This window comes from Melopsittacus undulatus, chromosome 3, assembly GCF_012275295.1.
Source record: "Melopsittacus undulatus isolate bMelUnd1 chromosome 3, bMelUnd1.mat.Z, whole genome shotgun sequence".
Lineage (NCBI taxonomy): Eukaryota > Metazoa > Chordata > Aves > Psittaciformes > Psittaculidae > Melopsittacus > Melopsittacus undulatus.
The window spans coordinates 992980-1259823 of NC_047529.1; the positions used below are offsets into that span (position 1 = coordinate 992980).

At 53.3% G+C, this 266844-nt stretch overlaps 11 protein-coding genes across 13 annotated transcripts; 5 read left to right on the forward strand and 6 right to left on the reverse strand.

Moving 5' to 3' along the window:
• The first annotated feature begins 24189 nt into the window (after positions 1-24189).
• On the forward strand, positions 24190-25431 carry SSTR4 (somatostatin receptor 4). The gene has a single exon (XM_005153553.3). It carries the CDS (start codon positions 24190-24192, stop codon positions 25429-25431), a length of 1242 nt encoding a protein of 413 aa, XP_005153610.3.
• A 935-nt stretch (positions 25432-26366) lies between these two features.
• Positions 26367-29636, reverse strand: THBD (thrombomodulin). Its single transcript, XM_005140305.3, has one exon. It carries the CDS (start codon positions 29502-29504, stop codon positions 27843-27845), a length of 1662 nt encoding a protein of 553 aa, XP_005140362.2. The 5' UTR covers positions 29505-29636; the 3' UTR covers positions 26367-27842.
• Positions 29637-37848: 8212 nt separating this feature from the next.
• CD93 (CD93 molecule) lies at positions 37849-39794 on the reverse strand. The gene has a single exon (XM_005140212.3). The coding sequence runs from the start codon at positions 39599-39601 to the stop codon at positions 37922-37924; it is 1680 nt and encodes a 559-aa protein (XP_005140269.2). The 5' UTR covers positions 39602-39794; the 3' UTR covers positions 37849-37921.
• A 39862-nt stretch (positions 39795-79656) lies between these two features.
• Positions 79657-95112, forward strand: LOC115945834 (GDNF-inducible zinc finger protein 1-like). The gene is made up of 7 exons (XM_034060369.1): positions 79657-79707; positions 86482-87762; positions 89396-90307; positions 92033-92127; positions 92306-92473; positions 93222-93379; positions 94867-95112. The coding sequence occupies exons 2-7, from the start codon at positions 86483-86485 to the stop codon at positions 95110-95112; spliced, it is 2859 nt and encodes a 952-aa protein (XP_033916260.1). The 5' UTR covers positions 79657-79707; position 86482.
• Positions 95113-95538: 426 nt separating this feature from the next.
• LOC101873317 (GDNF-inducible zinc finger protein 1) lies at positions 95539-106290 on the forward strand. Its single transcript, XM_034061238.1, has 6 exons — positions 95539-95603; positions 99854-101226; positions 102904-102998; positions 103939-104106; positions 104619-104776; positions 104962-106290. Exons 2-6 carry the CDS (start codon positions 99875-99877, stop codon positions 105319-105321), a joined length of 2133 nt encoding a protein of 710 aa, XP_033917129.1. The 5' UTR covers positions 95539-95603; positions 99854-99874; the 3' UTR covers positions 105322-106290.
• Positions 106291-108052: 1762 nt separating this feature from the next.
• NAPB (NSF attachment protein beta) lies at positions 108053-116940 on the reverse strand. The gene is made up of 11 exons (XM_034061153.1): positions 116813-116940; positions 114438-114517; positions 113912-114028; positions 112664-112710; positions 112483-112560; positions 111770-111825; positions 111435-111519; positions 110978-111082; positions 110719-110787; positions 110334-110384; positions 108053-109594 (listed from the first exon to the last, which is right to left on the reverse strand). The coding sequence occupies exons 1-11, from the start codon at positions 116908-116910 to the stop codon at positions 109490-109492; spliced, it is 891 nt and encodes a 296-aa protein (XP_033917044.1). The 5' UTR covers positions 116911-116940; the 3' UTR covers positions 108053-109489.
• An 893-nt stretch (positions 116941-117833) lies between these two features.
• LOC115945669 (uncharacterized) lies at positions 117834-125468 on the forward strand. Its single transcript, XM_034060370.1, has 7 exons — positions 117834-118030; positions 118281-118461; positions 119154-122336; positions 122972-123127; positions 123809-123981; positions 124185-124302; positions 125217-125468. Exons 1-7 carry the CDS (start codon positions 117834-117836, stop codon positions 125466-125468), a joined length of 4260 nt encoding a protein of 1419 aa, XP_033916261.1.
• A 2723-nt stretch (positions 125469-128191) lies between these two features.
• Positions 128192-155912, reverse strand: LOC101873321 (zinc finger CCCH domain-containing protein 6). The gene is made up of 12 exons (XM_034061101.1): positions 155293-155912; positions 144587-144767; positions 143279-143404; positions 141939-142194; positions 140207-140328; positions 137693-137809; positions 136165-136276; positions 134744-134853; positions 133722-133975; positions 132617-133131; positions 132115-132354; positions 128192-130628 (listed from the first exon to the last, which is right to left on the reverse strand). The coding sequence occupies exons 1-12, from the start codon at positions 155382-155384 to the stop codon at positions 129142-129144; spliced, it is 3612 nt and encodes a 1203-aa protein (XP_033916992.1). The 5' UTR covers positions 155385-155912; the 3' UTR covers positions 128192-129141.
• A 5020-nt stretch (positions 155913-160932) lies between these two features.
• Positions 160933-168909, reverse strand: FBLN7 (fibulin 7). Its single transcript, XM_034060684.1, has 8 exons — positions 168787-168909; positions 167134-167293; positions 165815-165985; positions 165091-165216; positions 164876-165013; positions 164247-164384; positions 162910-163048; positions 160933-162250 (listed from the first exon to the last, which is right to left on the reverse strand). Exons 1-8 carry the CDS (start codon positions 168868-168870, stop codon positions 161878-161880), a joined length of 1329 nt encoding a protein of 442 aa, XP_033916575.1. The 5' UTR covers positions 168871-168909; the 3' UTR covers positions 160933-161877.
• Positions 168910-170173: 1264 nt separating this feature from the next.
• Positions 170174-192771, reverse strand: MERTK (MER proto-oncogene, tyrosine kinase). Of its 3 annotated transcripts, none has more exons than XM_034061260.1 (19): positions 192691-192771; positions 188798-189149; positions 188448-188548; positions 188128-188301; positions 186170-186256; positions 184987-185102; positions 181898-182081; positions 181599-181750; positions 177518-177668; positions 177047-177200; positions 175493-175578; positions 175204-175299; positions 174868-174948; positions 174519-174611; positions 174305-174423; positions 173730-173839; positions 173398-173557; positions 172213-172349; positions 170174-170699 (listed from the first exon to the last, which is right to left on the reverse strand). In XM_034061260.1, the coding sequence occupies exons 1-19, from the start codon at positions 192758-192760 to the stop codon at positions 170246-170248; spliced, it is 2877 nt and encodes a 958-aa protein (XP_033917151.1). In that variant the 5' UTR covers positions 192761-192771; the 3' UTR covers positions 170174-170245. The 3 variants fall into 3 exon arrangements, with proteins under 3 accessions (XP_033917151.1, XP_033917152.1, XP_033917150.1); XM_034061261.1 differs by having other exon boundaries at positions 177047-177167; positions 177518-177671; XM_034061259.1 differs by having other exon boundaries at positions 177518-177671.
• A 7146-nt stretch (positions 192772-199917) lies between these two features.
• Positions 199918-234203, forward strand: ANAPC1 (anaphase promoting complex subunit 1). Its single transcript, XM_034060652.1, has 47 exons — positions 199918-200253; positions 200703-200864; positions 200976-201027; positions 201209-201312; positions 201720-201802; positions 202869-202942; positions 203203-203348; positions 204230-204450; positions 205039-205248; positions 205824-205919; positions 206350-206440; positions 206554-206619; positions 207635-207772; positions 208092-208232; positions 208588-208648; positions 209186-209373; positions 210177-210251; positions 211179-211444; positions 211787-211878; positions 212487-212635; positions 214076-214154; positions 214262-214298; positions 214390-214460; positions 214586-214764; positions 217794-218020; positions 219210-219328; positions 220099-220370; positions 221248-221482; positions 222992-223083; positions 223256-223390; positions 223531-223613; positions 223766-223844; positions 224418-224492; positions 225194-225270; positions 225482-225572; positions 225662-225715; positions 225979-226172; positions 226596-226682; positions 227165-227282; positions 228093-228170; positions 228592-228659; positions 230725-230863; positions 231236-231322; positions 231862-231957; positions 232276-232474; positions 232929-233063; positions 233888-234203. Exons 1-47 carry the CDS (start codon positions 200041-200043, stop codon positions 234001-234003), a joined length of 5850 nt encoding a protein of 1949 aa, XP_033916543.1. The 5' UTR covers positions 199918-200040; the 3' UTR covers positions 234004-234203.
• Positions 234204-266844: the final 32641 nt, after the last annotated feature.

Here is a 266844-nt window from a genome sequence, read left to right on the forward strand (position 1 = left end):
CATTCACCCGCTCCCCATGGGAACAGGGGGCACTGCGGACAAGGGTCCTTTGTACTCATAGGATTCAGGTTTGTTTTTCCAATGGGGAGACGGGGGCAGCTCCAGTTTAGCTCCAGTTTAGCTCCAGCATGGGGAGAGCCCTCGCCTCATGCACACCCTGGTTTCAAGGAGCCGATGGGTCACACGCAGGGATGAAAAGAGAGGTTTGTTCATAAAGAAAAGCCCAAATCCGTAACTGTTGGGGAGCAAAACAGCCCATTAAAGGCAGGGATGTGGTTGTAAACCAACAGAGCTGCTGCTATTTCCAGCTGCCTGTTTGGGTGCAGGGGCAGAGGTGGTGGCTCCTCCATCCCTGGTGTGCACCAGGGGGATTTTGGTAGCCACCGGGCTGGCAGCACATGGCACGCACATGGGGTCAGCAGACAGCCCACAGGCAATGCCAGCCCTATGGAGGTGAAGCCGTGGGTGAGGAACTAGGGGCTGGTCCTAATATCTGGACCAGGAAAGCTGGAGAGGGGCTTGGGACAAGGGATGTAGGGACAGGCCAAGGGGAATGGCTTGAACCTGCCAGAACAGGGGAGACTGAGCTGAGCTCTGAGGCAGAAGCTGTTCCCTGGGAGGGTGCTGAGGCGCTGGCACAGGGTGCCCAGAGAAGCTGTGGCTGCCCCATCCCTGGCAGTGTTCAAGGCCAGGTTGGACACAGGGGCTTGGAGCAGCTGCTCCAGTGGAAGGGGTCCCTGCCCGTGGCAGGGGTTGGAGCTGGAGGAGCTTTGAGGTCCCTTCCAACCCAAACCAGGCTGGGCTCTGACAGCACCTGAACATCCCCACATTCTCAATTTTCCCCTTTTTCACTAATAACCAGATGATGTTAGCTTGGGAAAGAGAGATATAAGAGAAGGAAAACGCTGACATCTGAGGCACTTGTGGATATTTTCCTCCAAATATTTGCAGATGCAGAGCTGCAGACTGCTGAATCACCTCATCCAGCTGGGAAACAGCCGGTGCTGGGCTGAGGCTGTGCCTGCAGGCAGTGGGACAGAGCAGCAGAACCCCTGTTTCCCTTCCCACCCTTGGAGACCCATTCCCTGGGGACATACAATGATCCAGTCCCACCCAGTGCTCTCCCCAGTTGGGCACTGCTTATCTCCTATAGCCGGCTCCCAGTCTCCATGCCCCAGCCCTTCCCGGCCCCATTGCCCAGCTAATTCAATCTGTGCACAGGAGACAGAGCTCCCGATGTCTCCCACCAGGAGTTAAATCCACTCTGGAGGGGACATGGGACCAGTACACCCCTCATCAGCCTGGCTCTGTATGCAAACAGCAAGGCTCGTCCTTATCTCTCTGCAGGCACCGGCTGTGGATGTGCTGCCCGAACATCCTCATCCACCAGCATTTACTGAATGAAGAGCATGGATTATGGTTTTATGTTTGAGGTTTAGACCTTGGGTATGTTCTGAGACAGGCAAGCAGTAGGAATGGGGTGTCTGGACGTGTCACTTGTGTATTTTAATACCAAAAGATGGTATTTTTAATCAGAAAACAAAGGTCAGAGGGAGCAGTGATGAGTGAGACATGAAAATATGAGGAAAGACCAGACTGCAAAGAGCTGGAAATGAAAAATAGGGAAGTGAGGGGAATGGTTTCTCCTTTGCTCTCTTGTACCAGCATGGGAAGGGCAAGGAAAGAGCCCATGGACTCTCCTGTGCCAAGCTTCTCACCAGCACATGGGGCTGGTTGTGCTGGTCCCTGTTCCCTATCACCCTCATGGATGGGCTCTGCACACTGCATTGGAAGGGACCTGACCCTCAGAGGTATCCCAGCCTCTGGAAGCATCCCCTTCCCAGGCTCCATGAGCAAAGCTCTGCCCTGAAGCAGGGCATTTTGCACCTACACCACTGCTGACAGCAACCAAACAGCTTCGCTTTGCCCTCCCAGGCCTCACTCCAGATGGGTTTGAGCCATTCCCAGTGCAGGAGCCAGCCAAAGCCCTGCCTGCAGCTGCCCTGTGCACCCCATCATCCCCATGGGCTGCTGTCATACATGGTCATGGTCACCCTGCTCTGCAGGGGTGGTTTTGCCATGCCGAGCCCCATTCCCCACTGCAGAAGCAGCCGGAGGGTACCAGAGCATCACAACTTTCCCCATTGCCACCACTTTCACTAACCCCCCTCTTTCCTCTTCCACTTCCATCACAAAAGACCCCCCAAGGGACAGCTTTCCCAATCCACAGAAACCATTCCCACCCACAGCATCCCTGCCTTCCCACCACCCACATGCAACCCCCCCCCCCCCCCTTCCTGCCTCTTCCCATGCTTTTGGGTGTTTTTCACTGCAAAATGAGGTTTTCCCCTGCTTGCTCTCCTGCAGTGTCTGCAATGAGGTAGGTTGGGGGGTGTGAGGCCCTCACTGCGCTGGTCCCCACATCTCACACCTTACCCCCCCCCCATCCCTCACATTAACACCTCATCAGCTCCCCGGGGTCCCCAGCAAACACAGCCGAGGAAATACCCTGCTCCTTGTGATGCAGAGGTGGGAGGAAGAGGAGGAGGATGAAGACGCTTCCTGGCCCCAGGGGCACAGCTGCCTCCAAGCCTCTCGGGTGGGCAAACAGCACCTGGGAGGGCAGGGATGCCAGGATGTGGATTCAGGAAGCTGCCCTGCATCCTGCTGCTCCCGGAGCCCCCCGCACATACAGATGCTAATGGGATCCTTATTAATTATCCCTGTCCCCCTCCTGCTGTAGAGGATGCTTCCCCCCTCTCGCTGTGCCATGGATTAGGCCCAGCACGGGGGGATTCAGCACTGGCACCCAGCAGACGGCCTTGGGAGGAAGATTCCTGCTGCCAGCAAGGGGGGGACAGGATTTATTCCCCGGTGCCTGCTCGCAGCCATGAAAAACAGCACATCCTTTGTTCAGGAGGCTGCAGAACAGCAGCTCCGTGGCTGGGGAGCACATACAGCACTGCAGAGGTCAGGGATGGACGTTTGGCACAGTGATACCTCCCCTGCCTGCTTCACAGGGAAAGGTAAATGGAGGCTCTCAGAGGGAGTGGAGCAAGGTTTGGGAAGCACATAGAAACATCACCCAGGGCATGGGGAAGAGGGAAAGGCACCCACAGCCCTCCCTGCTCCTGCTCATTCAATCCCACAAGGATAAAGCCATCCAGTCCTTCCAACCCCCTATGACCTCCTACCTATGGTCCCAAACCACCTGTGACTATGGGGAACAGCATCCTAGCCAAGTCTGCAGCATCATTCCAACTCTCTGGAGGTTATAGGGATAACATGACACTGTTTGTCTATGGAAAACCTTTCTCCCAGCTCCCTGTGTGTAAAGAACAGCATGTAAGTGTCCCCATGGAGAGTATATGTTGCACACCACCCGACATTCCCAAAGATAAAACTTCCCTATGTGTTTGCTCACTTCCAATAGCATGCAGCTCAATGCCTGTCCTGTGAGGAAAAGCTTTAGGATTTAGGGAGCTCACAAACTGTAGGCCATGGATGGAATACTTGGGAAGCCCCCAGTATGGTCCAGTCCCTGCACAAAGCTCCCTGTTCGGGTGATGGAACCAGCGCTCATCGCCTTCAGGGATGTGATCATTACTATTGCTCCTTGCAGAGGTGACAAGCAGGGCTTTCTTTACAAATAGAGGCTGCCTGGCAAGCTGAACTCATCAGGAAGGGGAGATGCTAGACTTGGAAAGGGGAAAATAAACCCATTTGGAAGCAAACGAACTGAGCAATCCTGCACTTATCTCCAGTCACAAGTCCTGCTTCGCCGGTGCCGGCGATAGCATCACCAAGGCAATGGAAGGCACCAGCTCTTGGTGAGCTTCAGTGAGTGATGCAATCAGGAACAATCCTGAATCCTCTTGGAGATAAACCCTTTCCTTGTCCCTCAGATGGCTGAAATCAGCTCCTGCTGCTGCATCTGCCCAAGACCCCACACTGGTGAGAGGATGGAGACGGTGCCTTTGGAGAAGAGGATGTGGGGAGCTCACAGACCACAGCGAGAGGCTGCAGCCCATGGGACAGCAGCATTGCAGGGATCAGTCCTTCACCCTGCGCTATCTCCTTCCTCCTCCCAACAAAGGTGTTGCTTAAATCAAGGCACTGACCTCGTCAAGGGGACATCGTATGGGATGCTTTGGAGTGCTCCTGCTGATGCAAGAGCCCGAGGGCAGGAGCCTCCACATCTTACATCCACACCAAAGTCCTTTTGGCCTCCAAGGTGAGGAGCAGCCCCCGAACACTGCCTCAAACCAGGCACCCAGCACAGGGCAAACATGTCCAAGGAGCTGTTTGGGCTTCACCAGGATGTGTAAAACCCATGGAAACACAGTACATCTTAGGTGCAGTCATGTATCCAATGCTCCTGAGAACAGACAGCTGAGGTTTAACCTCTGTACTGGGCACTGGGGAGGCTGAGGGAGCTGGGGGGTTCAGATGGAGAAGAGAAGGCTCAGGGGGGACCTGATGGCTCCCTGCAAGTGCCTGCAGGAGGATGGAGCCAGGAGGGGCTGGGCTCTGCTCCCAAGGAACAAGGGATGGGACAAGAGGAACCAGCCTCAAGCTGCACCAGGGCAGGTTTAGATGGAGCTGAGGAACAATTCCTGCCCCACAGGGTGCTCAGGCATTGGAACAGGCTGCCCAGGGCAGGGCTGCAGGCACCGGCCCTGCAAGGGTTCACAGCCCGTGGAGACGAGGCCTCAGTGCCATGGGTTAGGGGTGGCCTTGGCAGGGCTGGGAATGGTTGGACTGGGGGAGCTTAAAGGGCTTTTCCAACCTCATTGATCCTGTGATCCTCCCCACGCTGCAAGAAGTCTACTGAGGCTGTGCTGCATCCACACACAGATGTGTCCACATGTTCATCACACCCCATCCCCATCATCACCAGCCAGGGCTGTTCCCCAGCAAGCCCCTCACCACCACCACCATGATCCTAATCCCAACAGATCCCTTATGCTGTACCACAGGGGATCCCTGCACACAGCTCCCAGCACACACAAGGCGCTGGTGAACAATTGCTCCTCACAGCCTTGTTTGACTGAAATAATTCTATTTGAATACAAGGCGCTATTTCAACAGTTTTAAGTTGCAGGGGGTTATTTCAGACGATTCCCTTTTAATCAGTTTAATGGGATTCGCTGTTTTTAAGATAGAGCACCTCCAAATGGTCTGATTAACTTTTCAGAATCAATACGCTTAACAGCAAAGCATACAATTACACAGGCAAATGAGCTCCGCCGGGGCTTCTGCATGAGCAATCACCCAGTGTGGGCTTGAACCAAGGCACCTACAGCCTGAGCCCCCTCCCCAAACCACGGTCCCTAAGGAAGAGGGTCCCTGGGGCTGGTGGGATGCTGAAGGAGCCACCGGCCGCTTGGTTTTGCTTTCATGCATCATATTTTAAGTGCAATATGTGAAAGACTCAAAGCATCCCCAGAAAAGCAGGGCTGGGGCTGCACCCACTGCAGTGCCCCAGCAAACAGCCCCAATCCACCTCAAGCCAGCACACAGGGATAGCCCAAAGAGTCCCATCCTCTTTATACCCCCACATAGCCCCGGATGCAGGAGCAGGCTCCATCCAGCATCACTCCCCATCCAGGCCACGGGGCACATCCAGCCTGCAGCTCCCACTGATCCCAGCTCTCCCTCCCCTCTTTGCTTTTGTCAAGTTGCATAATTTTTGTGAACTTACATACTTGAAGAATTCTGTTAGAAATGTCAAGGTGACTGCGCATTAGAGCTGAGCCAGAGCAAACACCGGTGACATTACTTTAATTCTTGCAGTGCCAGGTCATTTTCTCTGTAATAACACAGCTCAGATCCCAGCCCCCTGCCCCCTTCGCAGCATCCTCCCCATCACTGCCCTGCTTGTTGTGGTTTGGGCACCCAGCAAAGAGGAGGAGAAGTCACCGCTCATGTGGAAAGCTCTTTGGATGGAATTGGAGAGGTTTGTGCCCCAAAGCCCACTGAATTTCATGGGGTTTGGGCAGATTCAAATTCCTTAGAAATCCCCAACCTAACACTGTAAAATCCTGTGTTTTCTTTTAGTTTCTGGATGATTTTCTGCAGGGAAACATTCCAGGTTTGCACACTAGACTGCATGTTATTGGAATAATTGGAACTAGGAATACCTGGAACATTAAGGGGACCTCAAAGAAAGCTGGAGAGGGGCTTGGGACAAGGGATGTAGGGACAGGCCAAGGGGAATGGCTTGAACCTGCCAGAACAGGGGAGACTCTTGGTTTGCAGACAAAGGAACCCAGGTCCATCAGCAGACCCAGGACAAGCTGATGCTCAAACCCGTTTCCACTGGGCCCTGCTGCTCCTGGAGGTGTCCAACAAGAACATCCACCTGCATCACTTCGTTTTGAGCTTAGAAACACTCTGTTTGTATGGCAGCTGATGTCCTCCCCCTGGGGCTAGAAACACCTCACAGTTCCCAGAGTATCCATGATTAATGCACCAGAGTGAAGGGACCCCATTGGCAGCCCAGGACCCAGCAGTGCTGTGATCCAGCTGGAGGCATCTGCTTAAAACACAGGAAAACCAAATCACATTTCCTTTGGCTGATGGGAACCAAGCCCCAAAGCAGCCGGCACAGGGGGATGCTCCTGGCTCTTTTGGCTGCAAGGTTTTACCCCTCTCTCTGTACCACCTCTGTCCAAACACCATCCCTAACACACTAAACCAGCATAAAACCCATGTGTTGCCAATGGGGTTTGTTTTCTGCTGGATCAGTGAGTGCTAATAACTCATGTAGGAATGGGAGCAGGAATAGGAGCATGCTGCAGGGATCGCATACATTCACCTGGGCTCGGAAGGGCTTGTGGCTTGGAGGCACCACACTGCAGGGCTTAATGAGCTTGGAAAAGCTATTTTGAGAGTCAGGAGCCCTCCCTCCCCTGGCAGAGGATGCTGCGTACAACAGCAATGCCCTGGACCACAGCATCCCCTGGACCACAGCATCCCCTGGACCACACATCCCCTGGACCACAGCATCCCCTGGACCACAGCATCCCCTGGACCACAGCATCCCCTGGACCACAGCATCCTCTGGACCACAGTATCCCGTGGACCACAGCATCCCCTGGATCACAGCATCCCCTGGACCACAGCATCCCCTCCTCAGAGGGGCTGAATGCCACGTAAAGCACTGGCTATCAGAGCAGGGAGGAGAGGGAGCATTCCCTGCCTCCCTGACCAGCACAGGGATGCTGAGAGCAGCAGAGCTGGGAACATCCACCACTGCCACAGCTGTGTGCTTGTGCAAACAGAGCCCAGCCCTGAGGCCTCTTTCTGCTGCCAGAGCCCGCTCGGCTCCAGGCAGGAAAAAGCATTTCCTCAGGTAGGGCATTAACTGTGCGACTGAAGCAGGAGGTTATTTTTCCCCTCCAGCTGTGCACACAGCAGGCAAAGCCTGCAGGCAATGGGCGCTAGGCTCAGACTGACACACGGAGCCTGTGGCAACATGGGTTTAAGATAGAGCATGGAGCATCCAACCAGTGTGGGTGCACCAGCATCCCTTCCCTGGCCCCGGGAGAGCAAGGGGGATGCTGTGTCCAGCCCCGTTTGCAGCATCTTAAACAATGCAAATGGTTCTGGAGCCAGGCTGAGAGCTGGGCTGGGGCAGCCTGGACAAGAGAAGGGGAGAGCTGAGAGCAGCTGCAGTGCCTAAAGGGGCTGCAGGAAAGCTGGAGAGGGGCTTGGGACAAGGGATGTAGGGACAGGCCAAGGGGAATGGCTTGAACCTGCCAGAACAGGGGAGACTGAGCTGAGCTCTGAGGCAGAAGCTGTTCCCTGGGAGGGTGCTGAGGCGCTGGCACAGGGTGCCCAGAGAAGCTGTGGCTGCCCCATCCCTGGCAGTGCTCAAGGCCAGGTTGGACACAGGGGCTTGGAGCAGCTGCTCCAGTGGAAGGGGTCCCTGCCCATGGCAGGGGTTGGAGCTGGAGGAGCTTTAAGGTCCCTTCAACACAAACCAGGCTGGGTTCTATGATTCTTCCTCCCAGTGCTGCTGCTGAGGGTGGGCAGGAGGCAGAGCTGAGCACAGCAAGGCCAGGTTCATATTCCCTGGTTGATATTCAGCATCTTCCATGGTATTCAGCAGCTCCAAAGTGGGGATACTCTTGGCCAGGGATTTGCTGTCCCTATACAGCATCCTCTTCCAGGGGTATGGAAGGTGTCTGACACCACTCAGAGCAAATCCCTCATGAAGCTGTGGCCCCTGCACAATTAGAGCCGGTGCTCAGTGATGCTCAGGGCTGCAGCACTGAGGGCAATAAACACACTGCTGCGAGGAAAGAAAAGATTATATCCTTTTCCCAGTGTTTATCTGAGCAAACAGAAGCTATTTGCAAATGGTTTTGAGGTGGTAGCGCCTTCCCCTGCGAGTGCCAGAGGCTCCAGAAGGCGAGAGGGGTGTTTCCTCACCCAGTGCAAACAGGGAGATGTGTGGTGAGGGGATGGGTGGGAGAGTGCTTCAGTCTGACCATGACCAAACAGAGCTGTACCAAAGAACAGGAGCAGCAGAGGCAGGATGCACAGCCCATTTGGGAGCATCAGAGCCCATCCCCGTGGCCACTGGCCCATCTGGACCTGGGGACCACAGACAGGGCGAGATGCTGCCCTGCTCCCTGGTTCCTTGCATCCACAGCGTGCTCTGCTCCAGCAGGTTCCCTGTTTGCAGGCTCTCTTCCTGCCCAGCTGGTTTCAATGGTGCCCTGCTCTACCAGCTCCCTGCTGCTCCGTTTGGGCAGCCAGGAAACCTCAGCTCGGAGGAGGAAATGGCAAAGCCTCAAGGCTCCTGCTCTCCAAAATAAGGTGCAGCTATATTAACACGGTGTGAGGCTGGGTGATGTCAGCCCGGCCTGCAGCGAGAGGTGGGGGGGGATAAATGCATCCCTCTGTCCTGGCTGCATCCCGCTCTTCCCAGAAATGCCCTGTGAAAAGCTGTGGGCAGAGATGGAGAACACCAGGGGGGAAACTGGGATCGTTATGGGATTTAACACAAAGGTGTCATTGCCTTCCTTTCACAACAGGAAGGGAAATCCTCCTCCTTCTTTTACTGGATGAACAAGAGGAACCCTTGTGCTATAACCAGGGGCTCTGAAAAACATCCCCGTTATTCCCAGTGAGGTTTGGTGGCCACGGCACTTGGGTCTCACCTGCTCCCAGTGCTTTCCCTTTCCTATTGGGGTTATCCATAGCCAAAGGGATAAACTACAAATACAATTCCCATCAGGAAGAGCAGCACCGTGTTCCTTGTGCATCAGCATCTGGACTGAACACCAAAGGCAGCTCCTGAGCCCTCATTTGGCCACTGTATTCATGTATAACGTGTCCTGCTGCAATCCCCCTGGCAGAAGCTCATCCATCACCACGCTTGCATTTAATCCAGCAGGATTTAGGCAAATTCCACTGTGCTGTTTAAATACTCAGGCTTCTCAGCCGGTGCATCCTGCACATCCCTTCAGGCAGCTTCCATTCCAAACCTTTGCTGGGGTCACTTCTCAAGCTGGTTGATGGCCAAAAGGCAGGAGCTGCCTTTGCCACCCCCAGACCCATCCAGAGCAGAGGAGCATGGCCAAGCCCTTAGACCACAGCAAGGCAATGGGGAGTTCACTCTATTACTCCCCTGTCCAGCCTCAGTTCCTTGGGTTTGGATGTTGAATGGGTTTTGGGTGATCTGAGATTAAGGGGTTTCTTCCTATTGCTGGAGTGAGATAAATCCAGCTCTTTGCTTCCACTGTGGTGCTGTCTTGCACAGCCAAGCCTATGTGCTCAGCAAGCCATCCACTTGCTGGTCACTCAGCTTGCTGCCTGTTAGATACACCTATAGGCACAAGCCCTGCAAATCCATAGGGTCTGAGTGACGGAATCCTTCTCCAGGCCATGCCTCTGCCCCTTCCCTGCTTTGTCAGCACAGCTCTGTGCCAACAGAGCCAAGGTTTGGGCACACAGAGAGACCTTATGCACACCCCCCCCACTTCAATACATGCAAATGAAAATCCCACTTATTAATGGCACGACAGACCCAAGTGATGGGGTTTGGGGATGGGAAAGACGGGATGCAGCCGGAGCATCCCTGGGCCAGGCCGTGCCTCCCGCAGCCCATGCCACGTCTCCCAGCCCACGGGGAAGACGTGAGAGGCATTGGGATGGAGCAGCAGGCTGGAACGCTCGGTCGGATGGGGCACAGGGATCAGCCCCTGCCCGATGCTCGCTCCGAGACGTGTCCTGTGTACATTGGCCACGGCCCCAAGCCCCAGCCAGCGGCCGGACCCACATTGCATCCCCTCTCTGCTATGGCTAATGGCAAAGGGATGTCCTGATCGTGGAGTATGGGATCACCCCTTCATCTCCCCCCATGGCTGTCCTGCACCCTATGCACCCCACACCCTGCTCCCCATCCCCAGGCTGCTGTGGAGGTGCATTGGAGGTGCAGACACAGGGGCATTGAGCAGGGCTGTGAAATGCAGCAGTGTCTGCGGCGCTCCCGGCCGGCACTGCCAGCATCCAGGAGCTGTGGGACAGCAGCCAGGGCAGGAATAAGTAACAGCACTGTGGTTCCCCAGCCCGGGTAAACAAATACCTGCTCAGCACAGCTCCCTGCCCCAGCTCCGGCAGCAGCACAGTGGGATGCATGGAGCACCAGCATCCATCGCCCCTCAGATGCAGGGATAACGGCACCTTCTCACCCGCTGCAGGGGGAAATGAAGTCAGGGTTTGAGATATGATGCATAATTGTGGGGTAAAACAGCAGCAAAGCAGCCTGGAAGGTGTCAGCAACCTGCCTGCAGCTGGAAGCTCCATCAACCCCTTGTGTGGCCCATGCAGGTCCCCATCATGTGCTCTTGGTGGGAGCAGTGGTCTTGGCATCCAAACATGGACAGAAACAGCATCAAGTTTCTGGGCTTCTCCTTGGGTTTTGAGATACCTGCTTTATAAATGGACAAACTGCAATAAAAGCCTTTTTCCCTTATCAGGTATGGACAGGCCAAGGGGAATGGCTTGAACCTGCCAGAACAGGGGAGACTGAGCTGAGCTCTGAGGCAGAAGCTGTTCCCTGTGAGGGTGCTGAGGCGCTGGCACAGGGTGCCCAGAGAAGTTGTGGCTGCCCCATCCCTGGCAGTGCTCAAGGCCAGGTTGGACACAGGGGCTTGGAGCAGCTGCTCCAGTGGAAGGGGTCCCTGCCCGTGGCAGGGGTTGGAGCTGGATGATCTTGAGGTCCTTTCCAATCCTAACCATTCTATGATTCTATAATATCAAGGTAGCTTTTAAACTACCCAGAGTTTCATTTTCTTCATGCCCTTGCCAAAAATTGGCACTTTCCTGAAACCATTTTCTCCCCAAAAGTGGCAGAAACCCTGAGGTTCAGAGGAGAAAAAGTCCGGAAGGTTTAAAGATCCTGTTTTGTGGAACACGAGGCAGCAGCAGCTGGGATGAAGATGCCTGCAGGATACTGGCCATTAGCCGCACTGGTCAAACACCTCTCACCTGTTATATCTCGGGCCAGAGAACCATTGCTAATCAAAGGGGCAGTTTCACATCTCCCAATAACAGAGGATTTTAGGAGGGGAAAGTGATTTTCCAATCGGGTCAGTGCCTGGTTTTGGCATTCCGGAAGGATCCTGTCCCGGTGCCTAAAGGAGAAGCTCTCTTGGCTGGAGCCAACTTTATGCCTGGGGACTAAAGCAACGTTAACCGCTCCTGAAGCATAAAACTGAGGCATCCTTGCAGCTTGCAGGTGCCTATGGGGCCTCAGCCCTGCAGAGCCATGGGGTGAGCTGTGCTTATGGCATGTGGGATAACCTTCGGGAAGCACCCGCACTACTCCCGGCAGCTCCCATCGCCGAAGCGGGGCTGGAAGGACCCGAAACCACCCCAAAACCGAGTGTGGGCACTGAAGGGGGGACGGCTCCAGGGCAGAGCCGACAGGAGAGGGCAGCAGAGCCCCGTGTTTGGGCTCCTGCAGCCAGCGCTTAGAGCGGCTCCAGTGCCTAAAGGGGCTGCAGGAAAGCTGGAGAGGGGCTTGGGACAAGGGATGTAGGGACAGGCCAAGGGGAATGGCTTGAACCTGCCAGAACAGGGGAGATTGAGCTGAGCTCTGAGGCAGAAGCTGTTCCCTGTGAGGGTGCTGAGGCGCTGGCACAGGGTGCCCAGAGAAGCTGTGGCTGCCCCATCCCTGGCAGTGCTCAAGGCCAGGTTGGACACAGGGGCTTGGAGCAGCTGCTCCAGTGGAAGGGGTCCCTGCCTGTGGCAGGGGTTGGAGCTGGAGGAGCTTTAAGCTCCCTTCAACACATTCAGAGACACATTCCATGTCTAAAGCATCACCTCCTCCTGTCCATCACTGTCCCTCCAGACCTCGCCATCAGGCAGCAAAGGTCATTGAGCTGCATTTCCAAAGCCCAGCTCAGCCAAGCCCCTGGCAGCAGCAGCAGCAACTCCCCTGCCAGTGATTAAGTGTGCTAAGGACCACGAGCAGCAGAAGCTGCTGCTCTGCCCTCACTCCATCAGCCATGTGGCTCCACTCAGCACCCTCTTCATCTGGCACAGGCACAGGGAGCACAGCAGGGTTTGGATGGCAAACATAGGATCCCAGCGTGGCAGCTGATAGGAGCAGGCAGGGGCTGCTATCTGAGCATGGAAGGGTTTTTCTCTGCACAGGAAACCCCACATCAGCAATAGGTGAAGCCAGCATTGCCTGTGCCCTGCTGCCACAGGGGAAGGTGCTTCTGCCCTTGGTGCCTATCATGCAGGGGGTTGGAAAAGCAGCTTTGGAGACTCCCAGCTCAGCCAAGAGCAGGCACAAAGTAAAACCCAAGGCTGCAGCTGGCAGGAAGCAAAGGGGTTTCATTTAAGTCTTAACACCCCATGGAGATGAGGCCCTCAGTGCCATGGGTTAGTGGTGCCCTTGGTAGTGCTGGGAATGGTTGGACTGGGTGAGCTTAAAGGGTTTACCAACCTGGTTGGTTCTATGATTGCACCAGTTTGCAGCAGTCCGAACAGTCAAAGTGAGAGCCAAACCCTCCCTCCTGTTAGGAGCCAAACCCCAGGCCTGAAGGCAACAGGAGAAGGGATTTCTCTAAGGGCACACAGGATTAGGGTTAGGGAGCAGAGCCCCCAGGGCCCAGAAAACACAGGCACCACTGAAGCAGCAAGCCCACATTGCACATGCACTGCAGCAGGCTGGGGACATGCACCCACCAGTGCTCCATCACAGCCAGCCAGCTCCCTCTGTACCATCCCAACCAGAGCCTGGAGCCAAGGAGCAATGCACTGACCCTTATCTGCTGGAGCTGCTCCCTTGGTGCTCTCAGAGCCCAGCCCAAGGAGGTTTATAACAGCAACAGCTTTCTGCATGCCTCAGCCCTGCCAAGCCATCACACCCAGGGAAACACCAGCCTCTACCAGGAACATCCTCACCACTAAAACAGGGCTCTTTGCACCCTTTAAATAGGAGTTCATCCTGATAAAAACCACCTGAGGAACACTTATTTACCTGTTGATTCACCCTCAAGCTGTGTACTTACTCATACCCTCAGCATCCATAGCCTCTCCTGCTCTTCTATGTGAGGCTGAGCCTCTGGCTGTCAATTTGGGGGCCAGCTATAGTAAGAGAGCAGGGCAGCTCTGCTGCCAGCAGGCACTAGTGGGATCCACAGGGCAAATGCAGGCTAAGGAGGGCTAAACCAGCCCCTTTCCTAAGGCTGGGGCAGAGGGAAAACCATCACCTGCTTAAAATCCAGGACTATTTCCTTGGGATTTGTTGACTTGGTGGTTTCCTACAAACACTGGGTGCTGCACACCTTAAAAACCCAAACCTGGTCATCCCAAGGTCCATAATTCCCTAGGACATTCAGCATCCCTATGCTCATAGGGATGTGCACAGCCCCTGTGAGCAAAGCCAGCTTGTCCCTTTGCACCCAAGCAGGCTCTAAGAGCTTTTCCTTCTCCCTGCCAAATCCTGATCCTCTTAATGGTATTGTTAGCATGGAATCATGGAATGATTTGGATTGGAAGGGATCTTAAAGCTCAGCCAGTTCCAGCCCCGTGCCATGGGCAGGGACACCTTCCACTAGAGCAGGTATTGTTGTTCATTATACTGTAATATCACAAAACCAAACCCCAAAACCTTAATTCCTGTGGCTAGGAAGAACCCAAACCCTGGCTACTCCATGTTGCTAGAGGCAGCAGAGACCCTCTATAGGGTCATTGCCCTCATTGACAGGTAAAAAGAAATGAGAGGAGGGGATGAGGAGGAGGCCATTGATGTGGAGCAGCCCTGGGAAGGGGCTCAGCATCCCCATCCTGCAGCAGCACATTCCCTAGAGGGGATCCATCAGGGTGAGGGCCGTGTCGTGGTCCCATGACCGGAGCCGATGGGATGTGCTCACATGGGGATGTTTGACCCATGCGGAGCTCTCACTGCCTGCCAGGAACCGCTCTGAACGTTTCCAGGCTCTCGGATAACTCATCCTGGGGCCCATCCAGTTCCCCCTTCCCGCAGCCAGGGGAAGGCTCTTTGCCCTCTTCAGCACATCAGGCACTAACATAGCTCGGGGGGGAGAATGGGTTTGCAGCCCTCAGAGAGCCACATCTGGGATGGAACTGGGGGGGGGTCTGCTGCAATCTCAGCACCTGAATGGAGAGCTGTGATTTCCTATGCTCCGATAGAGGCAGGCAGAGCAAAGCCACATTCACTTCATTCTTCCCAGCTGGCACGATGCGAAACGGACTCAAACTGTTGGAATCAGCGCTTGGGATGAGATCATACAAATCACCAGGGTTTGGTTGTGTTGTTGTCAGAAAGGAATGGGATCTGCAGCTGAGGGAAGCGCAGGAAGGGTGAGGACACGGGCACCACAGGGACAGCTCGAGGAAAGGGTTGTGCAAACAGTTTGTTCCCTTTGAAACGCGTGCGTTGGCCAAGAGCAAGTGATTAGTGGAAATGGGATCCTGAGGTGCCAAGGAACATCTAATGGACTGGACTTGGAGGCTTTTAACAGCATTAGTGTGGCTTTGGAAGAGCCTCCCAGGGTTCAATGTGCAGCCACTGAAGCAAGAGGCACGTATGGGGAGGGGAGAAGCTGCCCAGGCTTGGGAGCCTGCTGGAAGATGCCTGTAGCAGAGGCTGGTACCAAAGCAGTTGTTCTGGGTCATTTCCCTGGCTGCCTGTTCCAGGGAATGATAGAAAACATCTTCAGGGCTCCCTAGAAACACTCATTCCCAATGGATTGATTTGGGCACAGAGGGATGCAGAGAGGGACCCTTCATCAGGGACTGTAGGTATAGAACAAGAGGTGATGGGTTCAGACTGAAACAGGGCAAGCTCAGGTTGGAGCTAAGGCAGAAGCTGTTCCCTGTGAGGGTGCTGAGGCGCTGGCACAGGGTGCCCAGAGAAGCTGTGGCTGCCCCATCCCTGGCAGTGCTCAAGGCCAGGTTGGACACAGGGGCTTGGAGCAGCTGCTCCAGTGGAAGGGGTTGGAGCTGGAGGAGCTTTAAGGTCCCTTCCAACACAAACCAGTCCATGATCCACAATCCCAGCTCTCTCAGCCTGTCTCCAGAGCAGAGATGCTCCAGCCCTCAGAGCATCATTTTAAGTATATTTATCCTATTTTTCCACATTTTCCCACTGTTTTTCCTATCAGCAAGTCCTTGGTGCTTCCTACACAAAGCCAGGAATAAAGCAGCCACCACTGCATGGACCCCACATCGATGGAGAGCAGGGCACCATAAACCCCAGCACTGCCTCGCTGCCCTCTCCATCACACCGAAGGCAGCAGCCAGCAGGCTGGGTTTGGCTGGCTCCAGCAATCAGCACAAATCAATAGCAGACCAGCTGCAGGGAGGCACAGTTCTGCAGTGATTGAGTTTGTTTTAAGGGCCTAATACCTTCCAGCTGGTGGTTTGTGGATGAACTGGCTCCTCGCAGGAAAAGCCAGGATGAAGTGTTTGACACCGACCCCTCTTGTGCTAAGATAGGAATTTAACACTCGTGGCTCAGCAGAGGGAAGGGAGATGCAATGGGGAGAGCAGAGGAAGGGAGAAAGGGGTTTCCAGTGTGTATTAATGAACCTGATGAGGAGCTGTTGGGCATGTCTGCACCCAGCCCATGGCCCCACGGTCAGCAATGATAGACCCCAGTGTGTCACCCATGGCCACTGCAATGGAGCAGAGCTCTGAATGCCAGCAGACATCTCCATGATGTTCAGTTATGGAATCCCAGCCTGGTTTGTGTTGGAAGGGACCTCAAAGCTCCTCCAGCTCCAACCCCTGCCACGGGCAGGGACTCCTTCCACTGGAGCAGCTGCTCCAAGCCCCTGTGTCCAACCTGGCCTTGAGCACTGCCAGGGATGGGGCAGCCACAGCTTCTCTGGGCACCCTGTGCCAGCGCCTCAGCACCCTCCCAGGGAACAGCTTCTGCCTCAGAGCTCAGCTCAGGCTCCCCTGTTCTGGCAGGTTCAAGCCATTCCCCTTGGCCTGTCCCTACATCCCTTGTCCCAAGCCCCTCTCCAGCTTTCCTGCAGCCCCTTTAGGCACTGGAGCTGCTCTCAGCTCTCCCCTTCTCTTGTCCAGGCTGCCCCAGCCCAGCTCTCTCAGCCTGGCTCCAGAGCAGAGCTGCTCCAGCCCTCGCAGCAGCTCCATTGCCTCCTCTGCCCTCGCTCCATCAGCTCCAGGTCCCTCTTGTGCTGTCCCAGAGCTGGGTCAGGATGTGGCCTTGTCATTTCAGGGAGGAGAAGTAAGAATTGTCCTCCTAAAGCTCCCCTCTCACTATAAGGTGCAGTGATGCAGATGTGCTCCTTTAACCCCTGCAGCAGGAACAGTTGGAGCAAGGCTCAAATATTGCCCCTCTGATAAAAGACACTTCCGTGCATGAAATTCCAGGAGCATCCCAAGGTGCCCTCCTTGCTCTGGAATTTGGGTGGTTTTGTCTGGAAAAGCAAGGCTGGAGGAAACTGCGGAGCCAAATCCAAGCGCTGTGTGATACATGGGATGCAGGGCATAGGATGCATGGGGTGCAGGACAGGGGGGTCTCTGCAGCACCCCTTCTCTGCCTGCAATGAAGTGGGGCCCTGGCTGTGCCCCAAAGGGCTGTGCTGGGATGTGGGACCTGCCCTGGCTGTGAGAGGACCACACCAAGCTGGGGCACCCCCTTCACCCCCAGCCCTGCGCTCATTGTTTCCCTGAAGGTTCCCAGTGCTGGAATTTCCTTTGGAGGTGCAAAACAATATCAGGAAAATCAGGGTTTCTTTTCCCTTTTTGTTCCTAAAAAGCCAGTGGAGGTTCCCCCTCCCTCCATACAATAACATCCTCTGCCATCCAGGCTCCCTGTCCCCACTCTGTGATGGGACCTTCGGATCCTGACACCAGCTTCCTCCCCGCTCCAAACTCAGGCATCAATGGGAAAAGGCTCTTTCAGCAGCTTTTCCTCCCGAGGCCTCACCTCGAATGCTTTTCCAGTGCAAAAGGCTTGGTTTATAATAGGACAGAGGGATTTTGCCTTCACCTTTACCTCTGTGTGGGTAACATTGGTCACTCAAGCAGCTGTTTGAATCAGCAGCAGCACTGAGACAAGGTTTGGGGTTCTCTGTTGCCACATCCCCAGCTGTGATTCAGATGACACCTTGACAGTGTTCCCAGTGTGGATGCTGGGATAGGAGAGTGGGTGCATCCCACAGGGAGCATGGATGAGGCAAAGCTTCCCTATCACCCCATGTGCTCAGGATAAACCTCTGACCTGCATCCCAGCCTGGTTTCCTGACTTAACCCAGTGGAAAAGGAGCAAAGTCCTCCCAGGGCCAGGCTCCATCCACAGAAGCCTTATTGAAGATACTGGGATGCTATGGGAGGCTGTGGGATCCCTGGGATGGGATGGGAAGGGGCTGGGTGGGAAGGATCCGGGTGCTGGCAGTGGGACACAGGAGGAGCATCCCATCCGGTAGCACAGCCCCGCGCCCAAAGGGAAGGGTGGGGGTGACATCCTCCCGGGAATGGGGCAGCCATAACTCACCCGTGCACCATCCATCAGAGCTCTGTGTATAAACACGTCCAAACCACTGCTGCAGCACCCTCCTGCCCTCACCGGCTCTGACCTTCCCCTGCTCAGCCTTGGGATGTGATGGAAACCATCCCAGCATTCCCAAGGGGTGACAGGGACAAGACAAGGCTTTTGGGATACCAAAGTGTGGTGTCAAGAATCAGTTTTATTCACTGCACCTGGGAAATTACATAGGTTTTTGGGTGAGACTCCCCCTGCATCCCTGATCCAGCTCTGGGGCAGCAGGACAAGAGGGACCTGGAGCTGTTGGAGCGAGGCCAGAGGAGGCCATGGAGCTGCTGCGAGGGCTGGAGCAGCTCTGCTCTGGAGCCAGGCTGAGAGAGCTGGGCTGGGGCAGCCTGGACAAGAGAAGGGGAGAGCTGAGAGCAGCTCCAGTGCCTAAAGGGGCTGCAGGAAAGCTGGAGAGGGGCTTGGGACAAGGGATGTAGGGACAGGCCAAGGGGAATGGCTTGAACCTGCCAGAACAGGGGAGACTGAGCTGAGCTCTGAGGCAGAAGCTGTTCCCTGGGAGGGTGCTGAGGCGCTGGCACAGGGTGCCCAGAGAAGCTGTGGCTGCCCCATCCCTGGCAGTGCTCAAGGCCAGGTTGGACAGAGCCTTGGGTGCCATGGTTTAGTGTGAGGTATCCCTGCCCATGGCAGGGGGGTTGGAACTGGATGATCTCAAGGTCATTTCCAACCCAAACCATTCTGTGATTCTACTGCTGGATGCATCCTCCCCTCCTTGCTCTCCAGTACCCAGATGCTCCCTGTGCTGCAGGGCAGACAGAGCCAGGTATCATCAGGGTATCCCCAGCTATGGGCAGCAGTGGCATCTGGCTGGGTTTTGGGGTAACCCTCTCTAGGATGAGCCCTTTGCTCTTCATTTAGGTGATTGAATGAGAGAGGTTTCCAGGGAATGTGTAATAATTCCACTTAAAATGTCTCATTTCCAACTGTGCCTGGTGGGGATGAAGCTTCTCCTCTTGCTTCAAAGGGCAGAGGGGGATGCTCCAACTGCATGCACTGTAAAACTTGCCTTTCCAGGGATAAGCTTGGGGTTCTCTGGTGCCACAGGTTCTCACAACACAGCTATGAAGCACCTCACATCCCCTCTATAAGAGACAGAGGTTTTCAGGAGGAACCTTTGTTTCCATCAGAAGCCCAGGTCCTATTTTTGAGTTTCATTGGTTTCAACTCATTTTCCATCCACTCTTTTGGGAATTAATACTGACAAAGTCACATATTTGCCATGGGGAAGGGTGGGATGCTCAGTGGGATGGCTGCTCCCCCACAAAAGTGGAGGCACCAACACCCAACTACTCTATAATAGGATTGAAAGCATTTTACACCTCTTTTCAATCTGTGCTTGGCTGTTCTGTGCCAGTGGGAACCACATTAACCCCTTTTGTGGTTTGTTTTTCATTAAAACTGTAAAATCAACTGATTTTTTTCTGTTTGTTTGTTGAATTTACATTTCATTGACATTTCTGAAGCATTTTAGACTTATTTCCTCTTCCTTTTGCTTATTCTCTGCCATCAACCATGATGCTGTTACTGCTCAGAGGCAACTGCCACCCCTGGGGAGGACACTGGGTTTTCTATTGAGCAGCCCTTTGAGATGGCTCTTCATGAGTGAATGGATGGAACCATTAATGCTGTCCCACTAAGACTGAAGTTAGAGCAGTGGGGTCAAGGGTTTGACTCTTATTTCCCTGTCTGCGGCAGGGGTTTGGAGCTGGATGAGCTTTAATGTCCCTTCCAACCCAATACAGGCTGGGGTTCTGCCGTCTTTAAGGTCCCTTCCAACCCAACCCAGGCTGGGATTCTGCCGTCTTTAAGGTCCCTTCCAACCCAATACAGGCTGGGGTTCTGCCGTCTTTAAGGTCCCTTCCAATACAAACCAGTTTGGGATTTGATGGTTTCCTTCTCCTCCTTCCTAACTGCACAATGTTCCATCAGAATACAAAGTCTTTTTGGCTCATGCATAACATAACCCAGCCAGAAGGAAACGTATATCAATGCTGCAAAGCAAAGATGCTCACGTTTAATGTTGAAGCTTGAAAGGTTGAGAGTGGAGTAAATGCACATTTGGCTGCCTCCTGTTTGTATTAATCCAGGTCTCACTGCAGGGATTAGCCTGGATTAGCTGGGAAAGCAGCTCCTGGATGCTGACAAGGCAGTGGCACCACTTTGACATGGGTTAGTGATGGCCTTGGGGTAATGGTTGGTGTTGGTGGTCGTAAAGGTCTTTTCCAGCCCTGTTGATTCAATGATTCCATGGTGATGGTGAAGTGACCCCAAACCTGATGCGCTCCCCGGGCTGCATTCAGCCCTACAAAGCCCTCAATGTGCCCTGGTTTTAATCAGATGAGGAACCAGATGTAAGTTGGTGGCAATGAGTTAACATGAGCCATGGAAGGGAACAGAATGCTCCTCATCTCCCCATGTTCACACCACCACTGAGGTATGGAAATGGGGTTAATTCGACACAGCCCCATGTTATAGCCCGTGTATATGTTCCCACTGGATACATCCCCACACAGCTCCTCCAAAGCACAGTCCCTGGTGTGAGCTTTACCAGCTGTACCCTGGAGCCTGGCAGGGGCTGGAAACACCATTTCCATCCTGGGATAAGAGCTTGGAGCCGTTTTAAAGGCTATTTTCCAGACATTTTCAAGTTGGAATATTTCAGCAGTTCCATTTCTAAACCACATTTCTTTTTTAAGGAAAAGATTTAAACATAAAAATAGCCTGAAAGGGGAAAAAATAACCCCCACCGCCTGCTCTGCCCAGCACCGCATTTCATTAGCGTTTCATTCTGATCAGAGAACAAGACATTTCTGATGGCCTATTTTAACACTTTTGGCTGTGTTTCAAGGTGGATTTTTATGTTGCAGGCAGGAAAGAGACTATTCAGATTGAGATGAGATCTTACCCAGGGAAGCTGTGGCTGCCCCATCCCTGCAGTGCTCAAGGCCAGGTTGGATGGGGCTTGGAGTAACCCACTCTAGTGGAAGGGGTCCCTGCCCATGGCAGGGGTTGGAGCTGGATGAGCTTCAAGGTCCCTTCCACCCAACCCATTCCATGATGCTATTTAAGCAGCACTTGATGCTGTCTCAGGGAGGGAATGACTTGGGGTTTATTTTAACATGGACCATCTGGAGAGCTGCACTTGAAGGAAAGCAGGTTGGGCTGCCTGCTTGGGCGACTCAACCAAAATAACTTGGTGGAGATGGAGAAGCTCTCCTCTCAAAGCTCTGCTCCGTGAGGTCTGGATGGAAGAAGGAGGAAGGGAAAGGATAGGGAGCTCAGCATAGAGTGCAGCATCAGGAGAGGGTTTAGAGCCATTATTGTTGGCAATGGGGAGCCCTTTGGCTTATAGCAACTCATCTTTCCCAAGCACACAGTGCAGGATCTGTTGGGAAATCATCCCAAGAAGGAGAGCTGCTCCCAAGCTGCTGGAGGAGGCCAGGTTGGACACAGGGGCTTGGAGCAGCTGCTCCAGTGGAAGGGGTCCCTGCCCATGGCAGGGGTTGGAGCTGGAGGAGCTTTAAGGTCCCTTCCAACCCAAACCAGGTTGGGATGCTGATTCCCAGGGCACTGATGGATTGCCCCATGTCACTGCACCCACAGCCACCCATAAGGAGGCTCTTGTGGCACCAGCCACCACGAAACGTTGTGGTGCAGCCAAAGCTCTTCACGCCCGTTCTCCCCACCCAAAGCACTCATAACCAGCAGCACAATGTGGGCAGAAGTCCTGCTTGCTGCGAAGGAGTTTCCTCCCTTACAGTAAAGGAGCATTTAACCATTTCCTGTTCCTCGGCTCGATGTAATCTCCAGGCAGTTGCATTGTTTGATTCCCTATTTTCCGGTCGCCGGCTGCAACAGGAACGCCTGGAGCCTGGTGGCTCCTGTGTCCATCCCAGCACCCGCTGACACAGGGAATTCTGTGTCACTTTTTCCCTATTAAAACACCTCATGGAGATGGAGGGGGAGCAGCGTGTGGGGATGGGGTCTCCATGCCCAGTCCCATGGTCCCCGCAGCTCCGGGTACCAGCTCCCTCTGTGCTTCTCCACATCCATGATATTTAAGCTGGGATGTCATAGCCAAAACATCTTCACCAGCTGCTCAATTAACTATGGTTGTATATTTAAGCACCAAGAGGAAAAATGCACCTGCTTTCCCATGTCTGTTCTCAGTAATATAATATACGTGTTTAGCTGCATTCCCAGCCCTGCAGGACCCCATCCACACACAGATGAGCCTATCCAGCCTGCTCCCAGCTCCATCCTCACTTCCCAAAATCTCCATGACCCACAGGAGCGTGACTTGGGAGCATGAGATGTGGGAAACTGAGGAGAAGACTATCACTTGATGGCTCAAAGTGGGAGGATGAGGATGGGGCTGCACCATCAATGCATCCCCAGCCCCATAGGTGATGGCATGTGGTGCTGCCTGCCCCATACAGGGGCTGTTGCTGTGCTGCTGGTGGTGGTTTCTTGGCATGAAGATGTCCTTGATCCCTCTCATAGGAAAAAAACAGCCAAACTCCTGAAGAACCACACAAAATACCCAATAAACACAACAGATGCTTAAAAAATAATAGTTAAAAATAGAAAGATGGAATCTTTGCCCCATTTTTACTCGTTGCACCAAGAAATTTGGTGTAGCCTTGTCCCTGCCCATAGCAGGGGCTGGAACTGGATGATTTTAAGGTCCTTTCCAACCCAAACCGCTCTGTGATTCTGTGATCTGAGGGGAGGTTTTCAGCACATAACAGGTTTTGGGGCCAGGTTTGGGCTGGTCCTCACCCCCCTCACCCTCTGCTCCCGGGTTTGGATGCTGGGTGCTGCAGGATGCTCCCCTCCTGCTAAAAGGGGGGTCCCTGCCTGCACCCCCTCCCTGCAGTGAGCAATGTCGGGGCAGGGGGAGGGATGCGGGAGCGGGCGCGGATGAAGGGGGGGGACGGTTTCCAGGGCAACCTGCCTCCATCTCCTGCCTTGCCCGGGCGGGGACACCCCGGAGGGACGCGGGGGGATGCGGAGGCCCCGTCCCGTCCCCCCCTCCCTCCCTGCATCCATCCCTCCCACCGCCCATCACCGGCGCGGCCGGGCTGCAGCATCCCGGCCGCCGCAGCGCCCGCAGCGCAGGGGCCCCGGGGGTGCCGTGTCCCCTCGGGGGGGGGGGGCAGAGGGACCTCGGACACCTCGGGGAGGCAGAGCAAGGGGACGTCCGCTGCTTCCTCCCCTCCGGGAGAGCCTGATCCCGAATCCCGGCTGCTTCCTGCTGGCGCATTCTCCATGGACAAGCTGGTTTCCCTGGAACGGGTGATGGGGATGAGCTTCATTCCCACCCGGCACGCACGGTCTGTCCTTCACTTCATAAGGTCCGGATCCTTCTGGTCATCTGATTCAGGTCAAGCAGGACTTTGCGTTGCCAACAGCCCCTGCATCCCACTGGAGCAGATCCCAGCGGCTGCCCCCCCGGAGCAAAGCAGGAGGCTCCTTCAGACCCTGGAGGATTGAGAGGTAACGTATCCCCCCCCCCCCCCGCTCGGTTTCTCCTTCCCTTTGCTCCCCCCGCAGGGGTTAATGACACCATTGAGATGTGCAGGGATTCACTGGGATGGTGGCACTGATTCCAGGGCCGGTTTGTCACTGGCAGGCCCCCAGGCATGGTGGAAGCATCCCCCATGCCCAACAAGACCCCCAAAGGTTGGGATGCTCCAGCCTGGAGAAGGATGCTGCTGCCCTGAGGAGTGACCTGGGCAGGGATGGAGGGAGCTGGGGGGAGCAGAGCCAGAGCTGCCCAATGCATGTGGGTGAGAGTTGGTGGTGGCAGCACTGGTGGGGGCTGCCCCATCCCTGGCAGTGCTCAAGGCCAGGTTGGACACAGGGGCTTGGAGCAGCTGCTCCAGTGGAAGGGGTCCCTGCCCGTGGCAGGGGTTGGAGTTAGGTGAGCTTTGAGGTCTCTTCCAGCACAAACCATTCCATGATTCCATGATCCAAAAGGAAAGACAGGGGATCATGCTTCCCATCCAGTGTGCCACAGCTCTCACCCCCACCTCTCTGTGCCCATGCCCTGCCTGCAGGCTGACCCCCATCCCTGGCAGCATCCCCTCCATGGACCACCTCCCATCATGAGTGCGGACACCGAGCAGCTCCTGGCAGTGTCCCAGGCAGCCAGCGTGTCCCTGTGGACCGTATCCAGCTGGGCCTCCTCCGAGGTGCCCCCCAACACCAGCATGGCCATGGGGGAGGCCGGTTGGCAGCAGGGGCAGGCGGAGTGGGGCAGCAAGGCAGGCGAGATCGTGGGCATGGTGGTGATCCAGTGCATCTATGCCCTGGTGTGCCTGCTGGGGCTGCTGGGCAACTCCCTGGTGATCTTCGTCATCCTGCGCTATGCCAAGATGAAGACGGCCACCAACATCTACCTGCTCAACTTGGCCATCGCCGACGAGCTCTTCATGCTCAGCATCCCCTTCGTGGCCACATCGGCTGCCCTGCACCACTGGCCCTTTGGCCGAGCCCTGTGCCGCACGGTGCTGGGTGTCGATGGGCTCAACATGTTCACCAGCGTCTTCTGCTTGACCGTGCTCAGCCTGGACCGCTACATCGCGGTGGTGCACCCACTGCGGGCAGCCACCTACCGCCGTCCTCGGGTGGCCAAGATGGTCAATGGTGGCGTGTGGCTCCTCTCCTTGCTGGTGGCTTCGCCCATCCCCATCTTCGCCGGCACCGCAACCACCCGCGATGGCCAAGCCGTGGCTTGCAACCTCCTGTGGCCGAGCCCGGCTTGGTCGGCTGCCTTCGTGGTGTACACCACCCTGCTGGGGTTCCTGCTGCCGGTGCTGGCCATGGGGCTGTGCTACCTGCTGATCGTGGGCAAGATGCGTGCCGTGGCACAGCGGGTGGGCTGGCAGCAGCGCCGGCGCTCCGAGGGCAAGCTGACGCGCCTGGTGCTGATGGTGGTGGCCATGTTCGTGGTGTGCTGGATGCCCTTCTACGTGGTGCAGCTGGTCAACCTCCTGCTGCCCGGCCGCTTGGATGCCACCGTCAACAACGCCTGCCTCATCCTCAGCTACTCCAATAGCTGTGCCAACCCCATCCTCTATGGCTTCCTATCCGAGAACTTCCGGCATTCCTTCCATGGTGTCTTGCGGCGCTGCCTCGATGCCAGCCTCTGCTGCTGCCATGCTGGTGAAGGGGCAACCGAGGAGGAGGAGGAGGAGGAAGAGCCCCTCGACTACTGCGCTGTGCCCAGGGGGGATGACAAGGGCAAGGGCTGTGGGTGCCCGGCCCTGTCCTGCCAGCAGGACCATGGGCTCCCTGAGCCCTGCTGTAAGCCCGCGCCGCTCCTTGCCAAGACCACCACGTTCTAGGGTGGCCCCAGGTGTTGTGGGTGCGCACTGGGAATGGGGATGGAGAGGGGATGAACTGCCCTGGACCCTAGTGCTGTGTGGTTCAACCGAATAAAAGCCATAAGACTGGCGTGGGGTGCAGTTCATCACTGCAGCTGAGTGAGTGTTGTGGTTACCTTCGGCATGGAGGAGGCTCTATGGGATCATAGATGGTTGGGGTCTCAAAATGCAGTTGGGAGCAGTGATCAGCCATAGGGCAGGCTCCACTCCATGGGAATGCAGAACAATGCACCAGGACCCACTGCTCCTTCCCAAAACACACGCTGAAGGATGGAGCAAAGCCCATCAGCCCCTTGGCTATAGGCAAGTGAGGGGGTAGGACCAGGTTGGGAGCGCAGGATGGATGCGACCCCATTGGGTTCCTTCTATATACAAAAGGGGGTTCTGAGCAAACCAGCCTTGACAGGAACCAGTGACCACCAAACCTCCCTTCAGCTAATGTGGAAAGGGAAGAACTCAGGTCCCACCAACAACCTGCCCCCCCGAATAATTCCCAGGCAAAAGGATTTTAGCACAAACAGGTGGATTTTCCCCATAAAAAAGCCAGGAGAAGCAAATCCCACCCTGTTGGCATCACCTCCAGTGGTACCTGAAGCCCACCCCCAGAGAAACATCACCCCCAGGGCACCATTACATTCCCCATTCCCAGCTTGTTTGGTTTTAACTTTCTCCTATTAATGTCATTCCCATTCTCCATTATTTATGGCTCATTCCTGCCGTTTGAATCACGCCGATGGAATAACTGGCAGGGCTTGTTTACAGCTAAGGGCCCACAGCTCCTTGTTTCCCAACCCCAACCAGGCTCGTGACAGGTTAAGACAGAGCAGTGCTTAGTGATGGGGGGGGAATAAAGAGTCGTTTTAGGGAAGGGGAGAAAGAACATCTCAGCGGCAGCATTCTGTAAACCAGCTTTATTTGTCTACACATGGGGTTGTGCATTGCAGAGGGTATATTTCCAATAAATAAATAAGTATTTACAAACGTGCCGGGTGTATAAAACAGGGGCTTGGAGCATTTACATTAGGAAAGCTTTGATTTATACAATGGGTGTCTCTTATTTCCCTTGGAGGCTGCAGAGGAGCTCTATCATATGGGAACGGGGTGGGAATGCTGCTTGTTGTTTAGCACATAAGGAGAAACAGGACCCCCCCACCCTGAACCCTTCATCCCCTCTGCAGCATCCATCCCTCCCAAGCACTGACCCCGGCCTTCCAAAGCTTCCTATGGGAAAGCCGACCCCTGCTGTAGGGTGATATCTCATGGGCATAAAGCTGTCAGCACCCGCTCCTATCACTCACCCCGCAGCCGCTCCGGCTCCCAACACCACTCAGGCTTTGCCCCGGGACTCCCTATGGAATGATGGGGCTGGAAAAACACCCAAAATGCTTTTCCATATGGTCCGCGGATGGGAAGCAGGCAGCAGGGTGAACCCTGCCCCCCCCAGAAAGCTTTGCCATAGGCTTCAACATGGATTAGACTCAGCCCTAGGCGAGCCCAAAGGACAAAACCCTATAGGCAAGAGGGGTTGGTGCAGTGGGTTTGTATATAAACCCACAGCGTTTTAAGGCAACAAGGGCAGAACATAGTGGAAGCAACGGGATGGGGAACACGAGGCTGGGAACGACCGTTCCTGCCATGGAAAACACGACCCTGGCAGTCTCAGCGTCCACATTTAACCTCTGCACACACCAAAACAGCCCCAAAATGGTAAAAGGGAAGAGAAATGAAGAGGTTTAGCCCTGACTGACAGCAGCAGGGCCCCTGCTGTTGGTGGTGATTTAAGGTGGAAAGTGCTCAGCTGCCAGAGGCAAGAGGCAAAGGGGGGGGGGGCAGGAGGCTGAGCGCAAGGTCTTTGCTCCTTCTGCCATCACCCATCAGTTTAAACCCACTAACGTGAACACAAAGGCAGGGGCATCCCATCTTTTTGCCACCCTAGGGATGCCATCCATTCATTCCAGCTTCCCAGTGAAGGGAGCAGGATTTGGGGCCAAGTGACCTTCCCTGGGTAGCAGCAGCTCAGCCAGCGTGGCTCTCATCCCATGATAGATACAGGTTTACAGGTCACTTCCAGAAGGAGACATCCCTCCTGTAACACACGAGGGTTCCCCTTGAACCTCCCTGGCTCCTGGAAAAGGGAAAGCTGAACACCCACACTGCCTGCAAAGGGAGAGGAACCGAGCAGCCCTCCAGCCCTTCCACCTTCCCTGATCTAAAGGGTGAATATTACAAGAGCTGTCTGGAAATCTGGGAATGTTTCTGGAAGTGGGGGGGGAAATCACAGCTTTTCCCAACTCTTTGTATGATTCAAAGACCGCAGGGGATGGGGAGAGTGAATGTTACCCAGTTCCGTCCACCTCCCTCCGCCTGTCTCCCTACAGCTTCTGGCTGGCTGCTGCACACCCCGACGTGACCGGCTGCAGTCCCATCTCCTTCTCATGGGGACAATTGCACTTGTAATCCATGGTGGCGGGGGCCCTGCAGCACCTCCTCACCAGATGGTAAGCCAGGGCCAACAGAGCCAGTGCCGCAGAGAGCACAGCCACAGTGATCCCCACCAGGGCACCGGGGTGAAGGTGTGCTGCCTTCGGTGGGGGCCGGCTGGGGACCGGCAGCTGCGGTCCGGGCCCAAAGTCCCCTGAATAGGCTCCTTCCCCATCCTCCCCCAGGATTTCCAGGCAGTCAGTCTGGTCCACGAGCCGGTAGCCACTGGGGCAATGGCACTCGAAGCCGCCGGGGTAGTTGGTGCAGTTGTGCTGGCAGTAGTTCATGTCGCACTCATCGATGTCCATGCAGACCTGCCTATTGTCGAGGTTGTCCAGCACGAAGCCTTCGGGGCACTCACAGGTCATGGTGTAAGGGTCGCACTTGGCCGGGCACTGGCTGTGGTTGCAGTGCAGGACGCAGTGGGTGGGCATCTGGGGGTCAATGGCGTAGCCAGGGAAGCAGCTGCAGTGGTACCCATCGGGCACCTCCTCACACTGCTGCTCGCAGGGTGCTTTGTAGCAGCGGGACATGGGCAGCGCCTGGCAGTGCCCGTCCACCATCGTGTACCCACGGTGGCAATGGCACTCGAAGCCGCCCTCGGTGTTGACACAGACCTGCTCGCACACGCTGGGCACCACAGCACAGTCGTCATCATCCTCGCAGCTGCTGCCGTCGGCGGCCAACAGGTACCCGGCCTCGCACATGCAGACGAAGGTGGATCCGGCCACCACGCAGTGGTGCTGGCACGGGGCTCCGGCGCAGGGCGAGCGGCAGCCTCTCCCGTTGCTGCTCAGCACCTTGCCCTCGGGGCAGGAGCACCAAGCCTGCCCGCTGTCCTCCTTGCACGTCTCGTCGCAGCCCCCGTTGGCCAAGCGGCACGACCAGGGCCCCGGCTCCGGCCGGCCCCAGCGCAGCCGCCCGCTGTCCCCGTCCTCCTCGCAGTGCAGCTCCAGCCCCAAGGCCGCGATGACGGCCGCGCTGCCGGGCGGCAGAGCCGGGAAGTCCCCTCCGCTGGCCCCGAACGGGGTGGTGTACACGACGGGGAGCCCGTCGGCGGGCGGCAGCAGCGGGCAGCTCCCCCAGTACTTGTACTCGCAGAGGAAGCCGTCGGCAGGAGCCTCGCACGGCCGCTGCTCCCAGCGCAGCTCCCTCGACACGGTCACGCAGAACTCCCCGCACTGCCGCCCCGACGGCGCCCAGTTGGAGTAATCGGTGTTGCGGTCTCCGGTCACCCACTGGAAGCCTCGGAGCCGCTGGGTCGGTTCGGTGCAGGGCAGCCCCAAGCGCAGCCCCAGCCACAGGTCCCCGCTCCGGTTCTGCAGCAGCAAAGCGATCGCCTCCTCCGCCACCGTGGACCGGACGGTCATGAGGTGCCCGCCGCCCCTCTGGCACTCAGCGCCGGCCTCGGCGAACGGCAACGCCGACCAGAACACCGCGAAGCACTCGTGCTCCAGGCACTGCGCTCCCGACGGGCCTCCGGGCTCCGGTTCCCCCCCGAGCCCCAGCGCCAGCCCCAGCAGCAGCGGCAGCGGCAGCGGGAGCCGCCGCATGGCGGGCGGCGGAGGGGCCGGCCGGCACGGCAAATCTCTGGCATGCCGCCGTCCGCCCGCCCCGATTTATAGCGGCCCCGGCCCCCCCCGCAGCCCGCAGGAGGAAGGAAGCGCCTCCGGGGACGGGCCCCGACGCCGCCGCCGTCGTGGAGCGGAGAGATTGCGGTGGGGGCGGCCCCGTCAATCCCGGCCCCCTCCAGCGGGGGGGGTGTGGGGTGGGAGGGAGCTGCCCGGGTCCCCCCGCCCCGTCCATGGGGCCGGGGAATGCTGCTCATGGCCTTGAGCAAGGGTGGAACAGGAGCTGGAGGGAGGGCACCTGCTGCAGGGCACCCATCCCGAGGGGTCCCTCGCCCTGGGTAGGAGGGAGATGCTCTCGGTGTGTTACTGCCTAAGTCGGTCGAAGCAACCCCTTAGAAAGCAGCATCCATCCCCTCATGCACTCGCCAGTCGTTTCACAAAGGGGAGCACGCCTGCAGTCTATAGGCATTAATATATCCAGCAAACTTATGCATATGTACAACCTTCCCTGGGAAATCTTTAATTAGGTTTCCTGGAACTCATTGTAATATTTGCATTTTAATGACACATGCAGTTTTCATGCGGAGTGGTGGTCTCCAGGGGTCTCTGGCTGTCCTCTGTAGTCTTCCACTGCTTGATCTCTGTGTTTGTGCCTGTGAAAAGACTCTTGGGGATTACTTAACAGTTGTGTGTGTGGTTTAGGTTAGCTCTGATGTGTTCCTCATCAGAGGAACCAGCCCCAGCCCTGTCTGTTTTGCTCATTCCTGTATCTTCAAAGGATGCCCCTGTTTTATGCCCCAAGGCAGAACTGAACCATCTTTCTCTCAGCAGAGCAGTCCCAATTTACAGCTCAGCATTTTAGCTTACAGGTACAGCATTGGCTTTACTGCAGTGAGCACCAACCCAAAGCTCTGAAGCTGGGATGGGGCCTGTGGCAACCTCCTCTAGTAGATGTCCCTGCCCATGGCAGGGGTTGGAACTGGATGAGCTTTAAAGTCCCTTCCAACACAAACCAGTCTGGGGTTCTATATATGAGTCAATGAAGCTGCCAGGATGCAGTGATGGAGCAGCATCAATGGCAGCCACAGAAGCCACCCCACTGGGGCACCCATCAGTCCCCTTCCAGCCACTGCAGCTCATCCCCTTTGTGCGAGCTCCAATATCCTGATTCCATATCAGTCACTCTAATCCCCTCTGAGGCATCCAGGATCAGGGCTATGGGCTGATCATGGGGGCCTGACCCCTGGGGTTTGGCTCCTCTTCTTGCTCCACAAGCCGGATCCTTTCCCATGTGTTCAGCTCTGCAGTTAGAACATAGCCATAAGCAAACTCCAGATGAAACACAAACATCCAAAGCTTACAGGAAAGGACATTTGACCTGGTTGTTTTGCCAGCTCCGATTGGTGTTTTACCAACACAGGCACTGCCGTTAGCCCTCAGGAGCCACAGATTCCTATTTCCTTGTTTCACTCACTGCAAGGAGGTTCCTTTATTAAACTCTTAGGTTTTGGCTTGTCCTCTTCCAGCCCTGGGCGGTTCAGGGTAGCTCATGAAAGGCTGTGAGGAAAAGGAAAGAAGGGGAAAAGAATACTAATAACCCCTGATACTAGTAATAATAGTAGTAATAATGGCAATAATAGCCATAGAAATAGAATTCATAAAGAATCCCAGCCTGGTTTGAGTTGGAAGGGACCTTAAAGCTCATCCAGTTCCAATGCCAGCCACAGGCAGGGATACCTTCCACTGCAGGAGGTTGCTCCAAGCTCTGTAATAGTAATAATAGTAGCAATAGAATAACGATAGCAATAATGATGCTAATAACAAATCACCAACCCAGCTGTGCTGTTTGGTAGCTCCAAAGCTCTCCCGATGCAAGCAGGAGCAGCAGAGCTCATGCTCTCTATCAGACGCCTCTCCTTTCTTTGGCCTCTTTCGCTCCTTCCTCCACGTCTCTCCAGGAAGGGGAATGTCAAGGGAATGCTGTTTTCCACTCGGACTGCAGGAGGAGCGATTGAGAGCTCAGACCTGGGGCTGTGGAGCCTCCAGTCTATCCTTTCACCCCTGATCTCAACCCAAAACCAGCGTCCTCCCTGCTGACAGTGCCCTGCAGGTCTGACCATGGCAACGAGGGACAGGTCCCTATGGCCAGAACCAGCCGCTGCCTGCACCAAACAACCCCCAAAGAGCTCGGTTGCTCTTCCTGGCCAGAAAAGGTGTAAATAGGGAATTCCCAGAGTTGCCTGGAGGGTCCGGCAATGCCGACCTTGCTTGGCTCCAATGGAACCTGTTGTGTCCCCAGTTTTCATCGCACGGATTTCACTGCTGGTGGACTTTTTCCCTTTTGTTTCCCTTTTCATTTCCTTTTCCTTTCCCCCTTCTTCATCTTCTATTCTTTTGCCCTTTCTTTTTTGACTTTTTCCTTTTTCTTTTTCTTTTTTTTTACTTTTTCTCTCTATTTTTTATTTTTCTTTATTTTATTTTATTTTTTTAATTTGTTCTCTTTTTTCCCTTTTCATTGTCATTTTTCTTTAAATTTCCTTCTTTAAATTTTTCTTTTCATTTTCCTTCTTCTTCTTTTCCTTTTCCTTCTTCTTTTTCTTTTCCTCCTTCTTCACCATCTGTTTCAGACCCAAACCCCCAAAACCACGAGGGGGAAGGTCAAAGCAAAGAGCAGCAGAAGCCAGGATGTAATGGGTGGAAAAAAGCAAACACCCACAACACATTTCTGTTCCTTTTATTATTCTAAACCCCGATAAAAATGCGCTTGTCAAGGCTGCCTGACGGGAACTGCTCATGAACTTCCAGGCAGGAATGCAGCCCTCCCATAGCAGCGCGTTCTGAGCTCACTGCGCTGCCGTCCTTGATGCTGACAAGGGGCTCCCGGCTCGGTCTGGGACAAAGGAGCGAGGTTCCTGGTGGGTTTAACTCCCCTTCATTCCCTGATCCCTGCCCCTGTGACTCACACCAGCCGCGATGCAATTCCCGTTGACCAGCGGCTTTTCCCTTTGGAAAGCTGAGGACATCACCGCCCACCGCTGGGACAGAGCCTGACTCACCGGGTCCCTGTGCCCTGGGAGCAGGGATGCCGATAGTGGGATGGGGAAGAGGTGTCTGACCCCCGGGTATGGGGAATGTCAGGGACTGGCTGTGCTTCTTCTATTGGGGTTTGGGAATGAGGTTCCTGATGGCTGAATGCTGGGGATAGGACACGGTTTAATGTAATGCAGTATAGTATTAGGCAATATAATGTAATGTAATACCATATAATGCAATATAGGATAATTAATGCCATGGAATAGAATGGAATAGGCTGGAATGGAATAGAATATAATGAAATAGTCTAGAATGAGCAGGGAAGGGAAAAATATAATATTAAATCATAATTCATGGGATACAATTAAATTGAATAAAATGAAGGGAAGAGAATTTAACGGAAAAGTACTGAATTCAATTAAATATCATATAACAATATAATCTGAAATCATTACATTAAGATTAAACCAAAATGAATAGCAGACCATTAATCAGGCTTTATGTGCATTCCCATCTATATATGTTCAGTGTGTGATCCCACTTGGGGTCATGAAAACTGCACAGGGGTCCCTCTCTTCGCTGATCTGGCTGATGTGCTTGGGGTCTTGTGGTGTCCACCAGCAGGTATGAGCCATGTTCCTGCAGATCCAGAGTGGAATCCCTTGTGGAAAAGGTGGATTTCCCTCCTCTGGATCAGACACAAGGACACAGATATCTCAGCGTTAGGAAGTGCTGGACAATATGTCCAAGAATAAGGCACAATGGGGCATCCAGGTGAGGCTGGGACCTGCAAGGGCAGCAGGGACCTCAATCACTGCACTGAGGATGCTTCAGTTGCTGCATGTTCATTAGGTCTGAGCTAGGTCCTGTGGTACCTTTGCCTTTGCCTTTGGCTTGTGTTTCTATGTTAACTCTTGGGTTACAAGCAGGGAAAGCAGCTGGTGCCGTTTCCCACAGGGATTAAAGCCTCCCACAGCTGGGTGTTGGCAGTATCTGGCACATCACCTTCATGTGGCAGCCTGTCTTTGCACCCTCTCCTATCCCTGTATCCCCACCCCAAGCCAGTGTAGCTGAATTAATGGGTGATTTTATCACTGGTGTTCATTGATCAGTGAATTCATGTTCAGCTCCATTTACAGGGGATGGAGAGGCCAGATGGGGTCAGCACCCCAGCAGGAAAGATGCTCAAGATTTGCCTATTTAGGAGCCTTGGACTCTAATCCTTCTCCCTGAGCTGTCTTTGAGCCTTCACCATCTCCAAGACATACACTTGTTTGTGGCACCGGAGGCTGGGATTTCCCATAGGAAAGCTGAAGGATCTTTGCCACAAGCTGCCTCTTGCCCTCAGTCACATTGTCACTGGCACTGCTCAGATCTGCTTGGTGAGATGAGCTCCATGGATCAGCCTCGAAAGGGCTCAGGAGAACCAAATGCCAAGAAACACTTAAAAGGATAAGAACAAGGAAAAGAGGAAATGAGCAGATACTTGAAGCATTTGGGGTTGCAGGGGCTGCCTCTCTGTGCATGGTATTTGGTCGGTTGTATCTCAGCCTTAGGCAGTGCCTTTCCTCTACATTCCTCTGGTGGAAGCTGTTTCCTTGCAGCAGCTTTCCCAGAAATAGGGGAAAATGATAAATGGGGGTGAATGACAACCTCATGCTTCCATCATCCCACCCATGGCAACTCCCTGTGCTTGGCAGGGACACCCCCGCCCAGCACATTTGGCATAGCCTCATCCCTACAGGAGCTTCCCAGGGCAGGCAGGACAACATTGGGGATGCTCTTTGTACTTCGATGCATGGAGGCACCAAACACCCATCATGAGATGTGGTTTCCTGTAGGGTTTTCCTGGTTTGCAACCCTATTGAAGGCCAGTGGCAATGACGGACAGGGCACCCCATGGATGCTGTCACAGATGCGGGTGATACACATGGGGGTCTATGAGTCATTGAGGTTTCCTCTTGTCTTTGGGACCTTTTCACTTTCAGGATGGCCTTTCCCTGCTGGTGCACATCATGGAGACAGCTTTGGATTCACCCAGTGATGTCTGTGGACAGTTGCTGCCCAGAGCCAGAAACAAGGATCCCTGCCCTCATACAGAGCTACATCAAAATATGGGGCTGCTTCTGGGTTAAGAGCCTTGACTGTGGGCTTAGGACCTTCCTTGTGGGCTTAGGACCTTCCTTGTGGGCTTAGGACCTTGCTTGAGTTCTTAGGACATCACTCATGGGATTAGGACCTTGCTTGTGGGTTTAGGACATTCCTCGTGGAATTAGAACCTTGCTCATGGATTTAGGACCTCACTCATGGGTTTAGGACCTTTCTTGTGGGCTTAGAACCTTGCTGGGGGATTTAGGACCTTGCTCATAGGCTTAGGATCTTGCTTGTAGATTCAGGACTTTGCCTGTGGGCTTAGGACCTTGCCTGGGGGTTAGGACCTTGAACATGAGCTTAGGACCTTACTTGGGGGTTTAGGAGCTCACTTGTGGGTTAGAACCTTGCTCATGGGCATAGGATCCAACTGAGATCACCCCAGTGCCCCCACCCCATGGCCCTGTAGGACATGATGTGACTGGCCCTTATCCAGGGCAGCAGCTTCTATGCAAGGCTGAGACCCCATTAACCCCACTACAGAGATGAGCACTGATGGGGTCTGGTGGCACCACCACTGCAGAAAACACAAGGCCCACGTGTACCAAAGCAACAGGGGTTGATCTCTCTATTAAAAACCACAGAGAACACTGTGTTCTGGGCAGGGTTTATTGGTGTCTCATCAGGAAAGCAACACACAGTGATCAATGCATTGGAAAACCTTCTCTTATCCAAGGCAACCGCCTGGATCGTGCACTGTAGGAATACAACTTCAGCACCAAGCACTTGCTGTGTACAAAGCAAATCAGCCCTGTCCTGCCATGGTGGCAGTGGGACAGTTGTAGCTCTGGCTTTGCCCTTGCTCCAATGGAAGGATGAGGAGCAGAGGTAGCTGCACCGGTCCTATGGGATGGACATCCCATCTCCTCCGGCTGTACAATAGGGACCAACCCATCCATCCTCTGCCCCTGGATAACTCCAATGAGGAACGGACCAAAACGTTCCTGCTGGGTTTGTGGCAGGAAGAAGAGGAGACAGGAGGTTATCCAGGTGTGATTATACCAGGATGAAGGATGCTACATCAGGAATCTTCCACCAGGGAGACCCCAAATTAAACCAAGGCACAGATTAGTCTTCCCTAGCCTGGACCTGCTCCCATCCTCCATTGTGTAAAGCACACGCCCTGGAATACACACAGGTTGTAACAGAAATTGGGATTATAGGCTTTACTGAGGAATTCCTGGAGTAAATAACATGGTTTAGCTCAGGGCCCACACTTGTGCTTCCCTTTCCCTTTCCCATAGTGGAATACAACAACTAATTGATACCTTAACTACAAAATAAGGCAGAAATACTCCTGAGATTCCAAACATCTGGAAAATCCCATAAAGCAAACATGGCTGTGCCTTTTCCCACAGGGACCTGGAGCTGGCACAGCCAGGCAGGATTTCATGGATATAGGTTGTCGCACTGGTTTCAGCAGGATTATGCACTGGTCTCATTCATTCATGTATTCCAGAGGCTTTGCAGGCTTATGGGAACACAGACAGGGATTTGCTGTGGGGCATCCAAGAATGCCCTCTGCGTTCACTGCTTCTCCCAGCCACTGGTGCACAAAAGGAAGCACATTAGGGCAGAGCATCCAAAGCTCTCCATCAGCCACGTTTTCCTGCCTCGTTTTGTTTCTGTTGGGTTCATTTCACAATGGAGACACGAAGACGGAAAGAAACCAGCAGGAAAAGGGTTTTTTTCCATGGAAGAACAGGATGCAGGTCCCTGCCTGCAGCAAACTCCTTTGTGCTCAGTTCCCATCTCCGCAGCTATTAAGCCTCAAGGAGACAATAAACCCAGCAGGAACGTCAGGAAACTCCTGTCCCCCCCAGAGGACATCCCTGTCCTTCCCTAGCACCCTTGTGGAAGGTGGGTACACACTGCAGCCCGATGGGAAGCAGGAATGGCCTCTGTGCCCTTTGGGGTCCATGCTGGAACAGCTCGAAGAAACTTTGTTGTATGGAATCACTGAGTATAAAGAGGTCCCTGAAGTGAGGTACCAGGCAAGGCTGTGCAACAGCTTCACCCTGAGAACACTCGTGCTCTGAAGCTGGGTTAGACACATCCTATATAACAATAGCACATACACAGCATCCAGTGTATCCTTTACAGGGAGAGGGATGGAAAACGCGCTCAGCCTGGCTCCCAATCTGTCAGGAAGGGCTTCTACCCCACAAGTATGATCCAACAGGAAGAGTCCCCTCACATCCGGCTGTATGTGAAGGAGACTGTTGTTTTCTCTGGTTTCCAAGTGTTTTTACACTGAGCACACAGGAAACAGGTACATGGAGCTTCTAAACCTCGTTTCCCCCACCTATTTACTATATGGTCTCTCGTTGTCTATACAGCTTTCCCTGTGCTGTGCACTGCCTGAGCTTAGGGGGTGGATCCAGGTAAAGGGGCTCCATTCCTTGGGAAGCATCACTGTCCCACTGCTCCAAACCCAGCCCAATGCCACTGGGAGCAGCAGGGATGGATGACTGGTACCCACCAATGCTGCTCCCTGACAGAAGCTGGCTGCTGCTGGGGTTTTACACAGCTTTATTCCATCACCTCTTATGGGACATCCTTAGCAACAACAAAGCACTACAAACACCCCCTGCTTGTGGCTGCAGTGACCGGTGCCCATCCTGGGGAAACACAGTTGGATTTCAGACCCGTTCCATAGAGAACAAAGCAAACCTATGGATGAATGCAGGCTGTCCATGGCCAGGCAGGCAAGGGGGGGCACAGGCAGTGCTTTGGGGATGGCAAAGGACTGGGGGCTGTGAGGACAGGGCAGGGAAGCTGCTGCTTTCGCATGTCAGCATTTCAAACACAGGGAGGGGAGACCAAATGACAACCGAAAAGAATTGGGTTCCTTAGGAAGTGAAATCAGTCCTTTTAATCCGCTGGGTTTAAGCACGGTGAGGTTCTGCAGCGCTGAATTCAACCCCATTCCCTTTCACCTCACAGCACTGTCCCTGTGATCCCTTCCCTTGCAGGAGCAGTGGCTGGTTTCTAAACCACATTACAGGACACGTTTCCCACCAGCACTGCCTTTGAGGGGGGGAGATCAGCCCCTGGACCACAAGGAGCCCCAGGACAGGCTCTTGGACACCCAACCCCACATTGAACAGACAGCACAACCCCTCCCAACCCCCATCCCCATTCCTTCTCTTTCCCATTGCAAACCAGCTCTGTCCCATGGAGGTTTTCCTCCCCCTTCGCTGCCCCGGGCACCGTTACCTGCGCTCAGCGCCTGCCCCATGGCTCTCCGGCTGCTCGGGCACCCAGCAGTAGTTGTCAGCCGCACTCTTAGCCGGCCGCTTCTCCTTCCTGGCCTCCCTCCTCCTGCAAGCCACCAGGACCAGGGCGAATGCCAGCAGCAGCAGGATGGCCACCAGGCTGCCCAGGATGTAGTACAGGAGCAGCCTGGGGCCATCAGCGCTGTGCTCGGCGCCGGGGGCTGACCCTACTGCTGTGGGGGACGGTGTTGTTGCCCCAACGGGGATGCTCGTGGTGTGGGGGATGCTGGTGCTCCATGGGGTGCCCGAGGTGCGGGTGATGCCCGTGGTCCGTGGGATGCCCGTGGTCCTCGGGGTGCTGCTGGAGACCTGCATAGGCTCCTCTGCGGCGGTGGGTGCAGGGTGGCAGCCGTGTCCATCCTGCTCCAGGAGGAAGCCGGGGGGGCAGAGGCACTCGTAGCTGCCGGGCAGGTTGTGGCAGGGCCCGGGGCAGGGATCCTGCAGGCACTCATCCACATCCACGCAGGCATCGCTCCCAGGCTGGCGCTTGTAGCCCGGCTGGCAGGCGCACTGGAAGGAGCCGGGGACGTTGATGCAGAGCTGGGGGCAGACGCCAGGCCGGGCACACTCATCCTCATCGCTGCAGAGGGGGCTACCTGGTGCCTCAGGCTGGTAGCCGGGCCGGCAGAGGCAGACAAAGCTGCCGGCCGTGTTGTAGCACTCGTGTTGGCAGGGCCCGGCCAGGCACTCATCTACATCCAAGCAGCTCCGTCCATCGGGTGCCAGGGTGTACCCCTCGTCGCAGCTGCACTCGAAGCCGCCGGGCTGGGCACGGCAGGTGCCCTGGCAGGGGTTGGGGTTGCAGACATCCTCGGGCACACAGGACACCAAGTCCGGGGCCAGGACGTGCCCAGGGTGGCAGGCACAGCGCGGAGGCTGCCCTGGCTCCTCCAGGCAGCGCTGCTGGCATCCCCCGTTGCTGTGGGCACAGGCGGTGGGGCAGAGCGGCCCGGGGGGGTGCCATGCGAAGCCTCCCCCGTCCACCGGCCCCCTGCAGACGGCGAAGGCCGCTCCGTGGCCGCCGTCGCACTGCGCCTCGGCCAGGGTACCGAAGGGGGCTGCGGCCAGACGGGTGCTGCGCACCCCGAACGGGGTGCTGTAGGTAACGCGGTGCAGCGCGGCCAGCGGCAGCGGCCCGCACATGCCCTGGAAGCTGAACTTGCAGAGGAAGGCAGGCAGCGGGGCCCGGCAGGGGCCGTCGGACCAGCCGTCGGGCCGCAGGCTCACGCAGCGGGCACTGAGGCAGGTGACTGCCGGCTCCGACAGCCACAGGGAGAAGTTACCGCTGTCTCCCCCCGCAGCCCATACGAAGCCCCGCAGCGGCTCCTGCGGCTGCACGCAGCGGCCCCGCAGCAGCGACAGCCCGATCCAGGCCGGGCCCGTCCAGCCTGCGGCCGCCAGCAGCTCCCGCAGCCGCTCGGCCTCGCCGGCGCTGCGCACCGGGGCCAGGTTACCCCCGTTGAGCCGGCAGCGCTCCTGTGCGCTGCCCCATGCCAGCCGGGAGCGGTGCAGGCTGTAGCAGGCGGTGCCGGAGCACAGCACCGACGGCTCCTCCTCGCCGAGCACCGGTGGTACCGGCAGCAGCAGCAGCAGCAGCAGCAGCCGAGGGGCATCCATCCTGCTGCACGGACGGGGGGGACTCGACCGCCGGTGGTTCACATCCCCTCGTCCTGCAGCGCTCGCCCGACGTGCATCCTGTGTTTCCGGGTCTCCTATTTATCACCGGAGGCGATGGTTTCCTGTAGCGCTGTGCGGCTCGCTGCTTGGTGGTGGCGGTCGCCTCGCTGTCTTCCTCTTTCCCTCCTCGCTCCCATCCTAAGCCTGCAAAGGGGCTGGCAGTGCTACCCCGAAGCTAAAACCAGCCCTGTTCCTTTTTGGTTTGGGTTTCAAGGGCTCACGCAGCAGATGCTTTTTCTAACCCTTAATAGGGCCTGATAGTTTTCAAGCATGTATTGCTAAAAGGAGATAAAAACAAACCAAACCCAAACAAACAAAGAGCCGTGGGATCCCTTGCTATCAGCCTCCAACTGAAACTGGATGTTTGGCTTCTTTTCCAGAGCATTTTTCCCCTTCTTCGTGCGCTTTAAATAGATGGACAAGCCCTGAAATAGGAGTTAGGTCGTGGGAAGGTCCAGGCTGCCAGGACAGAGCCGAGCTCCCGATGCTGTCCGGAGCAAAGCCTCTGTGCTGGGGTTAGTGCTGCCCCAGCATCACCGGCTGAGGGCTGGTGCTGTGATGCTGCATGATGCTCTCTGATCCCCTGACCCCGAGGCAGTGTGGTGCAGATCATCAGCTGTGTCTGGTGGGTGTCAATGGCCCTGCAGAGAAAGGGCAGCAGTGCTGATAAAACACTCTGTGGTGTTTAAACAAGTCTTCATGTGGCTAAAGCCCCTGAAAGGGCTTGAAATGGCTTCTTGCACCAGTGCTTTGGATCCAAACCCATTCTAGCAGCGTGGTTGGAACTGAAATTAAATGGGAATTGGAATTGGAATGCTGTTGTTCACCTGCACAGACATCAGAACCTGGCAGTGCAGAGCAGGGGGTGGCAAGTGAGCAAAAGGCTGAGTTTAAGAGAAGCTAATCCCAGTTCCCTTCCTGATGTCCACCCTCCTTCATCCCCAGTTCCTTCTCCTGGAGCCTCCCTCTTGCAGCAGCTAACTCAGGCATGAAGCCCTTGACCTGCGTGTCTGTCTTACCTGGTGCTGCTTAGGAGGCATCCTTCATCACCAGCCATTCAATGCTCACTCCAATAGCCTATGTGGTGATTTAACTGGGGGGGTTGTGTGCTGATTGGGAGCCACAGCACCCCAACCAAGCAACCGAAACAAGGAGTCCCCTTGTTCCCTTCACTCCTTTATACACTGAATATAAACGTTTCCCAAAATCCCATTACTAAGACTATGGATTTCTGTTGTTCTTCCCCAGATCTCCCTACAAGTGTCTTGGCTCCTGGTATGTCCCTGCCCATGGCAGGGGGTTGGAACTGGATGATCTTAAGGTCCTTTCCATCCCAAACCATTCGATGATTCTATGTCCTCTGGCCAGCAGCAGGGACTGCTCCTGGGGTTTGGGTCTTGGAGCATCTGGAGGCTGCAAAGAGCTTGGATGCAAAGGAGGAGGGGACAGGAGCTGGAGCCCCTTCCCCAACCTCCCCTGCACCCCAAGCTACTGTATGACACCATCCGTACTAACAAACAGAGCATCATTTGGGGGACAGGAGGTGTCATTTCCATCCGAGCTCAGAACAAGATGCAGGGATCAATACTAACCCTCCAGAACAGGGTGTTTTGTGCCAGCAGCCACACTGGAAAACTGCCTCGGGAGGCAACAAAAACCCTTTTTCGTGCCATTTTGGGTTGGTTTTGTACCGAATTTCCTCCTGTAAGGAACGGGGTTGGGGGGGGGTTGTTCTTTGGACTCACCCGCAGCAGGAGAGCTCAACACAAAAGCATTTCCTCTCTGCTTGGGCAGTACGTGGCTGTGCTCTTACAATAACACTGCCAGTGTTTTCTCTTCCCAGCCCCAGGCGAGCCGAGGGCTCAGCAAGAAGTGATTTCAGGAACCCAAAGGAGCGTTTTCCATCCCAAACCATTATAGGGTTCTGTGGGGTTCTTACCCAGCCGAATTCCATGGGCAATAAACGGTCCTTTCTAAGTATAGCACCTCCAGATGTTTCCAAGCTGGGGCTATGGACAACACCAGGAATGGTTAAAACTCATCCCAGGGTTTGTATTTGAGGCCATTCCAGCCCAGTAACTGATGAACTGCTGGTGATGTCCTTCACTGGGATGTGTATGAGGACAAACCAGCTTAAAGGGCTCCCATCCATGGGAAGAGCACTCTTTGAAGACCAGGGTGTCAGATCCTTGCCTTTGATTCACAAGGATATAACTGACAGCTTGTCCCAGGGCCTTGAGTCCTGGCTTGGGCTTAGGTTTGGCTTGGGGTTTTCAATGGGGTTTTCAATGTCTGGATGTTCCTACCAGAGCTGTTCACTGCTGGTTACAATTCCATGGATAGAAATCCTTCCCTTTGGTGGGATCCTCATCCCCAAAGCTCATGCTAATATTTATAGCTCTGGTTTTGCAACTTAAAAACACACCAAGACCCTATTGTTTCTGTTAAATACACCAGGCTCTTTACATTTCCTCCTCAGCTGGGTTGATGTTCCCTTCTGAAACTCAATCATGTCCTGGTTCCTAAGTTAAAAGGGGGGGGGTGTTTCCTCAACCCCCAGGGCTGAATATGTCTATAAACACCCTGTTCTGGATAATAATAGAAACCAAATTACCTTCTGGCAAGCAGGAATCCTGCTGAATGGAAAACTGCACTTAAATGTATGTATATATAATTGAATTAAAGGCTTTAAGCAGTCAGCTTGCTGAAGGAACTGGTTAAAGCGTGCTTCTCCAAGGCCAGAGAAGGAAACACCCTCTGCTTGACATCACACTGTTTGTGCAAAGCCCCAAGGCTGGGACAAGGGACAATGGGGCTGGGGGGGGGCACACCTGCACCAGCAGCAGCCAGAGAAGAATAGAAGGAACTGGGCTTCCTCTGGGGACGTCCTCAAGGACATCGCATGGGGCTGAGCAGTGGGGTCTGGAGCAGTGGGAAGGGTCCTGGGATGGGGAATGGGGTTTGTGGATGCAACAGGAGGGACCTGGAGCTGTTGGAGCGAGGCCAGAGGAGGCCATGGAGCTGCTGCGAGGGCTGGAGCATCCCTGCTCTGGAGCCAGGCTGAGAGAGCTGGGCTGGGGCAGCCTGGACAAGAGAAGGCTCCTGAAGGGGACACCTGAGAGCAGCTCCAGTGCCTAAAGGGGCTGCAGGAAAGCTGGAGAGGGGCTTGGGACAAGGGATGTAGGGACAGGCCAAGGGGAATGGCTTGAACCTGCCAGAACAGGGGAGACTGAGCTGAGCTCTGAGGCAGAAGCTGTTCCCTGGGAGGGTGCTGAGGCGCTGGCACAGGGTGCCCAGAGAAGCTGTGGCTGCCCCAGTACTTGTCTTTACATAAAACATATGTATTATTTATTTATATATATAACACAACATTACACACAAACACATGTGCATCCTGCATATACACATTTTAAACCTTATTCTGTATAATTCTGTGAACAGGTATACTGGAATTCCCTTTAGGCTACAGTAGAATCCCAGAACCCCAGCCTGGTTTGGATTGAAGGGACCTTAAAGCTCCTCCAGCTCCAACCCCTGTCACAGGCAGGGACCCCTTCCACTGGAGCAGCTGCTCCAAGCCCCTGTGTCCAACCTGGCCTTGAGCACTGCCAGGGATGGGGCATCCTAACAGTGAGCTCTCCTGATTCTGCCCAAGGAATACCATGCTCTGGAGATCCTCCCAGGTATTTGCAGGGGCCTTTATGCAGGGAAAGCAAAACACCCCCTGTGAATCCATGCGACAAAACCGACTTTATGAGAACAGTTTCACATATTTTAGTGGTTATTACCTTTGTGAGACCTTCTTTTGGTGCTGTTCATTTCTCCAAGTGGCTTTAACAAAGCAGGGGCTCACTGGAGGGGCAGGAGGTGTTTCCTCCTTGCTCTGTGTTGCTAGGACAGCTGAGGCACAATGACAACCTATGTTCCCTTTGGGATAGCAGAGACATAGCAAAAAGCCACTGCTGATGGCAGCAGGAGGAGTGTGAGCAGCCAGATGGGACCAGGCAATGATGTGACCTGCACCAGGGGTCTTGTGGTGTATTCTGGAGCACATGGACCACAGAGCCCCAGAGATGCGGTTACATTGAAGAGCATCATCTTGGGGCAGCAGGTCCACAGAGCCATTACTGCACCAGGCTGTGTGAATCCCAGCTTACCAGGATCTGGATGCTTATGAACAGCAAGGGGTTGTTACAATAAGATGCTATCAGCAGCACACATGAAAGGCAGCCCCATAAGGAGAGCACTTCCCTCTCCCGAGAGCCTTAGTGGCCTCTCCCACCTAACAGAATAGGAATGATGCTTTTATCCCAAGGCTGGGGCCGGATTGTGCTGCTCTGTTTATTTGTCCTGCCTTTCCCTCTGTGCTGGGGGGGATCTGCCCCTGCGAGGTGCAGCAATGGGGTCAGGGGCCTGGGTAAAGGGGGACATGGGTAGGGATGCTCAGATTGCTGTGATTCATTTATAGGCTCTGCTGGGTTTGGAGCATGGTTGGAAGGTTGGATGGGGCTTGGAGCAGCTGCTCCAGTGGAAGGTGTCGGGGGTTGGAACCGGATGAGCTTTAAGCTCCCTTCCAAGCCAAACCATTCCAGGATACTATATAAAGAAGGAACAAAGGTGTCAGGGATGCAGTTCCAGTACTGGATCCTGGGGCTGTATCACTGCCTGGAAGGAGTGGACTTCATTAGGGCAGATCGATGTGATTAATCTCTTTGGGAGGACACCTCCTGACTCTCCTCCTGAAGGTTCCTGCTTGTGTATGTAGCAGGAAGGGGGGAATTAAGAGAAAGGCACTAAAGCCCTGGCTGGGCTGAGCTCCTCCATCCCTCAGATGGAGATAACAACAGAGCTGCCTTATCTCCATCTCCCCAGCTCTGTGCTCCACAGATAAAGATTTGCTTTTAATTCCCACTTAGTGGGTAGAATGATCAGAGCCCACAATCTCTGCCTTGCCCTTCCCCTTGCATATCACTGTTTGCTTTCTATAGCCTGATTCTCCCAAAGGACAGAGAGTGAGTGCTGTTATCAAGCATCCTCCTCCTCCTCTCACCAGCAGCATCATTAGCTCACAACCACATGTTTGGGATGGCTCCTGCTTTAACAAGCTGAGGGAAGCAGGGATGTAAAGCATGTGGGATGGGGGCCAGCAAGGAGAGTACAGCAGCACGAACACAGCCCTTCAAACCCCTACACAGAGGAGTCTTTGGGGCTGCTGCTTCCTTTATGTGCTGCTCACCCATTGCACTCTGCCCCTTTGGATGAACTCACTGTCCTCAAGCCAAAAGAGCGTGTTTTCCACCCGGCGTGGCTGGGAGAGACCTCACTGCATCTGCTCACACAGATAACATCATTCCTTAAGCTGTGATAAACCCTGCAGGGCTTGAATGTGCAGAGTTCAACTGAGGAGCTGACCCAGCTGCTCCTGGCTTGCTAATGGCTGAGATCATGGAATGGTTTGGGTTGGAAGGGACCTCAAAGCTCCTCCAGCTCCAACCCCTGCCACGGGCAGGGACCCCTTCCACTGGAGCAGCTGCTCCAAGCCCCTGTGTCCAACCTGGCCTTGAGCACTGCCAGGGATGGAGCAGCCACAGCTTCTCTGGGCACCCTGTGCCAGGGTCTCACAATGAGCAGCAGAGCCCTGGGGCTGTGGCCATCAGCTCCTTGGGTTCCCTTGCACCTGAGTGGAGCCTCTTCCCCAGGTGATGGGGATCAGGCAGCTCCCACCCTGCTCATTAGGGCTTAATGAGCATCAGGCTTGTCTAATTACAGCTATTTCACTGGGCTGCTCCCCCAGCATTGCCCTTCTGAGAGCCTGGGCTGTGAGCATCTTCTCTGTGTTGTGTCCTGAATAGTACCCTAAGCCCAGTGTACATTGGACATATGGACTCCAGAAGAGCATCTGCAGCCTCTGTTACAGCAGGTAGGGAATGAAATGGGTGAACTACTGTGAAATGCTTTCTCAGAGGTGTTTTTGTCTCAGTCTGGTGGTGCAGAGGCCGATGGTTGGGAATTCTAAGGTGTTCAGGCTCCGGGACTGGGTACCCAGAGAGATGGTGGATGCACCACCCCTGCAGGCATTCAAGGCCAGGCTGGATGTGCTTCTGGTTAACCTGCTGTAGCTGAACATGTCCCTGCTCATTGCAGGGCTTTGGACTAGATGAGCTTGGAAGGTCCCTTCCTACCCAAACTATTCCATGACTCAATGGTGCATCCTGGATGCTGCACCCTGGCTGCTGCTCTAGCATTGGAGGTGCTGGGGAGCCAGGCTTTTGTCTTGTGTAGACCTTGCAGCAATGGGTAAGGCTGAGGCTGGCACACCAAGGGCTGCAGTGGGTTTATGTTGGTAGAGCCCAAACCCAGAGCCACCTTCCCAAGCTCTGCTGTGAAGCAATCCAGCCATTCCCTTGGTGGGCCCATGTACAGTGATGGAGATGGAGAGCTTCTTTGCTGGGACCACTGGGAGCGAGCTGCCTGTTGCTGGTTAAATGCTTGTTGTTGGTATTTGGGGCTGTTCTCTTAGAGAACTGTGCTGGAAAGCACAGGGGAAATGGGCCCCAGCTGTGTTGTTTTATGGGCTCCAAGCTGTAGAGCAGCATCAGTGTCATGTTTGCTTGGGTTTCTATGCAGCCTGTTGGCAACATGTGGGTCAATGTGTTCATGCAACGTTGGCCTTTACTTAATAGCAAAAGGATGTGGTAGTTCCCTCTTCCCATTACTGTGGTCTGCAGGACATGGCAAAGAAGAGCATAGGATGTGGGTGGTGATTCCTGGCTGTGTGATGTGGGTTCTGGGTAACACAAGGAGCAAACACCAACAGCACCTTGCTAAAGGAGAAATACACATACTTTGAGACTAGAATCTTGGGCTAAATCACTATGAAAATGTGTTTGCAGAAGTAAACTGGAACAAGCTGGGTGGGACTGGAAGGGGCTGGCACGATGCACATGCATTACAAGGGCTTTGGGGTATCTACGTGGCAATGTCGTGCTTGGCTTCTGTTGCTTCTTTCCTTAAGATGCTGTTTCTGTTTAGTGCTGGTGAAGCAAACACAGATGTGACACACAAGTCCCGGCACCCAAAGCCTGTGGTGCCATTTAATGCCCTGAAATCCCTGTTGTTGGTTAATTATGGCTGCCCAGATGTGTGATCAATGGGTGGAAGGGCTGATGGTGATGACTCAAAGCGCTGAGGAATGGGACTGGGGACAGAGGTGGGTGCTTGTCCCTGTTTCCTGTGTTCTTTGCTCCCCCATTCAAACCCAGCCTCTCCAGACAGCTTTACCCTTTGGTGCTGTAAGGAAAACCCCTGTTACATCCCAGTGTAAGTGCACAGCAGAGGTGGTGTTTGGAGCCAGTGAATTCCCACCTGGATGGAAGGAAACAGGGAGTGGAGGAAGGAAGGAGCAGTTCCCACCCGAACATCCCAGCTCTCTGAGCATCAGCATCTTGCCCCATCACTCCCTTCTTACCCTTTTAGGGTATCAGTTAGGTAATCAGCCTTGCTGTTGTCGCTGTTTCCCCAGCTCTGAAGCATCCCCAGGCTGAAGCTGGGGAGGACTGGGATGGGTTTGAGCCCTCCTGACAGCAGATGAGGTCAGGGGGCTGAGCCCAAGGCGATGATGATGCTGCTGTGCTCACGCAGGGGGTTATTCCCTGCAGGATGCTCTGTTCCTCGGCCCTGCATGGGTTTGAGTGCCTCCTGTGTGACAGCATCAGCCACCAAAAGTGGATTTTCCACCCATTTCCAAGCAGTTTCCAGCAGAGCTGCTTGGATGCAGCAACACATGATGCTCAAAGCAACCTCCTGTCTGAGCAAGGAGGTTCCTGTCTCCTGCAGATACACACAAGCTGCTCCCACCCTTATCTCATGCATGGGCAGTGCATGTGGATGCTCCTCCACACCCAAAGTCCTTTGGACATCCCCCAGTTGGGTTGCCAGGTCCCATCAGAGCATGAGGCACTGAGCTGGTAGTAAGGGGAACACCAGGAGATGGGGGCATCTAAACAGGTATTTCCAGGCTAAATAGGAACTATTAGTGTGCTGGGAGCTGCTGGTGGCACCAGCCGAGCTTCCTGGTTGTCCCTGTACTATCCCAGTGGGATCCCTGTGTCTTGGCTTGCTTGGTGGAGATGCTTGCAGCAGGTTTGTGCTGGTGGGAGGGAGCTGATGCAATGTGCTATTGGCAGCTCCTAGGATAATGGGTACCACATGGGGCTGGAGGTCAAATCAGGATACATGGCTGCCTTTGGGCTGCTGGGCTTCAGTGCTGGGTGCTCAGAGAGAGGATCCAGCCCTTGGGACAAGGGATGTAGGGACAGGCCAAGGGGAATGGCTTGAACCTGCCAGAACAGGGGAGACTGAGCTGAGCTCTGAGGCAGAAGCTGTTCCCTGGGAGGGTGCTGAGGCGCTGGCACAGGGTGCCCAGAGAAGCTGTGGCTGCCCCATCCCTGGCAGTGCTCAAGGCCAGGTTGGACACAGGGGCTTGGAGCAGCTGCTCCAGTGGAAGGGGTCCCTGCCCGTGGCAGGGGTTGGAGCTGGAGGAGCTTTGAGGTCCCTTCCAACCCAAACCATTCCATGATTCCTTTACATGCCAGGAGAGGCTTCCCAGGTGTCCAGGAACAGATCCGAGCTCTCAGGCACTCATCCCAGTAGCTTTTGTCTCCCTGGGATCCACAGTGGGATCACCAGGCTCCTTGCAAGGAATTGCTCCCATGAAGGCTGCTTTGCCTTGCAGCTTGTTGTTCGAGTGCTTTGGTGCTGCTGTTTCTCATTCCGGTGGTGGAAGTGCTGACTGGTTTATACTGGGTGGTCCGGGGCGGTGGATCCATGGGGTGTGTGAGATGCAGCATCCTGACAGCCTCTCACTGTGCCTCACAGATGGAGTGTGTTGAAGGAACCACGAATCCCATCGGATGCTGTCCCTCGGTGCTTGCATGTGGAGTCTCCTCCCACTGATGTGCTGGTAGGGCGAGCAGGGCTGTACAGCAACAGGTCCTGGGGGGCTCACTATAGTGGGGGTGAAGGGGGAGGAAAGGGCAGACTGAAACAAAACCCCAACCCAGCAACGCCTCCTTTAATTCCAGAAGGGACATTTGGGGATAGGGATGCTGGAATCCCACCAGGACACCTGGAGGAGCACACACACCCTCTGGCTGTACAAATAAACCCTGGCATTCCTACAGCCAAACAATCCATCCCATCCTGCTCAATGTGGGGTTTGAGATTGGAGCGTGTAGTGATATCCCTGCTGATCCAAAGCTGCACAATGAGAGCTGTGGAAACGGCTCCAGCTCTCCCACATTTCCTTCTCCCTGGATCCCATCCCTTCTCCCGGCCATCTGCTTTGTGGGACCAGCCATGAGGTAATCTGGCAGTATAGGGAGGGCTGTGCCTCCTTGAGGCGGATCCCGAAGGGAATTGCCATGTGCCTTCCCAAGCAGAGATTGCCTAAGGAAAGGAAACTGGGCTGCTTCATCCTGCAGTGACCAGCCCTGAGATATGAACTGGTGCGAGGCAATTGTGGGTCACAAAGAGATGGGGGATTCTGCATGGTTAACCCCAATGTTGTGTTTGTCTTCATGGGGAGCTGGCTGTGAGGGTGAGCCATGGTGAGGCACATGGTCAGCAGCATTCAATGCTCTTCCTTCAGCCCTTGTGTGATGCTGGGGCTGATATTTAGGATGAAAAGGTAACAGTTAAAGACACCAACCTCTAAAGCCACAAAGCACCTGAAGCAGAAGTGAGATAAACATGCCCAGGTGAGGATGTGGCCCTGGTTCCTGTTTAACACTGAGCCCAAGGGCAGGACCACAGGCTGAGCATCGCTGGGCCCTCCATGAAGGTGCCTTCTCTCACCCCAGTTTTGGGTGATGTTTTCCCCTCTATAGAGCTGTTTTGCCCCATCCCCTAAGCAAGCATCTCCCTGCTGCTTCCCTTCCCTGCATCACACAGCAGCATGAGGTCATGGAAGGGAATAGCAACGATGCTATTAACATTAGCTATGATGCTATTAACATAGCAATGATGCTGCAACAGCGTTAAACAAGAGGCAGAGCATTGCTTTGGTTGGGAAATGCTGGGGGTTGCCCCATTTGCTTTGGTGTCCAAGTGCCTTGGAGATGGGCATGGGGAGGGAAGGTTTCACTGATGTCCCTTTCTGAAGTTTCTGCTGAATAGAATCATCGGTAATACATGCATAGATAATGTGTGTAACATAACATGCATTCAGCCAGGAGCTACAGCAGTGATGCTGCAGAGACTGTGGTGTATGGACATGGGGCAGCATCTTAGAACCATAGAATAGTTTGGGATGGAAAGGACCTTAAGCTCATCCAGTTCCAACCCCCCTGCCATGGACAGGGACACCTCACACTAAACCATGGCACCCAAGGCTTCATCCAACCTGGCCTTGAACACTGCCAGGGATGGAGCATTCACAACCTCCCTGGGCAACCCATTCCAGTGCCTCACCACCCTCACAGGAAAGAATTTCTTCCTTATATCCAATCTAAACTTCCCCTGTTTCAGTCTGAACCCATCACCCCTTGTCCTGTCACTACAGTCCCTAATGAACAGTCCCTCCCCAGCATCCATATAGCCCCTTCAGGTATTAGAAGGCTGCTATGAGGTCTCCATGCATCCTTCTCTACTAATGCTAACACCCAAGTGGATGAGGCACCATCCTCACCAGCTCTCACTCATTGTTACTGCTGGGCTATGAGGACACATTTCATTGCAAATGGCTCTTCCCAGTGTAGATTTGACACTTCTGCTTTGGTGGGTGTCCAGCACTGACCATCCAGAGCTGGGCTTGCTGATGGATGCGAACAGCCCTTGGGGTGGATGTGGAGCTGGGAGAGTCGCTGCCTGTCTAAGCACTGGGTTACTTGGGGAGTATTGCACCATTTCTCCCTTAGGTGGTATGTGAGGGCTTCATTTCCTCTATGGGTCCATGAAAAACTGCCCTCATGTGGGAGCATCAGGCTGTGGGAATCACCTTGGAGCTGAACTCAGTGACAGGCAATGTGGAGGTGCCATTAGCTTCAGCTTTAGTTTTGCTCTTGGAATAGGAATGGAGATGAATCAGTCTCTGTTAGGGCTATGAAGGAGGCTTGAGCAGAGTGGAGGGGTGAAGGGCTGGTTGTCCTCCCCAGAGAGGGAATCCTAAAGGAAGCCCCATCACCTCCTGCACCCACAGATCCAGCCTCCACCATAGGAGATCCCACCAGTGGGATGGTCAGGTCCAGAAGGGTGATGGGGTCCAGGGTGGATGCTTTGGGAGGCTGTGGTTGATGTTCAGCACAGTCACGCACAGACATAAATGAAGGTGTCTCTGAGTGCTGTGGTTTCCTCTTGGAGCAGGGAGGGGTGGGTTTTTCCTATGAAATATGGATTTCCTCCCTTTCTAGACTGTTTACTCATAGAGCACCGTTTCCTGCCCCCTTTCCCTCACCCTCCTGCTGGAGTTCCTTGCGTTGGTGGCTTTTCCCCTGCGTTTCCTGCCTGCGCTTTGCTGCTTGGCAGCAGGGAACACAGGGATGGGGAAGAACTGGAGTACCAGAAACCATCTGAAGTGGAGCATTGGCTCTCTCTGCCTCAGCAACCCAATGGGGACTCCTTGCTGTGATCCAAGTGTGACTTCCTCATCATTCCCACTGCCTGTGGCCCAGCAGGGGCAGCACCAGCAGTATCCCTCCGCCTCCCTCTGCAGCACACCCAGCTCTGGTGTGTCTCGGTTTCCTCTTCCTTGTCCCAGCCCTGCTCCATTGAATTGCTTTTCCTCCCTCTGATGCGCTCGCTCCTGGGAAGGAGGTGGCTTTGGAGGGGAATGAGAAGGAAAAGGCAGGGTTGGAGGCTCCGGGAGGGATGGGTGGTGACCGGCCAGGGAAGGAAAGGGAGGGTTGGAATCCTCCAAGGGGATGAGCAGCTCCCCAGGACCCTCCCCAGCTCACAGCAGCACTGCTGGGGCTTGGCTGAGAGCGCAGGGATGGGTTTGATGCTTCCTTCCTCATGCACTGCCTAGAGAGAGCCCTAATGGTGAGGGATTGATCCAGGGATGTGACATGGTTGTAAATCACAGCCTGGTTTGTGTTGAAGGGACCTCAAAGCTCCTCCAGCTCCAACCCCTTCCACTGGAGCAGCTGCTCCAAGCCCCTGTGTCCAACCTGGCCTTGAGCACTGCCAGGGATGGGGCAGCCACAGCTGCTCTGGGCACCCTGTGCCAGCGCCTCAGCACCCTCCCAGGGAACAGCTTCTGCCTCAGAGCTCAGCTCAGTCTCCCCTGTTCTGGCAGGTTCAAGCCATTCCCCTTGGCCTGTCCCTACATCCCTTGTCCCAAGCCCCTCTCCAGCTTTCCTGCAGCCCCTTTAGGCACTGGAGCTGCTCTCAGCTCTCCCCTTCTCTTGTCCAGGCTGCCCCAGCCCAGCTCTCTCAGCCTGGCTCCAGAGCAGAGCTGCTCCAGCCCTCGCAGCAGCTCCATGGCCTCCTCTGCAGTTCCCCATTCACCAGGCAGGGGCAGGATGAGCATCATCCATTCCTTGCTTTCACAAGGGCTGGTAACATTCTCTTGTTAATACTCGTGCAAGCAAACCCATCCTCTGGGATCTCCATTCCCAGGAAGGCAGCAGTTATAACACATGAACTGGATGTCCCCTTCTTGGGGGACTCTGTGGGGTCACTGCATGGGGGGAAGCATCCTATAGGAACAGGGGGGGTATGAAATGCTGTTTTGGACTGCCAATAGGACTGTATAGGACTGGGGAGCCCAGAGCTGCTGACCCACTGCCATGGACAGGTCCCATAGAGGACTGCCCAAGCCCAACCATTCCATGAGGATTCCTCATGTTTCTCTTCAAGTCCAGACCTAGCTTCTAGGGAACAGCAGCACTTTGGGAGCCTTGGGGCCACATCCTTCTGCAGGATGTGCCCCTAAGCTCCAGTTGTGCTCATCTCAGCAAGAAGCTGCTGGAGCTGTTGGCAGGGAGCTCAGCAGAAGCTATGGATGTGTCAGGATCCAGCTGGTCAGCATTGCAGGAGCATCATTCCCAGTGTCACCAATGCCTGCTGAGTCCAGTATAAACACTGAGTTATCTGGAGCTGACATTAGTCAATGTGATCCTCATCATATAACCATGTATAAACAGAAATCAAGGGGAAGCCAAAGATAAGCCCTGGCCATGGGGGCTGCTCCCTCTTTCTGATGGTCTTCCTTCCCAAGGCACAGCTGGAAGTCACGTCTGACACAGCCAGAAGTGCCCCTGCTTCATTCCTGAGCCTGGATCCAAAGGTTTGGATCCCAAGCTCAGCAAATGCATTGGAATAACCAATCCCTTCATTCCTGCCAGTTTGTGGCTCACATCCGCTGGGATTTGGACCTCAAAGGCTGTGGAAGCTGCTGTTGGGTGTATTATCTCACCTGGGATGTGTGATGCTGCAGCTCACATGCATGGAAGTCCTGGTCATTCCCTGTGGAGCCACTTAAATGCATGGAAATCCCTCACCTCATCCTTTACCTGCAGTCACTGGCATGGGAAGCATTGGGCTTAACCATGGGCAGGCAACAAACCTGCTCTTGTGGAGAGGCCAAAATGAGCCTATGAGTGTGTCAATACATCCTTCACATCCCAATCCCTGGAATTACCTGATGCTTCAGGCTTCATTTCAAGAACCTCAACATTCTCAGCCCCTTTGGTCACAGAGGAGTGCTCAGAAACCTCCCCCATCCCTGCACCTAAACCCCCATCAGCAAACAAAATGGGTCTTGAAGGGGGGAAAGAAGCTAAACCCAGGTTTAAACCCGACGTCATGGCTCTGACTCATGGCTCCTGCACAAGGAGGTGATGCAGCCCATGGCTCCTTCCCCTCCGTGTCCCCTGCCTCTGGGATCTCAATGCACAGCCAAGGCAGACGTGCCCTCTTCTGGCTGAGCTTCAGAGGCCACCGAGCCCCATTGAGCTGGGATTGTGTGGTCCCGTTTGCAGGGCATTAATGGGTCCTCCTGTGCTGCTCTGGGAGCTGGGGTGGTTACAGGAGTCCTGGATGGTTCCCATCCTGGCATTTAACCATTGCCTCATTTAAAGGCAGGGTGATGACCACGTCCAAGCTGAGCTCGAGCTCCTGGAGGTGTGTTTTGATATAGTCTGGGATAGAACAGATACATTAACAAATCCATGTAAAACAGGAGAGAAGAGAAGCTTTGTGCTGTTACAAGCTCCTACAGCAACGATAATACAGCTGGGGGGGGTTAACAGCACAACCCAACCCATTGCATCATGGATAATGATGAGTTGCATTCCTGAGCCCAGCTTGGGAGAGCTGCCATGGAGGGATGTATGGGGTGATTCCAACGTGGTTGTCATTTTCCATTAGTTGGAGTTTTCTGCCCTCTGCTTTAACTCCTTTTTCCCCACTCCCATCCCGTATTTACCCACGGAAACAGGGCTGCTCAGCATTTCAATGGCAGGAAGGCAGGAGCAGCCAAGCCTGGCGTGTGCTGCGAGGTGAGACCTCCACATCCGACCCCTTATTGTGCTGCCCATGATGCTGGAGGGGGACCCTGAGGAGCTTCCTTGTGTTTAGGTATAGGATGGAGGAGGAATTGCTCCCCATCATCACCACCTGCAGGACTGATACAGGGCTTGGAAAGGGCATCTCTAGAGCACCTTATGCCAAGCGCCTGCTGCAGGGCAAGCCAACAGGCAGGGAATGTTATGTTCTGGGGAGGAGGGAGAATAGCAAACCTCTAAAATCACCAGGAAAAGGTCAAGTGAGGTTTTATCTTCTTGCTTTAACGCTGGGCAGGAGTAAATCCCACCCCACTTGAAGCACCACTGGGATAGATCAGGTCTTCCTGGACGGATGCTGGTACAAGATGCCCTTTGCTCAGCATCAGTGTTGATTTGTGTGTGAATAAAGCCCAGGTCCTGACCCCGGGGTGCTTTGAGCTGCCAAAATAGGCTGGGCTGAGCAGAGCCAGTAAGTGGTTGTGCTTCAGTGTGCTCCCAAGGCATCTCTATGGATCAGGGCTGGGTTTGGGGGATGGCAGTGTGGCTCTGGCAGGGGAAGAGCTCCAGATGCAGTAGGTGGGATGGAAAAGGGCTGGCAAACGTTCCTATATAGCCAAAGGGAATGGATCCCATCCGGAGGTCACCCCCACCGGGGTCCTGCTCTCTTTGGATATGGTCCATAATTAACTTGCTCTACGACTGCATTACCATACGAGGCTAACAACTGGTGACCTGCAGTGCAGGGAGCCCCTTCCCATATCCTCACCCTGTGGGAGGTGATGGGAGAGGAGGCATCCAGCAAGGAATGGAGCTGTGCCTCTGTCTGACAGCAGCTTGACCCCATCTGCAGTGGGGTGAGCCTGGTAAAGCAGTCGTTACCTCTGCTCCCTGCTGCTGTAGGGTTACATGAGTGACATGTAGGGTGTCAACTGCACTCAAGCCATTGGCATGGCTTGAGTGCCATTGAGGATGAGATCCTCAGCCTTCAGCCTGGCTTAACTTACTGGAGCTGCCAAGCTCTGCTTTCAGCCACCTCTAAGGGGTTTCTCTGCCTCCTTGCCCCCTTCCCAAGGTGAGATCCCTTTGTGTGGAGGGCAGGGGCTGGGGCTGTCCCCGCTGGGAGCCAGCAGGAAGGAGAGGCACTCGGCAGGACAATGCATTGCTTCCTGCAGGGAGGGACCCTGCAATACAGGAAAACATCAGCACTTTCTGCAGGCAGCGCCCGGGCATCATGCAAACTGCAACGGGTTGGATGGAGCAGAGCTAGGCTGGATCAGTAACACAGCCCTGGCAGTGCTCAAGGCCAGGCTGGACACAGGGCTTAGAGCAAGATGCTCCAGTGGAAGGGGTCCCTGCCTATGGAGTTGAATGAGCTTAAATCCCTTCCAACCCCAACCAGTCTGACTCTGAAGGATGGAGATGCCCATCTCTGGGCACCTGCTCCAGTGCTCAACCACCCTCCCAGTGAGAAAAGGAGGTTTTCCTTTCCCAGCTCCAGGCTAGTGGCTGAGCCCAGGACCAACAGCAGGGCTATGGAGCATCACTTTAAGAGGGCAGCTTTGCTTCCAAACTGCTCCCTATCCAAGGATGCTGGAGGCGCCTTGTTTATAACCATCAACCTCCAGGATAAGAGCTTCATAAACAGAGATGGGGACGGGGTGATTGTTATAACGTGGGCTATAAAGATAAGGGCTGGAAAGGCTGCTCCCTGCCCGGAGGACGTGCATCCATTGTCCCGTATCCCTGTTCCTCCCTCCTTATCACAGCGCAGCAGGAGCCGGACACCGGTGCCAGGGGATGTGCTGCTCACCCAGGCCAAGGTGCCCAGGCTGGAACGAGACCACTTGGGCACAAGTGAAGCAAATCAAGGCAATACAAAGGGAACAGCCCCTTGTGTAGGGCTTCAGCTGGAGGAAAACTCCCCTTGACTCCAGCCCAGCTCTGGTTGTTGTCATCGTTTTCACCCTCTGCATGGAGCTGCCAAAAGCAGGAGAGAAACTGCTTACTTGGGGCTTTGGAACAAAGGCATTTTATCTCTTTTACAGCACTATTTCTTGGTGTCCCCATGGGCAGGCTCCTCCCTGCGCTATGATAAACATGTGTCTTAGAGGCATCCGCTGCTCCCTTTGCTTACATGGGGATGGGTGATTAATGGGGCTGAGGTCAGTGGTGTTTTGGGGTTTTGCTGCTGCTATATCCTGCTGGCACAGGGTGAAAGATGTGAAAGGTGACAAGTAAGATGGATCAGGCTCCAGGCTGCATCACCAGAGGGGCCAGGATGCCCTTGTTCCCAGATTGCTTGTTGATCCTCCCAGGAGGACTTGGATACCCCTAGGACAGAGTTATTGTGGCTTTGGGAAGGGGAAACACACTGGATGCTACCAGCAGACCCATAGGGATTGGGGCTGAGACCAGAGGCTTCTGGGGCTGCATCCTGCTGGCAGCATTGCATGGATGCAGCTGGTCCCATGGTGTGGAAGGGGGTTGCTCCCCCTTTCTGAAGCATCACGGTTTCCCTCAGTTTGGTGAATCAATGGGTCAAAGCCTTGTGTGCACCTCACCGTGGTTGGGATTCCATTGCCATCAGGTTAAACAGGTTGGGGGAGTCTGGATGGAGCAGCCTTGAGGAGAAGGACTTGGGGTGTTGGGTGATGGAAGCTCCTCATGACCCAGCTTCAGTGAGTGCTTGAGCCCAGAACCCCCCATGTGCTGGGTGCACCCCCAGAGCGTGAGCAGCAGCTCAGGGAGGGGATCCTGCCCCTCTGCTGTGCTCTGGGGAGAGCTGAGAGCAGCTCCAGTGCCTAAAGGGGCTGCAGGAAAGCTGGAGAGGGGCTTGGGACAAGGGATGTAGGGACAGGCCAAGGGGAATGGCTTGAACCTGCCAGAACAGGGGAGCCTGAGCTGAGCTCTGAGGCAGAAGCTGTTCCCTGGGAGGGTGCTGAGGCGCTGGCACAGGGTGCCCAGAGAAGCTGTGGCTGCCCCATCCCTGGCAGTGCTCAAGGCCAGGTTGGACACAGGGGCTTGGAGCAGCTGCTCCAGTGGAAGGGGTCCCTACCCGTGGCAGGGGTTGGAGCTGGAGGAGCTTTAAGCTCCCTTCAACCCAAACCAGGCTGGGTTCTGGGATTAAATATCCTGTATCCCTCACCCAATTCCCACGTCTATGATTTGTTTGCGATAAGAAATCCCACAGATATCTGAAGCTTTCCCTTTCCTGCAGCATTCCCAAGGCTTTTTATCTTTCCCAGGTGCTGTCCCATCTGCAGGGGTTATCTGTGGGTGTTGTCTGAGCATCCACATGGATTTCGGTGAAGGGCATTGCAGGGCCGGGTGAGCATCCCGCTGGAAGCAGTGGCCATGGGAAGAGCCCTGCAGATAAGCATCTGGATCCTGCAATTGTTATCCCAAAAGGAGCAGTGGGAGGAGAAAGGTGGGGAGGAACAAGGGATGATCCTGGCTTAGGGGGCAGCGCAGGGTGGTGAGGATGGGAATGGAGCGGGGGGTTTAGGGAATGCTGTGAAAGGCAGGATCCGGCTATGCAGCCATGCCTCATCCCTCCCGGACACCTGCACACCCCATCCTGATCCAAACCCAGCTGGAGGCAAGTGCAGCCTTTCCACTGACCTCACTGGGGAAATATGCCCTCCCCTCTGTTTGTGCAGGAAGGAAAGGATTGGGGAATGGGGACTGGACACGCAGAGGGATTTAGGGACAAATGAGTGCCCTCGGCACATACAATGAGCCTGCTCCATCCCAAAGCCCTCCTGGTGTTTCCCAATGAGCTGCTCCCCTTTTCCTCACTGCCAAGAGGGCTCCAAGGGCTGTCTCCAAGTTGGATACAGGAGGTTTGGGGCTCAACCCTCCCACCCCATCCCACTGAAAGCTTCACATTCTCTTCCCTCCCCCAAGAGCTTCCCTTTGGATCCAGGGAAAGCACAGTGCTGGGGTCAGGCCTCACCTTGCCCCTTCCCAAGGAGCTGCTTCATGTGTCAAGCAGCTCATTCCGGATGCTTTGGTGTGGTCTTTGGGACATCATCCTCTTGGAATAGCCTCACCAGGCAGCTCTGACCTTGATGCTGCAGCAGAGGGATGGAGAGCGGAGCTGGGATCACTGCAGCAGGGATAAACCCCAACCCAGGGTCATTCCTAGGGACAGGCATTCATTCCTTCACTTGCACTTCTGCAGGGCTGGAGGCAGGGAATGTCTCCTTGACTCCAAAGGGCAGGGATGGGAACGCGGCACGCTGTGGTTCAGTTTGTGGTTGGAGGAATGTGCAGCTCTGGCGCCGTCCTCTTCCCTTGGAGCTCTTCCCTTTGGAGCAATTCCCTGCCCCGTTTCTCAAGCTTTCTTGGTTTATTTATAGGGTTTACTATGGGTGGATGGCACCAGGAGCAGTGGAGCTGCAGAGTGATGGTGTGACGGTGCTCTTGGTGACGTCCTGCATTGCCTGAGCTGCAAACCCACATCAGAGCCCCATCCAAACCACAAATCCCCTTCTAGGCTGAAATTACAACCCCTGTCTGATAGGATCTGAGCATCCCCTCGAGAAGAGGTTTAATGTAAGACACAATTCCTCCCTTTATCCTCAGTAAGTTCCCATCTGGGCTCCTCCACAGCTCCCTACAGCCTCCCTGGTCCACATAAAGAGCCACAAACCAGGGCTGCATTGGGATGCTGTGGCTGAGCATCAGGTAGGATCTCGCTCCATGCTCTCAGTTCACAGCACTCAGGACTGCCCTCGGGCTATGAATCTCAGCCAGCAGTTTTGGCACTGGGTGAGAACAATGTGGGTCTGAGCTCTCACCACCTTTGCAAAGGCATTTGGTCTTGATTATCATTGCTGCAAAGGTGGAGGAGCATCCACCAGGTCCCTGGACCATCCCTCTTGGAGTGAAGCGGATGCAGCTCCGGGAAGGGGGAGGAGAGGAATGTGTGTTTTATCATAGACTCAGGGAATGGTTTGGGTTGGAAGGGACTTTAAAGCTGCAGCTTCAATTCAGAAATAGCAAATCTGTGCTGATCCTTCCTTCTGCTTGTAAAGGTATGGGATGATCTGCACAGAGAGAGATGCGAAACAGGAGCTTGCTTCATAGAATCAGCAAGAACTCACCCAGTCCAACCATTCCCAGCCCTGCCAAGGCCACCCCTAACCCATAGCACTGAGGCCTCATCTCCACGGGCTGTGAACCCTTGCAGGGCCGGTGCCTGCAGCCCTGCCCTGGGCAGCCTGTTCCAATGCCTGAGCACCCTGTGGGGCAGGAATTGTTCCTAATATCGTGCAGGAGTGAAGAGCTTGGGCAGGACTGAGGTCATTGCATAGCACCCATCACCCTCGCATAGCTGTGTTGGTGTTTTCAGTGAGCAGCTACAGGTGCCAATGGGGACAGACCTCAGAGCAGCTTCCAGTGTCTGAAGGGGCTACAGGGATGCTGGAGAGGGACTGTTCATTAGGGACTGCAGTGATAGGACAAGGGGTGATGGGTTCAGACTGAAACAGGGGAAGTTCAGGTTGGAGCTAAGGCAGAAGCTGTTCCCTGGGAGGGTGCTGAGGCGCTGGCACAGGGTGCCCAGAGAAGCTGTGGCTGCCCCATCCCTGGCAGTGCTCAAGGCCAGGTTGGACACAGGGGCTTGGAGCAGCTGCTCCAGTGGAAGGGGTCCCTGCCCGTGGCAGGGGTTGGAGCTGGAGGAGCTTTAAGGTCCCTTCCAACACAAACCAGGCTATGTCTCTATGACTTTTGGGACCTCTATGACCCTCTCTGTGCCCCACTGGCTGCACATGAAGCACACGAGCATCCTCCATAGCTCTCCATGCCCAAGGGCAGAGAACAAACCCCCTCCTGGTCTCACCGAGCCGTGAGAACCGGCTCTGTGGGATGAACTGGGAGCCGATGAGCTCACTTGTTGTGGTCCTTGCTCTGTTGCCATGGCAACGAGCTCTTGGTGACATCAGAGGGGTCACCAGGCTTTGCCTGCCCAAGGAGCTCCCATCTTCTTTCCCAAGCCCATCCAGGGCAGGAGCTGACCTGCGGGTGTGCTTTGGCTCACACAGGGTGGATGGAGCTCTGCCTTTGGGGTTTGGGATGAAGCTGCTCCACACAAAGGAGCCCAGAGACAAAGGCAGGCGGGGGCCCCAATGGCAGCCTCTAAAGGAAGGGATCTGGGTCCAGACCCTCCCAGGGCTGTCCCGGGAGAGCTCCACCATCCAGGTGGGAAACCCATTGGGATGAGTCAATGGGAGTGGCTCTGTGACCAGGGGGTCACTGCCCTGGGGTGTGGGTGCCTTAGGGTGTGCAGGGGATGAGCGTTTGGGGTGAGCTGTGTGTCTGAAGGCCAGGGCCTGGTTGGGTGATGATGAAGGGTTCAATCTATAGGCATCAATCTATAGGAACATGGAAGCAAGGATGGGGGAGTGCTGCTTCCCTTCTTCTGCATATCCCCTTAGGATAAGGCTGTCCTGTGCCACTGGGCTAAGGCACCCATCCTGGTGCACTCCCTATGCTTTAGGGGGGTGAAACACCCCAAGCAGGACATCAGTACCTGGGCAGGGAATTGGGAGCCCCTTGAGAACTATGAGGAATATACCTCTGTTAAAGAGCCATCTGTGTTCCTTCTCCTCATGGCTCATCCTTGTCAGCCCTGGCCTAAGGAAAACAGGGATAATGCTGCCTCAGGAGCAGGGAGCAGGCAATGGGAAGCACCTGTTCTGATCCAGGCTGCTCCCACAGGCTCTTCCCATCCTTTTTGCCAGCTCAAGATCCCAAGTCACACTGGAAAGGCCAAGTTATTCTGGGATGTCTGTGAGCGCAGAGTGGAACTGGGAAAGGGCAAGGAAAAACCACAGTTCAAGGATGTGTTCCAGTATCCCAGTGATCCCTGGAGGAGCACAAGAGGAGCAGCAGCAGCTGGGGGGGGATGTGTTGGTCACTCACTGCCTGCTCCTACCAGGTGGCCTTTCCTTTTGGGAAAGGCTTTCCCATCTCCAAGCAATGGGGATGGGATTGGAGAGAGCAGCTTCTTTCCCTCAGGGAAGCAAACTCCAACGTGGATGTTTCAGGTTCGGGACAGCTTGGAAGGCTCATAGGAAACAAGGGAACACACATCCCCATGAGGGTGTTGGGGTGATGTGACACGTCACAGCCTGTGTGCTGCCTTTGTCACCCGGCCTGGCTGCCTCCCAGCTTACTAACGGGATAGGCATGGGATGTAGGGTGGGAATTCTCTGGGATGCTGTCTCTTTGGCAGAGCTGCTGTGGGAGGAGGGCCAGAGCACAGCCAAATGCATCAGCAATCTGCAGCTCAGCACCGGTCACCACCCGTGACCCACAGCTGAGATCTTTCTGTTCTATGACACAGCCCAGATAAGCAGCAGGAGGGAAGATGTGGGTTTGTGGAACCCCTGCCCCATGTCCTGGGCTGCATCCTCACAGCATGAGGACCCTAACTTGAGGGTTAAAGGACCTCAAAGCTCCTCCAGCTCCAACCCCTGCCACGGGCAGGGACCCCTTCCACTGGAGCAGCTGCTCCAAGCCCCTGTGTCCAACCTGGCCTTGAGCACTGCCAGGGATGGGGCAGCCACAGCTTCTCTGGGCACCCTGTGCCAGCGCCTCAGCACCCTCACAGGGAACAGCTTCTGCCTCAGAGCTCAGCTCAGTCTCCCCTGTTCTGGCAGGTTCAAGCCATTCCCCTTGGCCTGTCCCTACATCCCTTGTCCCAAGCCCCTCTCCAGCTTTCCTGCAGCCCCTTTAGGCACTGGAGCTGCTCTCAGCTCTCCCCAGAGCACAGCAGAGGGGCAGGATCCCCTTTGCTCAGCACCCTTTGATGGGGGCTCACAGTCTCTTGGGTTCACCTTTCCAGTAAGATAACCTGGGGTGACTTTTCCAGCCCCATTAAGAAGCTCCCAGCAGGCAGCAGAACATACCAAGCCACCTCTGCTCCTCTGCTCCATCTCCAGCAGTGTATTAGACACCCATCTGCTCAACATGGTGCAGGTGCTGCACCCTTTGAATAGAATGCTGAGGTTACCCATTGTGCTGCACAGAAGCCAAGGGGGGATGTTCCTTCCCATGCACTAATGTTGTCCAGAGGAATGAGATTCCCATCCTGATCCTTAGGCTCGGGCTATGGGGATGGTGTGACTCTGTGCACCTCATCCTGCTGTGCACAGCTCCCACAGGCTGGAATAGCACTGGGAAGAGGCAGGAAACACTGTGCAGCCCAATGGTTGGCATTTACTGGTGTGACATCTCTGGGCTCATCCCTCAGTTCTAGGTGTGTGTCTTGAACTCCAACCTCCTGCTCTGCAAAGTGCTATTTGCAGAGCCACGTTCACACAGATCCATCCACTCATCAGCTTTTCCATGATCTCGGCCCATGAGCACACGGATCCCTTGGGAAGCTCCAATGTCACATTGTGCATCCCCTGCGTCTCCTGGTAGCACAGGGCAATGGCTCCATCCATGGTTAACTGAGCTTTAAGTGACTTGCCTGGGACCATAAAGTCCTTAATGGCAACTGATACCTGCTGGTAACAAGTGGTTAAAGTGCAGAGATGGTCATTCCTTTGGGAATGACCAAGCACAGAAGGAATGGGGGTGGATTCAGTCACTTCTGGTGGCTTTCCATGGCCTCTGATGTTCCTCCTCTTGGTGTGACAGCAGGAGGAGGAACTGTGCTGTGCTGTGCTGTGGCAAGCTCTGCCCTCTGAGGTCTCTGGCTGAGCTGCAATAGCTCCCAAGATTAGCTTAAAAAGCAGTTTTGGATCTTTTTCACTTCCTCTCGGCTTCCGAGCCCTGCCAAGCATTGAGCTCCCTGCCAGACTCAGACACTTTGAGGATACAGCCTGTTTTCTTTAGAGGATGGTGTGTTCATGTCCTCATGTGTCCGCGAGCTGGGCTAAAGAATACAGACCCAGCATATTTTGGGATGTTTTTCAGCCACTCAGTGCAAGCTTGGGCTTGGCAGCCTCACCTCTGCCTGCACCAGCTCTGTGGCAAGGCCAGCGCCATAGAACCACAGTGGTTTGGGTTGAAGGGACCTTAAAGCTCCTCCAGCTCCAACCCCTGCCACGGGCAGGGACCCCTTCCACTGCAGCAGCTGCTCCAAGCCCCTGTGTCCAACCTGGCCTTGAGCACTGCCAGGGATGGGGCAGCCACAGCTTCTCTGGGCACCCTGTGCCAGCGCCTCAGCACCCTCCCAGGGAACAGCTTCTGCCTCAGAGCTCAGCTCAGTCTCCCCTGTTCTGGCAGGTTCAAGCCATTCCCCTTGGCCTGTCCCTACATCCCTTGTCCCAAGCCCCTCTCCAGCTTTCCTGCAGCCCCTTTAGGCACTGGAGCTGCTCTCAGCTCTCCCCAGAGCACAGCAGAGGGGCAGGATCCCCTCCCTGAGCTGCTGCTCACGCTCTGGGGGTGCCCCCAGCACACGGGGGGGTTCTGGGCTCAAGCACTCACTGAAGCTGGGTCATGGGGAGCTTCTCCCCCAGCACCCCAAGTCCCCATGACCCAAACTATTGCTGTGCCTGGGATTGCCCCGATGCAGGGCAGAACCTTGCACCTCACCGTGTAGGACCTCACCAGCCCCATGCTCAAAGGCAGGAAATGCTGGGGTTTTGTGCCCTGGAGACGCATTTTATTCCCCATTGCCATGCCTGGAAACGCAGGGAGCAGAGCAGCACAGGCAGCCACGCTTCGCTGTGCTCTGGAGCACGGACCAGCTCCCATGCGTATCCCAAGGAACGAGAGAGGAAAGGCAGGATACTGGGACAGCCCGTGATGAGGGAAGCATCCTGAGCGGCAGCAGGGGTGGTGCAGGAAGGCTGCGGCAGGGCTGGCACGCACCAGCACACCCTGCCCTTCCTCCTGCCCGCTGCCTTGCACAACACCCTCACCCTCCTCACTGGGCTCCCAGCCTGGGGGCTGATGGTGGCCCTGGGGCCAGTAATGCAGGGGGGGCTTTGGGAAGGGAGAGGCTTCAGCAGCGCTGATCGCTCCTCTGTGACAAGCACAGGAATCCCTTGTGTGACAAGGGATAGGTGACAGAGCAGCAGGGCTGGGGCTTGTGGTGCAGGAGAGGCTGCCCCGTCCCTCGGAGCTCCGCTTGCCCCGAGGCGATAGCGAGGGTGGAAACGTTGAGTGAATGGGTTTATCTGCGATAAGTGAAGGGTCTCCAGGGTCAGCAGCGTGAGTCAGTGCAGGGTGGGTGGTGAGGAGACAGCAGGCAACAGGGCAGCACCCCACGGGACTCCTGTCATTTCCCTTCCTGTAGCTGAGGAGTCATCCAAGGGCTGTCTTTGACGCGTCCATGACTCTGTGTGATGACTTACTGTGAGTGGTGACAGCCTGAAGTTGCTCCAGAGGTGTGGAAAGCCCTTTGCTGTGCCACAGCACTTCTGCAGCCCAGCTGCTGTGGCAGAAGGTGACTGAGTTATCTCTGCCTCACACATTGTGGCTTTAAAAGGCTTGTCCCCCTTGGCTGTGCAGTTACTGTGGTCCAGGATGAGGGATGATCGCTGTGGTCCAGGGTGAGGGATGATCGCTGTGGTCCAGGATGAGGGATGCTCACTGTGGTCCAGGATGAGGGATGATCGGTGTGGTCCAGGATGAGGGATGCTTGCTGTGGTCCGGGATGAGGGATACTTGTTGTGGTCCGGGATGAGGGATGCTCGCTGTGGTCCAGGATGAGGGATGCTCGCTGTGGTCCAGGATGAGGGATGCTCGCTGTGGTCCAGGATGAGGGATGCTCGCTGTGGTCCAGGATGAGGGATGCTCGCTGTGGTCCAGGATGAGGGATGCTTGCTGTGGTCCGGGATGAGGGATGCTCGCTGTGGTCCGGGATGAGGGATGCTCACTGTGGTCCAGGATGAGGGATGCTCGCTGTGGTCCAGGATGAGTGATGCTCACAGTGGTCCAAGGGATGCTTGCCATGATCCATGATTGGGGAATGCTCCCTGTGGTCCAGGGTGAGGGATGCTCTCTGTGGTCCAGGATGAGTGATGCTCACAGTGGTCCAAGGGATGCTTGCCATGACTGGGGAATGCTCCCTGTGGTCCAGGGTGGGGGATGCTTGCCATGGGCCAGGATGCTGGATGCTCACTGTGGCACACTCAGGATCTGCTCTCCTTGCAACATCTCCATGGGCTTAATAAGTGATTGTTGGGATGCTGTGCTCCATCAGCCTGTCTTCAGGCCCTCTGTGGAAGTGAAGTTGGGATGCTTTGGCACATCCATAATAAACATCATTACAGCAGCGAGAGGCACCTGGCTCTGACAAGTGCTCTGTAACCACAACCTAATTAAACTCCATTATATCTCAGTGTGAGAGGTGAGGACTCTCTTCCTCTGCATAAAGCACACCGCTCAATGTGCATGGAGAGCCTCCTACAGTAAGAGCAGCACAGCTCCAGGGGAGGTTTGCTGTTCAATGAGACCATGGCACATCTCAATGCCACCCTGACCTGCAATCATGGGGACGTGGGGCTGGCTGCTGGGAGTCCTCATAACCCCATGTGCTCCTCTGACAAAACAGATACAGAGAACATCACCTGCCTTTTTGTCACCTTTGAGGCACAATGAGGACCCAGTATCCAAACCAGTGTGATCCCTTTCCAAACAATAATGAGTGCTAATGGAAACAGATGTGCCTTGTCAGGTCTGTGCTGTTCCTAAACCAGTATAACACATCTTTCCCTCCTCCACTGGTTCCAGTATGCTGTGCAGCTTCCCCAGGAGCTGGTAATTTAAGCTGATTTAGAGATCCTTGATGTGGTTTTCACAGCTCTCAGCCCCTGTGACAATTCCCCTCCCCAGCACCACACAGCAACTAGAAATACATTCTTATCAAGTGACACAACTGCTGGGAGCCTCTTGTGAATGTCACAACATTCCATCCTCGACACGGCTCCAGCGTGAAGATGGAGCACTGGAAATGCAACACACACTGTCATATTGAACCAAAAGTCCCTGGATTTGCCCCATTTCTGAGGGCACTTAGAAATGAATCAGACCAAGCTGAGGTTTATTGGGCTGGTGAGAAGCAGCTGTGATTGCAGGCTGGAGTGCATTGACTCCAGCACACTGGCTTGGCAGCATCACTGTTCAGTGCAGCTGTGTGTTTTCCTTGTGGATTCTCCTTCCTGCAGGTGGGAGGTGCAGGGAGGCAGAAACAACACGACCCTGGCCCACTCCAGCCATGCAGAGCATGATTACTCATCCTCTAATTACTAGAGCAGGCTAATGAATGAATAGATGTTTGGTACAAGAGGGAGCTGCCTGGTCATGGCTATTGTAACTGCTCTACAGTCCATGCTTCCCAACCTGCATGGCCTCAGCCCTGATTCTCACTGGGTTTTCCTTCTGAATCACATCAGCAGTGTCCAACTGACCATCCCTAAGACCCTTGGTCTGGAGGGACTGAAGTAGAGCTGGTTCTGGTGTGTTTAAAGTCTCCCCTGCACCCACAGTGTTGAATGCTATGAGTCCAGCATCACTCACACCCTTGTGTGCTGATGTCTCCCCTGGGGCTGTTTAGTCACCAGATGAACTGAATTCACATCTCCTGGTACTGCTGTGTGGGATTAAGGAAGGCCCACCAGGGTCACTGCAGGGTGCTCAGCAAGGCTATGCACATAACCCCATAAATCAAACACATCCTGGGCTGCACCCCCCAGGCATGAGCAGCAGGTCAAGGGCAGTGATCCTGCCCCTCTGCTGTGGTCAGACCCCACTTGCAGCCCTGTGTGCAGTTCTGGTGTCCTCAGCATAAGGAGGACATGGAGCTGTTGGAGCAAGTCCAGAGGAGGCCACGAGGATGCTCAGGGGCTGCAGCACCTCCTGTATGGAGCCAGGCTGAGAACATTGGGGCTGTTCAGCCTGGAGAAGAGAAGCTGCATGGAGACCTCAGAGCAGCTTCCAGTGTCTGAAGGGGCTACAGGGATGCTGGGGAGGGACTATTCATTAGGGACTGTAGTGATAGGACAAGGGGTGATGGGTTCAGACTGAAACAGGGGAAGTTCAGGTTGGATCTTAGGCAGAAGCTGTTCCCTGGGAGGGTGCTGAGGCGCTGGCACAGGGTGCCCAGAGAAGCTGTGGCTGCCCCATCCCTGGCAGTGCTCAAGGCCAGGTTGGACACAGGGGCTTGGAGCAGCTGCTCCAGTGGAAGGGGTCCCTGCCCGTGGCAGGGGTTGGAGCTGGAGGAGCTTTAAGGTCCCTTCCATCCCAAACCAGTCTGGGGTTCCATGCAAGATGGGCAGAACCTGCTGCAGTGGAACAGGGGCAGATGGTTTTAAACTAGAAAAGGGAGATTCAGGCTGGGTGTGAGGAAGAAATTCCTTATAATGAGGGTGGTAAAACACTGGCATGGGCTGCCCAGAGAGGTGATGGACGCCCCATCCCTGGAGACATTCAAGGCCAGGCTGGATGCGGTTCTGGGCAGCCTGATCTAGATAACCAGGAACTAAATGGCCTTTGAAGGTCCCTTCCAACCCAAACTGTGCTGTGATTGTAAACCAGGGTTGCTCAGCTTATCTTTGTGCTTGGAGGAATTGCTTTCCCCCTACAAGTGTATTCTAGCTGCCCTTGCAAAGCTCAGCACATTCAAGCTGCGTTAAGGCAAGGGAAGCAGAGCTGTGCCACGTATGCACAGCACAACTCCTCCTCTGGGTACTGAAGGTTTAGGCTTGCACTAATGTTCCTGTGAGCGTGTTTACAGCAACGCTGGTCTCTTCTTTCTCTGCAGAATGAGTTTATAATCTCATAAAGAGTAATGAAACCAGAATGCAGGAGCCCATTAGTGCACCCGTCCTGGGATCTTAATGAAGGTGAAGTCAAGCTTGGTAAGCTCCATCAGCAGGATTTGTACTTTCTCCTCTCTGGCGTTTCCACAGCTCTTGAATTTGTGCATTTCTGGCACTCTGCAACCATTAAATATCCTGAAGTGAAACAGATGCTTTTAATGAAGAGCTCATGGCCTAAGCAGAAGTCAGTGCTCCTGGCCCGAGGGGTGTGTGGCCTCTTACAGCCCTATTGCTAGTTAGGAGTATTCATTTCTTTAATGGTAATTGAGGAAAACTTCATTTCAAACACCAGTTATTTGTCTGCGAACACTTCTGGGTATCTCCTTGCTGTACATAAGCAGCAAGATGGCCATTGATCCACAGTGGAGCACAGCAGGTCTCAGCCCAGCTCACGCTTGGTCCTGCCTCCAGCAATGAAGCATCCCTGAGGTTTAGGACCACTCATTAGTTGGACTAAGCCCAAAGCTGGTAAATGCCTGGTGCAAACCTCTCTGCACCCCTCACCCTCCAGCTGGAGTTAATGACACCCTCGCCTCAGACACAGATTCATTTCGACTTGCACCATTTACAAAGCAAGCCCTGTCTGGCCAAAGCCAGGTGTAAAAGGCAGTTACAGTGGAGCTGCTCAGCCCATTAACTCCTGCCCAGGCTCTGCCATGCTCCACTGACCCATGTTAACCTCCTCAGACACATCAGTCCTCCCTGTTCTCAGTTACCCATCTGCTCAGGCACTGTGACCTCTGGGTGGGCAGCAAGAGGGATAACACAGAGCAGGGTGAGCACCGTTTGCTGACCAGGAACAGAAGCAGCTCCAGAGCCAAGGACTGAGCTGTACAAACAATGGGAAAAGAGGTGAAATGAAGGCAGAGCTCGGAGCCAAAAGGCTGAAGGTCTCATTCCCAACCTGCTCTTTTAGCCCTCGGGCTGGCATAAACTTGAGGTACCCGGGGGGACCCTGCCCACAGGAGCTGGGAATGCCCATTGCCATCAGAGCCTGAGGACTCTCGGGCTATACCTGTACTGAGCAATTTAATGCTGCTCGAAGCCTGTTTGGGGACCTGGCATTGAAAGCTCCATCTCCCATACACATGGGCCTTTTGGCGTGTCCAAGCAGAACTGGGATATCACAGAACCCAGCCTGGTAAGCACCCTCCTAGGGAACAGCTTCTGCCTCAGAGCTCAGCTCAGTCTCCCCTGTTCTGGCAGGTTCAAGCCATTCCCCTTGGCCTGTCCCTACCTGCCGTACATGCCCATTGCATACATTACTGGAGCAAAGGACCAGCTTTGCCCCTTCCTAAGGATCCAGACCCACCTCCTCATCACACACAACAACGTTCTGGTTTATTCCCTTCACCCTCTTTGCTATTATTCTACACGGGAAATAATGAATTATTTCCCATCCAAGCATGGAGCCTCCGGGACTGGAGAGGGCTTAAGGGAAAAGCAGAACTCACTGGGAGGAGTCCAAAAACAACCCATTGGTTAACATCCAGCACGAAACTTCCCTCCTCCTTCTCTGTGTTTAATGGCCATGCTGGGAACGAATGTGGATGGTTAAAAGGGGATTAATTGTGTTCTTAATGAGCTTGAGCATTCCACTTGCACAGAAACCAAAGCTTGCTGCAGGATCACAAAGCTCCATCCCCATTTGCTGTCTGTGTTGACACAGAGGGATCCCTTTGTGGCCCTTTTCCGGGCAGGACAGCAGGGAAAGGTGGAATAAAGGATGAAAGCAGCTGGGGAAACTGCATTGGGCTGATTCTGCAGCCGGGAGGCCTGAGTCAGGGTTTCACACTAGTGAAGTGCTGCAGCTCGACTGGATGCGTCATAAGCTTCCATTTATACTAAGCCTGTTATCTAAGTGTCCCTACAGGAAACATAAAGGCAGGGTTATTTAAGTAGCCTAAAGAAGTTCTCATGACTCTTGTCTGTTCGTTATGAAGCAGATGATTATGGCCAGAGCTGTAGTGGCTGCTCTTGGTAGTATTAGAAGAGATACTGCAAATTACAGCAGTGATGGAGTGGGGCTCCAGGGGCAACCTGATGAATTACTGGGGAAAACAGAGGCTGGAAAGCCATCTGTGGTTGGTATATGAGTGAATCACATAGGCAAGGGCAGGCTTCACTCCCAGCCTGGCGCTGGCACATGTGATGTGCTGCAGGAGCAGCCCCTGTGTGACACAGCACCTTGTTGCCAAGGGTTCCTGTTGCTGCTGGAATGGGACACAAAACCATCTGTCCCAAGCAAGGAACAACGTGGGAAGCTGTTTGTGTGCAGGTTTATGGGCAGGTAGTGTCCTCTGAGTGTGACACTGAATGCTTCTGATCCCCTGTTGTGAGGTGGCAGATGTGTCTGAGCCAAAGATATACCTGATGTTATTGATATATAACACCTAAAGGGGCTGCAGGAAAGCTGGAGAGGGGCTTGGGACAAGGGATGTAGGGACAGGCCAAGGGGAATGGCTTGAACCTGCCAGAACAGGGGAGACTGAGCTGAGCTCTGAGGCAGAAGCTGTTCCCTGGGAGGGTGCTGAGGCGCTGGCACAGGGTGCCCAGAGAAGCTGTGGCTGCCCCATCCCTGGCAGTGCTCAAGGCCAGGTTGGACACAGGGGCTTGGAGCAGCTGCTCCAGTGGAAGGGGTCCCTGCCCGTGGCAGGGGCAGGAGCTGGAGGAGCTTTAGGGTCCCTTCCAACCCAAACCAGGCTGGGTTCTATATCTTGTGCCAATAAAACCTGTGGCTTTCATCCTACATCCTCCTGACACGTGGCTGCCTCACATGGGGTGGTTTTCCTGAGGCAGGGAACGCAGAGGTGATGCTGGTATATAGAGTTCATTCCCTGAGCCAACTCCAGCCCCTGCTCCAACAGGCTCTCCAGAGCTGCTTCCCAGGACCACATGTGGATGCCTGTTGAGTATCTCCAAGGATGGAGCTGCACATCCTGTCTGGGCACCCTGCTCCAGTGCTCAACCACCTCACAGTAGGAAAAGGAGGTTTATATTATCAGCCCACCTCCAGGACAGTGGCTGAGCCCAGGGCCAGCAGCAGGGCCCTGGAGCACCACTTTAAGAGGGCAGCTTTCCTTCCAGTGCCCAAACTGCTTGCCCTCAACTGCTGCAGCATCCCCTTCTCCTGGCTCGCCTCCTCTGTGTTATCTCTTCTTCCCCCCTCTGCAGCATGTTGCTGGTTTATTTGTACTGCAGGGCAGAGGTATCTGGTTTCTTGGATGAAATCCCAGAGCTCCACATGTGGCTACTTGTGCTGACTTTAACCCAGATTCCTGGCCAAAGGAAGAATGTGATGCTGCAAGACCTGGAAGTTAGGACCAGGGAACATCCATTCCTATGGTGATGACCACTTCCTGCCCAGTACTTGGACACCCACCACAGAAGGGAGGTCGCTTGCTTTGGAGCGAGCTGCTTGGAACCCAAGGCAACCTCAGATGACATTTCAGATGCAGTCAGTGGTTAAAGCTCATTCCTGCCGTGCCTTGGCACATCCTGGAGCAGACGCCCTGCAGATGCACTGGCACATCTTCAAGTAGCTGTACCTTCAAATCCACCCTCTTTTAACCTGCCCAAGGGGAGACTGAGCTGAGCTCTGAGGCAGAAGCTGTTCCCTGGGAGGGTGCTGAGGCGCTGGCACAGGGTGCCCAGAGAAGCTGTGGCTGCCCCATCCCTGGCAGTGCTCAAGGCCAGGTTGGACACAGGGGCTTGGAGCAGCTGCTCCAGTGGAAGGGGTCCCTGCCCGTGGCAGGGGTTGGAGCTGGATGGGCTTTAACCTCCCTTCCAACCCAAACCACTGCAGGATTCTGGGATTCTATGATCTCCTCAGAGGGATTCAACAGTTGGACAATGTACATGCATCTAAATTCACGCAGATGTGGTCTGTGACCAAGACACCTTGGTCACTGTGTGATGGTTTGCTCCTCAAAGCTGCTACCAGCTGAGGTAGGAAAGGGACATCACTTCCCAGCATCCGTGCTGGAATACCAGGGTTATAGTGCTGATTAAAACCTGCTGAGGACAGATGCAGCCTCCAGCAATGTTCCTCAGGATCCAGCTCCGCAGCTGGGCTCTGGGAACCTTCCTGCACACACAGACTATGACTAATGGGGAGAGCTCCCAAAATATCCTCCAGGTGTTTCTTTCTGCAGCCTTGCTGCCTGTTTACTCATCCCTCCACACCCATCTGCTGATGGTGTTTGCTCATCCCAGGCAGGGAACAGGGAGAGCAGTTGGAGGTGTGAGTACACCCACAGCAGAAAGCACTGAGCTGATGGGAGCTCCCTGAGGACACTCAGGGATGTCAGTTCTACCCATTGCAGAGGGAGCACCCGGATGCAAGCCCAAATTCTCATCTGTTTCCAAGCAATTCCATAGACTCATGGAATCCATCAGGCTGGAAAAGCCCTTTAAGCTCATCCAGTCCAACCATTCCCAGCCCTGCCAAGGCCACCCCTAACCCATGGCACTGAGGCCTCATGGTTTGTGTTTGGCAGTGCTCAAGGCCAGGTTGGACACAGGGGCTTGGAGCAGCTGCTCCAGTGGAAGGGGTCCCTGCCCGTGGCAGGGGTTGGAGCTGGAGGAGCTTAAGGTCCCTTCCAACACAAACCATTCCATGATCTGGATCTGCTGTACACAAAGCAGGGCTCGGATGGATACAGGAACATGAACTGAGTCCTTGGCAAAATCACTAACCACATCATTACACTATTGGATTATGGTCAGAGGCACAACTGACTTTTATTTTCCTTATGGCAGATAAAGCTTGGCTGAGGAGGAGCTCCATGGAAGGTATCTAGGTCATGGCTTGCCCCACTATTGCTTGCTCCCAAGCTGTAGCCCAGCTTTAGGGATCCGCATTGGTGCACAGCAGGGATCTAGATGCTGGATGCATCCTGCAGGTATCAGGGATGCCCTTCTGCCTGCTTGGGCTTCACAGAGGGAGTTTGGGGTCGTGCAAAGCAATGCTGCTTTTGGGGATCAAAGGACAATGCAGCCAGTCATTGGGAAAGCCCCATCCAATGGATCTGGATTGATTCTTCCTTCTAAAGCCTCCCCAGTCAGCAGGTGGGGTTTGTCCAGCAGCACCTCCATCGAATCAGCAGCTATTTTAATACAAGTCTTGGTCACAATAAGGGATGACAGCAAGAGCAGAGCAGGGCTGGGATTGTGAATCTGGCAAGAGACTGCTGGTTTCTTGCCATTCAGACTAGCTTGGGGGGGAGGTTCTGGTTTATTTCTCTTGGCTGGGAGCAAGGTGTGAATCTGAGTTGATGCTCTGTGATCCTCTGCAGTCCATTTGGCCTCTGCATGTAGGAGAGCAAGGAAAACGTTGGGGTTTTGCTTTCTGCTGATTGCATGGTTTATATTTAAGTGCCTGTAACTAAACAGGAGGCAGCTTGTTTCCAAGAGGAGAAAGCTCCAGCATCCTGCAGATATCAGCAGTGTCTGTTAGCCAGAGCCTGGACATCACCCACCTGCTCTGGAGACTTCTGACACAGAAACAAGGTCTTTGTAACCTTTTATAAAGCCCAGACTCATCTAACCAGTTGAATATGGGCTTGACTGGACATAGAGTTATGGAGTTAAAGAAGGGGTAGTGCAGAGAGGAATAGCTTGCTGAGCTCTCCAGGGCAGACTCAGACCTTCAGCATGTCCTGGAACGGGATAGACAATCCTATGCTTCCAAAGACACTGGGGTTGATGCTGTAGTTTAGCAGGGGTTAAAGCATTTTGCTTCTCTGGCAGGTTCAGGGGGAAGCAGAAGTTCACCATGTGCCAGCAGCTTCACTGTGAACAAGGGCACGTAGCAAATGAGCTGCGCAAGGATTGATGTCCTAACAGAGGGGAACCAGCCGGTGATGCTCCTCCATTGACCTCACAGGCCACTTGTCAAGAGCCCTGTGTCAGGAGTGGGGTGAATTCACTCACAAGCAGCCATCCCCCGTCCAGGAAGCTGTGGGAATATATCCCAGTGCAAATGCCTAAGCCCAGGAATGAGCTACAGAGACAAATGAGATGGGAAAAGCACTGCTCTGCACCCGGAATGCACAGGCCAGAGCCAAAACTGCAGCCAATGGGTGATGCTGACCTGGCTCCAAGCTCATTCCCAAGAGATGTTCCCAAATGGGGGTCTTGCCCAGGACCCTTGACCTCAGGGGGAGCCCTTCCAGTGAGTTTATAAGCTTTGGATGTGTCCCCACATGATTTTAAGCACCCTGTTGGACTCATCCATCCAGCGTAGGCTTGGAGAACATCACAGATCTTACACAGTTCATACATTCATGGGGGTTTAAATCCAACAGGGGCTGTTAGCCCATTGAGTCTGGGTCATCTACCACCAACCATGCAAAGTTATCCCGTTTCTGAGTGCAGCTGTGGCTAAAGCTTTCCCTATGGGAGGGAGCCTGAAATCATCTGGAGATGCAGAACCACAGCATCAACCAGGTTGGAAAAGCCCTTCAAGCTCACCCAGTCCAACCATTCCCAGCCCTGCCAAGGCCACCCCTAACCCATGGCACTGAGGCCTCGTCTCCACGGGCTGTGAACCCTTGCAGGGCCGGTGCCTGCAGCCCTGCCCTGGGCAGCCTGTTCCAATGCCTGAGCACCCTGTGGGGCAGCAATTGTTCCTCAGCTCCATCTAAACCTGCCCTGGTGCAGCTTGAGGCCGGTTCCTCTTGTCCCATCCCTTGTTCCTTGGGAGCAGAGCCCAGCCCCTCCTGGCTCCATCCTCCTGCAGGCACTTGGAGGGAGCCATCAGGTCCCCCCTGAGCCTTCTCTTCTCCATCTGAACCCCCCAGCTCCCTCAGCCCTTCCCCATCTCTTGTGCTCCAGGCCCTGCACCAGCTCCATTCCCTTCTCTGGTCCAGCTCCAGCACCTCAAGGTCTCCCTTGGAGTGAAAGACCTCTTGTAATGAGGATCTCCTGTTCCCTTTCAGTCTGCTCCAGCCACCAGTGTCTCCATTGAAACAAATCCCACCTTGCTGAGGATGACATCGTGCTTCTCTTTAGTACTGTGGTAGCTCCTTTTGCAGACAATAAAGCTTGAGGACTTTCACCAATTCATGTATTTCATGTGACACCAACAGCTCGGAATATACACAACTCCTGCTTCTTGAGACTTAACATATAAGCAGCATATGGGGGAATATATATGGTCTGTGTGATTTGTAGCACGATCCTATGCCGAAATGCATTATGCAGAGCAGCATTAGAGGCTACCCAGTACACACGGCTGCCACACAGCCCAAGAGCCTCCTGTTTGCTTTTCATTAGGGTTTTGTGTGGAATTCACATTTTGAGACCCTGCTGAAAGCTGTGTCTCTGTGTGGGGACAACCCCAAGCTTCGCTCAGTGCTGGCTTGGCCCCTGCTCAGAACAGCTTGGGTTTCATTGCTCCAAACATGGGACAAACACAGTGTGAAGCCCTCTCCTCCTCTGAGGCTCTGCAGACACGTGCTCAGATTCCTCCCCACACAGCAGGCACTTGAACACCATTTGCCCACCAAGACAACCTTTTCACACCAGCCTTTTTCCATCCTTAACTATTGTTGTCTGTTTGCTTTCCTGATGGCAAAGGGGATGCCCAGCACAGAGCAGGCTCCTGCTGTGAAGCTGCCCCATAAGGACATCCCTAAGGACACAGATCTGCTCCTACACTTCCCTGCCTGCACATCTGGGGTGCTGTCAATGGGACTGAGCCCTCCAACCTCCTGGGAGAGGCCGGTGGGTGCTGGTGATGAGCCAGCAAAGCTGCAGGGTTAGTTTCTCTGTGAGCACGTTACAGTCCTTCCATGCTGCATGTGAGAAGGTCAAGGGTATGTCAGCGAGCAATGGATGCAGCTTCTGGATGCTGGAAAGGATGAGCAGGGCTGCAAGCCCGAAGGCTCTTTCCGAAGTCTGCAGCATCCTCTGGTGGAGCCCTAAGAATGTGCTGTCCAGGGGAGAAACACAAGGAGGATCCATCTCATCCTCAGGGAAGGGTCTGGGGGCTTAAAAATGTACCTCAGCTTTGCTCATCTGCAACACAACCACAAAGAGACAAATTGTCCTTGTCCTGATGCCAACCAGGTGATGGGGAGCTCCAGAGATGCCATCTCTGGATGGGATTTTACATCAGCAGGGATATGGGGACTACAGTTCCATTCCCTGCTTTGCTGCATGTCCTGATAGTTCAGTGTCCTGGGAGCAGAGCCTGTATCCAGAGTGGAGTAACCCAGTTGGCAGAGCTGCTTCCCAGCTTCTCCCCTTTTCCTGCTCTTAGTCACCATCCCAAAGCTCGAGGTGTTCCTTCACTCCCAGACAGGATAAAATCTGGGCTCCCAACTGGGATTCTTCCCTGCACTTTGCTGTGGTTTGGTTTAAAAGGGTGAAGCAGGTTGTTGCATCCTGGTTTATCACAACAGCTCAGTGTCTGGAGCTCTTCCTCCATGCATGGGGCACCTGAGGTCAGCATCTTCCTCAGCCTGAAAGGACTCAGACACCTCCTGTTGAAACTGTGCAGAAAAGAATCAATGAGTCAGAGGGAACAAATAAGACACCCTCCCTTTCATTGCCACATCCAGCAGGCAGGACACTCATTGGGATGAGGGAGACAGGGCTCAATCCTCTGCCCTAGGAAGCCACAGGGTAACACAGGTCTTGCACATGGGATGGGGCAATCCCCAGCGCAAACACAGGCTGATGGAGAACGGATGGAGCAGCCTGAGGAGGAGAACGTGGGGGTGTTGGGTGATGGAAGCTCCTCATGACCCAGCTTCAGTGAGTGCTTGAGCCCAGAACCCCCCCGTGTGCTGGGTGCACCCCAGAGTGTGAGCAGCAGCTCAGGGAGGGGATCCTGCCCCTCTGCTGTGCTCTGGGGAGAGCTGAGAGCAGCTCCAGTGCCTAAAGGGGCTGCAGGAAAGCTGGAGAGGGGCTTGGGACAAGGGATGTAGGGACAGGCCAAGGGGAATGGCTTGAACCTGCCAGAACAGGGGAGACTGAGCTGAGCTCTGAGGCAGAAGCTGTTCCCTGGGAGGGTGCTGAGGCGCTGGCACAGGGTGCCCAGAGAAGCTGTGGCTGCCCCATCCCTGGCAGTGCTCAAGGCCAGGTTGGACACAGGGGCTTGGAGCAGCTGCTCCAGTGGAAGGGGTCCCTGCCCGTGGCAGGGGTTGGAGCTGGATGGGATTTAAGCTCCCTTCAAACCCAAACCCATCAGGGGTTCTGTGATTCACCCCTTAAGTGCATCTGAGCACCCCCAGGACCCTGCGAGGGTCACATCCATCTCCTGACACAGTGGCATAGGACAGTGTGAACCCCAACCTGCAGCCCCACAGCCCCAAGGAGCAAAGGGAGAATCCCTCCTGTGCAGCAAAGATTGACACAGCCCCAGAGCCCAGCGTTGTGGGCTGCCAGCTCCTGCAGCAAGTCACTCAAGCCTTATGAAAGCCAGACTAAATTGGCCAGGAGCCTGCACTTCATCTTCCTCCCAACTCCTCTGGGTGAGGACTGTTGAGCAGAGCAGGTTTCCCATAAAGTAAAAGCAAACACCATTCCCTGGCGCTGAGCTACAGGAATATTATCCTGACATTTTAGCATGGATCACTCATATTGCTGCTCGCTCGCTCTGCTCCTCGGGCTGTGGCTCCACAATAGAAACATTCCCCGAATACAAACAAAATAATCAGGGTTGAAAACCAAATAGCTGGTGGAATCGCTGCGTGCCTCAGCAGGAGCCATCTGTCAGGCTGGGTCTGCCTAAGCCCAGCCTGAGCAAGCTGCCTTTGCACTGCGTGGTTTTAGGCTAAGTGTTTCTGTTCTCTCTCCTACAGCAGTCTTTGTTTCGCCACAAATGGGGGAACACTTCTGAGTCTCTACCAGTTTGAATGTGTAACAGTTCAAATACTTGATGGTTTGAATATCTGCTAGTTCACATGTCTAATAGCTCGACTATCCAACAGTTTTCATAGCCAATAGTTCTAATATCCAATACTTTGACTATCCAACAGTTTGACTATCCAACAGTTTGAATATCCAATAGTTCTAATATCCAATAGTTTGACTATCCAACAGTTTGATTATCCAATAGTTCTAATATCTAACCGTTCAACTATCTACCACTTCGAATATCTAATACTTTTAATATGTATTAATGTAAGCATCTAACAGTTTGAATATCCAATAGTTTGACTAATATTTGAATATCTAATAGCTTGGATATCTAATAGTTTGAATACCTAATAGTTCAAATAGATAATAGTTTTACTATCCAACAGTTTGAATATCCAATAGTTCTAATATCTAACCATTCCAATATCTACCACTTTGAATATCTACTAGTTTGAATAGCCAGTAATTTTTGTATCTAACAGTTTGAATATCCAATAGTTTGACTAATATTTGAATATCTAATAGCTTGAATATCTAATAGTTTGAATATCTAATAGTTCCAACAGGTAATAGTTCAGATATCCAATAGTTTGATTATCCAATAGTTCTAATATCTAACAGTTCAAATATCCACCACTTTGCTTATCTAACAGTTTGAATATGTATTAATGTAAGCATCTAACAGTTTGAATATCCAATAACTGGAGTATCTAACAGTTTGACTATCCAATAGTTTGACTCATATTTGAGTATCTATAACTTGAATAATAATTTGAATAGATAATAGTTCAAATAGATAATAGTTTGACTATCCAATAGTTCTAATATCTGACTGTCAGTCTGAATATCGAATAGTTTGAATATCCAATATAACAGTTTGGATATCCAATAGTTTGACTCATATCTGAATATCGAAGTTTGAATATCAAAGAGTTTGCATATATAATAGTTTGAATACCCAACAATTTTAGTATCTAACAGTTCGACTGTCTAACATTAGACTCTGTGATAGTTACGATATGGAGCAGTTAAGCATCAAGCAGCTCTAGTATCGAACAGTCGTACCCGGCAGCAGCCTGACAAGTACAGGCCCTCGGTACAGACTTGGGTGCCCCGTGTAGCAAGGGGAACAGCCGAGGAACCGGCAGGGATATCCACCTCTTCCTGATGCTGTTTGAATGGAGGAATGGTGGTCTATTTCCTGATCCCGTCTGGGAGATGGGAGACCCTGTCTGTGCTTCCTAAGGCAAAGAGATGTGCTAAAGACCCATTACAGACAGCCCTTGGCACAGTTTAACCTCACTGCACACCCAACCGCCGTGCTTGGCAGCCATGACAGCAAACAGGTTTGGTTTGGATTAATTCTTTGCTCAGGTTTGTACAAACAAGGTATGAAAATCCATTGATTTCTTTCAAAAGACGACTCCTAATATAGATGGACCCCTGGAAAACCCAAGCCCCCCCCCCCAGGAACTGCTGTTTATTGTATTCCAAACCGCAGATGGAGGGGATGGTGCTGAACCACACTGAGGGCTGAACCCTCGCAACAGCTCCAAAGGGGGTTAGGTCTGGGGCCCGACCCGTGCTGTGAAACCGGAGCAAAACTGGAACAAAAAGCAAGGAAACGGGAAAGATCCCGGAGGAATTCCGGAGCCGCTGCCCAGCATTGCCTCCCTCCGCCCCCCCCCGCGCCCAACATGGCCGCTCCCTCCTGCCCTCCGCTTCCCTCACTCAAGATGGCCGCAGCAGGCCGGCGGCCGATGAGGTGAAGCCATGGCGGCCATGTTGCTTTGGGGCAGCAGGGCCCGCACCATCCCGCTCTGGGGGGGTACCGGTGGTTACCGGGGAGGAGCGCGGCTGAGGTGGGAGCGGGCGCCCCGCCTGCAGGGTAAGGCCGGGGTGAGGGGACGGCGGGGCCGGGCAGCGGGGAGGGGGCCCCGGTGCTGGGACCGGTACCGGAACCGCCGCTGGGCCCCAAGGAAGGGCAGGGCCGGGAGGAGCCGGGGTGTGGGGTGAGGGTTCCCCCGTCTGCAGCAGCTCCTGGGCTGGGGTCTGAGCCCAGCCTGGACAAGAGAAGGCTCCTGAAGGGGAGAGCTGAGAGCAGCTCCAGTGCCTAAAGGGGCTGCAGGAAAGCTGGAGAGGGGCTTGGGACAAGGGATGTAGGGACAGGCCAAGGGGAATGGCTTGAACCTGCCAGAACAGGGGAGACTGAGCTGAGCTCTGAGGCAGAAGCTGTTCCCTGGGAGGGTGCTGAGGCGCTGGCACAGGGTGCCCAGAGAAGCTGTGGCTGCCCCATCCCTGGCAGTGTTCAAGGCCAGGTTGGACACAGGGGCTTGGAGCAGCTGCTCCAGTGGAAGGGGTCCCTGCCCGTGGCAGGGGTTGGAGCTGGATGGGATTTAATGCCCCTTCCAACCCAAACCATTCTGTGACCCTTGTGGTGTCCTCCCAAGGCTCAGTGTGACCTGTGCATGCTCCAGGATCTGTGTGCATCGAAATGTATTGTCTGCACAAAGGAAGCAGTAAAAGCCAGAGGATATCACACCTGTGTTGTGCTGGTGGTGTAAGGTCACTGTGCTCTGTTTCAGATGGGATTGTATTAGTGCTGTCCCACCTGGGAAGTATGGTCAGCCTCGATTAGCTCACATGAGTACTTATGGTCCTGTCTCAAAGGGAACATAGGTTTAGAGAGGCAGAAACTAGAGTTCTGTATGTTTAGAAACAAACTATAACCATTCAGCTCTAAATGACCCTTGGAGGAGTTTGCCGCATGATGTGCTGTTGTGGTTCCCTCATCGTGCTGACATAGCAACCTGTGTGTCTGCCTCATGGGGGAGCTGAGGTGAATAGGCTTAATTTTAGAGTCATAGAATGGTTGGGTTGGAAAGAACCTTAAGCTCATCCAGTTCCAACCCCCTGCCATGGGCAGGGACACCTCACACTAAACCATGGCACCCAAGGCTCTGTCCAACCTGGCCTTGAACACTGCCAGGGATGGAGCATTCACAACCTCCCTGGGCAACCCATTCCAGTACCTCAGCACCCTCACAGTAAGGAATTTCTTCCTCATAGCCAATCTAAACCTCTGCTGTTTAAGTTTTAACCCATTACCCCTTGCTCTGTCACTACAGTCCCTAATGAACAGTCCCTCCCCAGCATCCCTGTAGCCCCCTTCAGACACTGGAAGCTGCTCTGAGGTCTCCATGCAGCTTCTCTTCTCCAGGCTGAACAGCCCCAATGTTCTCAGCCTGGCTCCATACAGGAGGTGCTGCAGCCCCTGAGCATCCTCGTGGCCTCCTCTGGACTTGTTCCAACAGTTCCATGTCCTTTTTATGCTGAGGACACCAGAACTGCACACAATGCTCCAGGTGAGGTCTGACCAGAGCAGAGCAGAGGGGCAGGATCACCTCCTTCACCTGCTGCTCACGGTCCTGTTGATGCAGCCCAGGATACAGTTGCTTTCTGGGCTGTAAGCACACACTGAAGCTGCCTCATGTTCATTTCTCATTGACCAACACCCCCAAGTCCTTCTCCTTGGGCTGCTCTGAATCTCTTCTCTGCCCAACCTGCAGCTGTGCCTGGGATTGCTCTGACCCAAGTACACTTGCCAATGTACCTGGGAAACATCCAGGAAGATGTTTCCCAGGTAATCATTTTCCCAGTGATTAGTACAGTTGAGTAACTTATGTTGTCGCAATACTCTTTTTCACCTATATTAGCTTCTTATCTCACTGCTCCCCATGTGTTTTTATCATCACAACCCATCTTTAAGACAGACAAACATTCCCTGACTGTACAGGAAAAGAAACAAAGCACAAATGAGAAAACATAGAACAGGAAGGGCTCGTTTAGATTGGATATAAGGAAGAAATTCTTTACTGTAAGGGTAGTGATGCACTGGAATGGGTTGCCCAGGGAGGTTGTGAATGCTCCATCCCTGGCAGTGTTCAAGACCAGGCTGGATGAAGCCTTGAGTGCCATGGTTTAGTGTGAGGTGTCCCTGCCCATGGCAGGGGGTTGGAACTGGATGATCTTAAGGTCCTTTCCAACCCAAACCATTCTATGATTCTGTGATTTGAGGACTGAGGTGAGGTCTTGCCATGAGTCTTACTGCCCTTTGCTTAGGGCAACTTGTGTGCTCATGGATGTTTGTGTGATCTTAAATATCCCCTCTTGAGGGGTTTGTTGTATCGGTCAGGATTTGGGTGTTGCACTGCTGTTACTGTCTACCCATGTTGGTCTTGTTTTGCCAGGCTACTTTTGCCTGTCTACTGCCAGCTATGGAGGAGCTATTACCTGTCCTTACACTGCAGCAGCACTTCAGAGAGATCTTTGGGCAGCTTCTGCAGAGGATAAAGATGATCAGGTAGAAGCATATCAGGGCTCTTTTTGGGTTTGGGGTTTTTTCCTTACCCCATTAATACTTCGAGGGTTCTCATTTTGATTGCAGGATCAGGGCTCTTTGTTGTACATGTACATGCAGCTATTGGGAGTTTAAAGGAATCCTTACTGGGAAAAGAATAAGATTTTCCTCCTTACTTCCCTGAACCTGAAGATCTAATGGAGAGGGCTTGGAGGAAACCAAGCAACCAGGGGTTGTGCACACTCTGCAAAGCAGGAGGTGTTTGTGTGCAGTAACAGGAGTGTGCAGTGTGGTTTCTTGGGTTGCTTGGGGTTTTCTTCCGTGATCCTTGGGGGTATAAATCACTGTACCTTCAGACGGGCTCTCTGGTATGACACCACATGAGGCTCTGGCCCATAGGAAGGACACAGTAGATGTGAACAGTGAACGTCCAAGGAGCAAGGACGGGTTAGAAACATGTCCAATAAATAGAATCTTCAGCAATATTTACTTTGTAATTACTGGATCTAAATATTTAGAGTGTTTTATTTATTTATAGGATCCCAGCCTGGTTTGGGTTGAAGGGAGCTTAAATCTCATCCAGCTCCAACCCCTGCCATGGGCAGGGACCCCTTCCACTGGAGCAGCTGCTCCAAGCCCCTGTGTCCAACCTGGCCTTGAGCACTGCCAGGGATGGGGCAGCCACAGCTTCTCTGGGCAGCAAAACCTGACTATTTAACCTAAACATTTATGAATGATCACTTTTTTATTTAAATACCTAGAAATATTTACTTCTTTATTTAATCTAAATATGTGGGAATAGTTACTTAATCCAAGTATTTAGGAATATTTACTTTTAAATACAAATATTTAGGTATTTGCTTTATGTAAATCTTGAGAGTGACTCACTTTTTTACCTATTTAATCTGACTATTTAGAAACCTTTACCATACACATCTTCATTTGCTGTGTTAAATCATCCTGAATTGGAGAGCTGCTGTTGCCTGTGTCATTGCATCATTAACAGAATAAAGGCAGTACTGCACAGAGCAAATGTAAATCTCTTTCTGGAGGTTGGAAACCCCTGTTAGGCTTTGGTTTTAAAGCAGTTGTACTTACTAAGTGGCTGCCCACACAGTGTTCAAGTGGCAGTGTTTGAGGGCAGGTTGAATGGGGCTTGGAGCAAGCTGCTCTAGTGGAAGATGTCCCTTCCCATGGCAGGGGCTTGGAACAGAGCACTGGGATGGCGAGAACACTGGAAGATGAGTGCAGCTCTGGGAATGCTTGGTGTAGAGATGGAGTTTGGGCTGAGAGCCAGGATTATGGACACTGGGGTGTCAGTGGGAGCACAGAATTAAACCTTACACTGTTGATGATGTTACTGTTATTTTTCCTGTTAATTACTGGTGGTTATTTCAAGCCAACATCAACCTTTAATTAGAACAAAGTATGTCCTTTAATTCAATAACTGGATGATTTACTGTGACATTTGTCACCCGCATTCCCATTGCTGCAGATGGGCATTCCTCAGGGATCTTCTCTTGTCATTAGGTGTTAATGAAGTGCAAAGAGTAAGGACTGAAATAGCTTTCCTATTTCACTGGGCTGCTTCCTTACTCCCGGAGGGAAAGCCAAACACTTGGAAATCTATTAGCTGGGCTTTCTGGGGGGGAATAATAATGTTACACAGTGTTTTACAGCCTGTGTTTGACTCAACCTCATCAAACTGTAAAACATGGGAAAACAAACTGTATTCCACAGCATTTCAGACAGCTAAAGCTCCATTTCCTCTGTAAATGGGAACAACAAGCCCAGTCTCCTTGCTCCTGAAGGAAAAGAACCAGTGAGACTTGATTGATTTGTGGCATTTCTCATTGGCAAGACATTGCAGCCTGATTTCATCTAGAAGCAGCTGAACTGAAGAGGTGATGTTGGAACCTACCGCTCCGTTTGGCTTAGTATCAGATACTCCCTTTAGTAGAGCTCACAGGGGAGTGTGTCTGAGTATTTATCAGAGATGGGGATCTTAAAGAGGAGCAGGAGGAAATTAGCACGGGCTGTGCTCATTGATTTCTGTAAGCACTGCTAGTGGGGGAGCAGCTCAGCCCAGGGTCAGTCCTGCACAGGGATGAGGAAGGATATCCTGTTGGAAACCATTAAGCAGGACAAGCTGGGGATGGATAAATGGAAGCTGCTGTGAATCTGTGGGATGGATACAGGTATTAACCTCCAGATCTGTGCTTCCTCCTGCTGCCTGCAAGCGTGCTGTAGGAGCTGGTGGGGTTACGTCTCAGTGTAGGTGGTGGTTGTTGGTAAGGAGTAGCCAGATACTGAGTTGGGAGGCTTTACAGGCCAGCACTGGTAAGGCAGAGACCATGGGAGTTACTGCATGGTTGTAGAGGTCTGGCTGTGCTATTTTGCACATCCCCTCCTCAGTTTCCAGCTTCTGTGGGATGTTCCAAACCTGCTTTGTGTTCACCTCTCCCAGGTGTTGTTCCTATAGTAATACCTTGGTTTTCCCTGAGGAAACACCTCTGCCTTCTGTGGCAGTGGGGAGTGCAAAGCAAGGTGGTTCTACAGCAGCAATGGGAGAAGGCTGATAGCCCTCACAGTCCTGTTGGTTGGGGTGGCACCTCTCACAGGAGTGCATCGAGTGCACAGGATCAGCCCCCAAATTAAGTACAAATATTGGGGTTCTGTATCTCTCAAACTTGCATTTTTTGATACAGTAAAATGTGTTTTCCCTGTGAGTGCAGCTCTGCTCGCTCCAGTGGCACTTAATAGGGTCAGAGGAAAACCAGTTTAAACCTTTAAATGCAGCTTTTAAACCATCCTTTGGGGTGTCACAAGCATTGGATGACTCCATTAGAAGACAATTATCCTCCTGGTGCTTGCTGCAGTAGCTTGTAACAGGAAGAGGATTCTCAAAGCTATCTCTTAGGCTTGCTATTGAAACCTCTTCACTCCAGGCTATGTATTGTATTCTGCTTCCTGGTACTTTATGTTGAAGATGCATTTGTCTTCTTAATCAGACAGTTTCTATCTGCCAGGAATGTGTTTAATAGAACGTCAAACATGATTTAGATCAGAAGTGAAAGTAGAATCGGGTGTTGTTTTCTGCCAACCATTATTGCAGTGAGGGAAGCACAGCGAGCCAAGCTTAGACAGAGCCTTGGAGCAATAACAACCTGATTCCTCTGTTTGTTTTGGCCTGATGTTCTTCCCCGGGTTACAAAGCTGCTGTAAGCATGTGCTAAGCAATAGGCATTTAAAAACTAGGCTAGATCAGGGGTAGCAGCTTAGAGGATTGGAGCAGAGCATCTGAACGCCTATGGTAAAGGTAAAGGAGACTTCTTGTGCCAGCAGTGAAGGTGTCGTGTGCAGGTTGAGACAAGGAAGCCACTGAGTTCTCAGGTTTGGGTTTACTGTCAGAATTGCTGGTGTCTGTCTCTGGAGCTACTGGGGAAAGACATATGGTGCTTTGTGAAACCATCAGAAAGCTTCTGACCCCTCTGTCAGTTGAGAAGGAGCAGTTCTGGAATACTGTCCAACTAAACCACCGTTACCTCCTCAGAATATCATAGCTATTTCTAGCTCTGGTTTGTCCCTGGGTATTATTTAAGTGGCCAAATGCAATAGAAGTTTGCCAACTGGTGTTATTAACCCCCAGGTCTGACTGTGAACGTGGGGAATTAGAGCAGAGACAGAATTGAACCAGATCCAAGGATTTCTTCCCCTGCTTTGGCCCAGGGGCTGCCTGGCGCAGGAGCGGAGCCTGGTGTGACTGTGAAAACATGGCTCTGTTTCAACACCAGCCTGGAATCCATCACAAGGGAAGCAAGTTGCTATGCTTCAGTTACCCTGTGCTGCAAGAAGGGTGGGGAAAGATCCGTGTTTCCACTCTAAACTGTTGTGACTGCTACTGTTGAAAAGTGCCTGGTGAAGAATGGTTTAGTATTAAGCTGAGTCAATCACGTTGCTTGTGTTTCATTACTGGGCTACAGAATATTCCCTCTGCAGGGTTATCCTGGAGTGCAGATCTCAGTCTGTGCCTGTAATAAACCAAGTGTGTTTGCTGATGATGGTTGCATTGGTAGAAATAACCTTGAGGTCTTTACCATGTCGCCTAAGTAAGGGATTAGGACATGGATCTCCACTGAGCTTTTCTGAAGTGCATGATCACAGCATCAGAGTGCTTTGGGTTGAAGGGACCTTAAAGTTCATGCAGTTCCAGCCCCCTGCCACAGGCAGGGACATGATGTTGTTGTACATCAGTGCTCATGGACGAGCACTCATTCAAACCTTGTCTGTTTTTGCTGGCAGGATGGAGAAGAAGAAGATTCGAATGAAATCCAAAGCTGCTGCTCCCAACCTGCTGCGTGCTCTGCACTCCCTGTACCAGTTCGGTCACCTCTGTGATGTGAGGGTTCACACACAGCACCTGGGAATTCAGGAGGAGTTCCTGGTGCACAAAGCTGTCCTGGCAGCTTCCAGCAACTATTTCAAGGGGCTTTTCCTGCACGATGAGATGCTGGACACCACGAGCTGCACAGTGACTCTGCAGGACATTTACACAGAGGAGTTCACCTCCTTCCTGGAGTTCATTTACACTGCAGAAGTGGAGATCGAGGCAGAAAAGCTGCAGCGGATGAAAGAAATAGCTGAAAGACTCGAATGCAAGGATTTGCTTGACATCTGTGAGGAGGTGAAGGCAGAGGGCAGGAAGGGCTTGGATCTGAGCCTTCACCTTACAGGTCAGCTGTGCACCGAGAGCGGGGGGCCACAGTGGTCGTGCATGCAGCTGGAGGAGAACCACAAGCTGAGTAACTCATCCCAAGTCATGGCAATGCCTGTGCAGAGGAAACTGTGGGATAGGCAGAAGCATAAAAAGCTGCTGGCTGGGTATGAACTCATTGAAGGGCAGCCAGTGAGCCTGGAGCAAGGGGACGTGGCTTTTCCAGACCCCAAACCCAGGGTGGCAAAGGTACCGAGGTGTAAGCAGGCGGGACCCAGAAGCAGAGTCAGTGTGGATGTCAGTCTGCAAACCAAGAGCAGTGGTTCCCTGCTGAGCCAGGCCGAGTCACAGGAAGGCTGTGTCATTAAGAACACTCTGTCTGAGCACTGGGAGGAGGAGAACACGTTGATTTCCAAGCGTGCCACTAAACCAGGACGGAGGAAACCCCCTCGGCGTGTGATGAAGGTGCTGCCACAGATGGTGTGTGAGCAGCACAACGAGTCCCTCCGTGTCCCCGAGCAGCACCAGTCACACATGGACCCCAAACCCAAGCCAAACCCGGCCATCAAGTACAGCTGCAGCAGGTGTGAGCACCGGCAGCACCACCTCACTGTTCACGGCCACGAGCAGGGCTTCTCCTGCCTCTTCTGTGACAAGAGGTTTAAGCACCAGAAGGCCACAAGCGACCACATGCATAGGGTGCCCAGGCAACAGCAGCGTGCCCAGGCCTGCCCATGCTGTGACAATGTCGTCAGCTCCAAGTGTGCCCTGAGGGTCCACATGCGAACACACACCGGGGAGAAGCCCTACAAGTGTGAGCGCTGCCCCACCAGCTTTGCTCACAGGTCTGCTTACAGTGCTCATGTAAGGTACAGCATTCCCTGTGTGTGGGGGGGTGGGTGGGAATGTGTGTTTTCCCCTAAGGAACAGGGTAACAGTGTTCCCAATGTCCTCCCTGTTTTAGTTCCAGACTTGCTTGGAGCTGATCAGAAGTGTGTTGAAACTGGGATAGATTTTGTCCCATCTATCTCATCCTGCTCTCAGTCCAGATTACTGGGTTGAGGTCCCTCAGACTGGGAATTTAGGGGAATGTTTCCCATTGAATCAAAAGGGATTTGTGCAATCAAAACTTGGGGGTGATTCTGGACACTTCAGATGTGGGGTTTTAACTGGGAGCCTGAAAGGAATGACCATCTGTTTAACATGCACAAGACAATCCCCATTTCATAGACTCATGGGATGATTTGGGTTGAAGAGACCTCAAAGCTCCTCCAGCTCCAACCCCTGCCACGGGCAGGGACCCCTTCCACTGGAGCAGCTGCTCCAAGCCCCTGTGTCCAACCTGGCCTTGAGCACTGCCAGGGATGGGGCAGCCACAGCTTCTCTGGGCACCCTGTGCCAGCGCCTCAGCACCCTCCCAGGGAACAGCTTCTGCCTCAGAGCTCAGCTCAGTCTCCCCTGTTCTGGCAGGTTCAAGCCATTCCCCTTGGCCTGTCCCTACATCCCTTGTCCCAAGCCCCTCTCCAGCTTTCCTGCAGCCCCTTTAGGCACTGGAGCTGCTCTCAGCTCTCCCCTTCAGGAGCCTTCTCTTGTCCAGGCTGCCCCAGCCCAGCTCTCTCAGCCTGGCTCCAGAGCAGAGCTGTGTGTATTTCATAAATGTCAGGGCACTGTGGTGCTTTTTAGTGCAGTTTTTGTGCGTCCCACGCCCTTTGTGCCATTTTGCTGGGTGGTCTGAGCTTCCAGACAGGCTTAGTGAGCACTGCCTGACTGAAAACAAGATGCTGGAATTGCACAGTAGTTTCCAGAACTGCAGAAAGCCACTGTACATGTCAGAGAGCTCCATACCCCATAGCCTGCCTGTGGGGGCAGGAGGTAGCTGGAGCTCAGCTTCCCTTTGAAATATGTCAAAATCTGTTTGTAGTTCAGTCCAGTAGTAGGGAAAACATTTCAGATGGGTTGTGAGTGCAGTGATACAGCTGCTTGTGCTCTCTGAGTAGCAATAAGAAGTTAACTGTTTGGCTTACTCTTTTGTTCCTCCATAGTGGTGTTAAAGCAACTTAAACAGGGGAAGTTCAAGTTGGATTTAAGGCAGAAGCTGTTCCCTGGGAGGGTGCTGAGGCGCTGGCACAGGGTGCCCAGAGAAGCTGTGGCTGCCCCATCCCTGGCAGTGCTCAAGGCCAGGTTGGACACAGGGGCTTGGACAGCATGGTCTAGTATGAGGTATCCTCGCCCATGGCAGTGGGTTGGAACTGGGTGATCTTAAGGTCCTTTTGAAAACAAACCACTCTGGGATTCTATGAACTGAGATATTTTAATTCTCTTTGACTCCCTGGTCCAACTCTGCCCAAGTTTCCCTGGTTTTTGGCTCTCCAACGTGCTGTGATATCTCAAATGGTTTGAGGAACAATGAAAAGGAAAGGGCTCTTCCTCCAAGGCAAACATGTCTGAGCTGGAACAATGAGACTCACTCAGGTTGTGCTCTCTGGTTTGTTTGGTTTGCAGGAAAACCCACGAGGCTGGGCAGCAGAGGCAGCTTCTGCCTGTCTATTGGATGGTGGTGCCACCTGAGCATCAGCCAGACCCTGCGAGCTGTGACAGAGGTCCTGACACAGAGACGTGGGCTGGGGCATCAGAGCATGGATGTGTGAGGCATGAAGAGCCCACAGGTTGTGAGGAAGAACCTGGGGGTTCATCTGCTGCTGGAGCAGACTGGAGCAGTGAGCAAGAGCAGGAGCAGAAGTGTGAGGAAGGTGAAGCAAGGTGTGAAGATGTGGGTGAAGATGAAGGTGAAATGAGTGTGAAGGGCGAGGAGGTGGCAAATGGTGATGTGGGGGACTCAGAAGCTGATGATAGCAGAGACAACGAGGTCTGTACTGAGGAGGACGATGAGGAGGATGAATACCCTAATGAGAAGGATGGTGAGGAACAGGAATCAGAGGAAGAGTTTAAGGTAAAGAAGGTAAATAAAAGCAGGATGCAGAAGAAATCTGCCTATGTGATCCGGTGTGAGAAGTGCAAGGAGCAGTTTGTATCCCGGAAGAAGTACGTGGATCACTGCAGAGATGTCCACCAGTGCCTGCCAGGTAAGGTGTACCAGTGTGACATCTGCAGCAAGTCCTTTGCCAGTTACAACAGCTGGAAGGAGCACCGGGCCTGTGTCCACACTGAGGAGAGGCAGTTTGCCTGCAGCCTCTGCAACGCCACTTTCAAAAGGAAGAGGGATGTGAGGACACATTCCATGCGGAAGCACGAAGGCAGAGTCAAGCGCCCGCTCTGCTCCGTCTGTGGGAAGATCCTGAGCTCCAGGACAGCCCTTGTGTTCCACATGCGGACACACACGGGAGAGAAACCTTATGAGTGTGGCATTTGTCACTCCAGGTTCACTCAGCCGTCCCAGCTGAAGATCCACACCAGGTCAGCCTGCAGCACGCCTGCTCCTGTTCTGCTTCCTGCATGCTTCATCCCTTCCTCTTCCTCCTCTGAGGTCCCAGTTGCAACTCATTCTCCTCACATTTTTTCCTATAGGATTTCTCTTAGGGAAAGGCAGTGTCAGCATCTGGCCATTGCATCACTTTGGGCAGGGGGTTGGGAATGGATGCCCCAGGCAATCTGGTGAGCAAAAGGCAGTCATTGGAGTCAGTCTTCACAATGAGATGATGGCCTGCAGTGATTAGAAGTAACATAGAGTGAGTCAGGGACCTCAGGGATCCCAGTGCTGAGCTCTGCTCCCTCTGTGTGACACTGAGTAAGTCACTTAGTGTGGGATTTCACGTGTGGTGTGCACTACAGAAGCTGGTCCTCACATCTGGACTCCCTCTGTAGTCATTGGACTGGATGAATTGCTCTCTGTTGGTCTCTCTGTTCACTGTGTCCTCTCCCAAGAGGGGGTGAATCATCCCATGGAATTCCCAAACTTTTTGCAAGTGGGGAGGTTAAATGTTGTAGGGCTCAGCTAGGGGAGGGAAATCCCATTACTGGAGACTGTGGCTCCGTGCAGTGGAGTGTGCAGCTTGCTTCTGTCTCCTAAGGGGTTCAAAAAGTGGTGATTCAGGACCAGCAGGACATAGAATCATGGAATGGTTTGTGTTGGAAGGGACCTTAAAGCTCCTCCAGCTCCAACCCCTGCCACGGGCAGGGACCCCTTCCACTGGAGCAGCTGCTCCAAGCCCCTGTGTCCAACCTGGCCTTGAGCACTGCCAGGGATGGGGCAGCCACAGCTTCTCTGGGCACCCTGTGCCAGCGCCTCAGCACCCTCCCAGGGAACAGCTTCTGCCTCAGAGCTCAGCTCAGGCTCCCCTGTTCTGGCAGGTTCAAGCCATTCCCCTTGGCCTGTCCCTACATCCCTTGTCCCAAGCCCCTCTCCAGCTTTCCTGTAGGCATCTGAAATGTTTGGCTAATCTGTCAGCTGGAACACAGCAGAGATGTGCCACGTGTGAGACACGGTGTGACTGCAACAGAACAGTCACCCGTGGGGGTTGTGTTGGGTAGCTGCTGTCTCCATTTTGCCTGACTACTCCAAATGAGGTGGGGTTTTGCACATCCTGCTCTTTGGCTTGGAATAAGGGGACTCAGCACAGTGTTAGACCAAAACGTAGGCTCAGACTCTCTCTGATTTGAGCTAATTTAAAGTCAGGCATACAGCACGTGTGCAGGAACACCATTTGCCTGACTTTCCTTAGTGCCTTTTGCCTAAAATACAGGAGTATCCTGGCAGTTAGAGCTTGCAGCCTGGAGGGCACGGTGCTGTTGCATCACAGGAGCCAAGAACATGGCCCACAGTATCACAAGGGATCTGCTGCTGGCGTTGTACTGGGGACAGTGGGCAAGTGCATTCAGTCTCTTGCACAGCAGCAGCTTGTCATCCCTGCTTCCTCCCTTCTGATGTCAGTCCTGTGAGGTGTAACTCGTGGGAGGGAGAGGTGGGTTTGTGGTGCCTGCGTGAGGAAAAGGTGAAACTGAAGTGGGAGTTTCAGTGCTTTATTATAGCACCCATCCTTGTTTTAAACATTCTATCTCCTGAGTGAGCTTTTCTTCCACTCCATTGAAAAATGAGGTGTGCAGAATACAATTTCAGATGGAGTATTTTAAGAATACACTACAAGAGCTAATTTGTTGTCCCTTGTGTCTCTCGTCATGTAGGTCCCATACAGGGGAAAAGCCATATATCTGTGAGGACTGTGGGGCTAGCTTTGCTGACAAAGGGAAACTCACTGGCCACAAAAGGACCCACACAGGTAGGTGGTAAATGCTTCTGTTCCCTCCATCTCTTTTCTCCCATCACCTCCCTTTGTACTGCTAGAGCTCACTGGTATGGGTTTGAAGAAGGAACTAGGCATAGGAAGCCATTTGAACCCCAACTCTGAGCACTCAGCTCAGCTGTAGGAATTCAGAATGTCTCTTCTCTTGCCTCAGGAGAGCGCCTCTTCAGATGTGATGTGTGTGGAAAACATTTTGCCACCAACGAATACCTGAAGTGCCATAAAAGATGCCACCTGGGAGCCAAACCCTACAAGTGTGGGGTGTGTGGGAAGACATTTGGCTTGAGGGCCTCCCTGGCCCAGCACAGTAACGTCCATGCAGGTAATGAAGGAAATGGTTCAGGGATGGGAAAGTAAATGGCACTGGGAGCTTGGGTCTTCCCAGTTTGGATGGTGACATTTTATTCCACAACTGCTTTTATATCATACATATATCCTGTATCACAAAATCAGCCAGGACCTTCAAGCTCACCCAGTCCAACCATTCCCAGCCCTGCCAAGGCCACCCCTAACCCATGGCACTGAGGCCTCGTCTCCACGGGCTGTGAACCCTTGCAGGGCCGGTGCCTGCAGCCCTGCCCTGGGCAGCCTGTTCCAATGCCTGAGCACCCTGTGGGGCAGGAATTGTTCCTCAGCTCCATCTAAACCTGCCCTGGTGCAGCTTGAGGCTGGTTCCTCTTGTCCCATCCCTTGTTCCTTGGGAGCAGAGCCCAGCCCCTCCTGGCTCCATCCTCCTGCAGGCACTTGGAGGAGCTATCAGGTCCCCCCTGAGCCTTCTCCATCTGACCCCCCCCAGCTCCCTCAGCCCTTCCCCATCTCTCCTGTGCTCGCATGGATGATGCTTGTCAAGAGGCCTGGTTTGTGCTGAGGACGGGTGGAGCAGGGAGCGGCTGTAGTTCCTGCTGTTGCCCTTGTAAGATGGGAGAGCTGTTCTCACGCTTTCCGTTGATCACAGCCTATGGTCTCCAGCTCATTCCATCCACACCACTGTTAATACTGATCTTTAGAAGCCCTTCATGCTTTATGGAACGCAGAGAGCTCCTCCTAACGCTGCTCCTCCCTTGCTCCAGAGACGCGCCCCTACTTCTGCGAGCAGTGCGGGAAGGCATTCACCCAGCAGGGCGCGCTGCGCCGGCACCAGCGCATCCACACCGGCGAGAAGCCCTACAAGTGCCGAGCCTGCGAGAGGACCTTCACCGACATGTCCACCCTGCGCAGACACGTCTCGGTACGCGGCCCTCGGCGCCTCCGTGGTGGGCAGGCTGCTGTGGTGATGCTTAACTACCGGGAGAAGGCTTCTTCCTTAAGGAGGGATCATCGAATCATGGAATGGTTTGGGTTGGAAGGGACCTCAAAGCTCCTCCAGCTCCAACCCCTGCCACAGGCAGGGACCCCTTCCACTGGAGCAGCTGCTCCAAGCCCCTGTGTCCAACCTGGCCTTGAGCACTGCCAGGGATGGGGCAGCCACAGCTTCTCTGGGCACCCTGTGCCAGCGCCTCAGCACCCTCCCAGGGAACAGCTTCTGCCTTAGCTCCAACCTGAACTCACCATTTCAGTTTGAACCCATCACCCCTTGTCCTATCACTGCAGTCCCTGGTTTCATCACATTGGTGATGAAATTTGGTGTTGATGAATTGATTGACCATATTTTAAAAATATAGAGAACTTTAAAAACCAGCTTTAAAAACTGCATTTCTCACTGTGCAGTTTTCCTCCATGAGCAGCACAGCAGCTCCCACTGCTGGCTGTCAAACCGCTCATCTCCCAGGTACTTGTAATGTCTTCCCAAGGAAAATCCAACCTTAAAAACGTCTGAGGAAGGACTCGTTCTTTAAAAGGGTGGATTCTTCCTGGTGGAATCCCAGAGAAGCTGTGGCTGCCCCATCCCTGGCAGTGCTCAAGGCCAGGTTGGACACAGGGGCTTGGAGCAGCTGCTCCAGTGGAAGGGGTCCCTGCCCGTGGCAGGGGTTGGAGCTGGAGGAGCTTTAAGGTCCCTTCCAACACAAACCATTCCATGATTCAGAGCTCAGCTTCTCATTCAAGCACAGCACCGCTGTGTTAATCCTAGCACCATTCGATTCTGCACTGGATTAAATGTTCAGTTGATGCGCAGATAGACTCCACAACCTGTTAAAGGTGTAAAGTAGGTATGCTTTTATTCAGCGCTGAGGTGCATGGGGATAGCTCCTCCAAAGCATGCACACCTCAGGGTTGTTATCCCTTTACATTCATTCTCTTAAGGTATACATAGACATGAGGTTGCTCAATCCACCTATACATATTTAGGATCTATCCCCGCTTCGTATTATAATGAGCCAGAAGGTCCTTTGCACCTGCGCAGTGCCCCTTCTGGTCATGGGCAGGGGTCTCAGGATGAAGTAAATGAATCTTCCTCTTAAACTTTACACCTTTTAACCTTCAGACATGGCCTTAGGGGTTGGTCAGTGCCCAGTCTGCCTCTCCCTGGCTTATCAGTAGAACCAAACATCTGCTTTTGTCCCTTACCAGTAGAACTGCATCTGCTTCTCCCCCTCCAGCAGTAGTCAATGCCTTGGCATGTTAGGTACTTAGGACAGACAATACTTTTGTTTAAGCAAAGGAATTCCTTTAACCCCCTTGTACAATTTCCCTGTATTACCCCCCTGTACATTGGTTACCCCTGGATCACTGTTACTGAAGCCATTGTCATTCATTGTTCCCCTTCTGTTTCCCTAGGTTCATGACCGCAACGCTCACTGGAGAAGCTTCTTGATAGACCTTACAACCAAAAAAGACCACAATTGGTCCAAAATAGAACCGTTCTCGGGGGCCTCTGTGGGTGAGGCCTGTGCTCCGGAGGTCTGGTCAGTTGACCAAGGTAAACTTTATAAACCAGACAGCGCTGCTGTTGGGAAGTGGGACCCGAGGCCACCGAGTGTTGGTGACACAGAGGACACCGCTCCCACCCGTCCCTATTTATAATGGAATTCACCCCATTTAGGGCTATATGACCTCAGAAGTTTGGTGCCGTGGCCTCGTTGTGCTCTGCAGGCCTGTGGGGGGGGATGGCAGAGGAACGGGCCCGAATTCCCGTTAAAAGTGCTGGGTTTGGGTCTGGACAGAGGTACGGGGATGGTGTCACGTGGCATGGGCCCTGTCGCTGTACACACCTGCCGTTTCCATGTGAATAAAGACGCTCGTGCCGCCCGTGGCTCATTCATTGGCGTGGGTTTGACCCCAGAATTCCTGCATTTGGGAATGATAATGTCCCAGAACTGGGAGTTCGGGAGCAGCGGGGGGGGGGGGGGGGGGGGGGGGGGCGTTAGGCCGCGTTGCTTAGCAACGTCCGTCGCGCCGCCTGACGTCACTTCCTGCGCGTCGCTAACGGCCGTTGTCAGGGCGGGGGTACCCGCGTCAGCGCTTCCGGCCGCCGCCCGCAGCCTGGGCCCTGAGGAGCGGCCAGGCCCGGCCCGGTGAGTGTGGGTGTCCGGTAGGAACGGGTGTGCAGTGAGTGTGGGTGTCCGGTAGGAACGGGTGTGCGGTGAGTGCGGGTGTCCGGTGTGTGCGGGTGTGCGGTGAGTGCGGGTGTCCGGTAGGAACGGGTGTGCGGTGAGTGCGGGTGTCCGGTAGGAATGGGTGTCCGGTGAGTGCGGGTGTCCGGTAGGAACGGGTGTGCGGTGAGTGCGGGTGTCCGGTAGGAACGGGTGTGCGGTGAGTGCGGGTGTCCGGTAGGAACGGGTGTCCGGTAGGAATGGGTGTGCAGTGAGTGCGGGTGTGCGGTAGGAACGGGTGTGTGGTGAGTGCGGATGTCCGGTAGGAACGGGTGTGCGGTGAGTGCGGGTGAGCGGTAGGAACGGGTGTGCGGTAGGAGCGGGTGTCCGGTGAGTGCTGGTGTCCGGTGAGTGTGGTTGTCCGGTGAGTGCGGGTGTCCAGTGAGTGCGGGTGTGCGGTGAGTGGGGGTGTGCGGTGAGTGCAGGTGTGCGGTGAGTGCGGGTGTCCGGTAGGAGCAGGTGTCCGGTGAGTGCGGGTGTCCGGTAGGAGGGGGATGTCCGGTGAGTGCGGGTGTGTGGTGAGTGCGGGTGTCCGGTGAGTGTGGGGTGTCCCGTGCCTGCGGGTCTGCAGGTACCCCCCACCTGTTACCCGTTACTCGTCCCAGGGGGGCTACAGCTGGGCCTGGCTGCTTTGGGCTGTGGCAAGGAGGGGATGCCGAGGAAGAAGCCTGAGGAGGAGGAGGAGGGAGCTGTGGGGATCCGTGTCCTAATGCCCCTTCCTTCCATGCAGGAGCCTCATGGTCTGGGGTCAGGGGCTCCATGGGGTGTTCTAGCCTGTCATCCAACAGTCACCCCTGTGCTCACTGCAGTGTGCTGTCCTTTGCAGGTGGAACTGCTGCTGACCAGTGGTTGTGGTGCTCTTATTGTAGCGTCAGTGGCTGCAGTGGTCCTAAATGAGGCAGGTCAGTGCCTGGCAGTGATGTCCCTTCACAGGCTGCAGGAGAAGGGGCAAGCTTGGGGGTCCACAGTCTGTTAACTCTAGCTGGCTCTTTATCTCTCTTTTCAGCTGGTTTTGCCTCTGGAAGGGGACACATTCATGGTGTTTCATGACTGACCTTATATTTGAGTCTCAGTTCTGCAGCCTAGTCCTGGTGAGCAGGCTCCGGAAGCAGGTTTTCAGCCCTTCTTAAAGATGGATATATTGTGCTTCTGTGGCCCATATCCTGCCAGCCTGGTGCTCAGCAGCTCAGCCTACTTCCCACAGGAGTAAAACCCTTCACAACACACTGCATCTTACTGTACATGTTCCTTAGGGAATATGCTCTTCCCATATTCCAACTGGGAAGGTGGATGGGAGCAAGGGCTCTGTTTTCACAGTGGCCTTTGCTTCTACAAACAATGGTGGGAAGAACAGGAGGTTTCTGCTGTGCAGCCTTAAGGAAAAGGAGATCAGCACAATGTGTCTGTTAACACTGTGGTCAGCTCACAGGGCACAGTTGAGAGCCCGTTTGCCCCAGAGGGGGGGGAAGTTTGTGGTTTGGGCCCTTGTTTCCTGCTGGGGATGGCTCTTGTCTACACGTGACCCCAGTTTGTGCTGTGGGCTCAAGTGGGAAATAGATGGATAGTGGTGAAATAACAGAAGCAGTTGAAAAGTAATAATGTGGGGGGAAAAGTTATGTTTTGAGATCTTTCTTAAACCTAATTTAAAGCTTGTTTATCTTAGATTAAGCCTTTGCTTAATTTAGTCTCAAATATTCAGGGTGCAGCAAAAGTGGGAGCATTTAAACAGCAAAGTTTAACAGGTAAAGTTTAAACCTTATCTTTTATGCGTGTTTATAAGAGTGAGCCTTTCAGTCAGGAGTCAAATTGTGGTGTTCTCATTTCTGACAAAGCTGAAGTGTGGCACTGGGGTTTGCTTGCAAGAGGACAACATCTTGAGGTGCTTATTGAGCTCTGAGCTGGCACAGGCAGTTCTTACCCCTTCTGGGGTCTTTTGTTCTGGGTGTAGTAAGTGCAACTCAGTAGCAGTGGGGTTTAGCTCTTTGTTAGAGTAGTGTTAACAGAAGCATTTACATCTTGCTGGCCAGCTCACTGGGCTGATGATCCAAAGGCTGGAACATAGGAGAGGGGAGAATCTCTTGGTTCTCAGGAGAATGCTTTCCTCTAGAATCTGGAATGGGTTGCCCAGGGAGGCTGTGAATGCTCCATCCCTGGCAGCGTTCAAGGGCAGGTTGGACAGAGCCTTGGGTGCCATGGTTTAGTGTGAGGTGTCCCTGCCCATGGCAGGGGGTTGGAACTGGATGATTTTAAACTCCTTTCCAACTGCAACTGTTCTGATTCTATGATTCTATGCTCTTAATGTTATTCTCATGTCTCTTTCATGTTTAATATGGCCTCCTTACTCCTACATTAGTACAAATCACAGAATCATAGAATGATTTGGGTTGGAAAGGACCTTCAGATCATCCAGTTCCAACCCCCTGCCATGGGCAGGGACACCTCACACTAAACCATGGCACCCAAGGCTCTGTCCAACCTGGCCTTGAACACTGCCAGGGATGGGGCATTCACAACCTCCCTGGGCAACCCATTCCAGTGCCTCAGCACCCTCACAGGAAAGAATTTCTTCCTTATATCCAGTCTAAACTTCCCCTGTTTCAGTTTGAACCCATCACCCCTTGTCCTATCACTGCAGTCCCTAATGATGAGTCCCTCACCAGCATCCTTGTAGGCCCCCTTCAGATATTGGAAGGCTGCTGTGAGGTCTCCACGCAGCCTAAATCTTGTTCTATTTCTATTGGTTTCTCTTTCTGAGCAACATTTTTATGTCCCATCTATAAAGTCAGCTTCAAGTCGACTGTAGAGAGAAGACAAACCTTAGTTAACTGTTAGGAAGTGAAGAGAAACTCTTCAGCTTCAGAACATGCCTGTATGTAGTTAGGAGCACAGTAAAGCTCTGCTGATTGTGGGGGTGTTGCTCAGAGCATCTTCAGTTCATAGAAATATTGTTTGTTCTGGAATCCAACCTTTTTAAGGGAAAAACTCAGCTCTGTTGAGAACTTTGGAGCAGTTTAAATCATTACTGAGAACTATAACACAACCTGAGCACTAGCAGAGACTGAAGCCTTGTGAGGCTGCAAATGGGCACTCCAGACAGAGGCTTTGGCCATGCTGGGTGCTGAAGTGTTCTCAAGATGGAAACCCTGAGGAAGTTCTATCATTTCCAGTTGTGACTGTTGTGCAGGGTCCTGTGCTTGAGGCAGAGTTTCATCTGAGTCTTGTTTAAAGGCTTATCTCCAAAGGCTGATACAGGAAGTGTTTATTTAGGATCCCAGTTAACTTGTACTTAATCTCACATTTCTCTTACTGCCTGATTAGGAGGGAGAATAATTCCTTCATTCCACCTTAATGAGCACATTTCCTTTGATCTTCCTCTGTTTGCTCTGCCCCTATTACAGGCTCTAATAGTGTTTCAGGCAGAATTAGGGTAGAGATTTAGACTCAAATTAACTCGAGAGAACTCTGTGTGTGTGTGACTGGTGGTGTGCTTTGAGATACAGCTGCTGAGGGATGCTTTAGAAACCTGTGCTCCTCACAGTGCTCTCTTAAGCTCAAACACTTTGAGTAAGCTTCCCCTCACTCCAAGAGAGACCTTGAGGTGCTGGATGGGGCCAGAGAAGGGAATGGAGCTGGAGCAGGGCCTGGAGCACAAGAGATGGGGAAGGGCTGAGGGAGCTGGGGGGTTCAGATGGAGAAGAGAAGGCTCAGGGGGGACCTGATGGCTCCCTCCAAGTGCCTGCAGGAGGATGGAGCCAGGAGGGGCTGGGCTCTGCTCCCAAGGAACAAGGGATGGGACAAGAGGAACCGGCCTCAAGCTGCACCAGGGCAGGTTTAGATGGAGCTGAGGAACAATTCCTGCCCCACAGGGTGCTCAGGCATTGGAACAGGCTGCCCAGGGCAGGGCTGCAGGCACCAGCCCTGCAAGGGTTCACAGCCCGTGGAGACGAGGCCTCAGTGCCATGGGTTAGGGGTGGCCTTGGCAGGGCTGGCAATGGTTGGACTGGGTGAGCTTGAAGGGATTTTCCAACCTCATTGATCCTGTGATTCTAGAGTCTTAAGTCCTTAAATATCAAGTGAAGCACTCTCAAAAGTCTGGGTGTGACTTTGGCTGCTGAAGTCTCTGGGTTCTATGAACCTCCATGCAAACAGCTAACACACAATGTTGTTAACAGCCTTTTACAGAGAGAAGAAAGATGGAAAGTAATGCAGTGCTACTGGAGTCCAAGTCCTCTCCTATCAACCTGCTGAATGAAATGCACCAGCTGCGTCTCCTGGGCCACCTCTGCGACGTGACGGTCAGTGTGGAGTACCAGGGTGTCAGGGCAGAGTTCGTTGCTCACAAGGCCGTGCTGGCAGCAACCAGCAAGTTCTTCAAGGAGGTGTTCCTTAATGAGAAGGGCATGGATGGCCCCAGGACCAATGTGTTCCTCAATGAGGTCCAGGTTGCTGATTTTGCCTCCTTCCTTGAGTTTGTCTACACTGCCAGGGTGGAAGTGGAAGAGGACAGAGTGCAGCGGATGCTCGAAATAGCTGAAAAGCTGAAGTGCTTGGACCTCTCCGAAACCTGCTTTCAGTTAAAGAAGCAGATGCTGGAATCGGTGCTGCTGGAGCTGCAGAACTTCTCAGAATCACAGAGCTCTGAGAAGGAGAGCACTGCCCAGCCCAGTGTTCCACTGGAGCCCAAAGCTGTGGCAGAGGCAGGCCAGGCTGACGGTGCCCTGGATCCCCCAGGCTCCCCAGCAGCCAGGCCCAGCAATGGGATGGCTCCTGAGCCTCCAGCTGCCAAACCAAAAGAGAAAATGGACAAGAAGAAGGAAATGCTGAAGCCTCCTTATGCCAAAATCAGAAGGGCAAGTGGGAGGCTGGCTGGGAGGAAGGTGTTTGTGGAGATCCCAAAGAAGAAATACACGAGGCGGCTGAGAGAGCAGCAGAAGAACGCGGAGGTTGCTGCTGAAGGAAACAAGTCTCCTCAAGATCAGGAGATGTGTGAGCTGGAGAGGGAGGAGGAGGAGGAGGAGGAGCAAGGGGAGAACAGCATCAAACCCGAGAGCGAGGAGTGCGATGGCCCCTTGGAACCGGAAGACAGCCTGAAGAAGCCCGACGAGGATAAAAAGAAGCGCGGCAGCAACTTCAAGTGCAGCACATGTGAGAAGGAATTCCTCTATGAGAAAAGCTTCCTGAAGCACATCAAGCACAGCCACGGCATCGCAGCCGAGGTCATTTACCGGTGTGAGACCTGCAGCCAGACCTTTGCCAACCGCTGCAACCTCAAAAGCCACCAGCGGCACGTCCACAGCAGCGAGCGCCACTTCCCTTGTGAGCTCTGCGGTAAGAAGTTCAAGAGGAAGAAGGACGTCAAGAGGCACATTCTCCAGGTTCATGAGGGTGGTGGGGAGCGTCATCAGTGCCAACAGTGTGGAAAGGGGTTGAGCTCCAAAACTGCCTTGAGGCTCCATGAAAGGACGCATACAGGCGACAAGCCTTATGGGTGCACAGAGTGTGAGGCTAAATTTTCTCAGCCTTCTGCACTTAAAACCCACATGAGGTATGAACAGACTTAACTGGGCCTTGTTAGATTCTGGGGGGAGAAGCAGGATCCCCTGGAGTACACCTTGAGCCTTCAAGTGGGGATGTAACACTGGGCCTGACTGGAAAGTGTCAGCTTTTCCTTCCTTACAGAGCTTTGGGATTCCCCCCTCTGCTTTCCAGGTTAAGGGAGTTGCTGTAACTTCCTTTAAGCTCAAGGAGAGGTGGTGGCTCAAGGCCTGCTGCTGTGGAAGCCCAAAGTTAACTTTCCCCATGGGAGGAGACCTTATTAAGAGTCAATGGGATGTTTCATATAGAGTGGTTTGTGTTGGAAGGGAGCTTAAAGCTCTCCCAGCTCCTGCCACGAGCAGGGACCCCTTCCACTGGAGCAGCTGCTCCAAGCCCCTGTGTCCAACCTGGCCTTGAGCACTGCCAGGGATGGGGCAGCCACAGCTTCTCTGGGCACCCTGTGCCAGCGCCTCAGCACCCTCCCAGGGAACAGCTTCTGCCTCAGAGCTCAGCTCAGTCTCCCCTGTTCTGGCAGGTTCAAGCCATTCCCCTTGGCCTGTCCCTAGGTCCTTCTGACAGTCCTTTTATTCCCATTGTACCTATAGAAGTTTTTCTTGCTGCCCTTAATAACGTCATGCAATAAGTATGAAAACACTCTTTAAAGGTTTGGCAGTGTGTTGAATTGCAGAACACCAGGTTTGGGTGCTAAGCACAGACAACAATTCATGGCTGACATGTCACTGTCTGGAGTGAAGCACCACAGTCACCCATGGAGAGCTGGGGAAGTCAGTTGTGGTGCTCACACTGCAGAGTGACTCAGGGGCCTGAGATGCAAACAGATGCTCTTGAAAGCTCATGGGAGAAACACTTACCAAAGCAAAATCCTATTTGTGAAGGGCTTTAATCTGCTTTTAGGGGTCAGATTATAGCCTCGGGGGAGGATGGAGAGGGAAAGATAGAAGCAACATCCCAAAGTACCACCACTGGGATCCAACAAGGTAGTGGCAGCATGTCCTGCAGGGTGAAGGGCTTCTTAACTGCCAGTTCCCTTCGCTGCCCCTTTGGAAGGCACAGGTTTACTCCCAGTGGTAGAAAGCACACCCAAAAGCCAACTTCTGCTGTGGTGTAGTCACTGATGCAGCTGTATGGTCCCTCCCTGCCATTGGGTGTCCTTCCCTAACCACAAGTAACTGCTTTGTGCTGCTTTAAAGTCATTTTGGGGGTTTAAGTGGTGTTTCCCCTCCATTGGGTACCACTGTGACTGCTCCCTGAGCTTGCTGAATGCTGGGAGCTCAGTGCTGTCCTACCCTGTGTATCCTGACAGTGTATGGTGGGGATGTCTCATCTTTGGTGTGTATTCTCCCACCTCTGCTCCTCCTGTTGATGTGCATCACCATGACAAGTGGTCCCTGTGGGCTGTGTTCCTGCAGCACCATTCAACAGAGCCCTGACGTATGTGTGGGCTCAGAAATGAAAACTAGAGTGTCCAGATATGGGGTTTATGAACAGTTTTTACCTGTAAGAATATCTTTTTACCCTAAAGAAGTGTCTGGATCTGGGCCTTGTTCCTGCAGCCACATGCAGCATGTGTCTGCTTTGAGAGCAGGCACCGAGCGAGGGCAGCTTGTGCTGTGCTGCAGAGGGAAGGGCTGAACCCTGGTGTTTTAACGTTGCTTTCTCCTTTCAGAATCCACACTGGTGAGAAACCTTTTGTCTGTGATGAGTGTGGTGCCAGGTTCACTCAGAATCACATGCTTATCTATCACAAACGATGCCACACAGGTAAGGCTGCTTCTGCACAGGCTGCGGGTCGGAGGCGGCCCATGGGAGACCACGAGAGCTCTTTGCACTCAGAAAATGCTTTGCTGTTGTTGTAACATGGGAAGTGCTGATCCCTAACGGTGGGTTTCCTGAGGAAAGGTTCCTGCAGGTGGATAGGCAGAGTGGAGAGAGGAAGAAGAGCTGATGAAAGAGATAAGGAGTTCTCCTTTCAGTGCCAGGACTGAGGCTGTCTTGAATAATCTTCGATAGCCAAGGATGTGTCATCAGTAAAAGCTTTTAGGTGAATCTTTAAGAGGAAACTTATCTCCAAGTCTGGAAACGATAGCACAGAGAGATGGAACAGCTCTCTTGGCTTATCCTGAGCTGCAGAGGAGTCTCTAAGAGCACAGGTCCTTCCTCTGGGAATCCTTTGTAGTTTCACATTGAGCATCCGTGAGCTGTGTGGTACCTTCCGTCTCCTAATTGACCCATCTTAAAGTGTTCTGCCCTCTGCCAGTAACTTGTAGCCACATATAGATGGCAGAAAACATTAAATGACAATGAAATATAAGCCAACAAATGATTTTCAAGACAAGTGTGACTGAAATGGGCTGCTCACAGGTGGAGGCTTTTCAGGGAGGCACCCAGTGTTGTGTTTGTGGTGGGAATAAGCTGGAATGCTCCAGGGATGGTGAGAAGACCACGAGCTGCTGATCTCCATGGGCCTTTCATGTGCTGTGAGCATACCTATGGAGAGGTGGGGTTGTCCTTGCTCTTGGAGGGGTTGGTGCACGTTTCTCATAGGAATTCTCTGTGCCTCATCACTGTGGCTGGTTCAGATGCTGTTAGGAGGCTGCCATGGCCTTGGTTTGTGTCTAATTGCTGTTAAATGTCATGCACAAGTCCAGAATGCTTTCTCAAGTACTGTGTTCATTAATTCTCCCTCTCACCTGTGCTGCAGGGGAAAGGCCTTTCATGTGTGAGACATGTGGGAAGAGCTTTGCCTCTAAGGAGTACTTGAAACACCACAACAGGATCCACACTGGCTCCAAGCCTTTCAAGTGTGAAGTTTGCTTCAGGATGTTCGCCCAGAGGAATTCGCTTTACCAGCATATAAAAGTGCACACAGGTAGGAGGTGCCAGAGCGGTCACAGAACCCCAGCCTGGTTTGGGTTGAAGGGAGCTTAAAGCTCCTCCAGCTCCAACCCCTGCCACAGGCAGGGACCCCTTCCACTGGAGCAGCTGCTCCAAGCCCCTGTGTCCAACCTGGCCTTGAGCACTGCCAGGGATGGGGCAGCCACAGCTTCTCTGGGCACCCTGTGCCAGCGCCTCAGCACCCTCCCAGGGAACAGCTTCTGCCTCAGAGCTCAGCTCAGTCTCCCCTGTTCTGGCAGGTTCAAGCCATTCCCCTTGGCCTGTCCCTACATCCCTTGTCCCAAGCCCCTCTCCAGCTTTCCTGCAGCCCCTTTAGGCACTGGAGCTGCTCTCAGGTCACCCCAGAGCACAGCACAGGGGCAGGATCCCCTCCCTGCCCTGTGCTCACACTCTGGGGGTGCAGCCCAGCATGCTGCCTGTGCCTCCTCAGCTGGTGAAGCCCAGGGGTGGTACAACACCCCCCATCACCCTTCCATGCTGTTGCAGGGGAGCGGCCCTACTGCTGTGACCAGTGTGGGAAGCAGTTCACGCAGCTGAACGCGCTGCAGCGGCACCACCGCATCCACACCGGTGAGAAACCCTTCATGTGCAATGCCTGTGGCAGGACCTTCACTGACAAGTCCACCCTCCGGAGGCACACCTCGGTAAGCACCTGTGTCCTCATACCCTGGGGCCTCCTTTTGGGGTCACCCACTGCCCAGGCAGCTGGGTTGGGATGGGAGGGTGTTACATGGGGTGGAAATGGAGGCCTTGTCCATAAGCATCACTTGTGAGCTGGATGTGCCTCCTGGCTGTGTCCAACCTCCTGCTCTCTGCTCGTTGTCTTCAGATACACGATAAGAACACCCCCTGGAAGTCCTTCCTGGTCATTGTGGAAGGAGCATCTAAGAGTGATGAAGGTCACAAGACAGAGCTTCCCGATGAGGAATACGACGTGTCCCCCAAAATCCCGGACAAGCTGCTGCCCTTCCCTGACAACAGCCCCTATGAGAACCTGGCAGCGGCTGCCCCAGGGAGTGTGACCGCACTGCACGACACCAGCCCTGCCACGGGCACAGACTGTAAGGCTGATGGGACACCAGGACCACAGGAAGCCCTCATAGCAACCACCCTGAGCGAGCTGACGGTGCTGCACACACAGACAGACTCTGCCCAGCCGCAGCTGCACGCTCTGGTCAACATGGAGTAACGTGGTAGTTGCAGCTGCACCCTTTGTACAGCCCTTTGCCAGCAGCCTGCCGAGGGGACTGGGGAGGTGTGACAAGGAAGCAGGGATAGATGTGAAGGACATGCATTGGATTGCCAGGATTTCCTCGCAGTAGTCTCTCCCCACCTGGTACAGCTCCATCTCCTGAAGGTAGGGCCCAGTAACACTGCACCAGGGTGGTGGGAGAGGCTGCACAGGCCCCTGTGAATTGCTTCCCTACACCTGGAGGGGTGTAGTTGAGCCCATTGGCTCTCGCTGCCTGCAGTGACAGGAGGTGCTTGTACTCAGCTTGGTTCTAATGAAGGAGTGAGTTTGGTTTGATTGATGACACTTGTACAATCAAGAGAAGCAGTGTGATGTTTCTCAGCCTTGCAGCTTAGTGAGATGAATTATGTTTTCCCTAGTGGAAAATCATCCATAAAATGAGATTTACTAAAGTGCTTTTCAGGATACGGTGGGATATCTCTGCTTTTGCCAAAGACCCAAGCAGCAGCCAGCTCTCTCCTTGGGAACAGGAGTGAGCTTTGGAAACATCTGGGCTTCCATTCCAGTTTGGATTCTCCAGGAGCAAAAGGGGCAGGTGGGAGCCACGTGTTGTGTCTGTGCAGGTGCTGGGTATTACTTTCATTTCAGGGGAACCTTGCACAGTGTTGCACTCATATTCACTGAGTGTCTTCATCTTCTCACTTGGAATTGAGAGAGCAAATCACCTCATGTACCAGCAGTGATGAAGGGCAGTGCTCCAGCAGGAAAAGCCAGTGTAGGGAATTGCAATTGGCATTTCCCCATTACCTGTATCCAAGCCCTTTCCCATTGCTTCAGACACCAGCAGAGCTCTTTCCTCCATTGCTGCTCAGAACTATAGAACTGTCTTTAATAATCCCATTGGTAAAGTTGCCTCCTGTTCTGCTGTTGAGCTGCTGCAGGTAATGCCACCCATGCAAGAGTCCCCTGAGGTGAGTTCAGCTCTGAGTGAGGGCCCCAGGGTTCCTGTGGCTAAAGGCAGAAAGTGAAGTGAAAAACATCCCTAAATCAAGGGATTTAGGCCTTTATTGCCCAGATTTGTCTGCAAGACTCTGTAGGAACCTGAGCAGCAGCTTTAGGCCTGTGTCTGGTTAAATGCCCCCAGTGGAGGGGTTCGGAGGAAGGGCTTAAGTCTGAACCTTCCTGTTCCTGGGCTTTTCCTGATCAGCATCTGCTGCCCAATTGTACTAGAATAACCCTGGCAGGGCACCTCCTTATAGAACCATGGACTGGTTTGGGTTGAAGGGACCTTAAAGCTCCTCCAGCTCCAACCCCTTCCACTGGAGCAGCTGCTCCAAGCCCCTGTGTCCAACCTGGCCTTGAGCACTGCCAGGGATGGGGCAGCCACAGCTTCTCTGGGCACCCTGTGCCAGCGCCTCAGCACCCTCCCAGGGAACAGCTTCTGCCTCAGAGCTCAGCTCAGTCTCCCCTGTTCTGGCAGGTTCAAGCCATTCCCCTTGGCCTGTCCCTACATCCCTTGTCCCAAGCCCCTCTCCAGCTTTCCTGCAGCCCCTTTAGGCACTGGAGCTACTCTAAGCGCTGGCTGCAGGACTCCAGGCACAGTCTGTTCTACATCAGGAAGGTGAGCACTGGCACTGAGGCTCCCAAGCCCAACTGCCCTTCACCATCAGATTTGGATCCCAGCAGCACCAGTGGCCATGGGAATTCCTCACCACAACAGGGAGACCTTCCTTTAGTATCTCCAGATCTTCCCTTAGCATCTCCCATCACATCCAGTAGGTGGGAAAGCTTTTGCACAGGGAAACCTGAGACACTTTCCATCCAGGGTCAGCATTTTCTGCCTTTTCCTTTGCTAAGCCAAGCTGGAACAAGGTAATTCCTGGGGTTGACCTGACTGGAGCACTTGGGATGATTTGGGATGTTATCCCTGTGTGTGGCACAAGGAACCTGTGGAACCCTTGGCCCTGACAAACTGCTTGGGATGACTCCTGTGTTTCTGCTTCCCTTTCCTGTTTCTCTTCATGTCACTGTTACATTGGCATTTCCACAGCTGAGGAATGCTGCTGGAGGGTTGTGCTGGCGTGAAGGTAAGCACAGTCAAACCTTGGCAGGGTGTAGGGGTTGGCAAAGCAGTCCCATCACCCAGACTGGCACAGAGCTGGTTCTGAACCTGACAGGGATCCCTGGAGCATTGCTCTGTGTGGAACTGTAACATATCCTACAGAAAGGGAATTTCCTACAGGAGCATTTCCAAGAGGTTATATTTGAGCTCAGGAGTCCCCATTCGGTGTTAAGGGGGTGTCAAGCCTGAGCATCAGTACCTGTAGGCAGGGACCCTGTTGTACTCGGCCCTGTACAGCAGTGGGTTACTCTGAGAGCCTGATTAAATCCTGACCATGGGCACTGGTACCCACCATCTCTGTCCCCTCTGTGTGACACCAGGGTCCCAGCTCAGCCCTGCTGTGGGTGCCATTCTGCAGGCCTGGTGCTGGACAATGGTAACAGCTCGTCCTGGCCAGACCTTGCTGCTGGGAGTCAGGATGGGATTCTTGGAGCTCAGCTTTGGTGTTGGGAAACACGCCTGGAAAATAGGGACACTTTGGGATTGTTCCAGCTTCCCACAACAGGCAGGTCATGGGGTGATGGGGAGCTGAAGGGAAGCACCACACCTGGTGCATTACATCAGGCTTCAGCTTTGGGTTCCCCAGGAAAGACCATCCCTCCCCAGTTACATCCATGGTTTTCACTTTATTCATGTACAGATTCACACAGACCAGTATATTCCTAAGGCCAGCTCAGTCACACATTGTCATGGGACAGAGGGGATACAGCAGTGGCAGATTGTCATTTACAGTGTCACAATTCACCACGGGTACACCGGAGGACGGACATGCTGTAGCCTACTCACACGGAACTGAACTAATGGTTGTTGTTTAATGCTGTCACTCGTAACGGGCCCCACGAGCCTGGGTTCTGGTCAGACACAGCTCAGCCCAGCCGTGCAGAATACTGACAATGGGAAAGGGAACACAGGAAGGTGGGAAAGCCTCGGATCTCTGTGACATAGGGAATGTGGGAATGTAATAACCCTCCTGCCTGCGCTTCCCTCACCAAGCTCCGGCAGGACACAGCCATCACCATGTGCCTGATACCAGGAAAGTGACCCCAAAAAGGCAGGAAAAGCAAGGGAATGAGATAAAAATGGTTCCAACCCATCCTGTTACCCCAGGTGAGCGCAGCAGCTTTGGGTTTGCCTCTGCTTAAGCCTATGGCAGGGATAAAGTCCAGCTTGAACAGGACTAAACCCTTCAGCCCAGTGCACCAGGCTGTGTCTCCTCATCAACAGCCAGGTGAAAATGAACTGACCAGGAGCACACTGGTGCCAGAGCCCATTGCTTCAGGGAGGGGATGGAGGGCAGAGCCAACCCCAGGCAGCAGCACTGGCACTACAGCACCAGCCCCACAGGAGGACCCACTCCAAGAGCAGTTGGGCCAAAGAAAGCAGCTCCTGATGGGCTCTTTGCCTATTGGGGGCACATCTGAAAATGCCTTCACTGCAGCCAACCAGAGAACTCAGCCAAGGTCTCCGTGTACCATCAAACCTCAGGGGTGGCAAGGAGGAGGCAGCATCACCAATGGGGGAGAGGCTGGAGGCTTCCCGTGTCCATACAACCTGCAGCAGCCACAGCAGGAGGAGGTGATGGATCATTGGGATTGCGGATGGGAGGATGGGCTGTGCCATGAAATAAAGTGGAAAACTAGATCCAAGGACATCTAGAACCTCAATGTTGCATCTTAGACCCCAAACACAGCGTACAGTGGGGCTGCTCCCCAGCTGCCCTGCCTGCAGCGTGTCCTGCCTCCAGCACACGTGTATCTATGGGATGGAAGCCACACGTGCACATGGGATGGGGGAGCCACGAAGCCTTTCTACTGGAGCACGCTTATAAAAGCTCAGTTTAAAAAGCCCCTGAGCTCCCAGTGCAGCTCAGGGAGGGTCCCCTCGGCACAGACACCAGAGCAGAGCAGAAGCCAGGCCTTGTACTGAGCTGCACGAGGTATGTACACGCTGGACTCGAGGGCACTGAGCAGGGGACACGCGGGGTGAGACACGGAACGAAGCCAGAGGTGGTGGCACCGGAGCAGTGGTGGGATGGGAGCTGCTTCACTTGAGGTCCCCGTCCCCTTCCCCCTGGATGGACTTCTTGATGCGCAGCAGCATGGTCGTGAGCCACTGGTCCAGGCGTGAGATGGAATCAAACTCCTTCACCTGCGGGGACAGGAGCTCAGCTGAGACTATGGGAGTGAAGGAGGCTGAAGGAGAGGCACCCGCAGGGACTGAGTGTGTGTGGGAGCTGCTGTGGACAGGGGAAAGGGGGAAGAGAGGGGAAATAGGAAGGAAGAGGAGGGGGAGAAGGAAGAAGGAGAGGAAAAGGAGGAGGAAAGGAAAAGGAAAGAGAACAAGAAAGGGAAGGACAATAAAACTAGAATAAAATACAACAAAAGTATTGATATTAGAATAAAATTCAATTATTAAGATAATAACACAGAATCCAATAAATTATAAAGATACATTCAAAATGCAACAGAACAAAAATGAATCCAATGAAAACTGAAACCATTTCAAACCTCAGCAAAAGGAAGCTGCAAACCCTGCATCCCACATTAACCAACCACAATCCAATGGGAGCCCCACATCCTGCTCTAACCAACCACAATCCAACGGGAACCCTGCACTAACCAACCCCAATCCAATGGGAGCCCCACACCCTGCACTAACCAACCACAATCCAACGGGAGCCCCACACCCTGCACTAACCAACCACAATCCAAAGGGAGCCCCACACCCTGCATTAACCAACCACTGGCTCCACCACCGATCCCATGGGATGCTCCATCAACCACTGACATCCCTGATGGTTTCCCTGTTGGACCCAGCAAGAACTGGACACCAAGCAGCGTTCACCCCCCCCATAATGAGGTTACACAAGGGCCAGCCGAGCACTCACCGCCTCGGTGTAGGCCTCACTGTTCTGCTCCTCATGGGCTTCCAGCAGTTTCTAGGGATAAAAACATGGAAAATGCTCCATGAGCATGGACAGCACCCAGGAGACCTCTGCACCTTCCCACCCACAGCAGTGCCCCCACAACCTGCTCAGAGCACGGACATACAGCAGTGTGGGGCTGGGCTGAAGGTGTAAGAGAGGTAAAGCATCATCCTGCAGCTGCTTCCAGAGCTCTGGAATCAACCCCAGGCCAAGTGAGCCCAGTCTGTCCTACCAGGCTGGAGAACTGGAGCACATCCAGGGCAAGGTGAGAAGGCACCAAGCAAAGGGCAGCAGTACTTCCAAGAGGGGCTCCCACCTTATCCCACTTTATCCCGGCTTTACTCACTTTCAAGAGCTTGCATTCCCGGGAGTCCGTGAACGCTGGGAACATCTCCTCGTACTTCTCAAGCGCGAGCTGGAAGAGAGCAGCCAACCCTCAACACCTCCCATCCAACCACTCGCTTTCCACTTCAGCTTCTGCCTTCCAGACCTAACAGCTCCCAATGAACCCAACTCAACACCATGGCAACAGCCATACACAGGGTACCAGTCAAGGATGCTGGATTGGGATGCAGGAGGTCGGATAACACCCGGAGCCCACTGACCTTGGCATTGAGCTCATCCACGATGAAGTGGCACAGGGCAGCCTTGAAGAAGTACTCCTTGGCGCTGTACTTGAGCAGAGGGTTGTCCATCGTGTTGGTCCCCACCTGGCACAGGGAGAGGTGGGGAAGGAAACCTCATCAGGAAGGACTCAGTGAGGAGCAGGAGGGATGGTTGAGGTTACACTGAGTGCGGATGACGATGGGGGAAAGCATCAGTGTCCATACAAGCAGCTGCTGGGGAGCCAGAGACTTAGAGCTAATCCCAAGTGGAGTCTGAACCCCCCTTGGGGTCCCATGCAGGGATCCTGGGACACAGCAACTCCTGGAAGCAAAGCAGCAAACACCATCTTGCCAAGGCACCATCGGCCCTGGGTGCAGCTCCTGGGCCATGGAACAGCATGAGACCAACCCTGAGCCATGTTCCTTGGCTCTCCCCATGGATGCAGCACATCCTTACCTGCTCGTAGATCTCGATGGCCTTCTGGTACTGCTCCAGCTGTGCAGCATAGGCAGCCACCTTCAGCAGACACTTGTTGGCCGAGCTGCAACCAACAGCCTCAGGTGAGGACATGGGGGGGACCAACCCACACCCTGCACCCCCCAGTGCCTCCTGTAGCAGCTGATGGGTGAAGGGGGACCCAAAGCTGCTCACCAGGGGAGTTTGTGCCAGCCAATATGGGAACGGCAGTGGGATGTGAGCATCCCATCAATGGGTGGTTTGGGAGTGTGCAAGGAGAGGGATGAACCCCCCTCTCCCACCCTCCCTGCTGAGACCCCATGAAGGCCACTTGCCTGTTGGACTCCTCTCCCTTGTAGTAGTCAGCAGCCTGCTCATAGTGTGCAATGGCCTGGGGACAGAAACACCTTGGGGTCACTTCTGAAGAGTGAGGTTTGCCACCATAGAATACACCAGTCAAGAGCAAGGCTTCAGTGGGCTGCATGTGGAGGGGCATTAACAGAGAGGGGGCATCCAGTGGAGCTCAGGAAGAAAAGGATTGTCCAGAAACCAGTATCTGGAAACCATGAACTGGTGTTCTTTGGGCTTTGTGATCTGCAGCCAGCTGAGAGGCTGCAGGATCCCTGCTCAGGGGCCTTGGTTATGGGAACCAACAGCAGCATCCAGAAGTAGCTGTGGACCTGGAGCTTGGGACAAGGGATGTAGGGACAGGCCAAGGGGAATGGCTTGAACCTGCCAGAACAGGGGAGACTGAGCTGAGCTCTGAGGCAGAAGCTGTTCCCTGGGAGGGTGCTGAGGCGCTGGCACAGGGTGCCCAGAGAAGCTGTGGCTGCCCCATCCCTGGCAGTGCTCAAGGCCAGGTTGGACACAGGGGCTTGGAGCAGCTGCTCCAGTGGAAGGGGTCCCTGCCTGTGGCAGGGGTTGGAGCTGGAGGAGCTTTGAGGTCCCTTCCAACACAAACCAGGCTGGGATCCTATGGAGCCTCCCCTGCAGCTTCCCAATCACTTCCCAGCCATGATCCATTGCTCCCTGTGTGTTCCCCTCTCACCTTCTCGATATCCACCAGCTCAGCCTCATAGATCTCAGCGATGGTGATGTGGTGCTTGGCCGCGATGGTGAAGCGCCCCTGGGGAAGCAGAGGGGTGCACATGAGGAGGGGCCCCCCCTCCACCGCACAGCACTTCCCAACCGGCCCCTGCCCCCCCCGGAGCTGCCAGGCCGGCTCTTACCATGTCGGTGTAGATATCAATAGCTGCATTTAAGCAGTTGATGGCCTCTGCAGCGTGAGTGGGCAGGAGAGAGAGGACAGTCAGCAGCAGGTCCAAGCCCCATCCCACCCCAGCACCAAGCCCTGGATACCAATGACATCCCAGCTCCTCAAACAGGGATCTCTGCACTGGATGTGCCCTGGAAGGACCCATTCCAACCCAGGCTGCAGGTGGAACATTCCCACACACACTTCCCCATCCATGGATCTCATCCCGCTTCACCCAGAGCATCCCTTCCATGCCACCACCAGCCTCCTGCCCCCCCCGGCTGACAGGGCACAGTCGGAAGTGAGGGTAACTGACACACACACCACTCTCACCCCAGCTCTGTCCCCCTGCACCCTCAAACACAGCATAGAGCAAATCCCATCTGCTCACACACTGGGGCTGCCATTCCCCTTGGAACTGGGAATTACAGCTACACACTGGGATGATCAGCCTGAGCTTCTCCAGCCCCCTGGGATGGGAAGTGTGGGCAACAGGGGAGGTTGGCTGCTCTGTTCCCATACACTCGGCTGGGGAAGGAATGGGAGGTGCTCCTGGAAACCACAGCCCTGCTCTTCACCTGCAGATCCAAAGGATCCAGATCCTTTACCCTTGTCTTTATCCCATCACCACCAGATCCGAAGGATCCAGGTCCTTTACTCTTATCTTTATCCCATCACAACCAGATCCAGAGGATCCAGGTCCTTTACTCTTATCTCTATCCCAACACAACCAGATCCAAAGGATCCAGATCTTTATCCTCATCCCATCAAAATCACATCTAAAGGATCCAGATCCTTTATCCTTATCCCATCACAACCAGATCTAAAGGCTCCAGATCCCTCCTCATGCCATCAACACTCAGTCCGGTTTCCTCCCACCTCTGCCCCAGTGTGATCCAGCCCCGAGACCTGCCAAAGGATTCCTCCAAAGCCACACTCCCCAGGAAGGAGGGTGCTGATGATCAGCACTTCCCAATCCCCCAGCACACCAGGGCTCAGCGGAGGCTTTGGCACAGCCAAAGCACCAGAGATCACCAGGAGGAGGTGACGCCTCCACCAGAACCAGCCCCACACGGTGATGCCCATGAGCCTCCATCCATCGGGACCCAGAGCAGGCAGGAGGCATCCATGGCTGGTGGGTATCCTACAGCCCCAGCAGTGCTTCCCATGGGAACATCCATGAGCAGCTTCCATGGGAACATCCCAGCTTCCCTCTCCTTACCCTGTGGATCAGCCTTCTTGTAGGCGTTCCCGGCGTCCACGAAGCTGGTGGCTGAGTCGTGCTTGCTCTGCAGCTGCATGTGCAGCTTGGCTGCCTGGCAGAAGGCGTTCCCTGCCGCTGGGAGGAGCACACATGGACACATGGACCGGGATCATGTGGGATCACCATGGAATGGCCAAGCAGCATCACCTCCCACCACCCAGAATGGTGTCCAGGGAGCACTGTGCTCCTCACCCAATGGGGTGAACAAGGAGCATCCCACCTCATCCTTGCAATGAGCATCATCTGCTGGATTAAGAAGGGGATTCCTTGGATCCCAAACTATCAGCTTTGATGGTATTCCCTTGAGGAGCAATCCCAGAGCAGCAACAATGTGCTGGGCTCCAGTGCAAGGGGTAGGTGTCATTATGAAGCAGCAACCACCACTGAACATGAGGCACAACCAGGTCACCCCTGCACCCACACTCCCTGCACTCCCACTCACCACTGCCCCAGCCCCACTCACTGCTGCCCCAACCCCACTCACCGCTCCAGTTCTTGGCGATCTTGAACATGTTGGCAGCCCTGGTGTACATCTCACAGGCCTCCTCCACACGTGTGTTCCCCCTGAAAGCACCAGAGGGATCCTGATGTCCAGTGGGAACTGAACATCAGCTCCAGAGTGGGGCTGAGCTGGAACAGCTCCGGGAAACATGGAGAGGGGCTTGGGACAAGGGATGTAGGGACAGGCCAAGGGGAATGGCTTGAACCTGCCAGAACAGGGGAGACTGAGCTGAGCTCTGAGGCAGAAGCTGTTCCCTGGGAGGGTGCTGAGGCGCTGGCACAGGGTGCCCAGAGAAGCTGTGGCTGCCCCATCCCTGGCAGTGCTCAAGGCCAGGTTGGACACAGGGGCTTGGAGCAGCTGCTCCAGTGGAAGGGGTCCCTGCCCGTGGCAGGGGTTGGAGCTGGAGCAGCTTTAAGGTCCCTTCAACCCAACCCAGGTTGGGATCTGGGATTCAAGGTCCCCATCCCAAAGGGTCTGTGGCTCCAGAGCTGACCCCGTCTGTGTCCAGGCACCACTCACTGTGCTGCCCCCATGGACACCCCACAGGCTCAGCCCTGCAGGGAGCATCACCCACTGCATCCGCAGAGGGACCCTGGGGTCTGGAGCTCATGGGGGCTGATGTGAGCCCAGCACCAGGCACAGCTCACACTGACCCTGCAGGGGCCACGGGCAGGATGGGACAGTGCTTAGCATGGACACCTGCCCCCGTGCATCCCTGCACAGCACCAGGAACAGCACAAAGCACAGCACCAGACACAGCACCATGCACAGCACCAAACACAGCACCAGGCACAGCATCAGGAACAGCACCAAGCACAGCACCAAGTACAGCACCAAGCACAGCATCAACCACAGCACCAAACACAGCACCAAGCACAGCACCAAGCACAGCACCAACCACAGCACTAAGCACAGCACCAACCACAGCACCAAGCACAGCACCAACCACAGCACCAGGCTCAGCACTAAGCACAGCACCAAGCCCTGTCAGGCTCTTGGCCCTCTCCTCGCCCTTGACCGTGCCTTGTGCATGAGGCAGCACCAGAGGAGGCAGCCAGAGCTGATGCTGCACAGCCGTGAACGCAGCTCCTCCATCCCAAATCCAGCCCTCGGTGCAGCAGATGGAGCCATCCAGGAATCACCCAGTGCCAATGATCCTGGAAGGAGCCACCCATGGTCCTGGGCACCCCCGTTCCCATAGGAAGCGGCCGGCAGCAGAGCCCTCCACCCCCTTCCCGACCATTTCATGCCTCTGTTATCTATTTTTAGCCCAAGGAAATGAGGACTTTGCCTCTCCCCATCTCCTGCCCGTTCATTCCGAGGGGTTGAGGCCATTTCCCGCATGGATTATGCCTGGAGCAGCCTGATTAATCTGCCAGAGGCCAGCGAGGAATGTCTGCCTGTGACCGCTGCGGGCACTGGATTGTTCCAGGCTCATCCCTGCCTCCATGGGAGCATCGCTCCAGGGATGCTCTGTGCTTAGCACCACATGAAGGCAGGATTGGGGTGGCCAGAACTGAGGAGCAGCTCCCGCAGCAGCAGCAATGGCTGCTTTGGAACAGCACATTACAGGATCAAGGAAGAGTTGGGATATTGGGGTTATCACACACACCCCCCTCAACACCCCCATCCATGCGGGGGTCTCTGCCCCACGCCATGGGCTCGATGCTGCTGGAAAACATGGATCCAATGGATTGAAGTCATCCATAAACCCCTGATCCTGGATCAACCCCTCTGGGAGCTGCAAAGGCCTCAAGGAGGACGGGGGGGCTCTGAGCAGAGCCTTGGGAAGCCCCCGGATCAAGGGGGGAGAGGACACCCCATGGCCGGTGCTGCCATAGCACAGGGAGGATAAAGCCGGGATGAGCGCAGCCGCCATGGAGCAGGACAGGGGACACCCCCTCACCGGTGGGTTCAACACGGGGGGGAACAAACACATACACACACACGAACACACATACATACACACACACATACATACACACACACACACATACACACACACACATATACATACACAAACACATACATACACACATACACACACAGCCCCGCACACACACATACATACACACACACCCACACGTACATACACATACATACACACACACACACATATACATACACACACATACATACACATACACCCGCACACAACCCCGCACACCCGCAGGCTGCAGAGCCCCGACGGGCTCATCACACCGGTGCGTCCATGGGACCTGCGGGACCGCACCACTATGGGGGTGTGTGGGGGGGGTGCAGGATGCGCACCCACCGCAGTGGGGGGGGGGGGGGGGGGGCAGCACCCCCATAGACACCCATTGTACCTCCCCCCCACCCCCCCCCCCGCCGCTCACCCGAAGAGCCCCCGCAGGAACGAGTGCGAGCCCCGCACGCGCTTCTCGGCCTCGGCCATCAGCTGCACGGCCTCGCGCTCCTTGCCCGCGCTGTCCATGGCGCCGCTGCCTCCTCCGCCGCCGCGGGAGCGCGCACGGCGCGGGGCGGGGGGGGGCAGAGCCGCGGCAGCGCGCGGGGGGGGGGGGGAGCGCGGGATGCGTGCGTGCGCGTGCGTGGGATCTGTGTGCGCGTGCGTGGGATCTGTGCGTGTGCGTGCGCGAGATCCGTGTGCGTGCGCGTGCACGGGATCTGTGTGTGTGTGTGTGTGCACGTGATCTGCGTCCGTGTGCACGTGATCTGTGTCCGTGCGCACCCGTTCACGTGTCCTGCCCGTGCCTCCATTACCGGAGGCTCCGTTACCGGTGAGGGGAGCGGAGGCCACAGCCCGGCCCCGGGACTACAACTCCCAGCGTGCCCTGCGCTGATGGCGTCATCTCACCGCGACCGCCTCTGTCTCCATGGAGACGCGGCGCCCCGGAGCCCTCCCGAGCTCCATAGAACAGCGGGAGGGGTCCGGGAACGGCGGCTCCGTAGAGCGGAGGGAGGGGGTCGGGAACGGCGGCTCCGTAGAGCGGAGGGAGGGGGTCGGGAAAGGCGGCTCCGTAGAGCGGAGGGAGGGGGCCGGGAACGGCGGCTCCGTAGAGCGGAGGGAGGGGTCGGGAACGGCGGCTCCGTAGAGCGGAGGGAGGGGGCCGAGAATGGTGCAGGCAGGTGCGGTAACCGAGCACCCCCCCCCCCGCAGCCCGTGTGCCCCTGTCCTATTGCGGCTGAGCTCGGCTGAGCGCATCCCTATGGAGCATCCCGGAGCCATGGATGTGCCATGGATGTGCCATGGATGTGCCATGGACACGGGGCTGAAGAGCTGCGGGAACAGGGATGGGAGGAGCTGATCCCAGCGCTGCCGGTGCCGGATGACACCATCCAAGTGCGAACTCATCCCAAGTAACTCCAGGCTCTGTTCCCTTCTCCAGCCGGGATAACATGGAGCCGATTCATGGCTCCGACCTCGGGCTCCTGACTGGAAGCAAAGCCGTTCAGAGGATCCTGTGCCCTATGGCTGCCCAGCTCTGCCACCTCATCCTGGCCCTGGAAGGGGAGCATGGGATCTGTCCCGATATAGGGCAGGAGGCAGAAGCGTTGGCTCAAGCCACAGAGGAACTCGCTGCTGCTGCAATGAGGTGGGTTTGGGGCTGGGAAGGAGGAGGAAGGGATGGGAAAGAAGTGGGAAGGGAGCCTGCACCTCCTGCTCATCCCGATGGAGAGGTGGGAATGTGATGGAGGGATGGGGAACATGGGGGTATCCCATTGGGAATGGAAACATGAACAGGGAATCCCATTGGGAATGGGAAAGGGGCGCTGGGATAGAGCAGGGATATGGGGAAGGACTCGGGACATGGCACAGGGCTGAGCACTGTGGGTCTGCTCCAGGCTGGCTGAGGATGCTGGAGATGAGCTCCTGGAGGAGACACATCCTGCGGCCGAGGCGCTGGTGCTGGCGGGCAGGAAGGTGGTGCTGGCAGCCGGCAGGGTCCGGGCACAGCCACACAGCCCTGGCCACAGGGAGGAGCTGACAGCGGCTGCACGGGGGGTACTGATGGAGACAGCGAAGGTAATGGGGATGGGGATGGAGAGGGTGGGAATGGGGGGGAACACGGCAGGAGAGGGACATGGAGCAGCTCTGCTCTGGAGCCAGGCTGAGAGAGCTGGGCTGGGGCAGCCTGGACAAGAGAAGGCTCCTGAAGGGGAGACCTGAGAGCACCTCCAGTGCCTAAAGGGGCTGCAGGAAAGCTGGAGAGGGGCTTGGGACAAGGGATGTAGGGACAGGCCAAGGGGAATGGCTTGAACCTGCCAGAACAGGGGAGACTGAGCTGAGCTCTGAGGCAGAAGCTGTTCCCTGTGAGGGTGCTGAGGCGCTGGCACAGGGTGCCCAGAGAAGCTGTGGCTGCCCCATCCCTGGCAGTGCTCAAGGCCAGGTTGGACACAGGGGCTTGGAGCAGCTGCTCCAGTGGAAGGGGTCCCTGCCCGTGGCAGGGGTTGGAGCTGAAGGAGCTTTAAGGTCCCTCCAACCCAACCCAGGCTGGGTTCTATGGCAGGAGCTGTCACCAGCACAGCACTGGGGCTTGGGGGAAGCTGCAGATGAGCAATGGGGGCTCCCTCACTGGGGGATCCCCACTGAGCAGAACCCTTCCCTTCCCTGTGGGGTCTGTGCTGTCTCCTCGGCTGCACAAGGGATCAGAGCCTGAGCAGGGACCCCTGACCCTTCTCCTCTGAGCCGTTCTCCTGCTGTTCCCTTCTGGTCAGATCCTGCGGTTGGGAGATGCTGCTGGGACAAGGAGCATCCTGCAGGCTGCCCACTGCCTTCTGGAGTGCCTGAACATGCTGCAGGGCACAGGGGATGCACCAGGAGCACCGGATCCTTCCCAAGCCTTGTCCGATGCTGTGCTGGTGCTGAGCAGCCTGACAGCACAGCGCATAGAGGGAATGGGTGAGTGTCCTCGACGGCAGAGCCTGGCCCGAGCCCTGCAGCTCCTGCAGCAGCAGCTCCCGATGCTCCATGCGGCCATGGACAGGGATATCAGATGCTCCCGGGATCAGGAACTCGGATGCTCCCAGGATCAGGAACTCAGCCTCTCCAAGGATAACACCTTCCGGATGATGGAGAACACCATCACGGAGCTCACATCCCTGCTCATGGATGGTACCCATAGTGAGGAGCCTCAGGACACAAGCGGGACCTTCACCCATCACATACACAGGCTGCAGGCTCTGCTGTCTGCCCCGGACCCCCTGCTGCTGTCTGACAACACCCTCAGTGCTCACCTGGGAGCTGTTGTTCTCCATTGCATGCTCCTGGCAGAGGCATCGAGGCCGGAGCAGAGGCTGGAGCTGGTCCAGCACTGCCAGGCTCTGCTGCGGCTCTGGAACAGCATCTGCAGCCCAGGGGGGCACCAGGAGGGGCAGTGCCACAGCATGAGGCAGGAGGTGCAGAGCCTGCAGCAGGCAGTGCTCACAGCCACACTGTGCCAGCTCCTGGATGCCTGTGCCGAGGATGAGGATCCCCTCCGGGTGCTGGTTGAAGGTGCCCTCAGCCTCGCTGCCTCCGGTGCCTGCCCTGCAGGGCCAGGGGGGTTCCTACAGCAGCTGCACCCCCTCATTGCTGCTGTCCTCAGGCAGGGCATGGGGCTGCTCAGAGGGGCAGAGCTGCTCCTGGCGCTGTGCACTGAGCCCCACACTGCTGCTGAGGTCCTGGAGCTGCGGCAGCACATGGGGACGCTCCTGGCGCGCATCCCTGCCCTGCTCATCACCATGGGCACCAATGGGGCTGGGGCAGGTGGTGCTGAGCAGCTGCAGTCCCTGCACCAGGCCTGGGCTGCAGCAGTGCAGAGCCTCCTGTGGTGCTGTGCGGACACCACCGGCACACGTCGGTTCCTCACGGTGGCCATGCAGGAGATGGGCAAGCACCAGGAATGCTGCCAACGGGCCCTGGGGAGCCAGGACCCCGAGGGGTTCTCATGGCACATCACCCACCTCAGCCGCTGGGCACGGTGGGTGGTGGGAGCCAGCACCAGGTATGTGGATGGAGCCACCGATCCCATCTTCAGGAATGGTTTGCTGGTCTGGATCCAGCAGCTGTCGAGCTCTATCCCGGAGCTGGAAGCGGCTGCAGTGCTCTGTGCACAGAGCATCTCCTGCCTCCGGAGCAGGGATGTGTTTTCCAAGGCACTGAGCTCCCTGATGGATGCTGCTCAGCGTGTGCAGGACGGGCTGGATGGGTCCAACCACCCCGACCTCCTCAGCCCCCTGCGGGAACACGTGCGAGGAGTGGATGTGACAGAGGGGGTTGAGCTCAGCCCATCTCCTGCGGGGCTAAAACCCACTATGGACTCAGCTGTGCTGCTGCAGGAACACTCCTTCCCTGCTCCATCTTCACCTGCAGGGTGCTCCGCACCAAGGGATGGATCCTTACACCCGGTGATCACAGCTCTGCTGGCAGCAGCAGCAGCCCAGGACACAGCCTCACTCCATGCTGCATGCTCAGCCTTGCTCCAGCTCACCCATGGCTTTGTGTGTGCAGCAAAGGAAGCACTGCCCCTCTCCGAGCATCCCCATAGGGACAGCCTGGAGCAGGCTCCAGCTATGGAGCTGCTGACCACACATGTACTGAGCCTGGCCAGAGCTGCAGCCCCACAGCAGTGCCCCTGCCCCACTGACCTGCTCCATGCAGCACGCAGGCTCTCAGACAGGCTCTGTGACACCATGGAGGGCCTGGCAGCCGTGGCAGGGCCCTGGTATGTGCTGTCCCAGCAGGTCCTTGCCTTCACCGTGGCCGCTGACCCCCTGAGGGGCAGGCAGGCTGTGGCTGACACCATGGTGGGTATAGCAGCAGCGGTCCGGTTCGTGGCACACACCATGGGAAGCTCCATTTGCCCCCATGAGGGTTGGCAGAGCTTCCTGCAGGTGCAGAGCACGTTTGCCCGTGCTCAGGTGAGCACCAACGCGTTGCTGGAGGAGGCAGCATCCTCAGAGGGCTCCGTGCTGGGCAGGGCCAGGCTGGAGCTGCTGTGTGTGCAATGGGCTGTGAGCACACGTGTGCTGCTGGCGGCTCTGGACCAGTTCATCGGCAGGGATGTGCTGCTGGGGGAGCTGGGGAGCGCGGTGAGGAACCGGTTCTGTCCCCACAGCATCCTGGCTGCTGTGTCTGAGCGCTCCCTAAGGCTGCAGGAGGCTGCCCGGCTCTCATCCTGCCCTGGATCCCATGGGCACAGTGAGATCCTGGTGCTCCGGGAGGAGATCCGGGTGCTGATGGAGGCGCTGCTGGAGGCCTCCAGCACCATCCTGCTGTCCCCACTGCCTCACGCCAGCCTGTGCGCTCGCTGGGAGCTCCTGCAGAGGGACCTGGGCCTCAGGGTCAAGGTGCTGCTGATCCACCTGGAGAAGGTCAATGCTGAGCACTTGAGGGTGATCAGAGACGTTGTTGGACCTGCATTGATGCCTCTGTCCCAGCAGGAGAGGGAAAGGAGCAAAGAGGCCTTTGAAGAGAAAGCAAACAGGCTAATGGCAAATGTACAGTGGGTCACAACCACCCTCCACCATGTGCTGGAGGCCAACACTCAACCGGAGCTGCAGGCAAACCTGCTCTCCATGGCAGAGCACCTCCTGCTGCTCACATCCAATGCCATGGGCAGTGCCAGGCAGCTCCTTCAGAGCCCCAGGGATGGAGAGCACCTCCACCTGGAGAGCATCATCTGGTGCTGGGCTGCAGGGGCACAGTACCTGCTCACACAGCTGCAGGCTGTGCAGGGCATCGGTGGGGATGTCCTGGAGCTCATCAGGCATCACCTGCAGGACACAGGGGACCGGAGCTTCCCAAGGCAACACAGCAGCACAGCCAGGCTCTTCCCAGCCCTGGAGCCTCAGAGCCACACCAGGGCAATGGAGACCTGCCCAAGAACGAGTGGAGCTGCCACGGAGGCACCTGCAATGGTACAGGAGCTGATACACCAGCATTGGCTGCAGGGGGTGGTCAGGGCTGGCAGCCAGGCTGGTACTCACACCATGAGTGTTAAGTGATGCTGCAGGACCTGTGGAGGTCAATGTGGTCACCTGCAGGCAGATCAGGTTCCTGCCTGCCCCAGTGCTGGTGTCTGATCTGATGGCACTGCTGCATAGATAACCCATCTCCACCAGGCTGGTGTGAGGAGCAGGGGCTCTGCTGCCCCATCCCTGCCTGCTCCAGTCCCACAGCAGCCACTGCTGCCTGGCAGGAGCTGCCAAAGGGCTCAGGGCCAACCCAGCTCACTCAGCAGTGGGGTAGAGCACTTCTCAAGCACACATGTGGAGATGGCTCCAGGAGATGATGGCACAGGGAGATGATGGCACAGGGAGATGATAGCACAGGGAGATGGTGGTACAGGGAGATGGGGGCACAGGGAGATGGGGGCACAGGGAGATGGTGGCACAAGGAGATGATAGCTCCAGGTGGCACAGGGCACATGGATTTGATAGCCCCTCTGCAGAAGGGCTGGTTGGGAAGGCAGAGCAGACCCAGTGAGGTGGTGGCACCTCTCCCATCTCAGCACCTGCACAGCATGGAACCCATTCAGGTATTGTCTTGACAGCAGCCCAAGGGTCCTGCCAGCACCAGTGTGAAGCACGAGACAGAAAGCAGTGACATGGGGCAGGGAGGCCCCAGCAGGATGTCCCAGGTCACCAAGGACACAGCCACAAGGATGCTCCACATGACTCAGTTCCTCAGGAGGAAGGGCCCCATCACAGTAAGGAGCATGTTCCCCCCTCCACCCCAGCACCATTCCCCCCCACAAGAGCAGGATTAGAGCCAGTGATGGGGCTGCTCAGCAGCCATTGAACCCCCATCTCCCCACACTACCCCATGCCTGTGAGGGTGGCACCAGCTCTATTTATGCAAAGCACAAGACATTACTTCCCCCAGTGAGGTGTGAGCTTGGCATCCAGCCCTTTCCTGTTTGAGACCATCCCTGGGCTCTGCTCTGGAGCCAGGCTGAGAGAGCTGGGCTGGGGCAGCCTGGACAAGAGAAGGGGAGAGCTGAGAGCAGCTCCAGTGCCTAAAGGGGCTGCAGGAAAGCTGGAGAGGGGCTTGGGACAAGGGATGTAGGGACAGGCCAAGGGGAATGGCTTGAACCTGCCAGAACAGGGGAGACTGAGCTGAGCTCTGAGGCAGAAGCTGTTCCCTGTGAGGGTGCTGAGGCGCTGGCACAGGGTGCCCAGAGAAGCTGTGGCTGCCCCATCCCTGGCAGTGCTCAAGGCCAGGTTGGACACAGGGGCTTGGAGCAGCTGCTCCAGTGGAAGGGGTCCCTGCCCGTGGGATGGATGAGCTTTAAGGTCCCTTCCAAACCATTCCATGATGCTGTGACCTTCCCATCTTGCAGGAAAAGAGCCTTTTTCCTCCTTCCCCCTTTATTTGTCTCCTGTTCCAGAGCAAGGACCAGCTGGTTGCCTGCGCGAGGCAGATGGCTCTGCATGGGCAGCAGTTTGTCACCTTTGGCCGTGCCCTGGCCAGGCTCTGCCTGGACACGAGGTGCTCCATGGAGCTGCTGAGTGCCACCGAGCAGGCTCACACCATCAGCAGCCAGCTCAGCATCGTGGCCAGGTGAGGCACCTCTCCAAGGCCTTGGGGGCCTGGGTCGAGCATCAGAGCTCCCCTTTGGGTTCCTGTAGACAGCCCTTTGCTCCCCTGTTCTCCCTGGAACCTGCTCTGATAGTGCAGGGAATGATGTGGGTTTGGAGCAGGAGTAATGGAGCACACGGGGGGAACGCACCGATGCTCTTCCATGCTTTGTAATGTCTCTGAAGGGTAAAAGCAGTCACTGCAGAGAGCAAATCCTCTTCTGAGCTGCTCGTGAGCAACACACAGAACCTGGTCCAGGCAGTTCTGCACATCCTGAAGGCAGCTGAGGCAGCGTGTGTCAAAGTAAGTGCATGCTGATGGCACCAGATGGGCTCTGCAAGGTGAGTCCATGCTGGGGAGCTCTGACAGCCATGGCTGTGATGGGAGGTGGGAGCTGCCTGCTGTGGGACCTCTGCTTGTCCTGTGGTTGTACTTCCTGCCTCTGCCTTGTTTCCAAAGCCCAGCACGCTTCTTTCCAAGCATCCATAGGCTCTGTCACTGCTAACACCTCTGAAGTCCTGTTAGCACATCTGCCTCTTCATCTGTGGGCAGGGGAGCAGCAGGGTCTCACTGGATGCCTGTATCTGGAAGTGGTCCATGTTGGTCTTAGCCTTTACACTGGCTCAAGATGGGCTTTGATCAACACCCCCAGGAGCTTCCTTGGGTGCCTGATTGATCTGACTGTACAGTCTGTGAGAGCAGCTCTGCCTGAAAGCACTCAGGACCAAGCACAAGTGCATCCAGAGCCTCCTCTGGGGCAGTTTTCCATCCTCTGCCCAGTTTCCTGGGTATTCCTGCTTCTCCTGAGCCTTCTGAGTCTTTCTGGGAGAGACACATGTTGTTAGAGCCATTGGATGAACATCAGCCAGGTGACAAAGCTCCTCCTGTGCTCAATTACTGCTAAAAGCATCATGTATGTCCTTTTCTCACTGATGTGATCCTCAAGGAACAAGCCATGCTTTCATTTTGTCCTTTAAAAGCCCTTTACAACCTGGCTTTTTCCCTTTGGGAACATCCCTAAACTGACTCTCCTGCATTTCTTTTCTCATTCTGGAAGCAGGTTTTTAAGCACTTTTAAGCATTTCTAAGGCATTAACAGGCAGAGAACCCACACTGGTCCCGCACACATGGATACACTCAGACTTCTCCATCATTTAAGGTATTTTAAATGAGTACATATACAATACATTAAAGCATCCACATATTGTGTCTCACAGGGCCTGCGCCAGCCTCTGCCTGACACTGAGGAAGCAGCAGCAGCTGCTCTGTGCATGCAGTGGAGAAGAAACCTGTTCCTGCACAGAGCCAAAGCATCCTTCACCTCAGACAGGGATGAACTGGGGCTGCGCAGGACTCGGACCACAGCTGAGCCCTCCCTGGTGGCAATGGTGCAAGAACCACACACCAAGGACACCCCTGAGCACCCACGAGGTGTTAAAGGAGGTACAATTATGGGTGGCCACCTGTAGAAAGAGGAAGGGGCTTGTGCCTCCTTTTGGTGAGTGAACAGAGGAGAATGATGCCACAAACCAGGGCAGGCAGCCTGTGATGTGGTACCTTCACTGTCCCAGCAGCTGCCAGTTCTGTGCTCTGCAGCACCCAAGATGTGAACAGGAGGAGGTAGGACCACACTGGGAGCAGCAGCAGATATGGTTGGGGGGAATAAGTAGGGCCAGGCCAAAGGGAATGGCTTGAACCTGCCAGAACAGGGGAGACTGAGCTGAGCTCTGAGGCAGAAGCTGTTCCCTGGGAGGGTGCTGAGGCGCTGGCACAGGGTGCCCAGAGAAGCTGTGGCTGCCCCATCCCTGGCAGTGCTCAAGGCCAGGCTGGACACAGGGGCTTGGAGCAGCTGCTCCAGTGGAAGGGGTCCCTGCCCGTGGCAGGGGTTGGAGCTGGAGGAGCTTTAAGGTCCCTTCAACACAAACCAGGTTGGGATCCTATGAAGGATCAGGGGTTCTGTGAACAACCCAATTACTCATCTCCCACCCAAGAAAGCCACTGAGCTGGAAGGTCCTTCTCAGGCCCTGATCTTTAGCACTTTATCAACCTGTTCTGCAACCATCCCCTTTTCTTCTCAGGGTAACAATCCTAAATACTGCACAGGAAGGGCAGCCAGAGAGGTAGAGCCCTGCAGCAGGCTCACACACTAAACATGAAGTCAGGAGGGTAACATGCACTACAGAAGCTGGAGGGAAGATGCACTGAATGAGAAGTGAGCCTAAGGGAGTTAATTCAGGCATCACCAAGATCTGAAACACAAAACAGGAGTGCAATTGTTCTGTTTGCAAGAATAAATGGATTTCATTTGCACTACGAAGGGTTTGTGTTGAGTCTTTTCATCCCAGTAGGGAAATACAAACCAGGCTTTTTGTTGTGGGGCAGCAAACCCCAGGCAGTGGCTGAGCAATGCTCAGTCCTCCTGCAGTGCAGGATCAGCCAAGACCAGACACCAACACCAACTCCTTCCCATCTCCAGGGCTAGGAGTGGGGAGCATTTTCCTGCCAAGAACTGAGACTTTCCTCCCCAAACCCCCTCAGCCCTGAGTAAGATCCTCAATGTATCACTCACCTCATAGCTATGGGCTTCTGGAGTACCCAGGACCAACACCACAGCTGCTCCTGCTCTCCACTTCCATGCTTCCATAGCTCAGGGTGTGAGTTTCAAGCATCCAAGGGGAATGCTGCTCCATGCCAGCACACTGCACTGCGGGAAGAGACAACACACACTGAATCCATCAGCAGATCCGATGTGACCTGCTCGGTGGCTGGAGCAGGACTGTCCCCACCGACAGCTCCAGCATCTTCCCCATATCAGATAGCTTCTTACTTGCACTGTAGGGATGGATCTCCTCTGTGTTTCAGGAGAGCAACAGCACAGCAGGGAATCTGTAAGGAGTACACCCACAGGCAGAGGTGGATGGAGGAGCAGCAGCATCCTGCAGCCCCTGGTGCTGTAGCTGGGAAATCCGGAGGCTGGATCTGGCAGGAGGAAGGAAGGAAGCAGTTAACACATGGAGACAAGAGGCTGCAAGCACCAGCTGCCCCCTTTCAGCTTACCTGTGCCCCTGCTGGTCCAGAATGAAGGGTATTGGACTGAAGATAGATGGCAACAGATGCCTGGGGTAGCAGCCAGCATCCTGTATACCCTACCAGAGCACACCCTGTGACTCCCAAATGGGAGACCAATGGCAAAGCACCCAATATCCTGCAGTTACCTCAAGACATGCCATTTTGCTCTCAGTACCAAAGCTTTGCCCTCGACTCTTTATTTTTCTCGTACTTCCATCAAAATCCCCATAAAGAATCCTATTTAGCAATGGCATCAGCACAGGGAAGTGGTAACTCCAGGTTAGAGCTGCGCATCCTACAGGGATTCCATGAAACCACCACTTGGCTTCAACACCATCACTTTTTCCCTTTATTTCCCTATCAATCCATGTGCTACTTCCAACCTATTTTTCCCTGTGGTCCAGTTCTTTTGGCTTGGGCTTTTGATGAAATCCTGAACAGCCAAACGTGTCACAAGATGAAGCAGTAGTAAGTAGTTACACAGGACTGATAAATCAAACTAACAACCAAGCTTCACTCCTGTCATCTCCTTTTCAATGATTTTGAGTTAAAACAATACAAAATATCATCAAATTAATCCTATTTATCACTGAAACTGAAACCATTATTGCCCTCAGCAATGTCTCCTCTGCCATGTTTTGCACATCCAAATGAGATATGTGTATTCCTACCTCTCTGGCCTCTCAAGGCCCCAAAACCTTGGAATCTGTGGCAAAGATTGTGCTGTCCCAGCTGCAGGTGTGACCTTTGCCAACAGAGACAGAGGATGGAATGCACAGCAACATTCCAAGTGCTGGGGAAGCAGGCGGCGATTGAGGGCACATCCTTATAGCAAAGGAAGCCAGAAGGGGGGACAATGCTCCCTCCACAGCAACAGCAGCCCCAAAAGGCCAGAACAAGAGGGGCTTTGGGGTCAGTTGTGTTCTCCACATGCAACAGCTTCAGAAGTGGAAGGACACGCACCACAGTCCTCACAAGGATGCTGTACAACAACTCACCTCCAAGGCAGCGGCTGTGAGCAGAGCAGTGGGCTGACACCATGGGCATCGGTACAAGGTGTGTTTGAACCCCACTGCCTGTGAGTACACCCTGAGACACTGCTCCTCCCCTGCCAACAGCACAGCCACCAGCCTTTGACTGTACCCTTTTTAATGGTTTTGTTAAAAATGTCAGAAAGACACCATGAATACAAGTACTGCAGTTACATCCATACAAAAAAAGCAATACAAATTAAGCAGCTGAATACAAAAATACATTGAAATACATGAACACCACAAGGTAACTCAGAGCACTAATCAGAGGGGTGGAGGAGTGGAAAAAACTTAAATAAAACCCTTTTCTGTATTAGACAACTGAAGTATTCTCCACTTGGAACAGGACCTTCCTTCTAGCTCTGTACTTCACAATTTCTTCTATATACAGCATAGAATAAAATACTTTTAAAAGATATGACATTTCTCATCCTCAATATGCGATATAGGTCTCTTTTACACTAAGGATATCGAGTGGGTGAATAAAAACAATGTCTCACGTGTACTGATCTGAAAAGGAGGAGCAGTTTTTCCTCTTGAAAGCGTTTCCGTGGGGTCTGGAATCCCTCGTGGGGTTTGGCTTGATGTGTCGGGCAATCCTGGTCAAAGCAATCCTTGCCTCTCCCAGTGAATGTACATAATATTGCTCGTGTCTATACAATCATACAAATGTGGCAATCAGATCTACATGGCCTTTAGGAAAGAGACAGCTCACACATATACAGCTCCGGAGGTGGGGGGGGCTTCTTCATGGCTTATTTACAATGAAAGTGCTTGAATCAGCTCTAACACAATACATGGGAGGGGAAGGGGGTTTCTACATGTCAATTCTTAGTCTTCCCTGAACTTGGAAAAGTATCTCTATAGAAAATACCACAGCTTTGCAAACACTAGAGCGGACTGGAGGACTGCATGTGGTTCTGAGATTAGCAGCTGAAAAGTGTTGAGAGTTATAATTTACAAATAAATAAAGCAAAAGAGGTAAACCAGTTACAAAACAGCAGAAACCTGCGATATTCACAACGGTAAAAAGACTCGATCGCTAACAAAAGGGGGAAGCAGTGGGGTCAAATGTCTTGAACACATCTTTTAGGGACTTGTCATCTGATTCCCCATCGGGATCGGGCTCCGGGGGCTGAGTTCCCTGCCCAGGCTGCCTGGGCTGCCGGGGGTCACTGTACTGGGGTCTGATGAGCCCCGACAAGGCCTGGATGGGCAGGTTGTGCACCGCAGGGGCAGCGCTGGAGTGTTTGGCCTGAGGTTTGCTGCTGCTTGCTTTATCCGGAGCAGCCTCTGTGGAGCTGGGTCCTTCTGGGGCTTTCTCCTTCTGCAGAGATGAATCCTCTGGAGCACCGGGGTCGGTTTTACCGGAATTCTTCAAAATGCTCTTTTTCTGGTTCTCTCCATTCTCTCCTGAAGCCACTGGAGCCGTGTCCAGTGTGGAGCTGTGGTCGCGTGGGTCATACAGACTGATCCCACTCAGGATGGAGCCCGGAGCTCCCAGCCTCCCCCCACTGGATGCCAGTTTGGGAGCGTATGGAGGCAGTGCATCTGGCTCTGGTTTAGCCGTGGCAGCCTCGGGGGGCTGTGAGGAGCCAGCAGCAGACCTGGCGAGGCGAGGGTCGAACTTGGTGGGGTGCGAGGGGTCCTTTGGGGCTCCGTGATGTGTGTCTGCACTGGACAGTCTATGGAGCCTGGGATCAACGTTCTTTTGCAAGCGGGGATCTCCCAGCTTGCTGGAGCTGCTGGCATGGGAATCTGCAGCAGGATCCAGGTAGCTGCCCCGGGATGCCAGGCTGTTCTTTGCCTTGGCAGCCAGGCGCGGGTCAGCCGGGAGCGCGCTCGCATGGGCATCGCTCTTCAAGCCTCGCAGCTTGTTCAGTCTCTGGTCAGCAATGAGGGGAGGGAGAGGTAAATTGATTGAAGAGACGGGGTCAGGCTTAGGCAGAGGTATGGGGAGCAAGTCCTCAGGTGCCCATACAATATGCTTAGCAAAGTTTGGCTTCATGAGGGTAACATCCATCTTGATGTGGCTGAACTGCCGGAGCTGGGATCGCGGATCCCTCAGCGTCATGCCAGGCAAAGGCTCCAAGGGGATGAGGAAGGCTCGCTCCCGCAGCTCCCTCTCTGAGTCCTCCTCATCATCATCCATCCCCTTCTGCTTGGCCTTGCCTCCCGCATGGTGCAGCTCAAGCTTTGCCCCCCCAAGGGCTGAGCTGCCGTGAGCACCTTCACTGACCTTGTGCATCCGAGGATCCCGCACGAGCCGTGGGTCCAGGGAGCCGGATTCCGAAGGCTTCCGTGGGTTAGACCTGGGAGAAGCCCTCAGCCTGGGGTCAGCAGCCTGGGGCCCTGCTCCCTTCTCCTTCGCCAGCCGGGGGTCAGTGGGGATTCCAAGCATGTGCTGCTCTGAGGAATGTTGCTGTCGGTTCCGGAAGTTTTCACTTTGTTTCTTTAGGGTTTTTAGGATTGATTTCACGCTGCTGCCCTCCTCCTCCTCACTGCTGGAATACCAGTTAACGTTGTCATCTGAAAACCACCAAACCAACATTAGTCAAGCGAACAGTCACAATACAGCCCATTCAGTTGTATGAGGGGCAGTTTCTGAGCAAACTGAGACTGAAAAGACCTGGTATTAAATAATCTCTCCCTGTATTATAATAACTGTAATCTAAAATGACACAAATCCAGTTCAACAAAGAACTGACACAACAAAACACCCTGTAGGTAGCAGAGATGCACCCGAGCTCTGCTGTGTTCTCTCTGTCAATATTAACTTGGGAAAATAACCTGTTTCAAACAATTCCTTCCACCAGTATTAAGAAAAAACCCATTTACAATGTGAGTCTTGATGAAGCTGATCTTCACTGTGGGATGGTAGAATGAAACATAAACCCCCTCGCTTCCCTCCCCAGTATCTAATGCACAGTAACACATGCTCTCCCAAGGAACAAGGGATGGGACAAGAGGAACCGGCCTCAAGCTGCACCAGGGCAGGTTTAGATGGAGCTGAGGAACAATTCCTGCCCCACAGGGTGCTCAGACATTGGAACAGGCTGCCCAGGGCAGGGCTGCAGGCACCGGCCCTGCAAGGGTTCACAGCCCGTGGAGACGAGGCCTCAGTGCCATGGGTTAGGGGTGGCCTTGGCAGGGCTGGGAATGGTTGGACTGGGGGAGCTTAAAGGGCTTTTCCAACCCAGCTGATTCTGTGCCTCTGCATTCCCCACTGCCAGCTGTACCACACCAGCACTCAATGACAGGCAGAGGCATGGTCTGGTGGCACTTTCCCCTCACACCACTTTCCAAAAGCCCTCTGGACAGGAGCACATGTCACTGTGATGAGCAGCCTCCAGCTCAGAGCAGGTTACCCCCAGCTGCTCTGGTTCTGTGTAGCCTGGAGGGCTGCATCTCCACATCTCTCACCATTTGATCAGAATTACATGGGCAGCATCCTCAAACCCCAGGATACAGCATGTCCTCACAGACAGCAGGTACAGCAGCTGCCTTCTGCTCATACAGAGGCACTTCTCAGCAGCCTCAGAAGAAGGGGGAGCAGGGAGCAGGGGAAGAGCACTCTGTGGCTGGATCTGGTCAGCAGGGTTACTGCTCTCCATCATCCAGGTTAACACTGCAAAGTTCAGCTACCCCAGAGGGAAAACTACTGCTCTAGAGATATGGAATATGCAGAAAGATTAAGACACAACTGTGTGAACAGAATCTAAGAGGCACTCGCAGTACTGGCAGTTAGAAACCTCTCTGTTTCAGGCAGGGATTGTAAGAAGGAATTGAGTTATCCACAATAGAACCTTTTAAAGCACAAACTATATCCAAAAATTATCCATGGATCATTCTACTTGGAACTGGAACAAAGCACTAAGCCTAACTAACATCCTAGAACAAGCTGGGAGGAAAGCAAGTACATCCAGCTGAAAACACAGTAATTGTGATTGGTGACAAAAATCCATGTCCCAGGCTAATGCTCAGTCAGTTAGAACTCCAACAAAATGATCTTTACCTTCATCTTTGCTCATTGCTCTCTGCCCCTGGCTGCCAACAGAGTCTCCATCTCTCTGATGCTTCTGACTAAGTCTTGCATAAAGGGCTTTCTGCATTGCTGGAAGGAAATCTGGTACATTCATGGCTGACTTATGGCCCATGTGGCTACTCATGCAGTCCGACTCACTTCCACCTTGATGCGACTCTTGAGCCATGAGGTGAGCCTGGTGATCCGAGAATTCTCCATGCCACGGTCCATCTGCAGCACAAAAACACCAGTCAGCAGATACCCTATGCAAGGTTTCACAACAGAGCAGAGCAAACATAAACCACATCAAGTCAAAGCAATGTGATGTATATTACACAACTGTGTGAAAACAACTTTACACTGAAGACATTCCAGGAGGTTTGGCTTTCTATCCAAGACCCTCTCAGCAGCTCAGCTTTGGAGCCACGGTATTTCAATACCACACCACTGCAAAGCACCAGATCAAGGAACAGCAATTCTGGAGTGTCCTTACCACCGGAGTTATTGGCTGGCTGGAAGTTGTGTACAGCTTGGTGGGAATAGTAATTGTCATAGAAGTCAGCTGCGTTCTGAATAGGCTCATAATTCATGTTGGGCTGCCGCTCTCCGGGCATCTGCTGGTACTGTGGCCCTGGAGGACAGTGATTCTCCCTGGGCATGTTCACCATATGTCCTCCTGGGGCATTATAAGATCCACCAAGACCTGGTGGGGTGTGAGGTGGGCCACCCTGCTGTCCTTGCATAGGCATTCCACTCTGGTTCTGCGGTCCCAGAAAGCCTGGAGGAACACCCTGCATGGGAGGACTCTGTGGCATGCCTGGACCTTGGGGCCCTCCACATGGATGATGTCCAGGAGAACCTGGGTGCATTGGTGGCCCGTTATGTCCTTGGGACATGCCAGGTCCTGGTCCTGGGCTTGAACCTGGGTTATACATGTGCTGGGAATGCGGGTCATTTCCTGGGAATGGTGGTCTCGGGGGTGATGCACTGTTGTAGAAGGTCGGTGGCCTGCAGGCAAAAGGAAATCAGTGAATCAGGCTCTGCACCTACAAAGATCAGCAGCCTGTTAGCTATCTCCTGCTCCCCTCACCCTTACATGTCTGCTCTTAGCTGATCTTAAGGTGGATTGAAATCTGAAAGAAGCAAAGTCATTTTCAAAGAGAGTAACTCCATACACTAAATATTGACCATAACACAACACAGTGTCTGGAGGTAGAACATGTACAACATACTAGCAGATGCAGAACGGGGTATTTGCTGCAGCAAAGAGTTTCAAACATCCCAAGGCCAACAGTCTCCATAAGGAGTGTCTGTTAGCTACAGCCATAAAGAGCTTGTGGAAGAGAATGAACTGCTCAGCCTGCAAGCAGAGATAGGCACACAGGCACAGAGCCAGACCAAGAGCCAACAGAGTGATTTCCTGGAAGGGCAATGCTCAGGAAGCTCTCTTCTAGGGAAAGCATTAAGTAATTATGACAACCAGCATCTGACAGGACTTTAACTCAGCAAATACACTTGTGGCAGGAGCAAGGAGAACTGTTCACCTCCTCATGCAGCCATGTCTGCAGGAGGGTTTGACACTAAGCTCTCACACCTACTTTTTCCCAATTTTGTGTGCTAAATCCACCGTTGGCTTCACAACTATTTCAAACAGAGATGGGATCTTCTTATAGTCCCCTGATGGATCCTGGTAGTTTTCCATGTCAGACTCAGAAAAGGCATATTGCTCTGGTGGGGTTGGCAGGAGCCCCACGCCTGGTGGAGGCTTGGGCAGAGGAACTATGCCACGCTTCCGGAGCTCCTCCAGCTCTTTCTCATCTTCATTTTGTGGCTCCTCCTCATTATTCAGAACCTGGAACACAGGAATGTAGCAAACACTTCATGAACCTTGCAGCATGTGCAGTTCAATTCAGTCCTGCCCTTTCCATCTGATTACCTGCTACAACAGTACTATTAACATCAAACTCAGGATGACTATAAATCCATTCTGACTTGTTCTGCAGGACACCCATTCATAGTTAGGGTGGAACTATTTGTGCAGCCGAGAAGGGGCAATTCCACACAAGCAATTTCCTTCAAACAGTAACTATAAGTGACAGAAGTTGAAGGACTTGTTCCAAGATCCATAATGCTTCAAGGGTTAAATTCATGTCACTTTCTGTTATGGGTTGTTGCACAGGAAGTGCAGAGACACAAACACCCTACCTACAGGTCTGGATTTCATGAAGCATTCAGAGGAGGCACCTCATTCCTTTCTCCACCCTGCATGCAGAAGTCAGCCAGGTGATATCTAACTTCTACACAACTAAAGGTAAGCCACATGAAAGCCACCTCTCTTGTTACAGACTCCATGCAGACATCCACAGGCAGGGGCACAAATAAAGTTCATGGATAGAAACATGAGCTGGGAAAATCAACAAGTGTGATATGGCTAAAAATGACTGTTAGGGATTCCTGGTATTGAACCTGGTCACAGACTTACCCTGTGAATAACCAACAGGGAAGTTTAACATCATTAGTGTTTAGCATCCCATTCCCTGAGAATCACATGGAAATTTCCAGCACCCCCCCCATTGCTTTTAGCAGCAACCCTCCTGATCCCAGGGCACAAACTGCTCACCTTATCCAGCAGCTCTTTTGTTTCTGCAGTCAGGGGAGCATGAGAAAACTTGCACTTATCTCCTTGGTAGCACTTTGCTCCTGTGTGATAGAACTTGCAAGGGAATTCATGTAAGCAATGTGTTAAGGATCCCTAACACAGGCTCATCTCTACTTTGTGCAGTCAGGCAAGTCTATGAAATGCTGCTCTCAACTATCCTTCACCCTTCCAAAGCACTATGTTAACAACTTTGAAAGCTAATAACCAACTTACACCTCCCAGCTCCATTTAACATTCCACTCCTGATTACATTACTGTGGCCTTAATGTTATTTTTGACTCTATTTGTGAATAAAAGGTGAAGATCTGTCGTGGTTTAAGCCCAGCTGGTAACTCAGAACCATGCAGTTGCTCATTCACTCCCCTCCTCCCCAACCTTCTTCCTCCCCCTGCTCCCAGAGGGATGGGGAGGAGAATCTAAGGAATGTAGCTCCCATAGGCTGAGATAAAACAGTCCAGTAACTGAGGTGTAACACAAATCACTGCTGCTACCACCAGTAATAATAATGAGAAGGGAAATAACAAGGGGAGAGAATACAACTGCTCACCACCCGCCGACCGATACCCAGCCTGACCCGAGCAGCAAGGTAACCATTCTGGATAACTGCCCCCAGTTTATATACTGGGCATGACATGCTGTGGTATGGAAAACCTCTTTGGCTAGTTTGGGTCAGGTGTCCTCTCTCTGATTCCTCCCAGCTTCCCCTCTTCCCTGGCAGAGCATGAGAGTCAGAAAGTCCTTGGTCAGACTAAACATTACTGAGCAGCAACTAAAACCATTGGTGTTATCAGCACTGTTCCCAGGCTGAAAGTCAAAACCACAGCACTGCACCAGCTACTAAGAAGGAGGAGAAGGACTGCTACTGCTGAACCCAGGACAAGGTCTCAATTCTGCAGTAGAATCATAGAATCCCAGCCTGGTTTGTGTTGAAGTGACCTCAAAGCTCATCCAGCTCCAACCCCTGCCACGGACAGGGACCCCTTCCACTGGAGCAGCTGCTCCAAGCCCCTGTGTCCAACCTGGCCTTGAGCACTGCCAGGGATGGGGCAGCCACAGCTTCTCTGGGCACCCTGTGCCAGCGCCTCAGCACCCTCCCAGGGAACAGCTTCTGCCTCAGAGCTCAGCTCAGTCTCCCCTGTTCTGGCAGGTTCAAGCCATTCCCCTTGGCCTGTCCCTACAGGCCCTTGTCCCAAGCCCCTCTCCAGGTTTCTTGTAGGTTCACAGCTATTTCCTGATGTGTCCCCCCACAGCAATCTTTGTGTATTAAATCTACACAGTCTTTGGTAGAGTCTCTTAAAAAAAGAAATAGCCTTAAAAATCACATCACGTAAGAGTAAATATAAACCTGCTGTTTAACTCAAGTACTATTTTTTAAAGGATATTGTGCAAATAAATGCAATTCTCTCCTTTGGTGCAGTAACCCTGTATGTAGAACTTGCAGATCTCCTTCTTCTTCTCAATCTCTGCATCATGGTCGAATTTACACTGCTCTCCCTAAAAATAAAGCCAAGAAAACCCATTATCCACCTGAAATGCTGAGTCATTCCCCTCAATATTGAAAGAAAAACATCCTCCTTTGCTGAATTGCATATTTTTATCTTTACTAACACAGAACTGCATTAGAAGCAAACTAAAGTTGTGATTAGGGGGCTTGGACATAGGGAAACAACTCCTGAGTTGGGACTTAAATTACAGGCAGTGCTCACAGGAAACAAGCTGCTCGTTCAGTCCCAGTTCTCTTCTCTGTCTCTGCTATTTGCAATAAAAAGATATTTAAACAAGTATTTTACTAGCATTATTTTCCATACAAATAGTTAGGGATCAGAAAACCTGATTCTGTTTTAAGGGGGGTGGAAGAACTTAAAGTCCAACAAGCAAAGTATTAAGACTTTTCCACAGAGGAAAGACAGAGTCCAAATAATAGCACGTTTCTATCAGCCACAGCACACTACACATTAGGGTGTAGGATGAGAGGTTTTATGCACAGTTTTTGTAGTGATTGTCATGAAAAACACACTAAGAGTATTTTTTATTGTTTTAAAACTGAAGGTGGCAGCAAATCCTCATCTCACTGAGCAGGACACATTAGAACACAGAAAGGCAGCAGCAAATCGTTGTTTCCTATTGCTCCTGGTTTGGGAATAAAAGCGTTTTTACCTTTATTTTCACCATCTGAAAAAGAAACAGGATGTTCTACCTCTAAATACACAGAGGAACCACACAGAAACAACACACGCCTCTGAGGAGCATGCAGGTTCTCTCACGTGTGGTTTATAACTGACTGAACTACTCTGACATCAGAGGACTCAACTTCCCAGCAGCATAAATAAGCTTCAAAATGAAGCAATAGCAGCTCATTTATGCAGTGAGAGATTGTGTTGGAAGGGCTTTGTCTGAAGCTGACTGCTCTGAAGAGCCTCCTCTTCCTTCTGCTGCCTGCAGGAAGATGATTCCCTGACAGGAGAACTATTGCTACAACCCCACTTGTTACTTAGGAGAGAGAAGTAATTCAGCATCACTAAGCAATTCCTTCAATGGCTCAGAATTAACAGTGGCACATAAAGAGAAATAATCTAATGCATTCAGAATCATTGCCTATTGACACACTCCACACTTGTAAGACTTGATGTGTATTTACAGGATACATTAGCAGTGTGAGTTTACGATATTAGCACAGATGTTTGTACTGTCTATACTAATAAACACAATATTTTGGGTAGAATTTGTTGTAATTCAAAATGAGAACCATCTTTTTCCGTAAGTTGGCATTTATCTATCAATTCTCAAAACATTAAATACCAAAATACTGATTTCAACACACATTTTCTCTGCATCAGCTGCAGTAAACCAGAACAGAGCCACTTCCCCCCTTCCTCCCAGCAAAGCAGAGACCAACAAGTGCACAATTACCTTAATACACCTCCCTTCCAGGAAGTATTTACAGATCTGTTTGCCTTTGTGTTCCACTGTGTGTTGATTGATGAACTCTTGGCTCATGTTCACCCACTTCTTCACTGGTTTGCCATCCTGTTAAGAGTAATGAACATCCTGCTGATGCTTTCTTGTTAAGCACAATGGTGGAAACATGAAGAGCACACCTGGGGCACCAGTTACCCCAAAATGTGATTCACTTCACCATGGTTTAAGTTCTTAATTATTATACCCACAGCTCAAATTATAGGTAAATAAATACTTTGCTCAGCTGCTTTCATATATGTTTAAACCCTGAGGGAAAGCAGAGAGGAAACACAATTCAATCATGATCCAACATGTGAGAATTATTATGCACTTGGTGAGGCAAGTAATTGTTCTCTCATGAGTGGCATTCCCATGTGGCATCTGCTCTTGGGATAAACTAAAACCACTGTGGAAAACTCTAAGCAGGGAGTATGGGATGGTGCTGAGGGGACCTCATGCAGCTAGTAAAGGCAATGGAAGCCTTTAATGAACTGCTGCCTCTGGCACTGCCCTGGAGGGTAGAATAAACCTTGTCTCTGCAGTGCTGGGTGGTTTCCAACTGGTCAGATGATAGAGGGAAATGGCCTTTTCCCATTCCCCATGTTCACAAAGACGAGCAGGGACCTGAGTGCTGAGTAGGAGCTTCTGGAATGGCTGTGGTTCTCCACAGCCACCACACTGCATCCTGAGCTCACTAAGTGTCTGCTCCCATTCTGCTCAGCAGATTAAGCAATGTCACACAACATTAACACTAAAGATGAGTTGCAGATTTTGTTAACTCTGAGAAGCAGAAATCTTTGAGCTGGAAGTGCCACTTCCATGGATCCTCAGGATTCATTTGCTACTCTGAGCACACTGAATCCAGAGAAATCTCAGCTGCTTCACACAAAGCAGCTTTGAACTTAATACCTGATCCTCTTCAAGGTTCATGCAAGTATCACATAACCAGGATGCTCCAAGTCTCTGGGAGTAAATCAGTGACTGTCCCACACCACAAAGCTCTTGACCCAACAGAGCAAGGCTGAAACCCATGGAACCTGTGTCCCACTTCCTCATTTCCCTGTAGCCAGGAGCCCAGCTTTTTGCCTTCTGCCTGCTGGGACCTGCCTGATCTGCCTCCACCCTTCCCCACAGCCTGGGAGATGGCACTGGAGGACTGGGCATGCTCTACAAGGAGTCCTACAAAGCAAGCATCATCCTAACACATCAAAGAGGATCTAATAGATCCGGGGAAGATCTGATCAGGACCACCCAGCAGCCCCACAGTGTTTGGCCAGCAGAGAGCATGGGGGAAGATGAACATGGCTGAATTCTGCACCACCACATTAGTGAGAAGCCAGCCATGTGCATTCCTGAGGGCAGGAGGGAGCAGAGCCACAGACATTTCAGACTTAAATGTTTTCCAGCCATGGATGGATTTGACCCATTAATCACTGGTTTGGACTGGTTTGCATTTAAATGAAGACTGGAGTGAGACATTTACAACTACTGTGCAAATACCGAGCACTACATTGTCTCTTAATTCCTATGCAGAGAATTACTAGATGAAAACCAAGGTCATGTTTTTCCATTTCCACAATCACAGCTATGGAAGAGAAGGAGAATTCTTCATCATTCAGATGGAAACTAGGAAAAAAATGTCCATTTTTTTTCTTTGCTGGTAGCAGCAAAACATTTCATTTCAGATATAGTTAACACTGAAGTCAATGGACTGTTCACAGCAAAGCCCATAAACCACTTTCTGCTACTTTTGCATATTTACAAGAAAAACAAGTAATTTATTATTAATTTATCAATTATATTTTATACCTTGAGTGTTGGGAAATTCTAGGAAGTTTATAGATAAGAGAAACCAACCCAGCCTGGTTTGAGTTGAAGGGACCTCAAAGCTCCTCCAGCTCCAACCCCTGCCACGGGCAGGGACCCCTTCCACTGGAGCAGCTGCTCCAAGCCCCTGTGTCCAACCTGGCCTTGAGCACTGCCAGGGATGGGGCAGCCACAGCTTCTCTGGGCACCCTGTGCCAGCGCCTCAGCACCTCCCAGGGAACAGCTTCTGCCTCAGAGCTCAGCTCAGTCTCCCCTGTTCTGGCAGGTTCAAGCCATTCCCCTTGGCCTGTCCCTACATCCCTTGTCCCAAGCCCCTCTCCAGCTTTCCTGCAGCCCCTTTAGGCACTGGAGCTGCTCTCAGCTCTCCCCTTCAGGAGCCTTCTCTTGTCCAGGCTGCCCCAGCCCAGCTCTTTCAACATGTGTCTCGTCCCCTTATACCTTCCCCCTTGATCTGTGAAAACTGCTCACTGCAGATACTTCCAGGTAGGAAAATTCCCCTCCTCTTTACGAGCCTGTTGGGCCAGTGTGGAGCTCTTAGTAAAGTTTAAAGATATGTCTTTTGCAATACTCTTCTGTTCAAGCAAAGTATCCAGTAATCTGCAACAATCACCTCTGGAATCTGCCTTTAATTGTACACACCTCATGAAAGCCATCGGAGCCTTTGTTGCCTCCTCTTCCCCTTCCACGATCTTTACGCTTCAGTTTCTTTTGCATCCCACGCCCTCGACCAATATTGTAGTTATTCCCTCTTTGAGAAATACCTGTAGAACAGAAATTACCTCTTCAGATCACCTCAGGAAGTAAAGAGCAATGGTTATCTAGTGACATCAGATACAGACAAATCACACTAACCAAGTATCTCCCTTTCTGCAGCCTCAATGCTCTCCTGAACGACAAGCTAGCAAACACAACTGCACCAGCCAGCTGCAACCCTGTGCCTGCTCCTTGAGAAGCTCTTCACAGCAACAAATTAAGTATGAAACCAATCTTGTCCCAAGCAGCATTCACAATTGGAAGGGCATACGTGTTATTTCCAACAAGCCCAAATACTTGAAGTACTCTGTGCTGTTTGGTCACCTTCTGAATCAGAACTCAAAGGGTACAACTGGCACTGGGTGTAGGTGCATGATTTGTTGTCACACCATGCAGGAGACCCGAGATCTTAACCTAAGAAATGTGAAAGAACAGCTGTGAATATAGAAATGTTTAATGGGAACTGTCTGGAAGGCTCAAGACTGCAATGAAGCAGTCAGCAGCACAGCAGTGCTGTTAGTATGGCCTCCGCTAACACTATCAGAGTATCTGCTTCTGCTCTACCTAAACCCAAAACCAACCAGTTAGTTGTTCCCACTTCTGGAACCCACTTCAGGTGGCAGCCACTCTATGACAGCAAGACCAACTGTAGTGAAACACCTTGACTTCATCTCAGATACATGCAGGCAGAGATCTGGAAGCAGTATCTCCAAGCAGCACATGAAAAGCCATTTCTGCCTCAGCTAAAGGGATCCTGCCAATCTTTTGCCCATTTATTTCATTGTGAACCAAACCAGAACCAAACCATAAATCTTCACTGTAGTAAATGAAAGACAAGCTACTACCTTTGAACAGCACACAGTATCTTCCTGAGAACCACTACGGTATTCATACTGTCACACAAAACCCTGCTCAAATGGACTGGGAGTCAAGCTTTAGCCATGATTCAGGGGAGAAGTCCTGCTTAAGAGGAGTAGTTTTTCACTGGGATTCATATCAGCCAAGCTTAAATGCAAGAAGAGTTACAAAAAGGAAAATAAAAGGATACTAGCATAGTACTCGTACTACTATACAGTACATAGTAATACTTGTGGCCATAGTAACAGAAGTATTCAGGCACCCATCAAAACTTCCAGACATTTAATTCTGGGGTGGACTAGACTAGATTTTGGCATTAACCTGTTTACATTCCTTCCCCCAATCAAATCCCATTTCAGACCTTCATAAACTACCACCAGAAAGTCCCTTTACAGCTCTAGGATTTCTTATCACAGACTGGTTTGGGTTGGAGACCTTAACACTCCTCCAGTTCCAATCTCTCTGCCACGGTGGGGGTAGGGAGGTTGGAACTTATTCAAGCAGTTACACAACAGAGATCTTGGCTTTATTTCTCTCTTTACTATGTACACACCACACAACTTGATCTTTTTCTTCAACACATGCACCAATGTGACCACATGGCATTAGTCCTTAACGAACAGCATCATCACTGATGGGAGGCTGCAAGCTCACAGGAAACCCAACACTGCCAGATCTGAATTCAGACATCCTGAAGTGATGCCCAATGCAGCTGGCATACACCAGCTATTGCTACAATTAATGATTCCAGTTCTCTTACCTTTCTGGACCCCTTTCATGCCCTGCTTTTTCACTGGTTCCTTTGGGAATGGAGGTCCCAAATCAGTACTGGAGGTCTCTTTAGCTTGCCTGTACTGTTTAAGCTGATCAGCAAAATCTTCATCCTTTTCCTCCTCGTTGTAATTCCCAAAGTTTTCATCACTGTAGTGACTGTAGTCATCATAGTCCTTACTCTTGACATTCTTTTTATGCTGCATTTTCTGTGAGCTCATGTAGTTTCCTGACACGTGTCCATGCTGTGGAGAGGGGATTGTATTGTTCAGAAGCAGCTCAAGAGCTCAAACAACACCCCTATAAAGCCATTGGGTTTATGCTGGTTTATTGTCATGCTCTCTACCAGATTTGCACAAGCAAACATCAATAATACACAGTGAGAATCAGTCATGCAGTAAAAATGACTACTTTGATTCTGAATGCATCAAAATAGGTGAAAAAGATAAAGAACAACAGCATTAGCATCTAACCTCCAGGAAACGTTTCCAGGAGGCTGACAAAGCAGTTTACCATACACACTTCCAAGGGCTGTAAGTGCCACATAGATGAACTATGCTTGAAATCATTTTTTCCCTTCATGAACTCCAATCCTGATGATTCCAGACACAGATGATACACTCTGCCCTGTCTCGGTCAGGATGAAATACTGCTTATGGCACTTACAATACAGCACTGGCCCTTCTCCTGTTCCTGCAGATGGGATCTTCAGTTTGTTACTAGATTTGGCTGGCCTAAAGGTTTCTGGAATGGTTTCAGGCTAAAAGGAAAAGCTCCTCTCCTCTGAAGTACCAGAGCTCCATCAAGCTGCTCTATCAAAGCTTCAGAGCTTGGTGTTCTGTGTCACCCAGTGCTCTCAGGGAGGCTACCAAGGTGCACAGACTGGAAAAGCCAAGACAAATGGAACTATCACAATGCAGAATCAGATCTAGATATTTAAAGGTGGCTTTCCAGGAGCTGCTTCCTCTTAGAACAGTCTAAATCACAGAATCAGACCAATTGGGGCTGGAAGGGACCTTAAAGATCATCTAAGTCCAACCCCTGCCATGGGCTGGACACAAATCCAATGCAGGCAATAATAAAGATACCTTAACTGTAGCCTGATGGAGGAAAAAGTGGTATCAAGCTTGCTTGCATCACCTACATTCATGCCACAGATCATGCTTTACGTTTGGAGACCTCCTCAGGGAGATGAGAACTAGATGTGCCTCCAGAAGCCTGTGAGAATGGGTACTGCCATCAAACCAGCCCCCAAAACCCCAGCATTTACACCTGCTTTTCCAAATGACACCTAATAAAGACATGAGAAATCAGCTTAAACAGTACTACCTGACTGAACGAGGAATCATAATCTCTGTATGAAGAGCTGCCACTCTTTTTATGTGGCCTTTCTGTACGCTCAATGTCAGAGTCATGGCTGTAGTCAGAGCTGTCATCACTGGATGGCGAGTTATGCTGAAAAGAAGAACAAAATAGCTCTCAAATGTTATGTAACTCTCTGTGCAACTGGTCTGCTGTACAGGAACTTAAAGGAAGCATTAGCCTAGTAAATGAAAATGTGTTTTTAACTCTCACAAAGCTCTGCTGCTGGGGGAAGCTAAAGCAAGCACTTTTTGATGCCACACTCAGAGAATGAGATCTGATCCAACGAGGCTGCCATGTAAACCTGAGGGCTGTGTGGTTGCTTTGCACTCTACCTGCTTCTTATGGGTCCCTTTGAGCCCTGCATCTCTGCCACCCAGCAGGGATGCTGCTGGAAGGTTAACAGATCTGGGAGATGGCTAGAAACTGGCACATGGGCACAGAAATGACCAGCACTCTGCCATTGTCTGCAGGGAGAAAGCTCAGGTTTATTCTAGGATAACGTTTTGTGGATCTCTTGCACTTAAGTTGGTTAAAGTCACATTATCTTAATGAACTTCACTGAAGGATTCACTGAACCAGCCTGAAATCTTTTCTTCACATCAGAATAATGAGCAAAAAAATGATAAATTTAAGTTAAATTTAATCCTAAAACCCTCTCAAATCTCTATGGTCCAGCTACCATTGTTGCTGCCAGTGGCCAGTGCTTAACTTACACTGCTGCTTTGGATTTAAGCAGTTTAAGGAAGTGGTTTAACACTTCATCCTCTCATGTCAGAACTAGCACGACCACTGACAGGAGCAGAGAGTAAAATGCTCACAAATGTCAGCATTTTGTAAGCTGCCATTAAAAGAAATACTGAAATAAGCATCCAGTGAAGATGTGTATCAGAAATACCAGTTACACCTGCAATCTGATATTAACAGGAAACCCACGTTTATGAAATGCATTGAGGCAAAGCAAACAAGTGAGTTTCCAAACTATCATCTCAAAAGTGCTATGGTTGGGTTATTTAATGGTTTATATCTCTTACACCACATAAACTGTCACTGGAGTGTGTGAATATGCACTTCCTTCCATGTGTCAGAAGTCTATTTAATATACTAATTCTTTAGCACTGAAGTGCATTGGTGAGAGAGAACATCCCAAACCCGTCCTCAAACACCAAAGACTGCCTAAATAGTAACAACAGCATTGTTCTCCTCTAATTCCCTGGCTTGTTGGCTAAACCTGGCATTAAAACCAGCACCCCAGCTTGCTTTGCATTTCCCCACCTTATGCTTATCTCGTCTTCTCCTTTTGGATTTCTTCTTTTCTTTCTCTTTTTTGCGTTTCTTCCGTGATTTCCTGTGTCCTTTCTCATTCTTCTGTTTATCATCACCTTTTGAGCCATGTTCTTTCACATCCTCATAGGCTGCATCATCTATTTCCCCATCTTCCAGCTCTCCATCCTCTCTGTAGAAGGAAACACATCAATACAGTAAAATGCCATGTTATGATCCCTCTCATCTGCCCAACAGCACAGTGAAAACACCCCCAGTTCTTTGCACCAGGCACATTCTTATACATATGCTTTTGAATACATGGAACACCCCAAGAACTACCAGGATTGAAGAGTTTTCTTGAATAGCTAAAGAAAAATGGAATGCAAACCATTAAATGGCAAAATTAAGAAGTTTTAGAACTATGGTTTGGTTCTTTTCAAGGTCTTCTCTTCCTAAATAGCTTTCTCCAACCTAGATCAAAAACACAACACTCTGTTGCCCTTAAGCACAACTAGAAGGTAGTTCAACCACTTCTACAAGTGCTTCCACTACAGTGCCCTTCCCTGCATGGTGCTGCTTGCAGAACAGATGTGATCACAGTCAAAGGCAATTCAACCTCTCTGAAACCATAGAGGTAAATAATGAAAGGAAGCAGTTGGGCACTGCAGGAAAAGCAATGTACAGTGGTACAAACACGTGTCCTTCAACTGCTCCTGCAAGTGAAGATCAGACCCAAATCTCTAAGGTGGATTGGCCACAGTCATGAGCAGCTTGAGAAAGAAGAATTAACTTAGTAGTAAGGTGAATTCTTCAAAAGAACTCAGTAGTAGACAAGGAATTGTTAACATGTGAAGAATGAGTAAAAACGTGAATACAGACACAAAATACAACACTTGAGGTGCTTGCAAACCAAGCATCAAAGACTTGTGCTCATCCCTACCAACAGGGACAAGAGGTTTCTATGATTACAAGAGGCTTTAGTTAAAGTTCTGTCTACTGAAACACTTTGCCACAAAGAAACATGTTGCCCAAACACCAGTTTCTCATCCCTATTGCAGACACTACTGGAGCAATCCCAGCTCCTCTGCCACTGTTTGCTATTAGCTGGGGTTTAGTTCTGGAGGAATCTGCTGCTTTGAGACATTTGTACTTGGCTCCCTATAATTATTCCTACATTATTGCTGCTAAAGGAACTCAGCCTTTGGAGGCATCATGGGAACTTAGGGAAAGCCAGTTTTTACATGGAGATGGCTTGGAAATGCCATCAGTGCTGAAACCCTCACTCTGAAGGGACCAGATGCAGCAGTTAACATTTTGTTTAACATTATGTTAAATGCAAAGAATCACTGAATAAACCAAGACTAAAGCAGTGCTGGGGGCAGTAGAAGGTATTAGGAACAAAACAGTAATTAGGCTTTATTAAATTGCCTTGTAATTTGTCCACCTCACTATGATTAACTTTGCTTCAAGGCACTGTGAAGAGCAGCAGGGGGAAGAACTCACCAGGAAGCAAAAGACCTGAAGCTCCAAGGTAAGCTCAGTCATTAAGTCATTAAGAGAAGCAACCCAAAGTTGGGATTTGCTGTAAGAGGAGTAAATGGTTATGGCAGGGAGAAGGGAAGATGACAGGAGTGCTGTATTGGCACTTTGTGTGCCCTGGGGCTTCTTACAACTAAATACACTTAACAACCACAACGGAAGAAAGAAACATCAAACCAAAACCCATCGAGATATGATTACAGATCACTGACTAGCCACAAACTGGACGGGAAAACACCCACATCCACATGATCAGCTCATATAAACCAGAGGAAACCCATCCATTCCAAGGTACCACCCTTCACCTTTAGTTCTCACCTACTGGTGGGAAGCCACAGCACAGCAACAGCAACTGCATACCCATCACCTCAGGGCAGCCCACCGCAGGCATGCAAAGACAGGTTATGGGCATCTGAGCCTCAGGAAGATGCTTTGCTGTGTTACATGATGGAGAAGGGGACTCTAGGTCATTTCTAAGTGACACACGAGGGCAGCCAGCTCACCTAGTGATTGGAAATATGGGAAACTCTGGAATATGGGAGAAAATCATCTTCTAGATGAGTAGTGAAGATGGTTTTGCTGTGTAGCACGAAGTAACAGGACTGGAAAGAATGAAGGTTTATAAGAAGCTTCCAAATGTCAAAATATTAAGAAGTGTGCATTAAATAAAACAGATTTGATATGAATAAAAGATTCTGCTATGAAAGGTGCCATTTAAAGACCATCATTCACACTGGTGGCAGTAAAAGGAACTTCAGGGCAGGCAGTGAGTGATCCTGCAGGATTCACTGAAGCAGACATGGAAACAAGCCCATGGAAGACATGGCTCTTCCCTCCAACACACTGAATACACTGTGGGGTATAGGAAAACAAAAGGGAGCTTAGAGAGTAGGCAAGAACTGCCCAACTGCTGTTGTTTAAATTGAGCTACACTGCAAATGCAGCCGTCACTGGGAAACACTCTGCAAAGGACATCACTTGTAGTGCAAATATAAAGCAGTAGGAAGCTATGAGGTTTTGAACAAATAGTGGAAATGAATAGTAATAATTACAGTGATAAGAATAAAGGTTTGCCAATGGCCAAGTGGGCACCAAACACAAAAGAGAGGCAGCTTCAGAACCCATTTCTATGTGATCTTTGTAAGGTGCTCATAGACAATCCTTACACTGCCTTGCAAAGAGCCTAACACCAAGATACTCCTGCACTTAAGAAGAGACAAAGGATCTTCAGAGTATGTAACCCAAGCACAGAATAGCTCCTGTGTTCAAACACCACAGAGCCGTTATCTCCAGCATTCCATGAGAAACCCGAGTGCATCATACAATAAATATCCCAAGAAAGCATTTGTCCCATCTTTCCAGGCTAATACAGTGTGCTTGGAGTAACTGGAACACAAGTACTTATGGAACACCTGCAGCCATTGGGAAAAACAATCTTTCCTACTCTGAAAACATGAGCTCAACTCCCTCCCTATAGTATTTCTGCTCTTAAATATGCTCTTTAGGAAATGCTCACTGGAATTGCTCTTTAGGAAACAGGGTTGCTCCCAGTTCCTTTGGGAACTGCCATTATGGATTTATACTGCTGGGATGCATCCAGGCCTTCATTAACTTTCTAGGTAAAACAACTATGCAGGATCCTGGTAACACTATCCTTTGGATTGCATTCCAAAGGGAAGGCTGCGGAAGGGTTTCCTTTACTCCCCCAGTGAGTACATTCTTTCCACAACATCCTGGAATTTTCCAAGCACTGAACTTCAAGAATGTATAAAACCAAAACAACAGAACCCAAAAGAAAACTCTGGATAAATAAAATGGGAAAAAAATACATAATTTCTTGGAAATCACTGAGTTATTCCTCAAAGAAAGTTTACAAAGTCCACTTTATAGGATTATTCCTGATTTAAACCCCAAACTGAGCTGTTCACTTGTGTACTGTACTTGTGCTGTGCAAAGTTCAGCTTCTTGCTTACACAACACTCTGGCCTTACAGTGTCTGCTATCAGCATGCTGGAAGCATCTGACCCACAAACACCAACGTTTGCCTAATGTGGACAAGCAGGAAAGTGTAATTTGGGTCTTTTCCATGACTCACTTCTCTCAGACACCCTGCCCCACAAAACAATGCACCACAAAGCAACCTCCACTGACAGTGCCAGCAAGGGGACAGCCCATGGTGCCTCACAACACATACCTCAGCAGTCAAGGACCAGCATCACTGACTGGCAAGCTGTAACTGCTGCCATGTGGTTTGTTCTTGGGTTCCAGAACTAGACATGCAAAGGCTGAACTAAATCTGATGCACCTTCTGGTTAATGGGAGTTCATCCTGACCTGCTACAGGACACAGGAGGAGATGGTAACTCATCTCTAACCTGCATTCTCAACTAGTACTACCTAGCCCTTCTCATCCTAGTGTGTTTAAAGTCCTTTTGGAAGAGACAGAAGCACCTTCATTAAATCCCAGTTTAAATTGCTCAGAGGCATTCAGATGCTGCTGCCTGACCTACTGGCACTGCTCATAAAGAGCCCCTGATGATGACTTGTTGCCATACGGTCCTACTATTTCCTCCTGACCCACGGGATGGCAAATGCAATCCTGCAGTGCAGAACACAGATAAAGTAACCCACATAGACTCTATGAGCTAAACAAATCCTAACTAAGCCAAAAGCAGTGATGTTTCCTATCAGCCCCTGTCCAAGGAGTAGATACACACAAAGAACACTTGGTTCTTCTCCAGATGCAAGAGAAAGAACTAAAATCACTGATGGATCACTCCCTCTTCCACCATCTCCACACACTTGGAGCTTGATGGATATGTGAAAATGAAACTAGGAAGTGTTTCCACTGTCCCCAGGGTATTTCTAGAGCACCTCAGAAATGGATTACAAAGGCAGAGAAACCAAATTGTCTTCCAGGGAAGAATCCATCTGGTGAAGTCAATGAAAAGGCAGTTATGCAAATATTTGGTTAGGGAATAGAAATCCACACCTAGAGTAACTCACTGTTACTCTGGTGTTTACTGTTTGGTTTCTAACATTCCAACACAGCTTTAACTCATCCCTCTGCCCTTAGTCCCACTCATTTTTAAATAGCATTCTTCACGTTCAAACAAAAGATTTACAAGTCAAGCTCCAGGACACAAAAACGAGATGTGTTTCCTCACTACACTGACAACTGGAGGTTTAAAATGCTACAAGAAAACTAAACTGGTTTTCCCTGTGGGAAATCTTCCTCTCAGAAGCACTGAGCACACGAGCAGACAGTGCAGGAGCTACAGGAGAACCTAACTTACATGAAAAAAATCATGCAACCAAAATGTGAGTCCACCATAGAACCATAGAACCCCAGCCTGGTTTGTGTTGGAAGGGAGCTTAAAGCTCCTCCAGCTCCAACCCCTGCCACGGGCAGGGACCCCTTCCACTGGAGCAGCTGCTCCAAGCCCCTGTGTCCAACCTGGCCTTGAGCACTGCCAGGGATGGGGCAGCCACAGCTTCTCTGGGCACCCTGTGCCAGTGCCTCAGCACCCTCACAGGGAACAGCTTCTGCCTAAGATCTAACATTATTTTCTATACATCTATATTATTGCATTCTATTTTCTTATATCTAACATTATTATATCACACATTATTTTCTGCTAATTCCTATTTACATAGGTTTGATTCACAGTTAAGGAAAAGTCAGAACCACATTTTGGTTTACAATGTGATGCTTTGACCTTATTCATTAGAATAAGCCTTAAAGAGCATATGAATAGATCAGACTTCCCCAAAGCACTACCAACATGAGATAAAGTATATAGTAGAAGAAATGAAAGGCTGCAAACACCTCCCTTTACTTCTTGTACCCACAGAGAAAGGACACAGCAGCAAGAATAGAAACTTTAAACTTAAGAAGCTGCTAAGTTCTGGTGATAACCAAATATTACTGCCCTAAAAGGAAAGCAAATCTATTTCTTCCGGAAGTACATGTGTTGTTAAACCTTCACCTCTTCTTTCTGTGATTAGTTCTAGAAGAGAGAAGTTATCAGAAAACACTGAGGATGTTCAAAACCTCATCTTTGCATAAAGAAACAGTGCGTTCATTCACACACCTCCTCTTCTGCTGACCTCTGAGTATCTGCGATCAGGACACATAATGCAAGAGACAGAGGTTAAACCTATGGGAAACTACTTGAGTGCTTCTGGCACTGGTCAAGATGTATTTAGTACAAAGCCTTACACCCCTCCTGCATATTCTCCTCTTCAGTTTCCTTTGGGTATATTTTTCTTAGTGCCCTACATTAGATTTCTATTCTAACCCCTTTATTCCAGCTCCCCACACACCCCAGGGGGACCACAAAACCCTCCTGCTCATACTTTCCATTCAGAAGGACATGATGCTGTGCAGCACTCGTGACTGCACAGATGGGCATAACCATCCCACCAGCTCACGCTTCCTGTCTGTTCATTGTCACACAATGAACATGCAATACTCCCAACAGGTAAGATTTGGGTGCTAGGAACTTACAAAGAGGACAATAACTCATACACAAGTTGATGACATGAAAACTTTAAGTCTCAAATAAGATCTTAACAGTGCTAAAGTGTCCTAGACACTGTGACACTAAAGAGTTTATGAATGGAGGCCCTTAGTGCCATGGGTTAGTGGTGGCCTTGGCAGTGCTGGGGTAAGGGTTGGACTCAATAACCATAAAGGTCTTTTCCAACCTGATTGTGTGATTCTAAAATGAGAATGAATACAGAAAACACCCACACAAGAAGGTGGGTTTGCAGTTAACAGCACAAGCTGGTGTCCACAAGGATCAGGCTTCTTTCCCAGCACCCTGCAGGTCACCTATGGCACTGTTCAGCTGCACATGAGTTTCAGCCACTCTGCAAACACGAGGTTACTGTAATCTACCCCAAGGCAGTGAACTGCAGCATGCGAAGTTCCACACCAGCGAGCTGGGAGGGTTGTAACCTCTGTCCTGCTTTCATGCCCAGGGCTGGCTCTGACAGATACTGTGCACCCACAGCATGGGGGAAGGAAGCAGAAAGAGGCAGTGCCAAAAATAAAGCTTGCTGTGGTGGTACTGGGGGCAATGAGCAACTTCTGGGCAGCCCATATTGTCACCCATCCATCTCCATTCTATGGGGCTTAACACTGCAGAAGAAACCCCAGAGCTCACAGAGGCCACCTCCTCCTGCCATGTCTGCCATGTCTTGCCTCCTGCAATGTTTGCTGGATGGCAAACAGCCGTGTTTGCCCTCGGGGCAGATTTGGGAGTGATTCTCTCTCTGCTTCCTAATGGCAAAGCAAGTTTTGAAATTGGGCTGGAGAACAATAAATCACTGCGAGGCTGCATTCAGTGCTCACAAACAGCTCCAGCTAAACATGAACGCATTCTTTGGTCATTAACTATTACTGACCTAAGGAAGGATAATCTCTCACACCAGCTCCCAGCAAACATTTTCAACCCAAACTATGCGCACGTGGACAGCAAGCAGCAAGTATAACAAAAGAGAAGCATTTAAATTGTCAGTTTAAGATGGATGGAAGGCTTGTGGGAAGGGAGAGCAGTGGGGCTGAACAATAGGAACCAGGATCAGAGGGGATCTTCGGCCCTTTGGCTCCACAAGTGCTTCCCTGATCTGTATAGCTCTGGTAAAGCTGAAGAGCCACACGGCTCGAGCCAAGACACAGACAAAGCCACGTGCTATAGGACACTGACTAAGCAGTAAAGGAGAGAAAGTACAACTAAGGGGTATAACAGAGATTTCAGTTTGTTGTTACTCATCTGTTACAACCCCCACTTGGGGTTTTCCCTTCCCTTGCCATGGGCTGTAAGTCAACAGAGCAGATCCCATCAGGGTGAACCAGCCAGACCGGTTAGAGCAGCAGCCTTAAGTCGTGCTCGCCCAGGCCAGGATGGCTATGCTGGGATGGGAACAGGCAATTCCTAAGGCAGCTGGAAGAGGAAACTGGGAAAACAAAAGCAATGGGTGGCTGGGTGAAGTCTGGCTTATCGGGATGTACACAGGGCATGTGTGGCTGGCAAAGGAGAGGCTTTGGAAGAGCAGCACCACAGCTAGCAGCAGTCACACAATCGAACACTTCAAGTGCACTTCATAAAGCTCAAAATCAGTTATCTTGAGGAATAATACAATGACTGCACCAACTGCAGTTTGAATGTAGAAACTGTAGCAAATACATAATGGGGAAGTGGACAGTGGGGATTAGTAGGGTTCTGGGGACAAGGAACCTGACATGCAACAGACAAGCCTGAAGTGCTATTTCCAAACACCCCTTGTAAAAACCTGGACAACTTCCTGCAAGAAGGTCACTGAGGTGCCTGTTCCAGAGCTGTCCCTAACACTGCATTGCCTTTACTGTGCCATGAGCATAGAGAAAGAGGCCTGATTCTTACAGTGGCAATGCAGCTCCTGAGCCCCTGCTGGCTGCAGGAGCCCTGCCTGCACCCCTGTGATCTGTGAGTTAACATCCCCACGCTCAGCCCTCTGCCAGGTCACTGCTATTTTTACAGCAGATAATGGGATAAGGCACCTCCAGGATGGAGATTAAATGACAGCAGAGCAGAAATAGCCAACAGAAAGTGTCAGCACCAACCCAGTGTTTTAGACTGCAAAGATAAATGAACTCCAAGTTACTTGCTGAAGTCTCTGGCACCGAGTACAAAGGCAGAACTAACTGTGGCATGAGTCCTTCGGCCTCTAAGAGCTTACTGCTAAAGTCCACACAGGAACTCAGCTCATGCATGAGGACTGGATTCTACTAATGGCAAGTGTTTAGTTCCTCTCTTGCACTTGTGCTTTATCTACAGCATGAGGCACAGGTGGGACAATGCCCTCAAAATGAGTGTTCTAAGAGCAGTCGGAAGCTCCCAGCCCTGCAGATGAAGGTGCCAACAGCCACAACCTCACAAGGATCAGCCCTTCGGCAGAGCAGGAACTTGTGCATTTACCCACAGTTCTGTGTGCATTGGCTGTACCCGAGGTTGGCAGCACCCAGCCTCTGAGCTCTATCTACCTACATTGAAGCAATCCCTCCTAAAACCTGACCTCACACAGGACACACCAACCTTTTACCTGTGTGCAGAAAGTCTCGAGCACTCCATTGAAGCAATATCTCCACAATGAGTTAACTAAAACCATCTCTAAAATGAAACCCTTCCTTTCCTAAGCAGGGGCCTGTCTATAAACAAGGAAAACAAAGGCTCTGGATTAAAACAGTCTTCCAATTGCAACTTGCCCAAGCATGGGCACAAAGGGGATTTTACCACTGACTACTGCTCAAAAGCACTAAGCAACTTCTTTAGAACTCCACAGAGTGGTTCAAAATCAAACATGTTACCAGATATGCTGTTCATTTATGCTGCACCAATTGACCTTATCTCTTAACTGATTTCAGCAGCTTCCTGTTATGGGCTGTACCTACCGAGCTAACAGTGCATAAAGAACTGCCTCCCCTTTGGCATGGTTTCTGTGGAGGGGAAAGATCCTGTTTCTCTCTGGGCCTCCCTAGCTGGTGGGGAAATCATTATACACTGCAGGAAGTTCATACTTTGCTCACTGATATAATACAAAGACTTCCATTTGGGGCTTCTTTCTTTTTTACCACCACTCCGGGGACATGAGGAACACACTTTAAACGTTTCAGATCACAGGGGAGCAGAAGTTGTCCAAGTCTTGCTTACAAGGAGTATTACTTAACAGGTAAATGTGTTTATTGTTGAACCTCCTGCTCTTCTGAAATGAAAACATTATAAAGCCATGTTTATTTGACGTTAACCTGTATTTAACACATCCATTAGACTCTTAGGTAGTAGTTATTGATTCTATTCCACCAGTGTAACAACAGGCGCAGTGGTGAGGAGAGCTGGTGAGAGGGATTCTACTTGTCACCAGGGCACAGGGAACTCCCAGTTAGGACAACTGTGCTCCCAGCAGCACAGGGGGTAACAGGGGCTGGTCCTCACCGAGGACTGGGACACACAAAGTATCTGCAACCCTGAAACAGCACAAAGGAGCCTTAGGCGCACTGCCTGCTGCTGCTGCACAGCTCTAACAGGCACCTCCAGCAATCCCAGCGCAGCACCGCTCTGCTTGGACACAGCCCTCAGGAACACGCAGCATGACTCAACTTCCACAAGTAAAAGCAGGGAGGTGAAACCAAGAACCGGAGCTGCCCTGACCCTGTCACTAAACCACAGCACCGCTTTTGGACCAGTCCCTCAGCCCTGCGTGTTCCACTTCCTACCATGGGCTCAGTGACTCTTCCCCCAGCGAGGGAACGGCTACGTTCGCTCACCAGCCCTTTCCTGTTGGCTTTTATTGCTCCCGTCCTCTCAGACAAGCAGCAAGCAGGAGCAGAGCCGTGTGGGGAGGGCGGCTGTGGCAACCAGCAGTTCCAACTCCTGCACTGTGACACGGGGAGATGTGGACCCAAGGGCTGCTCCCTGCCACCCTGGCACTGTATTCTGGCACTAGTTCGGCAGGCCAGGGCTGCGTGGAGGAAGGGTTTGAGTTCCCAGCAGCTGCAGGAGAGAAAGGGAGGGAAGGAGGGAGGAACAGAGGTCCTTTCAGCAGGACTGCGCATGGGGACTGAGAGGTGGCAAAGATAACGTCAGTCAGAGCTTAATCTGCATAAAAAAGGATCCAGTTAAATGGGGAAGGTGTAATCTGGCAAGAAAATGAGGTTAAATATGGCTCTGGTGAGAGATTCTGCTATAAACAAAACCAACCAAAAGGAGGAAACCCCAGCTCGGAGCACCCTTTCCTACCTGACTAGCAGCGCCAGGGCAAGGCAGGCAAAGAACAATGGTGACATTCAACAGACACCCCCTGGAAAGTGCAATTTATGGAAAGAAATGGAAAACAGTCCCCGTCCCCAGCCAGAGTAAATAAATGAAGATGTAAAAAGGCATGCATTCCAAAAAATAACCCCCTGCGAATCATATGCACTTCTAAAGCCAGTGTCACCCCCCTCCTCCCCTCCTCGCATCCCCCCCCCACCACCACCCCGGTCCTCCAGCCTGAAGGTGACCTGCCCCCACAAAAACATCGTTAACCCCCTCGGCACATTAACACACAGCATCATCATCATCATCATTATCAGCATCACCCCACTAGTATCACCATTATGAGAAGCGGAGAGAGAGAAGAATGTTACTCGACCTTTCGTCCCCTGCATGTTGCCTGTCAGAGTCGGGCATGTTTGGGTCAAGAACTGGGTTTGGGGGTTTGGAGAACAGGCTTTCAAAGGCCATTGTGCTGGCTGTGGTGTGGTGAGGAGGAGGGAGGTGGAGGAAGGCAGGACACTGCCGCTGCCCGTGGTGCGGAGGGAGGAGGAGGAGGTGGCGGCGGCGGCGGCGCGCACAGCCGCTCTGGGGGCGGCTCGGTGAGGAGGAGGGTCGGGTCCCTCAGTGAGGAGAGATGATGAAGGTTTCACTCACGGTTACTTAGTGAGACACTAACGGGCACCCAGTGCAGGGCGAGGCTGCACAGGCTGAGCCCGGCCGCCCCGCGCGGGCAGGCGGAGGAGGCGGCAGCGGCGGCGGCGGCTCGGTGAGCAGGCCCGGGGCACAGAGGAGGACACACACACGGGGTTAGGGACGTGCTGCTGCCCGCTGATGGCTGCCCTAATCCTTCCTTACAAACATGGCGCCCGCTCGAGCCGCTCTCACAAAATGGCGGCGGAGGACGAGGCCGGCGGCGGCGGCAGCAGCGAGCCCCGCCGCGAGCCCCCGGGGACGGCTCCGCGGCCACCGCGGCCACCGCCGCCTCCACCACCACCACCGCCACCACCACAGCGTCTTCAGCACCGCCGCGGCCGCGATGGCGTCGCCTCACGCTGCCCGCCGCCTCCCGTCGCGCTCCTCCCACCGCCGCCGCTCGGCCCCGCCCCCCCCTCGGCGTCGCCGTACGTCACGCCGCCGGCGAGGGCGCCTATTGGTGGAGGCCGCACGTCCGTCACGGCCGTCGTGACGTAGGGCGAGCGCGGCGGGGCCACGCCCCCCCCCTCGGACACGCTTCGGCCGCCGTGCGCGCTCCCGCTGAGGTGTGCGGGATGGCGTCATGCGCGTGCGCGCGCCCGGCCCGGAGGTTCGGGGGGGGGGGGGGGCACGGCGGGCGCCGCCCGGCACGGCGCTTCCGGGCACGGCAAGCCCCGCCCCTTGTCCCCGCGCCGCTTCCGCCCGGCCCCGCCCCCTGTGCGGAACAGCGCCCCCCCCACCACCGGTTACATCCGGGTACCTCAGGTACCTCAGGACGGGCTCAGGGACGGGAGACGGGGCCCGGAGCTCGGGAACAGACCCCGGTGAGCGCCGGTTCGTTAACGGGGCCGTGCAGCACCGTAGGAACCCATTGAGAACCCCCAGTACAGGCATGGAACCGGTGAGGCTGGAAAATCCCTTCAAGCTCACCCAGTCCAACCATTCCCAGCCCTGCCAAGGCCACCCCTAACCCATGGCACTGAGGCCTCGTCTCCACGGGCTGTGAACCCTTGCAGGGCCGGTGCCTGCAGCCCTGCCCTGGGCAGCCTGTTCCAATGCCTGAGCACCCTGTGGGGCAGGAATTGTTCCTCAGCTCCATCTAAACCTGCCCTGGTGCAGCTTGAGGCCGGTTCCTCTTGTCCCATCCCTTGTTCCTTGGGAGCAGAGCCCAGCCCCTCCTGGCTCCATCCTCCTGCAGGCACTTGGAGGGAGCCATCAGGTCGCTTAATGGAGCTGCCTCTGTTAAGGCATGGAATGCTGAAGAGCATTGTGGAAGCCAATAGGGATGAACACAAGGCCAGGTTGGACACAGGGTCTCGGAGCAACCTGCTCTAGTGGAAGGTGTCCCTACCCGTGGCTGAATGAGCTTTAAGCTCCCTTCCAACACAAACCAGTCTGGAATTGCATATCCTCCATGATCCAGCAGGACAAGCAGCAGCTCTCCATGTGTTGCTCCACACTGGTGCTGAATTCCCCATGCTCCTCTGCAGCCCCACATTCATCCCCATCTCGGGATGCTCCTGCTGCAGATGTTGTCTCTCATTGCTCATCATCCATAACCTTCATGTGTGTGTTTACAGCACCCCAGGCTGGACATATCCCACCTGCCAGAGCTGGACGTGCATCCCTGCTCTGGTTCTGCTGATCCTAGCACTCCACAGCCCCCAGGAGACCCTTGTTTGCTGCTCTCCAACCGGTTTTCCCCTCAATGTTGTCTTCTGAGGGACTTTGTCAAAGCTTTCTGGACAAATCCCAAGTTACATCAACTTATTTTCCTTTACAGCCCCGTCTCCTTGGCTAACAGGGCTTCTTGGGACATATGACTCTGTTTTTCCAGTGCCAGCAATGCTAGCAGCAAATAAAGAAGACAGAACACCCGCATCGGTTCCCTTCGGGAGGGATGTTTTTCCCTTCTCTGAGGCGAATTGCAGCCTCCCATCCATGAGGAAGGAGCCATCTCCATTGCCTCACATAGGGTGAGTGGGGCAGCTTCGCCTAAGGGTCCATCCCATCACACAGAGCTCATGGAGATGGGAGGTCAGAGTCAAATCAGGAACCAACTCAAGCATTAAACCTGTTCTTCTGCAGCTCAGGGACACACACAGGGCCCTGGGGAGCATGGAAGTGGTGGAGGTGATGCCTCAGGTGGGCACTGAGGTTCATTAGGGCTAATTATAGCTAATTAGCACAGCTCAGTGTGTGTGTGTGTGTGTGGAGCCAGCACCTGCAGGGCTCAGCAGCATCTCCCTGGATGGAAAAAGGTGGTTTAAAGATGGACCAAAACCTGGCTCCTGGTTTCTTGCAGCATGTGCAGCATCCATGGTATTCCCTGCTCATGGCTTGGGGAGTGGAATTAGATGAACTCTGTGTCCCTTCCCACCCAAACCAGTCTGGGATTCACTGGTTTCAACCAGAACGGTGCCTGCAGGAGCAGTGTGTGGCTGTTTGCTTCCATACCCCTCCATGTGCTTGTGTTGTCAGGGAGTTACACTCCCAAGCTGCTCCTCAATGGCTCTTTTCTTCTTTTCCCCAAAATACAGCTGGATTTGGCAACAGCAGCTAACCCTGATGTCCACACCAGGACATCACAGACACATTGGGATCGGGGGATGTAGCAACATACCTAGCAACCATAACAAATAGAGCTGTGATTCAGCTCTTCATCAAAGCCCATAATGGGATTAATGAGTGTTTTGGCTTCTCGGGGTAATAAAACTCAGATTTTAACCTGCAGTTTTATGCAGGAAAGAGAGTTATTCTGCTTGCAGAGATGTATCTCATAGACTCATAGAGAATGGTTCAGATTGCAAGGGACCTCAAAGCTCCTCCAGCTCCAACCCCTGCCACGGGCAGGGACCCCTTCCACTGGAGCAGCTGCTCCAAGCCCCTGTGTCCAACCTGGCCTTGAGCACTGCCAGGGATGGGGCAGCCACAGCTTCTCTGGGCACCCTGTGCCAGCGCCTCAGCACCCTCCCAGGGAACAGCTTCTGCCTTAGCTCCAACCTGAGCTCCTGTTCCAGTCTGAACCCATCACCCCTTGTCCTGCCACTACAGTCCCTAATGAACAGTCCCTCTCCAGCATCCCTGTAGCCCCTTCAGACACTGGAAGCTGCTCTGAGGTCTCCACGCAGCTTCTCTTCTCCAGGCTGAACAGCCCCAATGTTCTCAGCCTGGCTCCATACAGGAGGTGCTGCAGCCCCTGAGCATCCTCGTGGCCTCCTCTGGACTTGCTCCAGCAGCTCCATGTCCTTATGCTGAGGACACCAACACTGCACACAGGGCTGCAAGTGGGGTCTCATGGAGCAGAGCAGAGGGGCAGGATCCCCTCCGTCAAGCTGCTGGTCACACTTGTCTTAATCTCCTCAGGCTGAAGGGAGTTGAAGCTCAGGGATGCTCAGCACTTGGGATGCCCAGCAGGGAAAGCCCCATTGAGTGTATTTTGGAGGAGGATGAGGAGGAGAAAACAGGACATGAAGCTGTAGTCACCTCCTCTCACCCCTGCCCTGAGGTCGGGACTCATCTCCCTCCATGGGGTGAAGAGGAGAGGGAGCACATCCCCCCCCAACCTTGAAAATACAAAGGCTTATCCCGAATAGCAGTTGTATTCCCAGGGCCAGAAGAGCCTCTCGGCACATCCCAGGCTCAGGAAGTGTGCAGGATGCCAGAGTGGCTGCTCTGGGAGGGGAACAAAACCTCTTGAGTCAGCTCAGCCACTGGCCAGAGCCTGCAGCCCCAGCCAGAGCCTGCAGAGCTGACCTCAGCTGTGCAGCCAGGACAGAGCCGAGCTCCCCAGCCCCAGGCCTGGCTCTGCAGGCCGGTGGGATGTGGCTGGGAGCACAGTCCAGTGCGGATGGAGAGGGGAAACCAGTTCCCCTGTGCTGGGAGGAAGAGCAGCTCCAGGCGCCCGTCTCCAGCCTCATTAGCTGGGAAAGCATCACATGGAAACTATTCTGCCCATCAGGAACTGGGTTTGGCTCCCAGCGCCTGGCAAGGGCAGGGATGATGAAACACGGAGCGGGTGATGGAGACAACAGAGGTGAGGCACCAGGAGCTGCTATGCCACATCCCAGCCCTCCTCTTGAGGAGCACATCGCCAAGGGCAGGTTTCCTTTATCATCCCTGTATCACAGTAACAGAAGCACAGCCAACCAGGCTGGACAACTGCAGCACTCTGGCAAAGCACAGGCTCTGGGCTGCTCCCTCTGCAGCCTTCTTCCTCATAACTCCTTTCCCAAAGCCTTCTGTCCATCCTCTCCTAAAAACATCATCCAATAGAACATTCCTTTCCCTTTCAGCTCCTTTCCTGCTCTGGTTTCTGTGTCCCAGTGTTGGTGCTGTGTGAGGACGTGTGCCACAGCACTGCTTTTATCACAGGCTAATTCAGACCACGTGCAGAGCCGGGTTCATGAGGATAACTGCTCCCTTTCCTGGATGGAACATGACTTGGCTGGAATCTGGGCAGCTCCAAGGAAAACCTCATTGCCTGTTCTCGAGGCATCCCAGGATGCAGGTACACAGCAGAGCAGTGCAGTGGCTTGTCCTGCCCATTCCCTGGCCCTCCTGTGATGATGCCCAGCAAGGGAAATAAACCCAGGCCAGGTACAGAAAGCTGCCTCCTTCCCCATCCTGATGCCATCTGCATGGTGACAGTCCCTCAATCACCCCAGGATTAAAGGGTGTCCTCGGCAGGACAAAGGGATCCAAGAGGAGGGGACATCACAGCCCACTCTGAAGGAGATCCCATCCAGCCATTCCCTTCTCTCCTGATGCTCCCCTGGTCTGTGTCCTGCCTTGGGTCTCCACCACCCCCAGATGAAGGTGGCAGCTCCCAGCTCCTGCTGCTCCCCCCTCAGAAGAGCATTAATTCCATGCCTGGGTTGTTCTCCGAGCTGGGTTTCCATCTCCCTCCCCCAGCACAAGCCTGGGATGCATTTTCCCTGCCCAGCTCCACCATCCCACCGGAGCAGCCGCCAACCCAAACATCCTCCATCCGCCGGGATCGGGATCCAGCAGCCCTGTGCTGAGGAGCAGGCACTGAATGTCCCCTCTTGTTCTGTGGGGAAAGGTCCTGCCTCCCTCCCGAGCTCCATGGAAAAGCCGTATTCCCCCCCCAGCAAAACCCCAGGAGCTCCATCCCCGATCGATGCAGCACAGATTGGAGTCAGTGGGGCAAAGAGTGGGAAGGATTTAGTGGAAGCAGCATCAAATCCCAAGGAAATTCTGCCCCACTGCATTTTGGGGGCAACATAAGGCAGAAACAGGACAGAGACAGGTTCTTGCCCCACAGACCCCGAGTCCCCCATGGGTGAGCATCACCCCCATCCACACGTGCTTTGGGTACTTTATTCTGCTCAGAGGTTATATCATGGTACTAAACCAGCGTAACAGAGAACATGCATAACGTTGGGCAGGGTTGTGGTTAACATGGACAAGCACCAAGTGCTGAGGGGAAGAGAGCAAGGCCAGGGAGGGGGGTCCATGTGCGTGTCCCTCCCCCTGGAATGGTTTCCAGCCAAACCCCTGCTATCCCCATTGCTGCGTACACACAGCAGGGTGAGGCTGTGCCCCATGGAGAAACGAGAGTCACATCTCTGCTCCCTCCAGCATGGATCCACTCATGGATCCACGGATTTATCCAGTCCCAGTCAATCCCAGGGGATGGGAACCCCAGACCAACCCCTCTATGCAGGCTGCTGTGGGGTTTCTCATCCAAAGGGGAGCAGAGCTTGGGGCTTGGAGCAGCTGCTCCAGTGGAAGGGGTCCCTGCCCATGGCAGGGGTTGGGGCTGGAGGAGCTTTAAGGTCCCTTCCAACCCAACCCATGCCTCTGTGTTTTAACAGGACTGGGGTCAGTGCACGCAGGCCCGAGCCAGCGGGGGGGAGAGCAGTACCTGCTATGAGCCTCCCTCCTCCTGCATGCACCACTTTAACTTATTTCCTATCAAATAAAGGAATTAAAAGGCAGTAAGAGCCATGGTTTCTACCCACTGCTTTCTGTGCTGTGCAGGCACTGAGGCTGTGGGACACTGTCCTTGTGGAGCCTCAGGTGCGACTGTGAGCAGGTAACCTGCACCTGATCCCTTCTGCACCTCATTACCCTCTTTCCCCCCAGTACAGGTGGTGCCAAAGAACAACCTCAATGCAGAGGGGGGATGCAGAGAGGCTTCCATATGGGATGTCACCTGGAGCTCCTGTTGGACACCCACCACCAGGGCCGGCGCTTCCATGCAGGGGATGCTGCGCAGGGACCCCCCCGGCTGCCACCTGCCCTAAAACTCATAGGCAGACACGAAGATGGTGATCCTGGACACGTGCTTGGCCTGGAAGACACGATCCAGGTACTCGGTCATGTCCACATCCACCTGGATGGTCTGGGGGCCCTGCAGGCTCTGCACCAGGATGAGCTCCCCCGTGTGCCGGTCTGAGCGCTGCATCACGAAGCGCCCGCGGTTGTTGCCACCGGCGATGCCAAAGCGGAGGCTGTCGGGGCCGGGCCGGCCGGGGGCTGCTGCCGTGGCCATGCGGAACAGTGGGGTGGGGGTCAGCACCCCGGATGGCAGCGGAAGGTAATGGAAGGAGATGGTTTTGGGGGCTTGGTGGCACGAGCGGCTCTCCATCGGGCAGGGGTTGCGCTCGCACTGGCTGCAAAGGGAAAGACATGGGGAGGGTTTATGGGGGCAGCAGGGATGCTGGGCCCATATCCCACACCTCAGTGGTGGTGTATCTGTGGGGATGCTACATGTGGGTTTAGGACCCAGCACCCCAGCTCTGGGGCAGCAGCACCAGAGGGACCTGGAGCTGATGGAGCGAGGCCAGAGGAGGGCATGGAGCTGCTGTGAGGGCTGGAGCAGCTCTGCTCTGGAGCCAGGCTGAGAGAGCTGGGCTGGGGCAGCCTGGACAAGAGAAGGCTCCTGAAGGGGAGAGCTGAGAGCAGCTCCAGTGCCTAAAGGGGCTGCAGGAAAGCTGGAGAGGGGCTTGGGACAAGGGATGTAGGGACAGGCCAAGGGGAATGGCTTGAACCTGCCAGAACAGGGGAGCCTGAGCTGAGCTCTGAGGCAGAAGCTGTTCCCTGTGAGGGTGCTGAGGCGCTGGCACAGGGTGCCCAGAGAAGCTGTGGCTGCCCCATCCCTGGCAGTGCTCAAGGCCAGGTTGGACACAGGGGCTTGGAGCAGCTGCTCCAGTGGAAGGGGTCCCTGCCTGTGGCAGGGGTTGGAGCTGGAGGAGCTTTGAGGTCCCTTCAACCCAACCCAGGCTGGGGTTCTATGAAAGCAGGACCAGGCTTTGCTCCCCACTGCACTTACAAGGGTGATGTCTTGACATAGGTGACGTTGCCAGCAGGCGGGGGGCACTGGGGGCTCACACACTGGAAGCCCCCCCCAGTGTTGATGCAGGTTGTTCCCCTGGTGCAGTTGTCCTGGGACAGAGCACACTCATCGATGTCTGTAAAACAGGGGTGGGCACCAGGTCAGGCTCATCAGAGACCTGGAGCCCACCTCATGGAGGAGGCAAAGACACCTTGGAATGGGTCAGACATCAAATGGGATCAAAGGGAGGTGGCTGAAAACACCTGAATCCCCCCAAACCCTGCCTGTGCCTGCTCTGCTCCCCCTGAGCTCTGCCCTAGGCCAGGGTTAACACCACTGCTCACAGCAGCAGGGGGGGCTCAGCTCCCCAACTCTGCACCTACTTGTTTGCAAACACCATCTCTATTTACCAAAGCCTTTGTAAGCACTGAGGTACCTGGCAATGGAAACAGGAGCTTGGAATGCTGATACCTGCTGGGAGCGTTAGGTACTTTGGAGCATTAGATACTTTGGAAGAGGCAGAAATGGGGAGGAAAGGAGTAAATGGAGGAGGAAAGGAGGAAGTGTGAGTTTTCTCCCTCTGAACTGCAATAATCAACCCTTTATAGCCCCCAGATCCCTCTTTTCCAGAAGGAGACATCACACAGGTAGCTCTGGCCACCACCATCCCTACCCACTGCTCCCCTGCACTGCTCTCAGCCCTCTCCCCAGCGCCCCTGGTTCTGGAGGAGCTGCTGAGCCCTTCCCATGTAATCCTTGGCTTTAACTCTCCTTGGGGATGTGGAAGGGACCAGGCTGAGAAAGCTGGGGCTGGAGAAGAGAAGCTGCTGGAGACCTCAGAGCAGCTTCCAGTGTCTGAAGGGGGCTACAGGGATGCTGGGGAGGGACTGTTCATTAGGGACTGGAGTGACAGGACATGGGGTGATGGGTTCAGACTGAAACAGGGGAAGTTCAGGTTGGAGCTAAGGCAGAAGCTGTTCCCTGGGAGGGTGCTGAGGCGCTGGCACAGGGTGCCCAGAGAAGCTGTGGCTGCCCCATCCCTGGCAGTGCTCAAGGCCAGGTTGGACACAGGGGCTTGGAGCAGCTGCTCCAGTGGAAGGGGTCCCTGCCCGTGGCAGGGGTTGGAGCTGGAGGAGCTTTAAGCTCCCTTCAACCCAAACCAGGCTGGGTTCTGGGATGATTTCCCTCCCCCCCTGGGCACCATCTCCCTGTGCAATCCCACCAAGATTCCCACACACAGAAATGCTTGTAAAGAAGCAGGAAAACGGGGACAAAACAGAAAGCAGCAGCTGTGGAAGCCAGGACAGGGCACGGTTCCATCCTGCCCTCCTCACCTTCGCAGCTCTTGCCGTCCCCCAGCAGCACGTACCCACTGGGGCAGGCGCAGCGGTAGGAGCCGGGCAGGTTGACACAGGCGTGAGCACAGAGCCGGGGCCCCTCGTCCAGCTTGTACACCTCACACTCATTGAGGTCTGCGGAGAGACGGGTGCAGAGGTGAGAGCACATCCCCATCCCCTCCATCCCCATCCCCTCCATCACCATCCCCTTCATCCCAATCCCCTTCATCCCCACCCCCTTCATCCCCATCCCCATCCCCTCCATCCCCATCCCCTTCATCCCCATCCCCTTCATCTCCATCCCCTTCATCCCCACCCCCTTCATCTCCATCCCCTCCATCCCCATCCCCTCCATCCCCATTCCCTCCATCCCTATCCCCCCATCCCCTCTATCCCTATTCCCTCCATCCCCATCCCCTCCATCCCCATCCCCTCCATCCCCATCCCCTCCATTCCCATCCCCTCCATCCCCATCCCTATCTCCTCCATCCCCTCCATCCCCACTATCCCCTCCATCCCCATCCCCATCCCCACTATCCCCATCCCCACCATCCCCTCCATCCCCATCCCCTCCATCCCCTTCATCCCCATCCCCTTCATCCCCATCCCCATCCTGGTGCCCTCACCCTGGCAGACACCGGTGGCTGCGGTGCCGCTCATGTGGAAGCCAGGCTCACAGCTGCAGTGCTGGGTCTGGTCTATCTGTGCACAGCGGGGCTGGCGGCTGAAGGCTGGGTCATCAGTGACGCTCCAGGCAGGAGGAGCTGGGGGCACATAGGGTTCAATGAGGTGGGTGACAGGAGACACCCATAGGTGTCAGCCACCCCATAGGGTCACCCACCCATCTGTGCCTGGTGCTGGCAGGTGGCCCCAGTCCACTGCTGCGGGCAGAGGCACTTGAACTGGTTGAGCCCCTCCAGGCACGTGCCCCCGTTCTGGCAGGGGCTGCTCGAGCACTCGCTGATCTCTGCAATGGAAAGAGAACCCATGGTTTATGTCATTGTGTTATGGGAAGCAAGGCACGGGGATGCTGCACACACCGGTACCCTTCAGCACCGGAGAGCCATAGGGCTTCAAGGTGATAGAGACTGAGCTGAGCTCTGAGGCAGAAGCTGTTCCCTGGGAGGGTGCTGAGGCGCTGGCACAGGGTGCCCAGAGAAGCTGTGGCTGCCCCATCCCTGGCAGTGCTCAAGGCCAGGTTGGACACAGGGGCTTGGAGCAGCTGCTCCAGTGGAAGGGGTTGGAGCTGGAGGAGCTTTAAGGTCCCTTCAACCCAAACCAGGCTGGGATTCTATGATTTTCCCTGCTGCAAAGGAGCCACAATAGCACCAATGCCTTTCCCCCCTCCATCATCTCCACTGTTGTGCTGCAGGTGATGCTCCAGCTGCAATTTCCACCTTTCCTTGAGGACCAGAAGCACCAAAGCACCACAGGAGCTGCAGCATCCCTGGACATCGGCTGACCAGGACTCCAGGATGGCTGTGGTACCTCCCCATTGGTGGACCCTGGTCCCCCCCCATGTCCCCGGTTCCATCCCTGTCCTGCAGCTGATCCCAGGGCAGTACCGGTGCAGCGCGGCTCCTGCCCAGTCCAGCTGCCATTGGCCTGGCACGTCCTGGTGCTGGAGCCCAGCAGCTGGAACCCTGGGTCGCAGGTGAAGTGAACCTCGTGCTCCACCAGGTACTTGGTGCCAAACTTCTTCCCATCCGCAGGGGCTTGCAGGGCAGGGCAGGAGGCTGCAGGGACACAACAGAGAGGGGTCATGTTCAGGTGGGTGCTTGGAGGGAGGAACAAGTTATGTCCTGCATCCCAGCTCTACCCGAGGCACAGCTCCTCCAAGAACCCCTCAACAGTTGTCTTCCCCACATATTGACTTGCTGAGGTTCATTGATGGTTATGGGGCCCTCACTGCAAGAGAGACCTTGAGGGGCTGGATGGGGCCAGAGAAGGGAATGGAGCTGGAGCAGGGCCTGGAGCACAAGAGAGATGGGGAAGGGCTGAGGGAGCTGAGGGGTTCAGATGGAGAAGAGAAGGCTCAGGGGGGATCTGATGGCTCCCTCCAAGTGCCTGCAGGAGGATGGAGCCAGGAGGGGCTGGGCTCTGCTCCCAAGGAACAAGGGATGGGACAAGAGGAACCGGCCTCAAGCTGCACCAGGGCAGGTTTAGATGGAGCTGAGGAACAATTCCTGCCCCACAGGGTGCTCAGGCATTGGAACAGGCTGCCCAGGGCAGGGCTGCAGGCACCGGCCCTGCAAGGGTTCACAGCCCGTGGAGACGAGGCCTCAGTGCCATGGGTTAGGGGTGGCCTTGGCAGGGCTGGGAATGGTTGGACTGGGTGAGCTTGAAGGGATTTTCCAGCTTGATGGATTCTGTGACTCTATCCAGCCCCACAGGAAAGCCCAGCAGAGGCTGGGGCTGAGCATCCCTGGCAAGGGGCTTGGTGACATTTTTACCTCCTCTTTTGCTGGGGACAAGGTTTTCCAGCCTCTTCACCTCCAGCTCCAACCCCTGCCACGGGCAGGGACCCCTTCCACTGGAGCAGCTGCTCCAAGCCCCTGTGTCCAACCTGGCCTTGAGCACTGCCAGGGATGGAGCAGCCACAGCTTCTCTGGGCACCCTGTGCCAGCGCCTCAGCACCCTCCCAGGGAACAGCTTCTGCCTCATCTCCAGCCCGAACTTCCCCTGTTTCAGTCTGAACCCAGCTTTGCAGGTCCCCACTTTGCATCTCCAGACCTTTCCCCTCCTCACACATTTCCAGGCTGGAATCGCTCCCATTCAAACGGAACAACCTCCATCCCCAGGGATGCCCATTCCTGCCCCATCACCCCCGAGCACCCAGGGCTGCCCATGCCCTGTCCCCCAGGCTGTGTGTGATGGTGCTCACCGGGCAGCGCCGGGGCCGGTGCCTTGGCCAGGGATGCATGCAGGGAGCTGAGCCGGCTCTTCATCACCCGCAGCCCCTCTGTGAACCGAGTCTCCTGCCCCTTCAGCAGCTGCTGCATCTGCCGGATGGTGGCCAGGAGCTGCTGCCTGCTCAGGCAGCTCTGTGGGGACAGAGGCTGTCAAACACCCCCCGACCCTTCCTTCCATCCCTTCCCCACCGCATGCACCGGAGCTCAACACCCATAGGGCTGGGATCAGTGTGCGGGATGGATGCTGGACCCCGTGTCCTGCTGCTGCAGCTCCAGCCCCCTTGCGGGATGGATGCTGGATGCTGGAACCCGTGTTCTGCTGCTGCAGCTCCAGCCCCTCTGTGGGATGGATGCTGGAACCCGTGTCCTGCTGCTGCAGCTCCAGCCCCTCTGCGGGATGGATGCTGGAACCCGTGTTCTGCTGCTGCAGCTCCAGCCCCTCTGTGGGATGGATGCTGGAACCCGTGTTCTGCTGCTGCAGCTCCAGCCCTGTCCCACTTCCACATGACAAAGCAAGAGGAAAACAGCTGTCTTGTGAGCTGTGCCGGGGCCAGGAGCGCTGCTGGGCTGCCTGCCTGCACAGCGAGCCCTGCACGGGCTGACTCATGCCCATGGGCACCGTTAGCATGGGTTTCCCTATGGAACCGGCTTCAAGGTGGAGGACAGAGGGCTGAGCAGGACAGGGCAGCTCTGGGCTCAGACACGCACACAAGGGGTTCGGGCTGTGGGATGGGGCTGGCACAGGAGCTCTCCTGGCCCGAGGGATTCCATTCCCCACAGCCACAGAGCTCCTCTCATTGCCAACAGCTCCCGGGTTTACGGAGCGGGGATGGGATCCAGCCCCGGCGCCGGCTCCGCTTCCCCCGGTGCTGTTTGGGGTCACAGGTGGGGATGTGCCCCTCGGTGCCCGCAGCCCCGGGTGCCCGCACCGGAGGACGGGAGGTGTGGGGCGAGCCCTGGCTCCGGTAACGGACTCTGTGCGGACCGGGGCAGCTCCGGGACCGGTGGGAGCCGGGGGATGCTGAGCACCACAAACCCCTCTGTGCCACAGAACGGGGGGATGCTGAGCACCACAAACCCCTCTGTGCCACAGAACGGGGGGATGCTGAGCATCACAAACCCCTCTGTGCCATAGAACGGGGGGGATGCTGAGCACCACAAACCCCTCTGTGCCACAGAACGGGGGGATGCTGAGCATCACAAACCCCTCTGTGCCACAGGACCGGGGGATGCTGAGCACCACAAACCCCTCTGTGCCACAGAACGGGGGGATGCTGAGCACCACAAACCCCTCTGTGCCACAGGACCAACGGGATGCTGAGCACCACAAACCCCTCTGTGCCACAGAACCGGGGGGATGCTGAGCACCACAAACCCCTCTGTGCCACAGAACCGGGGATGCTGAGCACCACAAACCCCTCTGTGCCATAGGACCGGGGGATGCTGAGCACCACAAACCCCTCTGTGCCACAGAACCGGGGGGATGCTGAGCACCACAAACCCCTCTGTGCCACAGAACCGGAGGGGGCTCCGCTCCCGGTGCGCTGGGGAAAGCGGAGCCCCCGGACCCGACGGGACCCGACGGGAGCCCCGGGGGCGCGCACGGAGCCCGGGGGCGCGCTCACCTGCGCGGCCGGCGCGGTCGGCAGCAGCAGCAGCAGCAGCAGCAGCGTTGGGGGCAGCGGAGCGCGGCCCCGCGGGCCCGGCATGGTCCGGCGGCCGCGCGCTCCGTGCGCGCACGGGCAGCCCCGGGCGCGCTCCCGCCCCGCTCCGCCCCCGGGGAGGAGGAGGAGGCGCCTCCGGTCCGGCCCTGCCCGGGGGACGCTGCGGGACCCCCGGGGCACCCCCGTGCATCCGGACACCCGCACGGCCCCACCGCGCACCCCACACCCCCCATCGCGCCCCACGGGGCCGGTTCTGGGGGGCACCGGCAGCTCCGGACGGGCCCGGACCCCCCCTCCAGCCCCTGACCCCCACCTGCAGCCCGGATCCCCCCCCACAGGTACCCCCTTGCCCGGCCCAGCCCCTGCACCCGTTCCCTGCCCAGCATCCGAGCCCTGCAGCCCCAATCCCAGCTCCCGCATCCCTAAATCCAACTCGACAACAGCCCCATTCCCAGTCACTGCACCCCCTTCTCCACCCCTGCACCCCTTCCCCAGGCATCCCAATCCCCTGCACCCCCCACCTCCAACCCGACGCCCCCATTCCAGCCCCTGCACCCCCATTTCCATCCCCTACACCCGTTCCCATCCCGGCTCCCCGCGGCAGAGGCAGCGGCCGCCGCACGGGGCCGAGCGCAGGGTCCCGGCTCCATCTGCTGGGCACGGAGCGGGGCCGGATGCTGCAGATGGGAAGGGCTGAACGGCCCCAGCGAGGGGCAAGGGCAGTGGGGCAGGGCAGTGAGGCAGGGGCAATGGGGCAGGACCGGGTCACACCGATGGCTCCATGCCCCCCTCACAGCCTCCTCTTTCCCATCGCTGCAAGAGCACCATGGTTTCCACCGCAGCACGGTGGGACAGGGCAGCTCGTCTGTGCCCACCGGGTGCTCCTGACCCCAGCACCCTCCAGCCCCACTGCGGAGGGTTCGGGGGCTGCCCCTTCGCTGTGAGCCTTGGGGAGCTCGGGTACCAGAGCCTCCCACTGCAGACAAAGAGCTACAGCATTTACTGCCCTCATCTCCTTATCAGGGACTGTAGGGACAGGACAAGGGTGATGGGTTCAGACTGGAACAGGGGAGACTGAGCTGAGCTCTGAGGCAGAAGCTGTTCCCTGGGAGGGTGCTGAGGCGCTGGCACAGGGTGCCCAGAGAAGCTGTGTCTGCCCCATCCCTGGCAGTGCTCAAGGCCAGGTTGGACACAGGGGCTTGGAGCAGCTGCTCCAGTGGAAGGGGTCCCTGCCCATGGGATGGATGAGCTTTAAGGTCCGTTCAACCCAACCCATTCCATGGTTCTATGATTCCAATTGCAATCCCCCATCCCCGACTCCTCCATGAAAACCATGCAGGAGATGCTCTATAAAACAGACTCCTGTTTATTCACACACACCCTGTGCCCTCTCCCTGCATCCCATCCTCACCCGCTCCCATCAGAGCATCACCTCCGAGTCCTCCCCACAGCCCTGGCTGCTGCCGGCAGGCAGGGTGCTGCCCTGTGCCCATGCAGAGCCCGTCCCCCCGGGCAGCAATGGGACATAGGCCTCCTCCCCGGGGCCAGCGAGTGGCTCCTCCAGCACGTACCTGCTCCCCCATGGCTCCTGGTGCTGCTGGTGCACATCCACAGCCACCAGTGCCGGCTCCATGCTGGGGGAGCTGGGCTCCGATGCATCCCCAGGCTCCAGGTCAGAGTCCGCTTGTGGGAAGCCCGAGTCCTGTGTGGAATCGGGGCTGTCCTCGGGCAGGTGGGTGTTGATGTACAGGACGTCCCCAGAGCTCCGTGGGGCTGGAAGGTTTTCCAGCAGCTTCTCCAGGTGGAGCTTCAGCTGCAGGAATGTGGGGCGGGCAGCGGGGTCGGCTCTCCAGCATGCAGACATGAGGGCATAGCTGGGAATGGGGAGAGGAGGGAGGTTATCCAGGGGATGCTGCAGGTATAGGGGATGTATGGGGCTCATTCCTGGCTTCAATCTGAATGGGGCAAGCGCTGAGCTGCTCTGCATTAAAGGACTTGGGGTGTTGGGTGATGGAAGCTCCCCATGACCCAGCTTCAGTGAGTGCTTGAGCCCAGAACCCCCCATGTGCTGGGTGCACCCCCAGAGCATGAGCAGCAGCTCAGGGAGGGGATCCTGCCCCTCTGCTGTGCTCTGGGGAGAGCTGAGAGCAGCTCCAGTGCCTAAAGGGGCTGCAGGAAAGCTGGAGAGGGGCTTGGGACAAGGGATGTAGGGACAGGCCAAGGGGAATGGCTTGAACCTGCCAGAACAGGGGAGACTGAGCTGAGCTCTGAGGCAGAAGCTGTTCCCTGGGAGGGTGCTGAGGCGCTGGCACAGGGTGCCCAGAGCAGCTGTGGCTGCCCCATCCCAAGCTGGATGCTGGGGCACACTGGGAGCTCCCAGTGCTGGCACAAGGTTCCTCCGTGGCTTCCTTTAGGGACAGCCATTGGAGAGAGGCCTTTTAGGACCGTTGTGCAACTCCCCACACCTTCCCCAGCTGACCCATGTGTATTTACAGCTCACAGCCAGGGGGGGGATGAGACATTTCCAGCTGTAAGGCACTGATGGACAACACTTGGGACAAACCCCTTAGTGAGCTGCTCCGGATGCCTGTTGGGACCCTGCCACACTTTCCCCTTTCCTGGTTCAGAGCCTTCAGGCACTGATGGGCATCACTAACTAGAGGTGCATGTGTGGGTCAGGGGAGAGCCAAGATGCTCTCAAGAGCCTGTGGTGCTCCCATCCCGCAGCACCAGTGCAGTGATGCTCCCATGGCAAACACATCCCTTTCTGCCCCGTGTTTGTTGGGGTTTCTGTGCACCGATTGCCTGGAGTTAAGATGCTTTTTCCTGCTCTGCTCTGGGATCTGCCTTTGGGACATCATAAATCGGGGGTTTCATGCAAATATTAAGGGGTTTGAAGGCTTTGTTGCTGTGATACTTTAGGGTTCCAAGGTGACCCACACCATTACAGTCACCTGTCCTCCAGGAGCTCACCTCTGTGTGCTCTTGTGAGCATCCTGCTGTGCACCCCACAAGGAAGAAAAGGACAAATCCTTCCCATTTGCTTTTAAATCCAGGCTTCAGTACCAGTTATTCTGAGGGCTTTGGGATGAATGGAGGGGGTGAGGTGGAATGTGACTCCCTCCCCAGTGCAAACCCATCTTACTGCACTTCAGGTTTGCAGCATGGGGATGCTGACATGGTTCTCTTTGCTCTGTGATGCAGTTTGTGAGCTCTTACCCCCACTCAATGCCACAAACCCACAGCACAGTTGTTGTGTGCCTAAGACAAGGACATCAACATCCAAGAGCCACCAATGGTACCCACAGCAACCACCTCCGCTGAGGACCAATGATGCTCGTGTCACCCGCAGGGGTGTGCTACAGGCAGAGGGGGTCCCAGACTCACAGCTCATCCAAGCAGTCCTCGGGCTTCTTGAGGCGCTGCCCACGCACAAGGTACTCATAGATCTCATGGTTCTGTACCCCTGGGTAGGGTGTCTTGCCCCGCGTCGCTATCTCCCACATGGTGACACCGAATGCCCACTGCAGGGACAGAGGGAGAACAGTGAGGACACTTCCAGCAGGAATGAATGGATCCTTTCATGGGGAAAGGTCAGTGCTGGGGCCGGAGCACAATGCTGGGGGTTGTCACTCCAGCCCTGCCCTCCCCAGCATGGGCACGGACAGGCAATGGCACCCACTCAGGAACCTGTTCCAGGAGGCAGGGAAAGGTCAGTGTGTGCTGCTACCAACAGCTTCCTACCCCTCGGCTTTGTGCCTACAACCTACAGCAACAACAGTAAGTGTCCTGCACATGGGGCACAACAGCCCCTGCAGTGATCCAGGCGTGGGGAAGAGTGGCTGGAAGCTGCCCATGGAGCTGGGGGTGCTGAGTGATGGAGCTGAGCGTGAGCAGCTCGTGCCCAGGCAGCCCCAGCATCCTGGCCTGGATCAGCACCAGTGCGGCAGCAGGGCCAGGGCAGGGATTGTGCCCCTGTGCTGGGCACTGGGGAGGCTGCACCTGAATCCTGTGCTCAGTTCTGGGGCCTCACTGCAAGAGAGACCTTGAGGGGCTGGATGGGGCCAGAGAAGGGAATGGAGCTGGTGCAGGGACTGGAGCACAAGAGATGGGGAAGGGCTGAGGGACCTGGGGGTTCAGATGGAGAAGAGAAGGCTCAGGGGGGACCTGATGTCTCCCTCCAAGTGCCTGCAGGAGGATGGAGCCAGGAGGGGCTGGGCTCTGCTCCCAAGGAACAAGGGATGGGACAAGAGGAACCGGCCTCAAGCTGCACCAGGGCAGGTTTAGATGGAGCTGAGGAACAATTGCTGCCCCACAGGGTGCTCAGGCATTGGAACAGGCTGCCCAGGGCAGGGCTGCAGGCACCGGCCCTGCAAGGGTTCACAGCCCGTGGAGACGAGGCCTCAGTGCCATGGGTTAGGGGTGGCCTTGGCAGGGCTGGGAATGGTTGGACTGGGGGAGCTTGAAGGGATTTTCCAGCCTGGTTGCTGCTGTGTCTCTATAAGGTGCAGGGTGTGTGGACACCCCCAGGCAGGGCTCAGCCCCATCTGCTGCCCATCCCCATGGCCCTACCACATCACTCTTGGTGGTGTAGACACGGTCAGCCAGGGACTCGATGGCGATCCACTTCACTGGCATCTTGGCTATCCGGCCCTGGCGGTAGTAGTCACCACTGTAGATCTTCTTGGACAAGCCAAAGTCTGCCACACACACTGTCATGTCATCCCGCAGCCTGTGAGTGCAAACAGGGATGACAGGAGAGGCAAGTTGGATGTGCCAGGTCCCAAAGCCTGAGCTCCTTTCCCACATCTCTCAAGCCTAAGGGATGCTCTCCTGCCTGTGCACCCACAGGGCTCCCGCTGGTGTTCACCTACCCAGCCCATAGCAGAGGGGAACACACTCACATGCAGTTCCGAGCTGCCAAATCCCTGTGCAGAAAGTGCCGACTGCTCAGGTACTCCATGCCCAGGGCAATGTCCACCATGAACTTCACCAGTGTCTGCAGGGGCACAAACTGGGAAGGGAAGATGCTGCATTAGCAAGAACACAGTCAGCAGCTCAAGGGAAACGGTGCTTCCCCTGCATCTGCACTGGTGAGACCACATCTGCACTGGTGAGACCACATCTGGCACTGGTGAGACCACATCTGCACTGGTGAGACCACATCTGGCACTGGTGAGACCACATCTGCACTGGTGAGACCACATCTGCACTGGTGAGACCACATGTGGATGCTGTGCCCCATCAGCAGGGGAAGGACACATTGGAGCAAGCCCATCAATGCAGGAGATGGTGTACAAGGAGCTGCCTTGCTCAGCCTGGAGAAGGGGAGAATCCCATGGGATTCTGTGGAGCTGGATCCCATCCCTTCCACCTGACACAGCAGGAAGCAGGGCTACAGCCAAGTCCTCTTCCAAGGCAGATTGGTCCCACTTTGCCCCCCACAGACACAGGGCCCTCTGCTCCCTGTGCTCCTTACCTGGGGAGCCATCTCCAGCCTGGAGCGCAGCAGGAAGCTGTGCAGGTCACCATACTTCATGAAGGGCAGGATCACCATGGGCCTGGGCACCTGCTGGGAGCTCAGCTCGATGCACACACCTGTAATACACAGACAGGTTGTGTGGGTCCATGGGAAAGGCACCGCACATCCCGGTCCAGCTCTTCATCCCAGATCCCAGATGGAAGGGCCATACCCAGGAGCTTGATGACATTGGGATGGTCGAAGTCCTTCATGCACGCTGCTTCACTGAGGAACTCTTCTATCTCCCTTTGGGAGAAGTTATCCACTGGGAAGCAGAGAAGAAGAAGGAGGTTTAACACCCCAAGAGGTTTAACACCTGAAATCATTGCTGCCATCTCCCTGCTCCATGGGTCAGTGGAAGGGACCACAGGGATGTCTCATCCTCGGCTGTCCCATGGCAGAGGTCACCATCCCCACAGAACAGTGCCAGGATGCAGAGAGCACCTGAGATGGGCATCAGAACACCAGCACCCACTGGGGCAGACAGCATCACATCCTGCAAGGCCAAGGTGGTGACTTACACTTCATGGTCTTCACAGCCACCTTCAGTGGGGTGCCCTCAGGCTGGCTCAGACGCCCCTCCATCACTGACCCGAACTCCCCTGCACATGGGAAGGAAGACAGCACTTTAACCAGGGCTCAGAGCACAGTTTCAGGACACCACTGTGTCCCAAAGAGCTGAAATGCTCCACGATGGAGACCTCATCCCCAAAGGGTGCATGGGACACTTGTGTCCCATCAGCGACAGAAGGATGTGAACCCATCTTGAGCCACCCTCTCCCCACATCCCCCAGGCCTGCAGCCCATGCAGGTCCCTATGGCAGCCCCTGCCCCATATATCCAGCCCCAGCACTCACCCTCTCCCAGCACCTTCCCCAGGCTGAGGGTGCTTCTGTCCAGGACCACATCCTGCAGCTTGTGCTGGAGCTCACTGCTGACACCCAGGCTGCCCACTGTGGGACAGGGGATGGGAGCCCAGCTCAGCTCCAGCTGCTGGTGCTGGGCTGTGCCCACAGAGGGGCAGGGGAGCCCAGTTCAGCTCCAGCTGCTGGTGCTGGGCTGTGCCCACAGAGGGGATGGGAGCCCAGTTCAGCTCCAGCTGCTGGTGCTGGGCTGTGCCTGCAGAGGGGCAGGGGACACACTCACATGTCAGCTCGATGGCCCGGCGGCAGTAGGACTTCTTGGCTGTGTAGCTCACCACCAGCATGGAGTCATTCCTGCTGAAGGCATTCCTGGTGGGGCAGAAATGGATCCCAATGGGCCATGTGTGCAGCTGCAGCTCTGCGGTAGGTGTGGGCAACCACAGCACTGGGGGGGTACTGGTGTCACTGGAGGTGTGTATCTGTACACTCATGGAATGGTTTGGGTTGGAAGGGACCTTAAAGCTCCTCCAGCTCCAACCCCTGCCACGGGCAGGGACCCCTTCCACTGGAGCAGCTGCTCCAAGCCCCTGTGTCCAACCTGGCCTTGAGCACTGCCAGGGATGGGGCAGCCACAGCTTCTCTGGGCACCCTGTGCCAGCGCCTCAGCACCCTCCCAGGGAACAGCTTCTGCCTCAGAGCTCAGCTCAGTCTCCCCTGTTCTGGCAGGTTCAAGCCATTCCCCTTGGCCTGTCCCTACATCCCTTGTCCCAAGCCCCTCTCCAGCTTTCCTGCAGCCCCTTTAGGCACTGGAGCTGCAGCCTCTCACCAACCAGCACCTCTGAGGCCTGAGCTGTTCCCATCTCTTTCATTTCCCTCTTCCTGGACCAGTGCCATTGCTCACAGTGCCCCAGGAAAACAGGCACTTGATAAACAAGGCTGATCTATGGAGGAGTGAGTCACTTGGGGGGTTTGGGGAGGAAATGGGACACTCATTTCCTCCTCAGAGAGCAGCCTGTACCAGTAGGAACAGGTGCCCACATCTGCAGCCTCCTAAAGTGACCTCTTGCTCAGTGCACAGCTCCAGCCTGTCAGTGCCCTCTGTTAGCATCTGCAACCCATCCGATGGCAAAACCTATGGGGAGCTTCACACCATGGCCCCATAAGAGTGGTGATGGGGACGCTGCTGGGAGATGCTGTGGTGTGGGGCTGAGCAGACACCCAGCTCCAGGGATGAAACCACAGTGGAAGCTGAAGAGCTCCCACAGAGGCAGCATCATAAGAGCAACAAATGCTACACCAAGTAGGAAGGGGATTGTTAGATACTACCGGTTTCCAAACTGGGATGGGGGATGCCATGGGATGGGTGATGCCATGGGATAGGTGATGCCATGGGATGGGGGATGCCATGGGATGGGGGATGCCATGGGATGGGGTGATGCCATGGGATGGGTGATGCCATGGGATGGGGTGATGCCATGGGATGGGGGATGCCATGGGATGGGGGATGCCATGGGATGGGTGATGCCATGGGATGGGGGATGCCATGGGATGGGTGATGCCATGGGATGGGTGATGCCATGGGAGATGCGCACAGGTGGGATTCCAGCCCCTTACTGAAGTGATGCTCTTCCAAAGGAGTTAACCCTATCACAGTTCCACTTTGGCAGCAGACACCCAAGTGATGGCCCTTACAACCCACGCTGCCAGCACAACAGCTGCTTACCAACCCCAGTGCCAACAGCATCAGCACCAGAGACAGGCCCCTTGTCCCTGAGCCTCCTTGTGCCCTGTGTCTCCATCCTGCCCAGCTCCTGAAGCTGCCTTCCCTTTGGCTTACCCGTATTTTGTCTCCACACATCTCTTCTGGATGACCACGGACAGGCAGAGGATGATCCCAACAGCGACTGTCCCGCAGATAAAGCCCAGGGCTATGATGAAGGAGTCGGCATTCCCGGAGGCTGGAGTCGAAGAGGGGGCTGTGGTTATTAATCCTAAGGAAACATCCCATTGATGGAGCTGGGTCAGCTGCAGCACACAGGGACTGGGGAGGGTTTCCCAGGGGTGACAGTAGAGCCCAACAGGTTACATGGGAGAGGAGGGCACAGGGACCAAGGCTGGATGTGGAGAGCAAGTCTCTCCTGGCTCCCAGAGCATCCTGAAGGTGCCAGGTCCTTGCTGGGTGACATGGGAAGCATCTGAAGGAGGATGGAGACCAACTGCCTTGGCCAGGCAAGGAAGCACATCCTGCATCATTCCCCATCACCATTCCCTGCTCCCACACACACAGACCGGGATGGGGTCTCCTCACCGCTGCCAGGGATGAAGACCTCCACGGGGCTGCTGAAGGGTCCCACTCCTCCTCTGGTGACAGCAGCCACCCGCACGGAGCAGGTGGTGTTGGTGGCCACCACGGGCAGGACCATCCTGCTGCTGTTGGGCTGGGCTTCAATGGAGCCGTTCTGCTGCAGAGAGAAGGGAAGAGCCTGAGATGGGAGAGGCAGAGGGAAGGAGACATGGAGATGAATGGGATGTACTCCCCATCCAGCTGCTTCAGTGCCATGAGCCCAGAGGAAATGCACCACAAGCTATTCCTGGACAAGAATAGCTCTGCCTGAGCCGGATAGGATCTGAAAGGGGCTGAGCAGCACTTCCCGTCCCTTGTGCCACTGCTGCTCTTGGCTTGGCAGCAGCAGCAGGACCACAAAGGAGGCAGGAAAGTGGCCTTACAAGGAAGGGGAAAGCACTTCAAGCACTGCTGGTAACAGAGAGCTTGGGGAAGAGAAGCTGCATGGAGACCTCAGAGCAGCTTCCAGTGTCTGAAGGGGCTACAGGGATGCTGGGGAGGGACTGTTCATTAGGGACTGTAGTGACAGGACAAGGGGTGATGGGTTCAGACTGAAACAGGGGAAGTTCAGGTTGGATATAAGGAAGAAATTCTTTAGTGTGAGGGTGCTGAGGCACTGGAATGGGTTGCCCAGGGAGGTTGTGAATGCTCCATCCCTGGCAGTGTTCAGGACCAGGTTGGATGAAGCCTTGGGTGCCATGGTTTAGTGTGAGGTGTCCCTGCCCATGGCAGGGGTTGGAACTGGATGATCTTGCAGGTCCCATCCAACACAAAGCAACCATTCTCTCTATGCCTTCAGCTCCAGCATCCCTGGTTCCACTGACCAAGAGCTCGACCACAGCAAGTTCACCTTAGGGCAGGTATTTCCTGACCATGTTTAGTGTCAAGCTAACAGCATCCCCAGTGATACGGGTGCTCTTCCTTGCCGGTACCAGGCAGGATGCAGCCTGCCCCATGGCACAGACCCTTTGCCTTGCTAAAACACAAGTGAGGCTTCCCTGCAAGCTCCCTGCTGTTTCCTGGCCCTCTTCAACCAACAAAGCACTGATGCTGCTGCTCTGCACAGGCCTCCAGCTGCAAACAGCTGCACAGCAGTGTCCAAACCATCTGTCAGCTGCTGTGGCCAGCACAGCACAGCTCCTTACCCAGGCTGAGCACAAGGAGCAGCCAAGGGGGATCAGTGGGCAAGGAGGAGGGGATCAGAGATGCTCAGAGGCGTAAACCTGCTCCTGGTCAGACAAAAGCCACAGAGATGGATGTGATGCTCCAGGCATGTGTGTGCACCATGGGGCAGGGAGCTGAGCTGGTACCTGCTGCAGCCTCCCCTCTCACTCCTGCTCTTCTGCTTCATGTTCACAGCATCCTTAAGTGGAAACCTCAAATCCTGTGCTCAGTTCTGGGGCCCTCACTGCAAGAGAGACCTTGAGGGGATGGATGGGGCCAGAGAAGGGAATGGAGCTGGAGCAGGACCTGGAGCACAAGAGAGATGGGGAAGGGCTGAGGGAGCTGGGGGGTTCAGATGGAGAAGAGAAGGCTCAGGGGGGACCTGATGGCTCCCTCCAAGTGCCTGCAGGAGGATGGAGCCAGGAGGGGCTGGGCTCTGCTCCCAAGGAACAAGGGATGGGACAAGAGGAACCGGCCTCAAGCTGCACCAGGGCAGGTTTAGATGGAGCTGAGGAACAATTCCTGCCCCACAGGGTGCTCAGGCATTGGAACAGGCTGCCCAGGGCAGGGCTGCAGGCACCGGCCCTGCAAGGGTTCACAGCCCGTGGAGACGAGGCCTCAGTGCCATGGGTTAGGGGTGGCCTTGGCAGGGCTGGGAATGGTTGGACTGGGGGAGCTTGAAGGGATTTTCCAGCCTGGTTGATTCCATGAGCTCCCTTCCCTCCCAGCAGCCTGAAGCTGGAGCAGGATCCATTCCCATCCCAGACAGCTCTGTTGTGTCATCTGAGGACAGAGCCCAGCTGCTGTCACACACTGTGGAGAGCAGAGAGCCCTTCCTGCAGGACACACTGCCAGACCCCATGTTTGCTATGAGCCTTGTGTGGGTGAGGAATTCCTTCACGTCCCAGCTCCTCAGCCTTGGCTCCAGCAGGAAGTGTTGGTTTCAGGGGAAAACAACCCAACTTGGAAGCTTTTGGAACAGTTCTGGAGCTGGTGTGCACCGGGGATGCCTGCAGATGGCCCTGCTGACACAGAGATGCACAACCCCTGTCCCTATGGTGCTGGGCTCTTAAACCTGCTCTCTGGGGCCGTGTTTAACCCATCCAGACCTCAAGTCAGAGACTGTGTTCCTGAAGGATCAGAGCTCCCGACAGCAAAGCTGTGCTGCTGTCCATCGGCACAGCAGAGCCTATGGGTGGGAGCACATGGGGCTGTGCATAGGCTCCAGCTCTCACAGTCCCATAGCTCGGACCCATGGCTCAGCTGCCTACAAGCCCTGGAGCTGCCAAAGCCAGGCAGGAACAGCCACAGCAGCTTCCTTCTGCCTGCACAGAATGGTTTGGGTTGGAAAGGACCTTAAGCTCATCCAGTTCCAACCCCCCTGCCATGGGCAGGGACACCTCACACTAAACCATGGCACCCAAAGCTCTGTCCATCCTGACCAATGCTGCCTCCCACCTGCAGTCACCCCAGCAGAGGGGTCTGGAGCCTCTGAATGCCAACCTTGATGGGAACATTCCTTGAGCAGGAACTCCAGCCCATAAGCATCCAACTGGTGAATGCCCCATCCCTGGCAGTGCTCAAGGCCAGGTTGGACACAGGGGCTTGGAGCAGCTGCTCCAGTGGAAGGGGTCCCTGCCCATGGCAGGGGTTGGAGCTGGAGGAGCTTTAAGGTCCCTCCCAACCCAAACCAGTCCATGACTCTGTGATTCCATGACTGGGGCAGTGTATAAATCCCAACAACAACAACAACAACACAGTCACTCTCCCAGGGCTCAAAGGGCAAGTCCCTTTTTATGCTCCAGAGAAGACAAATATGTCAGCAGTTTTTATCCATGCTGGTCACAAGACCCAGCCCTGCTCCCTGCCTGCATCCACTCTGGATGTATATGTGCTCTTTTCAGAGGCCGAAAAGGAGAACAGAAAATGCAGCATCCTACAAAACCCAGGGCTGAGTCATCTGTTCCACCCCCAGTTCAGGCCATCGCTGTGCTCTCAGCATGGGACAAAGGAACACCAGCACCAGGGCTACAGCTGGATACATCTGCAGTGATCCACAGGCTCCCAAGCACTGGCACAGCTCTGTGCTCATCTCAGCTACTTTTGCCCAGTGGATAAGCCAGGACTGCCCAAGAGCTCAAGCCAACCTTGACCTAGCAAATTCCTAAAGGATACATCCCAAATCCCAGGTAAAGCAAGCAAGGATGTGCCAAAGGGATTCACCATCTCCCAGAGAGCTCCCCAGACCCAAAATGTTCCTTGAGCTTTGAAACTCTGTGCTATGGGTTTGCAGATGAGTTAATGCATGGAATAGTAACTGTGGAGAGGCACAGGGTGCCCAGAGAAGCTGTGGCTGCCCCATCCCTGGCAGTGCTCAAGGCCAGGTTGGACACAGGGGCTTGGAGCAGCTGCTCCAGTGGAAGGGGTTGGAGCTGGAGGAGCTTTAAGGTCCCTTCAACCCAAACCATTCCATGGTTCTATTAATCCCACCAGAACAAGGAACAACCCCAACCCCAGGGAACAAACTCTCCCAAACACCTTGTAATTGCCTCCATTGCTGAAAGTGCCAAGAGATGCTGGCAAACCTCAAACACCACTCCAAGAGCTGTACCTCAGATTGACAACACCAGGAAGAGCATCTCACTTCTAGGTTAGAGAATAAACCTCTTGTCTCCTTCATGCAGAGCTGCTTGTTCACAATGTCAGTCACTTAGGGCATTACCAGGGGGACAGAAACATGCAGGAGAGAAGCCACTTGGATTCAAGAAGCCCAGATGGAAGCACAACAAAGCAGACAAGAACACATGGAAGCACCAGGACCAAACTGGACATCCCAGCTTGATGCTTGCTGGGCTTAATTCCCCTTTCCAGGGTGACTTACCAGCCCCTTGGAGCTCTGCCACCGGTACCAGATGTGATAGCCCTGCAGCTCCCCATGGATCCTCTGCAGGGATGGCTTCACCCACCGGATCTCCAGGGAGGAGCTGGATGCATTGAATGACACGGTGACGTTCAGTGGTGGGGTGGTTGGAGCTGCAGGAACCAAAGGGAAGCAAGGGAGCTGGTGGATGGTGGTGGATGGAAAGGGAGCTGTAGCTCAACCATAAAGCACAGGGTTCTCCTACAGCCTCAACCATCCTCCTTGCAACCCCTCCTCAACCTCCACTACTCATTTCCTACCTCCCTCGGTGGTGCTGCCGGTTATCCATGGGCTGAACGCCGACCAACCGACCTCATTCCTGCAGGAAACACTGATGTTGTAGTCTGCCATGGGCTCCAGCTGCTGGATGTGACACACATGGGGAGGCACGGAGGTGGTGAGCAGCATGAGTGAGGCATTGCTGCGTGGAACAGCTTCCTCCACCTTGATTGGAAAAGCAGGACACAAACAGGGGTTAGTCAGCAACAACCTGCAGGGTGAGGGCAGGAATCCCACAGCTGTAAACAGGATCCTGCTTCCCCTCCAGACACCAGCAGGGCCTTGCTCCTGGATGCTGCCTTGTATCTGTAGCTGATGGCCCATTTACAGGGCCTAAGTGAGGGCTCCAACACACATGGTGCAGAAAGAGCCACAGCAGGGACATGGCAGAGATGTGAAGTCCCATCACTGCGAAGGGAAGAGGGAGGTTTGGCTGTTTCCTGTGGCATGGAGCAGATAATCACCATGGAGAGTCCCAAACAGACACCAGAAGACCCTATTTGTGCCACACAGCATCAGACCATGGCCCTTATCACATCAGATGGTGCAGGGCTCATCACTGACCTCGCAGACTCCAGCATGGGTGAAGTCAATGTACTCACACCAAGTCATGCTCCTCACACAAAGGGAAACTGCTCTCAGAGCTGCCCACACAGCCCTTGCAGCCCTCAGAAAGCCCCTCATTCCATGAGAAGGGGGAAGAGCAAGGATGAAGACACCAGCATGAGATGGTTAACTGGGAAGGCAACCCCCAGGATGTGTTTCAGCATGAGCCACGAGCAGAAGGTTGTACAGTCCTGGTCAGAGCCTCAATGCATGGTTTTGGGGTGGCAGGAGAGCTGTTCTGCTTAAGCAACATGAGTATCCCCCTCCAGGATGCTCTCAGCATCAACAGCAGCAGTCTTTGCCAGCCAGAAGGACAGAGAATGGCCTTCAGGCTCCTAAGGCTGAGAGTCTTCAGCCATCACTCAATGCTCTGAATGAGCAGATCAATGTGCAGGCTGCTCCTGAAAGCACCTCAGGACTGGCTGTTCTTATCCTTGAGCCCAGCTCAGCTTTCCTCACCCCTCAACTGCTCTTCTGAAGCTGAAAACATCAAATCTGTGTGGTTTTAAACTCAGGCTTTATGCAAACTTCACCAGAGCAGCCCTAAGGAGAAGGACCTGGGGTGTTGGTTGATGAGAAATGAACATGAGCTGGCTTCAGGGGGCACTTGAGCCCTGAACCCCATCATGTGCGGGGCTGCACTAAAAGCAGCATGATCAGCAGGGCGAAGGAGGTGATCCTGCCCCTCTGCTCTGCTCTGGTCAGACCTCACCTGGAGCATTGTGTGCAGTTCTGGTGTCCTCAACATGAGGACATGGAGCTGTTGGAACAAGTCCAGAGGAGGCCACGAGGATGCTCAGGGGCTGCAGCACCTCCTGTATGGAGCCAGGCTGAGAACATTGGGGCTGTTCAGGCTGGAGAAGAGAAGCTGCGTGGAGACCTCAGAGCAGCTTCCAGTGTCTGAAGGGGCTACAGGGATGCTGGGGAGGGACTGTTCATTAGGGACTGTAGTGATAGGACAAGGGGTGATGGGTTCAGAGTGAAACAGGGGAAGTTCAGGTTGGAGCTAAGGCAGAAGCTGTTCCCTGTGAGGGTGCTGAGGCGCTGGCACAGGGTGCCCAGAGAAGCTGTGGCTGCCCCATCCCTGGCAGTGCTCAAGGCCAGGTTGGACACAGGGGCTTGGAGCAGCTGCTCCAGTGGAAGGGGTCCCTGCCCGTGGCAGGGGTTGGAGCTGGAGGAGCTTTAAGGTCCCTTCACCCCAAACCCTTCCATGAAGTGCACGTGTGGCACCACCTTTCAAGCCCAGGAACGAGTCACTGGGCTATGGGCCATGCTGCCCAAGCGAGGGGATTATCAAAGGGCACAGCAGCAAAAAGGCTTAGTCACAGCTGTGTTTTTGCCAGAACTCCTGTCCTGTTTTCCATTTGGAAAGGCCATTTCCTAACGCAGACCGTGAATGTTAAGTCATAGGAAATTCCTTGGCTCTCCACCCGCTTCCCAAGCTCCAGCTGGAAGGCAGCAGCGGACGTGGGGCTAATATTAGCTCTGGTACCTTTCCTCTCTGTAACTCCTTTCACTTTTACCTGTCTTCAAACACAGCCTCTCTCCAGCCACTGTCTCAGCTGGAGTGTGCATTGGTCAGTATAGAACACACATCCCCATGGGAGGAAGCAGTGGGCTTGGACTGTGACACCAGCAATGTCCAACAGAGCAGGTGGGAACTGCTTGCAGGGCAGGTGGCATCCCTGACTTGTCCATAGGACAGGCTCAGCTCATCCCAGTGCTTGCAAGCAGTGGAGAGCCAAGAGAGACTCCATCTCCAGAGCCCAGCTAGAAGGTTGCTGGCTTGGGAATGGTTTGAGCAGGAGGTAAAAGCAGGTGCCTGCAGCAATTCAAGGCTTACAAAGACTCCTCCAGAGCTACTTGGTGTGGTTCTGGGCATCTCTCCATGAAGAGCCATGACAACCTGTCTGTCTTGCCCAGGGGGACAGACTCTCATGGCTCACTCCTGCACAGTTCACAGGTAGGAGCCAGGATGGGCTCTTCCAAGCAGGCAGCTCGCCTGTTCCCATCACCTTCTGTTTCACCCCACTGAACCACCCTGCTCCTGGGACATAAACCCACTTCATGCTCCCTGCATCAGTCTCTTTATGAGACCCCTTCCACCAGCCACCTCCCTCACAGCAGGCAGGGCAAAGCTACCCCCTGTGAGCAGACACCATCAAGCTGGTGCCCAGCAGCTCCTTCCAACCCTCCTGTCCATCCCAGTGTTGCTCCAGCTGCCCAGGTCCCAATGCCTGGGCACTACTTGCACTCCCCAACATCATGGCATCAATCCCCATCCTCCTGGACCACATGGAGCAGTGGCAGCTTCCCCTCCAAAGCACCTGGCAAAGCCCAGCTCAGTCTGTCTGAACCAAAAGCTGGTCAGATCTGTGTGGTTCATGCCAAGCACTGATTTACACCTACCACAAGGTGTGTGTGTAAGGGGGATGCAGGGTAAAGGAGGGTTCTGGATGCTCACCTTGACTCTGCAGCTGTTGAAGGGAGAGAAGGCATCAAAGCCTGGCACCCAGGATATCACGATACCATGGCCTGTTCTGTTGAGGATATCCACGCGGACGGGTGCGGATGGTATTCCTGTAGGGAATCATGGAATCATGGAATCAGCCAGGCTGGAAAAGCCCTTCAAGCTCCCCCAGTCCAACCATTCCCAGCCCTGCCAAGGCCACCCCTAACCCATGGCACTGAGGCCTCGTCTCCACGGGCTGTGAACCCTTGCAGGGCCGGTGCCTGCAGCCCTGCCCTGGGCAGCCTGTTCCAATGCCTGAGCACCCTGTGGGGCAGGAATTGTTCCTCAGCTCCATCTAAACCTGCCCTGGTGCAGCTTGAGGCCGGTTCCTCTTGTCCCATCCCTTGTTCCTTGGGAGCAGAGCCCAGCCCCTCCTGGCTCCATCCTCCTGCAGGCACTTGGAGGGAGCCATCAGGTCCCCCCTGAGCCTTCTCTTCTCCATCTGAACCCCCTGTTCCCTCAGCCAAGAAGAGCCAAGAGCAGCCAGCTGCAGGTTAGGGCACAACCATGGCACATCTGGCTTCCCCCTGGCACCTCCTGGAGCTCAGACCAACTGTGTGTGAGCTCCAAGCCCTCACTACAGCCACAGCAGCTCCCTCCAACAGTGTGCTGCAGATGCTTAACACCACTGGGCAGGGAAGCAGAGAACTCTGACTCTTTCGCCTATGTTCGATCTTTATGAGCTGAACCAGCACTCTGGGTTGCTTAGAAGCAATGACATATTTTGGGGAACACCTTCCTCACATCCCTGGAGTGGCCTCCATCAGGAATGTCAGGAATTTCCATCATTTCCTATGGAAAACTGTGAGCACGCCCTGGTTGTGAAGGAAGGAAAAGAGTGATACAGCCCTTCCAAAACCAGCTCTGGTGCTGACAGCTCTGCTTTCAAACGTGCTCTTTGATGCTTCCTCCCACAGCAGTGATACTGGGATGAGGGAACCACACTGGGTGACCATGCTATTATGTGCATCCCACTTGATGTTAAATAGAGGTTTAGAGTGGGGGAGGAAATAAGTATGGGAGTCATACAAGCATCTCCATGAGCTTGTGTAGAATGGGTGCTTGGGAGTGGGGAGAGCAGAGCAGCTCCTGCTTGGACACATGGGCTCTGGTAAGCAAGCATCACGTCTCTTACCTTTGACATTGACCAGCCCTGGGCTGGATGCGGTCAGTCCTTTCCGGTTGTGAGCCTCACAGCTGAACAGTGTTGCTTCAGTGAGACCTGCAGAGGGAACACATGGACCTGTTTACTGACCCTGACTAAAGTAACAACCATAGAACCATGGAATGGTTTGGGTTCCACTGGAGCAGCTGCTCCAAGCCCCTGTGTCCAACCTGGCCTTGAGCACTGCCAGGGATGGGGCAGCCACAGCTTCTCTGGGCACCCTGTGCCAGCGCCTCAGCACCCTCACAGGGAACAGCTTCTGCCTCAGAGCTCAGCTCAGTCTCCCCTGTTCTGGCAGGTTCAAGCCATTCCCCTTGGCCTGTCCCTACATCCCTTGTCCCAAGCCCCTCTCCAGCTTTCCTGCAGCCCCTTCAGGCACTGGAGCTGCTCTCAGGGCTCCCCAGAGCACAGCAGAGGGGCAGGATCCCCCCCATGCCCTACTCACACTCTGGGGGTGCACCCAGCACATGGGTGCTGCTCACCCCAATTCATCACTGTCCCCTGCAGCTTCCTCCCCTGCACTGCTGCTGTATCTTTACCCAGCAACACAAAGGATCTTTCATGTCCCACTGATCTCTTCCCCCTGTGGCACTTGTGCAGTGCCTGGGGGTGACCCAGGACCAGCTCAGCACCATCCCCACTGCAGTCCCATCGTGGTGGGACTGGATGCTCCTGTGGCCCCATTGCACAACTCCTGAGTAAGCACTTGCTCTGTGTGTGCAAAAAGGGAAAGGCAGAAAGCAGAAGGTCCCAACAGCACATCCTGCATCAGATGACTCTGTGCTCTTCCAAGATTGCTCAAATCCAGCTGATAATGGTGCTTTGGGGGGCACTGACAACACCCAATGGGGCAGAGCTGCCTGTTTCCCCTGGGGGGTGGCATGGCTATGGCAGGTTACCCTGGGCAGCAGCAGTGCTCAGCATTGCTGTCTCATGCACAGCAGTTTGTTAGAGGTGCAGGGCTCCCCCTTGGGCACACTGGGGGTGCAGTTATCCATTGGGCACAGCGATGGTGTTTGCTCACAGCAGTGGCTCTCACTGACAGAGCTCCTGGGCAGGAGGGCACTCTGCAAACAACCCAGCTTAGGCTGTGCCAGCGGATGCAGGAGCATCCAAGAGGAATGAGTCACTCCTTCCGGCTTTCACTGCCTTGTAAAGCCTGTCTCTGGCAGGCAGGATGAACCCGTTGCAGTCTGGTTGCCAATGAGCCAACGGCCTCCTCATGAGTGCATCCAGAAACCTCTGCAGTGAATCCGGGATAGGGGTTTGCCACAGGAAGGACTTTCCTCCCCGTGCTCCACCAGGCTGCATGGACACACTGCAGGGGCAGCCCAATGTCTTCCAGAGGCATTAAGAGGGGAGCACCAGTAAAGCAGCTCATAAGAGCAGCAGTGTCTATATTGCAATGGTCAGAGGCTGAAGGAAAACCTGCTTTTCTCTTAGGAAGGAGCAGTGTGAGTGTAGCCACCTGGTAGCCACCTGATAGCCACCTGTAGCCACCTGGTAGCCACCAAAGGGGGTCAGATGGGTGTTCCTGCCCCCAGCTCATCCTACACAGTGGTCCCAGTGCACTGGACAAGCAGCACAGGCAGTACTGGGCAGAGCTGTGCTCCCAGCACTGAGGACAGAGCAGCCAGACTGGGACTCACTGCTGCAAACTGGTCCTTCTGTGGTAGCTCTTTTGCAGAGCTGGAGCCCGTGTCCCACTGTACACAACGTGGCAGCCACACTTCATGCCAAGTTATCCATGCTGAGCCTTCCAGCCAAACCCCAGCACCAAACTGGAGCAGGCTGCAAGGGGACAGCCCATGGGAACACAGCCCCTGCCAACCGGAGTGTGAGGCCAAGGGGATGGGCTGTGGGATGCACAAGGTCCCACTCTGTCCTTCCCTGTAGCCACACAGGTGTCCCAGCTGGCCACAGCTCACCTGGCACCACGAGGACTGATGGGGAGATATGGGGCTTCTCATTGACTCGGATGTTGTTGCGAAACCAGTAGATCTCCACAGGCTCCGGTGGCCCCACAGCCTGGCACGTCAGGTTGAAGGGGCTGTTCCTGGTGACGTTCAGCTTCTCAGGCTGACGAATGAAGTGGGGCAGCCCTGTACAGGCAGAGGGAAGGAACACATTGAGAGTCTGGCAACAATGCTCCAGCAACAACCCCTTCCCAACCAGGATTCCTGTTCCTGGAGCACAGCTCCCAGGTGATGGTCCTGTTGCTAAGCCAGGGTGTGATGCTGGAGCTCACCTTCCAGCTGCACCAAGATGGGATCCGACACCACCTCCATGCCAGAGATGTTGAGCTTGCAGACGTAGGAGCCGTTATCCGAGCGCTGAGCGGCATTGATGCTGCCGGAGAGAGCAGAGAGCAGGGCTCTGGTGAGAGCCTGGTCCCACACACAGCAACCCGACAACCATAAGGGGGTCAAGCAGTGACAACCACCCCACAGCACACACCAAGCAGGAGCTGGGCTTGCAAAACCAGGCTTTGAGGGCTAGGGAGAGCCTAACCTCAGCCCTAAGCCCCTGCTCGTTGTCTCACCCAGTGCTCCCAGCATCCCTGCTCCCCATCTGCACAGGAAGGATGGCACTGGTTACCTGAAGGTGGAGGTCATGGCCACCTCCTCCTCATCAGAGATCTCAAAGTGGCTGGTGGCAATGCGGTCCAGTGCCTGCAGCTCCCTCCCATCCTTCCATAGGGAGATGCTTGGAGCATCCGGCCGGAGCAGCAGGTGAGGAACTCTGATGGAGCAGTTAAAGGTGATGTCCTTGTGCTCGTTGATCACTATGTGCTTCACTGTGGGGTTAAACCTGATGTGTGCCACGGAGCTGGCTGAAGGCTGATGGAGCTGCTCCGGGCTCCAGTGGGCAGCGGTGGTCAGGCTTTGCTTGGGGTGATGGAGCTCTGCTGACAGCAGTGGCTTCAGACCTGTGCTTTGGTCAGCATCATCTGCAAGAGGAGAGCTTGGGTTTGTTAGCACCAGGTAGTGAGTGACCCCTCCAGCATCCTGCAGAGCCACAGCACTTCCAGGCAATGGGATGCTCCAGAAGTTCCCAATCCCTGTGTCCTTTAAGAGGTCCAGGGGGGAACACAGAGCAGGAGCTGTCCCAAGGCTGTGTCCAAGCAGCACCTCCAAAAACCCCCTTTTTAACCCAAACAGGAGCAGCCCAGAGACCAGGAAGTGCTGAGCCCTTGTGGCCAGGGAGAGGCAGGAGCTGCATCACACTGGAATACAGCAGGATCCCTGCAGGAGGAATTCGGGACTTGGCTCCAGTGAAACCCCTTGTGGGGCCTCATCCCAAGCACGTTCAGCTGGAGCAGAGCAGGGATTGCTGATCTGAGGCTCTTTGCTGCTGGTGCTGCTGCCTCCCCAGCACAGGGTGAGCATGGAGATGCTCTCATAGGCACCACAGGCTCAGTGCCTCCAAGGAGCTGCTTTCCTAGGGCAAACAGTGGGAAATGGTTAAGGAAAGCCTCAGACAGTGTGCAGGGGCTGGTGCTCTTCAGTGCTGCTCTCCAGGGGTCTCTTCCCAAACATCTTTCCCAATGGAATGCTATTTACCAGCCTTGAAGGCTTCATGCCCTACTTACACATGATGGAGTGTACCCAGCCTGATAACAGTGTTTTCTCCCTCTCTCCCACAAACAAACCCAAGAGCAGCCAGATATAGAACAATTCCCCCCATATAAACCAATTCCCCCCAGCAAAGCTGTGTCCGTTTGAAGAGACCCAGTGACTGTATCACGAGTAGTTTTTCCTATGGGATTTGGGAGCTTCCCAAAGCTCTCCCGGGCACACAGAGTGGGAAACCTCCCTTGCTGCCCTGGGCAAGCACAGGCTTGGTGCCAGGCAGGAACTGCAGCTCAGTTCAGTGCCTCTTCCAAACCCACCCCAGTTATTCCAGTGCACAAAGCACAACCTTCCTCTTTAAGCCGGGCTCAGCACAGTCTGTTTTGAGGCAGGTCTCGCTCCAACATCAAACACCGAGTTTCTAAAGCTACGTCACTACTATTGTGAGTAATGGGGCAGGAGCCTGCGTGCGCTGCCCAGAGCCAACAAACACGAGCTCGTTTTGAGGCTGGATGTGTTCCTTTGCTCAATTGCTGCCTATTTTTAACCCTCCCGAAGCGCTGCTTCCAGCCAGGAATGCGGGACGGGCTTCAGAGCAGTGCTGGGAGGGAGGCTCAAGGCTCCCCCTGGCTCCAACACAATGGGTTTCCCTCTCGGATCCTAAGCCTTTCCAACCTGCTTCCTAAGCTTCCCATCCCAACACAAACAACAGGCATGTGACGGCTGCAAACCCAAGCTGCTGTTGGGATACCGGCTCCCAAACAGCCCCACAAAGCATGGCCATAGGCAAACAAGTGAGCGACCCCAAATCCCCTCCCCTTCCTTCACCATTCACACTCCTGCCCCGCACAACCTGAGCTCAAACTGTTGTGTCCGTGCTCCTTTGGAGGCTTCGGATGGAGCAGTTCCCCCTGCATGGAGCCCTGGATGGGAGGACACGGATGTGTGCTGGCTGTCCCTGCCCTTGGCACACACTCTGCCCGCTCCAGGATGATCCCAGCTTCCCAACATAGCTTCAAGCTTAAAGGCAAAGAGAACCTCAGCCTCCTCTTCCCCCTGATGGAGTGGGAAGGGGGTGTTTGCTAGCTGGGAATGAAATACTTTCCTCTGTGACTCATGTGGTGACGGGAATTCTTCACAACCAACGCTGATTTGGGTACCCCTTCCATCCCCAGCTGCTTGGGATGTGCTGTCTCCATGGCATTGTCACAGGGATTTGCCCCATATCACAGGACATCCTTTGCCTGTGTCCAGAGCCATTACTTAGGCTGGCTCCCAAAGCCCATGCTGGAGCACAGAGCTGAAGCCACACAGGAGCAGCTCCCCTCACCTACCACAGCTTGGCCCGAGGCAAGAGCTGGAATGGGAACAAACCCACTTGCAAGCCCAGTGCTGCTCCCTCCGAACACCTGGAACCACAGGGAAACCAAAGCACTGGCAATGCCAGAGCTCCCTGTACATCCTGGCTGCTCCCATGTGCCTGTCTCCATTGGCAGCAGCCTGGAAAAGGGGGTTCCAACCAGCAGTGTGCCTGTTAGAGGTGAGATACATCCATAGGGATGAACAACACAGAGCAGGGAGCTGCACGTACCAGGACTGGAACAACAAGTCCTGCAGTGGCAGTAAGGAAGGTGTCAGAGAACACCCAGGTCTGCCAAGCAGCTCCTCCATCCCCAGACCTGGGTTTGCCATTACTGGAAGTAATTCACCTGCTGGCAACAGGTTCCCATTGAGTGTGTCCGCAGGGAGCGGGCAGGAGGAATGAGGAGCCCCTGCCTGCACCTGCCTGCCCATTGCCTGGAGCTGGGAGAAGTGGGTTCCCCCAGGGCTGACCTCCAAAGAGACTCCAGGGGTTCCAACACCTTTGTGTAAACCTGTCCAGTAAATGCACAGTGAGGTCCCATCACTGCCTGAAGCAAATGTTCATGTTCACAGAACCCCAGCCTGGTTTGGGTTGAAGGGACCTTAAAGCTCCTCCAGCTCCAACCCCTGCCACGGGCAGGGACCCCTTCCACTGGAGCAGCTGCTCCAAGCCCCTGTGTCCAACCTGGCCTTGAGCACTGCCAGGGATGGGGCAGCCACAGCTTCTCTGGGCACCCTGTGCCAGCGCCTCAGCACCCTCACAGGGAACAGCTTCTGCCTCAGAGCTCAGCTCAGTCTCCCCTGTTCTGGCAGGTTCAAGCCATTCCCCTTGGCCTGTCCCTACATCCCTTGTCCCAAGCCCCTCTCCAGCTTTCCTGCAGCCCCTTTAGGCACTGGAGCTGCTCTCAGGTTTCCCCTTCTCTTGTCCAGGCTGCCCCAGCCCAGCTCTCTCAGCCTGGCTCCAGAGCAGAGCTGCTCCAGCCCTCGCAGCAGCTCCATGGCCTCCTTCGGACTCACTCAAGCAGGTCCTGCCTTCCTGTTAAACCCAGGTTTAAGCAGGTCCTTCCCTGTTAAACCCTGTTAAACACACACCGACTCCAACACCCCCCCAGCACCCCTCAGTGTGGGCTACAGGTCCCCAGCTCCCAGACACCAGTCACCCCTAATGACAGCGCACTTCAAACCCAAACCCCCCTTTACCCCTTTACCCCTTCTTGTTTGTTTTACCCTGTACGAAGCACGTGGATCGGGCAGCGCTCAGCGCATCCCTGCGCCACAACCCGCGGTGCTCCCCGGTACCGGGGCACAGCCGGAGCCGCTGGTGCGGAGCTGGGGCCGGAGCCGCTGGTGCGGAGCAGCTGTCCCAGCAGGCACAGGATGGGGCCCTGGGAACAGCCCCACCGCTGCCGGCTCCAGCCCGGAGCTCTCCCGGTGCCCCGGTCCGACAGCCCCGGCACCCCCAGCCCCATAGCCCCGGCACCCCCAGCCCCACAGCCCCAGCACCCCCAACCCAGGGCACCCCCAGCCCAGGACATCCTCCCCCGGTCCCGCACTCACCGGCCCCGCTCCGGACCGGGCTCGGGGCCGTCAGCAGCGCCCAGAGCAGCGCCCAGCGCCCGGCGCCCATCGCCCGCAGCCGCGATCCGCTCCGCTCGGCTCCGCTCCGCCCCGGTCCGCCCCGGTCCGCCCCGCGGGAGGGGACACCGGGAACCGGGGCAGGATGGGACCGGCTGCATCAGACTGAGCCGTGCTCGGGGCTGGATCCTGCACATGGGGCACAACAGCCCCTGCAATGATACAGGCATAGGGAAGAGTGGCTGGAAGCTGCCCATGGAGCTGGGGGTGCTGAGGGATGGAGCTGAGCGTGAGCAGCTCGTGCCCAGGCAGCCCCAGCATCCTGGCCTGGATCAGCACCAGTGCGGCAGCAGGGCCAGGGCAGGGATTGTGCCCCTGTGCTGGGCACTGGGGAGGCTGCACCTGAATCCTGTGCTCAGCTCTGGGGCCTCACTGCAAGAGAGACCTTGAGGGGCTGGATGGGGCCAGAGAAGGGAATGGAGCTGGAGCAGGGCCTGGAGCACAAGAGATGGGGAAGGGCTGAGGGAGCTGGGGGGTTCAGATGGAGAAGAGAAGGCTCAGGGGGGACCTGATGGCTCCCTCCAAGTGCCTGCAGGAGGATGGAGCCAGGAGGGGCTGGGCTCTGCTCCCAAGGAACAAGGGATGGGACAAGAGGAACCGGCCTCAGGCTGCACCAGGGCAGGTTTAGATGGAGCTGAGGAACAATTCCTGCCCCACAGGGTGCTCAGGCATTGGAACAGGCTGCCCAGGGCAGGGCTGCAGGCACCGGCCCTGCAAGGGTTCACAGCCTGTGGAGACGAGGCCTCAGTGCCATGGGTTAGGGGTGGCCTTGGCAGGGCTGGGAATGGTTGGACTGGGGGAGCTTAAAGGGCTTTTCCAGCCTGGTGGATTCTGTGATTCTTTGGTTCTTTCTGGTTTGTCTGGGCCAGAACAGCAGGACAAAAAAGAAATAGGCCAGAGAAGAGATCCAGAGCAGCCCAAGGAGAAGGACTTGGAGGTGTTGGTCAATGAGAAACTGAACATGAGCAGCTTCAGTGTGTGCTCACAGCCCAGAAAGCAACTGTATCCTGGGCTGCATCAACAGGAGCGTGACCAGCAGGTCAAAGGAGGTGATCCTGCCCCTCTGCTCTGGTCAGACCTCACCTGGAGCATTGTGTGCAGTTCTGGTGTCCTCAGCATCAGAAGGACATGGAACTGTTGGAACAAGTCCAGAGGAGGCCACAAGGATGCTCAGGGGCTGCAGCACCTCCTGTATGGAGCCAGGCTGAGAACATTGGGGCTGTTCAGCCTGGAGAAGAGAAGCTGCATGGAGACCTCAGAGCAGCTTCCAGTGTCTGAAGGGGCTACAGGGATCCTGGGGAGGGACTGTTCATTAGGGACTGTAGTGACAGGACAAGGGGTGATGGGTTCAGACTGAAATGGGAGGTTTAGATTGGATATAAGGAAGAAATTCTTTCCTGTGAGGGTGCTGAGGCACTGGAATGGGTTGCCCAGGGAGGTTGTGAATGCTCCATCCCTGGCAGTGTTCAAGGCCAGGTTGGACAGAGCCTTGGGTGCCATGGTTTAGTGTGAGGTGTCCCTGCCCATGGCAGGGGGTTGGAACTGGATGAGCTTAAGGTCCTTTCCAACCCTGACTATTCTGTGATTCTATGACAAGATGGGACATGGACATAGCCAAGCCACCCTGAGAAAAGGAGGAAGACCCAAGTGAAACCAATGAGTGTGTGTGAAAGCAACACCAGTGTAAGGAGTGAAACAGAATTCATTTCCCAATGGTGTGGAAATAGGAAACGGGTGTTTAGGGGTATTCAGAAACTGACCCGAGCACTGACCATGCCTATAGAGGTTTGAGACCATTCCATGTGGATGCCATGAGCCATGAATGGAAAGGGACTGGAACCTGGGGAGCCTTCACCCTGACTTGCTGCTACTCAGTGTATTTCTGTGCTGCAGCCCTTCTGCTCCCTGCAAGGCTCTTTGCAGCTATGACACATGGATACCTGTTTGCTTCCAGCAGCCTGTTACAGTCTTCAGGGTGGGGAAGGAGATGTAAATGTGATTAGTGCCAGGTAAGCACCAGCACACGGTGGGAACAGAGCTGGGGCTGTTCCTGTTTACTGGGGGTGCTTGAGGAGACCCAGCAAAGGGAACACAACACCCCATCCCTGGCAGTGCTCAAGGCCAGGTTGGACACAGGGGCTTGGAGCAGCTGCTCCAGTGGAAGGGGTCCCTGCCCATGGCAGGGGTTGGAGCTGGAGGAGCTTTAAGGTCCCTTCAACCCAAACCAGTTTGGGGCTCTGTGAAAATCCAGTCTGAAACGTTTCCCAGTTTGGGATGTAAAGAGGCCTGAAGCTCAAGGCGAAGAGAACAAACCTGTCCCTAAATCCTTCCCCAACCCAGAGCTGCTCCTTCACTGCACACCCTCAGCAACACAGCTTGAATTTCCGCTCCTGCTGCTCCAGACCCACTTGTCCCATCTTGAAGTGATCAGCAGTGAGTGAGGGCTCATGTCGCAGGGGCCACGTTGAGGGGGAGACAAGGAAGGGATCAAAGCTGCTGCAGTCAGAGCGAGCATCCCCTGTGGGTCAGAGATCCAGCGCCCTCCATGCAGCTCCAGCATGTGGCATTGCCTCCGGAGCTAGGCATGCTCCCCACGCATCAGCATCACTCAGGGAGCAGGAGAGCGGTTCATCCCCCTGCCTTTCCAGACAGGCTGTGGATGGAGCCTGTCATTTGTGGTCAGCTTTCACCATAGGGATGTACTTTTCATCTGGCTCCATTCCCTGCTGCTGGCTCTGCGATTTTGGGAACAAAGCAATGGAAAAGCCTTTGGAGTCTGTGGAAACAGCCCCACACTGGCTGAGTGTCGTGTAACTGGCCCACTAACACAGGGGGAGGAGGAAGGAGCTGGTTCTATGAAAGAGAAGAAAGAACAATGAGAACACAGGGGCACGTGAAGAGGATTTCAGCAGCTCTAAAATCCCCTGATTTGGGTCATTTCTTTACAGCAGGTTGGTTTCTGCTCCCTGTGCTGTAAACCAGTCTCCAGCTCCATTGGGTTTGTTGTAGTTCATTTGAGAACAGCCTGACATGAGGAAGAGGTTGGTGCACAGAGAAGCAAGGGGAGGACAGCACAGGAGAAGCTATAGGGTGAGGTTTGTGATAGGAAAGGGCTGGAAGCAGGAGACAGTGACCACTTCAGCTGCTCCTGGTTGGTGACATGCAGCTTCCACCTCGCTCTGCTTCCAACAGCAGATGGAATACAGGCTTGGGAGAAGGCTGCACCCAAGCAAATCACCTATTTCCATTCCTCTGAACCCAAACTCAACTGTTGCTGAGGGGTCCCCACACAAACTGCTTGTGGTTTTCAGCCCCACAGTACACAGACCCACAGCATCTCCCCAGCTACCATCCCCTGTTCTCCCTGCTGGGGCTGGGCATCAGTCAGCATCTGGCCCTAGAAATACCCCACAGCTCTGCTGGGGAGGTAGGAAGGGGACAAAGGCAACGGGTGTGTGAGGGACTGACACAGAGGGAGTCTTTAATCCAAGACAAAGGTGTCTGAGCTCAGGGATCTGACCCCAAACCAGTTAAACCAGTCATGCTTGTGGCTCCACAGAGGCCACACTGCAGGGAGCTGCTCCCTCTCCAGAGGAGGGCAGAGTGCAGGTAAGTGCATGGCCACAAGCTGTTCCTGAGCCCCCTTCCAGCCCCTGCCTCTGAGCACCATCAGATCCATCACCCAGAGCATCATCCAGCCCAAGAGCCACTGCCCTCTGAGTCCATGTTTTCATGCATGCAGAGTCCTGCTCATGGCCACAGAGATGCCTGTCTGTATCAATGGATAAGGATGAGAAGGCACAGTCCTGCTCCAACAGCATCAGCAGCTCCACAGGTATTCCCAGCTCCCTGCCAGCAGCTCCCAGTGCTGTAGGTGCTCTCAGAGGCACCCTGAGTGCTGCAGAGCCAGCCTAGAGCCTGCCCTTGGCCCCATTGCATTTCACTTCAGAGCATTGACACCATTGCTACACCAAGCACTGGAGGCAACGTGACACTTGAGCAACGGGCCCATTCAGCAGAACCAGCACTCAGCAACAGCCTTTGGCTGCCTCTGTTGGGACTTTTCCCCCTTCTGCTATTTCTGTGGTTTAGTTTTCATTCTGCTGTTCTTTCCTTTATTTCTGCTTCCTTTTTGTGTCTGTATTTCTGTCTTTTAAACACCAAACTCTTCCCGGCACCATGTTCAGCTCAGGACAGATGCCCCACTGTGTTCAGTGCTATACCCCAGCACAGGATGCAGCTCACAAACAGTCTGCAGAGGAAACCAAACCTTTTGTGGTGCCACAGACATGTGTTTGCCCTGGTGCTGCTCTCTTAGGGCACACGAGGTCTGTCAGCAGGCATGTTCTGGCCTTGCCTCAGCCCCTTTGTCCTGGGACATGTCCTCCTGCTCTGGAAATGAGTCTGCAATAGCAAAAAGCCATCTGCAAAGGTTGGACACTGGTTGAGCCTTCCTTGTCTGAGCCCTGCACCTTCTTACTTACCCACAGACTGCATCTCACAGGGTTCTTTGTGGACTTACCCCATGTGTCTCCCTATGGAAACGTGGCTGCATTGAAAGACGCAGGCTCCCGTTTTCTCCCCTTGTCTCCCTGCTGGATGCTGCAATCTGGTTCCAGAGCAGGCTGGTGAATTCTTGCTTCTCCTCAACCCCAGATGCTGCTTCTCCTTTCTAAGACACCATCGTGCTCTAAGAAACCAGAGGGATTGAAGAACAGATTCCCCTCCCCACACACTGCAACCACACTTCCCAATGGGTTCCCAATGCATCCACAGCTGCTCCATCTCCTTTGGTTTCCCATGTGAAACTCATAGCTTGAAGCTGAACCACTCCTGTCAGCACACAGAAGCCTTTCAGTTCCACGGGGGGGTGATTCAGACAGGTTATTATGGCCTGTCAGACAACACAGGCTCCTTTGGGCTTCCCACCACTGTGCTAAATAAGACAAACAGGTTGGAAAAGGCATTATCCGACACACAGAAGGGGAAAGGATAGTGCTGCATGAGGCTGCAAGCTAGGACCTGCCTGTGACCTGTGGGCAGCAATGTCCTCTTGTAGGTGAGCAGTTGTACAGGTGAGAGGTGCAGGAAGGGCTGGGAAGGCTGCAGGAGCCTGCCTGCTGGTGACACACAGTGTAGGACAGCCTGCAGTGCCTGTGACAGGGCAGGGAACAGTGTGGTGCTGAGCTCATCGCTGAAACTTGTGCTGGAAAGGGTAAAAATAGCCTGATTGTGGCAGCAGGTCCTGGCAGCAGAGCATGTGCTGGGACAGCCCAACTACAGCAGGACAGAACCCGATGTCCCCATTACACACGGGTGACATCTGACTACACACAGACACGTGTGAATGCATCATTCCTGGGGCACAGTCTGTGCTCCCAGCAGAATCATGGTATGGTTTGGGTTGGAAAGGAGCTTAAGCTCATCCAGTTCCAACCCCTGCCATGGGCAGGGACACCTCACACTAAACCATGGCACCCAAGGCTTCATCCAACCTGGTCTTGAACACTGCCAGGGATGGAGCATTCACAACCTCCCTGGGCAACCCATTCCAGTGCCTCAGCACCCTCACAGGAAAGAATTTCTTCCTTATATCTAACCTAAACTCCCCTGTTTCAGTCTGAACCCATCACCCCTTGTCCTGTCACTACAGTCCCTAATGAACAGTCCCTCTCCAGCATCCCTGTAGCCCCTTCAGACACTGGAAGCTGCTCTGAGGTCTCCATGCAGCTTCTCTTCTCCAGGCTGAACAGCCCCAATGTTCTCAGCCTGGCTCCATACAGGAGGTGCTGCAGCCCCTGAGCATCCTCGTGGCCTCCTCTGGACTTGTTCCAACAGTTCCATGTCCTTTTTATGCTGAGGACACCAGAACTGCACACAATGCTCCAGGTGAGGTCTGACCAGAGCAGAGCAGAGGGGCAGGATCACCTCCTTTGACCTGCTGGTCACGCTGCTTTTGATGCAGCCCAGGATACGGTTGCTTTCTGGGCTGTCAGTGCACACTGAAGCTGGCTCATGTTCATTGGGGGGGGTTTACCTGGTGCAAGTCACTGGAGCCCAAGTCTGGGTATGGATGGAGCCAGGCTGAGAGCATTGGGGCTGTTCAGTCTGGAGAATGGTGCATGGAGACCTCAGAACAGCTTCCAGTGTCTGAAGGGGCTACAGGGATGCTGGGGAGGGACTGTTCATTAGGGACTGCAGTGATAGGACAAGGGGTGATGGGTTCAGACTGAAACAGGGGAAGTTCAGGCTGGAGCTAAGGCAGAAGCTGTTCCCTGTGAGGGTGCTGAGGCGCTGGCACAGGGTGCCCAGAGAAGCTGTGGCTGCCCCATCCCTGGCAGTGCTCAAGGCCAGGTTGGACACAGGGGCTTGGAGCAGCTGCTCCAGTGGAAGGGGTCCCTGCCCGTGGCAGGGGTTGGAGCTGGAGGTGAGGAGCTGGAAAACCTTGTCCCCAGCAAAAGAGGGGCAAAACTGTTACCAAGCCCCTTGGCAGGGATGCTCAGCCCCAGCCTCTGCTGGGCTTTCCTGTGGGGCTGGATAGAATCACAGAATCAATGAGGCTGGAAAAGCCCTTCAAGCTCCCCCAGTCCAACCATTCCCAGCCCTGCCAAGGCCACCCCTAACCCATGGCACTGAGGCCTCGTCTCCACGGGCTGTGAACCCTTGCAGGGCCGGTGCCTGCAGCCCTGCCCTGGGCAGCCTGTTCCAATGCCTGAGCACCCTGTGGGGCAGGAATTGTTCCTCAGCTCCATCTGAACCTGCCCTGGTGCAGCTTGAGGCCGGTTCCTCTTGTCCCATCCCTTGTTCCTTGGGAGCAGAGCCCAGCCCCTCCTGGCTCCATCCTCCTGCAGGCACTTGGAGGGAGCCATCAGGTCCCCCCTGAGCCTTCTCCTGACTAAATCCCGGAGGAAAGTTACCATCGGAGGTGTGGATTGGATGGGATTGGATGGGATGTGCGGTCTGAGGCGGCTGCCGAAGGGCTGTATATGACAACACCGCTGTGGTTACACACTTACAAACACCCGTTCCGATCACCTCCCCTCACACCACCACATCCTCACTATCCCCCCCCCCTTCACCCCTCCCAACAGCCGCCATTTCCCTCCCGGCATCCCCCGCGCCCCCGCGGGGCAGGACGGGAGGCACAAGATGGCCGCGCCCGTGTGATCCGGAGGCTCCGCCGGCCCCGGTCTCCCCTCAGGCGCCGGAGCCCGGCTCGGTGGGGGGAGCGGTGCTCGTCCGGCCCGCTAATAATGAGGATATCGGGCCCCCATGTCGGCCCACCCTGACGAGACGACGACCATGATAGCGGCCGGCGACCTGCAGGAGTTCGCCCCCCGGGGCCGCGAGCAGTGCCGGCGCCATCCCAGCGCCCTGACGCTGCAGCTGCGGCGGCTGCAGCCGGCCTCCGAGCTCTGCTCCTCGGACGGGGCCGCTGGGCTGGTGGGGTCCCTGCGGGAGGTGACGATCCACGAGCGGCAGAGGGTATGGTGCGGTGGCGGGGGCTGTGGGGCTGCACGTTCCGTATCCCGTATACCGTGTCCCATATACCGCATCCCGTATCCTGTATCCCGTACCCCGTATACCGTATCCCGTATACCGTATCCCGTATACCGCATCCCGCATCCCGTATCCCGCATCCCGTATCCCGCATCCCGTATCCCGCATCCCGTATCCCGCATCCCGTATCCCGCATCCCGTATCCCGCATCCCGTATCCCGCATCCCGTATCCCGCATCCCGTATCCCGCATCCCGTATCCCGCATCCCGTATCCCGCATCCCGTATCCCGCATCCCGTATCCCGCATCCCGCATCCCGCATCCCGCATCCCGCATCCCGCATCCCGCATCCCGTATCCCGCATCCCGCATCCCGTATACCGCATCCCGTATCCCGTATCCCGTATCCCTTCCTGACCGAGCCATGTGTTCCAGGAGAGCTGGCGGCTGAGGAAGGGAGCCGGTGAGGAAGGGCAGGACGTGGACTACGATGAGGAGCTGTACGTGGCCAGCAACATGGTCATCTGGAGCAAAGGGAGCAGAGCCCAAGCCTCCGCCGTTTATAAGGCTTTCACTGTGGACAGCCCCGTTCTGCAGGTGTGGAAATGGGAAGGAGGGGGTGAAGGAAACCATGGGTGGGTTTGGGCATGGAGAGGCTGTGCAGTAGGATCAGCTCACTATGAACACCAATGCTGTGTTTGGTTCTAGGCTTTGTGGTGTGACTTCACTGTTCCCCAGGAGAAGCCCGAGCAAGCTGGTGGTGAGTTTGCTGCTTGCTGTAATGGCACCGGATGCTTTGAGCTCGGCTTTCTTGGTGTGATGTGCTGATTTACCAGGACTTGTGCTCAAACTGCCCCACATCTACTTCTTGTATATGGGGAAAGTCTTGAGAAATAGGAACTTCACGGTGTAATTTGCTTTCTTTTCCCCTCTGGTTTCAGGCAGTGGTGAAATAGTAGAGAAATGTATCTGCATATTGCAGAACTCCTGTATAAATGTGCACAGCATAGAGGGAAAGGATTACATTGCTGCTTTGCCTTTCCAGGTGAGTGCTGTCCTTTTCCTTTGGCCAACAAATGGGCTTCTCATCTGTTTGACACTGATGGAGTGGGGAGGTGGGTAAAGGGCTCCTGGTTCCAGCTGTTTGCATTCATAGAACCCAGCCTGGGTTGGGTTGAAGGGACCTTAAAGCTCCTCCAGTGCCACAGGCAGGGACCCCTTCCACTGGAGCAGCTGCTCCAAGCCCCTGTGTCCAACCTGGCCTTGAGCTCTGCCAGGGATGGGGCAGCCACAGCTTCATAGTCTGAGAGCCTGCTCCCATTTACTGTTCTCAAAAGAAAGCACCTAAATGTCTTATTTTACTATGACAGGACACTCAAACATGAAATACAATCCATACAGTAGGTACTTGATGCTTTTATTTGGTCATAACTCTGTTTGTTGGGTTTTTAGGTTGCAAATGTCTGGCCAACAAAATATGGTTTGTTATTTGAGCGCAGCAGTTCCTCACATGAAGTTCCTCCGAGCCCCCCCAGGTATGTATCAGTTCATAGTTGTGCTATAGGCTGTTTGCTAATCTAATGCAGGAGCTGAAAGCAGGAATGAAAGGATCCATGTGGTTGTGATGGGGGCACGTGAAACCTGAGGTATTAATAGGAAAGGACTGAATACTGACAATCCCTGATGTTCTACTGGTACTATGTTGAGGACTAGTTGGAAGTGGTGATGCTGGGAATAGGAGCCATGATATGGGTATTACCAGACTGATTTCATTAAGGTTTGTACTGTGAATTGGCTCCAGGCTGTGACGGACAACTGGGAGAGTCACTGAGGGACTGTCACTGAGACACTTCCTCTCTGCTGCTTCTCAGGATGCTTTAAATCTATGGAGCATTCTCGTGCCTATGTAGGGAGGATCCTGGACTCTGTGCTCTCTTGCTGGGCATACAGCTGAGCAGCAGAGGAAGGAGCTGGATGGTGCACTCATGAGCACCTTTAATACAGCTGCTTCCTCTTTTTGGCTTTGTGTCCATTCCAAGCACTTGTGGTTCTCTAACCCTCAGAAGAGGTGGGATGAGAAAGAGAGGCCTGAAAATGATCAAGAGGGTACAAATAACATGATTGACCCTACTCGAGCCAGCCTTTGGTGCCAATTCTTCCTTTTGCTACTGTCACTGCAGATGGGTGGCTTGACTGCTGCTCTGATGGGCACAGATGATCTGTGTCCATCACGTACAGATGATGGCTGGCTGCTTGTCTGGGAGCTGGGGAACCTAAACTCCTAAGCTGAGTCAGGGTTAAGGGCTTTCTTCTCTTCCTATTCCTCCTCCCAGCTCAGCTGGTGCCACTCAGAGCAGCCAAAGTCTGTCTTGTGGCCACCAGGTGGGGTCCTTCTCAAGTGCTCTGAGACCCAATCACCCTGTTTTGTACACCAGCCCTTTGACTGTCAGTCCAACGCTTCTGTGCATGGGATGTCTGTCTCTGCTGTTAGCTGATTTGTTAAGGTCTGAGGAGCTGGTTTGGGATCACAGCACCAGCTACAGGAGAGAACAGTTCTTCTTGTTAGCATTTGGGTTTGAACGTGCCATGTTTGCTTTCCAGAGAGCCTTTGCCTACGATGTTCAGCATGCTGCACCCCTTGGATGAGATAACACCACTTGTCTGTAAGTCTGGGGGTAAGTGTATGTCTTCAGCTGTATTGTTTGGAGTCCATCAGTGTGGTACCAAATGCTGCATATGCCACTCGGGCTTTGTCTGCATTACAGAACGTGCAGACAATGACACTTCCAGGATGGCAGAAGTGGGTGTTTTACCTGCTTCATCAACAGGGAAACTGCTCAGGGAAAAACCACAGCTTGTGGAAGAGAGAGGATGTGAAAGATGCTATAACACTGCTGTAGAAGTGATCCTTGTGCCTTAACCTCTTCTTTAGCAGGTGTGTTTGGCTCTGCCAGAGTGCAGTATGTTGCTGATCACACCATGAGGATCGTGTTCCTTAACACTGAGCCTTCCATTGTGATGACCTATGATACTGTGCAGAGTTTACACACTGTTTGGGCTCTTCGGAGAGTGAAGCCAGAGGTACAACTTACTGCTTGCTAAATGTCATTATAGGGAAAACTGTGTGTGTTTACGTGCCCTTATGGCTGTGTGTGTGTTACAAATGCCTGGTATTTGTGATTTATTTTATTTATAAAAGAGTGAGATATTTGTTGCTCTGTGTGCTTAGCTTATGTTTTTTAATAGTGTCTTTCATGTATTTACCTGGACAGCAGAGCACAGGGAGAATCCCAACCTGGTTTGGGTTGAAGGGGCCTTAAAGCTCCTCCAGCTCCAACCCCTGCCACAGGCAGGGACCCCTTCCACTGGAGCAGCTGCTCCAAGCCCCTGTGTCCAACCTGGCCTTGAGCACTGCCAGGGATGGGGCAGCCACAGCTTCTCTGGGCACCCTGTGCCAGCGCCTCAGCACCCTCCCAGGGAACAGCTTCTGCCTCAGAGCTCAGCTCAGTCTCCCCTGTTCTGGCAGGTTCAAGCCATTCCCCTTGGCCTGTCCCTACATCCCTTGTCCCAAGCCCCTCTCCAGCTTTCCTGCAGCCCCTTTAGGCACTGGAGCTGCTCTCAGCTCTCCCCTTCTCTTGTCCAGGCTGCCCCAGCCCAGCTCTCTCAGCCTGGCTCCAGAGCAGAGCTGCTCCAGCCCTCATAGCTCAGAAGGGTTGGACTCAACTGCTGAGTTCTGTAAGGAAAGTAACAAAGAACTTAGTGCTATGAAAACCATTGGAGTGGTTTCTATATCTGTAGGTGAGAGAGCATGGTTGGTAGGAATAACTTCATCAGCTGAGCACCTAAGGCATAAATCATGAACACCCGGCTGACAAAACAACCTATTTGAGCACTTTCCTGGCTGTTCTCCCCCATGTGCTGTTGATGCACACACACACACAGAGCTCTGTTTCCTCCCCCAGGAGCAGAACATGGTGCTGAAGTTCTCGGAGCAGCTGGGCACACCACAGCACATGGGCACTAGCAGCTCTTTGACTGCTCATCTCAGAAGCTTCTCCAAAGGAGACTCTCCTGTGGGCTCCCCTTTCCAGAACTACTCCTCCATCCACAGCCAGAGCAGATCAGTGTCATCACCCAGCATGCAGTCCCGCTCACCATCCATCTCCAACATGGCTGCTTTGAGGTGGGCACTGAATACAACACATAGATAGATGATAGCAAAGAATATGAGCAATGGGATAGATGTCTGGTAGTAATGTCTGTCTTTGTCTAAAATGCAGGTGCCTCTTTTGTTCTAGCACTTGAAAGCCCTCTTGGAATGCTCTTGTGGCATTTTATGTGCTATTATCCCTATAGTATTGGACCATAATTGGTATGCCAGAGCCAGAGAGGCTGTTGTGTCATTACCCAGCCAGTCTGTAGTGGAGTTGAGACCCATCAGCAGGTTGTGTGAGTCCCAGGGCTGTTTTCAGTTAGCCTAAAGAAAGGCACATTGAGAGAGAAGAGACTGGGAGAGATGTCAAATAAAATGGACCATGCAATTTAAAATGTTGATTTTGTTACTTTTGAAGTCTTATTCATTGGATTCTGATAGAGATGGCTGGAACTTAGAGAATCGTTTTCCTATACGGGGCTCTATTGCTAAAGGAAACTGATACTGAGCTAACTACTGGTTTGGTTTTAAAGCCTCTACCAGTGTATGAGCTCCCTGGGGCTCAGTGCCTGCTTTCGAAACGCACTTCTCAGCAGTGTCCTGTGTCTTTGCCTGCAGCCGCTCTCATTCCCCTGCTCTGGGAGTGCATTCTTTCTCAGGAGTGCAGAGGTTCAACTTCTCCAGCAGTGCTCAGTCACCCAGGAGGCACAGCATTACCCATTCACCCAACAGCACCTCCAGTGATTCCTTCCTTGTACCAGAAACAGAGCCAATTGTTCCTGAGCTGTGTATAGATCATCTGTGGACAGAAACAGTCACAAACATGAGGTTAGGTGCTTGTGCTGGGACATGGGAAGTTCTGGAGTTCCATTGTGGGAGGGGAGAGGGTGGAATAATATGACAACTTAGTCTGCCACCCTGAAGGAGATTCATGGACTTGTACTTCCTAATTCCTTTTTAAATGGTGCTCACTAAATGCTTAGCTCCCTTCCAAAGAGGTTGGGCACTTGGAATGCTTGTATTTGTTGTGTTACTCATGGCTCTCTGAACATGGGAATGGTTTCAAGTGATCTGTAAAGCAAAGTAGGTTCTAGCCTGGTCATTGCTTTGGGTATTTCTGATCTAGGGAGAGTAACTCTTTCTCTGTTACCATCAAAAGGGGCAAAACACAGCACAAACCCTGAGGCTGAACAGGAGAACAAAGCCAAAGAGAATTCTCTATGCCAAAAGTGGGGAATGTGAAGACTGGAGTGCTAGGAACTCAGTTTCAAGAGTAATGATTGAAACTGGTGCATTCTGTCAGTGGATGCACTGCAGATTGAAGGCTAGTGTGCCACTGTGTTTCCCTTCATGAACATCTTCACAGTAGACAAACCATGTGCTGATCACTCTTTCTCTCACAGGGAGAAGAATTCCCAGGCATCAAAAGTGTTCATTACCACTGACCTTTGTGGGCAGAAGTTCTTGTGCTTTTTAGTGGAATCCCAGCTCCAGCTGCGGTGAGCATCCCAGTTTGGGGACAGAGAGGTGCACTCTAGATATTACCAGCTTGTTTTTACCATACCAGTTCCTCCAGCTAGTGGAATCTGTTGTGGCAGCAGGTGGTACATCACTTGCTCTTGTATGACATGTTCATAACTGTGGTGCATTGATGGTTTGAGCTATGGAAGTAAAACTGAAGTTGCAAGAGAACATTCACTGTAATTTGAATGGTGATCTTGTTTATCCTCATCTTTACCCTTTAGAAGTACATTGGGGGTTTTAGTTAGGCTTGCAGAGTAGAAGGAACTTGACTAGCAGGGCAAAACAAGCAAAGGAAGGAGGAAGGAACCAGGTATACCACAATAAAAGTAACTGCACCATGCAGTACTGCTGTAACTACAGCCAGGACAGTCCTGTCACGTTTCCTGTTGTTTCTCAAACCTCTAGGTGTGTAAAATTTCAAGAGAGCAATGATAAGTCGCAGCTGATCTTTGGTTCTGTTACCAATATTCAAGCAAAGGATGCAGCTCCAGTGGAGGTACGTACCTCTCCATGGGGCCTATGAAGTGTGGAGCATCTCCTTTGTCACCATCCAACTGTTGTCTTCCTACTTAAATACAAGAAGCTGAGCGTGCTGCTTGATTCTCACAGGGCATCGACACTCTGCTGGTTCTGGATGGCAGTGGGAATCTGGTGCTTTATTCTGGAGTGGTTCGGGTAAGTGACTGGCTTTCTATCCCAGAATAGATGTTTGAAGCTTTGGTTACGAGCTGGGCTATCCACAGCGATCCTGTGTGCATCATACACCCTGTGGTACAATCAGCCTCTTGAACTTGTTGCCAGTGATAGGGAAGTACTAAGGTAAGATAATACTTTCAAGGACAGAAAAAATCAAGAATAGGGAAAATAAGAATTGTACCTGAACAGAACACCTTCAAACCTCTGTAGCATGCCACATAGCTTTAGATGTCTAATCGTTTTGCTTTACCAAGGGCTGTTGTTATATTGGTGCAAGGAAGATACTTGGCTTTCCTTTGCTTTGTTCTTTTAAATACAAGGCTTTGAGGCTGGAATGGGTTGCCCAGGGAGGTTGTGAATGCCCCATCCCTGGCAGTGTTCAAGGCCAGGTTGGACAGAGCCTTGGGTGCCATGGTTTAGTGTGAGGTGTCCCTGCCCATGGCAGGGGGTTGGAACTGGATGATCTTAAGGTCCTTTCCAACCCTAACCATTCTATGATTCTATGTTTCATATAATTGTATGATTCATATTTTATCACCTGTCATGTCAGATGGACATGATTCATCCAAAATAAGTAAAGCTTCTTAAACTGTAGAGATGCTCTGGGCTCTGTGTATGCAGAACCTTGGACACTGCAGTTTGTACCTGTGTGTGCACACACACAAGTGGGCAGGTGTGTAATGGCATGTATATATATGTATAGAAAAAAAGGGTATACTCAGGTATCTCAGGGCAGCCCTGCTAGAACTTCTAGTGGGAGTAGACCTGTAGTAATAATGTACAGTACTGATCATGTATGGTAGGTTTTTCATCACGTCATCATCCAAAGAAAATAATTACATGAAGAAGTCATTAATCTTCAGAGACTTTAGCCACTTCCTTCACACTTTTCCTTTAAGCTGTGAAATCTGATCGTGTCTGTATATGTAAGCAACCTATGGAAGCACAGGCATGAAACCCAACCGTGTGTTCTCCTGTCTGTTGTTCACAAAAGGTCGGGAAGGTTTTTATTCCTGGGCTGCCTGCACCATCCCTGACAATGTCCAACCAAATGCCTCGGCCAAGCACTCCCTTGGACAGTGTCAGCACTCCATCCAAGCCTTTGAATAAGCATCTGGGGCCCCTGGAGGAGGTAAGGGGAAAGGAAGTCCTGCCTTAAAAAGGGTTTAGTTGGAGCAGCTTCAGGTGGTGGGTTGATTTTTAACTTCCAAGGCATCTTTGGGGTGAAATCTTTCAGTTTTTCTTCTATAAAACCCTTGAATAAATAGTGTTTAAAGATCTATTTAGTGCTTCTTCTCTATTTATGACTTCTGCACAACCTCTGAGGCAGAGACAGGAAAGCTTTATAGCTGTTTTCAAAACACCAGTCCATTAAAAATGTCAGTTTTAGCTGTCCTTTGCTCCAGTCCTTATATTTCAACAGCTCTAAGCCATCATTTACCCCTTTTCAGGGTGTCCTTCTGTCACCAGTTCCAGAACTAAGGGATTCCTCCAAGCTTCACGACTCCAGTTACGTTGAAGACTGTACTTTCCAGCAGCTTGGGACTTTCATTCATGCTCTGAGGGATCCTGTCCACAACAGAGTGACTTTGGTAGGTATTACCTTGTAACTCGAGTCAGCACTTAGCAAAGCAAAGTGAGGGTCACACTTGGTTCTACTGCACAGTGGGACTTGGCAGGTCCTGACCAACAGCAAAATATCACACCTGAATTGGTGGCTCCTCTTCTTTCTGTCTGTAGAATACTCTTTCTTCAAGGGGTTCAGCACAAGATCTGTTTCAAGTGTTTCAGAGAACTAACACCAGAGGTTACAAATCTGCAATGTAGCAAACAGCCAGGAATTAGGAGTATGGTTCATCTATAAAGGATTTCTGAGTTGGTAGAGAAGGACCCTGGCTTTACTTTATACATTTCATGATGTGACTCTTACCTATTTTATCTCTTCAGGAGCTCAGCAATAACACAATGGTCCGGATTGCTATTCCTGAAATTGCCACTTCAGAACTGGGTATGATTGAGATCCACCACATGAAACATGTTCCCTAATTCTGAAGCAGTTTTTTCTGCATAGCTCAGGCTGTACCACATATCCCAGGCTCTTACTAACTTATCTTTCCTTGCTGTTACCATTTATTTAGGTGTGCTCTGTTGTTTTCAGTGCTTCCAGCCACACTCTTAGAACTTCCTTTGTTCCTTAGACACTTTGTTCTCTACTATTGTTTGTATAATTGCTTGAGGAAGGGCTGAGATGCCAGTTCAGACAGAAGTTGGTTTCAGTAGTGAGCAAAATGAACTCTTTTTTCCCCTTGGTGTGGTGAATTAGAGGGGCTGTGCTCAGCCTGCACTAGAGGAACCTGGTGTTGAAGCTTGTGTGATGGTTCTATTGTGTGTTGAAGGTTGTGAGGTGTGGCTTTACTGAATGAGTTTCCAGAGAGTTCGAAGTAGGTCCAGTAAGCGAATCTGTAGAGATTTATACCATTGACTGAAGCACCAGGAGGCAAGATGGAAAACACCTAATCCATTACTTTCTCTTCTTTTCCAACAGTGAAAAGGTGTCTGCAGGGGGTCAAAGCTATCCTGCCCAAGGAGATAGCTGTACAGATGCTTGTCAAGTGGTACAATGCTTACAATGCTCCAGGAGGACCAAGCTATCACTCGGAATGGAATTTATTTGTAACATGCCTCATGAATATGATGGGTTATAACACAGAGAGACTGTCCTGGACACGTAATGTAAGCAGGCCTGTATGTTTGTTTTCCTAGTTCACTTTGAAGCTACTGATAGCCCTTCAAGGTGTAAAATGGTTACAGTCAGAACTAACTGAAATAGATTGTATGTCATCTTAAATCCCAAGATGCCATCAAACCAATTCTGTATTCATAAATCTCGGGTACATGTTTTAGTCTGTGTTTATCATGAAGCATATTTATGAGGTACTTACCATCTGTCTTGGTCAAATAAAAATCAGCTATGAAGGTTCAGTCAGTTCATGACTAACACTGATGCATTAAAGATTTGATTAATCCATGTTAAGCTGCTTCTCTCTAGAAGCACAAGGTACAACTCAAATTCCTGTTTCCTAAAGAGGATTTTCTGTGCAGTTTTCAAATCAGTGTTTTAACCTTCTAGGGTTTCTTTTTCAGCTGTTTCTGTTGAATGTACTTGGAGTTTCCTTTACTTGCTAGCAGGAAACCCACTTAATTTGCAGCACTTGCAGGGGGAAAAAGGCACCAAGTACACGTGTACAGCTGGAATGAAAGCAGTTACAGTAGATCTACATTACTAGCATTAGTTCATACACAGTTTTTCCTCTGTCCTAGTAAATGACAGATGTTAGGCAGTCAAACTGGAATTCAAGCACCATACACTAGTATAACTAGCTGTGTTTAGGATAATCTGTTTGCAAAGTGTAGAAGTACCTCACGCCATGTCCTGTAATATTGGGGTTGAATTTGGATGTTGTCATTGGTGATTTACTTATAGAACCTTGAGAAGTGTAACCCTAACTTACTTCTGATCATTTTCTTTCTTGCAGCTTGATTTTGAAGGATCCCTTTCACCAGTTATTGCTCCAAAGAAGGCCAGACCGTCAGAAACAGGGTCAGATGAGGTAAGGAATGGTTCCCTCTTAAAAATATGAGGCAAAGGGTTGGGAGGTGGTGTTTCATTTGATGTTTCTTTAAAGGCAAAGCATAGGAAACACCCTCTGAATATTGTATTTCATCTGAGATTACAAACCCTTGGGGGAAGAAAAGGTGTTTTGCCTTTGTAGTGGCTGCATCATATGACCCATCAGGGTTCTCTCTTCTAGACAAGTAGGTTGGATTCAGGAATGAATTTGCTAGGGATCACAAGGCAGTCTCAGATAATCTCCTGACAATGTCACACTTCTCCATGATGCTTCTTCATCTCTTTAAACTGAAGTTCTCACTCCCCTGGCTACTCAAGCAAGTTAGCAACATCAGATTACATACTTCACTGACTGCACTGATGCTCACTGAAGTTAGTGGGGTGTTTAATTCACTGAGCTCTGCCTAGGCAGGAATAGGAAGGTTTAGCTTTAGGGAAAGTGAGGCTTATTATCATCCCATCCTCTGAGGCTTGTGAGCTGTGGTGGTCCAGTTGAGCTGTGGGCTAACAGTTCAATGAGCCCATGGGCTTATGGATTATGGTCTATGTGGAATAATCAGGATCTAACGCCTGATGTTGAGCTGTGGCAGGGGAAGCTCCTAGGCTGTGGGCACTAGGTGAATAGTATGAATACTCACTGAGGTCTCGTGCACAAAGTATTGGTGCAGGGAAGCTACTTCCTTTTCACTTGTTCTTTTAAATACAAGGTTTTGATTTTATACACAATGTGGGGGTGAAACTTAACAGTTGAACCTTTGGGTCTGTGCAGCACTTTTACAATACAACAGTCACATTTGTGTTGTTTCATGGGGAGGAAAAACTCCTTTGAAACAGTACTTTGGAGTTGTCTTGTTGAAGGATATGTTCACCATGAAACCTCTGCCTCTCTCCTGTTTGCTTGGTTTAGGACTGGGAATATCTCTTGAGCTCCGACTACCATAAGAATTTTGAGTCTCATCCTGTTGCCAAAGCTTTGCGACTGGACCCTCTGGAAGCTTTGGTCTCAAAGGATGACTTTTCACAGAGCCTTAGTTTGGATTCCTCAACCCTCCTTTTCACCCACATTCCTGCTATTTTCTTTGTTCTTCATCTCATCTACGAGGAGCTCAAACTGAACAGTCTGATGGGAGAAGGAATTCGTTCACTTGTTGTTCTTCTGGTCCAGCTGGCCAGGTATGTCCGGCTGACAAACTGCAGCTCTTGTGTATCATGCAGTGTCTCTTCTTAATTGTTTTCATGTGGAACATGGGGATTGCCCAGAATGGAGCAGACTTTCCATGGATCTGAAGAAAATGAATCCTTAAAACCTTACCCTGGTGCTAAAAGGGTTGGCCTGTCCTCTATCATGCCAAAGAGAAGCAAGTCTGAAATAAACCTATGTCTCTGAGGCTGACAGCTGTTATATGCATTCATGTCCTGCAGATAACCCAGCATGTTATCTGCCTACTCAATAGAAGATGTCACAGATGCAGGAAGGTTTTTGTCCCCTCTAATGTCACCTCTTTCTCATTCTAGGGACTTAAAACTTGATGCTTACATAGATTATTACTACAGAGACTATCCAGCCCTTGTCAAAACCTCCAGGCAGACTTGTGTAATTGATCAGGGTGAGTTGAAGGCTTTGCAAATCTGGATATTCAGTGACAATGATGTGCAAATGCAGTGATGATGATCTGCAAACTATCGGTGCTACTGAGCATCTTGGTAACTGTTCTCTTTAAAGCTGGTCAGGACTTAATCCCTATATGTAAAACTGTGTTCACACTGCCCAGATTGTTCCTTTGTTTTTCATACCCTCTTAAGAAGCCTGGGATGAAATTAGCACAGTAGAGCTGGTGCTCTGCACAGGACAACAGCTTGGGAGGGGAATGATGGGTTCATCTTGGCAAAGCTCAGGCTGGCTGAGAAACCTCAGCAGAGGACTGGGGAAACCCTGGCAGTGAGATGTGCCTCTTGTGGAAAGTATGGCAGGGCTGGCAGGCTCTTGGGTTACGGTTCATAGAAACTAAATCAGAGCTACAACCACAATACTTAAAGTTTAAATAAGGTCATAGATTGTCCATGCCCTTGTTTAGTGTCCTACCAGCTTGTATTTACTAGTCCTGTGGGGAAATACTGTCTTTTTGTTGGTAGAAGAAGCACTGCAGGGTTTGCTTTGGGACCAGTGGAGGGTTGTTGTGCATTCACAGTGTCATGTCTGTTCATGTGGTTGTAGTCCAGACAGGTTTCATGCACCATCCTGCGTTTTTCTCTGCTGAGCCTCCAAGTATCTTTCAATGGCTGAGTTCCTGTTTGAAGGGAGACGGAGTGCAGCCTTACCCTTACTTACCAGGGATCTGTGAGAGGAGCAAACTGGTAGTAGTGGTATGTACTGTAGCAAAAAGGATATGTTTTATTCTGTCAGCTCTGGCTCTGTGGCCTGGGTTTGTTCCTGTGAGCGGAGCATCCCCAGTGGGAAGTCAAACAACAGGGTTTAATCATGGTGTGTGGAGCAGTGGGGCCATGCTGGAGGAGTGCTGAGCCTGTGTTCAATAACTGCCCTATAGCTACACTGCTGGAGACTTAAAATCATAGGATCATAAAATGGCTTAGGTTGGAAGGGACCTCAAAGCTCCTCCAGCTCCAACCCCTGCCACGGGCAGGGACCCCTTCCACTGGAGCAGCTGCTCCAAGCCCCTGTGTCCAACCTGGCCTTGAGCACTGCCAGGGATGGGGCATTCTTAAGCATCTCCAAGTATTGCTACTCCATACTAAGACCCATCTGCCTGCATGGAATCATCTTGAGTGTTCCCCAGGTACAGTAAGGGGTACAGCATCAGACTCTCCTCAGGGAAAACAATACATGTTTAGTATAGAAATCCCTGTGAGCCCCCTCTTTTATTACTTGAGTGTTACTGAAGGGTGGGGATGGGTTTTAGCAGGTGGGAGGAGGTAACTGAGGTTGGGAAGGGGAGCTCCTGAGTAGCCTGTGCTTCAGTGCTCATGTGTTTTTGTGGTTTGCAGTAGTGGCATGTGCAGAGTAATACTGTAACTCCAGGTTAACTGTAACTGTGAGTGAGAATTTCCCTGCTCACTTCTCGGGCATGTATCAACATAAATCCTGAGTCCCACGAGTAGTTACAAGTGCTGATGTTATCTCCTGGGCAGCCTCCCTCCCTTATTCACCACATGTTTGTGGAGGAAACCTGCCAGGACAGGGGTAGGAGCTGAGGTGTTGAGCCTGAGGTGCCTGGAGAGGAAAACCAGGGAAGAGAGACTCTGCTCTCACCCAGTGTCCAACATGAGTTGCAGAGTCTATGGCAGGATACCAGGAGTCAGCCTCTCTGCTTCAGAGTGTGGAGGCTTGGAGCAGTACTGAAGCAGTGCTAGCTGGCATAGCTGAGGTGGACCCTGCTTCGAGTGGGGAGCAACCTCCCACTTGAAGCCTTCCTAACGTAGTCCATATTCAAGATGTGGAGGAAACAGAGTGAAAAATGGTGTGTGTAGATGATGTGTTTCACAAGAGGAATTAAATGAAATGTGAAAACCATGGGAAAGCTGACCAGGAGCATGTGTTTCTCTGTCTTATCTTTCTACCTTTGAAACAATCATCCAGGAGCAGTCAGCTGATTGCTTCAGGATGTGTGTTTTCCAGACTCCAAGATAAAAATCTAAAGCATAAAAGTTGAGTTGTTCAGTTGTTTCAGTCTCCCTTTGTTAACAGTGTTTTCACAACAAACCCAGCCCTCTGTGTAAGTTATTAAAGTTATCTTCTGCCTGTTTGGACACTAAGTGACTGTATTATGATGTCTGTTTCCTATCCAGAGTGTGGCTCTGTACATACTTGGGGATGAGAGCGCTGTGTCTAATGAAGCCTCCCGTTACTTGTACAAGATTACATCAGGTAATGATGCTTTGATGCCATGATATTATCTCCTGGTGTCTTGTGCTTTATATGTGCTGTCCTCTTTGCTTGGGGGGGTGGAATTAATGTGCCCTTGTCTTTCCTAGGCCAACGAAAGCAGCAGATGGAACAGGATGACAATAGGTATGAGGCTCTTTACTGTTTAAACTCATGAGCTTTTGATTTTCTGCTGACATTTGGACTAGCTGTCATTGGCTTCCCCTTTATTTTACAGATGCAGTTTCAGACACAGCACATCTGTTTCCAGCCTGGCTGAGAAGTTAGTTATTTGGATGACTGATGTTGGTAAGAGCAGCTTTTATCATTGTGCAGAATGGTACAGTCACAAGGAGCAGCCTTGTGCTTGCACAATACAAAATACACTTTATCTGCTTTTGATACCACCTTGGTTTCTCCTTGTTATTTTTAAGGCTTCACCTTAAGAGATCTGGAGTCTCTCCCATTTGGGGTAGCTCTTCCCATCAGAGATGCAATATATTACTGCAGAGAGCAGCCTGCCTCAGACTGGCCTGAAGCTGTTTGTCTTCTTATCGGGCGCCAGGATCTGTCCAAACAGGCGTGTGAAGGGAACCTGCAGAAGGGTAAATCTGTGAGTATGGGCATTTCACAACACTGGGGTTGGGCAGAGCACTCTGTTCCCCACCATCTGCTGATGCTCAGGGCATCAGAAGGTGCAGATTCAAGGATGAGGGCGACGCTTACACAAATAGGAGGGTTTCAGTATAAAACCAGCATCCAGCACAGGAAGGCCACATGTATGGCTGTGGAAACTGTCAGTATAAACCAGATTTTCAGCTTCATTTAGACATGATGCTCAAAAGCTTTGCCTGCAGAGCTGTTTGGTTGCCTCTGTAAGTCCTCCTCCTTCTCTGGAAAATGGCTGCGCCTCTAAGAGGTGTTAGAGGGGCTTTGGTCCTCAGTCCAGGGACAGAACAGGAGAGCACAGGGAATCACAGCACCAACCAGGCTGGAAAATCCCTTCAAGCTCACCCAGTCCAACCATTCCCAGCCCTGCCAAGGCCACCCCTAACCCATGGCACTGAGGCCTCGTCTCCACGGGCTGTGAACCCTTGCAGGGCCGGTGCCTGCAGCCCTGCCCTGGGCAGCCTGTTCCAATGCCTGAGCACCCTGTGGGGCAGGAATTGTTCCTCAGCTCCATCTAAACCTGCCCTGGTGCAGCTTGAGGCCGGTTCCTCTTGTCCCATCCCTTGTTCCTTGGGAGCAGTGTTGAGGACACTGAAAGCTGGTTAGTGACATGCATAGAACCATTTTAATAGTAGCAGTTTGTAATCTGTAGTCAAGAAGAGGAATTTAGTCCCAAGTACATCTTGATCAAGATCTTTTTTGCTGTCTTAGCTTTGGAAGTGATATTAAAATTACCCAGTTCTGTATATCTGATGCTTCATGACTACTGCACAGCAAAAAGTTAATCCATTGAGCAGAAAGATTGGAACATGGAGTGCATTTACCATTTCCCACCAGGCATTAAAGCCCCATTTTGTTTTGTGCTGTTGAGGTTTGCCCAGCTGTAACAGTACTGCATCTTCAAATGGTGATAAATTGATTTTATCACTTACTTTATAACAATGCCTCGAATGCAGGTTACCTTAAAAGGAGAAAATGAGCTTCAAACACTAAATTGTTTGTCATTTCTCAGGAGGGCAGGGTGGAGTTTCCTGTTTCAGACCGGACGCTCCTCTATGGGTGGTGCAGTTCTCTATTGAGGGGGGGGGATTTATCTGAAGAGACTGGGTTTCATTCATCAGCTGGTCATTTACTTGTGCTCTGCTGTCATGTGTTACCAGTGAGCCTTGGGAAGAGCCTGGCTTCAAGCTGTGATTCTGTGTCCAGCTTGCTGAGCTATAGAACAGGAGAAATGACCAGTTTAGGGAGAGTGTGTGGGGTTAGTGCCTAGTTTTATCACACCAGTAATTCTCAGTGCTTGCCTTGTCGGAAAGGACCTTAAAGCTCATCCAGCTCCAACCCCTGCCCTGGACAGGGACACTTCACACTAAGCCATATCACCCAAGGCTCTGTCCAACCTGCCCTTGAACACTGCCAGGGATGGAGCATTCACAACCTCCCTGGGCAACCCATTCCAGTGCCTCAGCACCCTCACAGTAAACTTCTTACGATGCTTCACGCATCAGACAGCCTTGTCTGAAGCAAGTGTAGGACAAGCAGGTTGTGGACAGACTCTGTTGTATCCTGTGCTCTTCTTGTCCTGTGTGTTGCTTGTGTGATGTGAATAAACAGTGTTGGTCTTTGTTTTAAAGGTCTTTTCCAACCTGGTTGTTTCTATAGGGGAGGCCAGAGTCTTAAACAAGCATTTTGTAGATCTTGTATAGAAAAAGAGCTTTTCCTCAGTGCTCCTAAGTTCTGAAGTCCTTCAGTGGGTTTTCTTCTGGTCATGTATGGATCTCTGGTGTGGAGGTTCAAAACCATTCTGGTACTGCGGTGATGCCAGGCATGGCCAACACCAATAGGCATTTGGAATTCACTGCCATGCAGGCTGCCATCCACGAGGATGCTCAGGGGCTGGAGCACCTCCTGTATGGAGCCAGGCTGAGAACACTGGGGCTGTTCAGCCTGGAGAAGAGAAGCTGCATGGAGACCTCAGAGCAGCTTCCAGTGTCTGAAGGGGGCTACAGGGATGCTGGGGAGGGACTCTTCATTAGGGACTGTAGTGATAGGACAAGGGGTGATGGGTTCAAACTGAAACAGGGGAAGTTTAGATTGGATATAAGGAAGAAATTCTTTACTGTGAGGGTGCTGAGGCACTGGAATGGGTTGCCCAGAGAAGCTGTGAATGCTCCATCCCTGGCAGTGCTCAAGGGCAGGTTGGACAGAGCCTTGGGTGCCATGGTTTAGTGTGAGGTGTCCCTGCCCATGGCAGGGGTTTGGAACTTAATGATCTTAAGGTCCTTTCCAACCCAAACTGTTCTATGATTCTAATAGGAAGCTTGGGTTTCCCAAGGTTGTTGTAGAAGGGAATCAAAATTAAAGCTCTGATTCATTTAAGTATCAATGGTCAGTAACACAGGTTTCTGACCAGAGTGAACACAACAGGTCGAGGGTCAGTAGGTACTGGCACTTCTAAAAGCAGGTTGTCACCATGGGACTGTCTCTGGAGTTTAAGCTCTGGTTTAATACACATCAAAATGCTCATTTGGGTTCTGTTTTTCACTCTGAACTTTGAGAAAACAACACGTTTTCATATCCGTCATAGGTAACTATTTGTGTAGGCAGGAGGGGAAAGCCCTTACCTACCACTGCTCTGAAACAAGAAATAGTATAGAAAGAGAGAGAACTATTTGCTATGTCACCCCTTCAAGCTCTCACTTGTCAGTCATTGCTTAACAGCTACATCTTTGCAGCAAAACACTTGAGATGTCATCTCCTGAATGGTAGTTATGGATCTCCTGTAGATGTGCAAAAATACTTGATTACAATGCTCAGGAATTCTAAATCAATGTGCATTGTATTTACAGCCCATCCCAGTGCAGGTGCCTGTGCTGAGTGCATTCAGGTTGTGGTACTGGTATTGGCCGGCTGACTGTTCCCAACACCCATGTGCACTACCAGCAACAACTCCTTCCTTTCCTCTTTCCCTTGCAGTCCGTGGGCCCAGTGCTGTCCTCTGATATTCCCTCTGGGACTGAATCAGAAGAGGATGAGGATGGAATGAATGACATGAATGAGGAGGTGATGTCCCTGATCTGGAGTGAGGATCTGAGAGTGCAGGAAGTGCGCAGGCTCCTGCAGAGTGCCCGTCCTGTACGTGTCAATGTGGTGCAGATGCCAGAAGCCAGTGACCATGAATACATAGAAGAGAAAGAAAACAGGTAAAGGGCTCTTTCTACTTATCTTTCATGTTAGTATTTCACTCAGGTGAGAAATGGTGTGAATATTGCTGTTGGCTTAATGAAGTATGTCTAATCACACAGTGCAATATAACTTAGTCTGAACTGAACATTAAAGTAGGCAGGCCTGAGTGAAGGACACAAAGAAGAGGGTTTGATTTCATAATCTGAGTCTTTGAAGCTCAGTCTACATCCAAACCCTGCTGCATTTGAGTTGGAGGACTCCTGGGATTGGAGCAAGATATGGGAATGACTTGTAGCTTGAACCCCAAACAGGGTGTTGAGCTCAGTTAGGGTTTGAAGGCAGATTGTAGCATCTTTTCCTCAGGTTGAAATATAAGCTCTGTAGAGAAAATGCCTCTCTAGAGAACAAAGCATCATCCATCCCCTGCCTAAAACTAGAGAGCCCTTTGCTCAGGGCTGATCTTAGTTCTAAGCAAGCCTTGGGTCAGGGGACTTAATTCATTCCCCAGAAAGCAAATGCACTGTCCCATCCCTCTCTTTGTTTTGAAAACTCATGTTGGAGCCATTCTGTACCCAGTAGCCTCACAATTATCCCCATCCTGCTTCTTTATTGCCTTATTTTGGGAGTGTTAAAAAGTATCTGCTTTAAACAAACAGAAGCAAAGCAGACTGCAGAACATCTTTAACATGTAAAACATCCTGCAGGAGTCAGAAACTAAAGGAATGCATCAAACTACAAGCTGAGTAATCTAACAAGTCTAGAAAGTGCTTCCAGAGTAAATCACAGAGAGCTGTGGTCACCATTCTTGGAAGCACATCTTGTTACGGTGTACATCTTGTTACTAGATGTGATCACAGTCATAGCAGGATCCCATACAGCAATCAGCTTGGTTTGCTTTCTCCTTTCACCTTGTTTCTGAGACAGCTGCTGAATTCTCCATAGCACAGATTTATTTAACAGCACCTACCTTGATGGGGAGTTTCAACATGTTGTCAGCTAAGTATGGCTTTGAGATTAAACTTCTAAGGACTAAAGATCTGGTTCAGAAGCTTGGCCTGCTAAAAAAGGGAAGATAACACGTTATATAGTCAAGGGAAAACTGGTCTGTCCAGTGCCTGTCATCTGTAGCTTTACTTTACATCATGTATTTGGACAACTTTTCCATGGTAAGCAGTTGACTTGGCCTTGCTTCCATCTCCCCAACAGGTTGTTGCAGCTCTGCCAGCGAACCATGGCCCTACCTGTTGGACGAGGAATGTTCACTTTGTTCTCATATCATCCTGTTCCAACTGAGCAGCTGCCCATCCCGAAGCTGAATCTAACGGGTGCGTTGGTCAGGGGTTCACAATTGTGCAATGGTTTGGGTTGGAGGGACGTAAAGCTCATCCAGCTCCAACCCCTCTCACAGGCAGGGACCCCTTCCACTGGAGCAGCTGCTCCAAGCCCCTGTGTCCAACCTGGCCTTGAGCACTGCCAGGGATGGGGCAGCCACAGCTTCTCTGGGCACCCTGTGCCATAAGCTCTCCAGTTTTCTTCCAGAGACATTCATTATTTAACAGAATGTGATGCAGTTTATCCCTTTTCTCTCTGAACCTCTTGTAATTTTTGTAGTATCTTTCTGTAGAGTTTCATAGCTTAAGTGTGCTTTTTGTGAAGAAGTAGCTCTGGTTTTGAACCTGCCACCTTCTGGTTTCCTCTCCTGGACTGGTCAAGGCAGTGGTATCAAGCAGTGAGATTCTATGTCAGGTACATTGTGAGAAGCAGGGAGAAGTGAAGCAGCTGGTCAGTGTTAGGGTCATACAGGACACAGATACTGCAAAGTCATAGAATTATAGAATCAACCATGTTGGAAAAGACCTTGAAGATCATCAAGCCCATATTACCCAGTAATACCATAGCCATTACATTACTCCACACTGGTGGTTCTCTCGCTGTGCTGCCGTCTTCTGATGTGTCTAAAGGTACCTGAGGCTGTCTCAGATGAGAGCTGTTACCTCCCAAGCTGTCAGTGTTCACTCACTTGGCACCCTCCTGAAGCTGAACACTGAAGCAGTTTGGCTTTACCTGACTGCCTTCCTGGTTCTCTCCCTGGCAGGCCATGCTCCTCCAAGGAACACTACAGTGGACCTCAACAGTGGGAACATCGACGTGCCTCCCAACATGGCTTGCTGGGCCAGCTTTCACAACGGGGTGGCTGCTGGCCTGAAGATAGCACCTGCCTCACAGATAGACTCTGCTTGGATTGTCTACAACAAGCCCAAGATTGCTGAGCTAGCAAATGAATACGCTGGCTTCCTCATGGCTCTGGGGCTCAACGGGCATCTCACAAAGCTTGCCACGCTCAACATACACGACTACTTAACAAAGGTGAGCCCTTCCTTCAGAAACAACAGAGAAATACCTGTAGGACTTGAATTCTTTAAAGAAAACAAGAAAGGAAAGTCAAGAGATGTCTTGAAACACTGAGTTGGGAGATTCCTGGTGCAGGAAGAGCAGATTTGCTTCCTTAATGTCACTGGTGCAGAACTTCATTTCTGTTTAAAAGATTTGCAGCAGTTTTGTTACTAAATCATAGAAGCACAGACTGGTTTGGGTGGGAAAGGACCTTAAAGCCAATCCAGCTCCAACCCCTGCCACGGGCAGGGACCCCTTCCACTGGAGCAGCTGCTCCAAGCCCCTGTGTCCAACCTGGCCTTGAGCACTGCCAGGGATGGGGCAGCCACAGCTTCTCTGGGCACCCTGTGCCAGCGCCTCAGCACCCTCCCAGGGAACAGCTTCTGCCTTATCTCCAACCTGAACTTCTGCTGTTTAAGTTTCAACCCGTTACCCCTTGTCCTATCACTACAGTCCCTAATGAACAGTCCCTCCCCAGCATCCCTGTAGCCCCTTCAGACACTGGAAGCTGCTCTGAGGTCTCCACGCAGCTTCTCTTCTCCAGGCTGAACAGCCCCAATGTTCTCAGCCTGGCTCCATACAGGAGGTGCTGCAGCCCCTGAGCATCCTCGTGGCCTCCTCTGGACTTGCTCCAACAGCATCATGTCCTTCTTATGTTGCAGACCCCAGCAATGCACACAGGGCTGCAAGTGGGGTCTCACAGGAGCAGAGCAGAGGGGCAGGATCACCTCCTTCACCTCATATTGTGCACAGCTCTTTGGGATGGGTGAACGGGACACTGGGACAAGAGTTTTTCCTTTGCTGAACACTTGTGATCCCTTTGGCTGTTGCTCTTTGTTTCCTTTCTCAGGGCCATGAGATGACAAGCATTGGCCTGTTGCTTGGTGTGTCAGCTGCCAAGTTGGGCACAATGGATATGGCCATTACGCGCCTCCTAAGCATCCACATACCTGCCCTGCTGCCACCAACCTCCACAGAGCTGGATGTCCCCCACAACGTGCAGGTGGCTGCTGTCATAGGAATAGGCCTTGTCTATCAGGGCACTGCACACAGGCACACAGCTGAGGTTCTGCTGGCTGAAATAGGTACGTGCTGACACTGGGGGAGTCACAACGTGTGAATGCACAACACATCAGAGGGATGAGCATTTGAGCTGTGCGTTTCCCACCACAGTATTCACCTCTCATTTCCCAAACCTCATCTTTTGTTTCCAGAGGAGCAGAAGTTTTTGTGACCTGTGTGTTTGTGTAGCATAGAGCAATCATTGAATTTAGTAGAAGAAATATGGCATCAGCATTGCTGGACTTAGATCATAGAATCATAGAATAGTTAGGGTTGGAAAGGACCTTAAGATCATCCAGTTCCAACCCCTGCCATGGGCAGGGACACCTCACACTAAACCATGGCACCCAAGTCTTCATCCAACCTGGCCTTGAACACTGCCAGGGATGGAGCATTCACAACCTCCCTGGGCAACCCATTCCAGTGCCTCAGCACCCTCACAGGAAAGAACTTCTTCCTTATATCCAGTTTAAACCTCTGCTGTTTAAGTTTGAACCCATCACCCCTTGTCCTATCACTACAGTCCCTAGTGAATAGTCCCTCCCCAGCATCCCTGTAGCCCCCTTCAGACACTGGAAGCTGCTCTGAGGTCTCCATGCAGCTTCTCTTCTCCAGGCTGAACAGCCCCAACTTTCTCAGCCTGTCTTCATACGGAAAATCTTGTCTGATCAAAGGTGGTCTGGAGTGCCAGAGACTTGGTAAAAGGAGATCTGTAACTACACATTCCCCCTGACCCAGATGCCAGATCTGCAGAGATCCTGACCCCCTGCAGAGCAGACCCGTTGTACACTGTATACCCACACATCTGATGCTCCTCAGACATCTGTTGTTTCTCATGTCAGTCCATGAGGTGGCTGCCACTGTAGAAACCAGAGGTGGAGGCACTGGGTGAGGGAAGAATGCTTTCCTCTTGCAAATACAAGTCCTTTTGGCTCACTAGGGTGGTGGAAATAGAGCCATGATGTCCTAAGTTCTCCTGTTCTCAGTTTTGCTTGAGGCTTTCTAAACAGTAGTCAGTAGGAGTTGACTCTGAACAGTAAATCTGATCCGAGTTGTGTCTTCATTCTGTGCATAGTTCTGATTTTGTTTGTAATGCTTAAGTTCTCACTCATGTCTATGTGTAACTTTAGCTGGAAGAGGCTGTATGGTCTATTACATAGAGAATGGGATAAAGATAAGGGTGAAATTGTATCCATTTTGATTCTGGTTATTTGGTCTGTGCAATCTTTTCTAGCAGCAGCTTTTGAACTCTACTGACAGCATTTGGGTAGGTTTAGAGGTCTTAAAGCTTGCACAGTTATAACCTGGCATTTTCATTGTGTCTCTGAACTCCAACCATACCATTTAGCAACAAAAGCTGGTTCTGGAGGGTTTGCCTTTTGGTGATGGGTGGGTTAAGTGACAGTTACTTGTAATTCCACTGAAAACTTTCCTGACTTTTTCCTCATGTCATTAGGAATATAGAGCTAAATTAAACACTGTTACTTGGCTGGAATCCTAGAAGATGAATTTGAGTGGTTTGTGTTCTCCAGGTCGTCCCCCTGGACCAGAAATGGAGTACTGCACTGACAGAGAGTCCTATTCCCTTGCATCTGGGCTAGCCTTGGGCATGGTGTGTCTGGGGGTAAGTGTCTCAATTGCAACTGCAGTTAGTAGAGGAACCATTATACATTGAAGTGGGGTGGTAAGAGCTGTTTCGTCCTTGACTCCCAACTGCCTTGGATGAAAAGCTTTTCTGTTCCTCATATAGGAAGACATTATTCCTATTAATTCTTCTCCTTCTCTTCATCCCTTAGCATGGAAGCAATCTGATAGGCATGTCAGACCTCAATGTTCCCGAGCAGCTTTACCAGTACATGGTTGGGGGTCACAGGAGATTCCAGGCAGGGATGCACAGAGAGAAGCACAAGTCTCCCAGTTACCAAATCAAGGTATGTGTTGATTTTTGCACTTTTAAGCTGAAGACAGCAGTAGTTGGAGTCTGGGAGGTCTGTGTCTACACCAAGTGACTCTGAATGTCTACATCACTACAGTTTTAGCTGCTCTGAGAGCATATGTTGTGTTTTCACAGGAGGGAGACACCATAAATGTGGATGTTACTTGTCCCGGTGCCACACTTGCCCTTGCTATGATCTACCTAAAGACTAACAACAGGTAGGAACCTTGGAATTGCTCAGCCATGTGGCAGTGACTTGTGATAGCAGTTTAACCTGCTGTCATGTTGGCTCTGCTTTGTGTGGCTTACTCAGCTTTGTGAGCTGCTGAAATCTGATGTGGAAACCCAATTCCTTCACTGTGCTTTGCAGATCCATTGCTGACTGGCTTCAAGCCCCAGATACCATGTATTTACTGGACTTTGTAAAACCAGAGTTCCTTTTACTGAGGGTAAGATTTTCTTCTGTGTCATTTCTCAGTCTTTTTAATGATACAAAAACTGTATTACTCAGGTTTTTAATCCAGCCACATCCAGAATCCCCTTGATAGCAGGTAACCCTGTTGCTTGCCAACCCAACTAATACCTGCACTGTCTGCTTGTAGTAAGCCACTTGTCAGGCAGCACTAGAGACAGAATTTATTGAGGAAATACTTTAATGATACATTTTATATAGACTGTTAAATGTTTAATAAGCTTTTATTGCTTTTCCAGTTAATTATGAATTAATGTCACAGATAGAATATAAGTTAGGGCTCAGCATCTAAGCCCATAGTGAATTTTCATCTCAGTTTACCACCGAAGGATACAGACTTCATTATAGAGGATTTAGTCTGTGGTTCTTTTCCCTGCAAGCAGAACTTGCATCTCCTGAAAGCCACTTTGTCATTTCTGATAGGAAGGTTGGGAAAGGGTGAAAAGCTGCTAGTGGGTTGTCTGTGGATGCAGTCAGCACATTAAAATATGCCATTGATGTTTGAGTAGCTTCATTTCCTTATGTCTTTGGCTTTCTCACTTGTTTTCAGACCTTGGCTCGATGCCTGATCCTGTGGGATGACATCTTGCCCAACTCCAAGTGGGTTAATAGCAACGTGCCTCAAGTAGGTATTTATGTTTCATGTGTTTCATTCCTACCTTTCATCTCACTGGGTTGTTCTGCATGTGAACATTCCCATAGTACATGAGCTGCCCAGGAAAATGTTGTGTTCACATGGCAAGGATGAATGTTACATTGGATTCCTGGATCATTATGGGAGCACTGAGGACTCCCATCCCATCATCCTAAAAAGGAGAGGGTGGAGGAGGGATGCAGAAAATGGTGCCAGAGAGAGAAAGGGTTTAAACTTACCTCTACTGACCAAGCAAGAAGTGAGGTGCAACACTGCTTCAGTTTCAGTTGAGCATTAGGAATAACTTCAGCAATGATATTCCAAGATAAGTTGTATGGAATTTTAAAGAGCAAACAGGTCAGTAGCTATCAGAAATACAGGATGCTGATGTTCTGTATGGCCTCTCAAGGTCTCATCCTGTTCTGTTTTCTCTCATATTTGAGGACATACAGAAACACAAATCTTGCCATTGTTTTACAAATCTTTAAGGGACCAGATCCAGGAGCAGTGAAGGGTGTCCCTTTGGATCAGAAGTACAATGGAGCAATAGCATGTGGGGGGAAAAAAACACAAACACCTTTATATGCCTGTGAACAGACCTGCTTTGTATCACTTATGAGCCCTTGATACCCAGTTTCAGTTACTTAATCACTTTCTCTGGATTAATGTCAGTATCTCTTATCTTTCTATAGATCATAAGAGAGAACAGTATATCTCTTCAAGCAACAGAGCTGCCTTCATCTGAAGACCTGAGTTTAGAAACCCTGGCGTAAGTAACATGGAAGAAGTTCTGCAATAGAGACACCAGCATGAAAACCCCTCTCCCTTGTTGTTTAAGGGATGGTACTCTGTTTTCTCCAAAGGATAAGTCTGTCTCTTCAATCCTTTCCTCTTTTACTACTTGTAAAGGAGTTTGGCATGTGTGTTGAGATGAGGACAAGGGAAGCATTGAGTCATTTCTTGCTTGTGTTGTTTCTTAGGCAGGCTCATGTCTACATCATTGCTGGAGCATGTTTGTCACTGGGATTTCGGTTTGCTGGGTCAGAAAATCTGGCAGCATTTAAGTGCTTGGTACGAAGGTTTATTTTCCCCTTCACTTTCCATTGAGCTATAACTTGTCTTTTGTGGCTATATTTAATATGCATTTCTCTTCTTTCCAGTACAAATACGCAACAGATTTCCTCAAGTGTTTGTCAGCACCAACAGCTTCAATAGTAAGTTCTTTCCAGTTGTCTCTCAGTGAAAAGGAGGAGGTTTTGCTGTGTAATTCACTTTGATAACTCTCACCAAAACCTGAATGGAAACAAAACCATCCCTTTTACTTTTCAATATTACTATCAATTGTTTGCTGGTCTCCACTCTCCCTCTCTCTATAGAATGTGGTTTTGAACTCTGGGGTAGAAAGCAGTGCATTAGGTCAAGCAGAAGTGTGTGTTTGACCGCAGAAGTAATAATGCTCTCCCTATTCTGCTTGAAGACAGGTCACTATAACCTCGAAACGTGCTTGAGTGTGCTGCTGCTGGCTCTTGCGATGGTGATGGCTGGCTCTGGAAACCTCAAAGTCCTTCAGCTTTGCAGGTTCATGCACAAGAAGACAGGTGGAGAGATGAACTATGGGTTCCACCTGGCTCACCACATGGCTTTGGGGCTGCTCTTCCTGGGAGGAGGAAGGTAACTTCCCATTTCCAAAGACAAGGGTTTTATCTTTCACCTGTCCTGCAAAAGCTTTAGCAGTGGGTACTTCACTTGATTTAATAACATCTGGATGCATAAAAACATTGAATCATAGAATCAACTAGGTTGGAAATGACCTTTAAGATCATCAAGTCCAGCCATCTTCTGTTGCAAATGGAAGTCCTGTTTTCTTCTAGATACTGCATCACTTAAATCCCATAGGAATGTTTCTGGCTTGTGGTTTGTGTTTATTTCCTACCACTACATGGTTATTTTGGCTGCTGTAGGAACACACTTGTAACTTCCTTATCTATATGTACTTTACAACTGTTCTTCCCTTCCCTGGGACACCAAAACACTTGGAACATCTCTGGGCAGTGTTTGTTAGCACAGAAACTAACAGCTAATGTTGTTCTACAGATACTCACTGAGCACTTCCAACTCCTCCATTGCTGCTCTCCTCTGTGCTCTGTACCCGCACTTCCCGGTTCACAGCACGGACAATCGGTAAGAGTTTGCAAGGTTCATGTTTCCTGCAGCTCAGTCATCTTCCAAAGCTGTTATCTGGAGGCAAGTGATGCAGAATTTGTACCAATGTGCTCTGCAAATTAATGTTTGGGGGTTTAAACAAAAAACAGTGGAAAACAGAAGAAATAAGTGAAGATACAAGGTGATGGTAGCAATCTTTGGGCAGTGAGGAGCTGCAGGCAGGCTTCTGCAGGCTCTAAGCTGTGCTCCTAGGACTTGACTGTTCCAGTTTGCTCAGCTGAAAAGGTTTTCATGCAGGATCTGTTCATCTGTGACTCTGAATTGGTTTTAGTTGTAATTCATTATTCCCTGTTAGTTAACATACTAGAAGAATACAAAACCTACTCTATTGCTCCAGGTTTCTCTGCTGGATTTGGCCATTGAGCTGTGTGGAGTTGGTGTCTGGGGGTTATTTCCTTGCCTGTTCTGCACAGTGCTGAGTTCCTTATTCCCACCCCCAGGTACCACCTGCAGGCTCTGCGTCACCTCTACGTGCTGGCAGCAGAACCAAGGCTCTTAACACCCGTTGATGTGGATTCAAACACTCCTTGCTATGCACTGATAGAGGTGACATATAAGGTAAAGTGTCTGGAGGAGTGAGGGCCTTTGAGAAGGTGGAGGAGACTGAAGGCTCTCTGGCAGAGCCATGCTCTTCTCATTGTTGTGGTCAGCACTTGGTTTGTGCTCAGCTTGTGGTGGAGAGGAGCCAACCTCTACACAAATAATAGAAGGGTCATGCTCAGCCCACTCAAACCTTATGTGTGCTTTGATGTCACCTTGAGAGCAGAGTGCAGGGCAAGGAGAAGGCACCACAAAGACTTCAAACAGTCAATTGTGCAATGACTGACCCAGGATCCTCTTTCTAAAGAGGAAGGGCTCTCAGAGGTGGTTGGAACCATCTGTGGTTTCAAAAGCCTTCTCCTAATTCTGCTGAAATGGGCAACTTGGCATTTACCTGTGGTGTTTGGCTGATGTGTCTTTTAGGAAAGGTTCCTTTTTATCGGATCTATTTTGTGCAGGCTCCTTTGAGACAGATGATGCTTATAAATGGACTAAAGAAAGGGATTTCAGGTGAGAAGAGTTGCAGCATAGATCCCTTGTGGCTCTGGCAAAGAGTTCTGCCTGTTCAGGACATAGTTTATTGTTCAAACCTTCAGATTTCAGTTGAAGTGTGCCTGACTTGCACGATGTTGTGTTGATACATTGATGGGAAATACCTTTAGTTTAGGCTTATGTTTCCTGACATAAAGGTAATGCTAAGTCATGTACTTACTCAGAACTGAGGAACAGAAACTCACTGAAGTGGAGGTGTTGAAAATGAGATGAAAGTTTTCTTTCTTTTCACACAAAAATGAGCTTTACTGATGTGTGAACATTGGTGTTTTGAAGGGCACACAGTGGTATGCAGAAGCCACCGAGGAACTGATGGCACCCACTCTCCTTCCAGAGCTTCACTTACTGAAGCAGGTAAAGGAAGTCTCCCTTTAATGAAGAACCCACTTTGTGTCACAGGCAGTGCAAGAACAGATTGAGTGACCTTTGCTTCCCTGTCCAACCTTAGCCAGACTCTGGACAATGCTCTCCCATAGTAATGGCTCCAGAGAGAAGTCTGTCACTGTGGAGCGTGTGTTCAGTCATGCCACATGCTTCTCTTTGGTCTCTATATAATGCTGTCAAGATGTGTTGTAGCAGGGAGTTCCCTGTGCCAGCAAGCTTTGCTGTAGGATAGCAAAACCAGGTGCTCTTCTTTCTGAGTTTCCTGGGTGGGCAGCACTGCAAAAGGGCACATGCTATTGTATGGGCTGAGGAAGAGCTGTAGACTTGGGTACTAACTCTTTCATTTAATGATTCTGGCTATATCTAGTAATAACAATGCTTCCATTGGCAGATCAGAGTGAAGGGACCACGGTACTGGGAATTACTAATAGATCTAAGCAAGGGAACAAACCATCTGAAGTAAGTATTCTTTATAATCCATTGTAGTACAATGCTTAACTGACTAATGACCTTGTAGTAATGGTTTTCAAGTGCTTTTTTAAAGCATCCTGTACTCGTAACACCTACAGTTTAGAAAGAAGTCTGGTTTTGATGGCTTCACTGTTGTGCATTTGACAGCACTTGAGGGTGAAGAAAGAAACTGCGTAGTTGGTTTCACCTCTTGATGTGAATAACTCGTGCAAAAACAGAGCAGGGGAAAACCTGATAGTAGAAACCGCAGCTCTTGGGATTGAGTGGGACCAGAAACCCTCTTCAACTCATGCTTTTAGTTTAGTTCTGAGTTGATGTGATGTCATGTTTCCCAGACTGTTGATACAGTGGTTCAGTAACTGTTACTGTTTTGAGGTACTGATTTTCTCACGTGAAGTATACAAAGTGCTGCTGCTGCCTTTAACCTCTCTGTTGAAGTGTGTGGCAACTGAAAAACAGAAGTCTTACCAGAATATGCTATCTGTGGGTACCATCATTCTCATCCTTGCCCCCAACAGCCTACAGCGTAACTTGCTGCTGTGAGTAGTGCTGAGAAGCCAGCTGCATCTTTCATCAATAACATGGGGTTTCTAGTTCATTCAGATGCTTCTACTGAGGTTAAATTAGGCACTACAATGCAGCATCTCTGGGTCCTGCCTTTAACGATGACAGACAGGACTGATGTGGAATGCAGATTCCTCCAGATCAGGAAGCACATATGGATTCATTTGCTGCTCCAGAAGCCAGCCTTGTTCTCCTGGCTTCACTTTACCACACTTGAGTGCTTGTTTGTCCAAAAGAGCCTTCCTGTGCTGCCACAGCAGAAACCAGGATGGGTGACTGAAGGACTTGCTGCTTTTGGGACTTATCTGTTCTTAACTATTCTCCAGCTGCTTTGTATGTATCACATCATCTTCTCAGCCCATTAGAGCAGTAGGGACCTGCCTGGAAGTGTTTTGGAGATAAACAGGTGTGAGAAAGAATTTTCCCTATCTTACTACCTGTGAATTGCTCTGTATTGTTATGCTAAGAGTTTCAATACAAACAGGTTAGTTATTTTAAGGATGCCCAGTGCCTACAGTTCATGGTGCAACTGATACTCCAGATGAGGTAAACATGCAGCTGCTGTGCAATAGTGTCAGTCTGAGCTGCTGCACACTCTTGTTGTTGGCTTGGTCAGGAATAGTAGTGTTGGGGGTTTATTGGTTTGGTTTTCAGTGTAGAAAGAACCATCACCTGGGGATACCAGCTTGCATGGTTTTCCTTGGTGCTGGAGCTCATCCTAGGGGAGTCTTAACAGGAACCTGCAATGGCTTCAGGAAGTTATATTCCTTACACCAGTAAGGCTTATCCTTTCTTTCATCACCAGTGCCTGCCACTACATCACCATTTGATAGCAGCCTGCCCTCTGCAGATACCAAGTTTTCTATGTATACATGACTGAGGCAGGGTTTACATTATCAGGACAAAGCCTACATGGGGATACTGGCCTTTTGAGGGTTCCCAAACGTAAGAGGGACGTGGAGATGCTGTGAGGAGCTGGAGCTGGAGCAGCTCTGCCCTGGAGCCAGGCTGAGAGAGCTGGGCTGGGGCAGCCTGGACAAGAGAAGGGGAGAGCTGAGAGCAGCTCCAGTGCCTAAAGGGGCTGCAGGAAAGCTGGAGAGGGGCTTGGGACAAGGGATGTAGGGACAGGCCAAGGGGAATGGCTTGAACCTGCCAGAAGAGGGGAGACTGAGCTGAGCTCTGAGGCAGAAGCTGTTCCCTGGGAGGGTGCTGAGGCGCTGGCACAGGGTGCCCAGAGAAGCTGTGGCTGCCCCATCCCTGGCAGTGCTCAAGGCCAGGTTGGACACAGGGGCTTGGAGCAGCTGCTCCAGTGGAAGGGGTCCCTGCCCGTGGCAGGGGTTGGAACTGGATGAGCTTTAAGGTCCCTTCCAACACAAACCAGGCTGGGATTCTATGAGTCTATGATATTATTGCATCCAAACTGTTAGGGGTCACGTTTCCTTCCCTGTGTATGTGCACTGATTTCAAGCAAACACTGTTGTTATTGCAGATCAATTCTTTCCAAGGGTGGTGTCCTGTACGTGAAGCTGAGAGCAGGGCAGCTCTCCTACAAGGAGGACCCCATGGGCTGGCGCAGCCTCTTGGCACAGACTGTCACTCACCGCAACTCAGAAGCTCGGGCATTCAAGGTATGGCTCCCAAACTGCTTCCCTGCCAGGAATGCTGCCTCTGGAAGGCTGAGGGAAGCCCAGCAACTCCTGCTGTGTTCTTTACTGCCAGCATTGGGCTCTGCCACATGGTTATGAGTAAGGAGTTACTTGCTTTGCTTGAGAGAAAGGAAGTGTGGTGGCTTTCGCTGAGCATGCAGTGAGCTTGAGCTAAGAATGGATGTTTGCTGTGGGCAGGCAGAAGTGTTGGACACAGTTTGCTCACAATGTGCTTTATGTAGGTTCCAGTCTTGTCACTTGTGTGTGGGGAAGGAAGGATTGGGTATAAATCACTACTACACTTGTGCAGTAAACCCAAAATGTTCATTGTATGTGTGTTTTGATGTTTTTTAGCCAGAAGCAATTTCAGCTTTCACCTCTGATCCTGCTCTGTTCTCATTTGCTGATTACTTCTGCAAACCAACTGGGAACATGGGCCAGGTATGGTGCCTGTGTATGGACTAGCATGGTTTATTGCTTGCAGGAATAACAGGTGGGGAAAACCTGCATTAAACTGAGGAACAGAGTTCATTCCTTCAGGTCATGGAGATGGGAATATTCTAAGGGATTTTTGTATAACATGAAGGTGTAAAGCAATACTTCTTATTGGCATTTTTTATATCACAGTTGCTGCTAGTTGTGTCTAACAGTTGTATTCATTGCAGACTGTGTTTAACAAATACTGAAAGCCCTGTGCAGTGTCCTGAAGCATTCAGGTGCAGTCACTGCTGTAGGGTTAGGGTGTTTTGCACTCTATTTCTTTGCACTAAACAATGGGAGGGGGTAAAACACAACCACTTTAGGCTTACTTTTAATAAGCCCAAGAACGAAAGTGAGCTGTGTAGTGTTGTCAGCTACCACTCACTGATGCAGTGTCAGTGCATGGGTTAACTTTAATGGAAGGAAATGTGAGCAAAGCAAGAACCTGACATCAAGTGTCGCCAGCTTGTGCTCTGTGTTAAACATGTGTCTTTTATCAGAAACAGGAAATCCTGGATCTTTTCTCTTCAATTCTTTACGAGTGTGTTACCCAAGAAAATCCAGAGATGCTGCCCACGTACATAGCCATAGATCAGGTGGAGTAAGCTCTTGCTTTCTTAAAGCTACACTTGGGTAAAGAGTATTGGGTTTGCATGTGCTTTCATAGAGGACAGAGAGGAAGAAGAGGAGACATTAGTGATAGCAGAGATTTTAGAAGCTGGAACATAGTCTAAGGTAATGAGAACTGAAACTGCACGAGAAGCATTAACTGCCAGCTTAGTAGGTGCTGGGGAGGGTGGCCCTTGCAAGGTGGGGTGTGAGGATTCATGTACGTGGTGTCAGACAGCACAGAGCACTATCGCTTCCCTCCTCCACTTCCCACTCTCAGTCACTTTGTGCTTCCCCTGCACTAGGCTGTGAGGAGGTTAGAACGAAAAGAGATGTCTGAGACCTTTGAGCTGTGGCAGATAAAGCTGGTGTTGGAGTTCTTCAGCTCCAGGAGTCACCAGGAGAGGATGAGCAGGAATCCCAACCGAGGACTCTTCATGAACTCCGAATTCCTGCCCGTGATGAAGTGCACTATAGATAATACATTGGATCAGTGGCTTCAAGGTATAGAGAAGAAAACTTCACTCCTCCACACTTGCATATAGTGTTCTTATCTTCTTGCTGATCAGAGTTGACTTTTTTTGTCTCAAAAGCACTGAAAACTGATAACTGAAGGGAAGGCACTTGTGTGTCAGCATAAACCAACATGGTTTCAGTTTTATGCATTCGGTGTGAAGCATTGACTGTACTGGGGGGAGGTTTAGTTAACGTGGAAGGTTTTGCTTCCCAGAGAAAATGCTTTCCTGATACCACACTGGGAAAACTTTCTAGAAGCAAAAGCAAGGGATGATCACAGCAGAGAGCAGGGTGGCCATGGCAGGAGGAAGGTTTGCAACCAAACCCTTTGCTCACCTTCTGTGGGGAGATGGAGACTCCTTTCCATGGGCTTCTTCTGTGGGGATAGTGTTGTCTTGCCTTTCTGCTCCCTCGGTTTACCAGGACATGTTGTGTGTTACAGCTGGAGGAGATGTGTCTCTGCATTCCTATCTCAGTGGGCAGCCCCCAGAGGAATCTCAGCTCAGCATGCTGGCTTGCTTCCTCATCTACCACTCTGTCCCCACGCCGGCCCAGCTGGCTGCTGGTGGCTTGGAAGGTAAGACTGGGATGACAGCATCCTCCGAAAGCTGGTCCATTGGTGTTCAGTCTTTGTCTCAAAGGAAAGGTACAAACTTTATGCAGGGCTACAGAAGCCAGAATTAGACTAGGTACAAAAAGGCTCAGCTTTTTCCTGCCCTGCAGTTAAGGGTGTTCTTGCAGGCAGCAGTTAGAGGAGCTGTGACAGGGGTAAGTGTTCTTTTTGTTGAGCTGGCCATATCCTGAATGTCCTTTCCTGTAAGAACCTCTTCAGGCAGTCACCACCTCCTCTGTTTCCATCCTGATCTGGGATCCAGGGAAATCCTGGACCCTGTCACTAGGCAGCTGTTTCTCCCTCCCTCCATCAGCCCAGGCTGGGGGTACATCAGTCCTCTGCTTGCCTAAGCTTTGTCAGCTTGTGATAGAAATACAGCTGCACTTTGGTTTGGGGAACTGAGGCTTAGGGGTGTGAGAGGAATGTTCCCACTCAGTGGTGGGAGAAGGCTGAGGCTGCAGGCTTCCTGCAGGCTACAGCCCCTCAGCCTGGATGTACAGGATGTCTCATCTTGGGTGCTTGGGTGTTTGTTCAGGTCAAAAGACCTTCATAGAAATCCAGCTTTTCCCAGTCCCCTGCAGGTGTTACACACCTCTGTTCTGGGATTCCCTGCAGCCTTAATGGAATTGGGATTTTGTAACATTCTGTTATAAAAACCTACTGTTTAACCAGTGTTACAACAGATTGAACAGCAGTGAGCACCTCTAAACGCTGTTCCTCTCCCTCTGTCCCACTCCTTTCCTGGGCATTACACCCTGGCCATGCTCATTTTCCTTCCTTCTCTTTAGGAAGCACAAACTTCTCGGAGCTGCTTCTGAAGTTCAAGCAGTTGAACATGCCAGTGCGTGCGCTCCTGAGGCTCGCTCCTCTGCTGCTCAGGAACCCCCAGGCCATGGTGCTGTAGCTGCAGGAGGGCAGAGCTCAGTGTTGGTCAGTGCTTTTCAATACCAGGTAAAACATACTTGATTTTGTAGCTTCTCAAAGTGTCAGCTTCAAACCTGTCCCTGGCTGTGGGGACTGTGACCAGGAGTTATTTATAAGTTGTGACAATGAATTCAAAAGACATTGTAAAACTGAACTCAGAATAAATTTACTTTTGTAACGAAGGGTCTTTACAAACCTGTGGGTTTTGGTGGGTTCTGGAAAGCCCTGGGCTGGGAACTGAACTATCTCCTTGTTGGAAACACTTTGCTTGTCTTTTATCTCTGTCTGTCTTCACGAGGGGCTGCAGACTGCAGGAGAGAGGCAGCTCAGGAGGCTCCTGCACAAGAGAGACCTGGAACTGCTGGAGCGAGGCCAGAGGAGGCCATGGAGCTGCTGTGAGGGCTGGAGCAGCTCTGCTCTGGAGCCAGGCTGAGAGAGCTGGGCTGGGGCAGCCTGGACAAGAGAAGGCTCCTGAAGGGGAGAGCTGAGAGCAGCTCCAGTGCCTAAAGGGGCTGCAGGAAAGCTGGAGAGGGGCTTGGGACAAGGGATGTAGGGACAGGCCAAGGGGAATGGCTTGAACCTGCCAGAACAGGAGAGACTGAGCTGAGCTCTGAGGCAGAAGCTGTTCCCTGGGAGGGTGCTGAGGCGCTGGCACAGGGTGCCCAGAGCAGCTGTGGCTGCCCCATCCCTGGCAGTGCTCAAGGCCAGGTTGGACACAGGGGCTTGGAGCAGCTGCTCCAGTGGAAGGGGTCCCTGCCCATGGCAGGGGTTGGAGCTGGATGGGCTTTGAGGTCTCTTCAACACAAACCTGTCTATGATAAGGGGCCAAACTTGCTTTTCCTCTTGGGTCTGCTGCTGGAAAGGAAAAGGAACCACCTGCCCTGCTGCTCCCATGGTGCTGAGTGTGCTCTTCAACATCTGGCATCATCATTCAGTGTCATTCATGGGATTTACTTACTTTATGGCTCTCAAGCCTACTGTACATGCTCCGTAAGCACATACACCCTGTAAGCATGAACTGCTCTGCTCATCACCACACACTCACTACTGCACTCTTTATGTCTTTGTTTCTTTCCTCCTCTTTGTTCTGCAATTAGTCAGTGGCTGCTGTGCAGGCTCCTGCCTCCAGCACGTTACGTTATGTCTGGGCAAGGCTGAAACTACAGACACACCACTTCAATAGCCAGGCACTCATCTGGCTTCCCTTCATCTGCTCACTGCTGCCTTCTGTGCTCCCCAGAGGGCTCAGCTTGGATCCAGACTGGTTCCAGTTTGCTGGGGGCAGGCCAGGCATGCACTTTGTCATTACAGAGGTGGAGGTGCTCCAAGACAAGCAGCCAGGGGCTGAGGGATCACTACTGGAAGAGCAGGCAGAGCCGAGCTCTTGAAGTGCATATTCCTACATCTCAAGTTTGATCTGCTGCTGATCTTCATCCCCTTTTGTTCCCAAACCCAAACAGAGGAGCCAAAGGCTGTTAGGGATGGAGGACGACAACCAGGAGTGATTACAAAGAGAGCAGAGGTGACCTGGACATGATGCTGTCCTGTGTCCTGCTGCTGGCTCCAGGTCAGGACAAGGGCTGCAAGAAAGGATGCAGTGGACACAGTGTGCTCCTGGGAGGAGCAGTGAGTGCAAGAGGGAAGGGATGTGTCCTGAGGGCAGCTCCTGGGCAGAGCACACAGGAGATGGCTCAATCTAGGGGTAAGGGTTTGCATGTGAGAGGTTGGGAAATGCCAGGAGTACCTGCAGTGCCGCTTGGAGACATTGCCTTTAGTCTTTGAAGCACAAACCATGGAACACCTACTCCATAGGTACTTTCTTTGCTGTGTGAATTAAATCAAGCCATTAATGGGTATGGAACACCCCACTTCTGCCCTGGGGAGCCACACTGTCCCCCCTGCAATGGGACACAGCTCCCTTAGTGCAGTTTGGGGATGTTGTTTTCTTCCTCCTCAATTGGGGAAACACAAAGCATAGAACACAGTTCCCAAAGCAAATGGAGCTGCTTTCCTCAGCTCCCCCCGAGGAGCAGGGGTTTAGCTCCCAAAGCCCCTACCCTACACACGAGGCACTGCCCAATTCCTCTCTGCTGTTTGTGCTGTGGGAGGCAGAGCAGGAAGTGCAGAGCCTGGGTTTGGAATGGAAAGGTTGCAAACTGAAGGGGAAGGGTTTGGGCCCCATTCAGAGCTGTTGTGGACCTCACTCCAGCAGCAGGCTCCAGCTCCTGCCAGCACAGTGCCCTGTGAGCTGGGAGGTGAGGATGCAGGTCAAAGGAGGTGATCCTGCCCCTCTGCTCTGCTCTGGTCAGACCTCACCTGGAGCATTGTGTGCAGTTCTGGTGTCCTCAGCATAAAAAGGACATGGAACTGTTGGAACAAGTCCAGAGGAGGCCACGAGGATGCTCAGGGGCTGGAGCAGCTCCTGTATGGAGCCAGGCTGAGAACATTGGGGCTGTTCAGCCTGGAGAAGAGAAGCTGCATGGAGACCTCAGAGCAGCTTCCAGTGTCTGAAGGGGCTACAGGGATGCTGGAGAGGGACTGTTCATTAGGGACTGTAGTGATAGGACAAGGGGTGATGGGTTGAAACTTAAACAGCAGAGGTTTAGATTGGATATAAGGAAGAAATTCTTTACTGTGAGGGTGCTGAGGCACTGGAATGGGTTGCCCAGGGAGGTTGTGAATGCTCCATCCCTGGCAGTGTTCAAGGCCAGGTTGGACAGAGCCTTGGGTGCCATGGTTTAGTGTGAGGTGTCCCTGCCCATGGCAGGGGGTTGGAACTGGATGATCTTAAGGCCCTTTCCAGCCCAAACCATTCTATGATTCTATGATACGTTTGAGCACATCCATGGATCAGAGCAGGGCTGGAGCTGCCGGAGCCTGTGCCATGCAGCGGGGCTGGGATGCTCACCCATAGCCGGCCCCTGCTCCCGCAGGCTCGGGGGCAGGGAGGCAGCCGTGGGGCTGTGTGAGCCTCCCGAGCTGCACCAGGAGCACGAGGTTTCCTGTTTCCTTTCCGAGCTCAGCAGCGTTTGAATGCGGCCGCCAGCGAGATCCGGACCAATGGGGTGGGCTCTGCACCCGTCCCATCAGGCTCCAGCTGCGGGGTAAGGTGCTATGGATGGGGGCACGCTGGGTGCTGTGTGTTGGGTGCTGTGTGCTGAGTGCTGTGTGCTGAGTGTGCTGTGTGCTGTGTGTTGGGTGCTGGGTGCTGTGTTCTGGGTGCTGTGTGCTGGGTGCTGTGTGCTGTGTGCTGTGTGCTGGGTGCTGTGTGCTGTGTGCTGGGTGCTGTGTGCTGGGTGCTGTGTGCTGTGTGCTGGGTGCTGTGTGCTGGGTGCTGGGTGCTGGGTGCTGGGTGCTCTGTGCTGTGTGCTGGGTGCTGGGTGCTGTGTGCTGGGTGCTGTGTGCTGGGTGCTCTGTGCTGTGTGCTGGGTGCTGGGTGCTGGGTGCTGGGTGTGCTGTGTGCTGGGTGCTGGGTGCTGAGTGTGCTGTGTGCTGTGTGCTGTGTGCTGTGTGCTGGGTGCTGTGTTCTGGGTGCTGGGTGCTGGGTGCTGTGTGCTGTGTGCTGGGTGCTGTGTGCTGTGTGTTGGGTGCTGTGTGCTGAGTGCTGTGTGCTGGGTGCTGAGTGTGCTGTGTGCTGGGTGCTGTGTGCTGTGTGCTGGGTGCTGTGTGCTGGGTGCTGAGTGTGCTGTGTGCTGTGTGTTGGGTGCTGTGTGCTGAGTGCTGTGTGCTGGGTGCTGAGTGTGCTGTGTGCTGTGTGCTGGGTGCTGTGTGCTGTGTGCTGGGTACTGTGTGCTGGGTGCTGGGTGCTGTGTGCTGTGTGCTGTGTGTTGGGTGCTGTGTGCTGAGTGCTGTGTGCTGGGTGCTGAGTGTGCTGTGTGCTGTGTGCTGTGTGCTGTGTGCTGTGTGTTGGGTGCTGTGTGCTGAGTGCTGTGTGCTGTGTGCTGTGTGCTGGGTGCTGTGTGCTGGATGCTGGGTGCTGGGTGCTGTGTGCTGGGTGCTGTGTTCTGGGTGCCGTGTTCTGAGTGCTGTGTGCTGTGTGCTGTGTGCTGTGTGCTGGGTACTGTGTGCTGTGTGCTGTGTGCTGGGTGCTGTGTGCTGTGTGTTGGGTGCTGTGTGCTGTGTGCTGGGTGCCGGGTGCTGTGTGCTGTGTGCTGGGTGTGGGTGCTGTGTGCTGTGTTCTGTGTGCTGTGTGCTGTGTGCTGTGTGCTGGGTGTGGGTGCTGTGTGCTGGGTGTGCTGTGTGCTGAGTGCTGTGTGCTGGGTGCTGGGTGCTGGGTGCTGGGTGCTGGGTGCTGGGTGCTGTGTGCTGGGTGCTGGGTGCTGGGTTCTGGGTGCTGGGTGTGCTGTGTGCTGTGTGCTGGGTGCTGGGTGCTGTGTGCTGTGTGCTGGGTGCTGTGTGCTGGGTGCTGGGTGCTGGGAAAGGGGGCAGAGAGCAGTGAAGGGTCCCCCAGAGCATCACTGCTCTGCCTCATGTGTGGTACCCCATGCACAGCATCCCAGCACCTCAACCTGTCCTCTTGCTTGCCCACCGTGGTTGGGTGAGCACCCCCTTGGAACTGGGACCCATCCAACCCCTCTGGGTGCCCCCAGGATTTGGGGGTCCTTGGAGCAGCCCTGGGACCTGCTCTGGGCTGTTCCTGTGGGCAGTCACTGGTGGGAACTGGGATGCTCAGCCCCGGGGGGGCTCTGCAGAAGGCAGCAGCTCTGCTTGGGCATGGCATGGAGATAGGATATGGGACACAGCATGGAGATGGGACATGGGACACAGCATGGAGATGGGACATGGGACACAGCATGGAGATGGGACATGGGACACAGCATGGAGATGGGACACAGCATGGAGATGGGACACAGGATGGAGATGGGACACAGGATGGAGATGGGACACGGGACACAGCATGGAGATGGGATATGGGACAGAGGATGGAGATGGGACATGGGGCACAGGATGGAGATGGGACATGGGACACAGGATGGAGATGGGACACGGGACACAGCATGGAGATGGGACACAGGACACAGCATGGAGATGGGACATGGGACACAGCATGGAGATGGGACATGGATGCTCTCTGCAGCACCAGCACCCCTGAGTGCCTGCATCCCACCCCAGGGTCCCACACGTGGGTAACTGGGTGCAGCAGTGGCCGGTGCCATGCCTCGGTCCCCACAGTGCCTAATGCTGAGTCACCTTTGGGGTTTATTTCAGGCTCCCCCTGGGCTTTGGGGGAGGGAGGCAGCAGTGGGGTGTCCTCCCCACACACATATCCTGCTCTGTTTGCCATGGGAAGCAAATGCATCCATCCAGCACATCCCAATCCACTGCATCCCAATCCAGCACATCCCAATCCACCACATCCCAATCCACTGTATCCCAGTCCATGCTCCCTTGGGGTCTGCTCGTGTTTCCTTATCCCTACAAACGAGAGGCTGTGGGAGGGGTTTGGCAGCCCAAGGGATGGATGGAGCCTGAGATCCCCCCTCCTGCCCCTTTCCCTCTCTCAGCTTTCAGCCTCAGGCAGGTCCCATGGCAGCACATTCCCATTCCAGCCCCATGCAGAGCCAGTTTCCTTCCCTCATCACTCAGTTCCTGCTGTTGATTTCAGTTGCTGACCCCCTTAGAGGTCCCCCGATGTCCATAGGGCAGAGCCTGGCTCTCAACCCGTCCTATGGACCTCAGCTGCCCCATGCATCACCCCTGGGCTCTGCCTCATAGGAACTGGTTCAAACCCGAGCCTGCCCCAGCCCCAGGTTCCCTTTTTCACGTGGGGTTTTGGCAACAGTGACCTCTGTTGGCACCACCATGGTCCCGGTGCCACCGGCCTGGCCCTGGCTGCATCCCAGCATCCATCACCCACCTCCTTCATCCCACCCTTGGCACAAACGGGGGCATCCCTTGGTGAACCCCTCCCAGCATCACCTCAAGGGCAGGTCCTGCTGTGTCCCAGTGAGCCCATGGGCAGGGAGAGGGCCCCAGCACTGCTCAGAATGGGATGGGAGTCACTGGAAGGGCTCCTGAGGACAGCCCAGAACCCGGCAGGGATTCAATGGGAGGCATGGGGCCAACTCCTGACTCATGTAAATAGAGATGCTGTGAGCGGTGACTCATCCCTGGAGCACTGTCTGTGTGGGTTTTGTCTCCCTTCAGGCTCAAATGAGAGCTCTGCACCATTGAGAATAGTAATAGTACAAAGCACAGGTGATTGGTACAGTGAAGGGGGCAGGAAGGGGTTGGGAATGGGTGAGGGGGGTCTCGGTTGGGCTCAGGGGAGGATGCAGGAGGGGTAGCACTATCACTGCCCCTCCATCCATCAGGCACTGATCCCTGCCCAGCCTGGGAGCTTTGCCTCCGGGAGATGCCTTCATCTGTAGGGACAGGACAAGGGGTGATGGGTTCAGACTGGAACAAGGGGAGCTGAGGTTGGAGCTAAGGCAGAAGCTGTTCCCTGGGAGGGTGCTGAGGCGCTGGCACAGGGTGCCCAGAGAAGCTGTGGCTGCCCCATCCCTGGCAGTGCTCAAGGCCAGGTTGGACACAGGGGCTTGGAGCAGCTGCTCCAGTGGAAGGGGTCCCTGCCTGTGGGATGGATGAGCTTTGAGGTCCCTTTAACCCAAACCAGGCTGGGATGTATGAACCTGTGCAGGGCTCAGCCCCACGTTACCTCCCCCTGAAGTGGGGCTGGATGAGGAGCCAGCCCTGCCCCTAAGGCTGAGCTGTGGGTCAGGGCATCCTCAGACACCACAATCCTGCCCCAGGGGTGCTGAGCTCCTGCCGGACAGGAGCTGAGCCTGAGAACTGTGGGAGGGGACACAGGAGGGTGACAACCACCACCCTGCAATGGGAGACAGGGAACAGGCCTGGAATGGGGCGAGCATCTTGGGGGGCACTCATGTATGGGAGCATCCCATCCCTGGGAATGGGATGGTTCCCATCCCCCAGCAGCATCCATCCTTTCCCATGCGGTCTGCAGGGACTCTTGTAGCTCATGGGATGGGGATGAGGGGAAAACCAGAGCTTCCCAGCGGACAGACTGGGAGAGCATCCCAGTTCCTGAGAGCCTGGGGATGCATGGCCCGGACCAAAGAGCAGTCAGAGCCTCCCACCACCCCTGGGATGGGATTTGGTGCCTGCAGCTCATCCCATTCCCAAGGGTTTGGCTGCAAGCCCTGGGAAATGAGATCTTTCCCAGCCAAGGGCCTTCCCTATGGGGGTATCCGGTCACTTTGGGAGAGGTGGGAATGGCTGTTGGCCGTGGGAATATCCCCTTCCCATGTCTCAGTGGGGATGATGGGACTGTATAAACCCAACAGCACATCCCAGGCTGGAGATGCAGCCAGAGGAGAGGGCAGGTAGGATGCTGGGTGGATGTGATACGGATGAGAGGTGCAGGGGTTCCCTGCTGGAGCTGGGAAGGGTTGGGGGGGGTTTGATATATGGGATACACTCATGTATGAGAAGTGGGGTCTGTGCTCAGGGGGGATGCTGGTACCCGGACAGGAGATACAGTGAGGCTGTGTTTGAAAGGGCTCCAGTTTGTTCGGGCTGGAGGGCTCTTAGGATATGTCCTTTAACTACTGTGGGTGCTCCTGTCCATAGGTTATCAGTACCTGATCCATGGAATCATGGAATGGTTTGGATTGAAGGGACCTTAAAGCTCCTCCAGCCCCAACCCCTGCCACAGGCAGGGACCCCTTCCACTGGAGCAGCTGCTCCAAGCCCCTGTGTCCAACCTGGCCTTGAGCACTGCCAGGGATGGGGAATACATGGAATATACAGCTCAGCTTTCCTCTGTTCTCCCAATATTCTTCCCATTATTTCCATTGATCTTTAATATTTAAGCTTAATCAATGTTTAATACTGAAGCACTAATGTCTTCAAGGCAGTAACTGCAGGTTTGGGCTGTGGGCTGCCCCTGGAGAGCTTGATCTTAAACCTTGTCATTAAATGCCTGTAAAAGGGAAATGTGGGAAGTGAAGGGATGAATCCCTGGTCACATCCGCAGGGATTCAAGGATGTGAATGGGCACATGCACCGGTATAAACCTAGAGGCAAAGGGTGAAGCATCCACATGCATGGCTCTGCTCTAGTCCTGCATCCAGCATTCCCATGTCTCCTAATGAAGCTCATTCTTCCATAGGTGATTCCCTGTCCCTTTGCTGATCCACAAGAAACAGAGGAGCTTTTCCAAGCAGCATGAATGCAAACAGACCCATTTCCCCCAGGATCCATGGAGCAGCAGCAGTGGGTGAGTCAGCAGGAGCATGGATGCTCCACCAGGATTAGGGGTTGATCGGAAGGGATCCTTTTCCCCTCCTCATTACTTGGTCATCACTTGCTGGTGGGAAACAAGTGACATTTGTGCCCCTGCAGCCGGTGCTCGTGGGGGTTTACCCCATTAAACACCCCCAGCTCTGATGGGTCCTCTCCCCATCACTGGCACTGGCTCCAGATGGGGGTTCGGGTGTCTCCATGGGGTGAATGGCACAGTTTGGGATGGGTGGCTCGAGGCACCCAGAGCTCCTCACCTGCACAGTGCCTGGTCCCAGCCAGGATGTGGGGTCCCTCTGAATGCATCCGGCTGCTGGAGCCTTGTGTTTGGTGGCTGTGAGCTCCAGAGGGTGACAGCGGAGCTGACACTGATGAAGGGTTGGTGACCTGGTACCCCCCTGGCAAAGAGGAAAGGGACAAGCACCCCCCGAGCGATGGGTGCTGTGCCCTGTGTGGGCTTCACTGCCCCAGAATGGGTCAGCAGCAAGTGTGGTGCTGAGGGGAGAGCGGTGCCATGGGTGCTCTGCCCCTTCTGCTGCATCCCTCTTGGTGCTGCTGCTGGTGCTGTTGGTGTTGGTGATGCTGTTGGTGATGCTGCTGGTGCTGCTGCTGCTGGTGCTGTTGGTGCTGCTGTTGGTGCTGTTGGTGATGCTGCTGTTGATGCTGCTGTTGGTGATGCTGCTGCTGCTGGTGCTGTTGATGCTGCTGCTGCTGCTGGTGCTGCTGGTGATGCTGCCACTGCTGGTGCTGTTGGTCATGCTGCCGGTGATGCTGCTGCTGCTGGTGCTGTTGGTGATGCTGTTGGTGCTGCTTTTGATGCTGTTGGTGCTGCTGCTGGTGCTGTTGGTCATGCTGCTGTTGGTGCTGCTGTTGATGCTGCTGCTGGTGCTGTTGGTGATGCTGCTGTTGGTGATGCTGTTGTTGATGCTGTTGGTGCTGCTGCTGGTGCTGTTGGTGTTGGTGATGCTGGTATTGCTACATGGTACCATGCAGGGATGAGGCACCTCACTGTGCATCAGCCTCTGCCCTCCTCTCCTTGTCCTTCTCCTGCAGCAGAGGAGCAGCCCAATGCAGGTGCTGCTGAGCCCCATGGGTGTAAATGGGGAGCCCATCCCCGTGGCCTTTGGGTACCCCCGTTTTCACTCACTGGGTGCCCCCACACCCGTGTGGCAGGGGAAGAACAATGACAAGAGCCCAGGTGTGTGCTCATTGCAGTGTCCTTGAACCAACCACAAACCCCTCTTTGTTGTGCTGATAGAAGGGGTTAACGGTGTCTATAGGGCTTTGCCTTCCTCATCCCTCTGGATTGGCACTGGGATACAGCTCCGGATGCGGTACCCGGTGTCCATCACACCACAGCCCTGGGGCTGGGAATGGGTTGGTGCTCCCAGGGCTCTACCCCCACATTCCTGGGGATATTGGTTCACTGGGAATTCAGCAATGGATCCAGAGCGAGGGTGGTTTGTGAGGCCCTGGTTTCCTATGGGGCTGCAGCAAATGAGGCCTGAGGGCTGGGGCCGGATGGTTGGGTCATCCCACTGGATGGGATGGAGCTCATGGAGCTCATGCATCCCATGGAGCTCATCCTTTACTCCCTGGAGTAAAGGCATCAGCATCACTGTGGCTCACTGTGCCAGATAACAAGGCACACAGGGAGCTGGCTCCGGTTGGAAACCTGCATCCCTGGATGTGCCACCATCCAGCCCCAACGTGTACCACTGTGCACCCCCAAGGTGCAAGCTGCCTGCTTGGGCTCCCTGGGGCTGCAGGCTGGAGCTTCCCATCAATTCCCACCCAGATTTTAGGGATGTTTTCATGCCATTATTTCATGCCCCATATTCCAAACTCCCATTTCTCCCCCCCTCCTGTGGCAGGTTTGGTGGTCACGTACTGGGGGACAGCAGTGGTTTCATTCCCACTCAGTGTTATGTGTTTTCAATGGGCTGTTCCACCCCAGCAGCTCATTCCCAAAACAAGGTTTATTGCTCCTTTAGGAACTCACACAGGTGATGAGACCTGTTCTAGTGATGTCCTGCCCTGAGTTATCCCCTTCATCCTCTGATAGATGAGTTCTTTCATTTCCTGATGGATGTGCACATATGTATGTTCTGATACGAGTATTTCCTGATAGGTATAGAGATGTAGATATAGATACAGATGTAGATATAGATACAGATGTTGATATAGATGTAGCTATACTGATATGGATATAAAGGTATATGTATATGTAAAGGTAGACCTATCGATATTGAGATATAGATGTAAATATGTAGATGTAGACAGAGATATGGAGATCTAGATTTAGATATGTATATATAGGCATGGATATTGCTATAGGTATGTATATATATAGAAGTAAATATGTAGATGTATAGGTATGGCTATTTAGATATACATGTGCACATGTCGATGCAGACATACAGATATGGAGATCTAGGTGTGTATCTAGCTGTAGGTCTGTATACATAGACATGGGTATAGCTATAGATACATATATATAGAACACAGATGTAGAGATGTAGACATACAGATATTAATACAGATATCTAGATGTATAGGTGTAGATTTAGCTATAGATGTAGCTATAGATGTAGTTATACATATATATAGATGTAGCTATAGATGTAGCTATAGATGTAGTTATACATATATATAGATGAAGCTATAGATGTAGCTATAGATGTAGTTATACATATATATATAGATGAAGCTATAGCTGTAGCTATAGATGTAGCTATACATATATATAGATGTAGCTATAGATGTAGTTGTACATATATATATAGCTGTAGCTATAGATGTAGCTATACATATATATATATATAGATGTAACCCCCCAGGACGGGGCTGTCCTGGCCACGGCCCCAGCGCCGGCTCCAGTGCGCTCTGAGCGGTGCAGTTTCCATCCAGGCCTGCAGGGGGCGCCGGTGGGAAGGAAATGTCCCGGCCCCGGCAGAGCCCCCCCCGCTCCCGCACCCTCGGTGTCCCCAGCGTTGGGTTCAAACCCTCCAAACGCTGCGGGGTTTCAATGTTCCTCCTTTTCCATATATTCCATATTGCTCTATTCCCAAGATTTTCACTCTTTTCGTCGTTTTCATAATTTTCATAATTCAGAGTCATTTTAATACTTTCAACATATATTTAATATTTCCCTTATTTTCCATATTTCCACTCTTTTCCTTGTTTTTCCCTCTGCAGCAGCAGGAAGGAGCTGCCTGCTGTGATGCAGCCACATCCCTGCCTGGGCTGGGAAGCACAGACCCCCCCAGACCTTAACCAGGATCCATCTCAGGCTGGGCACAACCTCAGCTGGGGCTGTTAGAACAGGAATACAACTGGGAAAGGGGAAGGTCGGGCACAGGGAGGTTTTGTCATAGAACCATGGACTAGGTTGTGTTGAAGGGGCCTTAAAGCTCCTCCAGCTCCAACCCCTGCCACGGGCAGGGACCCCTTCCACTGGAGCAGCTGCTCCAAGCCCCTGTGTCCAACCTGGCCTTGAGCACTGCCAGGGATGGGGCAGCCACAGCTTCTCTGGGCACCCTGTGCCAGCGCCTCAGCACCCTCCCAGGGAACAGCTTCTGCCTCAGAGCTCAGCTCAGGCTCCCCTGTTCTGGCAGGTTCAAGCCATTCCCCTTGGCCTGTCCCTACATCCCTTGTCCCAAGCCCCTCTCCAGCTTTCCTGCAGCCCCTTTAGGCACTGGAGCTGCTCTCAGCTCTCCCCTTCAGGAGCCTTCCTCTTGTCCAGGCTGCCCCAGCCCAGCTCTCTCAGCCTGGCTCCAGAGCAGAGCTGCTCCAGCCCTTGCAGCAGCTCCATGGCCTCCTCTGCCTCTCCTTTTCTCAACAGGCTCAGGACTCTTCAGGCCCCAATTCCCATGCACTATCCCAAAACACTTCCTCCTCTCTTGTCCAACTCTCTGTCCCCCTCACCCTTCTGGGGCTGTCTGGGGTTGGTGTCTCAGTGCCCCGAATAAAACCCCTTTACTAAACACGGGTACCCAGCAGGTCACCAGCACCCTCGGGTGTTGCAGGGATGGGGGGAGCCATGGAAATGGAGTTGTAGGATGCTTGTGGGCTTGTGTGAGCTGTGTTGATGTGATGCTCCCTTTGGAAAGGCAATGGGAACCCTGCTGAGAGCTCAGCCCTGCTTGAGCTGCAGGGTTTGAGTGCTTGGCAATGGTGCTCTCCTGCAATAACAGCCAATCCAGGTGGAAAGGGGCCAGCTCCCGGCTGACAACAGTGATTTGTAGCTCCCAGCTTCCAAAGCAGCACAGCACAAGTGCTGAGCAAGCACTTTACTGCAGGCACTGGAGCAAGGGAGGGCTCCAGACCCACGCTGGCACTGGGAGGATGCTCCCACCCCAGCAGCTCTCCCCTGGGTTAAAGCAGCCCCTGTCTGGTCCCTACTGGTGCTGTGAGCTGGGGTAGGTGTGGGACGGGCCCAGTACCATGCACTGATGCTCTCCTGGCTGTGGTTTGACCCTGGTGGGAGGGTTTAGGCTGAAACCTAATGCTCGATGAGCATTGCCTGAAATGAGTGTTCCATTGTCACCGCACGCATCAGGGCTGGTGCTGGTGCTGTGCCCACCGAGGCAATGGCATCGGGGACACAGGCCCCTGCCCCATGGAGCATCACATCCTGCTGCCTGAAAGCTCCTTCGGGACAGCAAGCACGTCCCTGTTCTGGGATGGGGATCCAGGAGGGATGCTGGTGGTGTGGGGGGATGTTGGGAATGCAGGAGGGATGCTGGGCATGCTGAAAGAATGCTGGGGATGTGGGAGGGATGCCAGGAGTGCAAGAGGGATGCTGAGGATGCATGAGGGATAACAAGGGTATGGGAGGGAGCCTGGGGGTGCAGGAGGAATGCTGGGGGTGCAGGAAGTATGCTGAGGATCCAGCCCATATGAGATCTTGTATGCTGAGCATGCAGGAAGGGTGACAGGGGTGTGGGGTGGATGCCAGGGGTGCAGAAAGGATGCTGGAGATGTAAGAGGGGTGCTGGGGATGTGGGAGAGATTCTGGGGATACAGGAATAATGCTGGGGATGCTGAGGATGCGGAAGAGATGCTGGGTGTGCAGGAGGGATGCTGGGGATACAGGAGGTATGCTGGGGATGCAGGAGGTATGCTGGGGATGCAGGAGGTATGCTGGGGATGCAGGAGGGGGATGCTGGGGATACAGGAGGGATGCTGGGTGCTCAGGAGGGGGATGCAGGAGGGATGCTGGGGATGCAGGAGGGGATGCAGGAGGGATATTGGGGATGCAGGAGGGGATGCAGGAGGGATATTGGGGATGCAGGAGGGGGATGCAGGAGGGGGATGCAGGAGGGATGCCGCGTGTGAGGGATGCTGCCGAGCACAAGCTGCAGTTGCAGGTCTCGAGGGTTCCAACACTTGAGGACCTCAGGAGCACCACTCGATGAGGTTTCACACCTGATGCTGTGTTCCCCTGCGCTCGGGGCTGCTCCGCAGGGCTCCGATGCAGGAGGTTACCGGACACAGGGAACCCGAGCTCGGGCTGTGGCAGCCGCTGCTCTATGGGCGTTTGCATTGTCTGTGCACGGAGCTCTCGGGGTGACTCAGAGCAGAGGGAATCGCCTCGCTGAGAGGCAGGGCCGGGGGCTCCCCGGGGCTCCCCATGGTGTGGGGCCGGGCAGCAGCACCGCAGGAACCCGGATCCCTCCGTTGCCTTGATGGGGATGGGCAGCACCTTCTGCCCCTCTGTTTAGTTTGGAAAGCAAAGAAATCGGTGCTTGCAAACAAAGAGATGCAAGGCAAACAAATACAGGGCTCGGGAGCAAATGCGGTCATTGCAAACAAATGCAGTCATTGGAAATAAATACAAGCCTTGTATGATCCTGGTTCAAATAAACGCAAGGACTGGAAACAAATACCAGTTCAATACGAGGCCACTTGTACTTGAGGTGTACATCACGATGCCGAGTGAATGGGCATCACCCTGGCAGGAGGGGAGCTGCCAAAGCCTCCTTTGGTTGGGTTTTAGGGCTGTGTTTTGCTGTTAAGCTCTGCCCGGCTTTTGGGGCTGGAATGTAAAGAAATGGCTTCGGCTCCTTATCTTATGCATGCCTGGGAGTTAACTCCTCCTGATGGCCCCTGTTTGTCCCTTTGGTGAAGGAAGGAGATGGGGCGATAGCACAAAAAGCCTAAACTGAAGCTCCCATGTGGGGCTCGGCGTGGGGAACACGTGAAGCTTAAATGTCAGGGAGCTCACAAACACCTTCTCTCGCCAGCCCCGAAGCTTTGCTTTGCTTTTAAATCTGTATTTTTATGTAAATACCTTCTTGTCAAACCACAAGCTGCTTCTCAGTTTTGTTTTCAGCCAGCTTTGATGGTGAGATTGGCATCTCCTGGCTCAGAGACGTGAGCGATGTGCTGCGGATGCCTGGAGCACATAGCAGGGATGCAGCCCGAAAGGGGATGATGCTCCTGGAGCAGGGATGGGGTTTCCTATGGGAGCCTCTCTTTGCTGGGGCCAAGGAGGAGAGGACTGCCCTTTTCTGCTCCTCAGCTGGTGATGGTGACCTGGTTTATTAATATTCCTTAATTTCAGATCAGATCTCAGAGAGGGAAATGGCCCAAACCCACCTCAAATCCATGTGGTTTTCCAGGCAGGATTCGTTTCCAAGCCAGATGTTACCACTTCACTGGCTTCAGTTCAAACCCATCTCTGCCAAAGCAGATCCCCTAAAGAGAACAACGGTGATGATGGACCAAAATCAGCTCAACACCAATTCATTTCCCCCATGTTTCTTCCACCCAAATGATGCTCAAACAGCAGCAAAGCAGAGGGGAGCCTGTGGCTGCCTAAAATGCTGTAAATTCAGAGCTGAAATGGCCCAATACTGTGGTTCCTTCGCATGCAGTCAGAGGACATTGAGCCCTGGTGAGCAGCCCAATTTCAGGGCACTCTCCGTGTTTCACTCTTTCCACATGAGTCAAACCAGAAGGATTTTGTCTCACTCTGACATTACTCTCGATGCTCCCTTCGCCCAGCTGCAGATGTTACTGCGCCCGATGGGACACAGGCTTTAATCACACTGCAGAGAAATAGATGAGTCAAGACCCGAATTTACCAAACCCTCTTTTTTTTAGCTGCTTTTGGACTCTGGTTTTCAGTCGATGACGTGGGGAGAAGGGGGGGGAGAGGTGTTTGACTTGAAAATAGTGAAGTGGAAATTCACCTTCAGGCTGACATCCAGTGCTCCGCAGCGAGACCTAAAACCGAGTGTCTTTAGATGTGATTCTGTGATGCTGCTCCAGCCCTGCAGCCCCAGCCCCATCCTCACCAGGGGTTGAAGGGGTGCGGAGGGTGCTGCGGGGCACAGGGGGGTGCTGGGGTGCGGGATGGGTGTTTTTGGGGTGCTTTCGGTCATTATTTGTCGGCGCTCGATAGAGGAAGGATTGAGTTTCAAACGAAGCGAGTTTTGTGCTGTCACAGGAAGTGGAGACGTTGGGAGAGCCCTGAGAGATCGGCTTAAATATAGCGATAGAAGTAATTCTGCCCCCCAGAACGGGTGGGTTTGTGCCTGGTGTGGGCAGGGGGTGAAGCCGGACATGGGCATCGGGGCTGCAGAGCCCCCATTGCCGTGCATCCCACAGGGCAGCGCCCGCAGGCTGTGGGGCTGCGGCGGCCGAGGGCAGCTCTTCCCATAGGAACAGCCACGAGCCGTGCCCCACAGCGGGGAGCCCCAAATTGTGCCTGACCCCCAGCGAGGGGGGAGCGCCCGTCGGGAGCCCCCTCCTTGGGAAACCGTTGGAGATGCTATTCCAGCCGGGATCCGTGTCCCAGCGCTGCGGACAGCGGCAGCGTCGGGATCAGGAGCTGCTCCCACATCACCGCATCCCCCCCGAGCACAGCGGCCCCATCGGGACAGGGAATTCCATGGGAAACCCCCGTATTGGTTAACACAGAGCCGCAAGGGGGTTGGGGGGGATGCGGCGCAGCACTTCCCTATCCCGCACTGCGGGACAGCATCACCCTGCCCCGGTTACAGCGGTGCTGAGTGCGGGGTCGGAGCGGTCTGAGCCGTGCTTTAAGCTTAAACACCCCCAAAACCACCGCTTTAACCCCCCCGCTCACCGGGGCTGAAGCCGTGTCCCACACTTCACCTTTGCTGGCCGAGCCCTCTCCTGACTTTCGTTTTATTTCTATTAATAATGCCTCCATCCTGCGGTATTCATCTGCTTGCTGGTTTCAGTATTAACATTGAAGGGGGTTTGGGTCAGCAGCGTTTGTTTTCGGTGGTAAATAACAGCTCGAGTGATCGCAGCTTAGGAAAGGGGCTCGGGCACCGCGGCTGGGATGGCTTCGTGCTGATGGATGGGAAAACACAGTGGGAAACGCTGTTTGGGATGGGGGAAAACCCCATTGGGGTGTGCAGGGCTCGGTTTGCCTCTCCCAGGCTGGGGAATGGCAGATAATTCCTGCTAAAGCAAGGATGCTCGGATAGGGCACAAAGGATGGGCTGGGGCTGGTTTGTGCTGCCCTGGGGGCTCAGCCCTGCCTTTGGGAGCAGAATTTGGCCATAGGCTGGTTTTGGGGTGAAATCTGCCCCTTTTCTCGTTGTGCTGTGGGTTGTGTGTGCCTGTGTGCGAGGCTGAGCCGGTGCTGAGGAGCTCGCAAACAGTTTTGGGAACAAGATGTCTGCTTCAAGCATGACAGAATTGGCCACAAATTGCAGATGAGGCTGATAACAAAAGCCAACAACATAAAACACGTACAAAAACAAGAGGGCGAAGGCTGCGTGACCACCGATGGGGTTCTGCTGTGTGCTCCTCTGAGCCAGCCCTGGGGATGGAAGTGAAAACACATCAAAAGAGAAATGCCTTTGGTGCAGTTCATGGCTGAAATCAGGTTCTCCATCACCAAACCATGGCTAAGGGCAGTGGGCAGCGCTACCAGCACCAATCCTGCCTGTACCTGCCCTGTGTGGCTGCATCATCCCATTGCCCTATGGCTGTGAAGCTCCATTTGTGCACCCAACGAGGGCAAGGGAATGATGGCTCTGGGCTTTCCTAACCTTACATCCCCATCGCATGAAGCACAGCAGGAACTCAGGGGTTTCCTAAGCAAAGCAAAGGGGAAACCGAGGCACTGGTGGGCAAAGTAATTGGGGTGAACAAATAAGGCTGAGCTCAAAGCTGGGCTTTAGGGCTGGGGTTTGGGGCTGGGCTTTGGGGCTGGGGTTTGGGGCTGGGGTTTAGGGGGTATTTTTTTCCCCTTTGTTCTACTTATTGAATCTTTGTTTTTTATAAATAAATACAAATAAGTCAAAGTGAAACTCGATGGCTTTGGTGATAATAACAGGGGGAAATTTTCTTCATGAGCATGTTCTTTCACAGCCCACACTTGGGGTTTCGGGAGGAAAACTGCTTAACCTTTGCAGCAGCACAAGCAGAGGCTTTTTGAAGTCCAGGCACCCTGAAACAGGGTTCACAGCGTGAAGCTGGCTGCGCATCGTCAGGTTTGCCTTGAGTTTAAGGGCCACAGATAGAGATGAGCTTAACCCCCAGCAGCACAAGGCCTTTTAGAACCTCAAATATCCCCTTTTCCCTATGCCAAGAGGGAAAATATGACCCCAAAAAGGAGAAGAAGCAATGAACCCCCCCCTAAGGAACTAGAACCCCCCCCCAACTGCTTCTCTGTGGTGTTGTTTTGGCTCTGTGGGGCAGCTCCGTGTTCTACCAGCTCTTACAACACAGCAGGTTTAGTATTTGCAGCTCACTTCCTGTATGAGGTTAGTTTGTTTATCATAAAAACCCCTATTTTTAAACCCATTTCTGCCAATAAGTCATTTGAATGTCAATGTGAGGCTCGTGGCTGTGCTGCTGACAGGAGGACATCGGGACCCATGGGTGTCATGAGGCCATGGGGAGAACTGGGGCCCCAGTACCCCATGTCCCATCCCTGGTGCTTGGGGTTTCTGTGTGCTTCAGAGGGGGCAAAAGGGGATTTAAGAACAGCCTGGATCTTTTCACCACGGGGCCATGAGCAGCCATGGGGGCACAATGGGATCAGAGAACCATGGAATGGTTTGGGCTGGAAGGGTTTAAAGCCCATCCACATCTGTGGGCACCCTGTGCCTCAGCACCCTCCCAGGGAACAGCTTCTGCCTCAGAGCTCAGCTCAGTCTCCCCTCTTCTGGCAGGTTCAAGCCATTCCCCTTGGCCTGTCCCTACATCCCTTGTCCCAAGCCCCTCTCCAGCTTTCCTGCAGCCCCTTTAGGCACTGGAGCTGCTCTCAGCTCTCCCCTTCAGGAGCCTTCTCTTGTCCAGGCTCAACAATGCAATGCACTGGGATGCAATGAGGAATAGCTGCAGCTCTCATTGCCCTTTCCCTTTGCTCTCCCCATCCTTACATGCCATCCCCCAGCCTGCATCCTTACAGAGATGCCATTTAGGGCCAATTAGTGCTGGAGCCGTGTGCTGGTGCGGGCAGTGGAGGGGATGCTGCGGTCTGCATCATTCCCTTAGGGAATGGCTGTGGTGCCATCCTCCAACTGTATTCCCCCTAATTAACATCCAGGATAATTAAGCCTTTGTCATAACTGTTTCCATCGGCACACGACGTCCTTAATCGCGCTGGGATGAAGCCTGTTTTAATGAACAGCCATGAGGTTGGGAAAGGAACATTCCCTGTGGATCCTCTTGGGAATGCTAACGGACGAGCCTGTCAGAACGCTGGCGAGGAGGAATCCATCATACCCAGGGATAAAGGGCCTGTATCCCCACGGGGTCCCTGCCCTCACACAGTCCTGGCTCTCAATGAGCCCTGCTGCAACATCCAAGGTCTTCTTGGCTCCTTGGGTTCCATAGGCACAGCGGAGGCACCAATAGGAATAACCCCATAGCCTCACTTCTATAGAGCAGCTGAAGCATTGCAGGGCTTAAGCTTTACAACTCCCCTCCCCACAAGGCCCATAAGAGGGTTGGGATGCTCAGGAAGGGCAGCAGAAGGTGGGTTTTAGCTTGTAGAGCCCTTGCTGGTGGGCAATGGGAAGGTCCCCTTGGTCCAGCCACCCTTGGGATTGTCTTACCCCATATAAATGAATGCTCAGCCCCATTATGGCATCGATAATGCCCCTTTACTGGTCCTAGTCCCTCCCTGGCCTCATGCTGGGGCTGCAGAGCTGTCTCCCATCCCTGTTTATGCTGGCTTTGCCCATAGGAGAGGTCACCCAAGGGAAGAAGAGGAACACCGCTGGAAGCAGCGAGCTTTGTGGCACCATGGAAATGAGATGCAAAGCAGGGGGGGTATTTTTAGCCCTTTAAGGCTGCACAGGTGTTTGAAAGGTCAGAGGCGACTCATTGGAACAACAGCTATCTTGAGACCCTGGTGCTGCTGCTCCCATGGTACCCATGGCTGTGCCATAACCGTGATGGGTGCTGGTGCTGTGTGAGCCCAGGCCCTCCTGCTGAGCCCAATACAACGTTAGCACCCAACAGGGACCTCATTGAGGCCATTGTCCCAGGTTGGACACAGGGGCTTGGAGCAGCTGCTCCAGTGGAAGGGGTCCCTGCCCATGGCAGGGGTTGGAGCTGGATGAGCTTTAAGCTCCCTTCAACCCAAACCATTCCATGATCCTATTACGAGTGGCTGGGAAGGAGGCGAGCATAGAAAGGCTTCCAGTGGTTGTGAGGCTTTTTTCCACAAGGAATTTCCCTCCCCTCCCCCCATTTTCAAGGAATAAAGGAAGTTTGTCATCCTTAAAATACATTTCATGTTGGTTTTAATTAGCCCCTAAAGCAGCAATTGAAGGGCACAGGAAGAAGGGGCTGTCTCTTGGGAAGGACACAGATGATGTCCCTGATGTAGACCTGGGCCATGACCATGATGGGACTTGGCCACGTTGAGCCTCACCTTCAGCTTGGCCATGGCCAACCTGTGCCATGACCCCCTTCGATCTCAGCCATGGCCAACCCAAGCACAGGGCCAGAGATGGGATCCCAGCAGTGCTCAGCACCGATGCCAGGGGGTGGTTTTCCTCTTCCCTATCCTCTCACCAAGGGTTGGGGCAGGGATGAGCTCCTCCCATATGGGTTACAACAGAGGTAAATGGAGCCCATGGGGTGAGACCCTCCCTGCACAGGCCCATAGGAGCGATGGGCAGAGGGGCTGGCAGCTGGGACAGCCTCGGCTGGGCAATGGAGCCTTCGCTGGCTTATTTAGCTGAAGAACCCCCCAAAATAGCATCTGAAACCAATAAACTTCCCTTTCAGGAACTTCTGTATTTGAAACAACACAAAACACACACAAAGGGATCGGATCGTGGTGGTTGTCAGGCAGGAGCTGTGGCTCTGGGGCTGGGTGTACACTGGGTGCACATGGGGAGCAATGGGGCCAGCAGCACCCAGAGCCATCCCTGTGGCTTCCCAGGGCTCCTCAGGGTGCTTTCCCCCCCCAGTTCCCTCACTGCTGACGCAGGGTCCCAGTGCCTTGCGTCACCCAACCCCATCCCAGCTGATGCTGCAGAGGAAAGCAGCTGAAATCACCCCTGTTTGGGTGAGCAGTGGGGGATCTGCAGCCACAGTCATGGATCATGGCTTGGGATGTGGTGGGTGGCATCTCCGCAGGCCTTCCAAAACGGGATGCAATGGGATGCTGGGGATGAAGGGGAACAAGCAGCATCAGAAACAGGGATGCGGGGGCTCAGGGTTGGTCATAGAAGGGTTTGGGTTGAAGGGACCTTAAGGCAGATTGAAGCCGTCTCACCACAACCTGATGCTATCACTTTCCTGCCCTTATCTGCACTGATAGAACAAAGAGAAGGTGCAGGGGTAGCAGGGCTGGAAGCATCCTCTCTTCCCAGGATGGCTCCTGGCCATCAGCTGGGGGTACCAAAGTGGGATGCAGAGGAAGGCAGGAGGAAGATGGGACATCAGCTGTTTATGAGCAGATTGATCCCATTTGAAAGCAATAAAAGCAAAAATTATTTAAAAGAATAAAGTAAAAAATAACCAATAAAACACACATAAATAATACACAAATAATGAAATAACCCCCCATGCTCCCAAACTCCTTCCATACCTGGGATAGGCTGGGCCTAGAGGGCATGGGAAGGTGCCCAGCAGCTGGGTTTGAGGACACTGGTGCAGCCCAGGGCTGCAGAACCCCATAAATGAGGGGAACAGGCAAAGAAAGAAGAGGAAAAGCCCAACCCAACCCCAAGGCACATGGAGCTGGGGCAGCAGGGATGCTGCTCATGGGCTTGGGAACACAGCATCCAAAGGTGAGCCTTGGGTGCCATGGTTTAGTGTGAGGTATCCCTGCCCATGGCACTGGAACTGGATGATCTTAAGGCCCTTTCCAACCCATTCCATGATTCTATGGAACATCCCCCCCGCAAAGAGCACTCGTGAGCAACAGTTGCAAGTTTTTATTCATATAAAACTCATATTAAGAACATAAAAGATTGCATCTTAAAAAACAAACCAACCCAAAACAGATCTGCAACTATTTACAGCAGTATTGCACAAGTAAATGGCAATTACCCTGTCCAAAATTCATCAGTGCAAACCACAAGGAAGCCAGGGAAATTGCAGTCAAAATGCTACATACGCTGGGTCCTGTGACAGGAGTTAGTGATTCATCAGCACATCAGGTGCTGCCTGGTACCTGATGTTAATGCTGGGCCGGGGAGAAGTGGCCGAGATGGAGAATGTGGCTTTGGGAAGAAAGGGGCCAAAATCATAGGGATGCTGAAGCCAAACTCCCACTCATTCCATCAATGCTGGAGTCCAATGGGCCTAAATCACTGCTGGGAAGTGGGTTTAGGCACTTGGAGGGGAAGAATCAGAGTAACTCTCATTCTCCAACCCAGGTTGGAGAGGAGGCAGCGCTTTGGGATGTGATCCATCACTTATTGCAAGGGAGAAGGGGGAGAACCAACATCTTTACAGGAACTTAAATAAGCAGGAAATAAATATACACCATTTCTACACGTTACAGCATTATGGAACAGTATAGAGTGCATTAATTACACAGGAGAAGGAGAATCTACAGTATTGACTCTAAAAAAGGTATAGAAAAGGTGATTTTTGGAAGCTCTTTTTACTTTGATAAGCTGTACAAACTGACATGAGAGAGGAAAGGAATACATTGCACACAGAGGTCTGGCTCAGATGATGGAAGGAATACGCTACCACTACTCTAATAAATAGGTATTTACAGCCCTGGGGAAGAGGAGAAGCATTAATGCAGCACCGGGAATACATCTGGTTTCCCTATGACCAAGGAAAACTTCAGCACATCCTTTTTGGTAGAACAGAGACCTTGGTTACCCTTAAAACAACCCAGAGCAGTCACCCAACAGGGCTGAAATGAGCCAAAGCCCCCAGTTAAAAGCATCATTCTTCTCTTTAGAGGCTTCTTATTGGTTTTCCCCCTAAGCCTCCCAACTCCATGGGGTGAAAACTGGGTTTTGGGGGGGAATCTTCCTTTGCCTATGGAGAAGCCCCAGGCAGACACTGACAATACTTGGTTATTCCTCTTACAACTACTCCCATCTCTGAATCCTCCTTGGTAGGGAGGACAGGATAAAGTGCTCGGCATTTCTTTGGTGTATTCCAAGGGACACATTCCGGGGATGCTGTAAGGCTGCGAGAGCTGGAAGCACCGTTCCATCCTCCAGCAGGTGATGGAACCACTGGGGAGGTAGAGCTCACCTGGGTCCCCCTCTGCTGTGGGTTTTGCCTTTCAATGCTAGCAACAGCCATGGAATTCCATGGAGGACCCCATGGGAAACACACAGCAGCTGCCTCCCTGCTGGGGTCTCCTATAGAAACCCTACAGAAGCGATGGCTCAAGCGTGGCTGGGGCAGCACAGCTACAGTGAGCCTAAACCAAGGGCTCAAGGAGCAGGAACCTGCCCTGGCCAAGCTCACCAGTTAAACCGCTCACCTCCACCAGTGCAAAGATGCCCCAAAGCATCCCCTGCTCCTGCAACCGATGCTCATCCTGCAGGTCCATAAACCAGAGAGAAAGGTAATACATGGAAAGTAAGAGTTAACATTGGTGTAATCCTGCACCGGGGTGCAGCCGGAGCGCACCGACACCATGGCTCAGGCACAGCCATGGAGCTCAGATTGTCCATCACTGAAACCATCCCATAGCTTCTCCCTGCATGTGTGCAGCAGGAAAACCGCTCCTGTGGGCTTGGGCTTTTCCTTCCTTCCTTTATTCCTATGGTGCTGGTGAAACTAGAGGCAAAACCGCAGCGTCTGGGTGGGTTTGGGGACCACCTGCACCAGCCAGAGGGGAAAGGGCAGCTCCAGGGGCAGAGAGGGGTACGTTTGTGCATAGATATGGGGTGGCTGCAGCAGCCACCCCCCAACAGCACCCACTGCAGCAGCCACCCGCTTGCGAGGTGAACCGGAGGCAAAGGGAGGCTGAGGAGACAAGGCTCTGGGGTCTCCATGGGGAAGAGGAGATGCCCTGGACAGCACTGAGCACCTGGTTGGGTCTTCCCAGGGCAAAGAGGGAGGTCTGGGAGCAGGTAATGGATCTATACCAGGTCAGCATCCTTCGACGCCTCTTCCAGCTGCATCCCTGCGCCAGCATCCAGGGTCTTGCTGCTGGTCCCATCCTCATCCCGCTGCTCCAGGCGGCCCTGTCCCGAAACACACAGAGGATCCCAGGAATAATATGGATGTCCAGCGCCTTAAAACCCCTCCTGGGTCCAACAGCAAGGGACAAGCCATGCCTTAAAGTGATGTTAAAGAGCAGGAGCCGTTGTCTCCGGGTGCAAAGCTGCGGTGTGTTGGGAACTGTTTCTACCTGCCTCCAGTACATCTTATTGCTGACTGAGTCACCAATGTTCTCTGTTATATCATACAATACATGAGCATTTGCACACATCTGATAGAAAGAACTTCTCAATTAAAGGCAACCTGGTGGATTGGGGTTTTGGTTGATGGGACCCTGGGAATCTGAGAGCTGAGTCCTGAAATCAGAGTGAGAACTAAGACACAGCTATAAAACAAAGGTCAGTCCAGCAGGAAATAGGCTGTTTGCATGATGCAATGAACGTGGATCTGGGGAAGCATTGGGTATTTACAGGGGTAAGAAGTGCTGATTGAAAGCCCTCTGCCCTTCTTCTCTCATCGCCATCCTTCTTCCATGCCCAGGAGGCAAAGGGAGAGGGCTCCGTGAGTCTCTGCAAGGCAAACTAAGGCAGCTCTGCCCATCAGCTGGCTCAGGTTTTCCTTTCCCCACTGCAGGGTTATCCCGGGGAAGCCGATGGGTTTCCAGGTTTCCATTCCAAGGAAATGCCATTATCCCACTGCTGGGGAGGGTTTCCTCTGAGACTCCTTTGGGACAATAGAAAGGTAATAAAACAGAGCGGAGAGAAGCAGTAAACATCACTGCCGGACACAATCCTGCTCTGGAGAGTCCCAGCTCCGTGTGGGATGTCCACCCGCAATCCGACAGCCCCACCATGGGTCCTGGGGTGAGGCAGGGGTGGGAGCTGGTGGTGCAGGGAGCCCTGCATCCATCCCTCCATCCATCTGTCCATCCATCCATCCGTCCTTCCTGGGCTTTCCCAATGGGAACAGAGTCTGGGGATGGCACCTGGTGCTCACTGCATCCTCCAGATGAGGCGGATGATGTAACGCAGGAGGCGCAGAATGACGACCTGGGGGTTTCCTGCATGGTTATCCAAGAATCCCTGGAACCAAAGAGGAGGAACAGCAATGTAAGCACATGGCAGTGAACACAGCCCCGTGCTGCAAAACACCTCGTGTGGTGCCAGATAGAGATGGTCCAGAGGTGGGAACCTGATGGCTCCGTCCAAGTGCCTGCAGGAGGATGGAGCCAGGAGGGGCTGGGCTCTGCTCCCAAGGAACAAGGGATGGGACAAGAGGAACCGGCCTCAAGCTGCACCAGGGCAGGTTTAGATGGAGCTGAGGAACAATTCCTGCCCCACAGGGTGCTCAGGCATTGGAACAGGCTGCCCAGGGCAGGGCTGCAGGCACCGGCCCTGCAAGGGTTCACAGCCCGTGGAGACGAGGCCTCAGTGCCATGGCTAGGGGTGGCCTTGGCAGGGCTGGGAATGGTTGGACTGGGTGAGCTTGAAGGATTTTCCAACCTCATTGATCCATGATTCTCAATAAATAAATAAGGGTAAATAATAACTAAAAATCCTAATTAAAACCCCCACCCCAATTAAAATCCTAACTCAAGACCCAAACCAAACATAAATGCCCATCTGCCCATGGGCAGAGCAGCAGCAGCTCCTGCACAGGCACTGCTCTGAGCTCACACTGCTCTGAGCTCACACTGCTCCATCACAGCCACTGCCTCATTCACACACACAGAGCAGGCAGGGCAGTGAACCATCCCTCCCCGAGCCAGGGACCCCAATAGCACATAGGGAAAGGGAAAAGGAATCACCATCAGATACCATTCATTTCAAGCCCTTTTGTCCTATGGAGAAAGAGCAGCCCAGGGGCCCCCCTCTCCCTCCTCCTCCTCCCATATGGCCCGATTCAGGCTATATTTAGTGCAGTAGAATCATGTCCATACATGCCCCAGACAGAGCAATGCCTCTGTTTACTCTGATATGCAAACTGCCCTCCCCACAGGCAGCCCTGCAGCCGGGACCTGTTGCTATGGGGAGGTGATGCTGAGCATCCCCTCGCCCCAGGGTATCCCTGCACCCCAGGGCATCGCATCCCAGCACCCATAAATGGGATTTACCCCCCCGGGAGCTGCCCCCCCACCTGCACAACTTCCTTTGTCCTCTAACATACACAGTAGAGGGCTCACAGATAATACAGGAGACACTGGATCACCCTGGTGTACTCCAATCCCAGTGGGATCTGGGTGTTCATTCAGCCCAGCACACACAGCAAGGAAAGGACCCAATACAAAACCCCAACAGGCTTAGGGAAGGATGCGAGAAAAATGCCAGAATTGGGTTTTCTTTCACAAAGAGCTATAAAACCATAGTTAAGGAGGTGCAATCAGGCACCTTCCACCTCTGCAGGCAGCAAAGCTTGAGGTGTGTGACAGCACCCAAGTGATGCACCCTCTTCATCCACCCTTGGAGCAGCACTGGTCCCCATAGCCAAGGGGTCCTGGAGCCATCCCTGCTCACCGCCACACACGAGCTCTATAGGGACAAAGTGGAGCTGGAGGAGCTGTGTCCCATTCCCATCTATGCTGCTCCGTGTCCCATTCCCAGCTGTGCTGCTCCGTGTCCCATTCCCATCTATGCTGCTCCATGTCCCATTCCCAGTTGTGCTGCTCCGTGTCCCCTTCCATCTGTGCTGCTCCGTGTCCCATTCCCAGCTGTGCTGCTCCATGTTCCCTTCCCAGCTGTGCTGCTCCGTGTCCCATTCCCATCTGTGCTGCTCCATGTCCCATTCCCATCTATGCTGCTCCGTGTCCCATTCCCATCTATGCTGCTCCATGTCCCATTCCCATCTATGCTGCTTCCGTGTCCCATTCCCATCTATGCTGCTCCGTGTCCCCTTCCCATCTATGCTGCTCCATGTCCCATTCCCATCTGTGCTGCTCCGTGTCCCATTCCCATCTATGCTGCTCCATGTCCCATTCCCATCTGTGCTGCTCCGTGTCCCATTTCCCATCTGTGCTGCTCCGTGTCCCATTCCCATCTGTGCTGCTCCGTGTCCATTCCCATCTGTGCTGCTCCGTGTCCCATTCCCATCTATGCTGCTCACGTGTCCCATTCCCATCTATGCTGCTCCATGTCCCATTCCCATCTGTGCTGCTCCGTGTCCCATTCCCATCTATGCTGCTCACATGTCCCATTCCCATCTGTGCTGCTCCGTGTCCCATTCCCATCTGTGCTGCTCCGTGTCCCATTCCCATCTGTGCTGCTGCCGTGTCCCATTCCCATCTATGCTGCTCCAGGGGGAGCAATGCGGGTGCTCCGGATGGGGAACAGGATGAGGAACGTGCGGCCCCGACCAGTTCAACAGCCCCAACCTGCCCAGCAAGTGTGGTTCTGGCAGTTTCCCCATTTCTAACCTCAGCCTTAAAGGGCAAACCCCAGCAGAGGCAGGCGGTGCTGTGGGCACGTGCTGCCCCACACTGCACCCCACTGACCCAAGGGACCACAGCTCTGCTCAAACCATCCCTCTCCGGAGCAATCCCACAAGGAAAAGACACCTTCCCACAACACAAGCAATGGGGGCAGTTCTACAGCAATTGGTTTAAATGCTCTTAATGCTGCTCCCCGTTTTGGGGTGTGATGAGTGAGAAGGTCAGATGCTAACACAGGCAGGTACAAAGTGTTTTCAGGGTCATGCATGACAGCCTCTGCTCGTGTCATCCAGCAAGGACATGGTCCTCTGTGTTTCAGTGCTCTGCACAGGGCAGCAGGATGCGAGCTTGCCCATAGTACTGGGAACTGCCCCAGGCAAAGCGGGGTGATGCTCTGTGAATGGGGACCTGCATCCCTTCCTGCTGCTGCTACATCCAGATCCTTGGACCAGTGGGGAACACCCTGTCCAGCCCCCTTAAATTCATGGCATGCTTTGTGTTTAAGGGACCCTAAAGCTCCTCCAGCTCCAACCCCAGTCTGTCTATTGAAAAGATGCCATTTAGACCACAAACGCTGGTTTCCATCACACAGGATCAGGCTGTGTGTGAAGCTGGAAGATGCACACTCCAGGTTCAGGATAAAACACAGCTTATCCCCACCTTGCTGCAGGTCAGGAGATCCTCAGCATGTGGACAGAACACAAAGCCAGGGAGAAGCCTCCAGTAAGGAGATGCACAGAGAATCATGTGGAAGGCGCTGGACCATTGCATCCTGCACCCATATGTGGGGAGAGCCCCTGCCCACAGGCACCCACCCCATGGAGCAGCAAACACACTGCAAGCAGTGACTCATGAGCTGGAGGATGGGTAAGATCCGGACATCAGCTCTTCATCACTACCTGACGTGCTTCTGACTCCTCTTCCAGAGGGGAATGGACCAGAACCCACAGGCACCAGCACGCCTCCAGCAGCAGCACTGGGCAGGCCAGTCACTGTCTGCAGCTCTGTTGTCAGACCTGACTTCATCCCTCTGTATGGGATGCTCGGGGCCTGGGGGTGTTCTGGGGTTTTTTGTGGGTTACTGACATCTATTTGTGTTGCAACACCCGAAGGTGACAGAGTTCAGAGCCTGGGGTTCAAACCAGCTCAGGTTCCCTTGTAAGAAAAGGGAAGTGCTGAGACTAAGGCACAGATCCCAGCCTGGGTTGGGCTGAAGGGACCTTAAAGCCCCATCCAGTCCCAACCCCTTCCACTGGAGCAGCTGCTCCAAGCCCCTGGTCCAAACCTGGCCTTGAGCACTGCCAGGGATGGGGCAGCCACAGCTTCTCCTGGGCACCCTGTGCCAGCGCCTCAGCACCCTCACAGGGAACAGCTTCTGCCTCAGAGCTCAGCTCAGTCTCCCCTGTTCTGGCAGGTTCAAGCCATTCCCCTTGGGCCCTGTCCCTACATTCCCTTGTCCCAAGCCCCTCTCCAGCTTTCCTGCAGCCCCCTTTAGGCCACTGGAGCTAACCAAGGTCTCCCCTTCAGGAGCTGGACACTGCTGCATCTGCTCCCTGTGTGTTCCCCCACAAACACCAGTGCTGGCTCCTTGTCGGACACCACTTCCAGAGCAGCTCTTCCCCACCCTGCCCCAAACCCCCCCAACCCATCCCTGCATCTGCTCCTAAAGCCCTTCCCCACTCTCACCCAGTCCAGCCCCCAGTCCACCAACGAACCAGCCCTGGTGCCACAGGAGACACTGCAGCCTCTGCCCCAAAGGGCTCCAGTATGGAGATCATCCCAAGGCAATGCACATCCCTGTGTCCTGAGCAACACAAGCACCTGCAGGCACTGCCTGCAGCCGCGGTTTCCCAAAGAGCATCCCATGCTTCCCATAGAGGATTCCGTGCTTCCCATAGAGGATCCCATGCATCCGAGAGGTAAAGCAGTGGGAATGAGGAATGTGAGTTACCCGTCTGGGGCAGGAGGAGGCATTGAACTCGTCCCCGATGCGCCGCAGCTCCTGCGCTATCCACAGCTCAGGCTGGACGTCCTCTGCTCGGGATGGGAGACTGCCAGCGGGAGGCTGCAGGGAACCAGAGACAGCACTTGAGACATGGGAACACAGGAACAAACATGGGGCTCGAGGGCATGGGTGGACACAGGGGCTTGGAGCAGCTGCTCCAGTGAAGGGGTCCCTGCCTGTGGCAGGGGTTGGAGCTGGAGGAGCTTTAAGGTCCCTTCAACCCAAACCAGGCTGGGATGCTGTGAGTCTATGGGAAGGCAATGGAATACTGGGCTTTTATTCATCCATTTATTAGAGGTTTCCCTCAGGAGCATCTCTGGTGTATCCAAGATCTTAAAGAGAATCATTGAATGGTTTGGGTTGGAAAGGACCTTAAGATCATCCAGTTCCAACCCCCCTGCCATGGGCAGGGACACCTCACACTAAACCATGTCCACCCAAGGCTCTGTCCAGCCTGGTCTTGAACACTGCCAGGGATGGAGCATTCACAACCTCCCTGGGCAACCCATTCCAGTGCCTCAGCACCCTTACAGGAAAGAATTTCTTCCTTAGATCCAATCTGAACTTCCCCTGTTTCAGTTTGAACCCATCACCCCTTGTCCTATCACTACAGTGCCTGATGGAGAGTCCCTCCCCAGCATCCCTGTATCCCCTTCAGGCACTGGGATAGGGAGGAGCCAGGATGCTGCTCTCCAATTCCTTCCCCAGCAAACACCTTCTCTTCCCTGTTTCCCAGTAACCTTTCCTGTCAGCACAGCATCAACTCCTCCTCTAACCTTACCCCCTCTGCCTGCATCAGTGATCCCAGTTCTCCCATTTCCTCCCCCAGACAGCTCCAAAGTGCCCAACAAGAAACAAGGAAACACTTGGATTTGTTGTACTGAGAGCACAGTCACAGCTGGGTTTGTGTGCAGAGAAAGCTGGGGAGCTTCCCATCTGTGGGATGCTCACCCCAAACAGCATCCCCTGCCCTTCAGCACAAAGGAAACCCCACACAATGAACACTGCTGCTTTCCAAGGGGAAAACAGCTTTGGGGTCAGTTATGTTCTGCTATAGAGAAGTATTTCAGTCTCCGTTTTAATAAGTATTAAACGTGTGGTAAAGCCCACTGCACTGTGGATAAGCAGAGGAGAAAGGAGCCCGTGACCCAGTATAACCCCTATGGTACCACCACCACCACCACTGCCCCTCCTGCCAACCCAAGCACAGGATCCAAGCAGGAATCACAGCTGTAAGGAAGAGAAAACCCAACAGAACCCATCCAGAGAGGACAACCCAACCCCACACAACCCAACCCCACACACCCCCACACACACACTCAGCACCAACACAACCCCATACACACGCTCAGCACCAAACCAACCCCAAAAGAACCCACCCAGAGAGGACAACCCAACCCCACACAACCCCACACGCACCCTCAGCACCAACCCAACCCCATACAACCCAACACACACACATACACTCAGCACCAAACCAACCCCCACACACGCTCAGCACCAAACCAACCCCAACAGAACCCACACAGAGAGGACAACCCAAACCCCATACAACCCAACACACACACACACACTCAGCACCAACCCAACCCCACACAACCCCACACACATGCTCATCACCAAACCCACCCCACACCCACTCAGCACCAACCCAACCACCACACACGTGCTCAGCACCAAACCCACCCCATCGCACTGGCTCCGAGGGCACCACAAGGCAATGGCAGCAGCCTCCAGCCTGGAGCAGTCCCAGGCTCAGAGAGGCAGTGGACAAAGTAAATACAGGGTTTAAGGAAGGCCTGGCTGGAAACCGGCTCCAAGCCAAGCCCATCCCTTGGCTGCAGCCTCTGTTTTGTTTCCACGCTGTAGTAGCTCGCGGAGCACCAGCCCAGCCTGCAGCCCTGGCTCCCTGCTCAATGAACGCCGTATTCCAGCCTGGAATGCCAACAGGATCCCAGCTGGGGCAGGGCGAGCATCCCAGTCCTGGGACCAGGGAAACCCCTGTGCTGATAGAGCTGCAATGGGGCACAGGGATGGATGGATAACTGTGTGGGGAAAGGTACTGCTCCTTTCCATCCTCTGCCTGCTCCTCTCCATCCTCTGCCTGCTCCTCTCCATCCTCTGGCCTGCTCCTCTCCATCCTCTGCCTGCTCCTCTCCATCCTCTGCCTGCTCCTCTCCATCCTCTGCCTGCTCCTCTCCATCCCCTGCCTGCTCCTCTCCATCCTTTGCCCATTCTCTTCCTCCATCCTTTACCCATCACAGGATCAATGAGGCTGGAAAACCCCTTTAAGGTCATCCAGTCCCACTGCTTCCCAGCACTGCCAAGGCCACCCCTAACCCATGGCACTGAGGGACCCACGACACAGCATCCTCTCCTCCATCCCTTGCCCCTCTCCTCCTCCATCCCTGGTCCCCATCCTCCCATTGCCCCCCCAGCAGCATCGCTCCCAAGAGCTCATGGGTTGGGGTTGGTGGCTGAGAGTGAAATCGGGCTGAGGTTTTCAGAAAGGACTTTCTGTGGTGCTGCCGAGCGGCAGCTCAAAGGGGTCCAGTCATAACTGGTCCCAGAACCAGGTCAGAGCTGCTTTCGGGGGGCCCCAGCAGCACCGCGATGCTGGTACCCGTCACCCATGGTGCCATGGCTGCAGTGGGGATGGGGATGCGGTGACACAGCACTGGCACGCTGGGTACCCACAGCCCATTGTAGAACATGGGATGCTCCAGCTGGGATGGGCATGGGGATGTCATGGTCCCTGCTGAGAGGGGGGAAAAGAAACAACCCCAAACTCTGGAGCATCCCTGCTCTGGAGCTGGGCTGAGAGAGTTGGGCTGGGGCAGCCTGGACAAGAGAAGGGGAGACTAAGAGCAGCTCCAGTGCCTAAAGGGGCTGCAGGAAAGCTGGGAGAGGGGCTTGGGACAAGGGATGTAGGGACAGGCCAAGGGGAATGGCTTGAACCTGCCAGAACAGGGGAGACTGAGCTGAGCTCTGAGGCAGAAGCTGTTCCCTGGGAGGTGCTGAGGAAATGGATGAGCTCTAAGGTCCTTCCAACACAAACCAGGCCTCGGATTCCATAAACTGCACTCACTGGTCTTGTCATCAAACAACTGCAGGGAGAAGCTCCTTGGGAATGGCTTCAGATGAACCCATGGGCAAAGCTCAGGGAGGAAACAGCAGCCAGCTCCAAACAAGAGCAACAGGAGCACCCAACAGGAACAGCCCAGCAGCTTCTGGGCTCAAGGTTCCCCCTTCTCTTCACCTGTTTACAGCGGGGTTTCACTCCTCTGCAGGCAAATGAGAGTTCATGCTGCTTGCTCCCCATCCACAGTCAAGGAAACACACCAGGATCAAAACAGCACGGGAAAACCCATTTACAGAGCACGTCCCCAATAATCCCAACATCACAACTGCAAGCCCATGCTCTCCGTGCGGTAGCACAGAGCTGCTCTTCAACCAACAACAAATACAGCTCCTGGGAAGAGCAAAGGCTTGGACCAAGGCACACACAACCACCCCAAAGGGTG

Coding starts and splice junctions, on each gene's coding strand:
- SSTR4 (XM_005153553.3), top strand. CDS start 24,190: ATGAGTGCGGACACCGAGCAGCTCCTGGCAGTGTCCCAGGCAGCCAGC.
- THBD (XM_005140305.3), bottom strand. CDS start 29,504: ATGCGGCGGCTCCCGCTGCCGCTGCCGCTGCTGCTGGGGCTGGCGCTG.
- CD93 (XM_005140212.3), bottom strand. CDS start 39,601: ATGGATGCCCCTCGGCTGCTGCTGCTGCTGCTGCTGCTGCCGGTACCA.
- LOC115945834 (XM_034060369.1), top strand. CDS start 86,483: ATGGAGAAGAAGAAGATTCGAATGAAATCCAAAGCTGCTGCTCCCAAC. Junction 90,308..92,032: donor CAGCTGAAGATCCACACCAG/GTCAGCCTGCAG, acceptor CTCGTCATGTAG/GTCCCATACAGGGGAAAAGC. Junction 93,380..94,866: donor CCCTGCGCAGACACGTCTCG/GTACGCGGCCCT, acceptor CTGTTTCCCTAG/GTTCATGACCGCAACGCTCA.
- LOC101873317 (XM_034061238.1), top strand. CDS start 99,875: ATGGAAAGTAATGCAGTGCTACTGGAGTCCAAGTCCTCTCCTATCAAC. Junction 101,227..102,903: donor GCACTTAAAACCCACATGAG/GTATGAACAGAC, acceptor TTCTCCTTTCAG/AATCCACACTGGTGAGAAAC. Junction 104,107..104,618: donor GCATATAAAAGTGCACACAG/GTAGGAGGTGCC, acceptor ATGCTGTTGCAG/GGGAGCGGCCCTACTGCTGT.
- NAPB (XM_034061153.1), bottom strand. CDS start 116,910: ATGGACAGCGCGGGCAAGGAGCGCGAGGCCGTGCAGCTGATGGCCGAG. Junction 114,029..114,437: donor GATCGCCAAGAACTGGAGCG/GTGAGTGGGGTT, acceptor TGCTCCTCCCAG/CGGCAGGGAACGCCTTCTGC. Junction 109,595..110,333: donor GTGAGGCCTACACCGAGGCG/GTGAGTGCTCGG, acceptor CTGTCCCCGCAG/GTGAAGGAGTTTGATTCCAT.
- LOC115945669 (XM_034060370.1), top strand. CDS start 117,834: ATGGAGCCGATTCATGGCTCCGACCTCGGGCTCCTGACTGGAAGCAAA. Junction 118,462..119,153: donor TACTGATGGAGACAGCGAAG/GTAATGGGGATG, acceptor CCTTCTGGTCAG/ATCCTGCGGTTGGGAGATGC. Junction 124,303..125,216: donor CTGAGGCAGCGTGTGTCAAA/GTAAGTGCATGC, acceptor TGTGTCTCACAG/GGCCTGCGCCAGCCTCTGCC.
- LOC101873321 (XM_034061101.1), bottom strand. CDS start 155,384: ATGGCCTTTGAAAGCCTGTTCTCCAAACCCCCAAACCCAGTTCTTGAC. Junction 142,195..143,278: donor ATGATTCCTCGTTCAGTCAG/GTAGTACTGTTT, acceptor CCCTCTCCACAG/CATGGACACGTGTCAGGAAA. Junction 134,854..136,164: donor GAATTGCATTTATTTGCACA/ATATCCTTTAAA, acceptor CACATTGCTTAC/ATGAATTCCCTTGCAAGTTC.
- FBLN7 (XM_034060684.1), bottom strand. CDS start 168,870: ATGCCGGGCCCGCGGGGCCGCGCTCCGCTGCCCCCAACGCTGCTGCTG. Junction 165,986..167,133: donor ACCGGCCCCGGCGCTGCCCG/GTGAGCACCATC, acceptor GTGTCCCTGCAG/CCTCCTGCCCTGCCCTGCAA. Junction 165,217..165,814: donor GCAGGAGCCGCGCTGCACCG/GTACTGCCCTGG, acceptor TTTCCATTGCAG/AGATCAGCGAGTGCTCGAGC.
- MERTK (XM_034061259.1), bottom strand. CDS start 192,760: ATGGGCGCCGGGCGCTGGGCGCTGCTCTGGGCGCTGCTGACGGCCCCG. Junction 188,302..188,447: donor CATCTTGGTGCAGCTGGAAG/GTGAGCTCCAGC, acceptor CTGCCTGTACAG/GGCTGCCCCACTTCATTCGT. Junction 174,612..174,867: donor GGCTGTGAAGACCATGAAGT/GTAAGTCACCAC, acceptor TCTGCTTCCCAG/TGGATAACTTCTCCCAAAGG.
- ANAPC1 (XM_034060652.1), top strand. CDS start 200,041: ATGTCGGCCCACCCTGACGAGACGACGACCATGATAGCGGCCGGCGAC. Junction 201,803..202,868: donor GTTCCTCCGAGCCCCCCCAG/GTATGTATCAGT, acceptor TTTGCTTTCCAG/AGAGCCTTTGCCTACGATGT. Junction 208,649..209,185: donor AATTGCCACTTCAGAACTGG/GTATGATTGAGA, acceptor CTTTTCCAACAG/TGAAAAGGTGTCTGCAGGGG.